The sequence below is a fragment of the Falco rusticolus genome, chromosome 3 (assembly GCF_015220075.1).
Source record: "Falco rusticolus isolate bFalRus1 chromosome 3, bFalRus1.pri, whole genome shotgun sequence".
NCBI lineage: Eukaryota > Metazoa > Chordata > Aves > Falconiformes > Falconidae > Falco > Falco rusticolus.
Genome location: NC_051189.1, coordinates 104,429,689 through 104,667,447, shown reverse-complemented (window position 1 = coordinate 104,667,447; position 237,759 = coordinate 104,429,689). Strand labels below are relative to the sequence as shown.

Genomic DNA, 237,759 nt, shown 5'->3' with positions numbered 1-237,759 from the left:
GCCGTCACTCCGCTTGGCGCCCACCCGCCCCCTTCCCCCGCTCTGCGGGGAGAGCTGGGGAGCCTCATCCCCCTCCTCCTTGGGCTGGGGAGTCCCCGTCCCCTCCTGCCTTCCTCCTCGTCCCCGCCTCCGGGCTGGGGGCGCCCCTTTCCCGGTCTCGTCTCCCCGCGTCGTTCCCCCCCCCCCGCCCCGGGCTGGGGACACCCCCCCCAGCTCGGCCTCCGCTCGCGATGCTGGCGGGGCTGTCCCGGTGCCAGCAGGGGGCGCCCCCGCGCCTCCCCCTGCTTTGCCGGGCCGTGTCCCCCGGTGTCGCCAGGAGGAACCGGGCCAGCGCTGCCCGCGGCTCGGTGCGGCAATGCGCCTGCCGGGGCGGCCAGCACACTGCGCGGGTGGGCTGCCCGGTGGCGCTTTGGTACGGGTCTGGCACTGGCGTCCGCGGTGGTGACGCGCAGTGGGGCTCCGGGGGGATCCTGCTGAGTGGGGACCGGGTGATAGATTCCTGCTTGCGGTGGGTTTTGCTGGACACTGATACCAAAAAACTGGAGCCAAAATGCCCACGTGCCCGGCTTGGAGCGCTGGGAAGCAGGGATGCTGGTTTTGGTGCTGGATGCACTGGGGGGGGAGGGGGGAGATAAGTTCTGCCCAATGCACATCCCGACTTCGTTCACTGCTTATCTTTACATGGCCCATCTATACATATTAATGACATTTCTGATAAACTATTAGGATATTCATCGCGCTTCCGTGATAAACTACATGACACAGCGTTGTGCAGCTCGGCAGTGCGGTGGATGTGTTAGTTGCAATGTTTACAGTTAAGGGCACTGGTGACATTCCCCCGGTATCAACAGTGCTGTCATTTCTGTTGGACAAAAAAAAAGTCAGTGTGGGGCTTGGAAACCCCCCAGCACTGGGATGTGTTCATGGTGGGATTGACTCTGTGCTCCAGGCAGGAGCTGTTACCGATCACACCAGGAGGGCAGAGGGCTCGTGGTGCTGTGGGTGTGTGTCTGCAGGTGACTTCTGCTGCCTCTCTCGGGGTCTCCATCGACCCCTGCTGAAGGGCCCCCACCACCCCCTTGCACCCCTGAGAAACTGTTCTCAGGGTCAGCGAGCTCGTGCTGCGCAGTTGTGTGGTGGGAGCTGCAGTGTGGTTGTACAGATGAAGGCAGTGTGAGAGGCAAGGGCAGGAATGTAAACCAGAAGGGATTTTGGGGGTGTTTTTTTTTCCCTTGGATGTGAGAAATGATGAAGAGGTCCTCAAAAGTTGGCTGGATGCATTATGTAGATGAGAGAAAACCGAAAAGAAGATAACTGGGGTGTGTGTGTGTGGAAGCTGTCCAAAGAAAGAAGAAAGGGCCGACAAGGGAGGGTTTGTGTTTGTGACGAATTGGGGCGCGCAGTGTTTGCGGTGGGACTGCACTGTCGTGTCCTGGGCGCCCGCTTAGAGGGGGCAGCAGCTCATGGGGGTCCTCGCGCTGAGCTGTCCCTGCTCAGAGGCTGCTTCCACACCGTGCCCTGCTACACTTGCTCGGGGCTTGAAGGCTGTGACTATTTTTTCTGTGGATGAACTGCATGTGCAGCATGAGTTATTTTAAGTTTAAATTGTCCTGGTGGCATATACGTATTGAGGAGAAAGTCATCATCTTTTTTTAATTACTATTTTAATTTAAATTTTGGTGTGTTGAGGTACATACTCACTGGTGGTGCAAATGGCCCTAAATGCTATTATGAATGGATACAAAGGACAACCTTTTGTGAAAAAAGCATTTCAGAGCATTGGCAGGACTTCAGTGGGACAAACTCCTGCAGTGCCTCAGTGGTGGAACATGAGGAATAACAGATGTTTGGCTTTTTAACTGGCTTGTCCCTGAGAACCCTTGGCCCTGGAGAAGGCGTTCTGGCTTTCCCTGTGGATGGGACCCTACAGCCCCTGGCGCCCACCAGCTGGCCTGGGTTTGCTCTGTTGGGTAACTTAGGAGTTAGTGCACGTGCGTCTAATGGTGTGGAATTTCTGTCTCGTACTGTGAAATGACTTTACCTGTGGCCTTTTATCACTAAACCCCCACTGCCTTCAATTTCTGATTGTTTTACTGAATAAAAACATTTAGTAATGGTGTCGCCTGTCAGAGTTCCTGGGCTGGCTTGTGCACAGAGGAAATCGACTTCCGTACACTGACAGTTACATTCCCCTCTCTCTCCCTTCTTTACAATATGAAGTTATTTCAGGACTCTTAAACAACCTCATGGTTCTGTAGGCATGTGTAAACCACTCTTTGCAATTTGCTAATTGCCCTGAAGACTAACTCCTAAGTAATCTTGGACATCCTGGTTGGTTAATACGAGTTAATAACAAGTCTGCTAAAAAAAAAAAACCAAACCAAACCCCCCCCCCAAACAGCTCAGGTAGAATTACAAGATGCTTTAAACCTCTCGTACCCTCTTTTGGAGATGGATAGTAGACTTGTCTGTATGTAATAAATGAAATGTCCGAATTCTCTGAAAAAAGAGAGTATCGCAGACTTTCATTTGTGATACTGCCTTTCATGCAAGGATTCCCTTTGCAGAGGGAACCCCTGTGATACTGGATGCTCTTTGATCAGAGTTGTCCTATTTCTAGCTTGCTTTGCAGCGTATGCCTTCCAGGGGTCTCAGCTCCTTTGATATTTCCCATATTCAACACTTAAGATCTTTGGTTGCTATTTCTGTTTGTTTTCAGAAGAGAAAGGCAGCAGCCAGAGAAGCGGAAGGCAAAATCTCTTTAGGAAGCTAGGAAACGATGGAAGTAAAATTTCACAGTGAAAGGTTAACATGGGAAGTAATAGGTATTTTTAGTACAGAATGATAGATACAGCTCTTGTACCGTCATTCTGTAGATAGTCATGATTTTTTTGGTGAGCCAACTACTGTAAAGAATAACTTTGTTTTACGGTAGCTGCTGCTGTATTATTGCTTAATTCTCCTTATCTGTGACAGCTGCTCTTGAGCAGGAAGCTTGGGCTTTTTTTCCCAGGTTTTCTGGGAAGCGTGCCTCTGGTCTGGTTACCTGAAAGGGAATGGGTAGCTTAGACACTCTTCTTGTCTGCCTTATTAATGACTAGAAAAGGTAATTGTGGTAAGTCATCAGAGAGGAAAAGCTTTTCTGAAGTAAACAAAGTGTAAGTTGGGTGCTGTGGTGCTAGTTTTTGCTTGGCTGGTTATGGGAACGAGGATGGTGTAGATACGCTCCTACAGCACCTCCAGAGGTGCTTCTGCAGATGTGAGACAGTCTGTCGCTTTTGTCATTTCAGTTGTAGCCTTTATGAACCCTTTAGAAAGGGATTGCTTGGGAAAAGCAAGCCTAGCAAAAAGCAGTGCAGAAGATGATCTGTGAATAAATCTTTCCATCATGAGAAGTCCCATATTCTATCATTGTTCAATAGATTAAAATCCAACACACTGGCCTTGGCTTGGATGCTGATTTCCAAAACAAGTGAATTGTCACGTCCCTCTTAGCTCTTTCTTAAAAATCATGGCCTTTACCTCAGGAAGGATCAAGATGTGCACTGTAGAAGTTAAACTGTGTGTGATCCTTACGTACTTTTCTTTCGCAGGTCTTGTTCAGGTCCTTCTGTTCTGTTTTGTGGTAGTCAGACAGAATGGACCTACATGAATACTGAGCTGAAGGAGCCTGCATGGCACTGGCTCTGGTGATGTCTGCATTATGGCAATGTAAACAAAGTACACGGGTAGTAACATTCTTAGTTACCTAAGTTTTGAATGTCTGTCGCCCTGAAGTGAGGGAAATCAGCTTGAGCATCTGTTAATTCCAGGTAAAAACAATACATAGGGGACACATCATTATTGCTGTAGTCTCACTGAACTGGTAGCAGGCCAGAGACTGGTGCAGTCCTGGTGAGCTCCGGCGCTGGTACGTGAGTGGAGAAATCGCATTGCTCAAGTCACAAGGAGTTAAACTCTATAGTACTCCTGTTCTTCCCATATGGGGGTGTTGTGTGGCACGCTGTGCTTGCTGTGGGACAGAGGGAGGTGGACAGGCTGCAAGGAAGGGGCAGAGACAATGAATTTGAGCATAAGGCGTACCCAGAGAGAGCAGCGCAGACTCCTGCCTTGCAAGGGTAGCAGCACACTGCTGTGCAGACCTGATGCTGAAATTCAGCCTCCCACAGGGGCCATTACTCAGGCTTTGTGCGAATTCGCCCTCTACAAGACTTTCAAGCAATTGGATAACGCTAAATTGCCTCTTAAATCATCTGTAGAAACTGACACAGATAGCAAATCTTTCATGCTTCAGGCATGTGGAAGTGGTTTGTGATGCAAACATGCTATCTAAAGTGGAAGTACAGCGTGGCCTTTGTGAGCTCTGCCTGTGCACCTTGATTACATCTCTGTCTGAATGCTGCAAAGGCCAGAGGTTTTACATGGCTTCAAAAACTAGGCACAGGGAGCCTGATGAAAGAAAAATCCATTAAGGCTGTAAAGAAAGTGCCTTGTGTCAGGCTGCTGGGAATTAGGAGGAGACTGTTGCCCCAAATGTCTCTTGCCTCCTTTTTCCCCGGTACAGGGCAGTACTGGGTCAGCTGGACCTTAGGATTTGAGGCGCTATGCCCACTGTTAGGATACAGCTGTATTTTGCTCTCCCTTTCGTATGTCAGTTGGACTCTTCCATCGTTTTCTGCCGACATAACTGGGTACACAATGATTTAATTCTGCTCACAAGATTCAGCTCAGGTCTTTGTCTCTGCAGATGTGTTCTGAATCCTCCTAGGGAAGGACTGCACTGTCATTTCGGTTTGGAGACGGCAAAGAAGGGAACAGCATTAGGAGAGTGCTAGAAAACTGTTTCTGTGTAAGGATTCATTGTTGCTGTGAATGAGGAACATGTGCTTACTTCACTGGTCAGATTTGTATGAATGCAGTTACACCAGGCAGGTATAGGGCAGAATGAGTGTGTTGCATTTCCAGTTTAGCCAGAAGACCCACAGAAGGGAGGAAACTCATGGGTCAGTAAAGGAGGGCTAAATTAGAGGTTAGCATATTCAAGTGTCTAGACAGCAAATACAGACATACTGCAAAAGTCAGTCTGTCAGGGAGTGGAGAGTCTAGATTAAAAAGCCATTTCAAAGGCATGTTGCCTGGACGGGGTAATCATGTGCTCAGACTTTTTCAGTACATAAGCATAAGCTCAGTGAGGGAAGAGATCAAAAAAGGACACAAAGATTGACACGGATTCTGTAGCAGCTTAGACTGGAATGGAACTTGATAGATTAAAAATAGCTGGTTGTTCACACTTGTGTTTCCCAGAAATGGCCACAGCCACATCTGTTTTTTACCATCCGTTCTGTAATATTTGAATGCCTCACAGAAATGTTGCGTCCGTCCCACTGCTGTAGGGCCGTTGTTATACAGCCCTGCCAGGCTGGGCTCGTTCTTGCTCTCAGGTGTGCAAACTGGTCACCCAGGAGCTGGGCTCCAGTCTGGTGGAATACCTGGAGCTCGCTTAGTCTGTTAGATTAGAGGCTTTTGGGGCAGCATTGAGAGGTGTTGCACTGCAGGATGCTGGGCAAATCAGCAGAAGCAGAGGAGCTGACTCAAATCCCCGTCTAACTGCCCTGTTGCATCCCATCTCCTTCCTCGTGGAGCCGGAGGCTGCTGTCAGCTGGCTTTGCTGTGTTTTTGTGCCCTTTGGGCACAGTGGTTCACACGTGTGTAGGGCTATGCACAGTGACAGTCTGGGGAATGTCCTGGAGCCTACCCACACGCAGAGTTAGGGTCTGCAGCACCGGTGACGTTCCTTTTCATCCTTCCCAAGAACGTGTTGTATTCTGTTACCTTCGTCTATTACGCCGTTTCTTTTTTGGTGGGCTTTTTCTGCCGTGGTCATCTCTTTACACAGGCAGATGTCGTCTTTGTGCCAATGCTAAACGGCCCAAGAATAGTAGGATGCAGTCACACGGTATTTTGAAGCTAGAGGTGTTTGTGGTGGCTGTTCTTCAAAACAACTAGAAGCGATGTGAACAGCAGCATAGTGCTCAGCTTGAGCTGTTATCCCCTGCCTCATAAGCTGGCTTTGATAAGCAGCCAAAGTGAACTTGCGTCTGAAAACTGCAAAACTCTGTGTGTGTGTGTGTGTAGCATTTCTTACACCTGCCAGGGAGGGATTGATGTCTTTCTGCTCCAAGAGATCTCAACTGGCTTGCCCACTGCAAGGAGCGTATCTGATGCAGGGGCCTCTGAACTGGTCCTTGCTCAAGGTAAAGTACTTGATCAAGGGCACCAAGGTCTGGGACATCAGTTAGGTCAGGTGGATGTCTGTGGAGTGTCCCGAGTGATCTGGCACACTGCAGCACACGCTGCTGAGGCCCCATGTCCACTGAGTCGATCTCCAGGCACACCTTGTTGCCTCACCCAGCATGAGATGCGTGCGCTGCTGTGGCCAGAACCTCGTTTGTCAAGAGGCCAAACAGAAAGTCTTGAAAAATAACAAAATATTGTCAGCATCTATAGCTTTCCAGTGTTTTGTATTGGCAAGCCTAGATGTTGTCAGTCTTTTACAGTCATAGCTGGGCGGTAGGCTTTTACCGAGACTGGAAAGAATAGTAACGGTCAGCTCTCTGCTTGCTTTCTGCCTTTCCCTGTGGCTTGTTCTATCCTTTTGACCTATTAAAGGCAATGCCATACTGGGTTCTTTTGAGAAAATTGTTTATTTATAGAGTATCATCAATAGCTGTGGCTTATGACCTCTACAAAATAAATAGTAAGCAAAACTGACAGCCTAGAAGTATAGCATGCCATTAAAAACACAGCCCAGGAAAGTCTGGGATGCCTTACGTATCAGGTGGGTATCTGTGAGACCTCCAAGAGCAGGGGAAGGAGATTTTGCAAGATCTGAAGGTGGAATAGCGTGTGGCTTCGGTGAGCCGAGGAGGTAAGAGCAGGCTGAGTGGGAAGGGCAGTGCGGGTAAGGCTCAGCTGAGTCTCATGCTGAACCAGTAATTTCAGTTGAAAAGCTATATATTTATAGAAACGGTACTTGGAAACAGTTCTAAGCGTATCCTTGTAGAAATTAATAGTTCGGTAACTTGATTCCCAAATAGTATAAAGTTAATTTTATTCATATTTGAGATTCTGCCTGTATAGGGCATGTGGAAGGGGACACAACAGTCTGCCACGGATTTGTATTTTGAGATGTGTGCTTGTATTTGCCCTACTGATTCCTTGCTGCCGACATCCCCAACAAAGTGAGACTGTGCTGCGGAACTTGCTTCTGTTTTTTTTTGTCATGTCAAAATCTGACATGTCTTTTTTATGTCTATTTATGAATGACAAATTTCATTCCAGAGCCTAACACTTAGGTACTTGAGTGCATCTATGTGCCTACTAATAAAACACTATTTTTCTGAGAAGCTGAGCACTGCGAGACCTAATGATGCTGCTGGGAAAAAAAATAATCAACATCTCTGAATTTCAGCTCTTACTTGTCTACACGTGGAATTCAATAGCTGATATTAAAAATATTTATTCAGAAGTATTTTTAAATGTGGGTGTCTCTAGTCCCCTGTCTCTAGTTAAGGTTTATTTATATGTGATCAAAATAACCTTTGTGAGGTTTTAGTGAAAAAACTAGGGTCATGTCTTTAAGATCAGGTTGCCTCAAAACGTTTCAAACTGGGCATCTCAAAAATTGAGGCATGAGAATAGCTTTTCACTCTTAAATGTATATGTCATATGAGTGTGTACACATATATGCGTGAGTGCGTACAAGACGGGTCTTCGCTGTGCTCCCGCATAGCAGCGTTGGTGGCAAGCACATAAGCAGGGGAAGAAGCTGGTGCGTTCACAGTAACTCTCCACAAAGATTTCGTGCATCATTTCACAATCTTCTTACCTCCCAACTTGTCTCCCCCTTTCTTTTCTTAGTCTTTGATTTTCTAGCTCCATTCAGCAGCCTGATGTATTTGGACAGAAAATGCAATTCCTTCCGTGCTTGCTGCCAGCGCCCACACAGCTCTTGGTTTAAGCAGGAGAAGCATTGCAGAGTGAACCCCCGAGCTCGGTCGTGTCTCTGAGCCTTGGGGCAGTTTGCTGGGATTTCCAGCTGTCACCAATACACGTTGGCAGGAAAAGCAAAGCTGGGGATGTGTTGACTGGCAGTTAGTGGAAATCCCGACAGAGAGATACCTTTGCACATAATTGCATTAAAATAAGCTACTTGATTACTTATGTTCTTGTGAGAGCATTTCTACATGATGTGCACTTGATATTTTATGTATATTGGCTGCACAGTGAAATCCAGGGTGGTGGGGGGGGGGGGAGGTTTCCAAGGTGAACCAGGATTTATTAGTGCTGTGGGAATAATAATCTGCTTTTAGGAGTGAGAAACATGACATTCTGAGGGTCTTGCTCTGCTGTTCAGTATCTTCACACCTCACATAAACATGGACAGAGTTATAAAAATACAAATTAAGGGAACAACCTGATTCGGTCTGTTTCCCTGCTTCCCCCTCCCCATCCAAAAAAAGAAAACCAAAAAATTACTTCATCCTTCTTTAATGTACCACATTGAAATATATCAAGGACTTGTTCAAATGCTGAATTGAATTCCCTTCTGTGTTCAAGTTAAAGACACTTACAAGGGATAATTCATGTCCACAATCTTTTGCTTTTAAGTACGTTGCAGAAAATTAATGGGAAATACCACACTTGATGTGAGAGTGATCCAGATGATCGTGGAGGTTTTTTGAGCAACTAAGTAGCTTGAGTTTTTAGATAATCTATGATTTTAACTAGTGAAGTTATATGGCGTTTGTTCTGTCATAAGCATCGCCTTCTAATTGCTAATCAGAATGGTGTGAGTACCATAGTCAAATATGTAAGCTTTAGTTTTATCTCCCTATATATCTATGTATATAGATATATATAGAGAGGTAATTATAAATATATGTGTAGGCATTTGAGTTTTACATTTTTAATGTAGATGTGTAGTAATGAGATGAAGCTGTTAGAAGTAGATGTAAAGAGTAAAGTATGTTCGAACTGAATTTGCTATTGAGCTTAAAACACAGGGAGGAAAAGAGCGTTGGTGTTGGGTGGCTGGAGGCAGCTTGGCGGGGGGAGCAGGAGGCGAGCTCCGGGCACTGGGGCTGCCCCTGCCTGCGGTGCAGCCACAGCCCAGCGCCCACCGCTCCAGAAGTCACTGTCACCTGGGAACAGTGCTCCCTTTCCTTCCTCTGCAGGGTCACTGCGGGTTTCCTTATGGAAGCACCATCTCTTCCTCCCAGGATCTGCTGAGCATCTTTCTGTGCTTGGGGCCAAGCGGTGGGTCCATGCTGTGGGTTGTGCTGGTACCCAGGGAATTTTACCAGTGTGCTTAACTGTAGATGCTGTGGCTAACGTATCCATGGCATTGCCGAGCTGTACAACACAGTGTTACGTAGTTCAGCTACTAGTAGAATGCTGCGTTGTATAGCTTAGCTACTAAGTAGCTAAGCACCAGTCCGAAACCAAGACATGAGCCCAGAGTGCTGAAACAGGGCCAGGAGAAGGTCATGAAAAGGATGAGAAGAAAGGGAAGATGACAAAGAAGAGGATGAAGATGTCCCAAACGACCACCAGAGGACCCCTGACCCATTTGGCCACACATGCATAGTAAGAGTGTGATTATGATAAGTTATTCACAGGACTGTAATGAATATGCTAATATTTTCTCAGAAATGTCATTAATATGTATAGATGGGACATATAAAGATAAACAGTGAACAAAGTCGGGATGTGCATTGGGCGGAACATATACCCTGTGCATCTGGTGCTGAAAACAGAGCATCCCTGCTTTCCATGCTCCAAACCAGGTATTAGGGAGTTTTGTCTCTGATTTTTTGGTATCAGTGTGACTGATGTGCCTGGCCTGCAGCAGGCACAGGCTTTGCTGGGCAGGGCTGGGAGGTGGCAGCGGCGATGGAGGTGGCCTTGGCATGGAGGCTCTTTTCTCGTCCTGCCCCTGGATCGCTGCGTGTTTTGCTCTCCCTCCATCACCTATGCTTCCTCCTTTGCTCCTTTGCCATTCCTACGTGCTCCTGAACACAGGAAGAGTGATTTTCTTTGTAATTTAGCAACTGGGAATCCTATCCCAGATAAACTTTAACATTTCCAGGAAGTCATAGATACTTCTCTTTAAAACATAATGAGTTTGTCTTTGTTTTCTCCTTCTCTAATTGGCACTTTCCATTCTAATAAACCAACACCCACAAACTATGCAGCCACATGATCTTTTCAGTTAATACAAATCGTCATTTCCAGTCCAATAGACTCAGTTAATTGTGCAAACCTGCAACACACCCATAAAGTGGCTATCTAGTTTGTTATGCAACGATGAATCATGAAGGAAATGTGGAGTGTAATTAAATACAGTGATGCAAAGATAGTAGTATGAAGCCAAAATCAAAGTATAAGTGATAATCATCTGTATTAAATGTTTGTTTCTGCATGTTGTTTTCAGAAATTACTTAAATGATAAGTTATCTGGCTGCTGCACACATGCCTGGCATGTGTTTTGACAAGTTAAAAAATGACCTGCAAACCTGTAAATAAGCTGAACAGAGTCTGCTATCAAAATAGTCTTTTGGGGACAGAAAGGTATGTGGCTCAATCTCAGGCTTGGTACCCGGGCACTTTCTAATTCTGGTGTGATCGCCAATGTTTTCTGGTCTTGCTGGACACAGTAGTTTCAAAGTAAAGCCTTCATGAAGTTTCTGCTGTGAAATGATTTCTAGTAATAACAGGCCTTATCTCCAAGTTGCTTTAGTATCCTGTCACTCTAGCGCTGGGAAAGATGCTGTCTGCATGTTGATGGAGAACTTTGGGCTTACGCAGAGGACAGGTTCTCTGGTGATGGGTTAATGGTTTCTCTTAAATCCTCTTTTTACGACTTGGAAAATAAGCTTTGCATACAGAACTGCACACATGCAGAGGGGTGGCTGCACAGTACTCTGCAGGCGTGTTATTTTGCCCTTTCCCAAGCTGCTCACTGTATATGTGAGCATTTGCTTATTCGCTTGTCTTCCACACACAAGGAACAGTGGTATTAACCTCTGGCACATTCTTGGTAAACACGCTAAGAATCGTTTTCCTTGTCAGTCAGATGGTATTGTATTCCAGGGCAGCAGCTGACAGCAGTTCGGCAGCATTGTCTCCTGAAGTCAGCTGGCTGGCTCCCAGAAGACAGCCCGTATTTCAATGGAAAAGAAGGATCATCCAGAAGTATGTGTAATGAGAGTAACATCCGCTCCGGATCTTGGGCATGTGCGTGAATATCGAGACCATGCACACACTGAAGGGCTGAATTTGAATCTTCTGTTTGGCTACGGATCCAACAAAAGCCAAAAGATTTGGGGAGGGGAGAAGGGCAATAAACATAATATGAGAAATGCCCTAACGGGCCAGACCAGCAGCACGTCTGGGCCAGCGGCCGGGCTCCCGTGGGAGCAGTAGGAAAGGCTGCTTTGGGGAAAGCTGGCAAGCCTAGGCACTGCTGTGTGCCCCTCCTCCCGCACGCCCCCAGAGCCACGGCTGCTGCAGCCGGGTGCCATCCCTGCCTGGACCTGTGTCTTCTGGTCACAGGTTGGTTTTCCACGTGCGTTTACTTGGTCCCAGTCTGAACCTGCTGGGCACAGCGGCCTCCACAGCCGCTGCTGGTAGCAGGCTCTGGGAGTTCCCTGCTCACAGCGTAAAAAAATGTTTTCTTTTATCTGCTCTAACCCAATTTGCTGCTAGTTTCCGCAGGAGCACCCGCTTCTAAAATTACAGGCTCTGGCAAATAACTACGCGCGGCGAGAGCTGCACACTCAGCTTGTTTACTGCCTTTATGGGCTTTGTTAACCTGGATCATAATCCTGCCAGTCTCCCGCGCTCTCTCCCCTCCAGACGGAAACCCCAGCCCCAGTGGACCCTCCTCATGAGCCCTTGCTCCTTCCATCATCGTATTTACATTTCTCTCTCCATCACCCTTGGTTCAGAGACCACAGCCAGGCGTGGGACAGGCGCTCCGTCTGTCTGGCTGTATCCTTCTATTTTTTGTTGTCTATTTTTGGCAGCTGCCCCGGTTTGAGCCGCTGAGTGCTGGGGGCTCTCCTGCATGGCTTGGTGGTCTTTTGGGAGCTGTATCTGCCGGTTCTGGGTTCAACATTGCACAGACCTGGCTCACATTGATTTTCCCCAGATGCATTAGCTTGCGTTACTTGCACTGAAGCTCCTCTGCTTCCTAAGGCAAGCAGAGGCCATAGGAGTTACTTTCTCTGCAATGTATGGGTAATGACCTTGAAAGGTCACCACAGTTCCTGTTGAGCTGATGTACTTAGATAGCTTCAATGTACTTACACAGTTTTGCTTTTACAGAAATTTCTCTGAGATAGCAACGGCCATTGCTCACTTGTGATTACCCTGTTACTGGTTGGAGGGAAGGAAGATTGATTTATCTACTTTTTTATTTAGCTCTGTCAAGCATTTTCAGTGTAGAGAGAGATTGCTGAGGAATAAAAGTGTATGCTTGTGTTAGTGGGAGCAGCCAGCTAAATAGTACGAAGTACAGTAGATGAGGGGGCTGTTCCATCTGCTGGGGTGGGGGCATCGCTGCCAGCCAATCTCAGCAGTCAGCACGGCGGCTCTTTGCAAGCTTTTGAGTTCGCTTTCTGGGCATTCTTCCGGGAGTTGTTGGAGGGTATGCTTTACATTTTAAGGCTTGGAGTTTCTTAAATCACTCTATCGCATGAGCTGGTTATGGGTTATTTTAAAACAAACATGCAGCATGAGGAAGGGGTGTCCATCAGCAGCCTGTGTTCCAGCACAGCCAGCAGCAAAGGTGCCTCTTCAGGGCAGGGTGGGCTCATGGTGGCTCTGAAGGGCTGGTTCTGCGTGCCCCGTGTCTCCACGTACAAGGGAAGAGGAGGAGGGCCTGGAGCAGGTGGCCAACCATCAGCCCGTCATCTGTGACCTGTCACTAGAGCTGACTGCTGAAGCCCTAACGGGGTATACAGAAGGTGAAGGTTCCTCTGCCTCATTTGCAGCATTTTACTCCCCTGTTTGCTAGTGGCATTCTGTCAGAGGCAGCACGCAGGGATGGAGTTGAGGATGGTGTTGTGTAAAACAAATCACATTTGGTGTAAACCAAAACTTATGGTAGAGCACGAGAACACCTTGCCAGGTGGGGATAAAATGGTCTTGCGTAGGCAACCCCACCACAGGGTGCTGGAGGAGGAGGGGGTTGACAGATGTCTCAGGGATGGTGCCATCCCTGCCTGTTTGCTTGCTGAGGAATTGCCGTGTGATACCTGAGTGCCCTTCCATACGTGCTTGGAGATTGCATGGATAATAGCATAAATTAGGTTCTGCCTAGGTAAGAAAGATTCTTTTAGGCTTTCCCTTTTCCTCTTCGAGGTTCCATCAATAGCCAAAGTCTTCATCTGCATCTGTAAGGCTGACTGGTCTGGAGTTGGTGGCAGCGCCTGGTGGCTGGGCCAGATGAGGTAGCAGGGCTTTGTACCTCACCCCAAAGCTCCAGGGGTGCCTGTGGTTCTCCAGGGTACTTTTGCTATGTGGTATTTTTAGAGGCCGCTTTGCTCATTTTAAAACAGAGATGCCTGAGAATATTCTATGCCATAAAAGTCATGTTAAGTGTATTTAATCACTTGAATTTACAGTTTCTGGGAACTGTACCATTGCTATCCGTGTCTGAGAGAAGCTGGAGCAGCTTGCTTGTACATCAGGTTCTGTTAGCTGGTGTTTATTTTGTAAAGAAGGCACCAACAATGTTATTTGGCAAGCAAGTGAACAGGAAGAAATGTCACGAGAGTCATTATTTCTTGGTGTCAAAGTGAAAGGGTTGGCTTGATAATTTGTCCTGATAGCTGAGTAACCCTGAGTCACCCAAAGTAAGACTTGACGGCTGAAGTCAGGTTTAAGGTAGCTGGGATATCCCAGTCTGTAATCTTTTTTGTTGTTGTTGTTGTAAAGTTGAAATCCTTTTCCCCTTGGGTGGGGGTGGGGAAGCAGTCTGTCAGCATTTTCCATATGTTACTGTGAATTCACCTGGAATTCCTTCAGGGGTAGCTTGCACAGCTGGGCTACGTGTCTCATCTGCCCAAGGTTCTGTAGAAACTAGCACGTGCCACAGGAGTCACGACAGTGTTGCCTCACAGGAGAAGTTGTGGCTTCATGTACACCGCTCTGTCCGGTATCTCCAGGGCAGGAGCTGGAAAGGAGGTCGCTGCTGTTCACGGTGTTTGCTTTTGAGAGATATTTTGGTGACACCCTGAGGAATGCTGTGGAGGGGAGGAAGGAGGGACTTCAGTGCTGCTTGGGGATGCAGTTACCTGCAGAGTGCAAAAGTCCTGGGCATCCTTCATCTTGCACTGAGGAGTTCAAGCAGAAAGGGTGACACAGGATCTGTCTTGGCAGGGACCTGCAGGCATCCTTAGAGATGAGGAGATTTAAGGAGTAAGCTGAGGGGAGAACAAGGGTGGGGAATCCCAGGAGCAGTTGTAAGCAAAAAGCAGCAAGCTGTTGTAAGGGTAGGGGATGATGTGGTGGAGGTGAGAAGTCAATGGCGAGCAAATGAGTGAGGAGGCAAGTAGGAGCCAGATGAGAGCAGGGATTTGAGAAGATGAGTATGCCGCTGTGTAAGTTAGGAGACTAAAGGGAGAAACTGTCAGAAGAAAAACTGTCGTTGGAAAGACCATTCTGTCATCTGCAGGTGCATGTAAGGGTGAACTGCCTTGCAGTGAAGCATCCATCACTGGAGTGGGTTGCTCGCAGGAGTTTTGCAGTCTCTGTCCCTGGAGGGTTTCAAGACCAGAGTGAATCAAGCCCTTGAGCAACCTGGTCTGACCTAACAGCTGGGCTGGTGATCCTGCCTGGTCTCTCCTGAGGTCTCTCCCGCTGTAAATTGTCATGTGATCCAATTTGTACTGAGCACAGGAAAACAGAAAGCTTTAGGAGTGCCTTTGTCCTGCTTCCTTGAATTTTGTTTTTCCAGGTGACCCTGCCCAGGATATATGTGCGTTGTTTGCTTTCACAATGCTTAAAACGAACACAGCGATCAACTTTTGAGAAGTTCCCTTCTAAAAACAGTAGACTGAGGAATCACATATAGTAGCATAAGGTTTTTTGGTGTTTGGGGGTGGGTTTTTTGATTTGGTTTTTGTTTTCTTGAGTTTTTTTGTTTCATTTTGTTCTTATGGTGAGTAAAGCCCTCTTACAATTTCAGAAGAAATCCTCTTCCCTGATAAGGAGCTAAGGACAGAACCTCCTGTTCAAGACAGTGAGTTTCACAACTGCCAGACCCAGCTCCTTCTAATATGTCCCAGGAATTTGTTGGAACACTTACTTTAACTCTTTTTTTGCCCAGTCAGCTAGCTGTGGCATGGCTAAAGAAATGTTTATAAACATCTTGAGTTTCCGTGAAGCTGCAGGATTCTCCATCTGAAAGTGCGTCTGTGCAGAGAACCTGGGTGCCATGTGTCTGGAAGCCTACGGACCCCTCCTTGGACCAAACGGTAAGAGAGAAAAGGGCATTGCTCACCTGCTCTGTGAGGCTGAGTCAGGAGGGGTGGAACAGAGTGAGCAGTTGGCCAAAGGTGAGGGTGCTGCTGAGCCCGTCCCCGAGCCGGGCTGGAGGCACTTGGCAACGCAGTTCTGGTGCTGGTGACGCCGGGGGACACAGCCTGGCACCTGGCTGGGAGGCTGGAGGGGACCGCGCTGATGGCACCTGCCGCGGAGCAGCGTGTTGGGCACGCTCAGCTGGAAAGGGAAATAAAAAGCTGTGTACGAAATAGTCTTTGTTGCTAAGATATCAAAATATCTGAAATGCATTCCGGCGGTGTGGGAGGGAAAAAGTTAAGCAAAGGTACTGCGGAGTGTCATAGTTACAGCCTCACCTGGGCCTCTGGCCCACAGAGCCAGTATTTCAGGTCGGGTCGGATTCAGAGGAGGCCTCTAGCCCTCCTTGGAGTGTGAGCGCCCTGCCGCCTCTGGAGAAACCAGCCTGGGGAAGGGAAGCCAGGGAAAAGCTGGGCCTAAGTATCACCTTCAGCGCAGCTTCTCTGTGGAAAGGGGAAAATGCAGCGGTGCTCCAGCTGCGTGTCACCCAGCAAGGGGCATGGCTGCGTGTCACCCAGCGAGGGGCATGCCACACGCTCCTTGGGCTGCTGCTTGGGTGGGCGCTGCCGGCCCCGGAGGAGCCCGCTGGCTCGGGGGCTGTGGGTGTCTTGGAGTGGGCAGCCCACCAGCCGGTTGCCACGCTGGGCCGCTGGCCCGCAGCCCTGGCGAGGGGTGACTCCAGCCCCGGAAAGGCCGCCTGGGGCTGGCAGCGCTTGGTTTGGCTAGGCTCTCGCCATACTGTGTATTTAAAGCACCATTACAGTGAGCCAGCCAGGGTTCCTCGAGAAGTCCCCTCCAGAAGGGGTGAGCCGTGGTGGATGGAGGAGCCGCACACAGCCCCGTGCATCCCTTACCTGCAGCTGAGAGAGGCTCTTACCTAAAACCCACGTCAGAGAATGTCTGGGGTACTGGCCTTCGCACCTGTGATCTATCCTGCCTCACCGGCGGTCCCCCCCCGTGGTCACCTGCTGGAGGATTCATTTTCCCCAGACATAAAACTACTACAGCTGTTTGTTGAGGCTGTGAAGAAGTGGAGCTGGGCCTTGGAGAAGCTCTGGCCTGAGTCTGTCTGTCTTTCTGTGATCTTTCCACACCGGAGGCGCGCCAGGAGGATCACTTAGAGTGCAGTGGGTGTTGTTGGCCTCCTTGGCTCGAAGTGATGGGGCATTGCACAAAGGAAACTCGATAACCAGGTTAGCTCATCCTCTGTGAGGAAAGCTCTTACCTGTAGGGCTTTTTTTTACATCCTGCTTTAAGGATGTCGGTATTGGCAACTCCCTTAGGCAAGGCACAGAATTAGATGGATCTCTTTTTTTGGTCCAGAACGTCTACTCCTTTATCGCTACTAGTAGTGGAGAGCCTGCCTCTTTCTGTGCTTGTGCAATGACTGCCATCACTCCTGGTGGTGCTGTTCGGGAGTTAGAGCAGTTATTTGCATTGGGCTGGGAACAGCACCTCTGGAGCTGTCACAGCAGGCAGCTCGGGTCTGCTCTGCAGCTTTCCCCTGTGTGCTGAATGTGCTAACTTCAGCAATGTTGTCCTCACCTCCTGGCCTTTTCTGCAGTTAGTCTTTCATAGAACCAGTAAGGTGATTTCCATTGCTCCAGCCTCTGCTTGCCTAACCCAGATGTTTCTTAAGCAATACCAAAATATGTGCAGTGCTTGCCATGTGTAAGCTTATGTGTGTGTGTGTGTTAATCAGAGGAAAAGGAAAAAACCCTTTGTGGCTGATTCTTCTGCTTGGAATGCTGAGAGGGAAAGCTGGAATGCTTACTGAGCCGCCAGTGGTTCTTGGGACAAAACATTTCCGCTTCTTACTAACCAAAGGGAATAAAGGAGCAGAGAATTCTGTAAGAAATAGTCAGTGTGAGGTTAACGCGTCATCTGTTGCTTTGTTGAAAGTTGGCAAGGCAAGGTATGCTTTTAATATCTGCCTCCTCCAACCTTTTTGAAGTGCACTTGTGCCCATCAAGGACCAGCAGCACAAAGGTCCTGAGCTGATTTTTCTGAAGCTGAGATAGTCAGGCTAACTATCTGCATCTTTAAGGGTAAGAAAGTAGAAGTCCACAAAGCTTCTGGTGTGGAAGAGAAGTAGATTTACAGAAAGACAAAGCAAAAACTGGAGGTGATCAGTGATGGAGAGCCTGGAGTTCTCAGAGGCTCCTGTCCCTCAGGTGGGAGGTGATGCTTATACCAGTGTGTGCTGGTCAGAGGAGAATATCTGGCTCAGCTGTTTGCCCTTCTCCCTTGTTCACCTGCTCCCACAGCCTTGTCGCAAACGCTGGTATCAGGGCTGTGCAGAAACTGCAGCTTCACCTGTGGGACTCCAAGGATACTGGGCACCACGGACCTATCAGGCAGGCGTCACTGCAGAGAGCACAGGCAGCTTGTGAGGGCACTTTGTCAGCTGTGTAAGAAACTACTTGCGGGGTGTGTGAGAATTTTACCCATTCCTATTTGTCTTTTTTCATTTTAAGCTTCTTTACCACTCTGATTTGACTGCATCAACCGTAGAGGCTAGAGAAGCTTTAACTCAGGTCTGCTGTCCAAATACACACAAATTTCCAGCTGCATGGATAACAGCAGACTCTTTTTCTTAATTGAACATGCCAATTTCTTTTCTTTCCACTTCAGATTTAAGAGATCCTGGCCTGTGTGGCTGAGAAGGCAACTCACCGGGCTTACTGGAGCTGGCGGGTAGAGCAGCGCAAGCTTGCCTTGCATCCTGGCCTTGCCAGCTTTCAGGTATTTAGCCTTAGAATAAGTGAATACGTGTTTATGTTAGAATTTGGCAAATACGAAGGTGTTTTCTGCTAGGCATTTTTTAAAAAAACTGTTTGCAATTTTAAGTTAAATTTTTAGTACTTAAAATTTTAAATCTCTTGGTGCCTTTGTATGGAGAAGAAAAGTGGAGCATTCTTGGGGCCAGAGAAGGTTTTTCTGGTTTGGTGAGACTGATCATGACCTGGAGCAGGAAAAGGGTGATTCTCCATTTCAAAGTGCAAGGGGGAAGTCACTGGTCCTCTGCAACATACCTTGAATTCTTTTCAGTTTTCTCAGCATTCAGTTTAGAGCTGGGACTGGATGGGGGAAATAATTGGAAAGAAGGAAGGTAGGGGTAGAATTAACAGTGCTTTTCTAACATTTGTCGGTTTGAAGCAGTGGTAGAAGCAGCTTCAGCTTCTACTTTCACAGTAAAGGTTCTCTATATATCCTTTAGGAAACGGCATTTCAGTTCTTTACTAGATTCCTGCATGGAATCATGCATTTCCCATTTCTACTTTCATTGTCCTGTGCACCTTCGGTGAATGATTAAAAAGCAAGGTATGTGAATCCAATTATCATAAGTTGAAGTATGATTATTATCATCGGTGTATGTTGGTTTGAGAGAGTGGCTGTGGTTCCTGGACACAGAGATGGACATTCCCTCTGCAATGCATCCAGGTACATTACAGTATCACAAAGTACAATGGGAAATTCTTATGGAATGCCAGCAGCTACCATGGATTTGGGAGGAAACAAGGGAGTTCATTTTGCAAAGAATCATCTGAATTGCAGATCACATAGCCAAGGGTTCTGCTTTCCTTGATGATGTATGTCATGTTCTCTGTTCTGCTTTTTTCATAAGAGCTTCTTGCACAAGTTACCTTGCATAAACTCACCTGCTGAGAGTGTTGTGGGATTGCTACACTTGGAGTCTTTTTGTTGTCTTAGCAATCCATGCAGAGTAATGCAGCACCAGAAAATTAGGAGGGATGGTAGAGTAAACCTTTGCTTTTGTGTTCTGTGTGGAGAGAGGAAGTTTTATTGAATTGTCATTTTAATAGCTCTAAATTCTTCTGCGTGTCCTTTGAGATCACCTGTAGTGACTGAGACAAATACCAACTTAAAACACTGCACTGGCAGTAAGTAAACATCTGTTCTGTTGGGCATTCTTTGTCTGTTTTGGAGATGTTAAGTCTCTCATGCTCAACTCCTGAACTAGTTCTGACTTTATTTTAAAAAAAGAAAAGAACAAAGCCCAAACCAAACAAACCGACCCCACCTTTTCAGGCCTTAGCAGTGATACATTCATCTAAATGTTGACTGAATCCATTTTAGTCTGCAATTAAATACAACGGGCAATCCTGCCTTATGTTTCTTAAAACTATTAATGTTGGGTAACTGTAACATACATCCTGCATTTCTAGAGCCCCAGCCTTCCTAGACACTGGCAGATGTCTTTAGACTGTGTTTAGTCCTTATTTTAAGCAAATTAGAAGCTTTCAAAAGGTTCAGTTTCCAATTCCTGCAGGGAAAGAGCTGTAGGAGACAATTTGGTGGCTGTTTGGCCTTGACAAATATCCAGGCATTTTGAGTAGACCTGGTGTTAATCTGCAGTGCCTGCTGCTTGAAGGAGAAGCTTTCAGAAACATCTCCCAAGATGGTAGGTTTTGAAGTTTGCCTTTTGACAGAAGGACTGACAAACCCAGTGAAGACCAGTTGCATAACTGGAAAAGTGCTGTTTGTAAATTGGTAGATTTCATGAGGGATTGGAAATTAATTCTGTTGGTGCAAAACGCCTACAGGAAGCATAGGACTAGACTGTTTAAGTTAGAGACTCGAAGTATCTTCAGGTGAAGGTTAGCTGGATAAAGATGCAGCACAGAACATGTGTCTGTTCTAATGACTAGATGTGTGTAAACACAGAGGAGCACAGATCACAGAGTACGAGTTGATTGGGGCACACATGGATGAGCCATCAGTAGGATGTAGTAGGGATGTAGCCAGCATCAGAGATGTGCTCGTGCTGTGTACCCAGTTTGGGAACATTGGCTCGTAGTGGAAGAACATAAGGAGGAGGGTTACACAAAGCTGTAGGAGATGCCAAGTCTCTTTTGTTCATGACTCACCAAGGCAGTGGCAGCTTGTACTTGCTGCTCCCTGACTAATGCAGGGGTTATTCCCGAGTGTTCAAAGAGTATTGGAGGCTACTAGTTCAGAATTTTTATGCATGACATCATTTTGTTGCAGTGCCTGACTCATTGGGTCAGTTTATTTAGCAAGTAAGCAGTGGTAAAGCAAGGGAGCTGTAACAGGGTGTACCAGCGTTGGCTCAGCTGACAGTACAGTTCGCTCCCTCGTCTAATTATTTCTTGGTAAGATTTATCTCCTTTCCTGGAGCCAGAGAGAGCACAGCAGTACCTGCAGGCAGTCTGTGAGTCTTGTACAGAAAAGCAGTTGGTAGGTGTGTGTCTGGGATTTATATTGTGGATTAAAAAAAAAAAAAAAAATCCATGGTTTCCTGAAATCTCATTGACGTGGCTTTGTGTACAGGAGGCAGTCTCTGTTATCTGTAAAGCAGCATGCTGCAGGCTGCATGGAAAGCGAAAAGGCCAACCTGCAAGAATAATCAGTCTTTAGGTTTAACACACACACTCTGAGGCACATCTGCCCCTAAAGATCTCAGTTTTTCTGAGTGCAAAATATGCGTCACATTGCCCAACAAATACAAAGAGTTACAGGCTGTCCTAATGTCTTATTTTCCCCTAGCTACTTACGTGCCTCACGAGTCTGTCAGTCACTAGCATCAGGAACAGAGAGTTGTCTGTAGTAGTAAGGAACACTTGCATCATCAGGAAAACAATTACCTGAATATCTGTTTGCTAGGAGAGAGGATTCTTGCATGGGAAGGCATGCCTGGGGAAGTAGGGGAATGATACCATGTTGTATTCCTCCAAAGCTTCTCATTTATAAGAATATTCACTTTCTTGTAGATTCTAGTTAGCTACCGTACAAGTTCTCATTATGATGATGAATCTGAATGTTTTGCAGATTTTCGGTAAGACTTTGGAAGTATATAATGCAGAATGCTTTTTTCACCTTGGGCAGAACTCTTTATATAGGATATAGGTGCCAGGTTGTGTGTGTCCTGCATTCCCACACAGGTGACAGCAGATTCTAGACATAGTTAAAACCTTGCTAAAAGGATTTTTATTTATTTACTTATTTTAAAGCTTCCCTGTGATGATACTACCAGCGCTTGAATTTGCTGATGCAGGGTGGCAGATCTCAAAGGGTTCAAGACTGGGGACAGACAGACAGATAGATGTCTTCCATACACCATAATGTGTTAAATCAGGAGGAATATCCCCTATTCTGAAGCAAATAGAAACTGCCTTATTTCTGGTTTCACCAGGGCATAATTGAGTTTGATCTCAGGACATAAAAATATTCCAAATGGAAGACATTTTTGCTGTGTTCTGATGTAGATTACTTTGTATGTTTCTTTAGGTTGCAATGAAGACATCATGTCTCAGAGAAGGAACTATATAGTTTGGAACCTTCTGTAGTGGGGGAATATAATGTAATATAATATTATTTCTGAAGGGGTTTATGTTAATCAGCTGGAATGCATTTATCTGGTGTGGTCTTTTCAGTCTGGAGTGGTGGGCTTCACTGTTTGTAAAACCCCCTGAAGCTGTTCTCAATTTTTCAGACGTCGGTTATGAACGTGTCTGTGTTCAAGACTTGCCCACAGAACTGTGCTGCCATCTTCATGATGGTCCTGCCAACTACCCCTGCTCAGGAACTGTGCCGCTGCGTGCAGAACTGTGCTGATTCGGGTATTGTCCATATGCTGCTATGGCCACGTGTTCTCACGTCATTTCTGGTGTCAGCTTGTCACGAGGTTATAGATGCTCTCAGCATCTTGCAGCAGACGGTCGCAATCTGGAATGATTTGCCAATAGGTTACTGTGCATCCATCACCTGGAGGACTCCATGGAGGTAGGGCTTTGTGAAGAGAGAGGGTGGAGGGAGGACGGACAGTCTGGGCTGCGTCTATGGGTTGTCTATGCTAGTGAAAAATCAGGGAAGATAAGCTTCTTTGAGGGGGAATGTGGCATTAGAACCATTTTAGCCTGGATTAGAGGAACTGATTTCGTTTGAATTGGTGCTACCAAGATGCAGTTAAGGAGCTGAATGACCATGGGCATTTTAGAGGGCTGATCTCCTCCTCTTGCCCCAGGCCCCGCCATGCCTTTTGTTTGTGTGTGCATCAGCTGAAGTCAAATTCACTGAAGTCCTCGATTTGCAGTCCCTCAGTTTACAAGGTGATTTAGAAAGCTGCATTCCTGGCCTGATTTTAGCTCTTGTCAGGCGCAGGATCTTTCTCCTGATGTGGAGAGAAATGCTGTTACAATGGAGCCCAAGGCGCTGCTGATTCATGTGCATTATCTGTCTCTTGCACTCTGAAATCACTCGGCACAAGCAAGATTCTCCTGCTGCAGTCTGCCCCACCCTATCTAGGCCTTCTAGAAAATATCCTCTTGTAAAAAAAGTCTTTGCCTTCTGATTTCCATAGTTGACAGCTGATTGCTGAAGGATTTGAACATAGGCAGCGTTTCCTTACAGTACAGGAAAGCCCCCTCTGACTTGTGGCAAGATGACTAGCATGTTTTGAGGCATATCGAAGGAGTACCAGAAGGCTGGCAGAAACTCACACACAAATCCATCTGTGTGGTAACGACCACCATGAGTTGAAAGACTGTTAAGCCCCCAGGAGCGTTTACCTAAAGAGAAAACCTTTGTGCTGTTCTTTCAGTGAGCTGTGACAACGTCTTGGAGCCTTCACTAAAACCTCTCCCAACCAAATGGAAGCTTTCTCTGAGTCCAGTGGGGGGTGGGGGGAGTGGGGTTGGTTTGGGCTTTTTTTCCCTCCCCTTTTCCTTTGCATGTGTATTCACACAACTCACAATAACCACTAAATCTTTGCTCTCTAGTTTTGTCTTGTCCAAGACTGTCAGGAACTGTGGGGGAAGAAGTGTGCTGATTACTTAGGATGTGGAGATTTCAGTGAGAGTTGGCAAGCACAAATCATCATGAGAAAGGGAAGAGTGCAGAGCAGCATCCCTGTTTGATACTCAGCAGAGATCAGATGCTGTGTCCAGATTAAGCAGCACACACTTCAAGATCCTGCTTCTCCAGTCATCCAAGTCAGGTACCTAAAACAGAGTGTGCTCTGTCTACCTGCTGGTGCGCATATTCCTTTTCTGTCTGTGGAAATGAAGCAGGGATGGGAAATGAATCGCTAGCACATGCCCAACTCTTACTTCAGTGTAGGGTCAAATTGTGGCTGGAACAAACACGTGTTGAGGCTTAGCCTAACTGTACACCCACGGAGCAAAATCTGTAACACTAAGGCCCTTTAAGCAACCATGTAGAGAGTACGGGAAGGAAAAAGATTAATACTTGTGATAAAGTTCTTGTGAATGTTTGTCTTTTGTATCCTTGCTTTTATTGCCTAGATGCCTGAGCAGGAGGAGAGAATTCACTGCTGACTGGCATTAGGATTTGGGATATTGCATAGCTGTGACAATAGGGAAACAATTTGTGGTCTTTTCAATTGTTTGTAGTGTCTGTTTTTAACATGGGAATGTATGAATCATCTGCTTTCTCCTTAAAGGGACCATTGAGCTTTTTCTTCCATCAGCCAAGGGATTACAAGGATTGGAGAGGAGGAGTACAGGTAATTCCTTTTCAGCAGTGAGTGGCCTAGTAGATCGAGTGACTGTTAACACCTATTCCACTTCAGGAGTGGGAGGATAACTTAGGAGCTTTACTTTGGTTTGGATCATTCTCTGAGTTTACTGCCAAACTTGGTTTATCAGAGATGTGCTCCCAGCAGCTCTGGGTCTAGCTAGACACCGAGATGCAGAAGGGGGCATTGTTGCTTCCAGACTCTGATTTTTGATGAACAATTATTTCTTGCCTAAAAAGAAGGGAAAATATAACCTAAACATGAAGCATTTTCTTAGCAGTTTTGTCACTAGTGCAGGAAGCGCCTGAGGGTAGACAAGGCTTCTCCTGGACTTTCCTGTTTGTGCTTCCTGTGGTCAATTTAAAATACAGTGCTAAACGATGCTTAGAAAGTTTTTAAAAAGGCAAGGTTAGCAAGAAATGACTTTGAACTTTGCATAGATAGTTGAGAATCAGCTTCTACATTTCCATGTTACTGCTGCCTCAGTGAAACTCCTGGCTTCTTTTTGGAAATGGTGGATTTCATTGCAAAGAGCGAACTGGTAACCTGTATAAGCAGCAGACCCCGAAAGCTTTAGTCCAAGGTTGTGCTGAACTCTGTGAACTAGATTGAACAGGCAATGCCCCCACTCCTGCTGCCGTCGTGCCAGGGTTGCTGTGGCACGGCTGTGAGCTGGCGGCTTGGCTCCTGTGCGCATGGCTCCTCGGCCGAGTGGTTGGACCCGTGCGCATGGAAGGCAGGCAGTGAGGTGGTAGAATTTGTGTCGTCATGCTCTGCGTGTGTATCTTTGCAGTTCTTCCCTTTGAACTGCTGCAGATGGTCCGAGGCTGTTTCTCCCACTTCGGTGAGTTCAGCGGTGCGGGGTCCGCGTGATGCGCAGCACAGCGTGAAGCGCTGTATGCGTTCCCCAGGGACAGGCGAGGGCAGCGTGGGTGAGTAGGCTCATTCTGGTCTTGGCTGTGGGTGTTGCGGAGCCGCCTGGGAGCGAAGGCTGAGCAGCCTCGGTCTCTAGCACCGCGCAGCGGCGCGCAGGACTCGGCGTGTTGGAGCTGCCACAGCGCGCCCTTCCCCGCTCGTTCATCATCAGCCTCACGCTCTGGGCTATTGGTTGCTGCAAACCACAAATGCTGAGAGACGGCCTTTCTAGAATCTGCTTTGTGTCCCAGGAGCTGATTGACAAGATGGTTGGCATTTGCTATGTCACAATTTGTACTGCAACTCATATTGCTTGTTTTCAGTTCAGTTTGCCTTCAGCGGCAAGCCTGCCCACCAGGGTATGAAGTTACATTTCAAAGGCATTGCTGATCTCTCATATATAGCTGCAATTGTAACAGTTACTTTTTAAAACCGGCATTCTCTGGTGATTCATGCCAAAAAGGGTAACCGAGCTTGGCTAACTGATACTGTTAAACACCAGGGTTTTATCAAGGGCCCCACAGTTTACTGCCGTCAGGCTGACTAAAGATGAGTAAAAGTGTGCTCAGTGTGTATTAGTGTTGTAATATGAACCTAAATCCCACAAACACCAGAAATTGGAGGGCTTCATTCTTCCTCTGTGGTTCATAATCATCTTTTTACAATCTGAATTCATTCATGAGTAGTTTTACTCCGATTTCATAGTAACGGGCCAATGGCCCTTAATGGTTTCCGACAGATGGATAAAGCTTCCCCTTCCTGCTGATAAGAAATAATCCCCATATGAAAACTACTGGAGAGTCTGTTTTAGAGTCATGCCTGTGTCCATCTGGCCTTTTCTGGGAACACATGAATAATGAAATTAACTTCTTGGCACATGGCATGACTGAGGAACAGCCTTTTGCTTCGAGTTTCCACCTACATACTATCATGAACCACTTACTATAAAGAACAGGCACTAAAACTGAACATGAGTAAAGCTCTAGGAAAGATGAAGTTTACTTTTGGTTTGCTTAGAGTGTGCATTGCAGAAAATGACTGTAGCATATGTCTGTGAATTATATACCGTTTGGATGATGGTCAATCTATAGCAGTACTTAGCATCCAGAAAGGAGTTTAACATTGATATGCCTTTATTATTACTCAGCTAAGTTCTCAAGGGAGGAAAAAAACCCCAACAAATAAGCTCATAAGGTGCCTGGAAGACCTTCACACATAGGGCTAGTTCTTTAAAAATATTTTGCCATATGCATTCCTAGGTGTTACCAAATGGTAGATAATGTTTATCTTTGTAATCAATAATTTTAAGTGGTTGTGCTCATAAACATAACAGTGAAGGGTTTTTATTTACTCTCATAACATCAGCAAACTGTTATTTGCATTCCATTGCGTGGTAATAGGCTGTTGGAAACATGTTCGTAATCTGTATGTGTAAAAGTAAATATGGCCAGTGAAACGTGTTTGTCCTCAGCACCCTGAGCCTCACCTCTCTCCTTCTTACAGGGTCTCTGTAATCAGCTGGCAGCAGGGCTTGTGTCACAAAGCAATTGGGCTTAGAAATAGTTTTGGTCTTGTAGGAATCGTGCCGAAAGACTGTAAGGCCCACCGAGGCTGTCTGGAATACAAGTCACTTCCTAGCTCTCTGACTCACCCCCATAGACGAAGAATTTTATGACTTGTAAATAATTGCTTATGAATCACCTGGAGGGCTGTAAAGGAAGATGTGTGGCACTCGCTTTCATGCCAACCCTCTTCTCCAACTGTGAAAGGATATTAGTGAATCGTAACCAAGGGTGAGGAACACTTGCATGAACATCTGCAGGAGCACTGGGACCTCACAGAGAGTAGAAGTGGCACAAAACATGGCATTTTTTTGTTTTCTTTTTTTGTTAGAATGTTTTGGCTTTGTGTTACCTTTTCATGTCAGTATTTCTTTCCTTGAGTCCTGTTATTCATGTCTTGATGGTTACACTTCTGTCCGTAATTTTACTTTTTCTTATCTTGCATGGCTTTGTACACTTTCTCACACCTTAAGAGCAGTCTTCTCAGCACAGCAGAGCCGAGGTTACACACCTATGCTGTATCAAATTAGGCTCTGGATCACAGCCTGAACTGCTGTGCTGAGTGTTACAGAGGGCTAGAAGTGTCCCCACTACGCTTTTCGCTTTAATGTGTTCTGCACCATGGGAAGGGCACAAGATCTCTGCGCTACAGAGGTTGGGGCTTCTTCAGGCTCTTCACAAAATGTATTTGATGTTTGTGCTGCTGCTGCACGCACTCAAATTCCCCATCCGAGAAGGTTCAAAAGATGAGGGGCAGCATCCTACTGAGGCTGTTCTTGCCCACTTGTTTGCACAAGAGCACGAGTCATTACCGTTTACTTGGTGTCATCAAGCTGTAATGATTAAGCTCTGGGAAGCTGTATTTACAGTCAACCAGATGAAACACACAAGTACACATAGTAAAGCAGAGGGCTTGTCCTTCTGATTTTTAGAATAAGATATGGTGGCATGTTCTAAAAACCACTGTGGATGTTCCTATTTAAATTCTGTGTGAGTCAAAAGGCTGAGAAACATGTAATTCTTGAGTAACGTGGCAGACATCCAATGTTCCAAGAAATCTTGCCGACAGTTTTTTTGGTTTTTTTTTTTTATTGCGTTGTGGTCCTTTTTGAGTCATTTTGAAGAAAAATGCAGTATCTTTCATGGTGATCTTAGGTGACACTATGAGCAAAATGTAAATTCTGAATCTGCTGGCATTGTTTCTGTGACAGGTCAGTACCTTTTTACCTAATCTGAAATCACAAGTGCAGTACAGTAACAGCCCTTTTGCATCTCTGTTTCCCATTTTGTAAATGAAGTGCTTTGGTGGAATTAGAATGGAATACAGTAATATTGTTAAAGTGCTCTATATCATATTACCCTTTTGCTGGGTTACCAGTGGTGGTGTTTTGGTCTCCAAACACAGCTTAAAATGTTGTTTGAATAGGATAGTATGCAATATAATATTTGTATAGGATTTTTTTTTTTTTCTCTTGTAATAGTATTGACTTGGGAATGAGAATCCTGCTGACTTGGCAAAATATGCCCACTGTCATATGGGAACTTGAAGGTTATTTGAAGACTTTTGACCATTTTGAAGTAAAGAGCCTGGTCTGGCTGATGGGGTCTGATCTGTAAAAACCTGAGCTTTGCCTCATAACCTAGGGGATTCAGGATTCTACTGGCATAAGGTTGCTGTGAATGCCAACGCTCATATCCAGTGATGAGGAGAGAGTACTTGTGGCCAGAATAGCTGGCCCAGGAATGTTCCCGTCAGCTTTGAGAGGAAGATTTTTGAGTCGTGTCCAGGGATTTTCAGTGCGTCACTGAGTTATGTGGCTGGCTGTTTATAGACCGGACAGTCCTGAAGGAATCTGTGCTTTTCCAGTCCGATGCATAATCCTGCTGCCGCCTTAGGTCAATGGTAGATTTTTCAGCCTCTGTGCTGAGGGCGGGCGTTGGATACGTGCTTGCCACCTTGGAAGAGTGCACAGGTTGCTGGCCAGTTTGCATGGGGCTCCCGTGCTTTTCACCAGCTACAGAGCAAGCACTGCTAGCTTTATGCCTGAGCAGCTCAGGAGGTGGAAGGTTCGGTTCATACACATCTGCTCAGTCAGCCATGGGAGGGGGGGCTTTGGATTTCCCTCCCCCCCCCCCCCCCCCCCCCCGCCAGATTTGGGATTCCCCTGTGCACGCCAGAACAGCTCTTGCCTTGTGTTTTTGAGGGTACAGTCTGTGGGGAAGGTGACATTGCCCCGACTCCACAGGCACACCGGTTTCTTCAGGTCCTAGCGTTAGTTAGGTTAACTAACTAACTAACTAACTGTTGGTTAACCTGTCAGGCGCGTGCTGTGCGCGGGACGGGCGCAATCAGGAAGGATTTGCCTCTCCAAACACAGATCTACCTCTGCTTTGGAGCAGGTGTCTCGGTTTCCTCACCAGTCAGCGGAGGGAAACAGGTGTTACTGGGGAATGACTCATCCCATCCCGGGCTGTGTCCCAGCGACTGTCTGGCCGCTCAGACCATCCGAAACAGTGTGGTCAAAGTTCCATCAGAGCAGGACTTGTTCATGCCAGGGCTAAATATGCCATGTTTTCTTCACGAGCTCTGAGCATGTTCGCAATTACCTGGAAATTACATTATGTTTAATTGACCCATGCATATTCCTCCTGAAATTAATAGCTTGATTACTGTTGTGATAGGTTTGCATTGGCTAAACTCAGTGGCTTTTATCCTCCTGTTAAATGAACTGAGGAAGAATATACATGCAGGTGATGAAAGTTTTTGGCTATTTTCAATGGATTAGGTGGGCAAGTGGCCCTCCAAGTGGATTCATGCTTTATTGACTGAGAGAAGCACTGCAGGTTGTCCATTCGTAATGAGCCCAGAATAGCAGTCTCATTCCTATTAAATGGTTGTTCTTATTTTACCTTCATGCTGGCAAATACAGCTTATGAAGGACTCTGAGTAGGGCCCTCACCATTTTAAGCTGAGAGAACTTCTGTGTCTCAGGAAGCTCTGCATGCTTACGGCTCTACGTGTGCTACAGCTCTCGTTTTCAAGTGTGCCAAAAGAGCTGGTCTTCAAGGGTAGTCTCAAGAGATTAATCTTTCTCCATTAACCAGTAATGGTGAACAAATCCTGGCAACATTCCTCTTTCAGGACCTTGATAGAATACCCTCAGACTAGTAACGTTTCTTCTAGGATGTGAAACCAGACTGGAAGAATTGCTGGAGTGTTAATTTACTACCTGGTGCCTGTCTCTTGGAATAGGAGGGGAAAAAACTGGAAAGCAGTAGTGTCCCACTGGAATCCTGGCTTGAGGTGAATAGATGAATGACAACATCTTTGTCCTGCAGTGGGGCCTCTCCGACCTTTCGCTTCCTGTTGAGTTGTGAAACAACAAAGTAAACATTTAACTGGATGTGGCAGCCTGGGACAATTGGCCCTATTGTGGCAGGAAGGCCAGTCCCTTCTCTCGCTGCATAAATTCTCTTCGCTGGCAACGCTAATGGCACTGCAGTGGAAGAAAGCCAGGCCTTTCGTTGGGCAAGACCCAAGTTTAAGCAGAAATACGAGTGGTGTGTGGCTTGGTCCCTGGCAGTGTCCTGGACACAGCAGGGCTGCTGAGGATTGCCCACGGCCAGGGCCCTTCCAAAAGTATTTCGTTTGTAGCGTAGGAAATTGGTTTGCAATACTGAAGTCTTCAAAGCTGTGCCGTGGGGGTTGGTGGGAGTGGTTGGATTTTTTAATGATATAACCATTCCAGAGTGGAACTGCTGAGATGTGTTCCTTGCAGAAAGAGGAGTCATTCTTCAGACTCATTTCCTTCATCTCAGCACTGCCATGACTCGGCATTCCTAGCTGAGGTAGGCTTCTCAGTGGGAATAAAAACCCCAGCTTCCAAAAATGCTATAAATTTGCCTCAACTATTGTTCATCCAGCTTAGATGTAAGTAGTCTATTCCCTTGTTCCAGGCTTACCAGTTCATACCAGTCCTCCACTGTGCTTGTGGTGATCTGTCGTAATGCTGGAGCTTGCATAACTGCCTCTGGAGAAGATCTGGCCAAGGCTGAGGCACTGCCACCAACCTTGTGTGTTTCTGCCTACAGTCCATGAGAACATTTTGTCCTGCCTTTAAAATACTGTCTACTGTCCATGCAGGTACAGTAAGGAAACGTTACAAGCAGAAAGAGAGAGTCTGGGAATGCATTCATTTCAAGCGTAGTCCTGCCCATCTGATAAGTCTGCTGTCCTACTTCATTAACTGTAGGCTTTTTTATTTTAGAGGAGATTGATGAATAAGTTGCTTTTAAACAGATTACTTGTTAGTAAGGATGGTACATGTTTCGTGGACTTTTAATGCACTTACATTTATAAGGAGCTTTACTTTCTTTTCTCAACTGTGCTAGAAGGCAGATGCCAGTCCCTTCTGACTTCCTGTAATTAATTTGATAGACTGAATCAAATCTACATTTGGACCATTGTTGCTTTCAAAGAATATCAGCCTTGGGCAAAAAATGCGGTGTACCAGCTGCGTGACAATATCTGCCTTGTATCCATCCCTTGGTCCCCAGAGAGCCTTTTCCTCTCTACAGCACCTGTATATTCTCAGTCTGCTCAGTCAGGGAGTTGTCTTGTGCATAATTTTAGTTTTCTTTTGTTGTTGTTTTCTTATCAAGTGAAAAAAAGATATTCAAGGTGGTGTTCATATAGGTGAGGGGCACTTTGGTATTATCCGTAGGTTTTCTGCTTGCTTTAGTTCTCAATTCATTTAGTGCACATACCTAATTAGTATTCTGGTAGTCTCCCCACAGACGATTCTGCCAATGTACCTTTGCAATAACGTTTCTTAGTGAAACGGGTCCGGACAGACAATCCCTTTCTTAAAAAGTGAAGGGAGTTGGGGACCAATGATGTCCACATGTTGTGCCATCTTTCCCTCTGAGCTCTGGCTACGGACAGCCCTTGCCCTGGATGATCCTTGAAATTCATTACTTCTGCCATGTATGCAGAATTAGAATATGTTGGGGGAAATGTCAAAAAATCAACAACATAGGCGGTATATACACAGCTGGCTACTGAGCCCTGCCATTTTGTGAATGGGGAAGCCTTAGTTGTTTTGAACTCCCTGGATCCACTTTCTTTTTCTCTGAGACTGGGTCCTAGATGGATTTCACAAGCCTGTATTTCCCAAGCTGTTTTCTAGGGGGACTTTTAAATGTCATGTACTTTGATCTGCCAAGTCCCTAGCCTGGCAAGGCAAGCTTGCCACTTCTCTGTGAGAAAAATTAAGGGCTTTAAAACTGACACTTCCCCAGTTTTCCAAACATATTGCTCCTCTGTTTATTCTTCCAGCACCACCCAATGTAAATGAGTTCCCGTTAGTCACAGAAGAATTTTTTTATAACCCAGTATGCAATGATGTCTTCTCAGTTGGGTGTTCATTAAATTGTTGTACATTCATAATACCACTGTGCATCAGTTCTTTGTCAGATGAGCACCTTGAGCTGCCTAGGAGATGACGTGCAGATCTCTGCAAATTCTTGTGACTTAGGCCGGCCGGAGTTCTCATGTCGTCTGCTTTGCCAGGCTCCATTTGAATGAGGATGAACTTCAAGAGCTGTAGTTCAGACAGCAGTCTGAAATTACTAAACTCTCATTGAAATTCATTTTCTTCAAGGTTCATTGCTTTCTCACACTTGCCACCATGCTCACTGCTATGCCAAGCTCTCCTAATGTTTCACTGCTGCCTGCTAGTGACTCTGTTAGCTGGACTTGTTGGATTGTAACTTGATGGGGTTTTTGATAGGTGCATTGAAAGTGGGCTGTGCAAAAATATTATACCGTATACAAATCATAATACCTGTTACTTCTGCTCTGTGGTTTAAAATGTTGAAAGAGAAAAGGAGTTTAAACAGCTGCACCGTTTGAGCGGTCTGACTCTTGGCAGTGAATGTTACAGCCCAAGGCTGGCTTTGCTGGAAGCGCAGACAGGACGAAGGCACTCATGTATGTTTTAATCCTTTGTAGCAAGCTGATTAATTCCTGAAGTCAAATTTTGATCAGGGGTGGACATGGAAATTCTATCTTGCTTTTGCTTGGGTGGATGAAGGATTGTGGGGGAAGCTGATACTGCCTGAATGCCAGATGCTGACCGATGCTTCTTCCATCCTAGTCACTGAAAACTTTTTTAAACTTTATGCAAATAAGCTGCTATGCCCTCTTGTTTCTACCAAACTTGAAATAATGGAGAAGCCAACTGCCTAGCAGAAGCAATGAAATCAGACTGAACAGTATCTTGCTCTTTATATACTGTCATGCGAGAAATTTAACCATGTGTATTTGCCTCACTTCTGCCTCGGTTTTATTTTGTCACTGTATTTGCACTGATTTTTTTACAGAGCTTTCCAAGGCTTGTTCCTAATGCTACACCTTATAGGCTTTCCTGCCTGTAGTGCTCTGGTTTTGGGTAACTATGTCTAAACAGAAAACGTCTTCCAAAGTCGGGGGGTGGGGGGTGAAGAAAAAGGGAAAAGGAGTGAATTGACTTTAGGGGCTGGAATGTAAGGGAGGAGTCATCTCTCACAGAGAGACTGAAAAGGTTTTGTCCTTTTGTGCCTAGGGGAAATGGGCTCTCTGCTGCTCACGCTGGGTGTCACCTGCATGCTGGGGCTGGGGGGTGGGGTTGCCATCTCTGCGTGGTTACAGGTCCCAATCGGTGTGTTTGCTCCATGTTCTTTCCCTACTTTTGTTCCGGAGACATAATCTCTCTGCTTTAGACTTTCATCTCTGGAAGATTATTTTAACTTCTCAAAATTTAATAGAAGACTGTGCAGACGGATGGCTTAAAAAATTATTGTTCAGCTCCTTCCCTCTTTGGAAGGTTAATTGGTGTCCTGCTGGCAAGCAAAACACAGCCCTTTTTTTCCAGAAGCAAAATTTATGATTCTTCCTGCCTGTTGAAACTCACTCGGTCCTTCTGGAGTTCATCCAACCCTAAGTTTTCAGACTTGAAACAAAGCACTGGCATTGGTTTGTTTAGACTTATCTCAAGTAGGAGAGTTTTAAAGCTGGTATTTTAAAAAGAATTTTCTGCTTCTCTAAATAAACAGCTTCATAGGATTGACTCCAGCTATTTTTTTGATAACACCATAGCATTGCCACTGAACTTTTGGATGGTGTCCAACTTTTCCAGGAAAACTACGTGTAAACTGTCAGGATCAAAGATTGAAAAGGCGTATACATAGACATAGATATATATACACATGAAAACAAAAAAACAACCACCAAAAAAACCCCACAAGCCTTTCCTTGAAGAAAAATATTTAATTCGCTAGTTCTAAAAAATTATTAAAGGCACAGTATTTGAAAAATGAAGATGAATTGTTGCTAGGGCTTCTTACTCTGAGGTGATTATTTTGTCATTTGAAATTTGTAAACACTGTCTGGGCTTCTTCCTGAGGGCTTTATCCAGCTCACACTCACTCTTTGCCTTCAGAAATGACTGTGTAAAACTCCAGGTCTCTGTGGTGTCAGAGCACAGCAGAGCGCCACATAGGTCTTCTCCAGATTCAAATTCTAAGAATTTTCTTTTTCAAGACCCACCTGTCTGACAAGTTTTGTTACTTACAAAAGTTACCTCTGTAGAAGTCTGAAGCGTGTGTTGCTTTTAAAGTGAAATCGCAGAAACCTTTTGGAATCAAAACCCACTAAGGCAGGACAGGAGGCAGACGGAGGTCTTGGGCTGCAGGAGGACCTGGCAGAAGGACAGAGCTGGGGGGGGGGACAGGATGGGTGGCAGGATGGGGAAGGGGGATGGAGGGATGGATGGCAGAACTGTGAGAGGAGAGGGAGAAATGGGAGTCTGTCCTCTCCTGCACCTCTTCTGGAGAGGAGAGCAGGTATGTCCCAGACCAGGTGTTTTGCAGCCTGGGAAGTTTCACGTTTATTTTTACTTCTGCCTTTTTCCCAGTCTTTGGCAATTCAGCCATCCAGGTGTGCATCCCGCTCCTCACCAACACAGCTGCTCTGTGCTGCCCCAAGGATCTCCACTTCGCTTTTTGTGGAAGAGGTAACAAAACCCTTCCCTTGTTCTCTCTCCTGCAGTTCTAAAAAAGAACTGCAATGTAAACACGCTACAGGAGGGTTTACGCAAGTCTAAAATATGCCTTATGGACAAGAGTACTGTGCTGTTATTTCTTCCGATGGCTTTACCGTCCCAAAATTTTCACAGCAGCTGCAGGCATACAGGCTTAGGATGGATGGGATCTGTCAGATAGGCTGTAAAAAGACTTAGAAGTGAGACACAGACTGCTGGGTCTGTAGCTTTAACTTAGGCTTTAAGGGAGACGTTGAGTTTTTGGGAGCAGGCTTTTATACTAGGCTTTTACCTCCAAAGGTGTCCGGAGAGGTCAATGATGCCTGAATTTTAAAGAAATGAAAGGACACCAAGAGGGGATGGGGGGGGAGCATTAGTTTCCCTTCTGTCTTGCTAACAGGGAGGCAATTTTTACTAGAGGTAAAAACTCAGGTTGTGTGAGGTAAATATCTTTTTTTCTAATAAATAGCGTTCCTTTGAATAAAAGGTCCAGAGTTCTCAGACCACCTATTGAATAATTTCACATGTCCTAGTATTTGCTTTCAAATAAATTGAAATATTAGTGATTAAAGTGTAACACTTAATTCTATTTAATTTCTGTGTTTTGCAGGTTACTTGGGAAATAGGTTTAAGGACAAAGCAAGGGATTTTGAATGTCAGAATTCTGTGTTTCTTGTTCCTCAAAATTGCTTTTTAGATGGGTGTCTGAGCATTTGGTGAGAGTGAGTACAATCCCATCTATGACAATTTCTAGCAAATTGAGAAGAAAAATAGTCTTAGGTAGAATTATTTTCATTTTGGAAAAGAGGGAGCTGTTGTGCAAGACAGCTCCAAGTCAAAGCTTGTCAAGTTTATTGTCTCTCCACGCTTCCCGGCAGCTGGTTTCTCCGGGCAGGGTGGCAGCCCTCGTGCTGCTTCGCAGAGCCTGTTGTGATGGGAAGCAGAGGGGAATTTCACTGGCATGAGCTGAGGACAGCAAAGAACTGTAAATCGGGCAGGAGCCGCAAAATCCATTAAAACCTGGGTTCCACGACTGCTGCTGCTCACAGAGCTGCTTTCTTTGATAGGTCAGTAAATTGTTTTCTGCTAAAATGGCAGCGAAACAAGCTGCACAGTGTGTATTCGATATTTCCTTCTTGGTCAGAAGAGCATCCTTCTGTGCCGGCGGGCCTGGTAGGAGTCAGTTTACAAAATCAAATTGACACAAGTGCAGGATCAGCAGAACAAACTTAGGTGGTCAGGAGAGATGCCCAGTGTCGATAGCCAGTTCTGGGACATACCTCTCCGCAGCAAACTGCACCCGTAGAAATGCCCTGTGGTGGGTGTGCTTCAGGGGCTCCGTCTGCAAATACACGCGGCAGGGTGGGGGTGGTCCTGTCAATTAGAATGGCATTCGTTCACAGTGATCCCAGTGGCTCCAAACAATTGCTTTGTTCATATTCATCCTAAATGCAAAATTTTGGGATATATAAAATACTCATGTTATTTCCATATTAAGTTTCCTATTAAGATTAAGTCCTTGGGAGAGCTGCACTGCAGTCAACAGATCCCTTCTCACTGTTGCCCCAGCATTCTTACTGGATATAGCGTATGTTAATTAGCATTAGCCTTTTAAATTATGTATGAGAAATAATGTCCCTGACCAGAGAAACAGAAGTTGTTGCTCAGAAAATCAGTAATCAAATATTTAATTATTTTTGTGTAGGATAAATAGGCTCTTATTAGGATTATGTGCTCATGCTTCTTTAAAGTTGCAGATTTAATCTATTTTGTGATGAAAGATTAAAACCACAAATCCAGTTTTGTAGTGGATCACCAGCACTAAGTAGCTGTGTCATTTTATGGCTAATGTCTGACAGGAGAGTTAATAGGAAGGACACTTTTGTACCTGTTCCACAGTGAAGACTAACTTGAGTATTGCCTGTAAGACAGGAATCAAATGCTTGCTGGTATGTGGGGAACATAGCTAAATGTTCCAAATGACAGCACTTACTCTTGGAATGGATAAATCACTTTGCAGTAGTTTGCTTATTATTGATTAATTCACCTGCTCAGTTTCAGAATAGGTCTCTTCAGACTAAGTAAAATGTCCCTGTAAATTGTTTTATTGTAAATTCCTGGTGGTCATTCTGTTCCTTTATGCTACTGCATTGTTCATTACAAATAATACATGAATTTGGTTTGAAATTGCATTTGTCCAGTACATTTATTTACTGGGTCTTATTATAAAAATAACTCCATGTTAGTATAGCTTTTGAATTACAGGTTTTTTCTTATTTTAGAGCTCTGGAAGTCTGGAGGGGTTTTTTTGTTGTTGGTTTTTTTGGGGGTTTTGTGTTGCCCATGTCCCATCCCATCCCATTCCCCTACCCCCTACCCCCAAGTATGCCGACACAGTTTCAGTAATTTATCTATTAGGTATTACACAAACGGGGCAGAGGGAGAAACACTGAGGCGCTCTGTGAACTTTGAGCAATGTGGTAGAAGTCGAAGTGACTGAATAAAAACCTGTTATCCAACTTGTGAAAGCATGAATCAGCTAGATGGGGCTTCAAGAAAGCTTTGCTGCTGTTGGAACATTCCCTTCTCCAGTGGCCGTCATGCATACTCTCCGGGTTATGCATGGTTCAGGAAGCAGCAGTGGTAGAACCCAGAATTTTTGTGAAAGTTATCCATCAATCTGTGGTGTTAGCAGTTTAGTGGTAAGTTTACTTATAATATGTTCTGCTCATAACAGTGTCAGTGATTTGGAGCCGTATTCGGTGGTTTCTTAGTACTTGGAAGTAGAAACACAGTACGGGTTTTTAAGATTAGTTTAACATGCCCCAAAACCCCAAAGTGCACGAAACCTCAACCCCCCCACACTTTAGTTTGACACAGTAATGCTATGACCTTCGGGTGAAAATACAGAAAACTAAACAGTTGCCACTTTTGCTGATGTGTAAGAAACGTAGCAGTAGCAACAGATGAATGGCTTCTGGCGAGCAGTTAGTCTTCACAAATGTATTGGTGTGCTGGCCTGTCCCCTTGGGTTTTTTCTTGTCTTTGGAGAGGCGAAGGGTTTCCCCTTGGAGCGGGGGCACAGGGCTATCTGTTCGTCTGTCTTATACGCAGGTTGCTTTTATTCTTCAGGAAAATACAGTAATACAAAATCTGGTGATTGGCTTTAAATTGACATGGGGTTTCCAGGGCAAGACAAAAATATACATGTGTGTAGTCTGGATTCAGTCCAAAGCACCTTTACCTCCGAACTGGTTTAGGCCAGAGAGACAGGATGTTCCACAGAGCAAAAAACCATGTGATTAAAGAGCATGAACAAACACGGAGTATATTATTAACAAAACACCAGACTGCATTTCATGTTGGGTTTTCTGGCTGGTGACCCACTGAGTTGACTCAAAAAGTTAACAGAGAGACAAAGGTCTGGTCTGTTCCCACATAACTAATAATCCCCAGAAGTCTCCCCAAAGCCGCCTTCCTCTGTGGGGGTCTTCAAGAGCCGCTCATGCCGTCCTGGCAGCGGTACGAAGGCACCACGGTGAGACCCTGTGCCCAGGAACGTGTGGCGAGAGAAGTTACAGCATCCGCTGCGGAGGGGTTTTATCTTGCTTCGCCATTCTGTACGTGTCTAGCAATTAGGCTCCCTGTTACCTCTGGGCTCCGCATGATACCGACAACATCTTTCATTTCTCCCTTGCCTTCTGACTCACAGGCCTGTCAGTGCCGTTCTGTCTGTCCTGCCTTGTGGCCCCTTCCATTTGCAGGATGTGGCTGATGCCTCCACATCCTGATCGGCAGCTGTCTAGGCCATGATCTGGACAGGCAGACTGTGAGTCACTGCTTTGTGGTGAGGATGCATGGAGTAGAGGCACGAGGTGAAGGGTATACGGTGTTTGGAGACTTGTGGAGCACTTGACTAGCAGGTTTTGATCATGAGCAGGTAGATAAGATGGAGTGGTCTTGGCTGGTCAAGTGCAAGGAAGAGAATTGAAAAAAACTGAACCTTTTTTGCAGTGGTTGATAGCATTGGGAGATTCTGATTCTGGGAATCTGTGTGCCTTTGACCCCAGAAAGCTTGAAGGGATCCAGAAATCTTCGCCATGTAAAAGTTTCCTCAGGAAATTCAATCAAAAAGTGCTGGAAGTGCTGTGTGCCACCCTGCCCATGTGCCTGCCTTTGTCTGGGAGGCTGTGCCCGGGCTCTCCTCCCCGGCTGGCAGAGGGCTGATGTGCAGGGAGCGGCGAGGGCGCGTGGGTGCCGTCAGTGGCTGGCCAGAGCCGCATCTGCTGGCTGGGCAGTGCCTGGGGGTCGCGGGGAGGGGGAGCATCAGGCCCCTTCACATTTGTTTTTCACGGAAGGTTACTTCACTACAAGCACACTTACGTACCCCGAGTTTTTCTTTTCAGGGCTTCACAAATACTGCATCGGTTTTTCCATTTGTATTTAACGCTTTTAGCCAGAGAGCTCCAGCTGTAGTTTAACTCCCCTTCAGTGTTGCAGGCTCATCACATTTAACATGCATTTTTGCCAGGAGGGAAAGGAGCGTTGTGGAAGCAGTGGGTGTTGGATCCCTGCCAGGCAATGCGCTGCTGCTGGAGATGACAGCTTTTCCTGCACTGCCCACAGCATCACTCGGGAACGTGTCTCCTCCCTCAGAGAGATGCCAGCTGCCTTCCCTCCCCGCCGTCCCGCTGTTAGTCAGCAGATGCGCTCCGCTCCTTCGGATCCGAAGGAGAAGATATTTGCGCTAACTTTGTTAACGAACTCTGCTCTGTTATTGCTGAAACGGGAGATTCCCCGAGAGGCTGCGGGCATGGGGCTGCCGGGCGTGCCAGAGAGGGCCTGTGGAGCGGCACGTACCGGGGCTCCCGGGGGAGGCCCTGGGGTCCTGCCCGGGAGCGGGGGCTGCCGGCCTGAGTCAGAGCTGCGGAACCGGGAGCGGAACCGGGAGCGCAGGGGCGGCAGCGCCCAGCCCTGAGTCACCCTGAGCCAGCAGCGGGTCAGCTGGCGGGGGCTGCAGCCCGCAGCGACAGCACCGCGTGCCAGGGGTGAACCCGCATGTCATCAGCGGCTTGCGCTGCCTCTCTGAGCAGTGGTATTCAGCTGCAGGCAGCTGGTGCTGCTTCAGTTTCCTGTGGCTTTCCACCTATTCGTTTGTGTTGGGTCAGCTCAGCTGCTTTATAAACATGGAAATGTGCTTCAGGTCTGATGAGCTTGCAACGCGAAAGGAAACCCACGGTGCTACCAGTTCTCAAGCGCCAGAACTCTGGGGCTTTCTGCCAGGCTCCGGCTCAGGTTGGCACTTAGTGGTGAAATTAAAACTCGGCACTTCGCTGGGGCTCAGTCAGAGAAATCGTTCCTAAGTTCTGTAAACAACTCAAGGACCACATTGTTCCCATGCTCTTCACAGAAGCCAAATATGTGGGAATCCTGCAGCAGTCCAGAGGAAGCTGGGGTACCAGTGAAGTCAGCTGGCCCAGAAATTGTTTCATGTGTCCTTGGTATAAAAATGCACCAAAGTTTTGCAACAAAATGGCAAACATAACGTACCCTGACCTGTTTTCTAACCCTTGGACAAGATTAAATTTGAACTGGTGACAGGTATCAGAATATTTGCCTAAGCAAACACAGTAAAAGTTGTGCTAAGCCTTTTGGAATGTTCAGTCACCCACTTCTGCATGATTTGCATGATAAAATCTCAAAGAATGGAATAGAAACGCTTTTCATATGTAAAGTAACAATCATCGAGTTCTTCCAGAATGTTCTATCTTTACACTGAAATGTTCTGCAGAATTTTCTGTAAGTTAGGTGGAATAAAAAGGCAAATTTACCATCTTCACTGTGATTTTCTGATTGCATCCTGAATACATTAAGCTACAATTGTGTTTCCTTAATCCAAACGTTAGAAATTAAAATTGCTTTTACTTGGTGTTCTGTCACTATTGATGTCACTGTTATTTGCTAGCAGAGAAGTTCTAGTTGGAGGCCGGAAGTCACAGGTTTTTGTCTCTTCATCATCTCTCCTTGCAAGATTTCCCAAGTTCTTCATGATTCTTAAAAGTATTCCTGTTTTTCAGTAAAGTTTTCCATGGTGCAGACTTAGAGGTATTTTAGTTATTTCCTGGCCATTGTCACTAAATACTCAAGAGATTATTTGCTCCCTGCACCCTACTGCACTGGTGCTGAACCTTGGTCTACAGCCCAGCATCCTCCCAGTTCAGTGTCCATCCGTGAACAAAATTCTGCCCCCTTTGCCGTTGCTGCTGTCATCAGTCAGTGGCTCTGGAGCGTCTCTGACCAAACACAGGACCCCGAGCATCGCTTATTAAGGCTTTTGGTGAAAAAGTTGGTGCCTGTGGCTTCCTGGGAAGCAGTTTGGCTAGGGTGTGATGGGTGGTCTGCAGAGAGTACCTAGGTGGCAGCTGCTTGCTTGTGGAATGCCCTCCCTCCTTCCACAAAAAGGGAGTTCCTTCTCCCACTTTCGGACTGGTGTTGAGCTCCTAGATTGTCCTGTTTGTACTCCCAGAGACTGGCTTTCCCTCTGACCTATGGAGCTTACTTATTTTTCAATGACTTGCAGAAACTTGTGTCAGCAATCATATCTTCAGACCTCTCGTAGGGCTCTCGGGTGCTGAATCACTAATAGCTCACCTGCGGTACTATTTAAATATCGGTCTGAGCTGTTGGTTTTAAGCTATGATACGTATCATCTTGCAGTGCGGAGCGGAAGTCACTAAGAAATATCAACCTTTTCAATATTACTGTTGACAGATTTTTACCCTGTGAATATAGCAACGGACAATCTGATTATTACAGATGTATTTGTAGATGGTGATATTTGTTTTTATCCCAATGTATTTAAACACTTCTGATTGCTGGAAGGTGGTTGTGGGGTTTTATTTGTTGGTTTTGGTTTTGGGTTCCCCTCCCCCCCCCCCCCCCCCCCCGCATCCTCACTGCCTTTTACTTCCGTTACCTGTTTACTAAGCTGGTAATGTATAGTTGCTGCTATTTTTAGCTCCTTTCTGGCTTGAATTAATCCTGAATTTCCAAGATTGTCAATACCACATTTGGGACAAGAGTTTTCTAATTAAATTCGCCTCTTTTGAACTACACCGATTTATAGGAGCCAACCAAGAAAAGATGTATTTTAAATGTAATTTCTGGTTGCTAGAGATGCACCTTTTTCCTACCACAGGTATAGTTGGCAGCCCAAGGTTTGGCTACAAACCTACTTTGTTTCTTGTTTTTCAGGTCAAAGTAACATCCAGTCAGACTTTGCATGGCATGAGGCAGAAACAGGATTTTCTAGCACGGTGAGTACTTGCAGAATCAACAGGCTGATGATTTCTAACGATCAAGAATTCAGGAGACACTGCATCCTAAATAAAAGCAAAATGGGGTCAGTCATTGCCAAGTAAGTTCTGTTTCACCTCTACCTGTTTGATAGGTGGCTTCAGGGAGGGATTTAGGAAAGGCACATTGCAGAATAACTTAATGTGAGCTCTCATGATGGTGGCAAGGAGCACTACCAGGGGGAGGTTCACAAATGGAGGTTTGAAGGAACTGTTTAAAATGATAATGTGGGTAGGGATTTAATGATGGTGTTCATGAGAAGACCTTAAATAGGGATCATGCGGCAGAGTGTGTTTTTCCCTTGTGCGCTCTCTTTGACTTAAATTGTAAACTCTTTTCTCTTTTGTCACTTTGCTAGATGTAGACTTTCCAAGCCTCTTTTGGCTTTTTTTGCTTCCACAGCTGAATACAGACCAGAAGCATGTCTTTTACCAGTGTTTAGTTTGCTGCTTTTCCAGGCCACTTTCACTGAATGGTTCCAGGAAAAGCTAGAAAAGACCTTGCAAGGTCACAGAGTTCCTCTATTTCATCTCCTTGGCCCAAGGCAGGATCTAATAACCCTAATCTGCTCTCAAGCATCCTGGCAGATGATCTTAAAAGTCTCCAGCGATAGAGACTCTCCTACCTCCCTAAGCAATTTGAAATTATTTTTAATAGAAATATTTCCCCCCCGTCTAACTTAGGATAAATAAAATAAAAAAACCAACTTGATTTCATTAATCGTACAGGAGCACTCAGGTTTTGACGTGGGCAGCAGAGGGAGAGTGCTATGAAGTCAACTGCTGTAGCTTCATTCTATGTTCCAGTGCCACCCACCACACGAAAGGGCACCATTAAGGTATGTGTAGTTTGCTGCAGTAATGAACCCCCCCCTCACCTCTAGGCCCCTTGATTTTCTTTAAGGTTCTGTCGCCTGAAGAATTTTCATTTATTCTGACATGTTTTCCTTATCTTTGCTCCTGCTGGTTTCATGAATGAAAATGTGTTTCCTGTCTCCAGTGAGGATTGTTGTAAAACTGGTGTTATAGACACACAGGTGGGAGAGAGACAGGAAAGGGACTAAATTAGAGCCAGACAAACACGGATAAGTGATGTGCAGATTAGGGTCGTATTTCACATCAGGGCACACAGTAATGATTTACCTTGGAAGGAATAATGCCTTAAAAAGCACACAGAGAAAGTGTATTTACTAATGTTTAAAATCAGGCCCTGAAGGCAACACAGTGGATGCCGATTATTTTGTCCAAACTCTTGAGTTATCTGTCCATTTGGTACTTTTTCTTGCAGCGCAGCCTGGGATCAATGTGATCCAGAAACAGAAGTCTGGGAAAGCCACTGCCCAGAAAATGCTTGAAGCCGATTTCAGGCTGCAAGGGAAAGAGGGCAAGTGCGAGTGGAAGGGTTGAGGGCGTCAGATTTTCTGGTCGTGGGTTGGATTGGTGGTGGTGGGATTGCGGGGGGGCAGAAGCAGGCACTCCGCTGTAGAGTGCCAGGCAAGACCATTCAGAATGGAATTGTGTGTCACACGCACATCTTCAGAGCCAGGCCCTTCTGACCCAGCACCCCATCTATTACAAGCACAGATTTCTCTGGTAACTGCCTGTTCTTTGATTTCTTTGAATGCTATGATGCAATCAGTTTCTTGTGATCTGGGTGCCTGCAGTACGCTCAAGAGTTGTGTCTGCAGCAGAAGTAATTGCTTTCTCATTACATCTAAAATACTTAGTTACAAAGTCCGTCAAGTTGTTCCTACCTACAGGCCCTGCTCACGGCAGCCGAACCCCTCTGTGCTGCAGTCTGTCGGTGCGCGAGGATCACATCCACAAGCCCACCCACCACCAGACCCACTGCTCCAGGGGGATCAACAGGTGCCACTTTGGTGACATCTTCTCCACTTGCCTCTTGGCTAAAGGAAAGCAATACTGTAATGTTCAGTGATGCAGCAGATGTTTCAAAGTCCTCATCAACAAGGAGATTACTGTTACCTAAATTAGGCATATTATGGAATATCAAAAACACAGAAATGTCAGAGCTAGGTTTGAATCAGCAAAGAAAGTTTGGAGATTAAGCCGCGTAGGGGAGGCCTCCTATGACACTGGCTTTTGACTAGAGTTTTATGGTCTTTCATTTGTCAGGTGCCTGTTCTCTCCCCAAAACTCTAGTGCAAGGAGCAGATGAGAGAAAATACAATTGGGTGATGCACTTGGTTTGCTGTGGAGGAATCATTTACCTTTGCATCACTTGCTTACCTCCTGTCTTCTGATTTACTATGACCTGCAAGGGAACATTCCTCTACCACAGCCAAGGCATTCAGGCAGAGCTAATTGAGCAATTAAATTATCAGGTGACGGAAGTAAAAATCTCATCCACACAGTGGATGGATTTAGCAATCCGACTCCTTTTAGTGTATGACTTACTATTATGTAATGTGTATGTTGCTACATAGGTGCACACTGTGCAAAACAAAGAGATGAGCAGCTATTCTGACGTACGCTTTAGCTGGCACGGGGTTCACGACTTCTGTCAATGGACATAGAAGAAGGTGACAGCTGGGGTTTCTGGGGATGAGCCGGATGCAGGTCTGTTTAATAGAACTTTCCTTCCCAACTCCTTCTTTCCTGGAAGTCTCCTTTCAGGGGTTGTAGCTGTGGCTGAGCTAAAACACATGAAAAAAACTTTTTTCCCAGTTGTGTGCATTTCACCTCTCAGTATCCACAAGGAGTGTGCAAAGCTAGGCTGTGTCCAGGTGTTGGTGGGCTTATACAGAATTGCAAAGGGAAGCAAATCCCATTTTGAAGAATAATAAAGATGATGATGATCTGGCTGAAGATCCATTTGGGATGACAAGTAGAGGCAATCTAAGATGCATGTATTTTCTGAGAACGTCGTGGAGAATGTGATGTTTTTCTACACCAGCTGTCCAACTCGTTGTTTCTGGGTATGATATATGTAGTAAAAGCATGTCAGAATTCTAGCTCCCTCTTCCTGTACAGAACTACTACTACACAGATCGTTGTTTTAGCTGCAAGGTCGGTAATGGTAAAAAACACACCTGTCCACAGCAATGCTGTTATCAAACAGGTAGAGGACAGGGCATTAGAAATGCTGTTGCGACAGAAAACATGGGGGAAACCCTCGAGTGGAGGGTGAAAAATGATGCAACGTGCTCACTAGGACAAACTCCTGCAGTGAGGGGGCTGGATTAGGGCATAAGGGAGAAATGCTGCTGGGTAGGTCTGCTTTGCCCCCACGGCAGGGGCTTTGTGTTTTGCTCTGGCCGCCTGATCTCGGGCTGCGTTAGAACAGAGGAGAGAGAGGGAGTCTCTTGGCTTGGTAGAAAGGTTTGATTTTAAATTAAAGGGGGCTTGCAAAGGGTTGCAAACATTGACTCTGCAAGTTAAAGGAGGTTGTTTCCTTCCCTTTTATTGATGGTGTGGAAGGTCTTAAAAGAGCCTACATGTTTCTGCCCTACTGAAGTTCTCAAGAGAAGGTAATTCTGAGGGGATGCCCAGATCAGTGTGGCCCAGTATGCCTTAAAGCTGAGGGAGAGACTAGCCCTGGTCATCTCTTCTGTTTGGGAGAATGTATGGTATGCACACAGTTCCCAGGACCAGTATCGGAAGATGACTACATGCTCCTGTATCTGTGAGCTGTGTATCCAGGCTTTATTGTTGTTATCATCCATGGAAAATAAAGGGTAGGGCCTGTCTGAGGTTCATGGACTAGATTTGGTGGCAACATTTCTCCTTAGGCAAGTGGGTGGCTTGAGGAGCTGTGCAAAGGTAGGCAGGAAATTAATCTGCAGGAAGACACTTGTATCAAACCTGTTTTTCTCCTATCCAACTTGTCCAGGAACAAAAGATAGTGACAAAAATCTACTTTATGTTGTATAAATTTCAAATACTAATTTTCACCTCTGTCCTCTGTGGCTGTTCTTCAGCTGTGAAATCTGATCTCTGTATCACATTTATTTGATACTTGAAATTTAAATGAGCCCATATTCCAGTCTCTTAGGATGTCCACTTTATTTTTAATAAAAAAGTTCTCCTGTTTTACCATCTCCATGTAGCCCAGTCACATGAGCAACTCTTCTAGTGCACTTGGATTTTTATTTAAAAAAAAAAAAAAAAGGCAGGGGGGTTGGTTGGAAGCATTTGTCACTTGGTGGGCCATGGGAAGGTTGTCCAGCATCTTGGACAATGTGAAAAGGACAGCCAGGAGAATATAGTCTGTTTGAAGAAATTGTTTTCAGGTTATCATGTTCTTCTGCCTGACCATAAGACCTCAAGAGGAGTTATTGTTTTACTTTGCAAAAGATAGTAAACTGGCTTAAAGTGAAGTGGATGTGCTCCAGCGCTGTCCCTACTGTCTTTGAGAAGAGATTGGTTAGATAGGTGCAAAACTCTCTTCCTTACAGCTGCAAAGGACCATCAGTCTCGGGAACTGAGCTCTCATATAGCAAAAACATCTTCCATCCCTGTTCTCTTTTCCTTCAGCGATCTCTGTTTAATGCATGTGTTCCACAGAAGCACATGTCTACTGCTTCCCTCAGTAGCTTACTGCAATGATTGATCTCTTCTAACTCCGAAAACCATGTATTTTACTTGTAATTTGAATTTGCTTAGCTTTAAATTTCAGCCCTTGGTTGGACCAGCTGCTTTAGAAGATGTTGCTCTGTGTCTTATTCAGGACTTCAACAGATAGAATTATTTAATTAGATGATTGCAAAATATTTTCCCACTCATAAATAATTTCTGCCATTTTTCAATGCTAGCTTTCAGTTTTGGACCCCCGGGCTAGACTCAGGCTCCAGAAGCATTTTCATCTGTATCAGCTCTAGTACAGATACAACCTCGCTGCTGGTTAAGGTGTTCCAGGTCTGTGATCAGAGCCCTTGCTGGGCAATGCCTCCGTGTGGCTCAGCCTCAGGAGGGAGAAACCAGTGCCTCATTTACTGATTCTTATGTGTTCGATCTTCAGACATAAAGCTGACCTAGGAGTTGCATTAAACTTTCATGTAGAATCAAACCCCTGGATTCTCGGCAACCTCTGCCAGTCCTACACCAAAGAGCTGGTAATATTACTAAGAAACGGAGTAACTGTGCACATGCAGAAATCACTTCTTTGTGGGAGAGGGGAGGGGAGAAAAAAAAAAATAAAAATTAGAGAAGTCAAACCAACAGCAAGCCTGTTTTTATTCTACCAGGCAGGAGATTAGTTAGATTACTTTGAGGGCTGACCTCCAATTTTGTATCCAAAGGTCATGTCTTTTGTTGAAGAGTTCAATTAGTACACCAGTGTATCAGGCTCAACACAGAAATGCCATCCAAACAGTGTACAGGGAACCTTTACGTACTGTGTATTTGCCCTAGCAGATAGTTAATCTGCATTACTGTTTGTTACCTGTTCCATTTCTCTTGCTCAAGAGCGTTATCAAATGTTTACTTGACAGAATGTTCTGTTCCTCTCTCCTTTTTTTTTTTCTTTTTCTTTCCTTCCCCCCCCCCCCCCCCCCCCCCTAAGAAAATGCAGGCTAACCCCAGAGCAACTCCAGGCTGAAAACATCACGTTGCAGGCTGGACTCTGGCCAGAGGAGTTTCTTTACTGCTGATGGAGGAGAGTAGAAAATGTCTTGAGAATGATCTGCCAAACAGGGAAAGGGCCTTTAACAAAAGGGTAAGAAATTGGAAGAAAGGAGATAACTTACAGCACTTTGATGTACCTGGAAACACTCAACAACTTGAATACCAAAGGAAATACTCTATTATTTATCAGTAGAAGGGAAAAGCAGGCTTCAGAATAGCAGCAACCAAGCGTCCACTAATAGTCCCTGTTGGAAACAGGACTGCTATCTGATCTAGTATGGCTGCCCTCCTGTTGTTTTAGTAGGAGGCTGTGTTTAAAAGATCTGCATAAAAGATCTCCAAAGACCTCCGTGCTGGTCCTGCAGGCATTGCTTTCCAGTACACTGATTAATCAATTTTCTTCAAATGTTATTCATACACTGCATTGAGTGTGGAGCACCATACAAGCTCGTACCGTTCCCGGTGTACGTGTGATGCAGGGCAAGTGGTAGTAACCAATGCTGTTTAACACTTGAAAGTGGTGGAAATCCTGGCTGCTAGTGACAGACAGGGAGTAGGAGATGATAAACTAGCAAATGACTTGTGTCATATAAATGGTTGTTTCCAATGGTGAGGTGCTGGAATACTGCTGTCAGAGATAGACATTTAGGAGGGAAACAAAATAAGGACAAGGTGCTAAAAACACTTATCCCTTTGACCATGCTTCATGGAAAGGGCAATTATACTCATCACCCAACAAATGTTCTCAAATTTAGACCCCGTAGAATTTGCTGAGCCACATGCACTTGTCGGGATGCACAGCCCCTGCTTGTTTCTGTGCGCTGCAGAAGCCAGCTCATGGCCGTACTCGGGTGCTTTGAGGGTTGCTTTGGAGTTTCAGGCAGACAGAGCCCCTGAAAGAGACTGCCAGGCTCTGAGAGTCACACAGGGGTGTCCTGCTTCTGTTACTTCATCTCTGCCCTTTTCTCTGCCTCAGTGGATGTGAGAGGCAAGGACGGCTGTCCGAGTGGCTCTGGGGCCACCCAGGAATATTAAAGTGCCTGTCTTTATCTGTTTACACCAGGTGGCCATACCGCACCCCAGCCTCTGTCTGTCTCCATAGGGTAACTGATTGTTTGGGGTGGCACATAGACACCCCTATAGTCTCTGCCTTGTTGCTAGACACTTTGAGGCAGAAAGGGGATGACAGCCCCTGCCTCTCCTGTCTGACAGGCACTCTGTATGGATGGAAGAGGCTAAATTAAAAACAGCAGAAGTAGACTTTCTGGTTTTTCTTGATAACTGGTATAAAGGAGAGAAGGGAGCAGTCTGTGCACTGCAATTAACATCAAGTGCTATTGCAACTCATCCTGTAATGCGATATAGATACAATCTCAGCAGAAAATTGAATGCTGCACTGAGTCAGAAACATAGAGCAATGCTGGGTTTTGAAGAAAGTAATTAGCCCCAGGGACCTGGTGGTTTCTCATTTCCCCTGTGGTAAACACAGGGAAGTGGGACAATACTTCCCATAGGCTTCCAAAGTCAATTTAGACAAGGTACAGAGCCAATTTATAAACCAAAGTTTTAATGAATGCTTAGGAAGAGGCAACTCCAGTCTTCCTGCAGTGCCCACCACGTACCACTCGGTGCCATCCTGCCTCTCTTTCCTGAGCTCTGAGTACCCTGTCTCTGTCTGGGCAGAGCCAGCCCAATCCCCTGCCAGTGCAGCTGCTAGAGAATGCAGCTCGGCGCAGCATCGCTGTGGTACCCTTCCCCACCTCTCTGTCAAGGGTGATGCTGCCTGACGGACCTCGGACACCGCCTGCTGTGCCTGCCTGCAGCCCAGTGCCTCAGCTGGCCACCTCTAAACATCAGCCCTTGGTACAGCAGTGGCCTGACCCTTCCTTGTGCTGCCCTGCACTTGGCCTTCACAAGAGCAGTGATTTGAGGTTTTCCAGAACTCGCTGATCATGTGAGTTCTGCTTTCCTTCAACAGAAGATCAGAAGTGTACTGAATCACAGAAATAAGACACCTGGTAGCCAAGAAAACTTTGATCTTACTAATGACAGGACCTACTGGCTGGAAGCTGCAGCTCACAATTAATACGAGAAGCAAGGAAATGAGCTGTTCAGGTAACATAGCAGGGATGACAGTAGATTCTGTTTGTGCTCTATCTTTAAGTGAAAATTGACTTTAGTTCCAAAATACATGTAGCCTATGCCTGCTCTGGGTGACCACAAGTTCCTGCATCCAGGATTCTTGCTCCTGCTTTCCTGATGTACTGCCTGTCACCTTTCTGTGGTTTGTCACGTCCAGAAAAAACCCTGCAGGTTCTTTGGGGCATAATCACATCCTTGTCTCTTGTCTCACATGAAATGCATGGTCTGCCTGAGGCACCACTGTGAAATGCTGTACTTCAGTGAGTTTGCCACGCTGCTTTGTGTGTTCCTGCACCTCTTTCTGCAAAGCTGCGCCCAACAGCACCACTCAGCACCAGTATGTTGTGTGGGAAATACCTTACATACCTGTGCTTCACACGTGTGTTCAGCATTTGTCCGGGAACGCACGGTTAATGTAGCCTGGCACACAGGTTGTCTCAGAGAGTTTTTCCTCATCTTGCTTTCATTCAGTTGCTGGAAAACCAGAAGATGATAAAGAGCTTCTGAAATATAATTATTTCCCTGGTTCTGTATCTTAAAGTGTTGGTCGCAGGAGCTGGTTAGGAAGCAAATGCAAAAGTGGTTGTGTGGCCTCTTCAAGCTGCTCGCAGGACCGCAGCCTTCTGGTACTGAGAGCATCCTCAGCCTCCTGGGTTCTGTAAGTGCCCTCTAGTGACGGTTCCCTCACCGCGCTGGGTTCTCCCCGTCGGAGGGACCCGCCGCTGGGGGGGCTCGGCTGTGGGGGCAGGGGCTGGGTAACGTCCTTACCCAGTTCCGACGGCAGTACCAGTTTGTGCTGCAGAAGCAGAGTAATGCTCGTTGAGGGGTCACTGCACAAAGCTCAGGAAAGCAAACGACTGAATGCATGGCTGCTGCTATTGTGGGAATAGCGCGTCTGAGCCGAAACACGAGTCAAATCAAGTGCAAACCGGTGGAAAAACCCCTATTGGGCTGTCACTGCACAACACTTGAATGGTTTCAGTGAAGTGTGGCATTAGCGACATTTTTCTGAATAATTATCCTCTAAGGTCTGAGAAGGGGCCACAGCATTCTGGTTTTCAAGTGATACAGCAGCTGTAGACTAGGCTGATAGATTACTGGCACCTGTACTGTGACAGCATTCTAGTGTTTCTAAAACCCAATTGGTTTGTTACTAAAGACTTTGCTTGTTTAGAGAAAAGGTTTCATCTATTTTACAAAACTATTTGAGCTATGGTCCGAGACTATGTCCTGCTTTGTGTATTCGTCAATAGCGGCAGCATTTCTGTCTCTTCCTATTATTAGAGCTCTACGTGCAATGTTGTGCGTTGTAGTTATCCAGCACACTTGTCGGGGGCACTTTGAAGACACTGCTTAATGGATTGTTTCAGGAGCGTGGCCTCACCTGGAAAGAACATGGTAGATTTGCTCTGTTCCTGGAAGGGATGGGAGCAGACACTAACCTTGGTATATATATCCACACAAGTGCAGACTTAGGAACTGCAGACAGCAGTTGTCAGAACATGCATACTTGTTTCTTTCACAATTCATGTTCTTCTCTTGTACAGTAGTTCACCGTGTTGAATTTATTTTCTCAATGAACTGACAATGCCATTTTAATGCAAATGGATGAGTGCTGGTACCATTGCTGTTCATTCGGCAGCAAAATACTGGGGGTTGTTTCTGGTGGTGTTTTGGGTGTGTGGGGTTTTTTTGGGGGGGGTGGGGAGTTGGCTGTGTTTTTCCTTCTTATAAGTAAAGATTCAAGTGCCCTTTTAAATGTTTAATTGCATCCATTAATATAGCCAGCGTAGGAGTTTGGTGAATTCAGGTTCAGGAACTGATTTATCTGGGCTATTAAAGTCATACGACAGTATGCTAAGGGCCAGATATGGAGATGGTGTGCAAACTGGCATATATGAGACTTCTTTATGTTCTTACATTGTATTAGCCTCCCACCAACTTCCTTACGCCTACTCAGTTGGCATGTAAGGGATGCTAGGGCGGTGTAATTTACGTGGTAAGCTCCTCTTACCATATAAGCATTAAGAATATATAATTGAAATGCACCTCACCTTGTTTGAACTTGCTTCTTTTTTTTCTGTCTTACTCTGTATTTGTTCTGTGTTCAATACCATAGGCCACAGACCTTATTGGCATGACTGGGCATTTACAGAAATACAAATTGCTTCTTCAACTGATATCATAAATCCGAAAAGCAGAGGGTTTTTTTGATTTGTCAATGGAGTAAAAGCTCGTGTGTGCCTGGAATACAGGCACAGGAAGAATGCAAGGGAAGAAGGCAAAATGGCATTGGCTCTAGAAATTATCTGGGAAAGGGGACTGCAGAAGAAGCAAGGACGGGTGCCATAGACACAACGCTTCAGCCCCTATGATAAATGCCTGTATTCATCTAGGTAACTCCAGCAGTAACCAGTGATAGGAAATGAGGAAATGGAAGCTGACTCAGGGGAAGTTCAGATTGGACATTAGGAAAAGGTTCTTCACTGCGAGGGTGGTCGGTCACCAGAACAGGCTCCCCAGGAAAGTGGTCATAGCACCAAGCCTGTCAGAGTTCAAGGAGCACCTGTAGGATGCTCTTACTCATATGATTTAGTGTAAGGTAGTCCTTACACTAGGAGTAGGGAGCTGGACTGGACGATCCTTATGGGTCCCTTCCAACTTCAGATATTCTCTGATTCTAATTCCTGCGAGTTTTGTCATTGGCATAAGATTGTCAAGAACTTGCCATGGAAGAAACACCTTGGTACCTGATTTGCAAATAGTCTAGGGTCGAGCTAGAACCTGTTTAAACTATTCTAGTGCCAAAGAATGATAGTATCAAGAAAACTGCAACATTGCCCTAAGAAAGTTAATCAATAATGTGACTTTTTGTTAACTGCACTGGACAGAATGGGGAATATACTACATAAAAGGAAGAGTCGCATCAAGCTTTCTGAGGGATTACAGGAATATTTGGAGCTTTGAATTTGCTTGGAAAAAGACCGTGTTTAAAAGAGATGAGCCTGTTGCCTAGTAGCAAGTGTACAGGGCTTTACTCATATCTTTTTAAGTAATCATGCTGCTTTCTAGTTCTCAACAAGAAAGTCTCAGGGAGTAGAATAGATTCGTTCAGCTTGAAGGGACCTACAACTATCATCCAGTCCAACTGCATGACTATTTCAAGGCTTCCCAGAAGTTCAAGCACACTAGAGTCCAACTGCCTCTTAAACAATGACAGGCATGAGGCATTTTTTTTTCCCCCTACGAAGGTACTATGAAAAATCAGTGGGCTGGTTTTGTGCATGTGGCAATACCTAGAGTCATGCCTGTATACCAGAGGAGGCAGTGCAGATGGTGACACCTTGTTCTCTGGATGTGAGCTGAGACCTTTGTATCTCACTTCTCTGCTGTAAGAGTTCCTGACTGTAGCTTTCTGAAAGTGTGCTTTTGCTGAAAGACAAAGCCTGCCTAAGTAGAATAGGAAGATGCAACAGACTGGGATGCGATGGTTTCAGAGGCAGTAACCAAACAAAAAAGCTGTTGTACAAAGCCATATAAGCTGAGTGGTTGTTTCTTCCCTAATCCGTTCTGAAAACTCACACAAAATTTATTGGACAATTTAATTTATATCAGACAAATGGCTTGAATCCATGGCACTAAAGCCCACACAAATTGAAAGAACCTTAGACAGTTGCTGTGTCTGTATACATCTCTCTCTTTCCCAAACACTACAAAAGCACCAAGTGCTGAAAAGCATTACGTGCTGTGTAAGATCACTGGCAACGCATGTGCCAAACCGGCTATGATACCAAAGGCTAGCACAGCCGAGCTGACTCAGTCAAATACTCCTTCAGCTGGCAACACTGGCCACAAATGGGTAACAGATCTCAACTTTTTCATAAATTCTGAGTGCATTCTTTACACTTTCCACTTAATAATTAACAAATAAGGAGTGGTGCCCCAACCCCATCACCACCCCCCGCCCTGGCCCCTGCAACCTTGAATCTCATTCTCCCAAACAAGACAAAGGCTTTTTTGTTTTTCCTTTTGAAAGACTTCAGCACATGGACAATAATTAACTTGTCACTTCAATGTGGAGTAGGAAAAGAAGGATATTTAGTTCTTTCTGTGTTATTGCCAGGTTGGGGTGGTCAAAAATGACAGATTGAGCTAGACCTCTTATTCCTCCTGTGGAGCAAGAAATACACAATGTTTCATACTGGGTACAGGAAAGCTTTAGTCTTTCCCATGCTATGGAAAGTTCTCTAGTTTGTGATGAAATTGTGCAAACTGACTTGAGATAGGCTTGACAATTGTCCTTCTGTAACCTACGCTGCTCTGGGTTCTCCTCATCTACTGCCCTGTTACTCCACCTCCTTTGTTGTGGAGCTCAGGAGGGGACAAACTGGAGTCCTCCAAACTAAGCAGCTTCTCCCCAGCCCTTTAAAAGAAGTGAATTATGCTAAGTTAGAAAATAAAAAAAAGTTAACTTTGAGGGCCTTCCCCCCACCTTGTGTTTTCAGACAATACAGTTTCTGAGGTTTTCTTACAGTATTGGCAAGGCAATGCCTTTGTGTCAAGGGCGGCCAAGCCATGCCGTGATCACAAGCCTGTTCATTTTGTTGAGGAGCTCTGTGGCTGTGCCCATGGTCTCCCACAGAAACACAGCAGTGCAGAATGTGCACGTTCATGGCCCTTCTGAAGGAAGAGGGATCATGTGTGATCTCTACTGTCATAGTTTTTTCTTTACTTCTTGGCTTGTATAGCAGCAGGCTGTCTGCTCTTCTGTAGGAAGTAGAGGACAGCTTGCACAGGGTGTGCACAGGACCCTCTGCAGACATAAAAACCTGGTGACCCATCTGGCCTTTCCCTCTTTGGGTCACCCAGCACAGATTGATCTTTGCTCCAGGATTCACATGGCCCTCAGTGTTCTGAAGTGCAGCCCCCGAACACAGAACAACTTCCACAGCGTGTATTCTGTTTGGTACAGACTTTGTGTCTCCCCCAGAAGAAATCGGCTTGGAAAAGAAGCTGACGGTTCCAGGCGGATCACTGAATGACATTGCAGAGCCATTGAGCCTAACTGAAAGATGTTTTAAAATGCATTTTAAGACAAAACGAGTAAAAGGAACACCCAACATCACACAACTAAAACCCAATTCTTCAAACGAGAGAACAACATACTCTCTCTTGGTGGCTTGCACAGAATTTCACTTGACTGGAGCTAATGTTTACCTCGGGGAAAAGGATTATGAAGATAGTAAGAGAGGTTTCCAGGAAACAAAGGAATGGTCCTGATCTGAGTGAGGCAAATAATGAGGTCTGCTCGCAAATGAAACAGTGAGCCTAACATGAAGCTGTAAAGGAGCAGAGATGAATATTCTGTCAGAAGCTGCTTCATGGAAAGACTTAACCAAGGAGTTTAATGAATGCAAAAGATCTTGCACCCAGAGAAGGTAGGAGGGAACAGCGCAGATTCGTAGCAGTAGGTATTCATCACCAAAACTCGCTCTTTTGAATGCTGTTGGGTTAAATTAGTACAAAGTAAATGAATATCTTTACATTTCAACAGCAATTTATGTGTAAGCTCACAGAGGAGAGGAGATTTGTGTTTTCTGTTTTGTCTAAACCCCAAAGGATGCTGATAGATGAATGCATGGCAGGAATTGCTTTCGTTCTCTCCATTGTTGTTACCCTGGGAAGAAGTAGAGTGCCTGTCCCACCATCACAAGTGAACAAACTGTGCTAAATGGTGTGAGAGTTAATTCTTCTAAGTTCTGAGCAGACAACTTTATTTAATTGAACATGGAATAAGTAAGAGTTTAATGTCTCAAATGTCCACAGGGAAAAATCGTTGGATATGATGGCTATGACTGCCTGCCAGCATTAATAACATAACCCTGTCTCCATGCCCAGGTGGAACAGAAAGTTGTCCTCAATCACAAGGAACGGGGCTATTAAATACTGGGTTCGTGTGCTCAGTGTCCATGGAGCTCTCCAGCGCGTGGAGGGGGGTGGGACAGAGGCTGGCACCGTGTTCTCAGTTGTGGTCACTGAAGAGATGGCTGATGCTGGGGCTTGAGCAAAGAAGGTTGCAAGCAGTTGTGGGTGGTCTGACAGCCATAATCTCAGCCCATTTAACTGTCCCTGAGGGCTAGAAGCTGGGTCAGCAACAGCTGGTCCTACTACAACTACTGCTGATGGTAGTGGCTTGGCTTCTCCCAGCAACAGCTGTCTCTTGCCCCACCTGCCTGATCCCTTTGGCAGGCAGCAGACCTGCCTGCTTGTCTTATCTTAGCAGCTGTAGCACCTGCCTGGACCATCCCCTATTCCTGCCTTTCATCCTTAGGGTTGCAAATCTTCATTTTTTTGCCTTTGGTGCTCAGAAGCAGGAAGGATCTTGCCAGTGGTGGTGGCATTGGAGGCTTGTAAATGAAAGGGATGTCATCAGCCCATGGTTTTGAATGAGAACATGACTGCTTTCTTGCAGAGCCACACCGATGGTTTTAATCAATTCGTTAAGAGTGTGGCTTCTAAAACCAGTTTGTTCTCTCAACAGGCAGCAAATGGAACAGTGACTGCTCTATTGTGGATGAGGCCCTCTGGCAGGAGAAGACACAGCATCCTGTTGTGGCAACAGCCACCAGCACTGCAAAGTGGTGTGTGGCAAGGCTGGGTTGATGGAGGCTCCAGAAGTCCCATACCTGGGCAGCTGAAAGGAAGACTCGGCACAGACAGGTGAGGGACATCTCAGTACCAGAACTGCCTCAAATCTGCCAGAAGGACTGGGGATAGAATGTCTGTCAAATGAGGAACCTGCAGCATCTTTGACTGAAGCCTGCAGCAGTGTCTGGCATGGCAGCAAAAGAATGTGTGGTGTTTGGGGCAAAGAGTAGTATTTCGGGATGAGTCCGTTACTCAGAGATGTCTGTGACATCAGACTGACTCTCCCATCTGTGTTTGGTTCATCTGCATGAGCATTTTGACACGGGTGAGGAAGGAGGTGAAAAGGTGAACTGGATCAAATAGCTGAGAGCAGCAGCGCTGGTGCTTGACAAGTTTCTTGCTCGCTTTTACCTGGTCTGGCAGAATTAGGCATGTATCTTAAGGAACATGTTTGGGAACAACGTGCTTACACAGGGCCCTGTCCTAGAAAGCAGTAAAGGGAAAAATTTTGCTGTGGTTGTTGATGTGCTGGCTGGGATGAGGTTTTGAGAATGATGATTTGTGAGGATAGGTGAGGAACCGTCTCACTTTTCATTTAGACAGTACAAACACCCTTCTGCCCTGTGAATGTCAGTGCTGTGAGTGAATAACCTGTAGTGTTGTAAACAGTCCTTTACACTGCCATTGGGTCACAGAAACACTGATAAATTATACTTGGCCAATATAATGGCCAAATTAACATAAAAATATTGAACAGTGCAGATCATGTGACAGGGAATCCATGGCGATGGGAACATTCAGTGGTCTCTTGTGCCTGTCCTTGTGTGTGCTGCAACATTACTCCGTTTCTCACAATTTCTTGCTGGGTTTTCTATGTACTTGTGCACTAGCTGAACCTCACCTGCCTCCGACAGTGCTCTGGCATCTTTTTCAGCCTTTGCGGTTGCACCACCTACCACATAAAGGAGGGCTAGTTTTCTGCAAATGGTGCCATTTATTCCTACTGTGACTAGTGATGTATGTGCAGGGAAGCCATTGTCCTGCTACAATAAATTCTATAAGAGCTAAATACTAATGTATGATAAGGATCCATGCAGTGTTATGGTAACCTCTGGAGATAAAGGCAAGCATCCTTAATGCCCCGAGTTTGAAGTGTTTTTTTTTTTAAATACACCCAGCTGACAGCACTACATAGTGGCATCTTTCTTTGCAAACCATGAGGAAATTTTGAACACGAGCAAAAAAACGTGGCATTGTAAAACAAAGCTGCCACACTGCCTTACCCAAAGCAGGGGAAGACTGAGCGCTACTGTTCATTACCGGAGTGTAGCATCATCTACGGCATCTACTCTGCGGGCCTATCAAAAAATCTCACTGCTGCAGGTGACAGCATTACTGTCACGGTCAGCTGCCCCGCCGTACCAGGGCCAGCGCGGGGCATGGCGGGGCGCGGGAGGCCTGAGGGGCCGGGCCGCGGGAGGCCTGAGGGGCCGGGGCCCGGGGGCCGCGGGAGGGCCTGGGGGCCGGGGCCGGGCCGCGGGAGGCCTGAGGGGAAGGGTACGGGGCGGGCCGCCGGAGGCCTGAGGGGAAGGGTACGGGGCGGGCCGCGGGAGGCCTGAGGGGACGGGGCCCGGGGGGGGCCGCGGGAGGCCTGAGGGGACGGGGCCTGGGGGCCGCCGGTGCGCCTGGGGGACAGCGCTTGGCCCCGGCGGCTGCTGGGCGCCCGAAAGACGGGGCTGCGGGGCAGGGGCGGTCAATGGGCGGCCGCGGCCGTGACCGCCCTCCGGGGCGGTGCGGGGGGCGGCCGCTTCCGCCGGCTGCGGTGCGGGGGCCGGCTGCGGAGCGACGTCAGCGGGGCCGGGCCGGCGTCACGGCGCGGCGGCGCAGTGCGGGGCCGGGCCGGGCGCCGCCGGAGGTGAGGCCGCGGGGCGGGCGGCGGGGCCGGGCCTGGGGGTCGCGGGGCGGGGGAGCGGCGCGTTCGCCATTGACAGGAGCGTTTGCGGGGCGGCGGCCTTCGCGCCGAGCCAGCGCCGGCGCCAGGGCCGGTCCCCGCAGCGCTGGTGGCCGTGGGGCGTTTGGAGCCCGCGGGACCCACTGCAGGAGAACCGGGAGCAGACCCTGCGGAAGCAGGAGGAACTCATTCTCGACGTGGAGGTGCGGGTCGGGCCGGGCGGGTGGCGGGTGGCAGGGCCGGCCTCGCGAGGCCCTGCGGATTGAGATGCGCCGTTGCTGGTGTGGCCAACGTCGAGTGCCAGAAATGGCAAATAGCTGTTGACAGTGAAAGCTGACAGCCATGACACGGTTGAAGGAGAGTTTTCCTGCTTTGCAGCTGTTGTGATCACCAGGTAGATTCACCTGAGGACAGGCTTGAGCCCTGTGAAGGTGTCCGCTGGGGAAAAGGAGATGAGGAAGAGGGGCTGAGCTCGCAGTTCTATGCTGACTTTCTGTGGGACCAGTGGCACGCTGTCAATGACAGCCTTTCGTTCCAAGTAATTGCAGATCACCACCATGTGTATTTTCGAGTCACGTGGAGGGGTTCTTTCCTTCTGTCACTACAACGTTGCCACTTACGAGTTGTGATACAACCTCTTTGCAACGCACAGTATGGAGCAGGAAGATAAAGGAGGATCTGGTATGAAATGGAACTGATAGATCAAGTGTAGGGAGATCGACACCCTGGGTGCAAATGGCAAGGTGTATCAGTGGTGGAGTGCTAGCACAACTGCATTGTGATGTTTCTGTGAAAGGGTCATTAAAGCAGCTGTCATGAAACTCATTGGGTTTTCGTTATGTCTGTTTTTCTGCTATCTTTTTCCTAATTTTTAACAAATTCTCATCGTGAGGAAATTACTTTGACCCAAAGGTTAATAAAGGTACTGCTACAAAGTACGTACTCTGTCTGTGGAATACATGAATCATAAGAAGTTTTCAGTAATTTGTGAAAACAGCATGAAGGGGAACAGCAATGTGGGCATCTTCACAGAGTCTCCGTATGCTTCTCGTTTTGTTGGTCTCTTGAGGGGCCTTTGTATCTAATGAGCTTACCCACCAAAATGCAGCTTGCAGTCAGTGCCTTGTGAGATGGGGGTTGTCAAGGCATGGAGTTACAATTATGAATTGCTTGTTCTTCTCTCTCATGTGGTATGCATCTTAGTCTGAAGAGGAGCAGTCTTGAGGAAATCTGTGGTACAACGTTATCAACACTTTAGTAGATGTCTTATCTCTCCCACCCTTCCTCCTCCCCCTCAGGCACCAAACACAGTCAAGTTACCCCAACTGCAGTCTTCTGTGATGTGCTTGGTATTTAATTTTGCATTGCGCAATAACTGTCTTTGGACGCTTGCATGGAGCTGGGGATTGTTCTGTGTAGACCATCATCCTGCCATGCTTAACAGCCATTGCATCAGCGTGATGGTAAATGTGGGTTTACAGAGTTCTGCTTTCAATAATAGTTGGGGATATGCAGTGAAGAATGGCGCTGTGTAGGCTAAGGGCTACAGGAAGAAAGACTGGCATGTGAAATGTGCCAGAGGAAGTAGCAAAAAGCAGATTTGTGGGAGTTCTGTGCAGCCAAAGTAGCAGAACAGCTGGGATTCTTTTCCCTAGGGGAACTGTAAACAAAAAAGTAAGATATTTGTTTTGCTTACTAGTATGCAGCTGTGAGGGTTTTCCTGAAGAGGTGTGGGGTGGTATGGAGCCATTCTCATGCGGCAGCAGCCTTTGGTCCCATGGGCAAGAAAGCATAAAGAAAGGGTCAGACTTCACTTACAAGCCGTTTCCATTTCTGGCAACAAGAGGCAAGAAATCACATGTGCTTTGTTAATTCAGCAGATCTATTGGCATCTATCCTGAGATGCTATTTGGGAACCCATTTGGCTGTTTCACTTGCCACAGTATGCAAGCTTTGGCTACAGGAGTGATTCTAATGAGACTCAAGGAGGCTGTTCAGCACTTGAATGCCATCCATCTCTGAGAGAGGAGTAGCAGTGCTGAGGGTGGCTTGTGGCGGGGCATGTATCTTCTTCTCGGGTATTAGTTTGAAACTTTGATTCCTGCACTGAAAAATGATACCAGCTTCTGGTTCCAAGCATATTTGTTGTCAGCTGACCTCATCCGGGTGTTCAGCTTGTGTAGTCTGAACTTCAAAAATACATTTGTTGAGTGCTTTGGTAAAGTCTTAACAGACATAGAACCAGAAAGAAGCAGAGGATCAGGCCCTGTCCTTGCAGTAGTGTCTGCTGAATTCAGGAATGTAAATAGGAAGAAAACCAAACTCAGTCATTATGAAAAAAGTTTTGCATTGAGCCTTGGCTTCAGCACAGGCAGCGGGAATGGTAGGATCAATACCGAAAGGTGATTTTGCGTTGCATTAGGGGTCTGGATCTGCAGCCAAGCCACAGCTTTGCTTTATTATAAACTTGAACTAAATTAAGATGACCTCAGTCTAAGTGAACTGCAGATAAATGTAAACGTATTGCTGTTATGTGAACTCCTGGGAAGTATGACATGTCTAACTGCTAATTGTTTTAAATATTTCAGTCATAATATCCCCAGTGATGGTAGGCAATGCCTAGGTAACCAAGATAGGATCTCTGCTGTCTCAATTGTGCAAAGATGGAGACTTACCTATAAAACATATATGCCTTATGTCAAGAGATTGAGAGAAAAGGTTGTGACTAATATGAGGCTGCGCTCAGTATGTGGAGTGTTGAGAAAAGGCTTGAACTTCAGTAAATGAAATTAAGCAAAGTTTTTCTTACTCAACCATTTTATTCTGAACTGTTTTTCTTACAGACATCTACCCGTGATGATTCCACAATCTGCAACACCCCCCGTCAGTGATGCTGCGCTCTTGCCAAGCGGGGCTTCTCAGGAAATCTGGAGGTCACAAGTTCCAGGCTATTCTGGATCGGTCACAGGGCACATAAGTCATCGGGCCAATAACTTCAAGAGACATCCAAAAAGGAGAAAACACATTCGCCCTTCACCGCCACCGCCACCGAACACTCCATGTCCTATTGATTTGATTGACTTTGGGGATCTCCAACCGCAGAGGTCTTTCCTAGAACTCCTCTTTAATGGGTGCATTCTCTTTGGGCTGGAGTTCAGCTATGCCATGGAAACAGCCTATGTTACCCCTGTTCTGCTTCAGATGGGGCTTCCAGACCAACTGTATGGAATGGTGTGGTTCATCAGCCCTATATTAGGTAACTTTTCTTTATGCTATTTCTTCTCTTCTGTTTTTTTGCACTACATGGGGGTCATATGGTTTTGTTTTCTCTGCCTCAGCTGTTAACAAGTACATTCTGTGTGCTGTTGAGGTTAAGAAGCACTAGCCATAATTTTAGACAACTGAATGGAGAGTAATTCTTGCTGTGTCTTAACTGAAATGGGCCCGTGTGATCAAAAGGCCTCGTTTCAATGGCTTCTCGACATCTTATGTCTTGCAGGAGGGTAAGCTTTGGTTACTATGTTCCTATATTTAAACACTAGCAAAAGAGTATCAGTGTCTCCATTTAGGTCCCTGTGAGAAAAAGCATACAGAGACAGTTCCCAAGGCTGTGTGAAAAAAGCAGAGTAGGGTTGGCTTCCCCTGTTTAACTCTCTGAAACAAACAAGGTGTTCCAGTGAAGAAGGACCATTGACGCTGCCATTACAGGCATTGAATTACCTGCCTTAACACAGAGGCTGGGCTGGGAGCATATCCATTACTATGGGAAGAACCATAGCATGGGCTATTACCACTTGGAAACTTTGTTCTGCCTGTTCTTGTACTTGTTGAATGTGCTTCAGAAGAAGCGTGGTTTAACCCTGGCCGGCAACCAAGCACCACGCAGCTGCTTGTTCACTCCCCCTCACCCAGAGGGATGGGGAGGAGAATCGGAAAGGAATGTAAAGCTCAAGGGTTGAGATAAGAACAATTTAATAGGTAAAGCAAAAGCCATGCATGCAAGCAAAGCAAAGCAGGGAATTTATTCGCTAGTTTTGATTAGCAGGCCATCCCCAGAGCAGCAGGGCTCCATCACACATAATGGTTACTCGTGAAGACAAACGCCATAATGCCAAATGTCACCCCCTTCCTTCTTCCCCCTGTTTATATACTCAGCATGATGTTATATGGCATGGAATACCTCTTGGGCTAGCTTGGGTCACCTGTCCTGGCCGTGTCCCCTCCCAATTTCCTGTGCCCCTCCAACCCTTCCACTGGCAGGGTCCAAGGAACCAAAAATTCCCTGTTTACTATAAACATCATCCAGCAACAACTAAAAACATCAGTGTCCTATCAACATTGTTTTCACATCATAGCCAAAACACAGCACTGTACTAACTATTAAGAAGAAAATTAACTTTATCCCAGCTGAAACCAGGACAAGAGTAGACAGACCCCTACTCACAGGCTGTCCCAGAGTAACACATGCACCTTTCTAACTTGTATGTTTGCTTCGTGCTGTCTTCCAAGCTAATTCTGCAGGAGATCTCCCATCTAAGATGAGGTAAATGAAATAGCTTGTAAGTAACAGAGTACTTTAGAACATATAACTGTTGTACTCTTCACCTGATGTCAGTCTCTGCTGTATTGATGATGCAGAGTCAACAGCCATGACAACGAGCAGCGGCACATTACGTTATTCAGTCCCCGATGTGGGAAATGCCAGGCAGTACATTGTGTGTGCCTGTGTGCACCTGGGTGACTAGTACCAACTGGGGACAGTATTGTGCCATGGTTTTCTGCCTTTAACTGCCTTTTAAGCTACCTGTTTTAACTCCCCTGTGAAACAGGCTTGTAGAAAAATGCTGCTTACTGAGGATTTGTTTTTTCTAGGGTTCTTGCTACAGCCTTTGCTGGGGGCCTGGAGTGACAGATGCACATCAAGATTTGGGAGGAGAAGACCTTTCATTCTGGTCTTAGCAGTAGGTGCGTCTTTTAGAAACAACGGGCATAACACTTGTAAAGTACAAACATGGTTCATCTCTCTTCTGCAACATCCCCTCTGGCACTAGGGAGGATGTCCCTGAACAAAATGCCCCCGAAATGTTGGGTTTTGTGGGTCTGAAGAAGGTGGTGAGTGATGGTGAGGTGATGCCTTGGCAGCTGGAGATCCACACATAAAAGCTTCTTTTGTCAGAGTCTGAAGAGATGATGTTTTGAGGGTGAAGAATGATTGTCTTTGGCCAAAAGCAGCTCCAGACATTTGTTAAGCTTGAACAGTGGAAAAGGATTATGTATATCCTATAAGCCATGCTCATTCCCCAGACTGTGGTGATCTCAACAAGGACAGTAGTGCTGGCTGCAAGGCTGTGCAGGTAGTATAATGCTTGGAGCATGGAGGTTTTTGTGCTTACAAGCAGTTGGTTGATTTTGATTTGGTTTTGTTCCCAGGAGCGTTGCTTGGGCTCTCGCTTATGCTGAATGGCAAAGATATAGGGAGTGCCCTGTCTGACACTGCAAATAACCACAAATGGGGGATCATCCTTACGGTCTGTGGTGTTGTGCTCATGGACTTCAGCGCAGATTCGGCAGACAATCCCAGTCATGCCTACATGATGGATGTGTGCAGCCCAGTGGATCAAGACAGGGGCCTCAACATCCACGCTTTATTAGCAGGTATGCTTGCTTGATGCTTCCTGGGTGATGTGAACCTTAAGTAAACAAGACCTACTGTGAGAAAGCAGAGTGTAAATCACTGGTCTTTTCTTGTATGAGCATAATAACCGAATACCTGGAGAGGTAGGGCTAATTAACTTTGAAAACAAACTCTGCTTACTGCAGAAGGCTTTTGTAACTACCAAAAGTCAAACAAGACATTCCTGGGTTAATCACCTGAAGGTCCCTCATGTTATTTATAATACCTACAGAAACAAAATAATCCCTCCAGGGAGGAGGTTCGGCTTTCTGCAAGTCTGGGAAATGCCTTTTTCAGTCGCTCTGTTGCAGGGGAGAGCGCATACTGGGCACTATGATCCCTCATTGTTGTCGTCTTCAGTCACTGTGCTGCCATAGTCTAGTTTGCTTCGTCATGAGATTGTTTCACACTCTTGAACGTACTTGTAAGAAAGAAAGAAAGAAAGAATAGTGTCATAAGGCTTTCACCATGTGAATGGAGTGAGACAGTATCCGGTGCCCTCAGAACTTCCGTGTTCATTGGTAGTAATGCAGTGGCAGTTTTATATACTGCCAACATGTTGCCGAGTAATGAGCTTGCTACGCTTCTGAAGTGATTCAGTCTGTCTTGGACGCAGTTAGATCTGCGTTCGTCTAACTGAGTGAGGAAAATGGATTTTCACTTACTTTCAGGAAAACAGTCTTAGCTGACTGATTGCAGAGCCTTGCCACGAGGCTGGTGGACACTTCTGTTTTACGGACTGAAATAGCTGAAGGTAAAGTGGTTTGTTCTTAGCAAAGAAAGAACTACCATTTTTGATTATTTGTATCATCACTTTTACAGCACTGACCTTCTCCCTCTTTCTGTCCCATGTTTGTACCTCCAGACTGTCCTTGTGGCGCGGATAACTGTTTATTACTGCATTTGGATTGAAAAGGGGTTGAGTAGTAAAACAGAAGTAACATGTCAGATTCTACTTATGAATAATCATTAGACAAATGGTGTGCGCTGTTACTGACTTCCGTATTGGCTAGGGAAGATAATCTCGGCTCTGTTTTTCCACCAGGTCTTGGAGGTGGCTTTGGTTATGTTGTTGGAGGAATACACTGGGATAAAACCAGTTTTGGAAAAGCTGTGGGAGGGCAACTTCGAGTCATCTATGTCTTCACCTCAGTTATACTGACTATTACTACTGTGCTGACTCTAATCAGCATTCCAGAAAGACCCTTAAGGTCCTTTAGCAGGAAGAAAAAGGTGATGAAGAGTCCAAGTCTTCCTCTCCCTCCTTCTCCACCTTTCTTCTTTGAGGAGGGTGTAAATGAAAACTTTGCTTCTCATAACTCAGCTCACTTATATGAAAGTTTTACAAGTCCCGTTTCCCCCCTCAGCCCACTCACACCCAAATATGGCAGTTTTATCAGCAGAGACAATTCCTTGACGGGAATTAATGAGTTTGCATCATCATTTGGGACTTCAAATATTGACAGTGTGCTTATAGACTGTTTTACAGGCGGGCATAGTAGTTATTTAGCACTTCCAGCTAGCTTGCCCAGGCAGCCTGTCAGTGTCAGCTTTCCTCGGGTACCTGATGGCTGTTACCAAGGAGAAAACGGAGTTCTGGAGCAAGGGGAGAGCAGCATAACACCGGGGCCTGACGGCGAGCCGCTAAGGGTGGGCTCACTGGATGCGATAAAGCCACGGTCATCGGGGATCCTGAAAAGACCTCAGACCTTGGCCATTCCAGATATCGTAACAGGACACTGTCCAGAAAATAATAGAAGAAGAAATGTAACCTTCAGCCAACAGGTAAGGGCAGAAAATCAATGATATGACCCTGTAAACCTGAGCATTCATTTGATCTCTTCATATAGTTTTAAATGTGTGACATACAAATTCATCATTAAAGACTGCTCGTGACAGTTTGCTTATGAAAGTCAGTATGGGAACAGCATACCTGATATGACTTTATCGGTAAAGTAGTGGGTAGGATGTGAATTATGACTGGCAGTCTGTCAACTGCCATTGTTCCCATGGCAGAAATGGGAGTGTTCCGCTCTCACCAGGCCATGTGTGAAAGTTAGGTTGGTATTTTTAGCCCTGCTTCACCACCCAGGGAGCTACCACATGAGAGCAGAAAAAGACACATTTTTATTGAGCCTGTATCTTCCCTTTCCACAGAAATATCCGCAAGATAGGGCCAGGGATAGGACTCTCCCATGAGCTTCTCCTTATGGCAGTCATTACATCTGGTTCCATCAGGGAGGTGAGGTTTCCCTTACCCAGGGATAAGACTCTGGCCTCACCTCCCACTGTTGGTGATAACTTGGAATGTCTGAGACCTCTGTATGCTGGCCCATTTTTTTATGATCCGGGATGAGGTAAACTGTCCTCTGTTGTTTTTTGTTTGGTTTGGTTGGTGGTTTGGTTTTTGTTTTTATTTTGGGGGGTGGGGGTTGTTTGTTTTGTTTAGTTTGTTACTGTTGCTGTACTTTGACCCAGTTTGTGAGAGCAGGCTTTCTTAGGGCCAGGGTTTTATATTCTGTGCACACAGAGATCAAGCATCAACGTTAGCAAGCAATGCGAATGTGTTTCAGTTAAAACCAGCCTCTTCTTCCGTGATGTCTCTAGAACTTCAGAAACCAAATTCACCTGGATGTGGGTACAGCTTTTATTAAATACAATGGAATTTATGCCTTCCCTATGCTACTGGATATGGTTGCCAAATACCCTAGAGAAGTGAAGAGTACTGTTTCAAGTATGCTGAAAGCTGTGGCACAGTGCTGCCATTTAACACTTGTTCCAAGGCTGAGCTTACTACTTAGCCAAATACACTGTTCTCAGTCTTCAAGTCAACATACTGCAGCAGCAGAGTTTAACTTCCAGGTGATCAGATAGGTGTGTAATACTGCATAGGTTTGGGTTTTTCTGACTGTATGTGTTGACCTGGGAGTTCTTACGGTGCAGGTTGCTAACATCTTGCTGAACGGCGTTAAGTATGAGAGCGAGCTGAATGGATCAAGCGAGACCTTGGAGCAACCACTCTCTGTGAAACTTCTTTGTTCGACCATCTGCCAGATGCCCAAGGCTCTTCGTAACCTCTGCATCAACCACTTCCTAGGTATTCGCAAAGTCCTGTCTTGCTTTCACCATGAAGTAGCCTGTCTTGGGTGAATGTTTTAAAATTTTTTATCTGTTGCTGCAATGGCTGCTAACTAGAGAGGGCATGGTTTGTTCCATATACGCTCACCAGTAAGGTACTTTCTGGTATTTAGTTTCTTAGAACACTGAGAAAGGAAAAAACCCAAACGAACAAAACAGTAAAGCCTACAGTCCTAGAAAGGGAATAAGAGCCTAAATCAGCACATCTGTTAAATGGAAAGTTTACGCCAGGATAAGACAACACCACTGAACTGAGAACTTGAAACTGTTGACTTTTTTTTTTTTTTAACACTCTGAAGCTGGCATTACTGAGCAGAAAGGAATTAGTTTTATTTCCTTCCTTACACCTGAGACCGGCATTCACTTTCCTCCCTTGGACAGCGCATGTGTAGGGGTCCCAGAACAGGCTGTGAGCAAGTGCAGAATGTGACGCTGCAGGAGAGCCCAGAACCAGTGCACTGTTACCTTTACCCTTGCAAGCAATCCAGTTTACACAAAATTGGACAGAAGATAACAGGTAGTTAATACTCATTGGCTCTGAAAGGCATTAAGAGATTGCCTGCATTGGTGGCCCTGACACCGGTTTGTGATAGGAGTTTTTAACTCTGTCAGAGGTGCTCTAGAGGCTGCAAGCCGCGACACAGGAAGCACTGCTTCCAGTTCTGTGTGGGAGGAAAACAGCAACCTGAAACAACTCTGTGATGAGCTGCTCTGTGAAGCTGAGCGTTGTGTCCTGTCAAAACCTGAAAGCAGCTCAGACTGCTGTAATCTATCTTTCTGTCTTGCTAAACCAGTATTCTGTGGGCCCCAGTTAGCCTCTAGGATACCACTTTGGAATTCAAAGGATAAATCTTGGTCTTTAAAATCCTGAATGTCTTTGACAAACATTGTAGCATAATGCACAGGGAACAGCAATCTCAGATAAATGTGGCTGAACATTATGTAATAACTTGCACAACCTGTCTTCAGTTACGGTTTGTTACACAGCTAACAGCATCCATGTAAGCTTACAAGGGGAAATGGATACCCCGCATCCTAATAGGTTAACTTCTGGCTTTCAGGATGGCTTTCATTTGAGGGGATGTTACTCTTCTACACCGACTTCATGGGAGAAGTAGTGTTTCAAGGGAATCCGAAAGCGCCTCACAACTCAGATGAGTATCAGAAGTACAACGCTGGGGTCACCATGGGCTGCTGGGGAATGTGCATCTATGCGTTCAGTGCTGCTTTCTATTCAGGTACTTGGTACAGCCACCTTAGCCACTGCTGTGCACCTGCTTCTTAAGCAGTGTTTCTGCAACAACTAGTCCGGCTTTTATATTGCACATAGCTACCGCATGGCACAAGTGCCGAAGCAGAGTGTTCTTTTTCACTGTGTTATTTCTGCTAGTTAGCTTGGCCTGTGCTGACAGCAGGCGAGGACAGCAGTCCAGTGAAAACACATCTCTGTTAATATACAGTTCCTTTCACAAGTGGCATTTTCAATGTCCATTGAATCCAGAAATATACGCAGCCACCATAGGCACAGTTCTGGTCCAACAGCACTCTGCCCATGTACCCCTGACAGAGCACCCTGGTGTCATGCACCACCTCAGCACCTTGTTGTGTGTGTCGTGTCTGTCCCCCTGGCCCCAACAGTTCCCATTTACCCTTCCAGGACAGGGGCATAGCCATGCTTCAACTCTGCCGTGCCCTCCATGTAGGTAGGGCAGCAAGGTTGCATCATGGCAGTGGGATTTGGAAGGGGTCCTTGGCGCTCACGTGTGAGCCACCAGTTAATCAAAGGCATGAGGGTTGCTGCTGAAATGTGGCTGCCTAACGGCTGGGCTGTGGGTCCCAAAGGCGCACCCCTGGGGTCCACTGACTGGCTAGCAGCAGGAAGGGCCACAGTTCACCCCGAATGCTGTGCCATTGTCTTGCAGCTGCACTGGAGAAGCTGGAGGAGCGGTTCAGCACGCGGACGCTGTACTTTGTGGCGTATTTGGCCTTCGGGCTGGGCACAGGGCTGGCCACGCTCTCCAGAAACATCTATGTGGTGCTGTCACTGTGTGCTACCTACGGCATCCTCTTTGCCACGCTCTGCACGCTGCCCTACTCCCTGCTTTGCGACTACTACCAGAGCCGTGAGGTGAGCCCCGGGCCAGGGAGGGGAGAGGGGCTCCCATGCCACCCCCTGACGCTGTGCTGTGTCCCCCCCGCAGTTCGTAGGCTCGCAGGCGGAGGGCACGCGGCGTGGGATGGGCGTTGACATCTCCCTGCTGAGCTGCCAGTACTTCCTGGCGCAGATCCTCGTGGCCCTGGCCATGGGGCCGCTGACGGCAGCTGTGGGCAGTGCCAGCGGCGCCATGTACTTCGCTAGCCTGGTCTCCTTCCTGGGCTGTCTTTTCTCCTCCCTCTGCATCACCTACGAGCTGCCACCCACCGAGGAGCTGCCACACACTGAGGAGCAGCGCCCGCTCTTGTCCCGTGCGCGGAATGAATAAATGGGAGAAGCTGCCACAGCCTCTGCTGCCTCATTGCGTCGCCCTCGGCCTCCCCGTCACAGCATGGTGGGCTCATGCGCCCCCGGGATGGCAGCAGTGGGCATGGCAAACCGAGAAGCTCTGCGCTGGCTTCGCTGACCTTTCCCCTGCCTGTGGGAGGGTGAGGGGCAAGTCAGCAGCACCTGGCACCACTCATCCCTCCCCAGAGGTGGCAAAGGCACGTCTGTGCCCCTGGGGCCACGGCAACAGGAGGTGGTGGTGTCAGCGTGGGGCCATTCCCTCCAGCTTCCCCAGGGTGTCCCAGGGGGACGGCTGACGTCTGGCCTGAGGCAGGGGACCTGGCAGGCCGGTGCCTGGGTGACCATGATCTCTCAGGCAACAGCGAGCTGCAGGGCTGCACACGATGCTGTGGGCACCTGGGGCCATGGTGCTCTGCCAGCTTCGTGGGCAGAAGGTGCCATCTCATGGCCAGGCCCAGGCCCCAGTCACCAAGGCAGCGGTGACTCCTGTGAGGCCCCGGGGAGTGGTGGGGCCAACCTGCGGGTCCCGGCCTCTGCCCGTGGTAGGCCTGACTCTGGAGGTTGCTTTACAAAACTTTGGAAAGGCTGAGAACGACTGGTCTTGCTCTGGTGGTGTAAGCACTCCACCTAGCACTGCAGCCGTGCTTCTGGGCGCGTAGAGCTGCCACCAGCAGAACTGCTCCAGGAGGCTGCTGTGGGGTGAAAACACAGCAGCCTGGCTCCCAAACCCTGCTCTGTAGGTTCTGGCTGTGGTCCGTGGTGATGGTTGCCAATATGTGTGTATTTCTTTCCACATGGGACTTTTAATGAAGGCTACAAGGGCTTGTGATGACTTTGCAGGAGGATGGGCAGTTGTCCATAACCCAGCTTTGGGGAGAAGGGTCTCTTTGTGTCAGCTCCCCTTGGGTAGAAACTTACTCTCAAAGTTACGTTGGGATTTGAAGAAAAATCATTTGTGTGAAAGCCTGCAGCACATCATCAGTCATTTTTCATACAGCTGTACCTTGTGACATTTTAAAATCTGCATGGGCATCAGTGATTAAGTACATGTCAGCTAGTGCTGCATCTTCCATATCTCATTGAAACTATTAAAAGGGCTTTGGGTTTCATTTTCTCAGAGATTTCTTAATTATTCTGATTTTGGAAGTTGGTAAGTGTGTGAGAATTTTGTACAAGTTCCAGTTAAGCCCAGGAGACTTTGGAGAGCAAAGATGAGAACAGAAATAAAACTGTTTCTTAGAAGCCCTGTCAGCCTGCCTCCGTATTTGGGTAGGCAGCCAACGTTTACCAAGGCTGATGGGCATTTTGGTGTTTACATGTGCTGTGCATGGCACCCCTGCAGAGGTTGGTTTTTGCTCACCTGATCTTCAGGTCCAAAAGAAAGGTTTTCTCTGGAGGGTCACTCCTTTTAGATGAGTTGTACTTGACTGTTCACTTAAGTTTATTATGATGCTTGATCCACGATGCCAAGATGAAATAACTCGTGTGATCTGTAGCTGTTGTGGCTTGCTACACTCCAGTGCTGAAAGCATAATGCACAACTTATAAGAACCTCTTGTTTTTATCATCTGCCCCCGCGTATTACTTTTTTTTTAATTTGAGAAGCAAGTTTCATGCTACTTAAATGGAGGAACACTACCGAAGTTATGAAGTGAAGCACTTGGAGGTAAAGGACTGTCAGACTGCTGAGTCTGTTAATCTTTCTTTTCTTTGTTTGGGCCTATGTAGTATCATATCTGCAGGAATATCTGTGATGCGCCATTTCCTTGATTATGGGACAGCTGTCTCCAGGAATGTTCAGGATGAAGCTGGAACAAAGTAGCATGAGAAACTGTACATTTGTTACTTCTGATTTCTGACAATCTAAAGACATGACTTTGGAGAAATTTTGTTTTCTTGTTGGTCTGCTGTGTAACCTTAATTTCTTTTCCTTATCTTACCAAACTTTTAAACTCCAAAATGTGTTTGAGTTTGGGGTTTTTTTTGTGTGTCTCCTGCTAGCTAATGCAGTACTGGTTCTTTGTTTTCTCCTCTTAAGTTTTGTACCCAGCATTATTGCACTAAATGGATCATGAGCACTTCCCTTTTCTAGGTCGCTAGAGTTGAAGGTGATTTTGTTGCAAGCGAGGATTTTCAAAAGATTCATAGAATTGATGAAATCAATGTATTTGATGGTAACGTTTGTCTCTGCTTCCATCTGTAAATAATATTACAAAATAAGTTTATATAGTTACAAAACTATTGCTATGCTCATATGCATTGCCCAATAGAATATACATTACTTCTTCTGTTTTATTGGATAGGGACATTATTTTGCATATGTATTTATGTAGTATTTATACATACATAGGAGTTTTAAGTCAGCATCAACGTATGTTAATTTGGGGCTTTGAGCAATACTGGGGGTGTCTGGAAAAAAACCCAGATCCTGTCACCATCATGCAGAGCTGGAAGTTGCACCAAATCCATAGACATAACTTTAAAAAGAGGCATTGCTTACTTGCTTATTCTTTTCCTTTGTCATACGTTTTGTGTTTTACAGACGTTACTGTATGTGGTCACTGTTGAACTGTGAGCTGCAAAGTGACATTTACCTTTTGGAATCCAAATGCTTCAAATATTCTGTCTAAATCTGCACGCTGCTGTTTAGAAGTAAGATGCATGAGTTTAGACAGTAAAGTGATTTTACACTGTGCTGTAGTTTAATCTCTTTAGCAGTACCTAAAGGTTAATTTTGATTGAGTCCTTATCATTAAATTTGCTGGATGGCAATTACTTGTGGATGTTCATAAATGTATTTATAACACATGTACAAAAGTAGGGAAAATGGGGAGAAGGATGGAGAAAGCGCCAGTCAATGGTCTCAAGTTTGCAATTAAGCTAGCTGTAACCATTTCAGCATGTGTCTGCGTTCACTCAGCCTCTGCCGTGTCTCTCAAGAAAGACAACCTAACGATTTTGGAACTTCTGCTGTTATCTTTGAATGAAGAAAATAAGTATTTTCAAGAATCAAAGAAAATAAAATTGCATGACTGTATATATAAAAAAAGGGAACTATTTGAAAATAGTTGTCTAGACAATTTATTTTCTACTAACAAGCAGTTAGTCATCTTGTATTCTATAGGAGATGCACCTTACTTTATTAAAAAAATAATTTGTCTTCAGGTAAAAGGTGGCTTTCTTAATGTATGTTCTCCCTCCCTCAGACTGGAAGCCAGCCTTTTAGATACCATTACTGTAACAACACCCAATGGATTGCATCAAGTACAATAAATATCTTGAGAATTCTGCTGGTGCTGAAATGCTGAGGGAAATCCCCAGCTTCTGTTTAATTTATCTAAATTGACATTTTTCATACCTCTGGTTGTTAAGACATAATGAGTCATTTAGCTGAGCTTTTCTGTTGGGAAGGTTTTTGTTGGCGTTCACTGAGGAAATGGCTGCAGCAACTTTCCGTTGCTGTTCCTCTGCCCCAGGCTGCTGCTTCTGTAGCAGGGTCAGTGGAAGGGAAGGTCCTAGTGAAAGTGGGGCAGCGTTTAGGGTGGCAGATCTCAGGCTGCAACACCCAAGACAACAACAGAAGCTGTAGGGCAGCAGTGCTGGGACAGACTGGAAGCCTTTTACTAGAATCCTTAGCTTTCTTGGTATCATCCATGCTGTCTCCTAACAGGTTTGAAGGTTCTGGGAAGACAGTGTTCGACGCTGTACAAGGAGTTCACATCAAAAGCCTTGCCAACACGCTCTCTCTCATATATCCTGTGCAGAAATGGTAAATGCATGGACTTTTCGGTGTATGCGGCTCGCTGCCTAACACCTCCACCCACAGTGCTAGCCAAGGAGTTTTACTTCAAATCTGAAAGGCAACAGCACAGTCCAACACCCAAACAGCGCTAATGGCTAACGGTAACCAAAGGGAGACTGCTTCGTCAGCCTGCCCAGCGTCTGGAACACGGAAGCACTCCAGGAGTGGGAAGAAAGCAGGGCTATGAGTAATGTTAATTAGATGAATTCAAATGATGAATTCAAATGTGAAGGATGTGCGGAGAACTGGTCTGCAGATGGAGGAGCAGTCTGCAGTGGGGATGATGTGGTATTTGCCCTGCATATAAGCTGTATGTAAGCTTTTTTTGTTTGTTTTGTCTTTGCTTTTTCTAGGATCCAGGAATAGCTTTCTTGAACAAAGGATAACAAATTTTGTTGCAATAGCCAATGGAACAGCCAACAGAGGAAATCACAGCGTCAGAGCAGAAATGAAGATTTTGGTTTGTGTGAGTACAGTGCTAACCAAGCTTACAAGAGCTACTTAAACAATGGGCAGTTTAACAGTATTGCTGTCAAATGCTCTGAAGAAATACTATGCTAGAGATTTGAGCTTCATCTGTGGCTTTCTTCAACCCTAGCTTTTGCTGTGTGTCAGCCTGATGATACTCCAGTCTGCTTCTGGCTTACGCTCACTCCTTTTACACAGTTACTTTTTTTTAGCCCACACAGCTTTTGGTGGAGGAGGGGAAGGTGACATGAGCTGAGTCAGTGTGGTAGCTTCTTCCTACCAAGAAAGGAAAATTCTTGCTCCTTTTTCCCTAGCTCTAGAGTATTTAATGCAGCGTCTACAGTAACATGTACACCCTTGAACCTAGATCCCTGTATGTTACGCTGCTATGTACAGCCCCTTAAGCAACAGGTCATCATGGCTCCAAGAAAATGCATCAACTAACCTCTTGAAAAGACAGGTTCAGCCCAAAGCATAAATGGCATTCAGTGTTCATAGCTAACTGCTACTGGTTCTCTGTAGCAAACTCTGGGAGGCCTCAGCCATACCTTTTCCAGCACTGCACCTCTTGCCATTTGTGAGATATTAGAATTGCTCATTGTAATTTGTTTGCAGCCTTCACCTGCTGACAGCATCAGCTGTCTGAGAATTACATGTTACAAACTCAGTATGCCAATTTTTAATTTTTCTTTTAAAAGCTTGAGCTGTCCTGCACTAGTGCACAGCACTCTACATCTACACAGAAAAATGCACTCCTCCTGTGGCAGGCTGGGTGTACTGTGGCCCAGAGGCTGCGTGTTGCTGCATGCACTACCCTTCTGATCCACAGGCACAATTCAGGAACCCTGACAGCTACTCGTTTGGTCCATGAGAAGAAATAGACCCACCACTTGCATGGACTGTGAAGAGGGAGTTACGTGAGGAGAAACACATCGTTTTCTCTAAGTCCACTCCGATCAGGTGCATGTTGTTTCTCAGTGTAGCGGGTGCCTTAGCAGGGGACTCAGGGCAATAGGCAGAGCAAGAGAACAGCTGAGAGAAGCCACTATAGAATGCACAACCTGAGCACTGCCAGACTCTCCTCTTGGTCCTTCCTCCACATACCTGATGTTGTAACTGTGTCTTGCAACAGCAGTGTCTGATGCTGATACTCACCCTACTGCATTACAGACCACCCCCGTAAAACTACTGCTTTACTGCCTCGTGTGTGGTTGTGGGATGCTTTATTTAATAACAAAGTAGTATTTTTTCTTTAATAGGAAAAAAAGCCAGGCCTCCACAAAACTGTATCAGAAGAAACCTTACAGATCTACCTTCTTGTGTTTGAAGCGGTAAGCTCCAGAAAGGGAAAGCTGCTTGGTGCCTTTAGGTTACAATGGGAAGAACTGTGCAGATGCAGTTACTTTCGAAGCAAGGAAATCTAGAGTAAGCTGGAAAGGAACTTCCTAGAAGCCCTGTACCAGAGTACAGTCAGCATTTGACGTAGAATGTGATTCTGAACATATCAAATGCATGGAAGAACAGGAAGGTAGTAGAAAAGCAGTACCATCACCTTTCACAGATGATTAAGAAAATATTCTTTGAGTATTTTTTTAATCATCTACTTTGATCTTTCACCCATAAGCAGAAATAAACCCACCCATTCTCAGTATTGTGATTCTGTTAAAAGCAAGCAAGCCCCCTTGTGTTTTGTTTATTCTTCCTGTATTGGCACAGTTACATTGTAAGCCTTAGCAAGATGCAAAATGGAAAACTTGTCTTTGCCTCACCTTTGTAGAGTTGTGCAGAAGTTGCGCCAAATGAAACCCCAAAAAACAAGATGTGTATCTAAGACAGGAGAAAGATTTCAGTGGGTTTCACAAATATGTGATGAAGTAGTAAGACTTGTATCTCATGTCTCGCAAACCCCACTCCCTCTTTATCCAAAACGGAAATCTTTCCCTTCTGCTTGTAAATGAACAAATAGGCGCAGAACTTCCCTGGGGAAATTAAACAGAAACGCAGCTGCCATCCATTTGCATTTGTGCCAGGCCTCTTGTGAACCACTGGACTGTCTGTTCCAGTAAACTGGAGCAACGAGTCAGAACACCTGACAAATGAGCCGTGCAAAAAGCAGTACTCTAGAGCTAATAACGTGCCTTTGGGAAAAGCCGTATACACCTGCTGGAATGGTTCCACACCTACATCACAGTAAGAAAACCCCTTTTAATATCTGCTGCACCACATTCGACAGCAACAGTAAACTTGTCAGAGCAGAGTCTGGAGTGAGCAGCACGCACGCAGCGTAGAGCGTGCAGCTGGCACTGAACGAGGTCAGACGCAGCTTGGGGCTGGGGCTGCTCTGCTCGCCCGGCGGCCGCGGTCTCTCTCAGGCCGCCTCGCTGGGTCCTGGCGAGCCGTCTGCTGGGGGCGCGGTGGCCTCCTGCGCTCGCCGCCGCCGCCGCAGCCTCTCAGCGCCGGTCACCGTCATAGGATGAAGCGGCAGAAACCCCGCCAGACCTGCAAGGAGCCGCGGTGAGCCGGGGCGAGCCGCACCGGGCCCCCGCCCCAGCCCCCGCCCGGGGCCTACCCAGGAGCTTCTCAGCGGGCCGGGAGAGCTGCGCGCCGCAGCCCAGCCAGTGCCGCAGCCGCTCCAGGTTGAGCCCCGCCACCTTCTCGCCGTAGGCGTTAGGCAGCGGGTCGAGGCAGCCCAGCTGCTCCAGGTACTTCCCGTCGCGGGCGCGCCGGCTGTGCGCCGCCACGATGCGGAAGAAGGGCCGGTTGGTGCAGCCGCCGAGGGCGAAGCGGATCACGACGTGCCCGCCGCGGTAGCCCTTCAGGAGGCGGCCACCTGCGGAGAGAACGCGAGGCGGTCGGGGCCGGGCCGGGCCGGGCCCCGCGGACACTCACCGGGCACTCACCGAGCTGCACCATGACGGCGGCCAGGCCTTCTCTGCGTCGCGCCGCGATGACGTCCCAGGGACCGGAAGTGCGGCTGTAGGGCTGTCGCTGTGTCGCGCCGCGATGACGTGTCAGGGCCCGGAAGCGCGGCGGCCAAGGCGGCCGCGGGCGGGCGGCTCGGCCCTGGGGTGCCGGCCTCCTCCGCCCCGGGGGACCAGCCTCTCCCCCCCCCCCCCGCCGCCCCGGGAGCAGAGGCGGGCGCGGGGCGAAGCCCAGCTTCTCCGTGCCGGCAGCGGGTGAGGGCCGCCCCCGAGGCGCCGCGGAGGGCGGGAGGCCTCCTGCCCGCTGCGGTGTGCCCGGGGGGAGCGGGCGGCGGGGGCTGCCCTGCGGGTCTTTGGCCTCCCTGGGCCGCGGGGTGTGCCTGCCGGGAGCGGGGAGGGCTCGAGGCGCTACCCAGAGGCCGGCCGAAGACGCGTCCTAAGGGTTGTTTGCAGTTCAGACGGCCGGCATTCCTCACTGCGGCGCCGGGAGTACGGCGGGTGTCTCCCCCTAACACGGACACCTTGCCCTCCGGTACATGTCCCTCGCGTTCTGGGCAAGCATGCCTGTGCGCTGTTTCCCCAAGTCCCGTACATACTCGATTATTTCCTGGAATCCCTTTACATGAATCCGTCCTTTTGCGCATGCGTAATTGTCTCCTGAAGTGAGCCGAAGGGCTGCTGTTGCGACCACCGACCCAAATCCATTTCTAGACACGTCAGCCGGTCATCTTAGTTCTCTTACGATGTTTTCTTGGCAAAACGTGCTCGGTTTCCATGAGATTCAATGAGCTGTTCTCTTTCGTCCCAGGTGTGCCTTTCCAGTTGAATCATAGATCTCATCCATACAATAAAAGGACTTCTTGGTTACAGTCTCATAAATACACTAAGGCTTTACATATACTAAGGTTACACGTTAAGCTTCCGGTGTCACTGGTATCAGAAGAGGCTACGGGAAGCCCAGGCTGGGGCATAGGTGGCAGCTATTTGGAGCAGCGGGGTGATGTGGAGGGATGTGCAGCTTCCTCCCCTCGTTTGGCTGTCTCTAAACTTTGCGAGAGAAAGTCTGCTGGATTTGTGGCTTCCCTGTGGAAGCGGGATATTTGGGTTGTCTTTCTTCATCTCTCTTTGTCCCGATTCTTTAATTCCTCCCATTCTGCCCTGTAGTCCTTTGCAAATTTTTTTCTTTCTCTCCTGCTATCTGTCTGGTTCCCTGTCCCTATTTTTCCTGCAGCCTGTCACTATTTTCCTTTCTCCATCTCTCTCTGTGTGGCTCTCAGTCCCTACTTTTTAACTCCTTTTGTAAGGACTTGTAGCCCATCGCTGTCCCATAAACGGGTCTGTTACCTGGTGAGCAGCGCCAGTTCACACACCAAGTTGAGGTATTTTCACGTGTCTGTGCAGGGATGGGTGCTGGCTCATAAAACTACAAAGCAGGCACACCTCTTCACACACAGTAAAACTTTTTACACAGTTTGAACAGTTGTTCACTATTATGTTTAGTCACACTTAATTTTCATTGGCTTTTAGAAGCCTCATCTCCATTTAAAAGTACAGCATTCCCCCCCTCCCTCCCCCCACAGGGCACATTAGGAAAGGGCTTTGTGAGTAGGGGTCTTTGTTCGAGGGTGGATCTTTTAGCATGCTAATTAGGATAGTTCACACGTAATTCAAGTAATTTTCTGTTTAGTCTTATTAACCATTTGCTTCTTCTTGAGCTTACCTTGTTACTTCTTAGCTTGTGGTATTTACCATGTCTATTCTTTCTTCCAAGGCCATGTTTTGTTAACTGTTTGTAAGGATTAACTAACATCCTCTGTTTTTCAAATTCTTTGTTTTTCACTTAGATATTTACATATTTTTTCTAAGTTTCAAGTTAAGTAACAGACTAGCCTTCTATTAATTACGTATCTGCAAGCCAGTCGACTACAGTGTGGTTTTTTCATTCTTAGTCTCTGACCGGCACCCAGTCCCAATTTTTTAGGGCCTCCCTCTCTGCCCTGTAGCCCCTCGCTATTGTTTTCATTCACTATCTTGCTCTGTCTGGCTCCGTGCCACTGTTTTTCATTCCCCCTATCTGTCTTGCAGCCCATTGCTGTTCTTTAGTTCTGTCTGGTTCACTGTTGCTATTTATTAATTCCTCCCTCTCTGTCCTGTAATCTCTCTCTCTTCTTTTTTAGTCTTTCTCTCCCTGCCTCTGTTTTTTCCCCTCCCTTTTTGTCGTGCTCCCTGTCCCGTCTGTTCTGCTTCTATATCCTGTGGGACATCCATGTCAGTGTCTGTCCCTCTCCCTCTTTCTGCTGCCCCCTGTCTTTCTCGGTGCTGCTTCATTCTCATGTTCCCTGCCTCATTGTTCCCTGCCTCATGCTTCCTTTTACACACGCCTTGCTCAGCCAGTGCCACTTTTCTCCCCCTGCCTCTCAGCGTCCGGCACCCTGCCTCTCACTTTTGGCAGCCTCCACCCCTGCCCAGCAGCCTGTCACTCCAGGGATGGACTGCCTGCTTGCCTGTTCCCACCAGACCAAGGAGTGCAGCTCTGGGAACAACTGCTGAGGCATCCTGGGGTAGGGGGAGCATCGGGGGCCCGGAGCCCCGGAGCACACTCACTCCTGGAACTTACGTGTGTGACTAAATAACCGCTCACCGTCTCCGTTGCCCTCCTGGCTGTGCTTGCACTGCCTTTGCACCAGGTGAGGGGCTGTGAGGGAGCCCAGGGGAGGAGGTCAGGCATGGGGGGCTGTCGGGAAATGGCCCCCTGTCCCTGCTGGGCTCCAGCTGAGGGCTGGGGTGGGGGGACCCCTGGTGCAGGCAGGGAGGCTGGTGGCAGCAGCCCCTCCCTGTAACGGGGCTGCTGTGTCCCCAGTGGTGGTGGGCTGCTGTGAGCCAAGGTGTCACCAAAATCAGAAATAAGAAGACTCCTTAACACCAATGTAGCATTAAGCAGGCATCCTTTATTGCAGCCCTGGATGCACGATGGATCACTCCACCTAATGTGTGTGCCATATGTTTCATTCAAACAAAATTACATAGTCCACATTTATGATTATGCATTACATTTCTTAGAAAAATCAATCATATTCATTCAACAGGTAGTACTATGTTAATTAAGCATCATGCATGCGCCTTACAGGTATCTCTGAGTCTTCTCAGGGGTCTCAAATAATAGTCGACCCTATAGTTACAGCTGACCCATCACCGAACCTTCATTTAGTTCCCTTACATGGGGAACGCAAGTTTGTTTCAAAGCCACCTCTACATGGGATGGGTCCCCTCAGTGACCGTAAGTTTTAAATGGCTCTTAGATAAGCAGGGTCGGATGGCAACGTCAACATAGCGACCACACTGAAACAAACACTATAGATGCAAAGCTAAACCAGAATATATATATCTAAGAACTATAGTTACAAAGCTAGAACAGACGGAACTGTGTGGTAACAACAGGAGGGGGCTGTTACAGAAGGGTTGGAGTTTAATCTTAGTAATTTAGAAGTAGTCATGCATCCTAGATTTGAACAGTTAAGCATGAAGGTACCTTGATTGTTTGAAACCAATCTTTGTATACTTGTATGCAATAAATTCAGGTTCTAACAAAGGGGTGGCCCTGGAGGATGAAGGAAAACCAGCTGGAGGCCAGCGATTCCAGGCCAGGGAAGAGTAAGAGGCTGAGCTGACCTGGTTTAAGGCTGTAGTGGGGACTGCAAGGGGGACCTCTGGCCAGCTGCGTGGAGCACCGGGTGGATTTGCAGACCCTCGAGACCACCAAAGACCCCTGCTCTGGACAACGGGGCATGCACCAGGGGAAAAGAGAATATTATCATTAGTTTTGGGTAATCTCGTGAAGGTGTATGTCTTTTCCTTCCGGGAAATGTGTTGACCATATGCGTGTCCCGCACCGAGAGCTGCCCGAGCGCAGGGAGGCAGGCGCGGTGCCCGTTGTGCATCAGGGTTTCGGGGCAGCGGGGAAGGCCACCTCCCGCGGCTGCCGCGCTTGCGGGCTCGGCTGCTGCGCGGCGCGGCCCGAGGGGCAGCTTGGGTGCCGGTTTCGGGCGTTGATCCGCGGGCGTCGCGCCGGTGGCCGGGCCCTGGGAGCGGAGCGGCCGCACCCCGGGACCCGCCGCGCCGCCCGCTGCAGCGCTGTGAGTGCCGCGCCCCCGCGGCGCAGCGACAAACCGCCGCGCTCGCTGCTGCCGACCGGCGGCCGCGGTGCGGTACTGCAGGTGCCGCGCCTGCTCCCACCCTGCTCGCTGCTGCCGCCCGGCGAGTAACCGGCGCTGCCGCGGGTCGGCGCGTAACGGCGGGGGCCGGTCCCGGCGGGGGCGGGGGGGCTCCTCTTCGCTGTCCGCACGGGGGGGCGGCACGGGGGGCTGCAGCCGCCGCTGCGGCAGAGCCCGGTGTGCGGGCGGCGAGCGGAGTGCGGGCGGCCCGGGGGCTCCGAGAGCCGAGGGAGGGGGGCGGCGGCGGGCGCCTCCCCAGAGCCCCCCTGAACCTGCCCCGGCCCCGCTCGCCCCGCGCAGCTGCCCCCCGCCCCAGCCCCTCCTCTGCAGCCGGGCCCGCAGCCCCCCCACCCCCGGCCCTGCCGTGACGGCTCAGCCGGGCCCGGTGCGCCGGGCGCTGCCTTGGCGCGGGTGCCGGTAGCCCCGGTGCGGGCAGGGAGCGGCGCCTGCGGAGCCCCCGCGGGCCGAGCTGCGCTGGCAGCGGCCGCTGCTGCTCTCCCGCCCCGGGGCCGTGCCAAGGCCGCCGCTGCCGGTCCCTGCCCTGGGCTCGCCCGGGCGGCCCCTACCCGGCCTCGCTCCCCCCGCGACGTGGGGCGGGCGCTGCCCGGTGTGGGCAGGGGCTGTGCTGGGCCGGCCAGTGCTGCAGCGATTGCTGCCCTTCCCTCTGCACCTCTGCCCTTCTCTCTGCACCTCTGCGCATCCCTCTGCACCTCTGCGCATCCCTCTGCACCTCTGCCCTTCCCTCTGCACCTCTGCACTTCCCTCTGCACCTCTGCGCTTCCCTGTGCACCTCTGCGCATCCCTCTGCACCTCTGCCCTTCCCTCTGCACCTCTGCCCTTCCCTCTGCACCTCTGCACTTCCCTCTGCACCTCTGCGCTTCCCTGTGCACCTCTGCGCATCCCTCTGCACCTCTGCCCTTCCCTCTGCACCTCTGCCCTTCCCTCTGCACCTCTGCGCATCCCTCTGCACCTCTGCCCTTCCCTCTGCACCTCTGCGCATCCCTCTGCACCTCTGCGCATCCCTCTGCACCTCTGCCCTTCCCTCTGCACCTCTGCCCTTCCCTCTGCACCTCTGCGCATCCCTCTGCACCTCTGCGCATCCCTCTGCACCTCTGCCCTTCCCTCTGCACCTCTGCACTTCCCTCTGCACCTCTGCGCTTCCCTGTGCACCTCTGCGCATCCCTCTGCACCTCTGCCCTTCCCTCTGCACCTCTGCGCTTCCCTGTGCACCTCTGCGCATCCCTCTGCACCTCTGCCCTTCCCTCTGCACCTCTGCCCTTCCCTCTGCACCTCTGCGCTTCCCTGTGCACCTCTGCGCATCCCTCTGCACCTCTGCCCTTCCCTCTGCACCTCTGCCCTTCCCTCTGCACCTCTGCCCTTCCCTCTGCACCTCTGCGCATCCCTCTGCACCTCTGCCCTTCCCTCTGCACCTCTGCGCATCCCTCTGCACCTCTGCGCATCCCTCTGCACCTCTGCCCTTCCCTCTGCACCTCTGCCCTTCCCTCTGCACCTCTGCCCTTCCCTGTGCACCTCTGCACTTCCCTCTGCACCTCTGCGCATCCCTGTGCACCTCTGCCCTTCCCTCTGCACCTCTGCACTTCCCTCTGCACCTCTGCGCATCCCTCTGCACCTCTGCACATCCCTGTGCACCTCTGCCCTTCTCTCTGCACCTCTGCCCTTCCCTGTGCACCTCTGTGCATCCCTGTGCACCTCTGCGCATCCCTGTGCACCTCTGCCCTTCCCTCTGCACCTCTGCAATTCCCTCTGCACCTCTGCGCATCCCTCTGCACCTCTGCGCATCCCTCTGCACCTCTGCCCTTCCCTGTGCACCTCTGCGCATCCCTCTGCACCTCTGCCCTTCCCTCTGCACCTCTGCGCATCCCTCTGCACCTCTGCCCTTCCCTCTGCACCTCTGCGCATTCCTCTGCACCTCTGCCCTTCCCTCTGCACCTCTGCACTTCCCTCTGCACCTCTGCGCATCCCTCTGCACCTCTGCGCTTCCCTCTGCACCTCTGCCCTTCCCTCTGCACCTCTGCGCATCCCTCTGCACCTCTGCCCTTCCCTCTGCACCTCTGCGCTTCCCTCTGCACCTCTGCGCATCCCTCTGCACCTCTGCACTTCCCTCTGCACCTCTGCGCATCCCTCTGCACCTCTGCCCTTCCCTCTGCACCTCTGCGCATCCCTCTGCACCTCTGCGCTTCCCTCTGCACCTCTGCCCTTCCCTCTGCACCTCTGCGCATCCCTCTGCACCTCTGCCCTTCCCTCTGCACCTCTGCCCTTCCCTCTGCACCTCTGCACTTCCCTCTGCACCTCTGCGCATCCCTCTGCACCTCTGCGCTTCCCTCTGCACCTCTGCCCTTCCCTCTGCACCTCTGCGCATCCCTCTGCACCTCTGCGCATCCCTCTGCACCTCTGCCCTTCCCTCTGCACCTCTGCGCTTCCCTCTGCACCTCTGCGCATCCCTCTGCACCTCTGCCCTTCCCTCTGCATCTCTGCGCATCCCTCTGCACCTCTGCGCATCCCTCTGCACCTCTGCCCTTCCCTCTGCACCTCTGCCCTTCCCTCTGCACCTCTGCGCTTCCCTCTGCACCTCTGCCCTTCCCTCTGCACCTCTGCGCTTCCCTCTGCACCTCTGCCCTTCCCTCTGCACCTCTGCGCATCCCTCTGCACCTCTGCGCTTCCCTCTGCACCTCTGCGCATCCCTCTGCACCTCTGCGCTTCCCTCTGCACCTCTGCGCTTCCCTCTGCACCTCTGCCCTTCCCTCTGCACCTCTGCCCTTCCCTGGTGTTCTCTTCCTGTACGTGCCGCTTTCTGTCCCAGCCTTCTTTTCTCTCTCCTTCCTTTTCTTGCTCCCTCCAACCCTTTGTCTTGCTCACTGTCATTTCTTTCATTCTGTATCTCACTGCCCTGGCCTCTTTCGCGTTCATCTTTTATCCTTACTGACTCTTTCTGCTGCTCCCTGTACCTATTTATTGCTTCACCTCTGTCCCACCCTCTGTCCCTATTTTTTCTCTTGGCTCGCCTCCCTGTCATTCTCTCTGTTGCCCTTAGCGTCCTGCTCCCTGTCCCTCTCTTTTGCTGTATCCCACATTCTGGCTCCCTGTCCCTCACTGGTTTTCTACATCCCCCAGTCCTTCTAGTCCGTTTTTCTCTTCATCACTCTCTCTGTCTGCTCCCTATTCTTTAATTCCTGTGTCTCTCCCCTTTAGCTCAGAGTTTTTTGGGTGTTACTCAGCCTCTCTCTGTCCAGCCCACTCTCCCCTTTTCAAATTCCTCCCACTCTGCCCTGTGGCCCATCACTACTTTTTGGGTTTCTACATCTCTCAGCCTGGTTCCCCCTCCCTTCCTCCTCTCTGGCCTGTAGCCCATCACTGTTTTTTTCCCCCCACCTCTGCCTCTCTCTCTGTAGCTCCCTTTCCCTATTTTTCAGTGCCCCCTCTCTGCCCGCTGACGGCTGCATTGGGTTTACATGGCAGGGGTTTGTTAGCTGGGGTGGGGAGGGACAGGGGCCACAGGGGTGGCTTCTGTGAGGAGACACCAGGAGATGCTCCCATGTTGGACACAGCTGGTTCCAGCTCCCAGACAGATCTGCTGCTGGTTAAAGCTGAGCCCATCAGCAATGCTGCTGGCACCTCTGTGATGACAGGTTTAGGGAGGGGTAAAAAAAATGCTGCATAGGAGCTGTGACAGAGAAAATGTGAGTGTGAAACAGCCCTGCAGACACCAAGGTCAGTGAAGAAATGTCAGGTACCATGACTATGCAAGTACTCTAGTGTGTGTAATGTGTACTCTTGAGTAGCTTGGTGTGTGCGTTAGGAGGGAAGATCCCCTGTGCACCCGGCACTGCAATTAACCAACGTCTGCTTTCTAACTATCGTTTGGCGTGGAGGGTTTTCCTGGTTATGATTTTCAGTAACACAGCCACTGCTCCCACACAGAAGGTGCCAGGAAGGAATTCTGCCGCTGGCCTGCCCCTTCCCTTTGCAGCCATAGGACTGCTGCAACAAAACCAGGGCTAGGGGCTTTGTGAGCCAAGAAAAGAGCCCCCTCGCTTTTGCACTCTTAATGGAGCCTGACGCCCACGTTAAGACCATCCGGCTCTGCTCCCACAGGGCAGGCACCAGGCAGGAGCTGCGCTGCTGGCCCTTGGCAGCCACGGACCTGGCACAAGAGAGCTTGGGCTACCTGCTTCCTCAGCCGAGGGAACGGCCCTGGTGTGCTCTCAGCTTTGCTGGAGGCATCAAGAAGTTTTTCTAGGAAAAGAGATGGAAGAGTTTGAGGAAGATTCAGACCCCAGAAAAAAAAGGAAGAAGCTCATGGTCATCTTTTCAAAGTAAGCTACATACATTGCCAAGAACACTGCAGCCTCTTTCTCTGATCATCAGAGTAAAATTTGCAATTTTTTCTGTAATATTTAAAAATCGCCATGATGAGGGGAAGGTATCATACTACAAGTGCCGTGTTCATGTTAAGGAGGTTTGATCATACTCACGTAAGCCATCCTCAGGAGTCAGAAGTCATGTGCCGATAGTCACAACCAGTAATACAGGACTAATGCTGTGGTCTAGTAAAATTTATGACAAAATGTACTGTTTCTGTGTGAAAAAAGCCTATGTAACCTCTTCAGATATGGAAGTATTACTTTTTCCTGGTTTCCTGGCTCAATGAATAGTCAATTACACTTGCCTTTTAGAGCAAGGAATTGGTAAGGAAGGGCTGCCTTAGTGGTGGGATGCCCACGCAATCAATGAATTGGGAGGGTGGGAGTTTGTTCCAGCTCTGTTCTAGCAGTCATACGCTCTATGGCTTTGCTGTAAGTTTGGTTTCAATTGACGATCTAAGCTGCTTATTTATTGTTTGGTCTCATATTCCATATGGATCTTGTTTTTTGTTTCTGTTGTGACTTCTGCAAATAACCACAGAGGAAAGACACTGAAAAGACAGTAGTAAAGGCAGAAGGGAAGAAAAGGGATGAAAAGGGACAAACAATGGGATAAGATTGCGGTAAATGGACTAACAGTTGTTTTCTGTTCATAAAACTTTCTAGTAGATGTGAAGTGTCTAAAACTTGAGTGTTTCACATGAAATACATCCAGGTTACAAATAATTATGCCTCATTGCACATACCAAGAGTTCAGAACTTGACAGCTTGCTTCATTACGTTAGCACTTAGCAGTTAACAAAACATTTAGTTCCCCAGAATGTAGAAAAAGAAAAGAGAATGAGAGTGAAACATGAGAAAAGAAACATTAAACTTATATTTTGTAGCCTTTTTGAAAACTTAATCTAGCTCTACTCTTGGTGTAAAAATACTAATTTTACTTTTAGGCATTAAAGCACTTCTTGTGCTAGATAAGGTTTGTGTCAGCTAATGGACTGTCAGATGTTTGGAGTTCAGTGAACGTAATGGAAACGGCACTGATTTTGAGTTCCTACTTTCAGACGCTAGGTGGTAGAACTTGCTTTATTTGCATTTTTGCAATAGAAGATTAATTAGAACAGAAACTTACATTGGTGCTTTTAATGCTCGTGATGGTGTGGGAATGCTCATATACTTGAGATAAAATGAGAAGGCTTAACAGCTTTTTTTCTGCAACCTTTTCATTAGCAGGGAAGGAGTATCAATAGTAACATTGGATTTTTTTTTTTCTTTCTGGTGTTCTCCTGAGTAAAGGTTGCTAAAGCAAATAGGCAAGTGTGCCTTTTTCATTTAGCGTGGAATCCTTTATTAACTGTCTGCTGTTCAGACCACTCGTGTCATTGGTAGGATATATACAAGTATTAAGATGGTGCTTAGAAGGTTTCATGTTCATTGCTCTGTGCTTATTGGAAACATTCAGCTGTTGGTTAGTGAACTGTCATTCGCAAGCTGCAGGCTCTGTGCTGTTCTGCCTGTTTGTTATGAAAGCGATTGTCTTAGGAAACTTAAAGCAATTGGATTAAAGATCAGCTTCACTCAAAATTACATTCCACCTGATGATCAGATTAGGAATGTAGGACAGCATTCTGAGGGTTTTGTTTGCTTTCTAGACATACTCTTAAAGGCTGAGGGAAAAGAGAAATACTATGAACTTCTGTGAAAAGCTAGTAAGCCACAGGCTTCCAGATCCTTTGGAAATATTTTCTTTGAAGACAAAGAAAACACACAGTATGGTTTTGATTAATGAAAGCTGAGATTCTACAGCATGCCAGTATGGTATAAAGTAATCAATTCAAAGTATAAATTATTGTCTAATAGGATTACTGAAAATAAAGTTGAACCATGGAAGCAAAGCTCCCCAAACTATGTTTTTCTAAGCAAGCAACCTACATGTGACTGAAAGAACAAGTGGCATTTCACAATTTTGTATTTTAGTTTCTGAAGTCACTCTTTACTGGGAGGACAAGCCTTACTTGTCTACAGAAGTGGGTTTTTTATAAGTTAACCAGTACTTCAACCAAATTTGCCCTGTGGAACTGGGGCATGGTGCAAGAAATCCTAGGTTTATCTTTTTAGTCTTCATTCCTCGCCAAGAGTAAGTGTTCAGGTACCTTCAGGTCAGGAAAATCTGTGAGAGGGGCTTGCTTGACATCCTTCCTTCTTCTCATAATTGCCAGAAAACCCATTTTGCTATAGTATCCATTTAAATAGTTTAAATTAGCCTGGAATCTATAGATTTTCTATTCTTTTGCTGGGTGGTGTAGTTTAGCTTGTGTGGGTGGGTGTTCATGGGAGGGCAGGAGGAAGGATATTGAAAGCCATCAAGTGTGCTTGTGGTGACACTGATTTCGTTAAATCAGTGGCACTGGGTACTGGAATTCAGTTTGGTGAGCCTGGCTTCTAAGGGTCAGTTGTATTCTAAATTAAATTACATGTACGAACAAACCAAATAAATTAAAGTACAGAAGAATGTAATACGTGTGGGTTTCTCTCAGGGTGTTTTTGTGCTGGAGTTACCCCTGCGAGTTTGAAATCCTCCTAGCATCTGCATTTTCCTGATGTTTTCAGCTACTCAGCTGCAGCCCCAGTAGCCATTTAAAAATTAAAATTTTTGTGTTAGCTAAGTGCCTTACCTTGATAGTGTTCATCAGGTCATGGGTTTAAATACAGCTTCTGGTAACTACTGCCATGCACAGAGCTTTTTTGGTTTGTTTTTTCCTCCTTGTCATGAACCTACCCTTTCCCAAAGCAGAACCCGTTCGGAGTGCCACAGTGCTGTAAGGGTAGCGCGGGGCTCCACAGCTGTGACTGTGTCACACAGACGGGGTGGCTTTGGCCAGATCCGTGCTGGCTTTCTTAACATGGGGTTCATCTCATGGCCTAACGCAGTATTCACTTCTACTGCTGTGCGTTGCATCTGTGCTGGGAAGCTGCCGGTATGGACAGACCGTGTTGGACAGTAGCAGGTAGAATAAAGAACGTGGAGAGGCGACATTTTAAGCTTCCCCATTTTGATATCTTTGCTTTAGAATACAGACTTGTATTTTTCAGTGAAAGAACTGTTTATGCTGTATGCCATTGGAAGGTTTTAAGTAGTGTGTGGACCCTGATTTGTGGTTTTTTCCTAACCTGTACATTTAAATATACATCTAACAAATTTTGCATACCTCCTGCTATGTAGGGCTTTGCTTTGGTTTCTGTTATTAAAAAATATTTTCTGGATCTGCTTTTCATTGTTTGGGTGAAGCAGAAACCAACTCTAAAGTGATACGCATTAGGTGCTCGAGAAAATTATTATCTTTAGTCCTTTTAGGTAAGAACACTGCCTTCCTGCTCCCCCCAGGCCCTTGGGCAGTATTGCGGTGTTGTCATTTAGGAACCTGCAAACATGAATCTGAAAACCTGAATGGCCAATGTTTATTGATAATACTTTCAGAGGTGGCTCTTTTGAAAGTTGGCCACAAAAATCTGATTTGTAATGGCTTGTGGCTGAGAAACTGGGCTGAAGTGTTTAAAATCTGTTCTTCCAGGCTTGACATCTGTATTCAGTGCAGCCCTTACTACAGGCTTTTGTTAAGGAAAAATTTAGAATTATCCTACAGAGTAGCATGCTTGCTTGTTTCTTACTCAACAGTAGTATTAACATTTTGGCTGTGAATAGATAATGAAATATAGTTTAAATAGTTAGTGAAGTGTTAACCTTGAACTTAGACATTTTAAGGAGCTGTTATGTCTGATGCTGCCTGTTACTGAAATGTATTAATGCTAATGGTATTTATCACATTGCCTCAACTACTGTCTGGGCTGTGGTTTATCTATAATTTTTGTGGAATCAGACAAGTAATCAATATGGATCAATCAAAAAGGACTCTGTGGTCTATTTCTTAATTCAAATTTATGCTAATGGTAGTCCCTGCTTTTACAAAAACTTTCTTTGCTGTCAGCTTGGGTAGCAGTATGTCACATACCTAAAGTTTTACAAATTTGCGATGTCACTCTAGCAGCAAACTATGCTTCTTGTAGAAAAAGTGCAATCAAGCTTTTTGGTTTTTTTTTTTTTGTTTGGGTTTTGATTTGGAGCTGGTATATCATGAAGTTTGAGAAATCATCACGAGATTTCTATACATAGTTTGCCAAGGAAGGTTTGAGCAAAGTTGTAATCGGGGATGATATTCTTCCTTGGATTCATCTTGTTTTCTTGAACTTAAATTCTTTTTAGGCAGTACTTTTCTTTGCTAGTTTTTTTAAGGAGTGCATTAGAATGTACCACTCTTTCCTAAGATCTTTTGAGTGTTCTGGCCTGTGTGCCTCAGAAAAGTGATTGCCCATCACCATTTTCCATGAAAATCAGTTTTCCATGATTTACCAGTGTTAAGTTGTTCAGCAACAAACAGGTAATTATCTAAGCTTGTTAGTGTTAGTGGGAATGTTTTCAAGCAGTCCATTCTGAACGAGATAGTTACCTCAGGAAGCATAGATAGTCCTTTGTTTTTATTGCCTTGGATGGTAACCTCACAGCAGGATCACATCTGATATTTCATGCGGTTGTAAATATTCCTCTCAAAACTAAGAGTGCTGTTTATGGACACCGAAGGGTTTCAGCTCATCTTGTACAGTGGATGCCTGCTAGTTCATGAGGATCTGAGTCATTGGAGGCTTCTTGTGCACTGTGGCAGCAGAACAAAGGGCTGCTTTCGTGCGTTAGAACACCAGTAAATGGGATTTGTTACCTTTCTCCCTAGTTACAATGTGATTTAAATGGAAAGTACAGCTTGGAAGAAGTAAGTTCAATGATAGCTTTGATCTAAGGAAACTAGAATGTTAAATGTTGAGAAGGCGCTTTGTTTTCCTGTCTCGTTTTTGGCAGTACCTATTCTGCATTGAAACCCACATTTGTTCACCTAGTAAGTGCAAGGTGGTGCAAGCAGAACGTGACCATTTTACTGGTCTTGCCTTTGGTGCTGAAAAGTTGCTAATACTGAGCTGGTGCATATAGATTTGGAGAGACATGATACAATAATACTGCATTTATTAATAGAGCTAAGTGTTGTAGAAGATTAGGTGCTAGAGTTGCTATTTGGCTTAAGCTTTTAACATTTAGTTGACATTTAAAGGCAAATCACATATCTAATAACTTGAGTTTCAATGATAACACCTCAGTACTGTTGAGACGGTGATACAAACTGATAAAAAAGCCAGAGTTAAGCTGGGTGGGTTTTTTTGTTGTGTTGTTTCTTTTTTCTTAGGTTCTTTTTTTTTTTTTTAATTGAACAAGAGTGGTTTTGGTGTGCTCTGAATAACATCTTGCCTCCTGAAAGTTATGTCTTTTCAGTTTTAAATATTGTTATATCTTTCTAAAATAAATACTTAATGATATGCTCAATAAAAAACCTCTTAAAGTGGCACGTTACTGTTTTTGTATTTGTTCTTCAACTGTAACTTTTACATTAACTCCTTTTTAATGAAATAAGTGTTAATGAAATTGATGGTATGGCAGTGTATCTTGATACAATAAAGCAGTATTGGTAGTACATTAAGGAGAACAGTGAATTATCAGATTGGTTGTTTACTGATAATTTTAGTCAGTTAGAAAAAAGTTTAGTTCCCTAGCTCAGTAGCACTGAGTACGAGCATATCCTTTGACAAAGTGAACCTGTTAACTCAGAAACCTAATGGTAAGGAAACGTATGTGCAGAACTTCTAAATGTGTTCAGCATTAAAAACTGTCAGCTGCAATGTGTTACCAGAGATCAAGGTTTAATAAAGGAAATTTGGTTTGTTTGTTTTTTCCCAGTTACGAGTACTACAGCCAAAGTATTAAGTAGTTTGAAAGTCCTTGCACCAAAGTTATTCACATCATGTTTTCATTGTTTTTAATCGTCATAACTGTTGGGATGTGATCTAGGCAGACACAGGGAGGCAGCTCATCAGTAAACTTCAGAGATCTTGGGAAGATCAAGGTAAAAAGGACTTGAAAAGATAAATTGAGAGGGAGTTAATGGTTTGAGAGGATGTTAGAGAAGAAATTTTTCAAAGTAGTGAAAGTCTGCAGCAGCTGGCAGTTGACGACTCTGACCCAATCGGAAATGAGCCAGGATGCCATCAGCGAGCTGGCTGTGGTTTCCTCTGCTTAAAACAATTACTCAAAAACAATACCGAAATGGGTTAACTTACAGCAAAATGAAGCGTGGCTGGATTTTCACTGAGTAGTAACCTACATGTTGTAGTTACTTAAATTTAACTATGAAATAAGTAGGTGAATTGCTACTTGTTTACTCTGTAGTTCAAAGAATGTACAACATCTCAGAAAGGGTTATAAATATACTCTTTCCTGTAGCAACCTATGTTTGTAGAATAAAGTAATTCATTTAGAATGAAAAAATATACCACCTACCCCCCAGTCCTCAAATCTAAATCTTGTTTGCTCTTCATCCATAGGGTGGGTGTAAATAATGATAAAAAGATAGGTGCGAAAGAGATGTGGTGCTGGATCAGAGGAAAACTGTGGAAGAAAATGAAATGCACTTCCGAGCTGTGGGCCCTGATAGTGATGGTAAGACGAATGATTCCTCCATCTCCTGATGACATCTGAAGCCAGTTGCTAGTGGCCAGACCTACTGGCTGCTCTTCAGATGTGCTGTGACAAAATCTAAGTTCTTTTGGACTGCGTGTGATTGCAACTGATTTGATCCGTACAGAAGACAACAGAGTGAAGAAGTGAGGTGCTCCAGTCAGCACCCGAGTCCTATGTCAACCGCTGTGTTATTTCACTTGCGGTCATAGGAAATTATAACAAGTTAAGTGGCTCTGCTGGGGATGGGGTGAGGATGGTGACATAAACAGGTTGTTTTCACAAGGCCTGTCTGGTCTGAAGAAACACAAAAGTGAATCAGGTGATAGTTTTCATGTTGCCATTCATAAAGCTGAGTGTGATGGCCATGCAGCTGAACCAAAATGTTTTATCACAGACTGTTTTAAGTAATGAAACCAAAAGTTTGTCATTTAAGCATACTATGTCATGTCTGAGAAATGGTTCTTTCTTACAGGCCAGGTGCCACGGACCAAATACAAAATTAAATTTTTGGCAAGTAAGGGCTTTAATGAAAAAGTGATTGCAGAGAAGATCAGAAACAATGAAGAGCTGAAGACAGATGAAGAAAGTAAGTGCAGACTGTTGGTGTGTGTTGGGTTTTCTTTTACTTTCCTAAAACTTGAATGTCAAAACTGTACTTAAGATGAATGTTTTACTTATGCTTCTGCTTCTACAAAAATGTAGAATGTGTAAGGCATAAGACAGAAATACTAGAGTTCCTTCCGACTCACATCTGCCTTCCCAACACTCTCATTGTAAATATTAAACACTGAAAATCTTGGTTACTTATTTGTTACTCTTTGAATATTTTTCAGTTAAACAGTCTGCTAAAATTTGTCAGACCTGTGTTGTGCGTGGACCGTTGTATTGTTACTACGGGACCCAGGTCCCTTGTTGCTCCGAATGAAAGGAGCTGCTGCACCCCGAGCCTGGTCCTGGCACTGCGGAGGGGCTGTGTTTGGGTGGGCACGCGCTTGGGCACTGCGCTAGCAGCTGATAGCAGAAGGTTGCCTAAGAATTGTTTTATGTTTCATTTAAGTTCTCTAGAGAGAGATTGATCATTTCTTCCTTATTACTGTTGAAACTTTCATTTGAGTCTGGCTTGGTATAAACATGGGAACTCTTAACAGAGTAATCTCCCTGCTCCCCTCATCTAAAAGTATTTAAATTCACTGTTAGTAAAACACGAAGCCTTAGCCTTTCCTTGCAGGAATTAGTCATTTAAAAGTGGGTTGTGTTATATTTTCCATTTATCAAAAAGCAACTAAAATGCAAATGGGCCTTTGAATTTTATGGCAGGGAAAACACCTGTGTAGCGTGTTCTATGGCAGTGTGGTTAACTGCAGTTTACAGGAATGCTCATCAGATAAAAGATGTGCTGAATAAGGGAAATGTGTACAGAATCATTTTTCTACCTGGGTAACAAGCCTTGTTTGGGAAAGTCAGATTAGTTATCTACAGCTTCCTGAGGATGATAAGCAAAACTTAAAAATTTTTGTACTCTAGTGCAGTGTAAAAGTACCTTTTTTTGGCCTATATAATAAAAAATAAAGGAATGTGTGGATCTTAAGGCATGTTCTGAGTTTCGCGCAGAAGTGTGCTGTAGTTTGGATGCTGGGCCCCAACTAGGGGCACAACTTAACTTATGCAGATAACAACAGTTTCAACTGGTGACTGACAGCTGAGTTTCATTTAAGAAAAGTAGGCAAAGGGAGACTGACTTGTGACTTCGAACATTTGGGGTTGGCTACACTGGAAAACTGTAAGCAAGTGGTTTGATTATTCTGGGCTTAGTTATATCAAGGACACAAGTAAAACTTGCTGTTTAAAAACTGCCCTAAAATTCATATTAAGACTCTGAAGGATTTCTTTACTCTTCATAAAAAAACATTTATTGAAGACTTAAATCTTAAGTGCAGCTAGCAGTTAAAAAAAGTAGATGTAACTGTTGGGTTTTTTCCCCCACCTGTAACTCAGAAAGCAAAAGCATGCAAGAGCAATTCAAGGCAGTTTATTAAATTAAAAACAAAAAAAGTTTATCTGAAGACTTTAGTCTTTCAGAGTGTTTTTAAAACTTGTGAAAAGCCAATGGTTCAGATTTGTGTTAGTGTATTTTGCAGATAGCAGAGTGTGCTACACACAGTATTTTTTCCAGTGTGTCATTTAGAAAATGCCTACACCAGAAAAAGAATACTCTGTACAGGTATTTTTTTCCTGTTTGGTTATGTTCAGGACCGCTAGGTGCACAGCAGTCACGTTGTGTGTTGCAGGGTGGTTTTTTCTTCAGATCAGATGCATGGTTTTAGCGGAAACTCATGCGCAAATTATGATTCTCCATTGAGTTTAGGAAAAATTCAGCACTTTGAAAGTGCTTGTCTGCATGGTGTAAGATGAAGAAGTGGAAATGTGAAGTGATTTTGGTGCTGATGTATCTGTACACCTGTACTTGCGTTTTCTCCTTGCAGCAAAAATATTTCCCTTTACTGAATTATAGTGTTAACTAAAACATGTGCAGGGTTTAGGTCTGAAGTCAGAATGTTTTCTGATTTAGAATAGACAAGGAGTAATAAGTACTTGCATCCTTAAGTAACTGAAAACTAAATGTGTTTCTTGGTGCTTGACTTAGCATCTGTTCTTGATGTTTCCAAACTTCTTTTGAAGAGCTACACTCTTAAATCTCTCACAGTTCCAATGAATGACGTTTTTAGGCTGAAATACTGGATGATGCATCTTGAGTCTAAGGGTATAAGTTCTCTCTGAGTTGGTGATTCTTTTGAATTCTGAGCCTCTGACAGGGTGAAGGAAGAAGGGAGGAGCAGGGGCAGGGCAGGAGTCTCTTCATAGCTTTCCTAGTCCTCTATGGCTTTGCTTATACTGTCTTTTCAGTTAGATGCTTTGAAATGTATTGCTGATCACTGTAAAAATTAGGCTTTGATTTTTCTTTTTTATAATCTGTTTAATACAATTCTTAAGCTTAATTCATATGTAGTTTTGTGAAGGGTGAGGGTGCTGTCTGGAATTGTGGTGTGGCTCGAGAAGAAAACCTACATTCGAAATGGTGTGTAGTATGCATAACAACATTTTGTGGATCTCTGTACCATTTTGTTAATTCAGATCCTGTGAGCTTGAACATACCTAAAAAGAGTTCAAAACAATAGTACAGCTAGTTATGGTTCAGATAATGTTGTATTAAGAAATGGCAAGTCAAAATAAGAAAAGCTGAATGTTGTAACATTGGAGTAATAAAATATGCCCCTTTTGATCATGCTTGGAACCGCTGTATTGGCAAAGAATATTTTCTTACCTGTAGTAGATTTAATGAGTGCTGTGGAGTAGAATAAACCTATGTGATGATGTTAGCCAAAGCACTAGTGCAGAGTGCTTCACGGATCAGCAGCATCTTTCTAGGTGTAATGGTAGTTGTGTTACTTGGTCTTAGAAGAAAACACGCTAAATGTTAAAGGGTTTGTAGCTCTACAGTTATTATCTGGGTAGGAGAAGAATGGGTTGACATCTTCCGTTCTTGTAGATCTTAACCAGGTGTGTGATGTCACAATTGCAATACAAAGAGATAGTGAATCTGAAGTATATTTTAAATGTGAAGAATGTTTTGGCTCTTTCAATGCACAGGGATGGTGTGAAGTAGAAAACAAAGATGATTTTTTCAGAGGAAAGGTACTACTGGTATTCAGGCAGGCGAAAGATGTCTGTTGGCGGTGGGCTTCAAAACACGAAAATAAGAAAGGTGAACAACAAGTACTGAACAAAGCTGGATTATTCCTACCTTCCACCAGAACCAGCTAACAATGCTGGTAGGACAGCAGTGTTCACTTGATGTGTTGAAGTTTTGATACAGGTGTAGCTGAATCTTTATTTTCATCTCCTAATTTCAGTTCAGTTGTTTGGTTAAAGGATCTTTCCTAGTGTTTCAGCGCACACTAGATGAAACTAATTGCACTTTGTTTTCTCTCAACACCCACTTTCCTTGAGAGTTGAACTGTAAAATAACTGTTTCATAGGTCATCCTTGTTTAAACAATTGAGTAACAGGGGAAAGTACATATTTTTAAGAACTCTAAACAGATTGAACATGATAGCTTAAATCTTTTTCTGAAATTTCTAGCACAGGAAGTTTCAGATAACCTGAGGGACTAGTGGTACCAAGCTGACAACCCACCTCCTGATCTGTTCTTGAACGAAGAATTCTTGCCCTTTTTTCATCCAGAACATAGTAGGGGAATGCTGAAGTTCATGGTGAAAGAAATCATCTGAGATTTGGGTATGCCATTTTAAAATGCATTTCTTGGGAGCTGTTTACTTGTAAACCATTTTATTGGGTAAACCTTACGTCATTATGCTGTCATGGTTCAATGTGAAATTTTGGCATATCTTATTTGCTCTGTTCTACGCATCTTTTAATGTGATGAGTAAGAAAAAGAAACTGTTAGAACAAATGCTGGCATCTCTATGGAATTGTCTGTGCATCTCAAAACTGAATTTAGTCTCTGGTTGTTAAAGAACAGCACAACATTACCTATTAGAAAGACATTCTCAGTACTTCATATGAAGAAGATCAGCTGACAGTAAAGTAGCACACTGAAGTGCTACTGCATTGTAGGGTTACTGTAGCAAAAGTAAAAAAGGTTTGATGAACAATAAAATACTATAAAATATATTGATGTGAATGTTCCATGAGGAGGGCATTAATTGCTTTGTACTTCCCCACTACAGCAGCCATGTAAGAATCATGTTATATAGTCATGAAATTGGAAATAAATGGTTGCGGTTTCTAAGAAAATATATTTTTTTTAATTCATGAGTATTGGCACACATCTTTCTTCTTCTATTGAGTCAATAGTGATGCATATTTAAAACTGCTAGAACACCTGTCTTAAAAAAAACCCAAACAAACCAAAAAAACCCCAACAAGCTACGACTTTGCTAGTTATTAGCTTAATAAATATGAAGAGTTTCCAGTGATACTTGAGTATGTGACGCACAGACAGACGACTCCAGTATGCAGTCTTTTATGAGAGTTAATTTACCTGAGCGCTAATGCAAGGGGAGACTGGATACAGATGTAAGAAAATTGCTGTTGCAGTAGATTGTTGAAAAAAATCAAACAACAATAAAATAATAAAAAAAAAGCCCAGCTTGCCACCTGGTGTGTCCTTCAGGTCCGGAAAAATACTTTTTTAGTATATTGATGAGTGTATATTTTTTAGCCTTCTAAAACATTGTGTGTATACCATAATACAGAGTTTTTTGCTAACAAAAGATACAAATGATAACTACTCTTCTCTGCTGGAGTCAGGATTGTGGACTGCTGAAACCAGGCAGACTGTACCAATGGCATCTCTGACTTGAAGGAATTTCTCATTTTTAATGGACATTAAGCAAATACTTTTCAGTTACTGTGTACTTCTGTTGTAGATCAAGATGGAGATAAGAAACTTACCCTTTCAGAGTTAATTTCATTACCTGTTGGTACTGCAGAGAACCAGCAAGCTCAAGATATTGATGATGACTGGGTAAAAGACAGAAGGATGGAATTTGACGAGGCCATTGGTGCTAACCATGATGGTGTTGTCACAATGGCAGAGTTGGAGGTAAGTCTTCCTCAGTTCTAGTGACTTTAAAACCAATAGCTAATTTTTCAATACAGGATTGAAACTGCTTTAGAGACTATGAAGTCCAAAAATATTTGAATTAACAGTACAGTGTGTGTCTACTTCACAGAACTTTGGGTTACAGTATTGCTTAATAGTGCTTGCAGATAGTGTCATCGTGCTTTTTGTTAAAGGGGGTTTCCTAGCATAACTGTTATTCACAGGTATGCTTTTAGGGTTTTCTGTCACACAGACACTTGTATGGATATGGAGTGCAAGAAAGCAAGTCACAGACTTCATTAGGTGCACTGGTTATTGGGAGAATGAGTCATACTTTCAGTTGCAAATGGAGTAACTGGCAACCTATATTCATTTTAAAAAAGAAAAACCAGCACAAATCAAACTCACTCGAAAAAACCAAACCACAACAAAAAAGCCAACAATCAACAAAACCTGGGCCCCAGTAGCCTAGAAAATAGCAGAGATCTCTTGTCTTTTAGTGTGTTTTTCTTTTTACAAAACCAAATTATTATTTTCAAATGTGGATTCTAGTTTGTGGCCTTTTAGACTTTGGTTTGCAGAAGAAAGGCTTTCTTCTAATAATTCTGTCTGCAGAAGAGTCTACCAAACACCATGAAATATTTCGCACCCTATAGTTGTGGCAGTGTCGTGGCCAGTGAGGAGGCTCGTGGCTCACTTTGGGCTTGTTTTTTTTCTTTCTGGATGTAAGAATGTACTTTGACAGTTATTATTGAATTAGCAGAATTCAAGCTGCAGCATAGGCAGTGTGAAAGGGGAACCTGTAAAACGTTGGCTTTTTCCCTGACGTAGGATGAATGTTAAATTTCCTAACCTCAGTATGCAAATACATGGGTATGAATGATGGTGTTAGTAGGGATAAATGGTTGTATTGTGACATAGACAATGTTAATAGCCTTTTTACTGAGAACTTTCCTTTAAAAATAGGTGCTTTATCTGTGAAGTCTTTGCATATGTATGCACACATAGATGCATGCATGTATATGTCACTTCTAGGAAGAAATTGAAGATAATCTTGAGTCTTCTACGGCATGAACTAAAGTGCACTGCTTGAAAACTTTTAAACTATTTTGAGTGAAGTGAAGGAGCAAACCCCTTTGTTTCTGAGACTTCTGACCTCTGTAACGTCTTCTTGGTCGTTGAAAATGGAACAAGAAAGTTCTGAATGGAACACGTTCTCAAAGATTATCTCCAGAAACCAGAAAACTCATGTCATACAGATCGGCAGTGGGCTGCTCCTGAATTTTGAATTGAGATTTCTTCACAAAAGACACCAGATTTGATAATGAGTTTAGTTTGCAACCAAAATGTAGACACTTGGCATAAGCCGAGAATCTGGATTTCTGTTAGAACAGCCAAGGAAGCAGTGAATAATAATAAAAAAAAATAAATAGGAGATAGATGTAAGCCTGTTAAAAAGACAGAAAAAGGTGTTAACACCTGACTTACTTTCACTTTGGGATGGCTTACGTTGGTCTTCTAATTGCTGAAGCTTACATAGAGCCAAGGTTCATAATTCTGATGTGTGGAAATGTGTGCTTAGTGATTGAAAATTTTTTTCTTACTTGTTTTAGGAATATATGGATCCTATGAATGAATACAATGCCCTGAATGAAGTGAAGCAAATGACAGCAGTAGCAGATGAAAATCAAAACTATCACTTAGAGCTGGAGGAGATCCTGAAATGTAGTGAATACTTTGCAAACAGCAGGCTTATGGACTATGTATGTAATGGTCATGAGGAGTTCTGATCCTGCTCACTTTTCCAGAGCTCTGAAGCACTTTCTTGGTTTCAATTAAAACAAAAGAAAAACAAAAGAAAAAAAAATCCAACCCCCAAACAGGAAGTTACTTTGCTGCTATCTGTGTTACATGCCTACAGCATGTTGTCCTAGACTTAAAAAAACCTTCTGTCCATACATAAGATCTACAGCTCTGTTGCCTTCAGTGTGAGTGGAAAAAAAAGGCCCATATTACATGGGGCAGGTACTGGACTACGTCAGCTCACCCTGGTTTGTATAGTTAATCCAGCTGAAGATTCAGCTGTTTTTGGCTAATCATATTTGGTGGATGCTTCACAAATATTTAACTCTTCTTGTAGCCCTCATAGCTGCTGATCTATGGAAATCACAAATAACACTGAAAGGTGTTGGCTTTTGTAAAGGGGATTGTAGGTCAAATATGTGTGTTCTGACCTCATGAGAATATCCATACACAGACCGGCTGGCTAATCTTCCAGTATTTTTCTCAATGCATCTCAACCTGCCTACATATTGTTGAGAATTTAATACGAGTTCTCCCTTCACCGCTGAATATCTTTAGGAGCTGTAGGAAGAACTTACTTCAAATGTTACAGAGAAGCTTCTGCATCTCCTTTAAAAAGCAAACTGGTTATAGTGTGACAGGTTTTTTGTTTGCAGTTGCACTGGGGACATGAGAGACTTGTGATTGCTTATGTCTGAAAAAATCAAATTTCCTTCTAAAATGAAACAATGGGGAAGGCTTCTTTGTGGACTTAAAGATGTTGGATAGAGCAATGGGATTCACCTAGGTGTATGATTAGCACTTAACTAAAATTCATTGTTAAAACTAGTATAATTACTTGCCTCTGGGCAAGTTAACAATGCTGATGAACTCATGCATGCTGAAGCTGGGGGAAATACAGGCTTTGCTTTTGAGCTGCTTTTGCCAGAGCAATGCACAGTCAGCACTTGGGAAGCCTTATAATCGGTTTGCTTTTGGGTAATCTTTGAAAGCATCTTGCAACACAAGGGTCATATCCGCTACTGTTTAAAATAGAAAATGTATTTTTACTCTGCTTCCATCTTTACTGTAAAAACCTCTCTTTCTGAACAGTCGCTTGAAAATCCAAGTGAGATGTTATATTTGATTAAATTTGTTCTCTTAATATAATGTAAAAATAAGTATTGCTACCTGTTTCTGTTTCAGTATTCCCTCTTTTTCTTTTTTTCTTTTTTTTTTTTTTTTTATTTTGGGTGTTAAATGGCCGTATCAGTCTTTTTATATACATATCTTTTCCAGTAAATATTTTTCTCCATGCTTTGGAAATGTTGCTGATTTTAGGTTTGTCAGTGAGTGGGAAAAAATTGAACTCTTCAGAGGACAGACAAATTAACACACGATTTTGAAAGAACTTTAAGAGAGGGATAAATTTAGTTGATAATCTTGTGTTTAAATGAGCTTAGAATGTCTGCCGTATTATTCAACCCCCACTCCCTTCCACCCCCATTCCAGCGCTCCACAGGTACTTGATTGCAGGTAGTGAAATTTTAATATGGCTAGAGTCTGGAGATGTTAAAACCAAAATCCAGTGTATAAAACCATGGTGCTTGGGAGAAGTCCTAGGTATGATTGGTTTAGATTGATTGGCAAAAGGTCTAGGTTTTGCTTTGCTGTTGTTTTAACTAAGACTTCATAAGCACATAATGGCCTGCACTTCTAACTAGCACAAAATCGTACATGCAAACATACAGTTTTGCAGTGTGGTTGTTCCCGGTCTAGTTAAGACAAAATTTTTAGCAATATTAGTTCATAATCTTATAAATGTCCTGACTGCATTCTGGTATTACACTCCAGTTGTTTGCACAATTCAATTATTTAGATATAATTTGAGTGGACAAGTTCTAACTTGTCACACCTGATGCTCAGAAAGCAAGTGCTAGTTTGCAGAGGGGTTCTTGAGCAGCTGAAATATGATGATGAAATTTAGAAGTTTATCTGTCAGTAAAGGCAATGATTATGCATATGCGATCTTAGTTTAATCTTTTGATAATATGAGCATGGAATCTCTTGAAAAATACAAGGTTAGCAGTATCTAGCTAGTAACTGCAAAAATGTTAAAGTATGTACTGTTGCTGTCTTTGCCACACACCTGATAAATCTGAAACTTGAGGAACAACTGTGAAAAATTAATTTTTAAAGTATGCATGGAGTTATACATCTTAACATGTTTCATTTTTCTCTGCCAGAAATCAGGATCACATGTTAACTAAGAGCTGTAAGGATAAAGAGGACTGCATGGTGAGATTTGGAGGTACTTGAGAATATTCCTGGTTTGGAATTTTAGAAGTACAAACTATCCATGTTTGTCCGTAGACTTGTTTATTTTTAATAATCCTTTAAGTATTTTATAGGTACTCAATCTTTCTCAGATTCTTTTAGGTTCTTTCCCATAGGTGAACCCTTACTTGCCTGTGATGTCTAAGGAATCTAGAGACTTTTTCTTTAAAGCCTTTCATCAAGCACAAGTTACAAGTTCCATATGAGGTTTTGCTGTTTGGTTGTTCTTCAAGTACACAGGCAATCTGCCTGCTGTTAATAGGTCTCGGTTTATGAGTGCTGCTGTCTCCTGGACATCATCTTTGTATCATCTGTTTCATCTTTGTAGAATTCAAAAGCTTGTATAGAGTATCATCTAGGATAAGCACCTATAGTCAAAAATGATACCTGTGTATTAAATAAAATCAGGACAGGTTCTTATTTCTGACCCGTAACATGGTTCAATTCACCACTCTGAAGCTCTCCTCTCTTACTACACCCAGAGTAGCTGCATGCAGGCTGTTTTCTGGGAGCAGCCTGCGGCACATGTGATCCTCATGGCAATGCCAAGCAGCGTTTTGGAGAGGTTAATTTGCATTGGTGAAAATCCAGCCAAGGAGTGTGCTAGATGTGAAATGTTTTGGCTAATTGTTGTGTTCTCTCCTTGTTTTGTTTACTTGCATAATATGGCCATGTAAAGGAATCTGGCAGTATCAAGCCAGGTAACGCTTAGGGGTGCCTTGAAGAAAAGTTGAATTCTGAAGATGGTATGTGGCTAACTGCTTTTATTAAATGAGCATTTAACTTGTATTAAAGTATCTTTAGCAAGAATATCAATGCTTCATCATCACTGCTCTTGTGGTTTGGGAGTTCTCAGTTCAAATGTATATAGCAGAATTTTAACCTTACCCGGTTTGTGAACACCATAGGAGTTTGCTTTTTCAGTTCTTGTTGAATAATAATTGATTTATTGAATAGATAAAGCCTGCTGCTGTTTGTGAAAAAGAATTGGGGAGAAAAATAAATCTGCTTAAATATTGCTCGAAGGAGTGACTGAATCATAAGGCGTAAAGCCACTTAAATGGCATGGAGCATGATACCGCAGTGGGAAGAGTCTTGGGTATTTCCCACATGCAAGTACCGAGTGTGAAGGTAGCTGAAGTCCAGCTGGTGTGGTTTACTTGCTCTGGCAGAGCCTTGCTCCCTTGTGGAAAGAATGTCTTTAAGGTATAACTTCCATTCCATAGTGGCTGTTTTCCAAAATGCTTGGAAAATAGGAGAAGTAGGAAAACAGTTACTGTTTTGCCTCGCTTTTGTGTCCTTTCCACTCTTAAGCAGTCTTACAGAACCTTAAGAAAAATGAAAAGCATCAGTTCTGGATAAAACACGCCATGATGCTGCTGTTCAGTCCTCCCGAAGAGTGCAGGCTAATTGGGATTCCACGTGTACTCCTGTTCCAGTCACATCTCCTTTGCCTTTAGGTGTGAACTGACTGTAGATCTGCTTTGTCTGGGAGGTCTGGCTATTTTTTTTAACCAACGTAAATAAAACACCTTTCGCTGTAGGATGTCTTGTTTACTTGGGCCTTTGCATAAGAGTTGCTCAAGTCTTTTAGAACTGGAAGACCTAAAATTTGGATCCTAGATCAAAAATTCCGGTAGTGAGCCTGGAAAGTTAAAGCCACTAATTCTTAGTGTGATCACTTTTCTTCTCTACTCCACATGCTTGTGTTGGGCGCAGGCAGGACCACAGTGCCAGTGGGCTGTTCAGCCTGCTCTGTCACTGCTGGCTTGCACAGCTGGATGGAGAAGCCCTCTGGGGGTGTGGATTCCAGAGTTAACATGCTTCTGTGGAACAAAACAGGCATCAGAAGTAGCTGGCACATGAATGTTGCATCCTGTGCTTTCATGGGGCACACCTCTGCTGGAAGCTTTTATTTCCATGGGAGCAAATGGTGGGGGTAACAGAGAAGTCCCCGAGTCCGGAGTCAGAGGCTTACTGCTCTTCAGCGGCCGAGCGGGGAGCCTGGGGGTAAGGGACTGGGAAATGGACACTGCGAACGCTTCTCATTTGTAGCTTTTGCTGTCTCCAAATACCAAGGGCAATACCAAGATGACTGATGATCTATGATTCTGCACTCTCCCTGGGAAGAGAAATGTATTAACAACCTTATTTGTTATGCAGCAATAAGTTGTGGGTCTGTGGTTAGGGTGAGACCAAGGGGAGAGAATCTGTACTTCGTCTTTTAAGCAGCAAGCCTGTGGGCTACGCTTCATTCTGCCTGTGGCTCTCATTCATGAAGGTTTTCAGGTGTTACCTCTGTATGGCTTTAACATCACTCTTCACAACAACAAGGATCATCTCTTCCAGCTCTCCTGGCGTTCAAGACCTGTGTTTAGCACTGTGCAGAGAGGTACGTACCTGGCTGGAGCCACTCTGGTTTAAGGCTGTGACTGGAAATCTTTTCATAACACTAGTCATCATGCTGTCTTTCTACCTATGAATATTTCAGTTGTGAACAGAAGAAAAAAAGTGGGTTTGTGGGGTGTGGGAAGAAGGATGGGGGCGTGGAGCACATGCTGGGAATTTCCCAGCAACTGACATGAATTTGTGCTGGTCACCAGCGATTTAGAATCTCTTCTCCAAGAGTTTGCTGCTATCAGAATTTTTCAGGGACAGTAGGGCTGCATTATGGTAGCTCTGGGTTTTTATTCACAGTTTTCTACTGTTCTGTTCTTGCTGCTGGCAGTCACTGTTAGCCATTGCTTGGGACTGAAATGCAAAGAACGTGAATATCTTTTTGGTGAAAAATGCTGCAAGGACTGTGCCCCTGGTAAGTAATTTTCACTGGATGTTGGTTATACTTGCTTGATGTAATATTTATCAGTTAATAACTCATGACTGGTAGAAAACAGCTTGATGGATGGAAATACCATGCAAATGTAGGAAGCATAATATGGAGAGAAAGCATTTGATGAGGAGACTTTCAGTATAGACTGACCGAGATTATTTCTATAAATTAATTTAGGAATCCTCTTTGAAAGAGCTACATGTTCTTTGACTTCTTTTGTGTGGCTCAGCTGGCTTAATGTGTCAGTCTGGGCATTTTCATTGTGGGAGCATTAGCTGAGAAAAGATGGTAGCATTTATGTTACTGTCCTTTACTGCCACAGAAAGAAGCTCAGAAATCTTGCAGAAGAATGGAAAATGTCAGGTAATTAATTCTGGTGGTATAGATGTATTTTAAGCTTCCTTTTGTTACGAGGTTTATACTGCTTGGAGTGTTTTTATGGAGGAAAAAGATATGCTTGATTCATAGGCAGAGGTTAGCAAAGCGTAACTTGACATGTAATGTATTTGTTTCCTCCTTTCTTATTGTAGAAACATAATGAGCTGAGCCTGAATTCTGAGTTCTGCATGTGTGTGGTTTTTTCCACAATCTGACTATCTCTGAAGGCAATGCAGTATTGAGAAGAACAAATGCAAAATGTCAAACCTCAAATATTTTAATAGTTGGGATTTCATTATAGAAATGACTTAGTGATGAAGTGTAACAAGAATTAACAGGTAATACAGCTGTTCAAGGAGCAATCCCCTTAACAAAGGGGGTTATTTTTAGTACAGTCAATATTGACTGTACTAAAAGACAGGTACATGCATGTACACACCTAGAGAGGGTGTAAGTCATGTCTTAAATGCAGTTGCAACTTGAAGTCTTGCATATGGTTTTATGTGCATCTTTTCAGAATAGTTACTTCTCTTTTCATAATTAAGTCTACTACACAATATGGTGTGAACTGATGCTGTAGTATTGTCTTCAAGATGCTAATTGGAATAAATTCAATTTATTGCATTCTCAAAATGTTTGAATCTGAGTGTTTCTGAACTCGATTTAAAGAAAGGTGTATTTGCGTGCAGATACAGATAATACTTTATCTCTAAACTTTTTTTGTTCCTCTTTACACTGAAAGAACTTTCATCAGTTTTTTTGCATTGTTAGCAAATCTGCTGCTGTTGCTTCATAGTTTCTTCCTGATTGTGTAGATGGTAGAAATGCAGAAATGTTTTGCTTATATTGTGATAGTTAAAGAGATCTGGTATTTTGCCACTGATAGCACTCAATAAATGAAGAGAAAATTGGAGCGAGCAAGAGACTTGGTGCTCATTGTTCATGTGCAGAATGGGAAAATGGAGAACCAAAATGAAACAGTCTGTGAGAATGAGGATGTATTTAAGCTCAACTGTAAAAATGCTGGTCATGAAAGCTGTCCGTAGTTCCTGCTGTGCGGTATGGAGACAAGCTAGCGAGATAGAAGGAACATGTCTAACTCCTTTTCCAAAATTCACTGTTAACTTGCTGTTTCAGTTTGGGCAAATGGCTTTGCTCACAAAACTTGTCATCCTAGCACATCAATCTGGAATTCTGTGTAAGTACTGTGTATCGTACAGGTTGAAATTTGGGGGTACCAAGCATTCAGAGCTTGTTTCTAAACGTCATGTGTGATACAGATACACTGTTTGGAATAGTAATAAACGCGTGCCTTGCGTCTTGCGCTGTGTCTCACTGTTCATGAAATGAAGCTAGTAACAACTTTGATGTTGGGTGCCAATACAGATGCATATCAAAATATAACCACATTCTTTCATGCCTGATGGGCTTTCAGAATGCCAGCACAAAGGTACTAGAAACATTTATTTTTTGACTGCTTCACTAATGAATTTTCTGTGAACCTGAGCAGTCCATTACCATCTTTTGTACCTGTTTGGGATTACTTTGGGTTGAATTGCATGATTTATTTCATAAGGAAAGGCAAGATCTTTTGTAAAACCATTGTATTATGCTGGAGATCAGACCTATTGCTATGCTAAATCCCTGCTTTTTTTCCTAACTGACACTGGCTGCAAGCTGTGATGTCTAAACCATATGAAAAGGTGGTTTGGAGAAGTGATATTTGGAATCCACTGGCAGAATCATCTGGGGCATTGCCTCAACTCTGGGCAAGTCACCAGGCCCCTGCTAGCCCAGTTTAGCTGCTTAATCTACAGTGATGCTATGGGTCAAAACTTTCAGGGATTCTGGCATGTCTAAATCTGCTGAATGTTTTCAGCCAGAGTTGTAGGTGGAACCGTTTTTTTCTGGGCACATTTTCATTCTAGTGCATGAAAACAAAGAGGGTTTCCTTCTGATAACTATCAGTTCCTCCTTTCTACATGGTCTTTGTTTTAGGTGAAAGAATGAGAAAGCGCTGCACTGCAACAGCAGACACAGTCTGTGCCCCCTGTCAAGATGAGTACTTCAGTAGTGAGCACAACCACAACTTCTGCAAGAGTTGTACAATCTGCAACACTAGTAAGTCAGCTGCATGGTGGACATTTCTTGATACGAGTTTGGGAGGCAGCCAGTCTTCATATGCTTTCTTTGCGTGCTCCTCAAAGGCTGATGGCATACAGCCTGTCACTTGAGATGACCGAGCCCAAAGACTGGGTTATCATTTCAATAGCTGATATCTCCTGGTTGGTTTTGATGGTAGAGCCTTCGAAGGAAGCAGGCTTGTACTGCCTGAAAAAAGGTGTTTTCAGAATTGTTAATAAATGGTTCTCTGCAGTTGTTTCTACACATGACAGATAGGCACTGACTAGTAAATGTATATATTTTTTTATTTCTTAACTTTTTTCTTGTCTCTCACTTGCCCTTTATTCTGTTGTTGCTAGGGAAGGGGAGCGTGGAAGTGAAGAAGTGTGAGAAGACATCTGACAGAATTTGCATGTGTGTTGCGGGCTACATGCCACATGCCAAATACACGCTGGGAAGTGGTAAGTTAGTGACGTGTCAGATGCTCCAGCTCTTGCCTTCGCTTCAGATGAGGTCGTTATCTCTGGTGTGAAAGCTGTTGTCATTTGTCTCATTGATATTTCTGCGCAAGTGTTGTAGCAGGGTAGTTGTAGCAAACTGTTGCCCTGTGATTCCTGAGCTGTCAGAAATCTTAATGCTCTCCTTGTTAATAGCCATAATTAGCCAGTAGCGAAAAAGGAAACCTTGCCAGCTGCAGGCTGAAATGAACACTGAGCATGTTGTGTTACTTCTGCTCCAATGACTACGGCGTTCAGAGGGTGTGTGGGTTTTGTTGTGTCTGTTCTGTAGGCTAGACTACTAGTAAAATTACTGTGTAGCTATCATGCAGTTACGTTGCTAACTGAACTCAACTGCTGCCTCCTTTTTTTGCAGTATGCTCACCATGTCCTGAAGGGTCTTATTCTGTAGGAGGAAATGAAAACTGTCGACCTTGGACCAAGTATGTATCCCTGCTCCAAACATGTTCAGAGCAACGTTTCAGGTTTGCTTCTGTAAGCAGCTGATGCCCAAATCGTGGTGTGTAGAGTAAACCTGCAGTGGGTGCACTGCGACTATGTTCCTCATGCCTCCCAGGAGCCTTGAGCAGTCTGCATACTGATTTGAAGCATCTGTCTGCCTTCTGCCCTTTCTCTCTCCACCTACAGCAACAAAAACAGCCTGTGGTTTGTTTTTTTTTTTAACATCTGGATGTTTTGTTTCTATAGCAAAAGGTTCCCTTGCCAAATGCAGCAGTGCTTCAAGGCGTTTGTACACGTACAGATAGATGCTAAGAAACACAGATTGTCAGTTTTTTTCCATAATAACTTCAGTTAGCTTAGTTATTTTTCACATATCTGTAGAATCTAGGAAAGGTGAAGCCTGAGTTTGTATTGATAACACAAGGATTGTAATGTTCACTCATTTGTTCCATGGAGATCACTTACAAAGTCGTTAGTGCAACTGTCTGAAAAACTGCACCGATTTATTTTCCACCTCTAGCTGCAGCATTCTTGGGAAAAGTACTCTTCGACCAGGGACAAAAACAGATGATGCTGTTTGCAGCAACCATGTCACACAGGCAGCTGCCTCTCAGAATGCAACACCTGCTTTGAGTCTCTCCACCGCTGACCACGGGAATAATATGTCGACCACAGTGTTCTCACCATCCAGACCCAGTGTGATTCCCTTCACTTGCTTGGATACAGAGAGCCCCACAGAGCCTAACTGGGGTAAGGAGCAGGAATGGCCAAGTCTAGTGTCTCCGTTTACTACAGCTGGACAGGAATTTTCACTTGAAACTGACCTCACTGGAAATGAAATCACACTCTTTCTTAGAAACCTTGTCTGTATTGTGCACAGTCTTTTCAGTGAGACACACACAGCATTCCAGATTTCTTGCTAGTCTGCTTGGCAGCTGGGACTTCTAGGCTTTGTGGTTCAGGGGTACTTGTGGGGTTCTTGGTTCCTTCTTTTGAAGCTGGAAAGCTGTGGGAACTCCAGCTAGAAACACGAATCTTTTTTAGTGTATTCTTCTGGTTTTCTTCCAGGGTCTCTATTCCTTATCCTCATTTGTCTGATACTGCTCATAGTGAGTGGAATGTCCATCCTCCTGTTGATTATCCAAGCAGCCAAAAAAGAGACCAAGAGGAGGCCTTTCAGAAACAACCATCACGGTGAGTTTCTTTTTATGGGGAAAAATATATAGGAAAGAATGATCACAGCCCCCTATTTGAACTTTGATAATTTCAATCATGAAGTTTACCTGGCTAAGTAGCACAGTGTCATCTGCAGTTACTACCATGGTTGATCCTCTATTTAGTCCTGATGCACTGGAGGTCATAGTGTCTCAAGTCTGCATTCTTACAGAGCACAGGTTCCCCTGCCTGTTGCCACGCAGAAGCATTTTCTCTCTCTTTCGTTGATTTTAATGCCTTATAACTTCCCCTTGCCCCCCACCTAGTCCCTGAAAAATGATGTAATGATTTTGTGCAGGGAATTCAGTACAGAGAGGACCCAGAATCAAAATATTTAAAAGTCTTTTAAAAAGCGTATTTTGAAGTCTTTGCCTACGCAGAGGTGAACTGTCTTGAACTGTCTCCTGTAAACACAGGAAAGGTTTGACTGAGAAGAGCTGAACTCTGTATTCAGAACTAAGTGGCAGCCTGGCTCTTGAGTCAGCCCACAGCTGCCTCGTGTTCCATTCATAGAGCAATGAATGAAAATACACTGTTCCCTATCCTTGGTGTTTTCTAGCACTGGCTGGAAAGACAAGCACTGAGCCATATGTCATTCATAGGTGCCTAGTCATCCATGAAACTGGAAAAGTCCCTGGCTTCCCTTTTCCTGCTTCTTCTGCTCTATACAGTATTTTTTATTTATTTTATTATCTGTTTTTCAGATGCAAAGAGCTTTCGAATTCCTATCCAGGAAGAACATATTGACTCCAATTCTAGTCTCATCAAAAACTGACTCCATGTTACGTTACTGTTTCCTGCATTTCTGAGCCAATCGATCGTAACAAGTGATGTGACAGAGCGTGCTGTGACTTTAAGTGTGGGTGTGTGTAACTGTTTAATTGCACTTCGGTTCCTTTGGGTCTCGTTTTGCGGCCCCTTTGGCATTAGGACCCATGGGAGTAGCTGTTCTTGGTGGAATCATGTGATTCTTTCTCTTAGGCAGATCCTGTTGCCAGGGCTGCGTTAGTTTAGTCCTCTGTGCATTGCTAGCAATTCTGTATGTAGTGATAGGCAATTGTCCCTGGACTGAAGAAAGTGTTTAGAAAGGTGTAAGAGCTGATCATTGAGCAGAGGGAAAAACAGGGAAATCAAAAGACCTGCTTTATGACTGCATTTATATTTTGTCTTAGGATTCTCAGTTGCTAAGCAGAGCACGTGTCTCTTCTCAGGTACCTTCAGTGTTTCACTGTAGTTCCCAAATGAACTCTCTTCACTTTAGGTGGAGAATCTCCCCTGATGAACCTAGCCACCTTCCTTTGTGCTTCCATTTTTAAAAGTTATTCCTTCTTGATCGTGTTGAGTGGCATATGTCAGCTATGCCTTCAGACATAGTTGTCATTGCTGGTAACTCTCGTGCTAGCCATGCACCAGAACAGTGCCGGGATTCTGGTGCTAGCTGTTAAGTGATTGCTGGGAGATGGCTATTCAATGCCACCTCTCTTTTCTGCATTTCTTCAAACATACCTATCGAGAAAATGTCATGTTAACACACTGAGCAGCATCCCCATTGTCAGGCCAACAAGTGGAATTACTCACGATCACCAGGTAGCTCCAGATCTCTGAGTGTTTGGTTATATCCCTGAAGATCTTACTCTGTGTGTGGAAGGTAGAATATGTGGACTGCCAGAAGGCAAACACAATGGTAATTTCTGATTAGAATATTATTAGTAGAAACTGTAGTTGAAAATAGGAGGAAAGGTAGGGTCCCACTTGTCTGCACTGTAAACTTCAGAAGTTGCCATGTATAACTGATGTTTTATCTATAAGCCCTGGGCAACTGACACGCTGTGTGCTTCCTCGCGGTGGACACCCCATTGTGCTGAGTAGCCGGGCTTGTCTGTCATCAGCAAGGCTGATGCTTCAGTCAGACTTGCACATCTCCACAGTAAAATTGTTTAGCTTAAATCATTTCTGTGGGGCTTGATTGCTCGCAGTGGCTGTAGAGAGAAACCCACAGGCAAGTTTGGTTCCAGGCAGTGCTCTGGATCTGGGGAAAGTCTGTTTATGTCTTAGGCTTAGGAGCACATACGTGGACACTTGGAGTTTTTCTGCTGATGAACGATACTTTTGTGATGGTTCAGGGAAGAGTAACTCCTTAGCTGTTCTCTGTTGATAAGAAGCAAGAGCTGAACTCCTAACACAGTGCCTACTGGCCAGGCCTTCAAGGGTTGCATTTGAGCAAAGACGTGCAAAGATCACGTAGCAGTGCTCCGACCATTCATCTGGATGATCACCTTGTGCCTGCGTGCTGTCAGTGCAACCTGCATTCAGAACTGAGCAAGTGTTGTTGATTCGGTCTCTGTGCAGTTAAAGTACCTGGTTCTTTGCCTGTACGCTGTATGAGATGAACTTTACTTCTGTAATGTTTTTCCACAAGTTAATCGGGCTGCAGTTTTGGAAAGCATTCAAATTTTAGGTAGCAAGTTCAAAATCTAAAGTCTCTGAGAGTAACCTGAAGCGTTATTGTGAGCAAATTTTGGTGTGATTTACATACCTCAGCTTAAAAGTTCAAGAAGAAGTAAACTTGAAAGTTATATAATACGGAAGTGTTTTTTACTTGAACTATTAACTCCTTAGTAGATAACTCATTAGAAATAAGTATTTTATTTACACAGTACCAAAGCATATGCCAAAATATGCAATAGGAAATGTATTCAAGAATACAACTGGTGTTTAGAAACATGTTTTTAAACATATGTTTTCTTATATGTTATACATATGGTGTACTTGGCAGTTATTTCCTATTTTGAAGAGCATATACAATGTATATAAACATTTGTATTATACACAAAGTGTGATAGTGTCTTTCTGAAATAAATTGTGGTAGCAGCTAGATGCACGTGCGTGATGTGTGTGACTGGAGAGTACAAATGAGCAAAAAGTTATTCAAAAGCAGGTTCTCCAAATGGTCAGCTCAGCGGGCGCTGAGTTTGCGTTCTGCCTTGCCCTGGCTTTCTGTGCGACTCGCGGAAGCTGTGTCGTGGTGTTCTCTGTAAATCTGGCCTGGCAGCAGTTCTGACCTGAGAGTTGCCAGGGCATTCGAGGTGATAAGGCTCAGCCCCTTCAAAAACATGGAGCCCCTGTCGTGGGTGTAGAGGTCTTCGCAAGTGTGCTGTGGCCTAGGTGCTGTCATCTTGCAGGGGGTTGGATGGCGAATCGCGACGGACGGAGCGGAGGAGCACGTTCCAGGGAACACCCAACACGTTCTCAGAAACGATGCTTACCGAGTTCATAGGCCGTGCTCCAGCGGCAGCGCAGCAAGTGCCGCATTTCCATGTAACGGAGCAAGGCGCAGATAACTGGGGAGCTGTGCGGGGCTGCGGGCGGTACGGTGAGAACACAGCCCGCGGGAACCGAGGAGCTGCTGGCTGGACAGAAGTGCTGCTGTGGCAGCAGAGCTCCTCTGGTGTGGGCTCATCAGCTGTTTCCACGAATCTTACTTGTTTTCCGCCCTCTAGAGCAGCTGCACAGGAAGGTGCCGGGGTGCAGCGTGTTCTAGTGCTTTCCTTCAGCCCCCCATCAGGCTTCCCGCAGGTGAGGGCGCAGCTTCTCCCTGGCTGAGGAAAGAGCTGGTGCTGGCCAGGGAAGTGCATGGCAGAGGTAGGGTGCTGAGGGTGCTGAGGGCCGGTTGTGGTTGCTCGTCAGCATTTGGAAAATTGGAGACGCTGTGGCTGCTGGCTTCGGTGCTTGCGCCCGCCCAAGAGCCTGTCTGCTGGCAGGGCTGTGCAGAGCTGTGTCCAAGCACTGTGCCAAGACGTCCCATGCTATCAGAAGAGTTAAATCATAATAACATTTGATAGGAGTGGAGGCATTTATGGTCCGGTATTTTTTGGGGTGTTGGTAGATTGCCGGTTTAAACAAACTAATGTAGATATTTCACTCTGAATAGAGAAATAACAAATATTTTTAATTGCCGTCTTCAGTCTTGTCACTTTTCTGTGAAAAACTTGCTTAGATTTTTTGTTCCAGTCTTCCCTACCATGGCAGAAAGTAGTTTAAAAATAGGCAGAGAATCTTTAACAAATTGGCGCTGCCTTCTGCCCACGGTTGTCTTCCTACGTGTCAGAAATGAAACTTTCCCTCCTCAGAGGCAGGGGCCTGTGTCAAGAGCAAAGTCCCTGCTGTTCAGCCATTCCGGTTTCCCCTCGTCCAGGCGCTGGAGACGCTCAGGCTGCGCTGTGCGGCTTCATCTAAGCAAATGAAGATAAATAAAGGGCTGTACTGGAAACTTTTTCCGGCGTAATGCAGTAAGCTGAGGTGTTGGTTCTTCTTGCAAACCAGTGCTAACTGGGTTTAGTGTGAACTGCATTGGCAGTCAGAGTACTTAGTTAAACCTATATGATTTGTAAATTAAATGCATCTTGGCTGCCATAGGGCCCTGATTCGGGAAGTTACTTAAGCAGACACCAAACTTTCTGTGTAACTGTTGTCACTAAAATTTGGCCTCTTGATTGTTTTAAGAACCGTCTATGAAACTGACTAATAATTCCCATAAGTTTGTGTTTATGGGTGAGAATAATGCCATTTTTTTAAGAATAATTTCACTTCAGCCGTGAGTTACAGGCCACACGGCCAGCCCCTTGCACTGGTTGTAATTAGCTGCAGGCAGAGGTTAGGTCTACAAAAAAACAGCAAGAAAACCAACCAAAACACTAATCCCTCTTGTCTTTGGGCTTTCTATTAAAACTTTTTCTCTCTTGCATGTGAGAACATCTATCACATAGGGCTGCCTGGAGTTTTAACAGGTCTGTGTGTTTAACATGGAAGTTTGTTTTGCTCACTGCTTTGCTGCATTCAGTTTTGGAGAAGGATTAAGACAAGAATAGATGGTGTTTGAGAGAGTTGTTGGGGAAAAATTGGGTAAATGAGCAGAGTTTTGCAGTTCTTGAATGCTCCTTTCAGACTGCAGGTTTGGCACTTAACATGTATTTCATGTTTCAGTAGTTATAATTAAAAAAGACCCAACACCAAAACCACAGATTCGTTAAGTTTATGCTTTTTATGTTCACTTCCTCCTTTTTTTTTTTTTTCCCTCCCTGTGAATATATGACAAGTTTCTGCTGCTGTGGCTACGCCAGATCCTTTATCTCCTGCATTTTCTCTTCACCTTCTCCTGTGACTGAGAAGTGCATCAAAGTGATTCAGGTTTGCCATGAGACACTTGAGAAAGGTCACATCCGCTGATGCGCGCTGTGCCAGCTGCTGAGCTGGAAAGGAAGTACTCAGTGTGGTAGCGTTGGGAACTTGGGGGTTTTTGCCTCTGCCTGATTTGGTTTCCCTCTATAAATGTCAGTTAAGTTGCTACCTGGCCTCTGCACCGCTGGGATAGCGTGCAAGGAGTCACTGCTGTTGGCGACCAGGCTGTGTGGACAGCCCCGAGAGGTGACCAGGAGCCTCGTTCCGTTGGCTGAGGCAGTGGCTCTGGCGGGTGCGTGCCGCAGGGGCCTGGGCACTGCTGGAAGGAAGGACCCAGGGGTCTCCGCAAAGCCCTAAATGTTTCGGGGTGAGAATTAAACTTGCCGCAGGAGCCCACGTGTGGCACTCTGTGGATCACCTGTGCTTCTGCCCCGTTGCCCCCTGTGCCCCCAGCCTCACCCGGGGCAGGTGTGCAGGGCAGCGGTTCTCCCTGTGTGCCAAAAGAGGGCAGGCACGCAAATACCCCAACGTCTGGAAACCCCTCGGGCAGCCAGTCCTAGTCACTGCAAAATCTCCAGGCTGAACCTGGAGGGCAGCAGAACTGAAAGGAATGCAACAGTTTTGACTTACAGTTTCAGGTTATTTGTCCTTAAGCTTTTTGGTTACCCCAGTCTTTGGACAGTACTGTGTGAGCTGTCACTGCTCGTGTGGTATCCTCCCGGGGAGTCGATGTCCCTGTGCCCCCTCTGCTGCCAGCCCCACCACGTCCTTGCTGCAGTGCTGACCTGACCCCCTGCGCTGACTGTTTCTCTGCACTTTTCGCAGCCCATTAAAACTGCTGTTCTACCACGGGTTCCCTGGTGTGGCAAGTCACTTCCCCTTGTGCAGGTAACATTTCTTACAGCTATCACGGCATAGTAAAGGGATCTTAAAGACCGACTGATAGTTGTTTCCCGAGAGCATAGACAAGTTCTGTATGACAGAATGAGAATCCTGTAGCTAGCAGTGGACTTTTCTACAGTGGGATGAAAGCAACTTAAAAGATGGAGCTTACAAGGCAATTTATACATTGGTCTAACAAATAGAAATAGTCATTCAGAAATTACGTAGATTTCATGTGAAGAACCTCTTCACTTGTAGAAGAACTTCATGGCTTCTGTGGTCACCCATTATGGGTAATCAGAAAAATCTCCATGTCAGGAAACCAGACACTCTCTGTAGTAACGATACTCTTGATGACGTGAAGTCCAAGGAGTGTCAATAAAGGCACTGGACTTGCAAGAACTAACTATGTGGTTGAGAAGTGGTTGCAATCTTTTGTTTTCTTTTTCTTTGTTCTTTCCAAAAGGTTAGTCATTCGGACAGTTCAGAAAACTGGCGGTTCCAGTGGCCCCAGGCAAAAAGGAAACTGTAAAATGAGGCACCTGGCGATGTGTGGGACGTTCAGCTCATGGCTGGATATCCTTATGATGGGCAAAAGTAGGATTTGCAGCCAGTTCTGTAAATACTCTTAAGAACGTGTGCCCTGAGGAGAGAGGTAAGAGCTGCCACATTGGTGCGTTTCAGTTGGGTGGAGGAATCTACTGATTCTTCCTTCAGATCTCATCCCTGAGCACTCCTCCTCATGTTATATGTCCAGGTCATGGTAGCACAGGGGAGGAAGAAAGGATTAGGAGATCTGTAACATCTTTTCTTCTGTTCCATCACAGTGTGCATTTACGTCTCAGCCTTAATTTGCCCTGAGAGATGTACAGGTGTGGGCAGGCATGGCTGGAAGAGAGTCCTTCTGTGGAGGTCAGGGGAGGAAGCCAGCCATTGCCTTTGGGGTCTTTTGCCGTGTGTTTTTGTGCCTCCCTTCCTTCGCTGAAGGAAGGAGATGAAACTTGTCTTCCTCAGGTCTCCTGATAAATTGAGGCCCCGCACTCTGAACTGAGGTTTGTTTCTTGGACACAGTCATAAAACATTAAGACCTCTTCATTCAAGAATGGGAACTAGAGCCTGGCACACAAGAGACCCTTTGGTTCAAACACCGGCACAAGCCTTTGCAGAGTCTCTCTTCAAAGGGACAGTAGCAGCAGCATTTGGATGCTCCTTTTTAGTGGCAACTAAACTCTGAACCCTGAGGTGTTGCTGAACATCTCGGCCACCATCTGCTTCTCTTTGCTTGTTCAAGACCCTGCTCTGCCTTCGTGTTTCATGCAAAGAAGGCACTTCATGGTATGTGTGCTCAGACAACCCCAAAGACCACATTGCTTCCAATGGCCTTTTAACTCTTGGGCTTATCATTTTGACCACAGGTCACATGAATCAAAAGGAGCTCTGCAGGCCATGGAACCTCTGCTTGTGTGTGAAAATAAAAGATGGTAAGGATTCCTGATTTCTGAAATGTCTTAATTAAATATTGTCTAGTTAATCCTGTAGCTGCTGCTGAATAAAACCACCATGCAGTCAGGTGGTGGTGAGGTGAGAACTGCTGCTTATAGATGAGTGAAATAGGCATTTGTTCTATCAATAGGTGCAGAGAGAGCTGGGAACCCTACTGGATCAGGCAGCAGCATGAAGCCTAGCAGTACTGACATACATCACATACAGAACTGAGTGAGAAAGGGATTGACAGATGAAATGTCACTACTGTACATCAGAGACAGGCAAGCTTAGCTTTAGAAAACCCCCAAAGATTTTAAAGCCAGATAGTCAGGTTGTCTCTGAAAGGTCACTGCTGACTCTAGAGCTTTAGACTTGGCATGTACAGCTATTGTCTGTGATCTAACTGTAAATGTTCCATCATCTGGGTAGTATCTGTGCACGACTGTAATGCTTGAACAAGAATGAAAACATGTAGAGACCAATTCAGGAAAAAACAACATTCAAAAAAGATAGAAGGAAAGAAACTATTAGTTCCTGTTCTGATAAACACCAGGTATCAGATAACACATATGCTAACTGCCTGCCTGCCTGCCACCTTTGCCAGGCTTGGTGATCCCTTGTGTACCTCCTGCCAGTTGTCTCAATATGACCTTTGGAGGTCCCTTCTCTATTGCTGTGTTCATGATGCTCAGCAAAAGTCTGATTAATGTTTGTATTTGGTATTTAGGCAGTGCTAATTATTAATACCTGTCTTTGAGCTTGATGGGGAAAGGCTATTTCCTCCATCTGGAACATTTGCACTGTCCTTGTCTTTTCTGAGAGCCATGGTCTAGTCTATTGCTACTGCTGTACTTCTGAAGAATATGGAGGAGGTAAGGTCTGCAGAGCATGTTGCTGCAGCATTGAAGTGCTTTGCCTAATAACTTGTCTTTCAGTGTAAGACTGCAGAGTTCTGAAGAGGGTGAGAAAGTTTTGTATGCTGCTGAGTGCACCGTGTTTTCTGTCCAAGGGCAGCACCCTGACCAGTAGCTGTAAACCGTCCCTGTGCTGCCCACAGCATCATGGTTATGCTGATTGGAATTGCTGGTGAAAGGAATCCTGACTTGGGTGACTGAACCCAAGAACCGTGGTGTTCAGGACTCTCTATGGCCAGATCATAGAATCATAGAATAGTTTGGTTTGGAAGGGACCTCAAAGATCATCCGGTTCCAACCTCCTGCTCTGGGCAGGGACACCTTCCCCCAGCCCGGGCTGCTCCCAGCCCCGTCCAGCCAGACCTTGGGCACTGCCAGGGATGGGGCACCCACAGCTGCTCTGGGCAGCCTGGGCCAGTGCCTCACCACCCTCAGAGTGAAGAATTTATTCCTAATATCTAATCTAAATCGGTTCTATTTTGTCTTAAAACCATTACCCCTTGTTCTATCGCTACACATCCTCGTAAAAAGTCCTGGTAAGCTGGGCAGCAGCTGAGCTGGCCATGAGTCTCTGTTTCCACTGTAGCGTGAGTGGTGCAGGCTCTGAGAAGTGTGAGGAGCCGTGCTGTGTGGGAAGAGGAGGGGATCTCCTGTACAGCAGAAGTACAAAGTAAGAGGCTTTTATTTTCCGAACCATAACAGCTGGCCTTCTAGGGGCATTAATTATGTGGGAAAAACTGACAGCAGAGAGGTGTCTTTTGCCCACTTGCAGCTAGTTTGGATGTCATCTTTTAATAGAATGGGTTCACCGAGCACATTTAAGACTACGAGCAGCTTTGTGGCATATATTTTTAAAACCAGAAGGCTCTGTTGTGTACCAGACTAATCTGATTGCTTCCAGTCCATGACAGGAACACAAGCAGATCCCTGAACAGACCAAAGACTAAGTGAAGAGTGTGTTGACTGACCTACTCTTTGAGATCCATAGATTTATCTTCAGGAAGAAAGCATAGAACACACTGAAGGAAGAGCGATGATGTCTGGGAAGTTTATTCAGGCTTCTTTGGCTGTGTTTTAAACTAAGGAAGTAACAGGGCAAGTGTCAAATGCTGTAGGCATGGCGTTTTCTAGAGACAGGTCTTCTCACAGGTCTGACTCGCCCTTGCCTTGACCTGTTCGTCATCACAGGCAGCGTGGGAAAGAATCCCTTTAAAATTCCTTCTGCATCGGAATTCATCCGTTCAGTTGGGAATGAGGTCAGATTTTAAATACTGTCATCACTGTGCACACATAAAAGCAACCGCAAGCTACAGGGGTAGAAGTAAACCCTAGGGTATAGTGGAAGTAGAAGGGGAGGAGGGGGAAAGCAAGCTGTCTACGCATAAAGCAGAGATGGGTGTTTCCATACGTGTTTGTATAAGGCAACACATTTTGGAATTGAAACCCAGCAGCGGGTGATGATTACAGGCAACATGTCTGTGCCTATGTACAGTTTTGCTGAGCAGCTGTCTTGTTGTCTAAATCCCAAGGGTGGAGTGGTCAGTGGTCGGAGCAGCTGTATGTGTCTCTGAAGAGCCCATTGCAGCTATTTTCAGTTTTGGTCCCAGGGCTGATCTTGCAGCCTATGGGGAAGCCAGTATTTGTTTTCTTGGTTTCGTGGTATCCAGGAGTTACATTGGCTCTGGAAAATAATTCAAGAGTCCTCTGATCCAGAGTGAAGGAAGTTGAAAACAATTAACAGAATCAAAATGTCTGATGGATGGATTGACTATACATTGCAATCTGATAGTTAAATCCTTGCAAGTTTCTACATTCGTTAGGATATCTAAGTCAGAATAAAGTAGTCTGAGAGCACTGAATTTCACACACTAATTTGCATTGCATTAATTTTTAGTTGTATATCAACTTGCAAAACCCCTTGAAAATAAACTTATGTGATACTACATCTTGCTTTTAACCTGCTGCTCTCTTAATGGAGTCACAGTTGTGCGGTTGCTTAGCCCTGCTTTTTTAAGAAACTAATGACGTAAAATAAAATCTTTTCCCCGCCCCCTAAAGGAACAGGAAGAGTGCAGCCACAAAAAGCACAGCGCCTTCCACAGCATCAGGGGAAAGAGTACTTTTGCAGGGAAGTCCTGATACAAGCCCCCTAGTGTGCTTTGGGGGTTGTATAGCTCAAGACATGACTGAACAGACAAGTGAAGTCAGTCACATCAAGATCCGAGCTTGCTTGCTGCTGGTGGTGTGCCTATGGCAATGGACACAGCAAACTCTGGCAACACCATGCCAGGATGGTGAACTGAGAATAATCAATAAATATGAAAAGAAATGCTGCCCCAAATGTAGCTCAAGTAAAGGTAAGGGAATGATGTGCCTGTTGTCTTTCTGATTGTCAACATTGTTCTATGTCAACCAGGGTAACTGAGCATGGGGAACAGGCAGTGTGTGTGTGTGCGTGTATGTAAATGTATCTTGAGTAACTCTATATGCAAAACAAAGCAGCAAGGGCTTCCTTCCTGCCCCCTAAATTCATGATGTGCCTTAGCTATAAACTTCTGAGTAGACTGATGTTTCAGAATTGTTATGTGCTTACACTTGTTATCCTGTAGTGGGAAAGGGAAAGCAAAAGCTAAGTTTCTGTGGGTTGGTCTTGCTTGCAAGGAAAGAAAGCATTTGCTTAACACTGATTCTGAGCCCTTGCTCCATTCAAACATGGTTTCAAACTTGGTCTGTGCCATTCAGGCCTCAGAGGAAATATGGGGCTTGATGCTCTCTGTAAGGCTGTCCTCCGCAATTTGTGGTCCTGAAGAGTGGGAAGCAATCCCACTTCAGTCCCTCCATTCTGCTGACCTGTGCTTGGCCCACAAGTAGATGCACAGGCAAGGTCTCAGGTGATCATTAGTTTCAACAGCCTGGTCTAACCTGTGCCCTTGCCTGGTCTTGGGATGGTGGGGAGATGGTAATGGATTCTCACTTGCCTGTAATTTTAAGTCAAATTAAGGCATGAGAGGTAGAACAGGCTAGCCGCAGGACTTACTGGGTAACATTTCTGTGCTTCTTGGGCTTCAGCCCAAGAACAGGTGATTCTGAGGGCCTCTTCCATGGTCCCAGGAGCAATCATACTATTCTTCCTAATTTAGTATTGTCTGTGACAGTAGCCAGAGCTGAACAGCAAGGAATATGCAACTGTTTGTGTGACCTACAGCAAGGAACGCACCTTCCTTCTGTGCTTGTCCCAAAACAGAGTTGCTGGAAGACTTGTCTGGCTGGTGTGGTCGTGGTGGTGTCCCACAGGCTAGCAACAGCTTTATCTGGGAAGTTACATCTTTCATGGGTGCCTAGATCGGAGTCAGCCTCCCATCTAATCGTAGCTTGAATATATCTGCCTCAACTGACAGCAAGGACACTGAGCTTCCTGTGGAAGGAGTGAGCAGGCACACGGGATTTGTGGGAATGAGCAATAGGTGAAGAGCTGTAGAGTCTTCAGTAGTGTGGAGATCCCAAGGTATTTCCCTTCCCACTGAGATAAAGTCATTCGGCGTGAGGTAGGAGAGTCATTGCTTAGTGGGATCAACTCCAGAATCACCCGCTGGTCATACACCGAAGGAAGCATCCCCAAGCTGCCAGTCTTCATTAAGCTTTGAAGGCCAGTAAGAGGAGGCCAGTGGGCAGAGGAAGATGTGGGCAGTGCCCTGGTGGCCCTGTACGTTCCATCACCAACCTCAGGAAATAATCTTTGCTTGATCTTTGCTGCTCACTGTGGGTTTTTAAGCATGCTATCAAACTAGCCAGCATTTCCCTCTGTATTTTTTTTTCCTTTAAGGTTATACGGCTTCCTGGTTGAACAGCACTTTTCCTCTAACTGGTCTCCAACTGCCCGAAGGACTGCTTGATACTGTTTACTGATGGGATCAGTATATATGATCAATCCTTTGCTTTCATGAACCCAGGAGCCTGTCAGAATTAGAGGTGATATTTTTTGAGTGCAAGCAAAGTTCACAGCAGATTTCCTCTAGAAATAGAAGGACAGAGGGCAGGAAGGGTTGCTGGTTTTATGGCTTGGATTTAGACCCACTTCTGCCAGCAGTGTAGGAAGCAGCTGCTGTTGTTAGGAAAGGCATGGAAAAGGAGCTCTGGCTTCACTGGCCAAGGGTCTTTTGGGCATCCCTCGTCTAACTTGGCTGAGCCTAACTGAGAAGGGTGCTGGCAGTGTCTTGAGGGCTGACTGGGCGGCCTGTTAATGTGTAGTGCTTCCCTGGGACACTGGCAGTGCCCTCCTCACCCCACAATGTCTACATCTGCACAATGTAGTCAAGCAAGCCTGCTGCCTTGCTTCTGTCTGCCACGACCTGCGCTGGTATTCCAGATAAGAGAGAGGGGTTACAGTGGTAAGTCATGCAGTGCTCAGATAACCGTGGTGTAAAAATCTGAGTGGTGCTGAATTTGAGTACTCTAAACTTTATCCAGTATGCATGGGAGTGATATCTTGCTGGTGTCCATTTTTTCCACCACAGTACAGTAAGGAACCTGTAATTTCACCTGTATCAGCCAGTAAGACAAATGGTTAAGTTGTTTTCCGTCCTCCATGACAAAGGCAAGTCTAACTTCTTCCTTTTTGGCAGGAGACAACAGCATATGCCAAAATATTGAGGACCATGACTGCAGATGTCGTCAGGGATACAGCTGTATCGATAACACATGTCTCTACTGCAAAAAACTTCCTGAATGCGCAGAGGGCGAGGAGCTGGTTAAGCTCGGTAACTAAAGAAACGCCAGTGGCGCTAAACAGGGCTCAGTATAAGTGGCTGGCTGAGCAGCAATTTCCATCACTTGCTACAACCTACTTTTGGGAAGGCTTATGATGCAGAGAGAAATGGCTTTTATACTGTCATCTCTGTGACTAAAACTCTTCCCTTCCTAAATTCTGAGACTTTCACTTTTATGCTTAGACTTTCGGTATTACTTTTCTTCCAAGCTGCTAGAACTGTCAGTGGAAGACTTTTATTCTGTGTTGCCTCTTAACTTCAAACCCTCTGCTGTCAGATCAGACTGTTCCGTACCTCTTCTGTAAGGGGTTTTCCCATACATTTCCCAAAACGCGAGGGTGGCAAGAACTGCTCATGTATTTCTCCAGGGGGGTGATTCATAATGCAGAAAGAGTGTAGAGGGAATGCATCGTGCTCTAATCTGTTGTATCCACATCTTTCAGTAAAGGCACTGACTGATAATATCATGTTCTCTTTTCTTGTAGGCATTTTAGACTTCACATTCAAATGTAAACCATGTGAGATAGGAACCTATTCCAATGTTAAGAATGGCTGGTGCCGTAACTGGACTGAGTATGTATTTATTGATACTTTTCTTCTTTGGAAATATGTGTGATAAAATTCTCAAATGATTAGTACTTAAATTAGAAAATAAAATTGATTCAAAGACAAGATCACCAATGAGATTAAATGATGAGGTTTTTTAAATTCAGCACTAGATGATATTTCTTCCTCCTCTGGCTTTATAAATACTAAAAGCGGCACTTAAGATGAACTGCTGTGTGTTCAACTTCCTTCCAAGTTCAGCTCAAACTGATGCAAAATAATTCCAAATATGAACATCACTTGAAACAAAGAAACTAAAAAAATTGTGCACATAAACAGTTGTGATGTGTGTTATCTTGTTCGGGAACAGCCATAACTTTACATGCACTGCTATAAAAAGGGGAAAAAAAGGAATCAGGTTGTGGGAGGAGTGGAGGAAAGGAAGAAAGGGAGCCAAGAGAGGCTGGAGACAAATGAAGGGAAAGGCAGGGACCTTCTAAATGTGACTCTTATTCTTCTTTTAGTTGTGAAAGTTCTGGATTTCTAACAATCAAGCAAGGCAACAGTACACATAATGCAATATGTGGTTTCCCTGCTAAAGATCTGGAGCAAGGTACCTTCTCACAATGATTTGTTTCTTTTCTCTATGCTTCTTGGTGACTTGCTGCATAGTTATCACCCAGAGCTTGCTATCATGAAAATTTGCTTTGAAAATTACTGTTGTGTTTCTTGCAATATTAATATATGTAGAATTGTTGACTGGGGCAAAGATTCCACCATTAAAGCACTGTCACTAATGAAGAAAATGAATAGAGCATGCTTATTTGGCAAATTACGAGTTTTCCATTGAACTGCTCTTGCTGTTTTGCTAGATTTTCTTAGGAAGGCAATAACTTAGTTAGTCATCCAGTTCCCTTGCAAGTATTGGTTGAGTCAACACCCATAACTGAAATCTCACATCCTATCATAGATCAAATTATATAGGAATAAATGGGTACAGGCTTTGCAGGTACTGAGTAGCTTGAAAACAGCAAGCTGCACTGCTCCTGCTTTCCCCCCCACCCTTGTCCCTGCGATGTGTTGGTGCCTTTCAGGTCTGGGCCCTTCATTCAGAGAAATTACTAGTTCTGCTGAGACAAATTGCTGAAAGGTGCTACTTTCAACTTTCATGAGGCAGACACAAGTGTGAAAACTTGGCATGCTGTAGTGCTAATCAGGGAAACATCGAAACCAAATGCCCCAAAAAAAGCAAAAGCCAAAACAGAGCAGATAGAACAAGTGACAGCTGCAAGAGAGACAGGCGCTGAACAACGAAGGGATCAGGCATGTGGGTTTTTAGCATGAATGTTTCTTACCGCAGACAGTGACCTACTGCACCCTTGACTTGGAGCTTCTCCGTTTTATTGTTAATACCTGCAGTGTTTGGTTTTTTCCTTGTAAAATTGTTTTCAACAGAAAGAGGAAATGAATTTCTAAATTTCCTTGGAAGAACTGCCTTCCCTTTAACAATAGGCTAGGCACATGATTTCTTAATCTTTATTAAATATATTTAATTGCAGCTCCTGTTACAACTGACTCTCTCTATACCACCATCCTGGCTATCCTTACCGCAGTGGCTGTATTTGTTCTCATCTTGCTGACCTTCTTCTTGCATTTCTGCATATGGTCACTGAAGAAAGAAAAATACCACATGGCTGACGGTAAGTGCACCTTTGTGGACTTCTGTGCAGCTTTTCAGTGGTGAGCAGTGTGTCCATTGATTCAGAGTCAGAATGGAATAAATTAAGTTGAATAAATTGAGTCAGTATGGATTTACTCTGTGATTTTGGGCACGTGAGTTAGTTTCTTTGTCCTTTCCTCAGAGAGAGGCTGTGTTGGTAAAGGTAATGGGCAGCTGACATGTGTGAAGACCTTTTGTATGTGCAGTGCTTTTGCTTATTCTCACTGCAGATCTGGAACATAACTTCCCTAGGCTGCCGGGGGCTCCAGAACTGTCACACCTTGGAGAAGAGACTTACAGCTGCCAGTTTCCAGAAGAAGAACACGGAGACAAAACACCAGAAGAAAAGCCTTGCTACTCCCACCCTCAGAGCCAACAATGAAAACAGATAAATTGCAATGTGCTGTCAGAGCTGGGGAGCTGAGCTCAGCTTTTCAAAAAAAAACAGAAGGGAGGGGCTGGATGCATAAAGCATCGTTACAGACGTAGCAACAAGGGATGGGTTTGGGGGGAGTTTCGCTTTGTTTCTTCTCAACAAACTTAACATTTAGAAAAAGAAAATGTACCAAGTCTGGCTGACATTTGGTTCAGCTGTCTGGCACTATTGCAAGTTTCCTGACCTTTTTTTCCTCTCTCTCTCTCTTTTTTTTTCTCATTGATGCTCTTTTCAACTGTGTTTGGGACCAGGGACCCTTCCTGTCATTATTCCCCTCTGCATCTGCTGCACGTCTCTGTGGTGAAGGATGGCATCCCACTGTCATCCTTTTGGTGCATGGGAAAGGCAGAGGTACCGGTAGGGCTCTCACAGCTTCCACAAGCTATCGTTGTTCCCAGGATGTGTCCTCACGCTCATTAAGGGGATGAGGCATTGTGCCTAGCCACCCTACCTGCTGCTGAGCAGACAGGACTTCTCACTCCTGCCAAATTGCCCTCTTTGTTGCGCAGCAAAGGGCCAGGGCTCTCCATCATTCATACCCTCCTCTCCAGTCCCAACAGAAGGTGTTGGTTAGGCCGGTCTCAGTGCACAGAGGTGCCGGTGTGGGTGCCACCGGCCCATCATTTGTGCTTGCAGACGTGTTTCTGTGCATGTTCTGTGACCCTCTCATCCCCTCCAGGGAAACCAGGGGAAGAAGGGAGTAACATCTCTCTCCTTCTCTTCTGTAACTCAGCAATCCTTGGTACCTGGAGTACTAGAATACAAGAGGGAGACTTCTGAAAGGCTCAGATGTGGATCATGCTGCCAAGAGAAAATCCTTGGGTTTTGTGCTTTCTTCTCACCTGGTTTATATGGCAGAAAAAGATAGTAGAAAGCAGAGAAAAGCCCTGCATTTGTTCTTGATGCTTTTTTCTCCACCCCAGAAGAAGGAGAGCATCTGCTGGTATATACCAGCATAGCTCCAGTGACTTGATCATCAGCTAAAAGATGTTGCCTTTACTGGAAATTGTACCATGGAGGACTTTTTTTAAATGTTAGATTAGTACTCCTCCAGTTTCATAGAGCTCTAACATGGCTAGAATTAATTGTTTTGCCTGAGTTTAAAGGGACAGGGGTTTAGCTGGAGCTGGTTGCTTGCTGTGAATTGACAGTGATTTCAAATATGAACCTAGCTTGTGGCTTCAACTAGTTAAAACCTGAATGTCTTTTTAATGTAATTATTTTTGTGTTATGTGACTGCAATAATAGATTCAAGGCTCTGGATGCCTTCTGATGAAGGCTGCTTGGAGTAGGCTCTTTTATGACTGAATCAGCTCCAGGCAAAAATGAGTTTTGACTCAGTCTTCACATGAAAGGTTATAAATATCTCACATTACAGCAACTTCCTCATGATTTCTTACAGATAATGTAAACAGTACAGGACTTCTAAATTAAACCCTAACAGAATAATGACATTTCTGTTAATCACCTTACTAAATACTCAAAGGGGATTGATTATTCCAAGTCTGAATGACATGCTGTTTTCAGTAGGCCTCTGTGAAATTACAGTAGCTGTGGAGCAGAAGTTATTGCCTCCACATCTGTGAACGGAGAACCCTGGGACGTGGAACAGGTTATTGCCTGGGTAAGCTACTCACATAGCCTCTGTGCGCCAGGGCTTGGCGAGACTGGACAACGATCTGCCTGCTCAGCTGGCCCAGAGGTGGCTTCATGACCTCTCTGGGCAATCCAGTCCAGTGACTGACTTCAGGTCAGAGAAGGAGAGAGATTTTGTTAGTTAACATTTATATTATCCATTATGATTATGAGAAAAAAACTTGGATTTTTCAGCATCTTTTAAAGCATTCATAAGCTATCATACCTCCTTGGTCTCTCTAGGCTCTTACCCAGCTTCACAGGTTGTGGTTTCTAGACCTCTTTCTCTCTCTCTAAGCTCTTTCCAGTTGGTCTTTCTTGAAGCCTTCTCGGGAGGAGGTCTTGGCAAGCTTGAACAGAGCTGAAGGATTAATGTTATGATTCATGGACATGGTTTTCTTGCTGAACATTTCTTCAGTGATTATGTCAAGAGGAGTTATCCTGTCTCTTCTGCCTTTCTTTGTGTGTGTGTGTGCGCGCGCGCGCACATTATAGAATCTTGTAACTGCGTGAAATAATTGTAAGGGGAAATGAAATGCAAACGGTTATCCTTGTTCACTGTAGTGTATTCCTCCATAGTGCTACTTTTAATCTTCTACCTTCTCTGTTGCTGTGTTTACTGCAACTGATATCCCTTTTCTTTAGCTTTCCCTTCATGCAGAAGGGGAGCAGTGATACTTCTCAACCCTAAAAAGATGTGAGACATAATTAGTACTTCCAATGTATTTTTGCCTTCTTTGATCCTCTTACTGTTAATTCTTGCGTTACTGATAATTTTCCCCATAGATATCGCTGTGTGAAATTCACTTTAAAAGAGAGTGTTTTCCTCCATTGCTTTGGGAAATGTGCAAATTCTTAATTGAGATGAACTGGAGATTCAGCCAAAGAAAGATAAAAGCATTGGATTGGATTAAATGTGAAAACTTTTAAAAAGTCTAAGACTGCCTCTGCCTTGTAAGCAGTTTCTCTGTAGGGTTTAATATAGTCATCAGTCTAAACGCTGGCTAATAAAGACACTTCTTACTGCTCCTTCTATGTTGGCCGTGTTTATTCTGGGCTCTGTATTGACCCTTCTTGATTTTTTTTAATGTATTCGACAAGATTTCTGATTGTGACCTTTTAAAATAAACTTGAAAATTGAACAAAGTGCCTATGTGATGTAATTAAGCCAACTGGAAACGTAAGGTTTTATTCTTTAAGTCATCCTAGCCCAGTGTCCTGGAGTGCACTTTGTTTTCCTTTCCCAGTTCACTTCCCCTCTCTTATGGGACTCTGGCTATTTCAGCAACACACCCCCAAGCAAATTCTTCTGTCACCAGATTTTAGGGTGGTGCACTTGTGCTTTTTTCCGTTTCTAAGCAAGGGGCAAACCGATTCCTGGCTACTGGCTAAACCAGCTGCTTAGCCACCTGCTCCCAATGCAGCTGGATGCTGGGACTGACCGTTTTTTCCATTCCTGACAGAGAAGCAGCAACATTTTGGGCAAAAAAAAAAAATTCAGCAGAGATTACTATTTGGGGAATGAAAGGTTTGAGCGTCTAGTGGAAGTCTGTGCCTCTGGCAACATGCAGCAGATCTTGGTGAGGTGTAGAAGACTTTCTGGGCTGTGGGTGTCGAATGGCCGCCGCCACTGCCAGTTAATACTGAAACACGATGAACAGAGCTGTGTTATTCACTGGAAATTTGCACAGCGGCCTTTTGGGTTTCTATGTGCCAACCTTCAAGACCAGTTCCACCTCCTGCTTACCTAACCACCTGACTTGACGGCTGCTTGTTGATGGGAAAAGCCACCGATTTCCTGACTTCTTAAAGCTCCAATTCAGAGGGAAAAACCCAAACTGTGAATCATTTAAGCCCTGGAGAATTTCTGTAAAAAAGCTGTTCTTTGCATCAAAGGAAATGAAAGCTATGGGCTGAGAACAGTGAGCTTGTAAGTAAACACTGGATTTAAGTTTCCATTCAGAAAGGACAACAGATTTATTTAATCAGTGTGCAATTACTGCAGTATTTGAATCGGGTCATGGCTGAATTTTCAGCTCAAATCCCAGACTTTATGGCGTTTTTCAAGGTCTGATTTGAATTTCGGTTTGATCTCTGTATATGGACTGTAGGTTAAAAAAGGCTTCTCCCGCAGATCATTTACATCCCATTCGATGTCTGTAACAATTTTATTTTTTGCATGAGTCTTATTTCAAAAGAGAAAATAAAACACCCCTAAAAAATATCCCAAGGTTTCTAGAGGCTGAGTGATCAAACACATTTAGAAATACAACGCTTCATTAATGTTATTGCCATGAGTAGTTAAATGTAGTAGTAGTAGTTAAACGATACATGGTGATATCTAAAAAACAAAGAAAAGATTCCTTGACTGTCCTAACAAAAAGGCAACTATGCAGGTTCGGAAATTACAACATCAAATGTTGGCTCGACTGAGGACACAGTAAGTCTTACATGATGTGTACTTGAAGCTTAAAAGGTATATTTCACATTTATGGAAAAAAATGCCATTTTTTGTGGGACAGTTGGTAACACTTAGTCCTTGTTTTATTAGGAGTTGTCCAGCACATATCTTAAACTTGTCTGTGGGTTCTATGAACTGGGGAAGCTCATTGTAAAAAAAGTTCTTGAGCTGCGTACCCGTGAGGGGTAAGTTTTAGGAGGCTACTAACACAACGTGTTTTAAAAAGCTGAGGTGGCTGAGCTGTGCCCGAGAGTCCCTTCCCTGCACCTGAAAGGGAGAGTGACTGGCTAGTGGGGGTTGAACCTGGCCTTCAGGGGAGAACCTCGGCTCACCGTGGGTCCTGCCACCCTCCAGTGAGCCCTGCCACCCTCCAGGGACCGAGCTCTGAAGTCAGAACCAAATTTAGCAGCTTTTCTCTGAGCAACGTCTATTATTTCCCTGATACCATTTAGCATGTTGTGCTTCTAATCTGGAGCAGTATTCCTAAATTTTTACTTTTAAAATGAAAAGGTAAGGTGGCAAAATTTTAGGGCAGGGAAAAGGCACCTAGCAGAGGAGAGGAGTTATGTTTCTGTCCTTGTTTTCATGCACCTTCTCCGAGAGTTTAATAGAAAAAATTCTTCGAGATCTACACTTGTTCTGGATTTTCTCTGGTTGTAAATGTTTAAGAAATGTCATGCTCTTAAAACAAAGTTTTAAGCTTTGTTTAAAATAATATTTGTTATTTAGAAGTGGCTTGCTGTTCATAATCAGATAAAGACCTTCCCACACAGTTTTAGGGAATGCAGGGCAGTGGTCAGGAGAGCAAGGCAATACCCTTTCCTACAGCCATTCACCCACACACGTGAACAGTGATCACAGGTATGTGGGGGCCCCATGAGCTCTGGGGATTTCTTCATTTTTTAGCTGCAAAAGAGTAACAGGGTAAGAGAAATGCCAGAGGTACAGAAACGGCTTTTCCCCTGCTAGAGGTCTTGCTCAAACAGAAGGCAACTAAGGATATGAGCAGGCAGTGTTTTGTTCTGCTACCATGTCTGCTCATGTTCCCCGAAAATTACTTGTGTTCTAAAACTGAAGAAGGTAAACCAATATTTTCATGGGACTTCCTGTCCTTAATTTTTATTTTTTTTTTGCCTCCTTTCCCAAGGAAAGGGAAGTTAAGCAACTGTGTGGTTACACAACTTTTTCCAAATAACTTTACAACTTACTGCCTAGTTTCAGCCCAACCTGGCAGAGCTGTTCAGTTCTTAAAAGCATCAGAAAGGTGGCTCATAATTTATGGTGCTTGTAGGCATATCTTTGTTAGTTTTCTTTTTTTTTCTTCTAATATTGTTGAATTATTTTTTTTCCCAGTATAATCAGTTGCCTGTTCTCTTGATTGACATGTGGCCAGTGCAAGCCGCATAAAGGAAAACTTGGGACAGAACATAGGGCCACACAAAGCTCGTTCAGGTGACTTTGCAGTTGCACCATGGATGCTACCTGGGTGATTAAGCTACGGGTAACTAAGAACTTCTGTTTGAAATTCAGTGCTTGGTTGGTTTGGTTTGTGGCAATGCTTCCTTTTCAGTGCTACATATGTAGGGTCAGGGAAAAAATTCCTAAGGTGTTCACAATCCAAATAAGTATTTTGAAATCATCAAAATGAATAGATTTGATTCAGCCTGGAGGTTTTTGGGTTGTCCTTCCTGGAGGGTAGAAGACAGCAATTTGAGTATTTGGGAAATGATTTTTGGTTTATGAAAACTTCCAGGATTAATATTTCTTCTTGATTTGCACAAGGAAGAAAAGCTATAGAAAAGGGACTATTCACCATCAAGAACTGCAGCGTGTCTGCCATTTCAAAGGAAGACAATGGCTCTTCGAACTGATACTTACCTGAATGCTGTTTTCTACACATCGTTTAGGTTCAGGTAAAAGAGTTTTATTTGTAGTATTTACACAGTATTTTACAATGTTTCTTTTTCTGATAAGAATGAAGTAATAAATATGGTTAAGAAAATTGAGAAAGATTTCTGCTTGAAGCATATGTGTACAGCTGAGGTCAGAATCACAAGATCCTGCATTGGTTGCAATGGCCCATTCAAAACCACAGCCCGTGGAGCACAGTTTGTGCGCAGATCCTTGTTCACCTCTCGGTCTGAAAGAAACTTGGCTTCCAATTTCCAGTCCAGTCTTACTCGTTCTTGCATCTTCGTTACTTTTTATTGGGATTGGATTCAAAATATCTTCTTCTTGTCACTGGATGCTACTGTCACCTAGTGATGCTGCTGGGGTCTCTCCGGGATGGTTGGTGGTAGCTGGAGAGCCAGAGGATCAAGGATTTTCTCTGGCTGGAACATATTTTCAGCACATGAATATTCTAGCTCTGCCAAGAATTTCCACACTGGATAAACAAACATAGCCATGCTGGACTATAGAATAGCCATATCATCCATGAGTGCGCTGAGCCCGACATCTCCCCTGCTTTCAGCACAGCCACTGCTAATTCACCTTTCTCTCTCCTGAGCCCAGGCAGGGTTATCCACTGTGCAGGGTGTGCTACATCTGCTGGCCAGCAAAAAATGGTGAGACTGCAAACTAGAACCTAGATAAGGTGGCATTTTGAAGGACCTGCTTGGTATTAACTCCTGTTTACATGGCTGTAACTTCCAGGGAACCAGGTCATAAGGTAGTAGTGAGATCCAACTGTTTTGGGATGCAGAGTGGCATGATGTGCCTGTCTAGCTTCATCAAGCAGAGTCCCATGCCCTGCTTCCTCCCCTCAGCAGTTCTACTTATTTCAGTATGTCATTTACACCGAAATCAGTGCGGGCTGAGCGCTTAGGTATCAGTCTTTCACTCCTAGAGTAGGTAGGTGTTTTGCCAAAGAGGACCCAAATTCAACCCCTTCTGACAGAGCATTTTTCTTTTTTTGAATACCCACTGATACTTCACTGGCCAAATGGATGAATCTCATCAGGAGAAAGATGGGCCTGAAGACAACTCCCTGCTCGGGTGAGTCTTTTGTGGAAAAGGAGGAGAAAAGTTGGGAGGTTGGTATGTCTTAGATGAATCTATGGCTGGGAAAATCCTGAATATCCCAGGCTTGAAAAGAGATTTTGCTGCAGTGAAGTTCTCTGATAAATAACTTTTGTAGGTAGAAAAAACATTTTTCATAATCTTCTGCTGTGGAACAGGTGATAAAGGTTGGTTCTGTCAAGCTTCCTGCAAGACATAGCAGGGAACAGTTCAGGGATGGAAGTGTGCAGAGCCTGCGGTGGCACACAGTTGTGAGCCTCCAGCCAGGAAAGCCTCGGGGACCATCCCCTGGGGGAGACCTTCACAAGAAAACCCATCCCCAAGGCAAGCCTGAGCACCGGTGTGGCTCAGTTTCTCGTTAGAATCACAGGCTGGCTGAGGTTGGAAGGGACCTCTGGAGGTCACCTGGTCCAAACCCCAGCTCAGGCAGGGCCACCGGGGCCAGTTGCCCAGGACCATGCCCAAGCAGCTTCTGAGTATCTCCAAGGCTGGAGACTGCCCCACCTCTTTGAGCAACCTGTCCCCATGCTCAGTCACCCTCACCGTTAAAAAACTGTTTCCCTGTGTTCAGACAGACACCCCCATGTTTCATAGCTCTTGTTTTTGTCAGTTACATATGTGTAAGTTCAAACTGTAACCTCCCCACACAGCAGACTTCTGCTTTGCCTGCATTCCAGTTAGGTGGAGTTTTCCCTTCAAAGAAGAAAAGAAAAAGGATGCTTTTCCGCCAGCTTCTCCCTTTTCTCCTTGCTGTTCAGACATTTTCATCACCCAGTGCTGCTCGCTAGTTCCAACTCCTTTTAGTTCTTCACTTATTTGACCATTTCCAATGTTTCCTCTGTTACCTTGTATGTGATTGCAGCCCTGTCCTTATCCACAGAGAGAAAAGCAGATCTTCTGGAAAGAGGATCAGCAGTCTTTCCTCGGAGTCCTGTGGAAACGAGGCATCTCAGAGACAGCAAAAATGTGCAGTAAGTTCCACTCAGTGGCTCTCAGTCAAAGGCAGAATATGAAGTTTAATGACTATGACAACACACCAGAACTCAGGACTGTCTGCAGCTCCCAGTTGCTCCTCTGCCAGCCATGGTTACTATTCTTCTTCAGGCTGGATATTCATTGCTTAGAAAGCTGGTAGGATCTCAGCAAGTGGTGAGGGTCTTTTTAGAACAGGGCAGGCACACATCTGCAGGGATATGTTTAGAAAATGTTGATCTTGCTGTGTGGTGGGAAAGGGATGGACTGTCCCTCCCAGCTTCAGTCCCGTGGAAGCGGTGTGACTGTTTGGACACATTGTCAGAAGCAGCTTTCAGAAGTACAACAGCACTTCCTTTTAACTCTTTAATACTGTGGGACTTCGACATAATTAGCCTGGGGGTTTTCTTTCTTTTTTTTTCCTTTTCTTTAAGCATCAGTTCCATGCGAGCCTAAACTTCTGCTGGTTCCAGTCTTCTTAAGATCACCCAGGTGTCAGAGCAGTACACATTGTACATGACCCCCGTGCAGCCACTAGCCACTCACATCCTTCCCAGATGCCGAAAAAGTTTTCCTTCTCACTTCAGAATAGTCTTACACAACAGATGTCTCACCAGCTCCCTTTTCTTCCACTGTTCATCAGATGGCATCTTTTCTTTTTTTTTTTTTTTTTTTTTTTTGAGACAGAGGAAAGTAAGGTAAACGTACAAGTATGATATTTTTCAGGGTTATGGGGTGGTAAAAGAAAGATATTTAGGATATATGCTTGGAAATTGGGAAACCCATGATGAAGTTCTTAATTTGCAGCAGGTTTCCTACCCACCTGAAGAAAATCATGTGTGCTGTGGCTTCATGAGCAGCAGCTGAGACAGCCAAACAGCTTTAGCTATTAAAAGGAAAAGGTTCATCTTCCCCCTTCTTCTCAGAAGAGGTTGTTTGAGATGCTGGTTTGATTTGTATGCTTATTTCACCTTAGTTTGAAGCCCTTTGGGCTTGGCATTCAAGTCCCTTTGTTGGGGGGATATTTTCCTTTTCCTTCCCAGTACTGCTGCCCAGCTAACGGGAATGGGGTTCGATGTGGGCTCCCAGTATGTGGCTGTGCTGGGTCCTGGGTGGGTTTCTGCAACCTGCGTTGAATCCTCAGAGCAGGACCGCTTGGGCTAACAGCTACTGTAAGTTTAGCTTCTATCCACTGGTTACGAACAGCTACGAACATCAGAAATCAGCAGCTCTTAAGGATGGGTGGTCCCGGCTGCACCTTCTGCCCCCCGACCGAAGGCAAGCGTGCAACTAAGGTACCACGGTGCGTAGAGCCTATGTCATGCTGAACCTCAAGTGGTTGTGTAAAAAGGGAGAAACCTTAGAACTGTTAGTAAATAACACCAGGGAGGGGGCGAAGACAAGCTGGCTGTTCAGTTGCCTCTTGCCCCTCAGGAATCTGAGCGTACCACCACACACTGGGAAACGCTTTGGGAGCACTGGTGTGTGCCCGCTCCCCAGGGCGCAGCCGGGGGTGGCTCGGTGGCAGTGTGACCCTGCCACCTGGTGACTCTTGTGCATGTTGCAGCGTGTCACTTGCGTGACAGCACGTATGGAAGAATAAGTCTTTATTTTGTGACTGTAAGGGAATGTAATATTATTTTTTTTAACCTGTGTAGTAGTTACATCCCAGGAACAAAACCGAGCAGCAATTTTTCTAAACTCTTTTGCGAGCATAGGGCAGCAGTTGCGAATTTATGTGTAGCATAGTTGCTGTAGCCTCGAACAGCTTCGAGTAACTGTTCATTTCCAGCCTGCATTCTCAAAGTCCCCAACCCCCCCCCCTCCACTTTCAAAGCTGCTCCTCTTTCCTCTTTTCATCCCATTCTCTTTGCATTTCTCCTGCACGAGCTCACCGGAAAAGAGCTGTGTCCGGGTTTCGGCTGGGATGGAGTTCATCATCTTCTTAGGAACTAGTGCGGTGCTGTGTTTGGCTCTGACGTGAGGGCGATGTTGGTAACGTGCTGATGGTTTTAGTTGCTGCTGGGTGATGTTTATAACAAGTCAAGGACTTTTCAGTCTCTCAGGCCCCGCTGGTGGGAGGGCTGGAGGGGCACAAGAAACCGGGAGGGGGCACAGCTGGGACAGCTGGCCTCAACTGGCCAGAGGGATGTTCCATACCACGGGGTGTCACACTTGGTATATAAACCGGGGGGGGGGGGGGGGGTTGGCAGGTTGGGCAGACCATTGTTCAGGGACTGGCTGGGCATTGCTGCTGCACTGTGTATTGCGTGTTTCTTTCTTCCTTTCCCTTTGGATTTTATTCCCCCTTCCCTCCTTCTCATTATAATTGTTATTGTCATTATTGTTACTATTGTTCTTTCATTTTTATTCTATTTCAATTGAATTGTTCTTAACCTTCTGTTGTGGTTTAACCCTGGCCGGCAACCAAGCACCACACAGCCACTTGCTCACTCCCCCTCACTCAGAGGGATGGAAAGGAGTGTAAAACTCAAGGGTTGAGATAAGAACAATTTAATAGGCAAAGCAAAAGCCGCACACGCAAGCAAAGCAAGGAATTATCACCACTTCCCATGGGCGGGCAGGTGTTCGGCCATCCCCAGGGCAGCAGGGCTCCACCACATGTACAGTTACTCGGGAAGACAAATGCCACAATGCCAAATGTCCCCCCTTCCTTCTGCTTCCCCCAGTTTATACACTCAGCATGATGGTATATGGCATGGAATACCTCTTGGGCTAGCTTGGGTCACCTGTCCTCGCCGTGTCCCCTCCCAATTTCCCATATCCCTCCAGCCCTTCCGTTGGCAGGGTCCAAGGAACCGAAACGTCCTTGATTTAGTATAAACATCACCCAGCAACAACTAAAAACATCAGCACTTTATCAACGTTGTTCTCACATCATGGCCAAAACACAGCACTGTACTAACTACTAAGAAGAAAATTAACCTGATCCCAGCTGAAACCAGGACACCCTCCAGTTTTACACTCCTTCCCTATTCTCCTCCCCATCCCTCCGGGTGAGGGGGCAGGGAGCGAGCAGCTGCAGGTGCTTAATTACCAGCCGGGGTTAAACCATGACAAGATGTGATTGTTGGGACTGACTGGGCAGTGAGCATTTGCCATCTGGATTGGTGCTGGAGGTGCTGAACCCACCTCGAAGCCAGATGAATTCTGGCAGCAAGTGAGCCTGGATTCCATTAGGGACCCTGTGCAAAGAAACCTGCAACCCCTGGCTCTGAGGAAGGACCGTCACGATCTGCCTTTGAGCCTCGTGGGTGAATTCTGTGTGCTGCCCCCCTGCTCCCTCATTCACATCCCCTCCGTAGCCACTTTCCACCCGTGCTTTGGTATCTCATGATGAAACAAGCTGGCATCTGTCTCTCATTGTTCCTGGTGCCAGATACTGGGCTGGCACTGGGACAATTAGGTAGCTTCCCTTGTTCTACATCCAGGCACCAGCATTTGCCACCTGTTTAAGTAGAAAACTGGAGTAAAGGAAAAACATTAATGTATATTGCCTTGCATGTGAGGAATTCTAGTTAACCCTAAGGCATGCTTGGTTTAAGTCTGTGCAGCTTTACAGCAAAGACAGCCGTTGGGTGACATTGCTGTGCTGAGGGCAGCTCTTGTGGATATGTCTCTCCTTAGTACACCATGTCTGTCCCCCAATACACTTTTCCTAACTCTCTCTGCTGTTGACTCCTGTTCTTACAGAATATGGTGAAATTATAGAAGGAAATGTATCATGTAGCACAACACTTGGCCTGAAGTGAAGAATACTGAGGTGGTATGGTAACAGCCTTCACATATGTAAAAGGCCACTAGAAAGAGGAGGAGAACAATTTTTACTTTTTGTCTGCTGCATAAGATAGAGACAGCAGCCTTACCTGCATTAAAGGTTAACTATTAGGAAGAAACGATGGCTCGCATGGGACATTGCAGAGCCTTCGTCACTGGAGGTTTTCAAGGATGGGTCAGACAAGCATCTGTCAAGCAAGATATAGGAAGAACTGAGGCTGCTCCAGAGGTGGGAACAGGACTAGAAGTCTCCTGAGCTTCTTTTCAGGCCTCCGATTTGTCTCTGACATGTGGCAGTCAGATGGAAAACATCTGTCCTGGCCGTGTCCTGACAAAACACGAGCAGTGCTTGCCAGATCCCCAGGAGTTAGCTGTGATTGCCCACCCAAAACAGGCAGGGTTATACCCCTGGTGGGAAGGACTGTCCCACCTTGAGTTTCTCAGATGCTGACCCTTTGTCTTCAAAGACTGTGACACCTGGGGGAACATGTTGAGAAGCCGGGAGGCTCTACTTAAATTAATCTGATGCTTTAGTGTTCCTGTAAATTCTGGCTAGAAAAGGGGAAGAGCAAGCTTTTCCTTTAAGGGGGTCATATTTGGAAAATGAATACAGCCACTGAGGTTCAGGCTCGAGCACCAAATGTCTTTCTGTTTGAGCAGAGTTGATAGGCTTTTTCACATGCCCCCCAAATTACTACCTATGTGATCCTGCCCATCTTCAGTAGCTCACCTCCCCCGGCCCTGTTCCTGCAGACCCAGCCAGCCTGTACGGTCGCTGTCTCCGCCATCCCCAGATGATGCTCGCTTCAAACCGATGCTGCTGTCACAGGATCACGTGAACATGCCTGCACTCCCCTGTTAGAGTAAGCACAGGAGAGGAAGGAATCACGCACGTACCCTTCAGCTTACTGCTCATTCACATTCCTCTTGGGTTAGAAGAGCAGTGTCTGACATTTGATGTCGCTTTTAAACCTCTCTCCCTTCCTCCCCTTCTCCTTGGTCCCCCAGGCATCATCATTTCCTGCTGAGATGTTGGCCTGATACAAGAAGTATGTGCTGCTGCTTGGCTGTCACCTCGATCGAAGGAAAAACAAAAGGGAGTGTCAACAGAGCGCGGTTCAAGGTGCAAGGCACAGGGGATCTGGTGAGTGAGGGCGCTGGTCACACAGCTGCCAAGGATGGTGCCCAGCCTGGGGGATTTCTGCTGCTGAGCCTGAGGTTTAGTCTTTGCAGCTTCTCTCCCTGCGTTTTTGTAGAAGGGCTTTGTATGTAAAAAGTGTGGCTGGATTGTGCCGGTCAGATCAACATTGTAAAAGGGATGAGTTTTAATGTGGTTAGCAGTTGTCTCATTTTCTGTAACTTTCCTATAATATCTGGCTGGCTGGTGCAGGCACTGCTGTCTGCAAAAGAGCTGAGGACTTCCAGAAATAGTCACTGGTTTTCCAGTTGAGGTTGATACCTGCTTGTTCAAGTCAGGTGAAAGCAAGCTGGGTATGCGTAACGCAGGCAAGTTTAGCTTTTATTTTCTTTTCATGTTTTATTAACTTGTGAAAACCCTCTTGCTCTGTAATGGTTCAGGGCTGTTTTTCATGCTGGTTGAAGAGCTGCACGTGTGGCATAGTTGGGACAGTTTGTTGACAATTCTTTCTGGGCAACAGCAACCTTTTTTCTAGAGCCACTAGGCTTCTTGGAAGAGCTCTCCAGCACTTTGGCAGGGCTCTGGCCTGAGTGGCCATCACCTCTGCTTGTGGCTGCGTATTTCAGCCTGTACACGGGCCAGTTCTGAGCTTCGGGGGTTGTTTCTGGCCAAGCCCTGCAGTATCCTCATGACAGAGGAGCACAAAGTGGCCAAATGCCTCTGAAGGTAAAATACGCTGACCTATGGGGCGCTTGTCGAAAACCACAAGAACCAAATCTGGGAAAGAAGATGCAGTTAGGAGGTGGTGGGAACACTCTGGCACTAAAATACACCCAAGCTGCAACGTGTGTGTGCAAAGCAGCTGTGTGCGAGGGAAGGATGAGGGGAGGTGGTTTCCAACCTGTGATCTGGGGCCTCGGTGGACTATTACTCTAAGACAATTAAAAAAACCAAACAAACAAAAAAACCAAAAACCAAACACCACGCTTGCATTCACTTCAGCAGCTTCAGCTCCACTGGAAACATTTTAGGAAATTGGTAGAGAAAATACTGTAAAACTGCTTACAGTGCAATACAGGATAGGAATACACCCCCAAATAAATACACATGCACACAGGGAGGAAACTGGCTCTATGACAGTAACCATGAGCAGGTTATCGTTCACACCCTTCATGTAGCCATAGGCTCTCCCTTTGCTACTCCTTACACATACAGTGATCTCACAGAAAATCGGGGGTGAAACAGATGGCGGTCCTTCAGGCAAGAGCAGCTCTAGCTGATGTATATCAGACGGTGTAAGGATTTTTTCAGTCTTTATATAGTCCACCTAGCAGTTGCCAGCTCTGTTGGTGAAGTGCAGTGGAGTACGCTGGCATTCAAGCACCACCTGAATTACAAGGCTGTGTAAGGCACATTGTACAAACCAACTTAACCTGGCAGGAGGAACAACAGGCAGGAGAAAAGCGTGCAGGTGCACTTTATAGGGACGTGTCTTAACATTTAGCCTTTTGTACATAAATATATTCTTAAAAGTAATTATAAATGAAAAAAATTTAACCACTTCTTTCTTTCTAATGGGTGCATGGCTAAAAAGACCGTAGCTTTTTTAGGTCTACATGGATTAGAATTGTCAGTGCCTTCTAAGTTGCCTATAAACTCAGCAGTGAGAGATCTTTATTCAAAGATCCTTTTGGACCTACAGCTGATATAAACAGGAGTGTTCCATCTGGCAGCCAGTGGAGTGACATGATCAGCTGTTGCTGGCCACCCTGTGACTTGTCCGCTTACCAAGGCTCTCGAAGACTACAGCTGGGCTGACATCTCTCAAGGCTTTGCATTGATAGGCAATGCTGGATTTGCATTGATCTGCAGAAGCCAGACCTAGGAAAAGTGAATGCCCATTAGAAAACTAGGCTGGATCACCTCAGAGTCAGAGCAATGCCCTTTTACTGACTTAGTGAACACCTTGAGAGGTGGAAGTACTAATAAATCCCAGCAGAATTCCATAACACAGAATGCAGGCAGGATAAAATTTTCATAAGGACTGGATGGTTTAAAACAAAATCCCTTTTTGGATACATTTACTTACTTGAAAACAACACTACACATTATTTTGGGTCTCTAGCCGATGCTTTTTAGATTAACTCTTCCTCTATAGGTGCGTGAAGGCACTGTGTTTCTTAACATACCGGTTTCCATTAAAGCTTCTAGTTGAGTTTTTTTGATACCATGAAATAAAGTTTCTAGGAATCTAGGAATCATTTTGATTTGAGGTAGACATGGGATCAAAACTAAGTAAACTTGGTACTGAGTTTTCAGTGCACCCTTGGCCTTGGTTTCCTGGGTAAGCTTTAGTTTCAGGTAGGAGCCATGTAAGATACTGATTTTATATACCCATACTGGACTCATCTCCATTTCCCTCTGAAACGCCAACATTTGAAGCTACAATCCACAGAATGTGATGGTCCAGTTAAAAATATCTGTGTGAAACCAAACAGCTGGCTTGTGTATAATTCTGTTTACTATTTCTTTTCCCTATAGTGAGAGAAACTCTTTTGTCTGCTTCCTGCCTCCACCGTGTGTGCTGCATCCTGTATATAAGACATGTAGGAACTATTCAGTGTTTTGTAAGGAAGAATATTTAATAATATAAGAGCCCCAGGAGAATTCTACTCTCTTTTAATTGATTTTTAAAAATAATTTTTTTTTTCATGAAACAGCAATGAGTTTGCTTGCAAGTACCTGCGAAATGAAGTCTTAAGTGTTTGCTAGATTTTGGCAATATGATAGCCTTCTCTTTGGCCCTTTATTTTGCCGAGAATAAAACACAAAAGTATTTTTCACTTCTTTGAAAAACTTTCTTGAACAAATAGTGAGGGCAGTAAAATGTCTTCTCTTTTTTTCTTTTTTTCTTTTTTTTTTTTTCTCCTCCGGAGAACTGGAACAGCTGCTCAAAAAACCCTGCTTTGCAGATGCCAACAGAGGGCACCTAAGTTACGTGCATTTTTCTTGGCAAACTCATTGCTTCTCAGTAAGTGTTCTTTTTCCCTCTTAAAAGTTCAGAAGATTTTGTGCTGACAGACAAAATCAATGAACTTTCTTAATCGCCTTGATTAGGTTTTGGGGTTTTCTCCTTCAAAACATATAAAGCTGACAAACAGGAGGAAGAAAGTTCTCTGTGATACCTGTCATGCTGTTCACCTTCCACATTCCCCATTATTGTACTGTCTGAATGTCTCAGTTTTTAAATGCACTTAACCTCTCAAAACCAGGGCGAGTTAGTACATGCCCTTTGTTCTATTTCAGGAAGGGCGGAGAGGATAAGGCCAGGATTCACCATATCTCTGTGAATATCCCATTTCATGGGAATTTCATATAGAATGGAATCCCTGTGCTTCTCCTTCCATTTGGCATACAGGTGCCTTGCTCAAACTTTCCTAGCAAACATATGATAAAGAAAGGAAACAAAACCCCAGAATGTCTGTCCTTGACCTCCTAACCATGGACTGTCCTTTTTCTTTAGGCTTTTGAAGTGATGAGAAAACAAGTACCCTGTGGCTTTGGTCAGAAGGGCTGTTCTGGATGTTTCTCTGGGATGAAGAGGCTCCCTGCAGCCTGGCAGTACAGCTCCATGTTCTGTCACATCCTAAACTTGCTCTGTCAAGACATCACAGCTAGGCTTAAAAACTTCAAATAATAGGATTTGTCCATGGGTTCTTGAACAACATGCCAACTGCAGTCAGATCCTGCATCACACCAGGATCTGAGGTCTCATGTCTTGAGCTTTGTATAGTGCTAGATGCAGTGTTAGCATCTGCTGAATACTTCTGATTTTCATCTGGTTTGATTACTGTTGTAGTCTTATTGCTGTAGAACCATCCTTACAGCAGGAGTTTGGCCTTTCAAAGGAGCACTGGGCAATGAGACTAGGCTCTGTCACGTGGTGACATGGGGACAAGCAGACAACATAAGACCCATCTCAGAGGTCGGTCCTTTCCCTGCCGATATGGCAGAGGTAAGGCTACTTGGCGTGCAGGAAATGCATGACTGAGCCAGAAAAACACTTCGTTAATTTAATTGTGTGGGTCTTTGCTAGAGCTCACCAGGTAGAAGCTGAACGTCCTGCTGTGGTCTCAGGGAGGGCGAGGGCATCAGTCCATGCTCCCAGAGGCTCCAAGTGACTTGATAGCCGAGACTGCATGGGAATGTCTGCATCTCTCTACATCAGAACTTGTTCTTAGGGAGGATGACTGTAACATGCTTCACAGCCCAAAGCCACCCACAGCAGGGCTGTCTGTTCTGCATTTGTGTAGCGGCAGGTGTCCAGGGAGACTGACCTCCGGCTGAAGCTTTAAGCAGCACTGAAATACCAGTCAGAAATAGGAATAAAATAACTTGTTCTGTATCCTGTGTGGACACAGCAGAAGCCATGTGCGCAGTCATAAACCAAGCACTGGAAGGGCTACTCAGATGTTGCCAACCCAGAAAGGGACCTGCTTAGCGATAGTGGAGACCTCAGGCTAAGGCAGTGGTGTTCTGTTTTCCACAGTCTTAACAAATTTTTTCAGTCTTTTTTTATCGTCGTGACCTGGGGTGGGCACAACCAAGTCTACAGTATCCATGTAGATATACCTCATACTCCTGGGGTGAATGAAAAGCTATGTCACTCAAATCAAAGGAACCATTCCCGCTTTAACTAGGGATTTGAGTGTTATCTTCATTTGTGTACATCTATCGCAAACTAGCAAATGGCTTATCTATGTTCAGTCTGTTCTCTACTGATAGATAGCTGAACCTTTTATGGCTGATAAAAAATTTACACATCTGTCTTCCCAGCATACCTCTGGAGAGAAGCCCTTTTGCATGGCTGATGCAATGCTTTTGGAAAACAGGTTCCTTGAGGATTTAAATGACACTGTCCAAAGCTGTGTAGTGACTTAGGCATTTACAGGGCAGCACAAGGAAGCTTGAGAAAACAGTAGGAAAAAAGCCAACAACAGCAAAACCACATCCATCACTTTTGCTCCCTTTCCTCTTAAAGCACTTCACTCTTTTCTCAGCTTACACATGAATATGCAAGGCTCTACAGAAAGCTTCTCAGCAGGCCCTGCTTTCATACTCCGTGCTACTTCTAAGAACTCTGAGGCAGGCAAAACACCTTCCAAAGACTGAATCAGGATTCTGCAGGGAGCGTCCTTTCAGGGATTATTAGGAATGATGCTGGGGGCATTTACATCTCAGACAAATAAGGAAGAGGGAAAGGCATGATGAGCTCTAGGACTGAACGTATAAGGCCATGTTAAATCAGCATAAAGCAGATTCTACATGTGCCGTGAAACAGGATGACAGGGAGAAATCGGGCTGTTGTGTGTTACAGGTGGAAAGCACAGGGTGTCAGGCCACCAAGTCAAGGTCAGCCCACAGCGAGCTGGGAGTTTGCGGCAGCAAGCGGTGTTAACTGTGGGTTGAAGCTGCTGGTCCTGTGCCCAGCTGTTGATCTGCAGGGAGCGCACAGCTGCCTCGTGAGATGGCACCGCACCAATAAAACCGTAGGCTTTCTGCTCCCCAGCAGGGGCAAGAAAAGATAGACAAACCTATGCCAAATAAATGCCTAGAGATCTACATTACTCTCTCTCAAAGCGAAGTTCCAGGTTCCAGCTGACTCTGTCACCACTAAGTGCCCAGAAATCATCATCATTCTTACAGATAATACTTCTCAAGAAACAGATTTTGTTTATCTCTCCATATGTAAAATACCTGGGGAGGTAATGGTCTTTAAAAACACTGAAGTTTTTAACTAGCCAAGTACGAATTGCCACAATAGAGTGATACTAGATCTTCTATTCTACTTAAAGTTTACACAGCCCGGGCTTTGCATGCCAGCGTTGCAGAAGACAATCCCCACTGAAATCTGAGAGGCACCAGTTTCTGTGTCTTTGCCATTTACTCTCCCTTGCCATTGACTCCCTGTACAAAGGAGCCTATTGTTCGCGTGCCTTACCCACTGCTGCATACATTTGTTCCCTTCTTTCATAGGGTCTGCTGTTCCCGCTGCCCTTTGCTGGAGTATGTTTGAGTTCCTTTCTGCTTTAGCAACAGCAGAATCTGCCAGATGGCTTTCTGTTATGTTTAGGCCAGGTGGTTTTGAAGGACTGTGCTGTACTGAAAGCACCTCAATCACTGTGTTTAACATTTCCCTTTCTTCTGGCTTTTCTTGTCTGTGTTTCATTCACTCTTTACAAGTCTGAGTTGTAATTCTAGCAGATTTTATAGACTCAGTGGGCTGACCTATTGCTATATGGTGAACCTACAGTGAACATGGAGTTGTTGGTACTGACATCTCAACCGATAATGACTGATTCTTCAGTATGGTGAGGGCGAGTTCTTCGTAGCCTTCGATGGATACTCAGCTGGTGTAAATCAGTATACTTCATGTGATGTTAGAAGCATTACACACTGATTTATGTGGGCTGATCATCTGGTGTGTTTGGTTTCTGGAGAGAGAAAAAACTGAATGGGCATTAAAATTCCCATACGTTCCACTATGAACTCTGCTTCCCTGTGCAAATTCTGCACAGAACAGTTTCACCTGCAGTAAGTACTTTTCTTCCCATCCTGAGCTGTTAATGCAGGGTTTCTCTGTGCAGTAAATGTGCAGGCAGCATAGGTACCGTGTCTTGGTGCTGGACAATGGAACTGGAGAAAAAAAATGAATCCTGTACTTCCTAGCTGGCTGACTGAATGCTCTGTTTAATTCCTAGCACCAGAGCCCGTGTCAACCGTGCTGTACTGCTGGCATTAGACATCTGGCCCGTATCACATTCAGTATTTGACAATATTGTATTCATACCTTAAAGTTTTCATCAATTAAAATGTCACAGCTGGTGAGATCGAAGTAGCCCAGTTTGCGCTTGAGTTTGTGCTTGGCTGCCAAGAAGCACCGCAACATGATCTGCTGCATCCTTTTCAGAACTGGAAGACAGGGGATGGGGGTAACTGATCTTTGTGAATGCCAAGGTGTAGAAGTCACTGTAAGTCATAGGTGTCCTCTTGGTTTAGGGACATTTTTCCTTCCCAAGCCTCCAGCAGAGCTCCTCTCTAGACTCAGAAGGGTGTTGCATTTTGCGGATAAATGGTTACCAAGGGACCATCAATACCTTCTCGCTCAGTGCATGTGTTTCCTTGAGGGCTCCAGTGAACTGACGGGTTTTCTCCCAACTCCTGTCACCCTAATTAGGCAGACTAGGACACCATACACTTGCTTGCACTTACAGTAAAGACAGTGAAAACCCAGTCTTTGGGGAGGCCGTTGGTTTTTCTGAACTTCTCATTAACGTAGCTGTTGAAGTGCTCCGTGTGCCAAACTGTCTCACCTGGCTGTGCAGCAGTTTCTTCTTCTGCTTGTACTGAGAGACGGGAAAGCAGAGCAAAGGGAGGATTGCATTTCTGGAAGTGACTTGCATGGCAGACATCCCGCTGCCCTGAGTTGTTCCATGCATCTGGAGTTGGGAAGAACCCCAGGATTAAGTTACAGATGTGGAGGGAATAGAGTCCCCCAGCAGTGAGCTAAACCTGAGCAAATGTCAGACTCCCGCTGTACAGTACTGCCGGGGCAGAGATGTGCCCGAGCCACGTGGACGCAGCGAAGCCAGTTACCCAAGGGCTCTGTCAAACAGTGTGGGTGCGTGTGCGTGTATGTGTGCTATGTCTGGACCAGTGGCTGGCAGAGAGGGAGAGGGGCTTTCGAGTCCGAGTCATGGTATTTTTCGGAGCGCATCCAATTCCAGTGTCCATCTGCCTAGTACCCTCTTAGAGGAGACTCTACCTGGGAGAGATGTATGGATGTATCCCCAGAGGAAACCAAGGAGAGGGCTTCTCTCTTCCACTGTCTCATCTGTGTCAGCTGGCATTTAATGGGGTATTTACGTTGTTCACTCAAAGGCAAGTCCCCACTCCCTGTGAAACGGCTCGGCTGCACCTCCCTCTGTGGGACACCTGCTGTGAGGGTGCAAAGCTGCTGGTTAGTGACACTGTCTCTGCCACCTCTTGTCTTTTGGAAATATAGTAGGAAAATGGCTATTTCCGGGTGGGATGAAAGGGTAGGGAGGGAATGAGAGCAGAATCAACTGTAATTTGAAGGTCTGGCCGTTTACCAGTTGTTCCTGCAAATTTTGTTTCCCTCCACCCAGCAGGAACCCAGGTAATTTGTGTTTTGCTCATAAACACCTGTCCTTTGTTTAATATCACCTGTGCCATGGGATCCTACCGGAGCACCTGAATTCCCATGTGGATAGCTCTCTAGCTGAGCAAACAAACTATTCCAGGAAAACAAGTCACGTACTGATAATAGCAGATATTGCAGGAAGCAGCTATAATCTGCTGTCCCGAACTGCACTTCTCCACGAACCGTAAACTCCAACTGAAGCGGGCTTGGCTGGTACCGCTTGTAATATGTATTTTGCTCATTGTCAGAATGCAGCATGACACTGGGAGAAGGGCTTTAAAAGGAAACTGTTTTCTTCCTTCTGATTCTGTTTGTTCTCTTTCATCAGGGCCAGTTCTAACCACTGAAACACCTCATCTGAAGTAAAAACTCAGGTAGGTCTGAGCTTCTGTTGTGTCTGACAAGATATGTATGTATCCTGGTACAAGCCAGAACAGTCTCATTCTATTACAGCTCTCATTTGAGAAGCAAGACAAGCAAAGATGGAGGTTTAAGAATGATGGCTCTTGAAGAATACATCCATATCTTACACCATTATGATTACTATATTTAAGCACAACAGGATTGGCAAAATCCTTAGCCAAGATTAAGGCTCCTTTGTGCTAGGTAGTTGCCATCAAAGGTTTCTTGCCCTAAGAAGCTTATTGTCTACAGATACATGACAGAAAAATGGCAGGAAGAAGAGGTCCAGGGAGAGAAATTCTCAGGTTAAGCAGAGAACTGGTCCATGACAGAGAACAGAACCTGATCTGGTATTGCTTCTGTTGAGCCTGGTTGCCATGCCTGACCATAAGCCCACATCCATTTCCTGGGTGCAGGGATTTTGCATGTATGAGGCATTTATTTCTAGCCTTTCAAAAATCCTTTTTGCTTCCCATCTCTGCCAACACACCCTCCTCTTCTTCTGAGCGAAGTGACTGTAGTTTGCCTGGTTGGTCAGATGAACAGTCAGACCTTCAGAAGCAGCATTATACTTGATGAAGGTCAACTTGACGTAACCCTGGGTGAAAAGTAACACGTATGGTGCTGTGCAGGCAATGAGGAGGTAAGACTGGATATCAAACTTCTTCCCTTCCAGGAGCAGAGGCTTGTGAATATGCTTGTGAGAGTGGTATTTTAACTTGCATCACCAACAAGCAGTCATAATATGTGGCAATTCAAAGCTCGCACAAACCCCCACAGCCAGTCCATTTCATGCCACAGAACTAATCTCTTCGGTGAGTGGCAGCAGAGGGTGCTCATAGGAGAGGATAGAAATGCCAAGAACAGCTCCTTTCAAAAAGAATAGAAGCTGTGCTGAGTCTCAGGAGCAAGAGGTAATTAAAGATTTACTAATATTTACTGGAAAACATGCAAAGTTTACATCTGAACACAAAGAGCCCTTCATACAGCACCATTGCTTTTATTGCCAGAGTGATGTAGTCTGGGAACTGTTTCTCTTTATCATCAAAGGTTGCTGGATGTCCATATAAATAACTAGGATACGCTGTTAAAGCAATCAGTGCTAACAACAGTTTTCAAAGGAATATGGAGCCTCATTCTTCAGCATGTAAGCCATTCTTCACTAATAGAAATCAAGATGAGATCTTGATAGATAGGATCCAACCACTTGTTCTCCTGGTACTGCTGCTTGTCTATGTCCAAGACCCCACACTGGCCTGACTAGGGCCCTTGGTCTGCTTTTGTCAGGCAGTCACCTTTTTGCCCCCTGTGCTGACTTTACATTTACTGCTGCGTAAACACAGTCCAGCCTGTTTCAGAAAGCCTGTAAAATCATCATTCCCATTTACCATTTTACAAATCTCTCTTGCTCTTTTCAGTGAGGCCAACCGTTCCTTTGTTATGAAAAGACATGTTTGGATGAACATAAAGAGCGACTGTTGCTTGCTTTGGCGAGGGAAGCTCTTGGAAAGGCTCTTGCTATTCACTGTGTTCTCTTGCAAGATGAAGGTGCCAGGTCAAGACAGCAGAACACCAGGGAAGTGGCACAGGGTCAGTGTGAGGAACTGCTATCACCATGTTACCAGGACATGCAGCCATCACATGCCTTTGCCATGCCAACACCACAGCGCTGTCATGAGTGTATCACATGGTCGTTGCTGGCATGTCATGACTGTGCCAGGCAATATCATGCATGTATGGGCACCATGACATTTGGAGTGCCCTGTACGCCTAGCCGTGCACACCACAGGCATCTGGGAACTGCAGCTCCCAGGTAAATAATGAAAACATCTCTTTTGTGTTTCTCTCTGAAAGTTTTATTCCCTCATCTCAAAGCACTGAAGTGATTTAATTATAATGCATGCCTCAGCTGAGGGAGGGATGCTGAGGCAAAGGGAAGTGATGTGTAGCAGTAAGCAAGTAACGTTCAGTAGCTGACACTGTTCTTGTGACTGCTGCCTTACTTTCCCCTTCCTTTTTCTGCTGTTCTGCTTCTCTGGAAAATATTCTAGCAATGGCTGCGAGGCTGCATGTTCTACAAAGAACATACAGTTCCTTTATTCATGCAAGGAATGAAAAATAAAACCATGCCAACCCAAATTTTAGTGACTGCTAGCCACTGCCTATTGATTGAGGTCCAGACTTCTGCAGCATTGAGGCAGAGTTAAAAAGATATTTGGGAGGCTTTATTAGATGGCATGAAACAGATGTTGCAGCTGTACAATTGGTAAAATGCTAGCTTTGTATAAGAAACTGGAATAATATCTAATTTAAATTACTTTGCACAAGGCTTTATATATAGAACTCGTACAGAATTGTAACATCTGGCCTTTTGAAGTCATTCTTAAATTGCCAGACAAAGGTAAACTCGGATCTTTCTGATGACAATGTGGATGTAAGAGAGACCAACCAGAGAAATAGACTGTCTCCCACAAAATGAAATTTCATGGGTTGATGAGATGTTGTGTAACCACATTAAACACCTATGGAACAATTCTGCTCTCTGAGGCCAGTCTGCTTAAACACTCACACGTGAATTCCCAGGCTTTGGTCTCTACCTTTGCATTATTCTTGCCCGGGGAACCCTGTATGGCACCCTTCTATCAAGTAGGTAGTCCTCAGCACTGCGGAGGATTGAAGCAAGAATCCTTGAAGGATGCTGTGCTGACAGCAGCTGCAGTTCTCAGCAGGAAGATTCCTCGACCTCAGTTAGAGCAACACAGCTGGCAGATCCAAATCTGTTCTTCTGCAGAAAGAATGAGTCTATTATAACAAAGCCGTATGAAACACTGATGCACTCATCAGTGGGCTCTAGAAACTGCTCACTTAAATGTGTGTGCATGTATGTAGATACACGTGCATATAGATACCAATTATTACTGTGTATACTTTTATGAACGCTTCAGAGGATCACATAGCTATTTAAATTGATTGCCACCATGATTAAGACAATTCACCTTTGTGAAGCTCAAAAAAAGCATGTTTCTCATCCTCTAAGTCCAGGCAAAAAGTTTCTGGGAAGAATTCTTTCATCTTCAGTAACCTTTGGGAGAATCAAATACAAGTTGAAAACCCTATTCCAACACATTCATTCCTTGGTTACTTTCAGAGTGGATGGTGCAAGTAGAAATGCAAGAAATGGCTTTTTCCCCTGCTTGTGGACAGTTGTGTGTTTGTTGTATGTTTTTTCTGAGCTACCTCATTCCATAAGCTTTCAAGAATATACGTTAGCCTTCAGACATTTTTCATATACTCAGGTTTTTGAAAACTAGTTGAGATGGCTGCAGGTAACCATGGTACAGGATTATTTGGGTTTTTAGTAGGTCAAAAATAAAGGAGCAGAAATGACAATAAGCTTCTCTTATATTTGCAGTGTCTATGGCATGAGAAGTTGTGGCCTTTCTAGTAGGACAATATACCCAAAACAGGGGAATTACTATGGCTGTTGTCTTTGGGCGACCTGACACTCCTACAGCTCCAGACATAGACAAAGAGGAAATTCTGTCTCTAATAATGCATGTACTTTTATTTTTTTTTGGAGGGGGGGAAGTGATTTTTCTAGAAGATAAGAAAGAAATGAAACCCCATACACTTCGAGTCCTGTACTGTTATGCTTCCAGAAGGAAATGGTCCTTTGTTTACGTGTTCTCGCTTTCTGTTGGCATGTTTCTGGTCAAGGTTCAAAGAGGTGAGAGGTTCTTACTTGGAATCATGGTTCCTACTGATCTTTTTCATCATCCGCTCTTGCTCTTTCAGGCAGCACTAAAGCCCTATCTGACTGGTGAGGACTCTGTTGTTCGGAATCTGGTAGAGAAGCTGTTCACCTGTATGAGGGGGAAAAAAGAGCTTTGCTCTCACTGTCCTGTGCAGTGGAATCTGGAGGGTCAAGCTGACTTTGTTGACTTTCACCAATTTGCTTTAAGGCCGTAGTGACAGTTTCACGGAGCAGTGAGAACACTTGTGTAAACGTGTTCCTGTCCAACCTCACAGCGGGACAAACCGACCTGGTGGCGCTTCATGAAACAGGCATCCCCTGCTTGCTCCAAAGGTGCCACTGCTGTCACACCATTCCAGCTGCGGAATTGCATTGGAACACAGCCTGTCCGCATCGCCGTGTGCCAGGCAAACTGCTGTAATGGTGCAGCCTGGCAAACAGCCACCGCATCGCCATCAGAGCTGGCAGGAGGGGAAAGGTGGCTGCTGCACGTGGAGTGGTGGTGGGGTGACAACACTCTCCCCCTGCCGCAGGAAGGCCCACAGCTCTGCGCCATGATGCTCAGGCTTGCCAGGGCACAGGTCTTGACCAGCTCCCAGAAGGAACATAATTGCCCCAGGGGCTGTGCTTAGGCTCTGGGGGTGCCAGCCAGACGCTTCCTGTGGGAGTCCTTGATTTTATGCTTTTCTGGTGGGAAAGCTGGCTGGACCTGGTGAGGTCGGGATGTACTGATGAGATGAAGGGTGGAGTGCGATTCAGAAGGTTGCTTGCTAATGCAGTAGTTTGGCTTTTAGTGCCTGTGTTCCCCCTAGATAGAGCTGGGGCTGGGATGTGTGGGGTGACCCATCTGAGCTTACTTTGCTTCTTAGTGTACCTTCCTCCTTTTTCTCCTCTCCCACCTCCACCGTGGGGAGCATCTCTACACGTCGGACACTGCGAAGGTACGCAAGGACTGGACTCATGCTTGAGAGGCGCCAGCGTAGGCTGTGTGCTGTTCTTGTGCCACTGTGCTGTGTCAGTCTGACTGCAGCCTGGGCTCAAACCCAAAGAGGGACGAGTGCCTTTCAGAAATGATTCTGACCATTTGTGTTTAAAAATCTCCGTACTGCTCATTTCACTATACTTAGTTCATTTCAGTGGTATCTTTTCTCCCAAAAGTGTTTTCTTGTCTAAATCCCTTCCTTTAATCACCATGGCAGTCCAGCTTTGGTGTCCCCTCTGAAGTCTGCCAAGGAGCTGTTACCTGTTTGTCCTACCCCCAGGTGACCTCCTCTGCCGTGGGAGTCACAAGTCCAGCATTCTCGGGTTTTTCCCACTAACCTCTCCCACTCACGGCCCTCAGGCACCTCTACCTTCTTTGAAACGGTAATAGGTCTCTCGGCACTTGATTCCACACCATTTCAGTGCATAATCCTCTCTTCTGTTGTCATAGATACGCTGCCATCCTCTGCTCTGGCTATAGGCACTCACACTGCACAAGGAAAACAACACAGAAAAGTAGCCTCCCTTCTATTAACAAATGCATAGTTAGCTCATATCCCTCTAAATCCTAGCAATTTTCTCTGGGAGCGTGACCTAACATGCCCAGAAGCCGCTGGGTGGGGGGGTAAGGTGGGAAGCAGTAGTTAGAATGGCTGTTAGTGTACCTGCTGGTCTGAACTTGAGAGGATGGAGGAGTAACTGGGGATGCTAGGAACATTGTGATTCAGCAGCTCTAATGAGAACTGGTACCATTTCAGCAGGGTTTTTCCAATTAGGATGCAACTGGTACCCATGGAACAGAAATGTTCAGCATCCAGTCCTAATAAGGAGCCTCTCTGCTGAGGAGTTTAGGGAGAGATGACAAGCAGCGATAGAAAAACTACTTGTAGAAAAAACTATGGAAACATAGCAAGGAAAGTGCTGTTTGCAGCAGAGTTTCTGTGGTGCTTGCTGGTGACAACATCTAGAGCAGAATGCCAGTATGCTGGGAAGAACTCAGGAAGGAATGAATGGAACTTCTGATCCGACAGTTTTCTTGGGCAGAAATCTCTTCTTATTATTTTCTTGGTTTACATTTACCACAACAGAATGTTGATCAATAACAGTGGTTCCTAGCTGTAGTGATGATGCTAGCAGATTTGCAACATGGTGTAGCTAAGCAATTTCTGGACAGCCCCAGCAAAAAACCCCTGTCATTAAACAAATAGAAGCATTTTGTTTCTTTGCGAAGAGATAGTAGTTAGCTACTTTACCACTAGTGGCCTTCCAGTGGATACCTTCTATTTCATTTATCTTTAAATGGTTCCCCAGGTGTACCACTCCAAAAAGACAGCAAATCAAAAGAAAATTATTTGAGGCCAATGGATAACAGGTAACATCGCATGACTTCATATATGGTGGTACTACTGTTCATAGGAGTCTGCTGAGAGGATCTAGTTACAGCTCGGCTCCGTTAGATCCACTCATATGAAAATATGGTCCTGGTTTCACTGGTGCTTTTGGTATCTCTTCTGGCTGTTTTTCTTGAGGGCATGCCTTACCCTGTGTTCTAGTCTCACTAGACTTGGCTTTGTCAAGCTTCACTTCAGTGTTGGTAGAAGCAGATGCAAAATTGGAAATTAAGAAACTTCAGATGATCTGGGATCTTCTGCATAAAATCCTCATCTAGAAAGACAGCTGTTAGAGAAGAAAATGCTACAAGGTAAAGGACCACCTCAATGGGTTTTATAGCCATCACTAAGGCACTGTCTCAAAACATTTCAGAAATTATTGCTGATGTAACCTGCTGGCAGGTACCGTGATATATTAAGTGGAAAACCAGAGAAAATAAAATATGTATTAGAAGGGAACATTTCAATGCGCCCTAGCCTGTCAGTGCTAAATGGCATTCTTTTACTTGGTGGGGCTCTGCTCCACAGGGCTCTCAGGTCCCTTGCCTAGGTGGGTCTCAGCTCTGCCCTAGGCTGAGCACAAGGCATTGCGCCGGTCAGCTGAAAGCTGGGGGCGGCTGTGGGAGAGTCTGAAAGACTGCAAGGTCTGGAGAGCTATGGAAATGCAAAAGGGGAAGGGCAAGAAGAGCCTTCTAAAAAGTGTTAGCCACACACCATACGTTGAAATAGATTTCCTTTCAACTGGTAAAGCCTACAGGAATTTTGACAAGCCCAGGATGTGACAGCTGTGAGGTCCCCCTGGCAGGCAGCCGCGAAGTGGAACGGCACACGTAAACTGTGGTGATGGTGTCAATAGGAAACACTCTACTTCAAATTGGTAACTAATCACGGCAGGCTTGCAAGGGTTCTGTTACTTATTCTCAGACCCCAGGGCTCAAAAGGTGGTGAATCTGTAAGGGATAATAACGTTTTTCAGTACAAAGTTAATGAGATCTGCCTAACCAGTAAGTGCTGGGTTATTTGTGGAGGAGAATGTCAGGGCTTGTAACTAGCTTTAGCAGTTGTGAAGAACTTTAACTCTTGGCCTTCTAGGAATGATAATCTAAACTGAAAACATCACTTCTAGACCTTCCTCTGCCAAGAGGTTTCCCTGTATAACACATAGCAAAAGCTTTTCTTTTGTAAGGCAAAATGAGAGTCCATGACTTTTCACCAACACCTCCATGCTCTGTCTGTATTTCATGTCTCTGATGTTTTTCAGGCAGCACAAACAATTCTCTGGTGCAGTCTACAATCATGTTCTAGAGCATAAAGATGCTTCAAAGCAGATGAAGCAACTTGGGTACCATCTCACCCTGACAGAGATCCAACACCATGCTTTATAATGTATTTGTTTTAACTAAAGTAGCAAAAGTTGTTCAGGGTCATATCCTGATGCAACTAGACTGTTATACGCTCTGTACTGTTGGAAAAAAATACAATATATAAGCAATTTCTATCTGATCAATCTTCACATTGTTCAAATGTTCTCAAAACAGACCAGTGACATTATAGCACATAAATGATGTGAAGAACATTATCAGTTTGGAACTTGAATCACATTTGGGTATGAATGAAAGAATGGCCAGTAATGGAAAATTTTATTTTGAATATAGTTGCTGGTAAAGGAATTCAGAAGGATGAACCCTGTGGTTTCAGAAGTGATATCTGATGTAATGTCATCACCCTCAAAACCATTGCTGGATTTGTCACCCATTGTCTTGGTCTTAGCAAGAAAGTTCTGTTTGTGGTCTGATTTCTTGGCTGGTAACTCATAGGATTTGTGAGTCTGGCGTTTGCACACTAGCATTTGGGATATTGATACCCAAATCACTGAGTCCAAACCTATGGAAAACATACAAAGGCTTAATACTTCTGGGGCTGAGAAACGATGCCTCTGGTATGTCTTCAGCTTGGCTATGCACAAAGCTTTTAGGAACAGTAAAGCCATGACAAGACTGGAGTTATCTACTTGGGCTGTTCTTTTATCATTATTTGTTGTAGTACATCCTGTGATCACATGAGAAAAACCTTCTCTCTCAATGACAAAACCGCTTTGACTTAAGTGGAGCAAAGGTATTGGGCATTGTTATCTCTCATAATTTACAAGCACTTGTTTCATGTCCTCATTGCACCCCACCTATGAGCACAGGTGCAGTCCGCAGTGAACTGTGTGCCCACAGTTACTGACTTCCCCAGCAGGCGCCCACACCTGGCTCAGTTTGCTTTGGAATAAAGGAGCAGGTTGCAAATTCTTTGAGGTGGGACTTGCTTTAAATTTCTGCTTCATGTAGTACTTGGCACCAAAGGGTTCTAACAGCAAAAGCTGTAGCATTGTTACAAACTGCAGCATTATCAGTGCTAATCCCTGGACTCATGCCTTGAATTTCCTCCTTAAATTAAAACCAAAACAAACCAAAAGAACATACTAAACAACCAGTTCAAACAAGCCAGGGCACAACGTCCACAATGGAGAACACTGCCTTGGTGATGTCTTGTAACCAGCCGAAATGAGGTTTTTCCACAGTGAATTCCCAGCTGCCTGTTACTGGTGCTGCAGAGCCGAGGCTGTGGTTGCTGGTTGTGGGGCAGTGGGGCAGCTGCACAGGAGGACTCTCCAGTGGCCAGCAGTGCCTGGCTCTTTGGGCACTATTTCATTTTGCCATCGTAGCACCAGACCAGGCAAATTCACAACGTACCCTGATTTCCTCCAGAAGAGACTGTCCTTAGCGTGTCAGTCAAAATTTTTGAACAAACTGTTTGAAAGTAGCTCAAAGCTGGGGTCAATGCGTTATGCATAAGTGTCAGGCAAATTAAAAGACATGTGGAAAAGGAGTACAGCTCAACTGCTTCCCAGACTCAATGCATTTTACGAAAAGGTTGTACCACAAAGCTGTACCACCCCTCCGGCTACTGGTACCTTCCACGAGGGAGGCTGATCTCTCTCGTCTGCCTTAGCACGGTGTACTATAGTGCTGTTCTTGTTACTCTTTGATATGGGAATGTAAATATTTATTTATCTATTTTTAACATTTAATTGCTCATTCATACCTCCTACGAGAGTTTTGGCTCTTTTATCATCTCTCTCCTTGCCTGGATTGCTAAGAAAATAACCTATGTTAAACAGCCCCATTTATCCTGAGACACGGATACATGAAATCTCCTGCAGTGATTGAAGTGCTGGTAAGGTATTCTTCCATCGGTCTGAACACGCACTTGTCTCTCCCTCTCTAATCCTTATGCAGAGACACATGGGGTGGGAGCCTTTTACCATCTTTTCTGTCTAATTATGGAATCTCCCAGTATTCAAGCTGAACCTTCATTTCATTGACTCTTTTGACATGTATTATTTAAGCATGAGTCCCCTTAGTCTTCATTTATTTGTGTGTTTTGCACCCTTGGATGGCTAATTATTAAAAAGGTAAGGAAAAACAGGAATGCAGGGGGTTATTCTCATTGCCTGATTGCATAAATTTCAGGCAAGGGCCTTTTCACTTGTTTATCAGAGGTGGGATTAGATGCTTGTTGGGACTTGAGCTCTTAGGAAAGAGCAGGCAGAGCGGCTTGGCTTGCACACCTAATCAGCAGAGAGGAGTGGATATTTCAGGGGCTGCGTTTGTGCATCTGAACTGGGTTCTACGTTGTCCCGTGCAAGAGCCTCTCTCTGCCCAAAAGGTGTTTGTGGTGGGGAGGGGGGAGAGCCCTTGGGGAAACAGTCTTCTAACTTGGCACATGAACTAGCAGCATGAGATTAAACAGTATGCTTTCTTTCCAGAGAGCCCACAGAGATCATCTTCACGCTGGGTACAGCCAGTAAATTAAATTGCTTGAGACAATTTTGAATTCGGCTCATTAATTTCTTCAGTACCTGTGTGTTGGTAGGGTCTGTATAAGCAGCCCCTGTCTCACCTCAGCTCATCTTTCAGGGCACACGGGGATAAAGACACCGGCAGGGAGATGCAGTCTGCTTTGTATCACTTACTACCAAAAGAAAAAAACAAAGCAGACCTTAGAAGATGGATCTTCTTTTTCCATGTTTCCATGTAAAGCAAGGCTTAACAGAACTGTAGCTGACTGATTTCTCTAGAATTCAGTTTAAGTTTAGCTGAAATTTTCATTGAAGAAAGCTAAGTGATGTAGATATCTTTCTAAAGACAAACATTGCCCTAAATATTGCCTCTGTATTAAACACACTTTCATTTGAAATAAATGAATCTATTTTTTTACTGCCAATGCACAGAGCTGGGTTCAACAATGAATATGTCAGATAAATAATACTGTTGGTTTAGTCATTGAAAGATCTGTGGCATTTTGGCCACATTAGCTCTGCATAAAAAAGTAATGGTTTCTTTTCAAAAGAACTGCTTGCTAATGGATAGCTTGTATTTTTCTTCATGTTTTTAGCAAAACACTTAAAATGTTAGTATAGCATATTCTAATTTCACTAGATATTTGTCAGCCAATATGGACAATTTCTGTCTTTAATTATTTTAGAAGCAAAGGCATGGGCTTGTATTTTCACAGGGTTTAAAGGAAAATGGTGTAAGTTACATGCAACATGTCTATAATTTATGCCATAAGTTAGTGGCCAGCACTTTGGCTAGTGTAAGAAGATACAACTCCCTTGATACTGGCATCAATTTAGAACCTGGTTGTAGGACTTGGCATGATTAATAACTAAAACCAAGGATACAAGATCCACCTCTGCTGGCCGATAAGGATCCAGCCTGTTGTTGGTTTCTTCCGTGCTTCGTGGATTTGGTGTTCTTTGTCCTGTTGGCTGGCACAAACGCCATCTCAGCCCAGCCTGCAAAAGGAAAGATCATTGTCAGCCACTTTGCCAGTCATGAGTGACCTGTGAAAGTCTGTATGATCTATTTGTCTCTCTGTCATCATTTGCTCTATTGATTGTAGGTGCCGTTTTTCACCACCTTCTGTGGTTTTTTTCATTTCTTCAGAATCTTTATTTTGACTTGGTTGTTTTGCTGGGAATACATAGGCTCTACTTTCCATCTACAGCTTCTTATAGGCGGTCTCTAGTGATAAGCTTACTGGTGGCTGTGCTGGGGATCTGGGTGCTTTTGTATCTAGTCTTTGTGCTCTTTCAGCTTCCTTCCCATTGAGAGCACTTGGTGTACGCCTTGGGTTGCCTTGTCATTTGCTGTAACTGGGCGCTTTTCCCCAAGTCTGCTGCTCATGGTGGAGCAGCATCCAAGAGGAGTTTTTTTCAAATATATCTGGTATTCATTGTCTTTGACATCCTTGGGCTCCAGTTGTTCAGCCTTGGGATAAGACAGGCTTCTTTTCAGGAAGCTTGAAAGCCCAGACTCATTTTTCATCTTTGCAATAGGTACAACAGTTGAGATATTGTGTCTGGAGACAGAAACTGTAATCCCAGATAATTGTTGGACATAGGGGAGGCAGAATGTTTTTAGCAAGTTTCATGCTTGGAATAGCCAGTTGTAAAAAAGGACTTGTTCTGAGTCAAGGCTGCAACTATTCTTGTAGGAAGGATGCTTACCTTAGAAAGCACAGGGCAACTAAAACGTCAGCTGAAATTAGAGAGGAAAATAGATATTTGCTATTTTTACTTACAAGCAAAAGTAACATATAGTCTAAGAACGCCAAGTAAATGGAGCATAGGTACTGTGTAGTTTAAAGTCCGTAAGAAGGACAAATGCAAAAGTGCCAGTTACTGTAAGTACTCTTATGTAGGAAGGTACCATGCAATAAGCTGAGTTACAATATTGAGCTGCTGAATCTACAGTTAGATATATTTAAAGCACATTTCCTTTTAAAAACTGTCCTCCCCAAAGTGATTTGTTGGAGTGGGTAGGCAGGGGAGGTAGACAAGCGTGCCAGTGTCACTGATTCCCTGTGGCTCTGGCTGTGTTGCAAAGCATTGCAGTGCCAGTTCCCCTGTCTGCAAGTTTGAGTGATAATTGCATAATTGCACCTGGGTGGGACTGGAATTCTCATTTTGTGGTACAAAGACCGACTGTTCAGCTCTATTTGTTCTAATGGAGTTTTATTTCCAGTCGGAGGCCAAAGACCCCTGCAGTTTCCCATGACTGTACATGTTAAAGAAAAAGAAGCTGTCTCAAAAAAAATCTGAGGTCTGGAGAAAGGCAGGTGGTGTGGAACCTCAGGGCTCTTGCCTTTCTCCAAACCTCAGCTTGGCAAAGCCACAAGGGAGATTAGAAGAAAAGGCTTCTTTCAGATGCCGGTGGAAGGTAAGGAGTGGGCGCTGGCATCACACACAGCAGCTGCCACCCAAAAGAGCCTGGCCCAGGGCTTCTGCCAGACCCTAAGATGAAGCTCTTAAGATCCCCTGAAGAGCGATGGAGTAAGAAGCTATGCATCTACCAACGCCCTCGCCCTCAGACTGGGAGGCATCCTGACAGGGAAAGAATTGACAAGAGTTTTTAAAGTAGGGATTTGTCAGACTGAAGTGAAGGTGATGAGTCCAGCACAGCGCTGCTCTGGGTGGAGCTGTAGGGGAAGAGGGAACACGTGGAGTGGGAACAGGAATTGCAAGTGGTGTTTGGTGTTCGGGTGGGTTTGCATTTCGTAGGCCAGTTGCAGGAAGTAATCTTGCAGTGCTTTCTCAAGGTGCACGTATGAGGAAAAGAGCAAAGCTCAAGCACGCAATTGGAAAACACATGTGAAGAAGATGCTTAGTTCTATGCTCCTTTTCCAGTTGTCCCTGCTGTGGTGTCAAACATCAAAAGCAGAAATCTTCCTCTCAGACAGAAGCAGCTCTTCTGTTCTGCTGGCATCCTAATAGTTGCTTGTTTCTTATCCCAGCTTCTTCCTGTAGCTTCGCTTTAGGATAAATGCTTCTCAGAAGTTTCTCTCCTTGTGTTGTCGAGCACATACACATCACTTCCCTGTGAGGCTGAAGGACTCGAAATGGGCAAATAACTGCTTGTGAGGAACAAATGCACCTGCTGGCCTCACAGCTTGTGTGTGCCAATACCAACTTGTATGGAACTTATTTTATGCATTCTCCTGGCAAGAGAAAAGGATTTTAAAACAGTAGAAAGAAAAGTCTGCAGTAAGTGAAATGCCTCCTCCTTATGTCTGTCTGTTCAATGACGTGTGTCTCCGTAGCACCTTCTTAGTAACAGGTACTAATACAGTGATTGCTGGTGATATAAAAAAATGGCGCTGCTGTATCCAGAATTTATGTAAAGCCTTTTATATTAAAGAACAACATTTTAGGCATTGTCTTGTTTGTCTGGAGAGGTAGGTGTCCTGCAACAACTCAACAAAACAGTGTTTTTACCAAAGTGTATCTGATGGCAGCAGGTTGCCCAGTTTTAGTGATCTGGCGAGATCTCAGAGAGGAGGCTTTGGGGATTTTCCAAGTTGTGTTTGGAGGGAGGGCCTGGAACATTCACTCCAAATATCATAATATAGATGCAAATAGCTGTTTAGCTTACCAGGTCAGCACTCCTGTCATCAGATGACACAAAGTGGCTTCAGCATCTTACTGATAAATCACCCTGTACTGTATTTTCATGGAGGTTAGAAAGGCTTTCTGTACAACCACAATTTCTTGCCTTTTAGTCCCTTCTTTCAGGGCTAAGACCATATCTTAAGTTAACCAAAAGTAATGGAAATTCTACCCTTTCCTCAGCAGTTTCTAAATACTTTAGCAGAGCTTTAATCGCTCCCTGCCCTGCCTTCAGTTTGGACAACTTGCACTTGACTTCCAGTCAGACCCCAGATAGCTTCTAAAGAAACAAACCATCCTGTGGTAGAGCAGGTTTGCACTCTGGAAGAGCAAAGATAACCTTATTTAATTGCCTGAAGAACGGTGGATTCACAACAGCAACTGGAAGCTCAGAACCCAGCCTGCTTCTGCTTTGTAATACCAAGGTTCTGTTCTTGAATCCTTCAGCACTGTGGGCACAAGCTGATCCCCTACCAACAGCTGCCTGGCTACTGCCAGTAATCACACAAGAGGTTCTAATGCTACAAATGTGAAGGGATTTCCACAAATGTATGTGCTTTTAGATAAAGCTGTCCAATGGCAGCGTTACCAGAGGGCTGCCGAGCAAACTGGCATGTGTGTATCAGAGTAGAATTGCGTAACAGAAAATCAGGGAAACCAGTTCAGCTCCCTGGGCGGCTGCTGGCTGGCACCCTTTCTGCTCACTCTCCTGTGGCTTTCCTTAAGTTCTAAAGGTCAGGCTCCACCTCTGCTTGAGACGCCCTTGCTGCTTACACTGCTCCAAATAGCAAACTAGAAAGTCCAACTGCATTCGCGCCAGTGTGCAATCACCAATAGGACAACAGACTAAAGACATGAAAATATATGCTTTGTCTATAATGTAGTTTTCCTTTCTGAGGAAGAGTTTGAACAGCTCGGTGCTCTGCTGGACTTCGTTAATGCTGAGCACTGGAGCTGGTTCAGTGCAGTGTGCACTGTTAAATTTGCCTTTGCAAAATCAGATCATGAAAACCAGTAACAGGGAAAAATTAGCATCCTAAATCCTCCTAAGTCCTTCTGTTTCTTCAGTGAACAGAGGCAATACCTTCCGCAAAGTTCTGAAAAGCAACTCAGAGGCCAAAGGCAGCTGCTGCAGCAGCCGCGTGAGCCAAGGAAACTGCTCTGCGCAAAGGTGAGGTCTGTCAGCAGCGAGATCCGTGCAATAGAAGCGGCTCTGTAGGGAGAGGCAGCCCGCCATCCCAGAGCGTGGGTACTGTGGGCACCAGCCCTTCAGGGCCATCCGTTCCTGGTGGGACAGGGCGAATGCCTTCCCTGGTTCAGCTCCATCCAAACAGAATCGGGGCTGTGAGCTCAGGGCTGAGCCAAAGTGTGGTGAGGAGGAATGATCATATTTTGATGAAAACTGCATGCCAGATGTGATCAAAAGCACACCTGCAAACTCACTGATAGCCATTAAAAAAGGCAGTGGTGGCAATGTCAAAGCACAGCTCATGCTGATACAAAATGACACCGATTTATATAGAAGACATAAATTCAGACATAATTTTAAAAAGAGGAGTAAGCTAATGATAGTGTGAGATCACTGCCAAATGCAGAGATTTCTCTTAGAACACTCCCTGCAACTGCTTGTTGAATCCCTTGAGCAGTTTTACTGTGTCACAAAGCTGCAGCTACTGGTGAGCTGAACCTACAATAACCCAGGGATTAACTGGGCGTAAAGAAAAGGGAAAGAAAGGCAAGGGAAGAAGATAGGAGAGAGTCCTGCATTCCCCTCTTCACCCCAAACCTCATAAGGTTTTACATGTATTTCCAGGAGTCTGAGAATGCTGAGATAAATGTGAAAAAAACCCACTCCATATTTTTTTGTGAGTGCTTCTTCAAAACAAATGGAGTGCACCCATTGCCAGTTTTATGACTAAATGAACCATTTTACAGCTATGACAAATCACGATTTCTATAGGAGCCTTTCCCCCCTCACATTGTTGTTTTTATTAGACCATTAATTACCCGTGTGCAGTGAGAAGTGGCTAAAACAATGGGACCTTGATTTTTGCAGGCAGCTGCTGAGTGCTGCCAAACTAGCTATAATAAAGGATTTTGACACTTATGGAGCCTCGGTCCAAAATATAAAGATAGAAAGGCCTATTTATGTAGCATTAAATTCCTCTCTCTATATAGATTTTTCTGTCCTTCACATGCAAAAGCAAAAAAATAACGTGTGCTTCGGGTTTTTTTGTGAGTTCAGCTGTATACGCTCAGGGTTAACTTCAGAAGATGGATCTCGGCAAGGTTTGCATTTACTGCCAGGCTTTCAGGCTTCCAGCTGCCAACACGACAGTTCAGTTATTGGCCTGCCCAGAAACCAGCTGCCACACCGGCCAGCAGCACCTGAGATGCAGAAATCTGCTCCGTGAGGATGAGATCCCCATCCAGGGACCACAGGCAGCTCCTCGCAATCCGAACCACAATGGAGGAAGAATGAGAATCCAGCCGTACAGCCCTGTTTTCTTCTGTGGAAACTCCCTCACCCCCTCAGACCAAAAGGGATGAGAAAAGTTGATGGAGGGTGGAACCTGGCTTAGAGTCAGTCTCCCTCTGGGCTGGCCCTGCGTCCTCCCGTGTGGACACGCCAGGGCAGTGTGAATGCTCTGGCACTCCTCCCCGGCGGTCACAGTGACCTTCAAGAACATTCTCTGTATTTTCCTGTTCATGCACAATGCCTCTAATTAGCCCCAGCGCTCGGGCAGAGCCGGTCAGGATCCTGTCCTTGCCTTACCTTGCACCTTCCTGGATTACCTCTCCCAGCCGACCTGCCCAGCCTGATCTACCTGGCCACACCGAGAGCAGCGGCGGTGTTGCAACCCTCCACACTGCAAATAAGTTCAGCAAATGTTACACCCTCTAGGAAATATTGCCTAATTGTTGGAGAAGGGGAGAGGCCGACAGCGACAGAGTTAAAGGAGGCATTTCATTCACCTAAGGCATCCCTATGGGCTGCCTCCATTTCCCTTCGTGTCCAGCGAAATGAGATGTTCCCAGAGAATTCCCAGAGAAGGCTAAACTCTGCATTCGCCCTGTGTTTTGCGGTCCTGACATGGGCTGGTTTGAATGCACCTTGACACGGATTTTGCCGCCTTTTTCTTTTGAATCTCTGGCGCTGAGCATTCGAAGAATGCTGGAGGTTTTCCTTGGGGTGGGAGGAGGTGGGGAGGGGGAGCGGGCTTTCGTCACCTCCTCCTCTTCTACACAGCCACCTGTTTACAGGAAACCTGCAGGAACGTAGGAGGCTGCTAAAAACCAACTTTTGTAGAACTTGACCAATAGGTTTAAAATTCCTTACAGTACAAAGTGACAAAGACAAAATGACTGTGTGATCCTTACTATCCTTGAAAACCAGGGTCAAAAAAATAACATGCAATAGAAACAATGTGTGCTGCCAACACAGGTGCAGTTAGAGACAGCGTGTGTTCAGTCCAAGGTGGTTCTTCTGTCAGAGGGTTTCTGTGACTTGATTAGCTCTACAAGTTACATTTAGGTCATCCGTTTTGGGAATCAGTGGGACAGCTTGCTGCTGCGTTTGGTCTGTTGTCGAAGTATATAGAGTTGGAACGTTTTGATGCTCAAGGCCCATTCGTATTCCGTTATTTCTGCAAGTCTGATGGCGTCTATACAAAATACAAGTATAACAAACTAGTCCCTCGACTATAAAATATATCAAGATTTATATAAGAAATATATTTCCACTATAGAAGAAACAATAATAAGGTTATAATTCTTTTTCAAGGTTCTTATGAAATCCAAGCTACAAAAGCAAGGAGCACTGTCTAAAGTAAAAAACCTAGTAAAAATTCAAATATTAAACCACAGAAAATTCCTTTAAAAAAAATAAGAAATTTCTACATCATTGCTTATGCAGAACCTTGAAGCAAGCAACTGAGCCTTGGTATTCAGCAGCCAGGAAAACAATGGAACAGAGAGCTCCCGTCAAACAGCGACACACGCTGCAGGCAGAAAGTCAGCAGGTCTCCGAGGGTCTGAATTTGTCTCAGTTTTTATAACCACCAAACAGACTGATTTCACAAAGTGTACTGTGGAAGGAAGAAAGCTACATAAACACATGGTGATATCTTCTTGCTGAAGAAAACAATTTTTGCTTTACTGCAGGAGTATTATGCTTTCTGGTGCTTCTCTCTGTAAATAGATGCAATTTGAGGATGGAAAACTACTGTTTCCATGGCCTGGGAGAGGTGCCTTAGCAGCCCCTGATCCTGATCACCCGTGTTCAGATGAGTGGCACTATTCCATCCAAAAGCCACTAAGCCAAACCCAGCACTGGGGACTGGGACCAGCACAGCCAGGGCTGGGTGCCAGTGAGGCGACAGCACGGAGGTTTCCCTGGGTGCTGGCGGTGGGAGCGCAGCGCTACCCAGACAATCTCTTTCATTCGAAGATTTTTTAGGAGTGACTCATGTGCTGGTGTGTGTGCTCTGAGTGCCTTTTTTCATCGCTCACTGCAGGGTCAGAACGGCACATCTCTCAGAAAACAAGATTTTAATCATGGTTGGAGGCTGCTTCTCCCACTGCCACCCCCCTCCCTGCACACACAGATAGAGCAAGTCCCAAAATATCTCTGGAGCCGAGATGAGGTCAGTTCCAATGCGATTTTTTGGGTTTGGTCTTTTTTCCCCTACCTTGGCATTGCTGTTTTCCAACAGTAGCAGTGTGTTTTACAGAGAACGCTTTTACACACACAGGGGTTACAGCACCATCTGGGAGGGGGAAGGCTGCCTGGTGCAGGTGGCTGGGAAGGGCTGTGCACGGTCACGTACCCACGTCTCCTTGGGCGTGCAGCAGGGCTGCAGGGGTCAGAAAGCACAATCTCCCCTGGGGTCTGCAAGAAAGCCACTGTGAGAGACAGGGAAACTCGGCCGCTCTCCTAGACTTTAGTTTTCTCACCTGGACAATGGAAAACCCCTGATATCTACATGTTGTGGACTTAATCAATAAATTGCTTTGATATGTTTATTAAACAATGCATACTTGGGCCTCCTGGGAGTGGGTTGTGTGGTCCCCCCCCCGGATCAAGCCGCAGTCATGGTGTGCGTAGGTTTTATTTCAGTACCAGAGGGGATGGAGTAGGAAGCAGTGCACATGTACCAGCTTTCCCAGGGAAGCGCATTGGCCTGGCCCTGCCTCTCACTGCACAGCAGGCATGCAGGCTGCAGACACATGGAAATTAATGATTAAGCCCAAGTTCTGAAACAAAGCTGTGAAGTTAGGAGAAGACAAAACCTCCAGATTCAAACATGAAATCCAAGGGTTTTGGCTGGCTGCTGTCATAGTTTTGTACTGAGGCCACTCAACGCCACCCTACAACTGTGGAAGGTTCAGCACAGGTGCCCGTTCCATGCACCTGTCTCAGAAACCCCACGTTTGCAGGGAGACTGACCCATCCCCTGCCCGCAAGTGTTTCTGGCAGCACAGTGGGAAAACAGCAACAGAGATGATCTGCTAAATCCCGATTTGCACCTACATACCTGCATCAACAGGTGAATTCTCTGCACAGTGATTTCACCAAACCAGTTTCTCATAACAGGACCAATTCTCAGTGTTGCTGAGCACCTACCATCCTGCTTGAAATCAGCAGACAGGAGCGCGTAACTTCATGAGAGCAAGAGTTGTGAGAGGAAAGACTGTCAATGATGGGAAAAGGAATTTGGCCTGAAGTCCACTGAAGTCTGTGGGAAACTTCCAAGGGCTTCATATCAGTATTTTGAAGAAACTGGGAACATTCCCTAGAAAATGCTCTCCCTTTCTCTCCCTCATCACCTACCTCTTTTGCTTTGTTTTTGCTGCTTTGTTTTTGTGCTGAACCCTTCCTGATGTTTTGTTCTTCTGCCTTGCTCTGATTTAGAGCTGCAACTTAAGAAGCAGCGAACCACTGGAGTAACGTTACATGCCGCCAGCCACCCCAGCTTAAGCAAAATTCAACCCATCATCTGAGGTGTGGCAGTGGGAAAAAGAAAGGTGAGAAAGAACTCAAGCAAACAGCCGTTGACCAAGGTCCTTCCTGCTGCTCAGGTTTCCCGCTGCTCAGTTCCAAACTCAGCAGCACTCTGTGTGGGAGCCAGCTGCCCCACCTGCCTCTCTCCTGGTGGATGCACAGATGCTCCTGTTGCTGTGTGTATATCCTCCGAGCCGCTGCTGTGTGTCACAGGGTGCTTCAGTTCAGGAGTCACAGCTGAACAGAGGTAGTAAGGTAGTCCTCTGTCCAGAGCGTGGCTACCAGCAAGCTTCCACCCCTCCTCCTTGCCATAAGAATTGACTCTGTGACCAGTCCCCCCTCACTCCCACCAACAACTGACCAAACTGCCCTCATCTTCCAAGCAGAGACCAAGGGCTCCACCTGAACAGGTTTCAGCCCTTTACCTCCTGACACCTCATTAGCCATCCACCTTCCACCAGCAAGAACATAGGACCTCCGCATGAAGATCAGACCTAAGGCCACCAGCCTGGCCTCATCCCTATCCCTGACAATGAGAAAGAGCTTCAGGGTACTGAGGGCTGCAGGGCACTAGGTTGGACAAGGCATGGGGTCACGGCGCTGGAGGCAGCATGGAAAGATTACCACTGGGGGGGAGGGGCGAACCCAAAGGGCTGGTGAAGCTGGGCAGAGCTGGACGGCATGCTGTATCATTTTCTGGTGGAGCTGGACCACCCTGCAGCCAGGACCTCTCGGGTCTTGACAAAATAAGAGAATATGTGGGAGAAGTTGTTGGGAAAGTGTCATACTCCCTGCCTGTTATTGCCTTTGTTTTTCTGTGCTGTTTCTAAAAATGCTCTCTCCTTGTTTGAACCGCTTCCCTCCCCTCCTGCTCCCCTGGCTTTTCCCCTTTAGGTAAGGAAGTGACCTGTTCTTGGCAGAGCATTGAAGGTAGAGCCTGTGGCCAACCCCAGTCGCCAGGCTCGACAGAAGACTTGCCAAGTTCTTTGTTTCTGGGTGGACCCTGAGGAGCCCTTTACATTTTTTTCAGGTGATTCAATCCGCAGTTGGCCACGCCACAGGCGGCTCTTTGCAGCTGCAGGTGCATCGCTGCAAGTGGCACATGAAATGCTGAGCTTTATCAAGAGCACTGAAATCCACTGCTGTCAGAGTTGTCTCCATGCAGCAGGTGATGGCTTTGTGAAGAACAAAGCAGAGGATGGTTTACAATAAAAGAGGAGCGTGCTTTGGGGAGGGCAGAATGTTTGCTCTGCAGCTGTTAATGAAGCAGAACCTCCGAGTTTGGTGGCTTTGGGGAAGAAGTGACTCTGGGCTGTGCGTAAGACCTGTAGGTGTTTGTTCCACGCTAACAAAGGCAGGAACGCTGCAGGCAGGAGGAGCACTTTGCTTTCCTGCCCGCAGAACTCCACTAACATCTGCTTGCTGCTCCGCACCGGGGCTGAGGCTGCTGTTCCAACAAACTCACACAGCCTCTCACAACACAAAGCAATTCCAACCTGTGCCAACTTCCATCCACTGCCCTAGCTTGCAGCTTTCCCATCATTCAGGTCCAGTTACACCCTCTTTTACCTGTCTCCCAGGTAAAAAAACCCAGCCTTTGAAAACCAGGGTCTTACTGACATTGGCTATGAAACAGGATTATGAGCTTTTGTAAGCACAATGTACACCACATAATGAAGCCTGAGAAATAAAGATCAGCTTTTACCTGCCACCTGTTTGCTTTGCTCATGTTGTGTTGTGCCAGAAGGAAAACCAGAAATCAACACAAGGCAGTAACTCACGAAAGTGACAAAGAGCTGGAGGAAGCACTTACAGAAGCACTAAGTAGCTGCAGTGGAATTGTAGAGCATTAAAATCATTGCTACAGGTACCCGGACTCGTAGGGCAGCAACAGCGAACTGCTGCCACAAGTCTGGCACTGACAGAGGTTTGGGCCAATGCTCATGAACTACAAATCTTCTTAAATAAGCTCAACAATAGAAACCAAAACTGCTTGCCATCACAGGTGCACATGGAGACTGACGCTAAGGCTGTGCTCTCCTGCAAAGCTGTCTGTCTTGGCGGCAGAGACGCATGGGTGCACCCCCCTCAGCCAAGTATATATTGCATATTCTGGGGCATCTGGAAGATCCCAGGATTGTGTGGCTCATCTTTGCAGCAGTGAAATGTCTAAATTAATAACTTCAGCAACTCACTGCCACATATATATATCATGCCTTTTAAATATGGATTGGACACTGAACAAAAAGTTTAATACAAAACAGAAAGCAGTGTAACACACAAGGACCACGTTCTGATTTTACTCACAGAACAGATCACATGTGGTTTCATTGGGTTCAGTTCCCCACCAGGAGAGCCGACTTCCAGAATTCATAGGAAATGCAGGATGGACATGAGCAGGAGTACTAGTTGTGAATGAAAACCAAAACTGTTTTGTTTGTTTTTTACAGATAAACTTCTGCCAGGGTGTTTCTCTTCCCTGTTGCTGCAGCAGAGGGTCACTACACTATTCAAAGTGCCCCCCCTCCATTTGCCTTTGCTTGCTCTTGTCCCTTGATATATACAGTCAAACTCCAGGGGATGGGCAAGGGTGAAATTCCATTTCATTATGGAATGAAGCCATTATAAAATTAGGCATCTGGGCTGATTCAGTGGCAGAGAGATGCAGGTTCTCAAATAATTTGTGGCATTTTCAAAGGTCGTGGGGTACTGAGCACCCAAATCCCTCTGAATTCCCATTGATTTGGCCACTTTGCTGCTTTGGCTCCTTCCAAACCACCAGCTGTGAGTTCTCCAGTCGTGCCTGCACCCTGCTGCATCCCTGTGAAGCTGGAATAACCGCAGTGACCTTATTGAACTTCCCCAGCACACCAACGCTGTCAGCGCTGCCAGCGGAGAGCCAGCCTGTCAGGGATGAGAGCTGTTACAGACCCAAAGCCATCCCTGTTTGCACCGAGCTATGTACCTTTGCCTGCCTAGATGAGTTTCAGTGTTCTTTTATTTACTGTGGTATTTTCTCCAGGCATTTTATTTCATATACCGTTTTGGGAGGCTCTCAAAAGCTTTCTAAGTACAAACCATTGCTTGGCAGGACTTTTCCCGAGACTAGACAAGTTTCTCATTGCTGTACCAGTCGGGCTAACTCGGCATGCGTCCCCTTTCAACAAGCCCTTTGGTTCATTTCGGAATCCACAGCAGCTCAAGTCCAGACCTGTCTCTTGGATGCCTCCAGGACTCGGCAGTGATGCCAGTGAGCTGCAGTCGGAGGCTCCACCCACCGTCCAGCAGCCTACCCTCCTTGGTGAGGTGAGAGGGATGCCCAGATGCTCTCAGAAATTAATATTGGAATATTTCTTCCCATGGAAGCTAATATTCCAATAGTCTAGGGGCAAACTATGGCAATTGTTCCAGTAGAGTTTCAAGGCAATCAGATCGTTATGGGTTATGTCTCACTTTGGTTATTTCTTTCAGCACCTTGTGAGCGCTTCAAACCCTGACAGGGCCCCATCTGTTGCTGCGAGTTACTGGCAGTGTGTTGCAGTTCAAAGAAGCAGTTGCTTCACAGTGTCAGATGGGGCCAAATTTTCATGCATGTTGTCAATCGTGTATTGCATAAACCACAAAGACCATCCCACGGAGCCATGCTGCTAGCTATTTTTATTTTTCCCCCATGGAGAACAACCCAGTGAACTTAACCATTTATTTGGCACAGCCAGTCATCTGCAAGCTGTTTACTCTGCCCTTCTATAGCTTCAGATCAGGAAAGACTCCCTCGTAGTGCTCCAGAACTTGGCTTCTCCGTTAAGATGCTCAATTAGCATCTACCGGTTCAAGTCCTTGTGACATAAATGGTCACTGTAAGCTAGGCTGGAGAGACCCTTGCTTCAGCCCGGTCACTAAATATCAGTAGAAGGTCATTGTGATTTTGGCAACATCAACCTGGAATAGATGTGGACTGCTCCCTTAAGAATCGAGCTACATGCAGATGCAGCCGGTACATTCTATTTTTAAAAAAACATTCAGTATTCTGGTGGCTTTTTACAGACAGAGCTAGCTTCTGTCTGCATCAGCTACCTGCACCAACTACTTGTCCCTTACTGGAAAAGTACAGTCTGCTATGAATAACCGTGTAGCTCGATGACAGATTAACTTGTCTTTGATTTATCAAGTTTTTGAAAATGCCCTGAAGGGCTGGTTAGGTATCAGTACGTCTGACAGCTACAGCTCTGGCCTTGAATGGCCTCCCCAAGATTGATGCTTACAGTGCTGAAAGAATGATTAACTCTCCATTTCATTGCCACAAAAACAGCGTCTCCCGGCTGCTTATGCAGTGTTTCTGCAGGGAAGTGCACCTCGCAGTAGAAACAGAAATGAGTAAAACGTACAGTTAGAATCACAGCCGACCTCTCAAGCTGAACCTATAGCATTAACTGGCAAAAAAGTAAAACTTTCCAGTATCAGCAGTGGTTTGACCATAGTACTCGTTAATAGAACTAGCTGAATTTAGAAACAGTGTATCAGAGAGATCCACTGGAGGTACAAACAGGAAAAAGATTAGGATATACTCAGGCACAACAGGAATGAGGGACATGGCAGGCTCACACCCACATTTCTCTGAAACCCCTTAAATATACCCACTATGTACTGAGCCTTTGCTGATGGGGAGCTTTCATCCAGGATATAGTTCTGACTGAGGCCATAAAAAGGTTGCAAAGTGTTCAAAAACCAGATTCCTGGTTGCTGGAAATTTGAGAGCTTAAGCAAAACTGCTTTATTTTTTGTAACCACAAGCAAATGGAAAACCTCTGCGTTACAGACCCTACCAGCAGTTAGGGCCGGCTCCAGGACAGCAAACAGAGCAAGCAGGAGTCCAGGCCATGAGCAAATTTACCGGGGCTGGGGAAATGTGAAAAAAGTTGGGTACAAGCTGGAGGCCAGCAGAGAGGCATGTGTGAGGAGCCCAGGCTGTGGCTCTGGGAGCCAGGGTCCCTGCAAAGCACAGCTGAAGGGACTTGGCTCACGCAGTCATTTATACTGGGAATCACCTGGCCCTCAGAACCCGACCAGCAGTGACTCCAGCACAGTGCTGAGGCGCTTCCAGGTAAGAAATGTGTCTGTCTTTAACCGCTCTGACCTGTTGCTGTAGTGCCTTGGAGCTGAGGCATCGGTGCTGGACAACTCAGCACCGGTGCTGGCCGCTGGCTTGCTCCAACGTGGTGCAATCATTCCTTCTCCTGCCCAGAGGAAAGGTGCGTGTTGGGGAGAAGCAGGTGTTTTTCCCAGTCTGCTTCATTTTCCTGCTGTGCTCTAGAGAGAGCACGGACCCGCAAGCACTGGCATTGGTGTGGGCACGGAGGCAGCAAGTGCAGTGACTGAGAGAGCGTGAGGCTGGGAGGAGGAGGGGGGACTAAACCTCTTCCCAATTATTTAGCTACCAGGTTAGTAATATTGAAAATAAACCAAAACACATCCCACTCCCCCCGTCCCCTTATCCAGACAAAGGGGAGGAAAATGGGGTGTGACAGGGAATAGGAGGCCTCTAAGTCCCACCGTAGTCATGCCTGAAACTTCGAAGTTGCAGCTATGGGAGAAATCCAATTTAAAAAAAAAGAAAGAAGAAGAAGAAAAAAAGTTAAATGCGGGCTGTGCCTAATTCACTTTATTCACCACAGTTAGTCCTGCTTGTTGCTTTTAAAGGTATATTTACAGGCAGTTCCTTTGTTCTCAAACAGTTCTAAAATGGTCCTGATGTTAGGATGTGTTCTGAGATAAAGGCCAAAGACAATAACCAGTCTGAAAGAGTTGGGTGTTGTTAACTCATCCCAGTTTGCTCTTAGGTTCCCTTTATTCAGCGGTACTCGAGAGGACAGCCTCCCAGCCCTCGACAGCAGGCAGTGCATAATGGTTAGGCTCGAGCACAGACATCCAAATGGGTTTGTTTAAAGTGGTGTTTGGTATGCAAACAAAATTAGCAACCCAGATGAGGCTGTTGCTCCCGTGTGTTTGCTTAGCTTCTCCCTGGCTGTGGCTCCCGGCTGGAGGGACTGAGGAATGGGCTTGATGTAGTCTATTGTGATTTGTGTTTGGACACCAAAGCTGAATCTGTATTAAATATCAGATCCTCTTGCTTCTTCCAACCCCCCCTCCCTTAAGATCTGTGGCTATAGCACTGTTTAAAGGTGAAGGAAGATGTGGGCTGGGCTGGGGAGCCCCCGTGAATACTCCAACCTGAACTTGGAAGTGCTGCTGACCCCATGTACTTTTAAAGCAAGTTCACGCTATCTGGGGGGGAAAAAAAAAAAAAATCTGTTTCTTTGAAAAAGGTAGAGAGTTTGATAGAAGTGTGAATTACTCCTTAAGCAGCTTCTTTAATACTTAAATCCACTTTCGTTGATTTAAATGATCAATTACATGTTCATAGTTTCTGTAGTTTAAATGTCCTGAACTTTGTTCTTGAATCGGTTTAGATTTAACAGTTGTGCCAGGAGGCGCTTGGTAAATTGACTGCCTTGGGAGCTGACTCCACCTCTCCTTGCCTAAAATAAACTGACAAGGGAATATGAAAAGGGCTTCTCCCTGGAGAAGTTTCTTAAGGGGACTAGGTATATTTTTCTTACCCATCGTCCAAGTGTCTAATTAGCCTTCTACACTACATCTAGGGCTGATATTCTGAAGATGTAAAGAACATTCATACCACACTGAGAACAATCCTTTGTATTAATTGTGCTTTCATCATGCTTAACGGTAATATGAAGTGGTTTTAATGAACTGGAATTTTTATTGCTTCATGATGACTAATAAGCTATTTATAAGGGTTCAAGCTGTTTTTCCCCTTAAATGTTTTGGTTCATACAAAATTCTAGGAAAACTAAATGCTTTTTCTTTGTCTTTGCTGAGCTCCCTGTTAGAGGTCAGCAGAAATCCCTGGTTTATTTTCATTTGGTTTTAAAATTGTTAATTGTAGGAAAGGAAAGGAGGTGCTGAACTTGATTTTTCGTTGTTGGTTTTTTTTTTTTAACCCATATGTTGCTACACCAGTATATTAAACTTTAATGATAGTAAGTTAAAGCCAAATAAGAAGCCTGAATACTTGGAGTCTACAACAAAGTCTCTTGGTTATTTTCTTCTGCAACTGTCCAGACAAGTTATTTCCTGTGTGGGCCAGAGTTTTTCTCCAGTTTTATCGTTGTGCTGGGTTTGGCTGGGTAGAGGCAATTTTCTCCATAGTAGCTGGTACGGAGCTACGGTTTGGAGTTGTGCTGGAAGCAGCACCGATGACGCAGGGATGTTCTCGCTGTTGCTGAGCGGCGCTCGCACAGCACCAAGGGGTTTCTGCCTCTCGCCGCACCCCGCAGTGAGCAGGGGGGCACAGGGAGATGGGGGAGGCACAGCCGGGGCAGCTGCCCCCAGCCGACCCCAGGGACACCCCACAGCACAGGACATCACACCCAGCATGTCAGGCTGGGGAAGAAGAAGGGGGGACGCTGGGAGCGATGGCGCTTGCCCTCCCCAGTCCCCGTCAGGCGTGCTGGAGCCCGGCCAGCCTGGGGATGGCCGAGCACCTCCTGCGGCGGGAGGCGGTGAATTAATTCTTGTTCGCTTTGCTTGTGTGGTTTTTGCTATATCTGTTAGACTCCCTTTGTCTCAACCCGTGAGTTTTCTCATTTTTACTCACAAATCTCTCCCCTATTCCCCCATCCCACCGGGGGTAGCGAGCGAGCGGCTGCGCGGGGCTGAGCTGCCAGCCAGGGTTAAACCACAACAAACACGTAGGTAACACACAGTGGTTTGATCGCAATGCTGTCATCAGCTAACAGTTGCAAAGGGTTTGGGGAAGAAGGGGACGGTGCTCTTGTAAGATGAAGGCTACAGCATTAAGAGACCGGTGATGCGGCTACATAGTATTATGACAGCAAACAAAGCCAATTCTGAAACCCTTCTTAGTGCTCATAAGCAGCAGTAGGAGCTGTCAATAAAACTTGCGTACTTAGGGGGAGCCAAGCAAACAGGAGGTGTTTGAGGGCAGTGTTTGGTACAATTCTCTCCCTGCTGTGATGCTGTGCTTAATCATGCAGAAGTGTAATGGCCTGCTGCCTGATGATGAGAATGTACTTGCGTATTTTACCTACTGGTATGTAAAGTGTAATGCAACAGAGTATTCAGAACTCTAAGCCACAGCACAAGCTGTAGGCGGGTAGAAAGATATTTAACTTTAGGAGAACCTGTGATCATGTCAGAATGTTAAGCACATCAAGTTAAGGGCTTTAAGGTTTCAGGGGGACAAATAAGGCCGAACAAATTTTCTTTTCACAACTTTAAACCTAGTATTTGTCACTGCTTTTCAAAACTCTTAGTACCAAAACATAAGTCTAAGATTAATAAAATAGAGGCAGACCAAAATGAAAGTTTGCTCTGTGTCTTTTGCCCCCAATATAATAATTTGCTTACAAATTTTGTTACCAAAAAATAATAACAAAAAAATTCTATTAGGTACTAATAGTGAAAGCAGGGATGAAGGAGTTGTGCTTGTACCTACAAACCAAAGATGGTACTAGGTAGTCTGGAGTCTCCTGTAGCCTTTTGAGTATTGCTGAAGATATTCTAAATGGCTGGAAGGTTCCTACTTGCCTTGCTCTTAGGATAAGTCCTCAGTCAACAAAGTGAGATGTAATTAGATTAGGCAGAAATATATCGCTTCGGTTTTCACCTTGTCCAAGCCCATGCTATCCGATAGCAATACATCTTTCTGCTCTCTGCTTCTCAATTCAGGTAGCCCACCCAGGGTGTTCACTTGTCAGCCAAAGAAAGAGAAATAGTGGTTTTGCTGGAACAGATCTTGCTTGTGCCCTTCTCGCTGCTTTCTTCAGAGGGGAATTGTTTTGGGGTTTGTCCCCCATTGTGAAGGTGGTATCTGCCTTGCTAGTTCAACAATCATAAGAGGGTATTCAAGTCAAAAGCCTCCTTGGCTTGTTCCAGACTACATTAAGTATGTATATGTCAAGGAGTACTAAGGGAGAGTTTAATGCTTGTATTCTGTGAGAGACTCTAGCTCCTGGCTTGTGTAAGGACCATTTTTTCTGGGTAAAGGGGTTTTTTTATGTGGGAGCTTATTGAGAAATTCTTCGTCCCTGCCCCAACACACTCAATGGCAGGTCCTTTTTTTAGAAATCAAGGGTATTTCAAAGTACAGCTTGCTGAAATGCTGCTGAGTTGGTTTCAGTCTCACGTGGCTGGCTAGAACTTTAGGAGTGGGGTGAGGATAAGGCAATATTTCATCGGTGCTGTCTAGAGCTCCAGTTCAGCTTCACAGAAGTGCAACCCCTTTGAATAGTTGGTCATAAATTTTGTCAGCCCTACACAGCCCATCTGACACAAATGCATGAGTAGCAGAGCTCCGGAGTGCACCAGGCATACAGCTGTGTCAGTGCCACATCATACCCCAACCAGGAGAATCCTCTGCGGAGCTGTATCCATACTGGGAAGCAGCTATTGCTCTGGGACAGGAACTATTAGACTGAATTAAAGCATCAGGGAATGTTGTTTACTTGGTTTAAACACACAGATTAATAATAAATTCGACTTGGAGCTGGGTTAAGATTAAAATCTTTTATTAAATAGACAACTAAAATGCCTAAAATTAGTAACATGAGCTCTAAGGCAGTGAAACAGCACATTAAATAGCATGTAAGATATAAAAATGTATCTATACAACAGCAGCTACTGAAACAGTTGTTCCTACTTCTACAAAGAAATCTTCATGTGTGTTTATCCACACATATGGATTCTAGTGATAAAAACAGTGATGGTAGAGTATTCATCAGAATAATTACAGTAGGCTACTGGTAACAATATCTGAGTGCAGCACGAGGGACTAGAGTCATACATTCTCAGAGCAGGTAAAGAGGTGAAGGTATTATGCATACCTGTCCTTTAAAAAACTGACTGCATAGGACATCTCCAGGATTCTTTTTTATTACCAGTTTACCCAAGAACACATTTTAATAAAAGGCATGTAGTACTTGTTTTCACTTCTGTTAAAGGTAATTAGCAAAGGGTAATGTGGCTGAAAGGTCAAATTTGTTTCATTTTGGAAAACACCATTATCTCCAAAAAACCCCCTTGAACATCACATTGAGCATCTCATGAAGACAGAAGTAGAAACCGCAAAGCTTCCAATAAGAAGCTGTAGCTTCTGTGAAATCCAAAGGGTAAGTGTTGGACAAAGAGAGGCATATAGAGGAAAGGAAAACAAGGAATCCAACAGCTGAAGTTCAGGGACAGCACAGGTAAAAGCATAAAATGTAGTGGACTAGTATCTTGATGAGACAGTGCAATATACTGAAAGAAGTAGCAAGTTTCCATAAATTAATTGTACTATGAAAAGGAATAACATTTGTACCCTGCAAAATGAGACTTGCCAGCATGAGTCATTTTAACCAGGACATAGATACCATCTTCACCATCTGAGTAAGGCGATTTCCTAACTGGGAAATTCCTGACAATTTGGTGAGACTTGATGTAGAGAACTATGCTATCTTCATTCTCATGCCTCGGGGCACAGGGCGCTCATCAGCTGAGGTCAGGAATCACGCTGCTGCCTTTCACCGCTGTTGTATTGCACAACTAGGGGTGCTGTATTAAGACATCCAACAACTGGCACAGGCTTTTGCTGCTCTCACCATGGGGAAGATAAAGGTTGGTAGCCATGTGCGGGGATTCGGAGCACTTCTCAGGGAGGCGACCTTTCTTATTGCATAATTTGGCTAACCACATCTAAAATAGAAGATTTGCTGAACTCGGGGCTTTGCAAACCCTTTTATTTTACCCTTAAATTTATTTTACCCTTAAAAGTACTTTTCTGTCAATGTAAAGATAAAGCAGACCTTATTTGAAGTTGCAACGTAGTAACAGGGCGCACTGATCTGTTGTGGAATTTTGCTCATTTAACAAATAATTTCCAAACAGAAGCAGCTACTTCAAATGACAGCAGCCTCAGATGGCTAAATGGCCCAAGGTTACCCAGCAAAATCCTCTTCACCTTAAGCAACAGCAAAAAAGCCTCAGTGTTTTCAGTATTGAGTATGAGTAACTCTTTACAATGAAGATTATAAGATTCAGAAACTATCAACCTCCTGTGCCACGGCACTGGGAGCTTTCAGCCATGCTTCCTCTGCACTCTGGCTGCCACCGCGAGCACCTATGGTCTCTGCTTAGCTGATTCAGTTTTATGATGTCTTTCTCAAAGCTACTGTGTTGTACACATCAAATTTCAGGAAAGGCTGACAACAGGTCCAAAAGTTACTAACATACAATAACTAGTGGGTACAGGAGCCTAGTTTCTTCAGGAAGCAAGTTCAGAAAACATATCTTGACCTACCTACAAATTGTGGGCGTGCAGGGTTATGCTCTCTTGACTTTTCTCCTCTCTCTTTGTACTTCTGCAGGCATTACAGTACATGTTTGAGTGTTAATAAGACAGGCAGAGGACCAGTGCACTTGAATAAGCTTTCAACATGAGCCCAAACTCCAGTGAGGAGACCCAGACATCGGACTTCATTGATTCTTCTGACAAAGGCAAGCTTTTTTTCTCTGTATTTCTGTCAAGACGAAGATTTTTGCCAATGCGATTGACGGCATTACCAGACAGTATTAGACAAAAATAGCTAGATCTAACTTTGCCTGGTAAGACAGCAATCAGCAGGCACTCAGGCTAAAGGAAACCACCAACATTAAAGGAGTTTCTCCAGATCCAGGACTAAAAGGATAGGGCAGGGAAAGGCTGAGGGCCTCTCCCTTAGACAAAGCAATAACGAGTAAATATTTAACTTTAAATACTTGCTGATTATGAGGCAGTACAATTATGAAAACACAACTGTTTCCAGTTCACTGCTATATGAGTTCAAAAAAATGGTAAAGAACTTCACTTACCAACAGCTCTGTCCAGTGCATCCATCCTGCTGTGAAATGGCTCACCATGCCAGCGTCTGGTGCAGCTCCGTCAACAGTAGCACAGCAAGACTGCGGATGCACGTGTTTCAGCTGCACTCTAAAGACTGTGCACTCATCAATATTAAAACTCTCTTCAGTGAGACAACTTTTTTAGAATGAAGTCTGATGCAGACCAGACCTCCGACAGCTCCTAAACCATCCTAAGAACCAGTACTGCCTGTGGAATTGCCCTCCTGTGGAACTGATTTAGGCGAGATAAAAACCTGGAGGAGAAGGGGAGGGAGAGAAAGATACTAAGGCAGATGGGTTTTTTTTCTGGGTTGCCCCTGGCTCTCATGACTAACTGTCTCCCTCTAAGACAAGATTGAATGGACACTTTCCTAAGCATACATCATCATGGGGGAGGGTAGGGGGGATTTCCCTCATCTCCATTTCATTTTCATTTTTTTTTAAGTTGCCATTCCTGTGCCTGCTATGGATGCCCAGTTAGAGTTATCTTTTTATTTATTTACTCAACTCCATCCAAGATTAGGACCCACAGTTTGTTTTAAGAAGAGGTGGATGGATGGGAGGTAGGTGTGCCCTCCAATTAATCTTATTTAAATGCTTGTTAAAAGCCAATTTGCAGAGTCACTCAAATTTCACACCATTTCCTTAATCCCTTGTGAACTAGTTACTCATTAACACAGAGGCTAATCACCAAAAAATGCTTCTCTGCTTCTTCCTTCTCTCTCTTGTTTTCCTGAGAATTACAACCTGCAAGGGCAAACACAAACCTGAGCTTGTTCCAATGCGTCAGGCAGTGGAGTTAAAGCAGGCACAGTCAGCTCCTTTCAAGCTGGTTGCATTGTAATGGAAAAAAGTTTAAGTTACACCAATTGGTTCATTTTTCCTACTGTTCCTATATTACCTTGTAGTTTTGGCAAGAAATCATACACCCAGCTTACTGCAAGGTATTGAAAAAACATTTAGAGTTTTCCCAGCAACACAGGCAGAGAATGCAGAATTTGCTTGTGCACTGCTGTGTTGCTACATCAGTTCTATTTGGGAGGGAGGGGGTTAACACTAAATTGAGGATGAGGAAAATGCTTTGGTACTGTGATTCAAACACAAATCAATATTTGGAATCCATTTAAAGATCTGGGGTGAGGAGCGTGGGGTCAGAGTGCATGTGTAACGTTGCCTTGTGTTTCTCACAGGAAGGAGCTGAATGCTGAGGAATCGGCACAAGGTCTGTGCACCATCCCACCTCGTTAGACCCCCAAGAGGGCTAAAATTCTATGGTCTTTCAGAAGCGTGGGCAGTATGAACGCTTTTTTGTGTAAAGATGAATCTTGGCTTGTATAATGGACTGCTCATGAGTTCTGACATGAATTCTTATCCTCTACAGGTGGCCCAAGGTGTCTGCAAAACACTGACTTGGATTAATCAGTCAAGGACTAGGAAGGACCTGCAGGGTAAGCAGAGGCCCTGGGTATGTACATGCAGTTCAGGCAGGAGCCATTAAAAATCACTAGAGGAGGGCAAGATTTGTGCCTAATTTAGTCCCTGAATTTGGCCTGCAAACACATGCTTTGCTTTGGGTATGTGAGCAATCCCAGAATCTGCCTGCAGAATCAGATCTTTAATGCAGCAAGCAGTATTGCCACTAGCACTGCTGAAACCTGTGCTTTTTTACTAAAGCAGGTGGAACTGGACTGCCTGGCTCAAATATGATGCAATAAGTCACCAAGATAATGCTCTTACAGTAAGAAGAGGTCTCCTCAAGCACTTGCTCCTCTGTCACCCCAGGAAACTTGTTTAAATCTGACCTCCGTGTCACTTGAGAGCAGTACTTCTTTGTGTGAGGAATCCCAGCTTGTAACCAAAACCTCATCCAGTCTCACACTCAGTGCAGCGGTCTACGTGAGCTGCTACACAGAATGAGTTCTTGTGAGGCAGCAGCTCTTCATGTTCCTCTCCTTGGTTAGGTAGAGCAGGGTAAGCATTCAGTAGCTGCTCCTCACCCGGGTTAAATTCCTTTGTTTGTTAATGGAATGACTGGAGTGATTAACCCACCTGTTCCATAAGCTGGAAGCGCTGCCCGTAACAGGGCAGGTGATAAGGTTGAAAGTTCATAGGCCGTTCAACCATGGAGGCAAAATTGAACTGTAATTGGGAAAAATGACCTTTACAACCAGTATCCTGCCCTAACCACCTTCCACCGGCAAGCGTGGCAACATTACAAGCAAATCCTTCAGCCCCCTGGACAAGGGCTGTGCTGTGCAAATACATCACAGCTCTCACCACCGCTGGGAGAGAAGGCGGCATCCCCATGTCTCTGGGAAGACACGCGTGTTGTTTGTTAGAGCTGGCGTGTCCTGTCCCACCTCCTTCACAGCCACATCAAGGTTCAGTAGCACCTAACAGAGTGGTTTCCAGCAACTTCTTTGTTGGAAGTATTATAGCTGTTTACGATATCTAAAAATACTTGTTAATATGATAGCCATCATCCTTACCCTCTGGTCCAAATGTTCCACTTTGGCCTAATTTGTGGTACAATGTCTTTCTGTGAGAGCTCCTCCTGATGCATGTTGTTGTTTGGTTCACCCTTTAAACATCGTTACCAGACAGTGTTAGAGTAGATCCAAAAAATCCAGCACTGTCTAGTAAGATGCCCACAGAGGACCATAATCTGTCCAGCAGTTGGAGAAATGAAGCATCTATTAATGATTCCACATTCTTCAGGATGTCAGTGTTCCATAAAAACTAACAGAAGTGGCTTGAGAAAGATTGCCTTATATCGCTGGTTGTGTAAATAATTTCCCGAATATGTGATGGGCAGAAGGAAGACTTTTGGTATTAAAGAATAGTTTGAAAATCATGGTGGATTTCAGGAGACAAAGGTAACGTAAAAAGCTGATTTAATAAAGATCTAAAATAGAAACATAAGGTTAGGTTCTATTTTAACATGAGGTATAAAAGCAGTGAGAGTTCTTGTGTTTTTCTTTCTTGGTTTCCTTATGCCCTCCTCCCTTTTGACTCGCAAAGATACCAACTCAAGTCTTTCCAATCAACTAAAAAGACATACTGAAAACTGGTATGTAATGAAAACAGCACTAAGGGCACAGAAAAGTGACAAAGATGGCCTAGCGTTTAACACAGTTAGTTGCTTTTACAATAAATACTTTATTGTATTAGCTTTAGTTTAAGGGATGCAGACAAATTTGAGTCTTACGTAGAACTGACAGTGAACAGAATTAGGTGTACAGTTGTTAGACAGCAATGTAATTAAGCATAGTCAATACTAATGCTAAAGATAATAAGGTGTCTGCTTTGTTTTCTTTTTTTTTCAGAAAGGGAAGTTTGCTTGTAGCGCAACATGTAGCGGAGAAGGTAAAAACCTAGCACGTTTCTCAGCCTTGAGCATTTCCCTGTGCGGGAGCTCTGTGTCGGTCTAAGCGGGGCTGTTGCTTGTGGACGCCAGGGTTCTGGCTCGGGCACTGACCCGCTGCATCACGCGTGAGAAGGCAGCACGATTTGTTTTGTTGTCCTCTCTTCACCACTTATTGTTAGTCTTATCTCTCGGGGTACTAACGGCCTCTCACTCTGCGGTAGCTTAGAGCTCTGATCTGAGCTATACTGTGTAGGTAACGTTATACTGCATGTAATATTTATTGTAGCCATAAGATACTATAAGTGTCTGTGGATCCAGCACAGCATTTCACGTGGTGTATATATACAACCTTTCTATCAAACTAAACTGTAAAGGAATACACTGCATCCGAGCTACACTTCAGTGAGTCATTCAGTTGACACCTCAGAACCGGGTTCAAGGAAACAACCAATCTTCTCAAGGCAAGTAATTAAAAACCACAGCACCCCACAGATCGGTAAGAGATCCTGGGAGGGAGGGTGGGATGGGGGTGGGCAGGATGCTGCTATTGTTGCATTTTGGTGCTTAACACCTGCAGGTACACTGAGACACCTGCCCATAAAGTCATGTGTCAGATAAAAACATCTAGCAGCAATAATACCCTTTGTCAGCAATAGCCTTTATAAATCATTATTTACTGTACCTTTAGTATCTGATAACTGGGAATTATATGGAGAATTGAAACAATACAGGAAGTTAAAGAACAAAAAGCCTCCATGAACCATTTAAGACAACATTCCCATTTCCACTAAGTCCCTTTAGACTGAGCTAGTTCTTTCAAGGTGACTCCAACTAGTATAATTAATTTAGGGAAAGAAACCTCACAGAATACGAATCAAGCCCATCATATTTTAAAATTATTTCTAAAATTAGTCCACTAAAGTAATGAAAACAACCAAAGGGAACGGGAGTTAAGTCTCATTCTCTTTCTCCCTCCACTCCAGGAAGTGACAAGTGGATGTAAAAGTACATCTGCATAAAAGCAAAATTTAAAATGTATACATTACATAAAAGTTCAAAGTTTTTAAATAAACGGCTTTGCTATCAGAACATTGTACTGGAGAAGTCTAGAGGAATTGCTGTGAATTACAATAGCAAAGCTGAAAAAGTAAGTTCCACTTCTGACTTTGGCAGCCTAGTTATTAAATTATATTTAGATGAAAAGAACATTTTGCTTCTGAGAGAAAATTATGAAGAAGAAAACTCCAATGTTACATTTAAAGAAAATGTGTACATTCATTCTCTGGAAAGCTACTGTTGTTTAAAAGTAAATAAAAAGAATGTTTGGAGCAGACTACCTACATTCATCTTACTGCTACAAAATGGTACATTTTCATTTGAACGTATTCTATTATTGCAGTGCTCTGCTCCACGTTCTGCACAGTTTTCTATTTACAGGCTTACTTGAACATTACTTTACCATTCTAGAATAAGGATGAGATTTTCTTATGGTTGCTTTCACCCTTTACTCTAGAACCCAAAGCATTTAATTTTAAATTTACTTATGCTTGGGGAGATTTGACAGTCAAGCATAGATTTCTCTGTTGGCCACTAACCTCTGTTTCCAAATTCGCTGTTGAACTTTTCCACGTTGTACACGAAACACCATAATCATCATTACCAGGCAGTATTAGAAAAACAGAAAACATCCAATGCTGCCCAGTAAGATGGTAATGGCATCTCAGGATCATGGTCTACAAACAGCAGATATACCACAAGCTAGAAAGCCTGGCTATTTGGAGTAGAGAAAAAAAAAAGGGGGGGGGGGGGGGGGGGCGGAGAATACCACCCATAGAGCTGTCCCTCCTTTGTGATTTCAGGAGTTATCAAATGCTATTCGTTTGGGAGAGCCAGAAGCCACAATGTTCTGAAAAGTTATCCCAGAAATTTGGTACAGGTTGTATAGTCCTGCCTCTTCCCACCAGCCTCAGCCTCCCCACACGCACCTTCAGAATTGTCACTTACCAATAAGTGGTCTCGTTTATAGTTACACCTAACAAAATACCCTTATGAACTGAAAAATGGTACTTGAGGCATGAGCTTCTAATTGCCCTGTCTGCTACTGCAAATTAAAGATGAGGGGAAATGCAAAATCCAAGAAGCAACGTATGTTTGCAGACTTAGGTATATAAATCTTACCTTTCTTCCAGTACCTCCAACCATTTAAGCTTTATGTTTTTATTAGGCAATTCATATTTGCCGATTCCTTCAGTCACCTTTTAATCAGATTTATATTTGGGGAGTCCAAAGATCTTTCAGACTGTAGTTATTACAAAGAGACTGTGAATATTTAAATGCTAAGAATATTTGGAGCCTTTTACTCTTCCCGTTAACTCTTAATGCTCACAAGATTTTTCCATGTGTCGGGTTTTTTACGATAATTGACTCATATACATTAAAAAAAAAAATGCCTAGTCCTCTAAACAGCTCTGGACCTGCTTAAGAAATTACTACATCTTGCTCACCACCAAGAAACTCAGCATTGACATTTAATACCCTTGAAAAGAAAAGGCTTGTAACCTGACAAACATACCTTCCAGTGCATTCTGAAACCCATTGGAAATCTCTGTTTGCCAGACACTGCTGATAGAGAAACCTTCCACAGCCTAGTGGCCACCGTGTGGTGTTTGCCATCCTCCTCCTCCACCCATTTCCTCCTTCACCGGTGCAGTCGCTAAGTGCATTAACCAAACCCAGGCCATTTTGATCAGTGATAAGGTATGACAATAAAATGACTCAGCAAACGTTGAGGAATGCAAAAGGTGCAGCTAAAAGTAAGGAAAGATAAATTTGTTTGGTTCAACTCAACTCCAGGTCAGAAAGACTAAACTCCTGAATAAAGGGAGCTAGCATTTTAATTTGCAAAAGCAGCCAGAACAAAAATACCTGTACTGCTTGCACTGAGGACTTCAACGCTGCCATAAGGTGAAGGCCATTCCGGAACTCTTGGCAGCACAGTAACCATTTGAACAGCAGGACTGCATTCAATATGAGGATAGATGGTGAAAAGAAAGTGAAAAATAGCTACAACAAAATGTGGTGAAATGACAAGTAACGTCATTGTTGCAACTAGAATCTCATCCCAGTTTAAGATAACATCTGTCAGGTAATTATGTACATTACCTGATAGTTTAGATGGGTCACTACACAGCGTTTAACACCTCAAGATTCACTTCAGAGAAATTATAGTCAAATTCTGATGTAAGGAACTTACATTACAAAAGTTCTTCCATGAGGCTACCCCATACTTCAAAGTCCTGTAATGTACACCGTGTCCTTACCATGGCATTGGAATACAAATACATGCTTGAATCCCGCACTCCATTTCAGGTTGACATTCTGTAAGGAGTTAAGTAAACCACCACCAAAGAAAAGAAAAAAAAAAAAAAAAAAGAAAAGGAGGGTTGCTTTTGCTTTTTGCATTTTGTTTTTTTTTTAACAAGATGACACTGCGCTTCATCAGTTCCACTAAAGCAGGTAACAAGCTGACACGCTCCACTTCTCCATTACAACAGAAGGTGTCTTTCCTACATCAATAACACGGAATAAAGTCAGTCAACAAGATGGAGACAATAGCTCTTTGTCTAAAGGACCCTACATGTTAGATGTGATAGCTGCAACTGAAATAAAAGTGGGTAGAAGAGAGGCTTTCTGAACAACAAAACCCCAGGCTCTATTAAACTCTCTTTTGATATATAGCAACCAGATCTGTTATCCATTTAATATGGATAAACACAATTTGCTAGAATGACCACAGTCTACAAAAATCCTGTGATGCTTAGTTATAATTAGAGCAAAAACATACAATTGCACATGACTGACTCTGGAAATGTTAGCTAACTGACAACACTGTAGAGAATAAGCTAAGATTCTGACTGATTTTACCCTTGTTGCCTGAGGTCTAGCATCTCACCAGGGTGAGATTAGTAAGCCTTTTTCTTTGCTGCCATATTGATAGAACAGTGAAGTGGAAGTAGCCAAAAGTTTGAAGTTCTCATTCTGTTGCTTCAACTTCTATTTTAGAAGGTTTTGTGGCTTTTTTCTTTTCTTTTTCCTTTTTCTCCCTTTCCCTTCTCTTTGCACTCTGGCAATTTTCTTTTCAAATCTTACAGATGTTTTTCAAGTAAGGTAGGTGCATTGAAAGTAGATGTTTGCACAATTGTACTAGAACCATATCATACAGAGTCCCACTTAATGGCCAGAATTAAGTAACTGATATAACAAGATGTTCTCTGCCAGTGTCCCATTGGTACTGACGTGTCATATTTTAACAGCACAGACAATACGTCTTTCATTGCTTGAGAAGTGAATCCTTCCTATTTGGTATCCACACTGGTGGCTGAACAGCTGAATTTTCCTTAAATCCTTAGAGAATGAAGGTGATGAAGCCATGTAAAGTGGCCTGGATTGTCAGACCTAAAACCCCTAACAAATGAAACCAGACCATGGGTGGAAGGGTCTGTTCAGCAGCGCAGAATCAAAGCCCAGAAACACATTGAAAGATTCTGACTGGGGGTTCGGTCTCCTCTGTTGGGAGAGTTTTATGTGTCTGTGAGGTAGACATTTTGAGGGGGGGGTCAGAACAGATAACAATTTTGCTGTTGCCACGCTCAAACCTTTGCCATCCCTTTTACTGTCAAGTAACAAAAAGGCTTTTTTTAAGCTCCTTGATTTGGACATTGATCCAAGAGCTCAAACCGAGAGTTGTTACGCTACAGACTTACAGCGAAGGATGCTGTTCCACGGAAGGCGTATCTTCAAAAATCCATTCGTAGATTTGTCTAAAGTCATGAAACTTAGTCCCTTTAATATGCACTATGACAAGATCTAACCCGTCACTTTAGAGTGAGCGTGGGATCATACGTTTCACCGTACCGATCTAGTTCTGCCCTCAAACATGATGTGTGATTTCCCTTTGCTGCAAGTGGAAGCTGCTGCAGGGATGCAGGTTGCCAGTGCTTCCTACAGCTGAGGTGGGCAAGGGAGCGTTTCTCCCTCAAACTCAGACTAGAAAATACTTGAGATGTCAGTGTTTATAGAGAACATAGAAGGCTGGGTTTTATCAGCCCAACCCAAACTAAATTTTCTGTGATTTAGTATTTCTGATGACATCTCAAAGATGCCATAAGGGCAATTCAAGGCAATCACCATTTAATTTCTGATGTAGTGGGAATCAACCCAACAGGAAGAGGTGTTGGCACGATCCTGCTGTTTTCCAGTGTCATGGGAGTATTTCAGCCTGATGCAAAGTATTTTTATCAATGGCTCAGCTAGAAGGTGACATCTCCTGCTTTTATAAGCATGAGAAAAAGTCCTAGGTATATATGCTAAACTAGTAAGTCACTGCCCTATGGCATTCAGCACCAATCCTGCCCCTCCTGGGTCTCAGCGGACCTTTCCCTAAGCCAGTTTCTTACTATTGGAACCTTTCAACAATTTCAGAGCTGTTGCACTGACCCAGACACATGTTCAAGCCATAACCCATGTATGTAAATGCCTCAAACTAACACTTAAAAGGTACAAAATCCAAATCTTGCCAAGAGTTTCAACAGGACACTTCTTTCTGTATCCAGAATGTACAAAATGGTGCGAGTGCACTGGTACCTAGCGAGCAGTATTATACAATCTCTCATATCCCTCCTGCTCACCAGAGGTGGAGAACACCTAAAATAAAGAGATACTTCAATAGGAAAGTGCTGGTTCTTTCTGCAACAGGTGTAGGGAGAAGGAGAAGTCAAAAGGGATAGGAAATAAGGAGTTTATTAGTGCCTTTTCCTTTAAGAAGTCTTTCACCCTCCTGACTTTGACACGTTTTGTGATAGAGAAAACCTCTTGAGGTCAAATCAGCTCTAAGCTTACTCTAGCTCTCACTAGAAATGCCCTTCCTTCTACTAATGCTGCTTGAAAGGTCAAAGTTTCCTCCCTAAAGCAAGGAGAGTACATTAGATGGGTTCACTGCAAAAAAAACCACAAGGTACATGAAGGGGCAATGGGCATTTTTCATCCATGCCACACAACAGCCAGGCACAGTCTGTCAGAAAGCCTCAGCCCAGGTGTTCGGGCAGCTCTCCAACGACCTGGAGAGAAACGTTGTCCATCTTCATTTAAAGCTCCTTCATTTCTTACCTTGCCTTTTGTAATTGCAAACAAAAGGCTAAGTAATCTATGAGGGAGCGAGAGGCAACATATACACCTGTTCCAAAAGAAATTAAATTGGATCAATCAATTCCCTTCACACATGCCGAAAGAAAGATTGAAAAAACCAAAAATGCCAGCCTGGATTAAATTCACTGCGGACAGGTGGAAGGCCTCAGTGCATTACTCAATTTCTTACATCTCCTTATAGGAACGGAAAAAAGGTGTCTTTAATTAAAATCCTTTTCTTAATATACCATCCCCTCCACTGATGATTTTTGCAATTCATTCATTGTGTCTGTCCTGACTCCGCAGGCTGCACGCCGACAGCCATGCACAGCCCCGGTGCAGCAGAAACAGGACGGTGAAGGTGGCACGAGGTGGCGGAGGGGTCTGGGCCAGTTCGGTTCTGCCCCCACTCCCCCCAGCCAGCCCCAGCACGGACCCCCGTGGCTGCCGTGTCAGGCTGATGGGCCAGGAGCAGGGTCTGGCTCATGGCGTGTGACTCTGAGAAGACAACACCGCGCTGTGGTGCAGCCAGGAGACCTGCCAAGCCATCCGGCCCTCGCTCCATGCCCAGCACCCGGCAGAGCTGCCCCCCCAGGGGTTCGGCTACCCAGCCCGGCTCCCGCAGACCCCTGCATTAACCACCTTCTTCACAATCTCTCCTAAACCCGTTTCCAGTGACAATACCGACTCTTTACTGGTGTACAGTGTACCAAGAGAGTACGGTCACCACACCATAGGTCAGGCTGCTGCTTCCACCACCTTCACAAGTCTATCAGAACTGCATCCCAGTGCTGCGCTGACTCCCAGTCCGAGCTTCACCAGTCCCTCCTTAAGGCCATCTCCCGTACTGACTGACAGGAGCTAAATACCTGAAGGTTAAGTTAACCAGGAGAACCTGCATCTGGAGTTTAAACAAACAAACAAAAAAAACCCCAAACCACAAAAAAACCCACAAACAAACAAAAAGCCCCTCCCCCCCAAAAAACACCCCCCACCCCCCCTGAACAGGTTTTGTACCTAAGCTGGGGAACGATAGCGTGCCACGATTAATTACAAAGGCACGTATTTCTTAGCTGCGTAATGCAGTTCTAATAAGCCATCCTTATACCTTGCTGTTGTGTTAATCATTATTGAACCTGACAACGGCTGGTGAATTTTCTTTTCAAAACTTCCTATCACTTATGGCCTATCTATCATCACAGTGTAATGAAAATGATGTCTTTTGCAGGGGGAAAAAAATATCTAACATTGTAACAGACAAAAAATTGTGAAACAGTTTTCAAGAAGACCTAAGTCCTTCGCAGGGCTCTTTCTGAAACTCTTCAAGTTTATCTATTAAAATAATAATAATTTTGGCGTGCCTAACTGCTGTCAATAACAGATCCAGCACAAGAGAAAGAGTCTGTCATCTTCTGCACAGTCCTGCATTTGTTTATTTTCCCATTAGTACCATGGGAGACACTTTATATAGAAAACAAGACCTTTCAGAGGTGAATTATAGATAATGAATTCAAGGAAAACTTACCCTGCATACAAAAATGTGCAATTTCATGCTTATATTAGCAGGCAAAAGGCCAACACCAAACCTTGATCCCTACTAAGATGTTATACATCTCCAATACCAAATATAAAGTTAAACTGCCCTTATCATCATAAGATTGAGAACAAAAATTAACTTTTTTTTTAATCATGGGTTTAGTAAATGGAGTAGCTGCTACTTTAAAAGTTTAACAGCGACTAGTATGAGTTAGGAAAATAATTTTATAAAAATTAGATTAAATGGTTGTGTAATTTTGTGTGATATTTTGAGAACTGCATTTTGATCTATAACATGCAACTCTGTACACCGGATGGAAAGAACTTTCACAATTCTTTTTCTTTACTGCAGGAGCTGCCAAGAATTTCATAAACTAAGGAATACTTTGCTTTGTGTTCCCCAAGAAGGTTACTCAGAGACACAGCCAATGCTGTATAATCAACATACCATAGCCACCTGCTAGCCAAGGCTGTGCTTGCCATTTCAAACCATAAGGCACAGACCCCCCAAAAATGCATGGTATACTACACAAATGAATTTTGGATTCTATTAACCAGCTCAACCTGCATGAAGACAAGTCAAATGGAAGCATTCACTTTCAATGCACACATTTCTCAGATGAAGCTTCATTTCACACCCAACAGTAGTTCTCAATCTTTGGCTTTTTTAACACTAAACCCCACATGTTTGTTTCTATCTAGTTCAGCAAAAAAACCCAAAGTAGTTTGTTAGAAATGTTTGTTTCCCATTGGACTAATAAACAGTCTCAGCTCATTTATTAAGTCTGTTTTGAGTGAGACTTATTTAATACCTAGCAAACACATGAATTATGAGTATTTACCAAAAAAAGAAAAAAAAATTGCAAACTATCCAATCAGCTTGCTGCTTACATTACCACTGCCAGTGAAATATGCAATTCATGCCCACCAGAGGCCTGAGAATTAGGAGAATTTCTGGTTCCATAGAAGATGGCACTTGGTTTTAGTACACTCATTGCAAGCGTGACAACAGCGCAGAATTAAATCAATTAAATGCTTTGTCTTGAGAGAATAACACTAAGTTATTATGGCAGAAGCAGGACAAGTCTAAGATACATCATAAAAAAATAAAATAAAATCTCCAAGCCAATTAATCTAGTGTATACCTAATATATTGAGAAATAGATCCTCCCTTTCACCTCCTTTCCTCTCCCCAAGATAGTATTTTACAGGTAGGCCAGCAAACAGGGGAAACGATCCTTCAGTCATATGCAGAACTTTTCAGAAGTGGCAAGTCAAGAAGAGAAGGAATGAAGAAGAGAGGAGAAGGAGGGAAACACGGAAAAAGGTGGTTATAACCTTACCGTTGTGAAACATCAAGGCAACAAAATGCAAAGTAAAAAACCACAATGCAAAAAAACTCCACCACCAGAAAACCCCAAACGCCCCATCTCATTTTTCTGAGTCCTCAATAGTGTGCTTTCTCTAGCTATTCGGTACCCATGAAATATAAAACCACCCTAATGGTCGCCCAGGTTACCGACTTCATTTAGTTAATCATCACCATTATTACCAATGTTCAGGCCTTGAGAAAAAAAGGAAAGAATGACTGAAGAGGAGTGGAAAACAAGGGACTTAAATGAACCCCACCCCCACTTTTTTCTGTTTTTTTGTTGGGTTTTTTTTGTTGGTTTTTTTTTAACTGCACTAGTAATTAGCTTTGTTCCTATATTACCTTCCTTCCTCCTCCCATCTTCTGCTTCCTTACTTGCCTCCCCCACTCACTTCACAAGTGCAAGGACAAAGTTCCAGCAGCCTTAAAACAATTGGGTATCAATTATCCTGCAAGTAGGAATACAGAGATGCTCATTTTTACCCAGGTAGCTGCAGGTCTGAAAAAGAATGCAGCTCCAGTAGGGGGAAAAAATAACTTGTTAGTTAACCTGTAGGGCTGAGCCTTAATCAATAGTCAACGACGATGAAAAGAACAAAGCATGTGAAACTTAAGCCTTTATATCTTTGAGCTCCATCAGATAAAAGCTATACCTGGAGTTTGAAAGGACAGACAGGCTTATTTGAAAGCTTAAAAGCATCAATGCAAACTAAGTTCTCTTTTAGAGTTCAGACTGCTTGTTGATTCATGATTATTTCTGCCACACGCTGAGATTAAATAAAAGTAAGACCCTAAAACTGACTTATCTGACTCTAACGACAGAGCTATTTAAAAACCTACTGATTAAAGTGAAATGTGCATCTCAATTGTAAAATATAATTTCCTTGGGCCACTTTCCCCTGCCCAAAATATGGTAAGAACACTCTAATTAACTTGTTTTGCAAACAAAATGTCTAACAAATGAACATCTGATTGCACATATTTTATATCCAGTTTGCATCTTTGTAATTCTAAATCTCATCATGTGCCTTTTTAGTAGAAATGCAGAAAATTATCACTTCAGCCTTCCTTGAAGTTTTTTAGACTAAGGACACTAAGAAAACTATTTCTTGCATAAGTAAACCATCACAAAGAAAGGGAAGCCCAGGAGACTTTAAAAAGTATTATGAATAGCATATGGGAACAATTTTCAAACACTATCATTAACTGGTATGTATCTTAATGTGTTCTTTCATTGATTTTGAGTCCAATTAAATTAAAAGCACTGCTTCAGGAAGGACTTTCCTTATCTTTCTGAAATAAAGAACTACTACTCAACTTTTATACAGGAATATATACCAGTAAAACTGTGTCACCAGGTCAGTGTCAGGACTCACACTCCTTTGAACTCGCTCGCTGCACAGACCAACATTTCAGTTCGTGTTAAACAGGGGCAGGCTCCAGACCAGGACTGCCCAGTATAACCATCAGAAGAATTCAGCCCCTGCTCCATTTGAAAAACTGAAGAGCATCGCTCTATCTGGCATTTTGAGTTCTGTGCTGGTCACCCCCAGGTCTCAGTGACTTTTGTAAGATGCCAGATTTTTAAGTTCTGATTGTTAGATTTCCCCAAATGTATTGAAATAGCCAAGGCTGTGTTCATGATTACTTCGGCGAGTAAGTTACTTCACGTGAGAGGTACCTTTGCCTTCACTGGGATTATCGCTCACTGGGCAGAATGGGAAGAGGGGACAGAACTCGGTGCTCAGCTAACAGTTTCCAAAATCCCAGAGTTCATATAATTTTCTACAATTCTGTAACATTTTGGTTGCCTGAATTTAGTTGCACATATACCAAAGAGTGTCTTAACAGCCAAAACTCGCATTCGGTAACAATTTATAATAATAAATCAACAGTTAAATTAATGAATTTTGAGAACGATCTAGACCCCCACAAAGCAAAGGTGCTTTCGAAAGTCTTGTCATGTAACACCTCCAGCTCCATGTAGGCACTTAAGACACCCACATTCACAAGCTGCAACAAAATTTCAAATTTAAAAAAAGCTATCAAAACCAATTAAAAAGACTGAGCTCATTCTGAATTGGCGAAGTCAAAATTAAATGTTAGAAATATATAATAAAACCTTTTAACTGGCCTAATTATTTTGGTATTTGCATACAGATAGAACAGCACACCATTTTTCTATATTAATGCTGTTCTCTGGGATGGAAGCAAGCATAAACTAATCTTCTGTTACAGAGGAGTCTAGAATAAAGAAAAAATATTTAAATCATAGTTTTTTCAAATAAATTTAAGTCAGTTGAATTTAAATACTTGCAACTACAAGATGAAAATATCGGGGGGGGGGGGGAAATCAATAATTAACCTCACTGAAAATGAGGGGTAAATAAACTAGCAATACTTCATGCATTCCTGACAAAATTTTTCAGAAAAGAGCTATTAAAGACCTTCTTGAAACTAAATAAATCAAGCAGCCTTCAGATCAGGACAAGCTTTGCCTCCTTATTTCTGAAAAGTTGGACACACTGAAATTATTTTGGCCGACAGCTGAAATTATTTCAAGCTTTGTGCCTCACAGAACTTTCTAGAAGGCTGTTTTACTAAAGGGGTGGAGGGAACGAGTGAGCAAACATTTTCTGCTGACTCCCTCAGTGTCTACAAAGCCTAGTGCCTCTTCCTGAATCTGGGCAGATGAATTATACAAGAAGCCTGCTTGCTTACAAAACACCTCTTACTCCTCATCCAAAATTATCACAACAGTATCACCTACCAGCTGCCAAGCAAATTATAAAAGACGAGAAGGGGCTTTTTAGGTGCCTCGATCTTCCAGCCTGAGAAAGCAGCACAGCTATTGCATCCAACCCACAACTAGACTTCACACTTCACAAATGAAGCAAACCACTTTGTTTTGTCTTCTGTCTCTTTGGTGTCCAACTAGCCAGTGCAAGTAAAGGCTAGTCACGGCTGGCACGGGAGCTCCGTAATGAGAGTCAACTAGCACGAGAGTGAAGAGAAGACTTAATTATGCTCATTTTGTCATGCACAAAAAAAAGCCTCGGGTAAGAAAAGAATAAACAAAACGAACCCAAAATGGCTCCTCCATGCCATGAGCGGAAACCGATGACTAAAGCAGAAGATCTTTCCTTGATTTCCACTTTGTTTAAACAAAGGTGGTGTTTGAAAAATTCCAAATCTGTTTCCCTCACTTCCAGCACCCTAGCTGAGGAGTCACTTCTGCCTCCAAAAATCAGTAGAAAAGCTAAAACTAGAGGATTAGGCATTTTGCAATTGCAATAAGATGCATTAAAATGCCAGCTAATTTAAAAACTAATTGAGAAATGGCAATCGCTACACAGAAACTGAAAGGGAGCCACGAGCACACTTGTATTTAGAAACGTCAGTGGTGTTAGTACCGAAGCTGGAGGCTCTTTGAAAAGCAAGGATTCCCTTTTGAGAGAGCCCTCTTAAATTTTATACTCCTGTTCTTTTAGTCACAGTAAACCTTTTCCAAAGACACCTTTTTTTCCAAGCTCACCCTGACATCTCGGCGAAACCAGCTTTCCCCCACTGGCTCCCTCCTATTCAATTTCTCGGTTCTGCTTTTACCTGCCCTGACTGGTTTGGCTAGTTGTAAAATGAACGTTTGAATTCATGTGCTGTTCTCCCCTCCCCCCCAAACTCCGAGCAGACAAAACCTGATATGTATAACAAAACCCTCTTTAATCTACCTGGGGAAAGAAGGAGGAAGAGAAAAGAGGACAGAGTCCTATAGAAAGTTACGTTGAGAGGAGAGTATGGATGAACAGGTTACGAAAGGCATTAAAGAAGCCATTCTCCACGCTAGTCAGATAGCTTTTTACCACAGTACCTGGACACTATGGCTTACCAGGACCATGAACACACACACACGCAAGCCACTTCAGTGCTGGAAGCACAACCACCTTCTCCCCAACCAAGATCATCAGCCTTCGAGTGGGTAACAAAAAGGACGAAATGATCATCAGGAGAGCGCGTACAAGAGTTTTCGTCTTCCGATCTTTCCGTGTCCTGGAAAAGACGAACTTGGAGCGAAAGGCTTTCGCAGTGAAAGTCACACGAAACAAACGAAGACAAAAATATAACTGTACCTGAAAAAACAACACACTTGGAAATTGTATTAGACTACCGAAACAAAACCAAAATTTTAAAAAAAGGAAAGCAAAGCCCTGAGAGGCGCAGAGTTTCCTTCGCAGCCCAGAGCGATGTTGCTTGTTTAAGCTGGAATTGAGAAGAGACGGCGAGTGTCTAAGGCTCGTCTTACATGCAGCCCCGCGCCCTCCCCGCGCAGGTGCATTCCTGCCCAGCCTCCCCCGGCTCAGCCCCCGACAGGTGTGTCCTGCGGGAGCGGCCGGGCCCAGCCCGTGCCCAGCCACGCTGCGGCCCAGCCTCTTGAGGGGCTCCGGGCCTGGCCCGCCACGCTCCCCATCCCCATCACTGACCGAGCGCCGATCCGGCTCCCACACCGCCGTGCGCTGGCGTGGCTCCTGCCCCGGCCGGCTGTGCAGCTTAGGGCGCGCTGAAGCGCAGAGGTCTGCCAGCACCCCCAAGTTCAGGGCAAAGGGGCGTTCTTCCTCCGCTTCCAAAACCAGCCTCCAGACACTGTTGCAAACCACTTCCCATCCACTGACTGCCACAACCACCACACTGCTACGCTGATATTTTAAAAGCCAGCTAATTGTTCAGCCGACCAGCATGTGGCTCCCGTTGAATCGGAGATCAGATTATTTAGCTGGAACTCTCCTAGGCCATCCGCCCTGCAACAGAGAAGCAGGGACATCGATGGGTTGAGGACGGCTTTGCCAAACAGATGCAACATGTGCAGGGACAATCTAAGGCTCAGGCAGAGGCAAGGACTGGCTGAAGGTCATCCATTGTATTTTTGCTGGTAAATTCAAAAGGACTGATTTTTTTTTTTTTTTTTTCCAAAAATTTGGCAGAAGCTTGAATCCCATCACCACCTAGTCTTGCCATGCAACAGAACTTCAGAAACTAATACAAAGTCCAGCCAGAACTTAGGTCTCCCAATATACAAACTAGTAAGAGCAGAGGCCTAAAACTGGACTCCCGCATCCATTCATGGGCACCATGATTGAGGTTACAATGACTACGGGACAGATGTGATTATCTTTGTGGTATTTACTCCTAGATGAGTTAGGTAGAAATGTCATTTTTGATGTGGACACATGGAAAGACTAAGGAAAAAAAAAAAAAGTCCCTATTTTAGCTATATCATGCCCTCTCATGAGCCATACTTCCCTTTCCCTGCACAAAATGCTTCTTGGATGTTGACCACTGGAATCTCCTCAATGACATAATCTAGTTTTGAAAGTGTTGAAGGACATGGTAAAGGGGTTCAGACAGAACTGATGTTCAGTTATAAGCATGCTTAGTAACAGAGCACCTAAAATAAAAGAAAGCAAAATTAAAACTGTGGCTTTCTAAATGCTGTTTTCATTCCCTTTCAAGGAAGTTTTCAGAATATTCTTACCAGTGTCATGAAAAAAGAAAAACAAGTACAATGTTTTCTCCTTGTTATGAAGAAAATGTACTTATATTTCCCATGAAAGATGTAGCTAATGAAACAACAAATTATCATGTTAATTAGTCCAACTGGCAGAAGAATTCCCCTAAGACACAACTTATCCTCATAAGTAACTCAAGAGAAACCTTGGAAGCCTTTAGTTGTGAAAGACTGATTTCTCCTGCAAGGGTATCACACAGTTTGTAGTTCAATTATACTGTCAGCTGTGCTTCTGAGCAAGCTGGCTCGTTCCTTTTCATCTCCAACTTGCTAGAGCTGTGGCTTCAAGACACAAATTTTTAACCTCAGACAAGTCTAGTCCACAGTATTTTTGGGAAGAAATTTATGCCTGAAATAACTGAAGCTGTATTTGTGAACCCTCAAAAGAATTTAAAAGTTAAAGTTAATCTGTATTGGTGAACCCTCAAAAGAATTTAAAAGTTAAAGTTAATAAATAGCTTTCCAAATACAGGATTTCTGTGCCAAATGCCTTAGAAAGCATAGTTAGCATGAATAGCATCTATAAACTATAGAAAACTACGAATCCCCTAAAAATAAATCCCACTGGGATACATGTAGTGCAACTGAGAGATGTGACAGAGGTCTCTGGAGGCATGTCTCAACTGTTGTTTGTAGGTGTGATGCTAGAGTGACATTGACCCCGACACAGGTGGTAATATCCTGGTCCCAGTGTCCTACATTTCTTGAAGTATTATTTCTCATTGATCTTTTCAGCTATGTCTTGAAAGTGATTCAACACCCAAATGAATAAAACCAGCAGAAGTCTGTCAGCATATGCTGCGACACCATCCTGTATTGCAAAATAGATACAGTCCGCATCCATATTAGGCGAGGCCATCTGTGACACTTAGGACATTTATTTGAGATTTTAACCTGTTTGGAGATCAGCAGGTTTGATCTCTTAGAAACCACCCTCCTGTTCTCTCTCTGAGGTACCCATCACTGAAAATTTTGAGACAGTTCATGAATAGTCAAAACAATCCAACCAATCGACAATATGCACTTGACGCACAAGCAGACCTATTTTCTCTTGCATCAGTAAATGGCCAGGACATGGCTTAGCTACATGAACCGTGTTCTGATTCAACCACTCTCCAAGGCCTACATCTGCTCCTGACCTCTCTCTCCCTGTCTGAACAGAACCTGGATCTCTGATCTACCTCATGCTGGCAAAAACAAATTCACGTTTTCCCCCTTCTCTAGTGCATAAGTCACCACCCATTTTCATAACCCACCATGGGTCACCATCTCCATCCTGCCTGTTGTACAGGCACCTGCTGGAGCCACCCTCTTTCTGACTTCTTTTTCCTGTGTCCTATTCAAGCCACCCCTAAGTTTGAGCAACAGTAATTCTAATCCACACAGTAGCAGTCTAAGGAACCCAACCAAACCCCATCCCCCCACAACTGCACCTTTCTACCCTCCATTCATTTACAATGTTCTAGTTGGCCTTGAGAGACAACACACAAACAACTGAATTATCGTGACAGAAACAGGCAATCATCTCTTTCCTTAGAAAGAGTCATGAAATGACTGCAAATGAGCCTCTCTGTTATCAGTAACAAAAACCCAATTAATTATCAGCAATAAACTGCACCCTGTCCTGGGTTAACACACAGGAGCCATTTGATTGCAAAGACAGAATATTTACACAGGACATACTTGTTTGATGATAATCCTCAACACCTTTCTACCGTATCAATCCCATCTCTCTGTGGCTATTGTACTTTGATTCAAGCCAAGAACAGTAGCCCATCTTTTGCACACTATAAGGTGCAGGTCAGAAAGTCTTATCTGACGTCTGTATCAAGAGAGTTATGATAATTTTGTCTACAAAGTTCTTTGATGTCTCTACAGCTCCCACTTGAAAACCTCATGTATGGTAATGCCACTGACCACTGACCCATTTTTGTGAAAGGCCTCGGCTTAGCGTCTGTTTTTTTTTTTTCAGTGCAACAGCACAGTGCCTAGGTACCTTACAAAAGTCACGATGTTAGCCTGAAAACATCTATAAAGATTAAGTGCATTGTTTCATATTTGAGGAATCAAATGGGAGAGATTAAGAGAACTGAAGTGACTTGCTCAAGATCATATAGAAAAATCCAAGCTATTGTGTTCCATCCCAGTACTTTGATTTTCTCATGCCTTCCTACTCTATTTCAGACAGTACTCCTATTGGTAGCCAGTGGATTATACTGCCATACTGGACATGATTAACATAATTAAAAACAAATGTCATGTCTGTTCTTCCGAAATTGTTACACTCTGAACCACGTATTTTGATTAGAAGTAGTAACAGACTAGCTGGACTCAGAAGTACCCAAGTTTTCAATAAATGATTTACAGAGCAAGAACATTAACTAGCAGCAGCATTACATGGAATACATATAACACAGCAGAAGGCTAAGCTATACAATACCTACTGGTGCCTTATCATGATCTGGTCAGCTGGTTTTCTCTTAAAATACAGCAAAAGCAAACAAATATTTTTTGGCATTTGCAGAGGTGAGACTTCTTGAGGGCTTTATCATCTTTGAATATTAAGCTTGAGATTTTGTTCACGGAACACTGCAATGATGTATTTATGCTGAAGATGTTGGATCTACAGTTTATAAGGCTCCATGAAGCACAGCAGAGAAGACCTTACTATGTACTGTTCATCTTTGAAAAGATTAATGTGTAACTTATTACACTTACCACTGAAACTTTCATTTTTGTGGTTATCAAAACAATTCAGCTGTATCTGGGCCATCTATACTCAACAGCAAACCAAATCCCCACATTAATAGTCCCTCTTCAGGTAAATGCAGATAAGCTAAAGCGAACAGGAATCTTTCCCAAATAGCATCTGGGCAAAACCTATGGTAATTAATAAAAGAAAAACAAATACAAAACAAATTTGGGTTAGAAAAACTAGTATTGTTAAGTGCTGTGTCCTGGGGTACATAGTGACTGGTACCAACAGCATAGCTAATTCTGCTTTCACAATAAGAATCAAGGGAGAGGCTAGCACGATATGGCTAAGTATTAAAAACCAGGATGATAAACTGTGAAGAAGGAAAGATAAAAGAAAAAGAAAAAAAAAGACCAAAACCAGACACAGTTAACGTGTAACTAGACCACAGGATGTCACTGACACCAAAAGTTTGATAGGAAACAAATGATCAAAAGAAAACACTGAATATGGCTACAGGAGAATGCCTATGGCTTGAGACTGGGTAGAGAAAGGAAGGATGCAAACACTCTTTGCCACACAATACAAATGTAGCATTTCTTATCTCAAAAATAAACATCTCCTATCACAAATCATTTCACAGCCATTCTTCATAGCAGTTCATCTTTCTTCAATAAGCTCCTATTGAGCAGTTCTTCAGGCTACAAAACACATTGGGCTTCTTATCCAACATTACAGTTCTTTGTTCCTGGTGCAGCTCTGCATAAGGGGTCACAGCGGTGCAGATCCATAAAGGTGTTTGTTTCTTTCATCTGGGGGCTATAGCCATGAGTATCACTTCCTGCACGACCTCAGTCTCTTTCATCTTCCTACCTGTACCCAGCAACTCATTGCACAATCTGTAGTTAAAGGCATGAGATTAAACGTGTGGAATCCTTGGCCCTCATCTCTTTGTGCAGCAAGGCCCTGCACCCAGGAGGGTGCACCTAGACGGTCGCGGCAGCGCACATCACCAGAATTACTAAATCCTGTGCAGATGGGCGAGTCCACTAAATGGGAGGCTGATACGTGAAACCCAACTGTGTTTGTGAGAGCAAAGTTCAGTTCAAGGCACCACCTGTTAGGTCAGGAATAGGAGTCATAGCAGGAGTAACCTTCCATGTCTTAACAAGTTAAGCAAGCAAAGGAGGAGGGGAGAAGTATATTGCTCTTTGCAGCATTTGCAGAGGTACAATAACCTGGAGGGATAGCTTGCATGCAATCAAACACTCCACAGCTAAAACATGTTTTGCCAGTGCTAGTGTGTAAGGTCACAGGTACATTTCACTGTTTTACTGCTTCGAAGACGACACAAGCGGTGGGCAGGCAAGTCGGACTCACCTGTGTTTATTGGAACACAGAAAGTTTTATAATCTTACAAGCCTTACCTTCTCTTTGCAAACATACGAACTTAAGGGCAGCCGCCCAATCTGCCAGACATGTTTCCATAGGGCACAAGCCAGTGAGCAAGCAAACGGTAAGATATTACACACACACACCCCACACAGCAACATGGCACTGAAGGGAGCTGCAGGAGGGGCCATCAGCTGTCCCAGTAATCAAGGCACAATACCCTCGAAGGGGCCTGGTTTGCAGTGTTGTGTATCTCTGTTAACAGCTACAAGAACTGTTCCTGTTCCAATCAAAGCAAACAGAGGGGAGGAAAAAAGAGGCTAATGACAGTGTACTTAAAACGATGCTAAATCTGATTTCTGAATGAAACACAGCACAGCCAGGCAACAAAACCGAGCCTCAGATGATGCCTCTCCAGCCTTTTTGCTCACCTTTTAAATGTTCTTGGACTCAGCACGTAACTTCCGAGAACCCAACTTAAAAAACCTTCCCTGAGACCTTGCTTGCAGAGATGCTGAGCAACAGCCCTCACTGAAGCCAATGAAAGCACCACATTCCCTCCCCTTCTGCCACCAGAATTTCAATCCCACACCTGAACTGAAGCCTATACCATGATCACCGGTGAGTCCCAGCCAACCTCTTCCTCTGAGCTACAGCTGAAGGGGGTCCCTGAGCTCCTAAACAATGATCATAAAGTTTCTGTCTTTTCCCTCTGGCAGAGCTGCCTGCCACTCCTCCCTGCCTGCTGCAGCGCACAGCTTGGCATCTGGGTTGGCCTGAGCTCCCATCTGCCTACTCCCCATTTGGACACAGTTGAGTGAAAAGAAAAAGGGAGGGGGTGTATGGAACAAAGTCTTTCATCTTCATAGCAGCAAGATTTTAGATCTAAAGAGCCAGGACACTCAGCTGCTTTAAATTGAGGGTTAGGGCTGCCAACTGCCAATCTGAAGCTACATATTAGTTTCCATCCAGTCCTGTGTTGCTCAGGCCATCGCTTTTCTTGCCCTTTGTTTCCTCTCACATCAGTTAAGTGGAAGCAGGTGTTTTCCTACCCTGCTAATCTCTAGTACATTCAGACAGGCCTAGCAACTGCTCCTGTGTCCCAGGCAGGTAAATGGAGCCAGGCACTTCGCCGCCGTGGCAGGTAGCCACGTTAACGGCCCCATCCAGCAGCCCTGTTAAATGCTTTTCCCTTTGCATGCAGCTTCAGTTTGTGTTGTTTCCCTCTTCACAGTTCATCCTTACACAGACATCTGCTCTTAAAATGACGATTCCTAAAATGAAGTGAGATTTTGAGCTGCTTTGGGAAGTTCTGATACTTAATCCATTCACGGAACATGGCAGGGTCCTGAATGCAATACCAGTGAAGGCCACAGCAATAATTGCATATTCTTGCATTATTTCATAGCCCTAGAGATGATCAGTCCAGCAGCGCTCATGTAGCACACTATTTCAAAAAATGGGATTGTGCTTATTTTAGCAGCGCAAATTTGCAAATGCCAACAGCCCCCAGACTTTAACTCTTACAGACCCCACACCAAGATCTAATCTAATCACAACTGCAAGCACTTACAGTTGAACAGAAGCACTGTCTTTCGAAGTTGTACAGCCATAGTTTGTGTGCAGCCCTGATTCATGCTGGGTTTTAGATTTTAAGATGTTTTATTGGCTGACATGAAGCAGTTCCTTGTGCTCAGAGCTGCTGGACCAGGCGCTGAGCGCAGCCGGTAGGTAAGTGCGGTCAGGCTGGTACCAGAGCGCGGGCTGGCCAGCTCACCCAGTCGGGTCACACGCTGACCCAGTGCTGCAGCACAGCAAGGCTGTCAGGGCAGCAGGGTCAAGACTCTCGCAAGCCCGCAAAGGGCTATGTGGACATACCCACAGCACCACAAGTCTAAATAAAGGCAATAGCTGAGAATGCCACAGTAGTTCACTGGAATGACTGACTTCCAAATGCTGCAGCACATACTACAGGTAAAGAAAAGCCAGTTACCTAAGATTATGAGAGAAAGAATGGCTTGCATGCTATTTGCCTGTCGTGCCTTTCAAGAATTAGCAGCAGCAGTGCTTTTCCAGCTGTCACAGTCCAGCAAAGAACCTCTGACCACTAGTTTTCTTCTCCCCACCCACAAACTATATCGTTTTATTAGGACAAACAGTATTCCCTTTCCTCTCAGACCTGCTTAATATGTAATCAGGAACCTATTGGGCAACCAAGGAGCCCTGACAACATCTCTGCCCACACAGAGACAGTTTCAATTCTAACACACAGTCGCTAGCTCAGACAGCAGTCACCAATGGAGCCAATCTTCCCTAACGGCATCGCGTGACAGTGCAAATAGAGCCCTGACTTCACCACCATCCCGTGCCAGGAGTGAGCCTGAGCAGGAGAGTCAGCACTCTAGTTCTGCAAGGGTGCTGGCTCCAAACTGCAGCTCACCGGGCAGAGCTGATGGCACGCCAGCCTCTGAATCACCAGCCCATGGTACACCCCAGTGAGTAAGTTTCTTCCTTCCCCCACCCCTCCCATCACACTTCCATTACATGTTGTAACGTATGTACCTGCTACTCGCAATCCTGCACCTAGGAGGCTGATGAATCCATGGGGAGAAGCGACCTAACAGCAAAATCGCCAAATCCACCGCATGATTCAATGCTTAACACTGTCTCTTTAAGTTAAATCCTCTATAAAAATACAAATGATACAAGAAAGGAAATGGTTAAAGACACAGCTCACTGCAGCACAATTTTAATGTTTCTATATTAAGTAAATAAAGCTAACATAAAATTCAGGTCAGGAACTATTTGTTCAAGGTCAGGTGACTTCAACTCAGCTAATCAGCGAGACACACCTTACCTTTTGAACAATCTCCCACATTAGATCTGCAGTTAAAAACAGGTTTGCTGCAGATCAAGTCAGTGAATTACAGCATAAACACCCACAAAAACTAGAACAATGGGCACAATTTTCACTCCTAAAAGCGTGCAAACTCCAGATTACAGCAAGAGTAGGGATACACCAACCAGGGGGAGCAGAATCTTGTTAGGCAGAGTCAGGTGCAGGACCCAGAATAGATCATAAAAGACCCTGACAGACAGAATATACCATAAAAGTGTTTATCCAGTGTTTTACCCAGTGTTTACATTAGAGGCAAAAAAATTCCACCCATCTGAAAGCTTACTCACTTCAGTCTACACCACTACACTCAGACCTGTTCACACTGAGGATAGCTGGCATTTTATCATTGACTTCAGGAAAGCAGATTTAGGCCAGCTTTGGTACAACTTAGGCTAGCCACTTCCTTCCCCATAAATTTAATGCAAGGCTCTGAGCCATAGCATTGCCCAATTCTTTACAGCTCACTTTTATCCTTGCTGTGAAGTCCAAAACCTTGCTGAGCCTTCCTCCCCTAGCATGCCTAGGACCCGGCCACAAACAGAAGCACGCTCTGCTCAGTCTGGAGCAAGGTAGTTCTAAAAGTGCATGTGGTACCCTGCCAGGTATGACTTCTGACACTTGTTTTTCATTGTTTTCTTAGATACTGCACCATGGAACTTTTAAAGCCTTCTTATAGGAAGAGATACTATTTGGAGAAGGAGACTTGGCTTTATCCTTTCTTGTTTCCCCTCATTCGCATTTCCACTGAGTATATATTCTAGCCCACTGTGGATCACTGACATTTCAACCTATCTTTGTTCAACCTGTCCATTTAAATAACCCACTGTTTTTCTACAGTTACTCACATTTTCTTCATATGTGGCAAATGTTTTTTTTCCCAAGGTATCCATATGAAATTGCCCACCTCACAGCCATCCTTGTGCAGGTTCAGCTTTACCATGACAAAAGAAGCAGAGCATACAGGCAAGGTCATTTGCCCATTGTGATATTGCTATGTGAGTGTGTGTGTATATGTATACCTACACACACAAATTTTATTTATACATATCTATTTGTATATATATGACTAACTTGAGTTTTTCTAGAGCTTCCATCTGTTTTTTGTTGATGCTGATAGCCTACTGTTTTGGAAAGTGGGGTAGGACAAATGTTCTGGTGGGCCATACCTCACCATCAAAAATTCTACTGAACGATGAACACAGTGTTGAAACAACTGAGACAGATGCTTAAAAATCTATCACGCTTGATTTTGGGAAGTTGCCTGCTCTTTTCTCAAGTTCAAATACTTGTGGATAAGCAAACATCCTGTGTGCAGCTAAACCTTGGTTCACACCCACAACACAGACAACTGAAATTGTAAGTGATAAGCAGTTCATGGAATATTTCCTCCCTGTAAATATTTAGAAACAACCTGGGAGGAAGAGATGACACCTTTCTTCCAGATCAGATCCTTAAGAATTTAATCAAAGCTTTTGGTCTATGTTGCCAGGATGACAGAGGTTCTGATCGCACTCCATCTTACGCGCAGTGGCCCTGCCACTACAGGACACACACACTTCAGAGCTGCCTACGAGCCTTGCCGCTTGTCTTTCAGCGCCCCAGCTAACACAGCCGACAGACTTGCTCACGACTCCTACAGCACCAGACAGTGTTGTGTGTTCCAGAAGAGGCAAAAACCAGCTGCATTACATGACAGAAATACATCTTGTTTCTGTCCTTGCAAAAATAAAGAAGCTAAACAATTCCACTGATACATTCAAAGCTCATCCCTACCATTTCTACCAATGATAAAATGATGAGGCAAAAGAACAAAAAGCTCGTCTCATTTCTGGCTTAATGCACGAGACCATCAACTCTGACATACAAATCCATGCAGTGCTGAACAAACATATGACTGTCTTCCTGAGCAGCTTTAAAAATCCTGCTTCCTGGTATATTTTTACCCGTGTCTGATACAACAGACTGTTGTTTAAAGCAACAGAGTCCTGTGTAGCAAAAACAGAGCTAACACCTTGATTAACCTCATGCTTTGAACAGCCAAGATCAGCTGCATTTAGCACTGACTGCTAAGAAGCCCTTTGTAACTGAAAAAACAAATCTGCTTTGCCTAATTGGACAGGCAATGCTGAAGTTTTACTTTGTACAAATTATTTCTCTGGGCTCGGCTGAGTACACACATAAAGTGTTTGATTACCCAGTGTCGGGTGAAGAAAGGTGCCTTCATGCTGAGGTGGGGGTTTCACTGTTTGTACTTAATGTGCTGATGTCTTCATCTGCTGGACAAAGAAAGACTCTCCACCTAGTTAGCTTTGAAGAAGGCCTTTAGTCTGCCAGAGTAATGAGTGACCTAATTTAAGCCTCCTGATTTTGGTTGAGCCAAGCTGGAACTGTCCTAGCACCAAAAATGGAACAAGTAGACCGTGTGTTTTCTCCTCATCTTAGGGCTGGGCCAGAAATCACAGTACTCACCTGCTTTATGGCTGAGATACAGCATTCCCCAAGAAGTTGTCAGTGTATATAGAAGTACCAGATCCACATCCATCATCTACAGCGAAAGAGTAGTCAAGTGTGTAGACAAAAAGCCATGGAACAGCCATCTCTTCCAGGCAGAAAGGGAACACCCAGAGCAGTGCACAGAACCTGGCCTTTGAAATAGTCTTCATCACAGAAATGGAACAGCATCCAACAGAAGGGTGTATAAAAATCAGTTTGCTAGTAACACATATAAAAACCAAACAGCATCTGTAAAAAACAGATTATTTAATGAGTTTTTCCAAACTCTAAACAATATTACTCTATGAGTATGCAGCGCACAGACAGTTTCTGTAAGGGTCAGTCACAGATCATCAGGGTAGCATTTTGCTCTAAGAAACGCATGTCTGTTAGACCTGAGAGCATCTCACAGCCATGAGACTGTTTGGTGGTATGGAATAGCTCAGCTTTCCTTCACAATGTATGGTCACCTACTTGTGTGAGCAGAAGACTCAGCAGTGTTCCAGTCAGAATTGTTCCAATAAGCCCGCACAACTTCAGCCCAAAGTTGCTAGACACCTTTACTATTCATGTGACATAGGCAGAAGGTTTAAGTTATGAGTGTTCAGGAACATCAAGCCCAAATGTCATTTTGTGGCAGGTGACAAAACTTCCTAAGGTTTGTCAGGAGTCTGATGGGAGTTTTGAGCTGAACCTGTCTCTAACGTAAAAACAGAGATTGGGGAAGACCTACTCTTCCCATAGCAATCCACCTTTGCAATTGCACGTATCCCTTCAGTTTCCTATAGCACAAGACATGTTCATGCAGTGTCATTTGTACATTTACCTGAGGGAGCGATGTTCCTGTTCAGCTCCATGGAATCAAGTGATGTCCATGTTCCTTCCCGTATGTATAGTCCTCCCGTATTTGAATGTAGGAGACAGGGTGTGTCACAGCCACCTGCTCGAAAACAAAACGTCAGGAATTAGTCATTCAAATCACAGGTGGCGAGGATGGGGGTGATGGTAAGTGTGTATCTGCAAAGGAGATACCAGGCTTGTACAAAGAAAGTCATTACCATTTTGTATAGTATGAAATATATGCAAAGGACAAGAAGATACCAGTGTTACCTCATGCCAGCAAATGGCATACCCCAACTACAGCTAGCAAACCTTTGAGCTCTACTTTTATTTGGGGGAGGGGGTGGGGGAGTGATAGCAAAGCCACATATCGATCCCTGTAGGTGAGAAGGCCCACAGTACATGCTGACCCTTGACATGATTATGTGCAGTTATCCAGGAATTAACAGCCTTGACCTTGTGAAATGTAAAGTGTGTGGGGTTCTCAGTAGCTTCAGAGAATAAAAATTTTGCTGTGCCTCAGCTTTGCTACTTTCCTAGGCAGATACTTCCCAGCAGCACCACTTGGGAATGCTGTCCCCGGCCACCCCTGCAGCACAGACACACCACCGCCCCAGAAAATCACTTCTCTGGCCGAAATTCTGAGCATAGCTGTGCTTTATCGGGGCCATGGTTATAACGGTAACTAACATTTTGCTTTGGAGACTTGGTTTGCATGTAGGAGATTATTTCCACTGGGATTGTTTCAACTCCAACCAACTGTCCAGCTATTAAATTTAAACCAGCTTTCCTAATCTCTGATACTCACACCTGTTCACCTGCTACTACCCATATTGTTGGCAACTGCATCTGTTTTCAATAGATGTAGTAAGCCTGGGTAAGTCCAACCAATTTTGGAATATTGCGAGACAGTCACTGCTCGCTGGATGCATCCCCCCCTAGGCAGGTAGGGACACGACAGATATCAAGTAGCCAAGCACATTTCAGTGCCTGCAAGCACTTAGCTTGTTTTCAGCAGCAGATGTAAGCTGTTTCAAAGGCTGGTGCCAGGGCCTGACTAACTATCAGATTATGTGAGCAAATACAAAAGGAAGGTGGGTGTGATGGAGTTTCCTTCCTGCCATCCCACCCATTTATGATACAAATATATTGGTTTCCCCAGACAAGCTCAAAGTAATTCACAAACACAAGAAGGCAAAAAGACTAGAATCACATACTGGTGAGGAGGAGGGGCAGAAAGATGATGCGGACGTGGTATTTCATTAGGTCTTGGAGGGATGAGATGGCAGCAAAGAGAAATTTTAAGGGGAGAGATGGAAGGGCTACCAGTTATCTTTGCCTATCCCAGCTAAATTTTAGAATTAGTGGGAGTGCCACTTGCATTCTGATGTGTCATGCAGATCTGAAGTAAATCCATCCATCTCAAGCAATTTACATTAGTGCCCAGTAAGCTAATCAGACTCAGACCCATGTAAAGCAGTATTAGAAAGACTAAAATAAGTAATCCAAACCAATAATTCAATAGCAAACCTGATCAAATGCCCCCCCTCAGATGCTGAAAAACTCCCCAAAATTTTGAATAGGCGGTCAATTATCTTGATAACTCATCTTTGACAGAGACCTGACTGCAGACCGCAAGCAGTATTAGCAAGGCAGTCTCATATACAATGGGACAAAACCACTACCTGACACGGTGCCTTTTCTATCTGCTTCACAGAGTTTTAAGAGGGTAAGTGCATCACCAGGCCAAGCAGTATCAAGTCTCATCCTCAGACAGGTGGTAAAGAAAAAAAACCCACCCTAGGACTAGAAAGAAGACCAAAATCACAGCTATAAACGTGCTACACAGTGAAAACTGAGGACGTCAGGAATACAGCCAGTTTCCTAGGTCCTTACAAGACCATACTCTATTACAACAAGATTTCAAAAGCTGGCACATTAATAGCAGTCCTTGTCCTACGGACATTTATACTTGGTGACCAATTCCTCCTGCTTCTTCTCCAAATAAAGTGTGGATGATGCCCATGAAACAAGAGCTCGTGGTACAACTCCAGCAGCAGCGCTGCAGTTTCATTAGATTGTCTGGACCCCAAACAGGCAACAAGCCAGGGAGTAAACTGACATCTCAAAACCAGATCAGCTTTGCATGGATAATTCAAATGGGGGAGCTGACTAGCGCTTCACTGACTGCACATATTTGAATGCCAAATAATAGAACAATAAAAACACAAACTGACTCAGCTGAGCAGATCCTAGGACACTGTAAAGGAAAAAATACCACAAATCATCACCAAAAACTCAGCCATAGGACACTGATGCACAGTGACCCTTCTACAGGGTCTTCCTTGAGTGTTTAATGGTAAAATTGGTTAGAAAAAAAGGCTTTTTGTTTAATCAAATCTTACACTTCAGAAGAGATGTTTTTCCTTCCTGCTCCAAGGTGGGGAATATGCACTTCTACCTAACTGCAGGCTGGGCTCTCTTCCCATTGAGATCTGGCATCCCATCGTTTCTCTGGTTATCTGAATCACTTAGAACTTCATTTGATCAGACCCAGGGAAAGCATCAGCAAAGATGAAGCTGCAGCCACATCCTTGCAGACTTTTGAGAAATGCAGGAAGCTACGTCAAAGACCGTATTTACTGTCCAGACAGGCCAGTACTGGGCAGACCCAAAGAAGCACCCGGGACACCAGGACAGCCTGGGTCTGAGCACACCTGGCAGCTTCATACGCCATCAGGCAGCACTGCATGCTTCGGAACGAGCCTGGACAGGCAAGTCAAGGCAGCCCCACTGACAGGAGGCAAAGGGAGCGGGGAGCACGCTGCGTTCCCAGCCACTCCCCAGGCAGCTCCTCTCTCCTTACTTCACGCTACCCAGCCTGATGGAGTGCGAGAACCTTTTTGCTCTTCCTGGAAAGCAATGGGCAACTCCAGTATCCTGGTTAATATCTTCCCTGGGGTGGGGTGGGGGGAAATCTGGACTGGGAAAACCAAACACTTTGTACAAGGAATCACAAATAGTGGCTGTTTGACCTTTTAGTCTATGTACTGCTAGAGCGACAGTGTGCATTAAAGTAGACATAAAAAGAAAGGATTGCTTTTTTTAAATTAATCAGAGCAGTGAGAGTCTCAAATGAAGCCCCAGCAAGCTAGGGGTCTACTTAAACTAAGCAGCGGAGAAAAAAAAAATGTATCAAAATGCATTTTAAAATATTTTTACTTAACACAAACACATCATTTTACAAATCACACATTCAGTATTAGAGATGTAGTTAGCAAAACAGAAAATAACACTTTTCAGCTCACCAACAGAAAACCAATGCTAATTTTTCCTTCCCATCAAAACAATTTCTCATTATATAGGAAATGGTACAGCAGTTTTATAAATACCAAATGTCAACTTGTCCCAAAGACATTACACTTGAGGAAAACCTCTCTATTTTTCTTGTTATATGGATTTGTCAGTGTAGAAACCTGGAACAAAGCTATTTGGAAAAAGCAATTGTTTAGACCTGCTTACTGGGCTTGATTCTAGGCTCCACTCGAGCCTACTATACTGTCTTGGAAATCGCTCCAAAAACTAGAATGATCATTTGTCTGCCAACATGGAAAATCTCTTCTGGAAGGAGCACCTTCAGGTAGATACTGTTGCCACAACTTTTTAGCAATGGGACTCTCCAAGGGGTCTAAATACCACATTTCCAACACTGCTCACCTCCGTTCAGAAAGAGAACTGTATCTGAGGTTTCCAAAGATGTAGCTGAAAAAACCTTTGAGAAAGCTATCAGTAGCCCTAATTTTAACCTAAGAAACATGAGTCACCCATCCAGAAAATGAATAAAAATAAAAGCATAGCTAGTTCATACTGAACTTTGCACTTTTTAAGGCTTGAGATGAAGAAATGCTACAGCAGCACAGAGCACTGTCATTTTACAGTGAGCTTCATATGACAACACCATCAGGGAAAGAAGCAGGGAAAAAAGAAGAAAAAAAGAAAGCTTTTCGCAAAGCAAATAAGGAGGCATACTGTGCCTTTCTGACAGCTGGCCTCATCAGTGGCATTAAGTACAGAAAGGAGGCAGGTATTACTCAGGAGACATCAGTGGCAGGACTAGTAGATCAGCAGACAGCACAGGAAATGTTTTTCTAAAAAAATCCTAATTATGGTCCTTCTCTCCCAGTCTATCCTGTTCTGCGCTGTAATTATATGAACAAAGCTGAAAAGGGGCCTTTTCTCAAGAAAGAGGTCCTGATACAGACACACATGAGCAAAATCTAAAATGCGTTCAGGCAGCGGAAGGGGTGCCCGCCCTGTCTGAGCTGAAGGAGACAAAACCCGACAAAAGCAGCAGCAGCCGCAAGGGACCATGACGCCCTGTGCCCCTTTCTCCGTGGTAGCCACTGTTGCTTTTTTAGACATTTTTTAAAGCCATGCATAGCTCATTTTTTCCTTCTAAGTCAGAGGAAAACAGGAGGGGCAGAGGCATGAAAGGGGCAGTTTGGAAATGGCATGTATGATAGCTGCTAGGAAACTGCCTGACTCAAGTCTCACGTATATGATGCCGTATAGATGCACTGAGGAGTGTGAGGGGTGACGTCTGGATGGGACCCTGAGATGGCGCTTGCCCTGCAGGTTCTGATACAGCTTGAAGAGGGATGCTATGGAGGATTTGTGTAACAGTAAGGTCTTCCATACTTTATTCTTGTGGATTTGCTAGGTCCTGTGGTATTCTTTCGCATCCATAACAGGCTCTCAGCTCCATGACTTCTATGGTGGGTGCCTGTCTGTTTGGGTCCAAGCATCTTGGCTCGTGGCCCAGCATGAGCTGGGTGCCCTCCCTGACGGTCTGGGCTGCACGCTCCTACTGCACATACACAAGAATTCACGGGAAAACAAACCTGGGTCTTGGAGAAGCAACAGAGCAGAGTCTTCTATGCTCGTGTGGAAGAGGAGTCGGTGAAACTCCTGAAAAGGTTCACACCAACAATTCTACAAGGCTTACAAAGGGTCAACCCAGGGTTTTGCATCTTGCCAGTCTCAAGAAGTTGCATAAAGCCCCAGTCCCCATTTCCCACTCCTAGCAACGCTGCTTCTGTGTCTGACTTCACCTACAATAATTGGTCTCTGAAGGACAAGAAATGGCAGTAACTTGTGCTGGGTTGCAAGGTGTGGGAATGGAGGAAATTAACACCAACTCTTTTTTCCATCCCAGTGAATAATGTGATTACTGGGGAGGGAGAGGAGGAGGGGAGAAAGGCTGAGCCTTACATCAGCTGTGAGATGGGGTTTGACCTTTTTTTTTTTTCCCTTTTAAAACAAACAGATGGGGAGACCATTAAATTCACAGCCTCCACCACACATACATCATAGCAGGTTTTGCCGATAGAAGAGTTAAATATTGTTACTTAAATCATCAACACTTGCATAAAAATAAATACATTTTAAAAAACTCTGTAGGGAAAAAGAAGGCAGCAGAATAAGCCCAGATGATGCCAGCACGTTGAAACAGGACATTCTACAGATTAGCCACACAGTTCAATAACATGGCAGAACTGAACTAGGCAGTTATAATGGATTCTTTTTTCACATATCAAATAATTACTACTTCCAACATCATTTTGTTTTGTGTCTCACCAATTGAGGTGTAAACAACATTCCATATGCTGCTACTTATTCCAGACTAGGATATGCCTGCACAGGTGTGCTTTTCTTAGGAGAGCTACTTGAGAAGACAGGGTCTTCAACGTAGCATCTTATTTTCTTGACAGTGTGCTGCAGCAGGCATCCAACTGCATGGGATCAGCTTTGCTATTTGGTGGAGGGGTGGAAGCTACAGTACCCCATCAGCATCTAAAATTTGAGAAGAAGCTAGACCTGTTGTCTTAACTCGTCCTTAGTATCCTTATAGCAGTATTAAAGTAGTGCACTGGGCATTTCCATCCTGAAAAGCTTTTAGACTAAGAGCAATCAAAGTCAACTGATAGCAAACATTAAGATACTTAGCGCTGCTTGAAACCTCTCCATCAAGTTTTGGAGAGATTTCACAGGGACTAAGCCGGAACACAGAGATGCAAAACCCTCTAAACACAAACGTTTAGATTACAATTTCCTGAAAGGAGAAAAGGGGAAGGGATTGATTTCATGAATGTTCTCTTTCTTGTGAACCGCTCACCAAAACTGCTCCCAGATATTTACGGTCAGTCCTGCCCTTGCTTGCAATGGACTTAAGTCAAGACCTTTTTTGTTTACAGCCATTTCTTTCGCACATTACACCCAAACCACTGTCAGAGAGCGAGCATGTGCAAACATCAGTCTTTGGTTGAAGCTAGTATGGCATGGCCTGTAGGCTTTTACTCTGTGCTTAGAGTTCAGCCCGTGCAAGTATCAATTAAACAAACTATTCCATTACTTTCACTATTCAAGGTAACCTTTTGTTTCTACACATAACGAAAGATCTGTTCACAAATACAGAGTATTTAAGGTAACAGTTTTGGTCATTTCTTATAAGCATTATCATATTTCCCAGAATACAAGTGTATCTTTTGAGTGCATTTTCTCTTCTGCCTTAATTAGATTTGAGCAGGCACATAAACAAGGATAACAATTAGCTCCAAAACTAATCACTATTAATACTGCAGCAGTTCTGAAACCCTAGAAATTCTATAGCCAGGAAAAAAAAATAAGTATGTCGGGTAGCACCAATCAGTTTATACACCAAGCTAATACTTATACAGAAAGCCTGGTTTTATCTGATTTTTCATTAACTTGCCAAGTTAATAAAGCAGATGGCATGAGCAAATTCCACAGAACTATGCTTATAGCAAACTTTTAAGCATCTGGTCTTGGGTGGGGGGATCAAACCCAGAAAAATCTGGGACAAAACCAAACAGAAAAAATATAAGGGAGAAAAGCCATAAACAAATAACTCTGAAGGGAAAAGGTTTGTGTCCAGGTTTTGCTGATTAAAACAACACAGTTAAAGCCAGTATTTAGCGTCTGTAACTTCTGAAAAGGTTTCATTTGATTTGCTGAAGCCAACAGTTGGGGCCAATAGACTCAGGGACATTTCAGTCCAGTTTCTGAAAAAAATCTCATCTGATGCTACATATTTCTAGAACATTTTCTGGAAAAAATATTAATTTGATGATGTCTGAGGAGCCCAAGCCTTATGTCTTTAAAACATCACTGAAGTGTTATTGAGATGGAAAAGGGTTGCCTTAAAACTGCTATTTTTCCTGCAGCAAGATATGATTACAACTTTATGTTTTCAAAGAGTTGCTTGTGTACTGTGATGGGATAACTGTTACCAGCTACTGAAACATCTACCTCTCTCACTGTCATTGGTAGAACTTAAACCGTTTAATGAAGGAAATTAACATTCTTCCTGTTTTAGGGATGGGGAGGTGGAGATGAATTGCAGCTTCCCTGAAGTGACTCCTTTGGACAAAAGGCCAGGTTTTGCCCTTAAATTACACGCTGTCAAGCACACAGAGACAAGATTTGAGCTTCTGAGTTGAGATGTGCCCCATGCAAATCCAGACAGACTGCTCAGGTACAACGTGAATCAAGGGAAGTGTGATGGGAAAAAACATCCCCTTCCTTGCTCTTGACCAGTCAGGATTGTGTAGCTGACCACGTGAGACACAGGTCCACACTGTGCTAGCAGCATAAGGAGAGTATGTTTCCACAGAACCTGCCGGGAATGCTAACGTTTTGGTGTGATCCAGCGGATATTCGGATATTCATCAGGTTCAGATCAGAAGGTACTGTCCTTAACTCTGAATTTCCTGGTTTACTTTCCAAGTTTGAACAAAACAATCTCTGTTTAAAAAGGTACCTCACTCATGAAAAGACAGCTAGTTAGAGCATGTCTTTTTCTCTCTTGGCACCCTCCAAGGTAGCCCCTTTCTATAGAAAGGGCACCAGAACACTGTTCCCAGCAGAGCAGCAAGCATGTCACTGAGCACACTGAATCATGCTTCCCACCAGAGCAGTTAATGGGAAAGGGTGTTGGCCAGCCAGGAAGCTCTCTGGATGAGTCATTATCAAATACAACCATACCTAGATAACCTTGGCATGGCCTTGCTTAGCTTGGTTCATTAGACAAGACAAGCTCTGTGCTGCTACTCCTCCCATCTTAGCTCTTTTAGAAATCTGTCTCCTAATGACAGGAACTCTTGAGCTAATTGAATGCAGATATTTTAAAATTGAAAGTTAAGAGGCACCTAGTTGCATTTAAAAAAGAGGAGGATCACTATAATGAAACTAACTGGGGGGAAAAAAAAAAAAAAGAAAAAAAAAAAAGGAGAGTATGAGAAAAAGCAAATATTTGCCACCCAGCTGGACAAAATCAGATTCTAGCAATTTTGCTCAAATCATTTCATGATTTTCAGCACTGTAAGCATTTTCAGTGTTTACAAACATTCCTCCACTGTACCAAAGGCAAAAGATTTCAGTCTGGATGACGAAACAGCTCCCTTTACAAAAGCTACTCCCTTAATAGTTGCTAGAGAAAAAAAATCTTGGAGGCATGCATTACCATCAAAATCCCAAAACATCTACAAAACATTTATGTATATGTCCCCTGTTCCTATTCTTCTCCCTCCTCATAGGCAAGCCAAAACTTTTTCCTCCAGCATCACTCCAGTGTTTCTTCCTCTAGCTCCCACCAATCTAACTTCAGGCTGGGACAGAGGGCAATGATATTGCTCAAGACAGCTGAAGCCTGCCCCGCTTGATCACCTCAACAGACTCGTCAGTTCTCCAGTCAGGTGAACTCCAGCAGCACTGTGTTTTCAGCTCACCTCCAAGACACCTGAAATGGCCTCGTAGATGATGTACAAGTATTCCTTTGTGCATTCCTCAGAAAACAGGGAAGCTCACTTGTTCTGAAAATGCAAAATACTTGTCAGTGAAAGACACCAGTGGCATTAACAACGGTCTGCTAGGGATGATTTTCAGAGTTCACCCTACCCGAAGCAGAGGAATGGACTAGGTGACCTCCCAAGGTCCTCCTTTTCATCATACAGTCCATGGCTTTCTCATCATTTTCCTGCATCATTTTGTTGTTTTGTAATAACTCATTGCACCAGTGGACTTGACCCTTTCAAGCAAAGAATCTAGCACTTGGTAGGCACATTTTGTTTGCTGTATTTTACTGTTAGCTGATGGCAACATATAAATGAGTAATAATGCTGCTGATGAATTAATTTGCCAAGAGCTAACACCAAGCCATCTCGCCACTTACCATCCCACGCTCCTTTTGCTGCCTACAGCACGTTGCTGTGAAGTACCCCACACGGTTTGACGTTGCGTAGCATGCAGAATCCCCATTGCAATAGAAGCTGTAAATGTGGTCACCAAGGGGACTGTATCTTTTTCGGGCTGTTCCCTTTGCAATGCACGGGTATTAGTATGTTTTATTTGTAAAGCAATCCTCTCCTTAAGCGTCATGCTGCAAGATTATTAAAACATCATGAAACACGTAGATTTCTCTTTCCCTGCTTTGCCTGATTCCCTGTCTTCTTAAAAGAAACAAAACCAGGACAGGGAGGAAGTAGGGTCAATAACACATAATTCATTCTGCTCTTTTTCTTTTTAACCAATTGCTGATAATTTTCACGAAATGGAGAAACTGGTCCAATAAGTCAGTTTATCAGTATATTTTTGGGCGAAAAAAAGTATTCTCACTTTTCTAATCCATCTGACACTTAAAATTGCATATCCAATGAAAAAGCTTGTGTATGTTGCCTTGAAAGAAATCCAGTTTTTAATCTGTTGTCCCAATGACATGGTATCTTATACTACTTTAATTCCTTAAGAAAAAGTTAAAATTAACTTTTTTACCAATCTATGCTCCATTTTTCTGCTGCTGAAAGGGCTAAAAACTGATCTATATCAGACAGAAAAGTTATGATAGGTTCAAAACTACCCTCCTTCTAACCTGTAGTTTATTGATGAGAACAAAATAAAACCTGGAAGTGACAGACGAGCTAAGCTACAGGTCAGAGCTGCAGGAGAGTGCTTCATTCTATTAAACATTCAGAGCAGGACTGATTATGCCTCGCTGTGGTTGAATTCACTCTCCTTGGTTTTTAATGGATCAAATACTCAAACTTGATATGACAGTAGCCAAAACACCCGGGTCAGCAGTTTTGGTAAAGGCTGGTTGTTTTTCTTGCTGCGGCCCCAAGGCTATTTGGCCAATGCCTGCCTATATATATATAGGTGATGCTGTTTGTTTTGCTCTGGAGAAGTAGCAAAGTAGATGGATGTTTGTTAAAAGCAAGGCTAGGCTGGGACTGTCTGCTGTCCTGTGGCTGAGCTAACTCAAGCCTTCCCAGAAAAGTAGGCGAAAGGGAAGGAGAGGAGCTCCCCTTCCGAGGGAGGGCACGGAGCGAAGGGGAAGCAGCTGGAACTGGAGAAGCGGCTGCTGCTCTCCCACTCCCAGGCAAGGGGAGTTGATGGGAAGTCTCCACTCCTAGGAAGTCGGCCTCCTCCTACACCCACTCCCTCCCTTCTTCCTCCTGGAGCATTTGACGCCTTGATGGCTCTGGAGCAGCTGCTGCCAGTCTAACTCTCCAGGGCTGTGGCAGAGCTGGCGTAGGCGAGTAGGACCCACCGCTCCACTGCTACCCCTTGCAGCCCATGGCAGGCACTTGCCTACTTTGCCTGTACGAGGGGCTTTGGCCTAGCATTAAGAAAGTGGTTTGAATTGAGGTTGGGTACCCAGCCACCAGAGCCACTTACAAAAAGCCCACATGTCCAAGACTACCTTTCCCAAGCCTTGGGTAATACTGAGAAGCAGCTGAACAGCACCTGAGCGGAGCTGCATGCTGAGCCCAAGCCAGGCAGCGACCAAGGAGAAGTACAACAACTATTGCAGGATGCTCACACAGCACAAAAAATTATTATCAATAAGTCACATAATGCTGTTTTGTAAGGAGATCCTAGACAAATGTAATAATTTTATGCAGCATGTTTTTTGGAAGTATTTGAGGCCAGAGGTTGACTTGGATTGCTGGAGTCCACATGCGTCAGTCAAGCAGAAAAGACAAAGCCATCCAAGTCAGTGTCTGAAATAAGAGCTTACAGGATAGTATTCCTCCATGTACCCCAAGATCTGAATCCTTCCTAAGCAAGGAAAGCTGTGGGGGCAGTGACCAGGTAGAAGAGATGGAAGGCAGAGAAAGAGATGTGAAATTCCTGCCTGCACTAACATTTATGTATTTTAACTGTAGATCTCGGGACCTTAAAAAAGTCTCAGTTACTGAATTTAGTCCATAATATTGAAAAATGCATCTTGGAACACTGAGATCATCTTTTCATAGCATCCATGATTTCAGTAGGTGCTGGAAAGCTACATACCTTAGAGGATGTCAGCCCTTAAGCATGAAATCATTACGGCATGTGTTTAGGAACTGAACTCCCCTGCAAATCAATGGATGTAAACTCTGAAATGCCTTCAAATCTGGCATATGGGCTTTGATCACTTCTACAAATAGAACTCACTAAATCACTTGGACGCTTGAAAATTAGACTGAACATGAATTTGATTGATGGTGATGTTTTCAAGTTGCTGATTCAAACAGTTACTCTAGATGAAAAAGGAATTTCTGCTTGCAAAAAATAGGAGGGATGAGCTTGGAGAAAAGGGCCATAAAACAAATTAACACAGGGCCTCCAGGCACTGGCTCAAAACATTTCATTCCTTTGAGATGAGGTTCCTTTGGGGAAACAGAAGCAGGAAAACAAATTACAAATGGAAGCCAAGGGATGCAAATGATGAAACAAGAAGAATGCTGTAAAAAAAGTTAGTATTTGAGGACTGGGTTTTTTTGTACATTATCCAATTTGCTGTGTGGAACAAGCCTTTAGACAAGTCCAAGTGCTCATACTGGAAATAATTCTTTTTTTTCTTTTTTTACATCACTGTATCAGATCAGATGTTGTCACACAGTGGAAGCAGCACATTACAGAAAGGGGAATGCCCAGCAGGCCTTGATGCCATGGCAGTTTGCTGCTCTAGTCCTGCTTATACATTTTTGCAGTCAGTGAGAAGTAGGGAGTATAAAAAACTTGCATCTACTGGCCATGCAAATGTGCACAGGATACATAGGAGACACAGGAGGAACATGCCCTGTGTTCAGCCATGGTACCAGGAAGCCTGGCTGTGCTAGTGATGGAGGATGCTTTTTTCTACACCATTTCCACATCGAAGCAGGCTAATGAAAATTGCCCTTGCCCAGTCCAGGCCTGCAACTGGTGAGGCATCTAATACTGTGCTGGTAAATTGTCTGCCACATCTATTTATTCTTGCATCCTCTATAACAGCATTATACAGAGGGTGGAAAATGCACAAGCCTAATCTTAGACTGGCAGATAGGTGGGATGGGTGGTTAACAGCCAACCCTCAGCCAGAGGAGGAGGTATCAGGTGACAATGTTGTGAATCACCTGTGAAAAATTGTAGATCACAGCAAAAAGAAAAAAGAAAAAATACAAAAAAACCACCCTACAGGGAATTGGAGAGGTTTGAGAGTATGAAGCGTTCTGGGAAGCATCTTTTTACTCAGGTTGACTAATAAATAAATTTCTGAAGTAATTCATTTAGCTAGCGTAAGCTTCCTGTAGCTGGTTACGTCACCTCTTAGTGCCTCTGTAACTCATTAACTTGCAGCTTATCTCCGCAGCCCTTGCTGTGCCCCTAACGCCAGGCATGGTGCTCTCCCCTCATATTGGCGGGGCTGAGCGTGATGTGCCAGGCACGGCTGAGCTGGAGAAACGCAGCAGCCCTGGGCTGCGCAGCACCCACCAGCCCCCCGAGCCCCAGACCTCTCACCAGCACTTCATGGCGGCTCCCCTAATGGGGGGCCCTGCACCAAAGCCCTGCCAAAGCCGAAGGCACTTGAATGGGTCCAATGCTGCAGCACAAACACGCAAACCAAGTAAAACCAAAGCTTAGGGTATAAATGCGGAACAGGAAAAACAAATCTGCATCACTGCCAGAGCCCCCTCACCTGCCAGCTGCAAGCACATGAATTCCCTGCTCTGCCTGCAGCCAAAGGCTCGTGTCTGGTATAAAGCAGCACGGCTCTCCATCAGCAGGGCTGCACCGCGTCACTGCGCTCAGCTCAGGAGATAAGACTCTCCCTAAGCACTTCTTGAACTAGTGGTGCTGCAAAGGTTGGTTGGTTTGTTTGTTTTAAATACTTCTTTTCCTAGCTAGCCTGGTAAGTCCTGACCCAACTGCAATACAGGTTGCTCAAGAGCTTCCAAAAGCAGCTCTGTTGCTGTGACCACCCCTACCCTCCCACTTTCCAGCCCAGGTGGGAATGCTGACCCCCGGGGAAGGGCTGCTGGTCTTCCATCTGCTGCATCTCAACACACCCCAGCAAGCAGGACTTAGCACATCAGTTCCGCATCCTTAATTGTGCAGAACTCTGCAGCCCTTCAAAGTAACGAGGTCTTTTCCTAATTCTGACTGTTGAGAGGGAAAACTTATTTTTATGGAGGCAGAGGCAGATTCTTCAGCTTATATTAATAGTTCAAAGCAATACACAGTTTCTTTCTGAAGCAGAAAATAAGAAGCTGTTGCAACAGGTCACAGCTCAGCGGTCCTTCCCCTGTTCTGGTAGGACTGAAAAAAACTCCGGGGCCTGGCTGGAATTCCAGCAAGGATTTGTGCAAAAGGAACAAGTGTCTCTATCTCAAACCATGCAAGACTGTGTACTTTTCATTTTTTAAGGGGGACAGCGGGAGGAACAGGGAAAGGCAAAGGCAGGTAGCAGGAAGAAATGAGCGTGACCCACAAATGATAAAAGAAGATTGAGCTGTGCAGAATTCAGGAGGGTTTTTCTTTTTGTTTGATTTCAATGGATTTTTTTTAAACACCTTGAGGATTTGTTCCATTATATTCAGAGTATTTTCCAGAAAATATTTTAATATTAAAAAAAATATTGCTGTGCTATTGCCTTCATTTGCAAATAAAATCAGACCTACCGTAAATCATAGAAGGAAGCTGTGATTCAAGGCTACGCTATTCAAATCACTTTTTGGTTATGAAATGCTGATCACTGAACTTAGATTAGTTCCGATGGGAGCTGTTGATACTCTGCTCCCATTTCTTCCACATACTGCCTTTGTTTCAGAGACACCTGACAGGATATTAATGTTTAGTTATGCAAAGTGTACCCTTATTTCCAATGTTAATTATTAGAGCCACTGATTTCTTCAGTGACTTCTCAAAGCAAAGCTAGAGAAAGATATTCACAGGAAGACAAGTAGAATGTGTGAGATTTATGTCCTTTCATTGAAAGTAAAAGTTAATCTCTTTGCACCTGTGAGTATAAAGATAGACAAAATGTACTATTGATCTTTAAAGCAAGGAATTTAATATTGTAGAACTTAAAAGCTGTGGCTATATTACACCCCCTGGAGATGTTTACCTTTGCATTTATGGCACTGCTGCTAAGGTTTTTGGGTTCCCTTCCCCTCCAACCACCTGAAGAAGAGCCAATAGGTGAAGAAGCTAATTCCACCTTCTGCAGAACTGAAGCTCAGTGCATCAGCATCCACACCGCCAGGTTAAATACAACATTGCTACCCAAACTGGACCAAAGCATAGAGCGTTCCCTTCACTCAAGCCCTTCAGTGAGGTTTGCCTTACTCAGATGTACTGTACTGTTTCTGAGCATTCCAGGTGCTGTTTACTCAGTTGTAGCAGCAATTCCTTCCAAAGCGGTTACATACACACAACAGCCAAGTGTTTAGTATCCAGGCTAGTCTTATGAAAGAGGTGCTGTTAGGTAGGGTGGTAGGGACTTTAGTGGCTTGGTGGGTTTTTTTGTACACCTATCTTTTGGCTATGCTTCAAGTGGAGCAGAAGTGAAATTCACTGCAAGTGGAGATCATGTATTTTAAAAGTTCATTAGCAACAGCTAGAGCCCAGTCTTTAAATCCCTTTCTCCCCCTCCCCAAAGGCTCTAGTGGCTTCTTGATCCAAGTCTTTGGAGCTGTGCTCAGGCTGTAAGTCCCAGCTACAGACCAGACGTAGGTTCAGCTGCCCCTTCCCCCCGCACCAAAACAATTTCCAAATATTCTGCTTCAATCTTTACAAGTTTATCACGGTTTAAACATGGCAAAAATAATCACTCCAGGCTCACATTTCATGGGTTCTGATCCAAGTCCTACTGGCATACCACTGCCGGTTGATTCCAGTGGCCTGACACAACAGTGTTACGTGAACAAAAATAACCAAACATCTGGCTCCGTTCTACAAAAGTAAAGTGCACATGGGAAAGTAAACTTCAGTAAGCCAGGTGCTGTTAACCCCACCACTATGATAAACTGCAGTGAAGGGGACCATTTAATAACCAAAGCAGCAGAAGAGAAGAAAGCTTCAGCTCCCATCTGGTCCTTCAGTGTCTTAGGCAGGAGAGTGCCCAGACTACAGTACCTGAGAAGGGCTGGGAAGCTGGGAAGCGAGAGTGGTGCAGCCCACACTGTGGGAAGCAGTTTCAGACTACTTCATGATCTCAGCAACTCAGGAGTTAACCAGCTGTAGGTGCCTGCACCTTTTTTTTTTTTTTTTTGCCTTGGATTTGCACCAAGTTTGAGTCATCACGTTCAAACAGGAGGAAAAAAAAATAATCAAACCCCAAAAACCTGAGCTTCATATTCCAAAAAGGGCATTCCCACACCAGGACACTTTTAAGTTCTCACCAGGGAAAGGAGCCTTTTTGAATTAAGGTGGGTACATGCCCATCTCCTCCTCTGAAGGAAAATCAAGATTGCTCAGAGCACTAAATAATCACAAACACAATTTAGATGCACTGGTGTCTAAATAAGACAGGACATCTAGATACAGCATGTCGTATCTGCCTCTACAAAAGGATTTAGCTTTTCTGTAGCTCCATTAAACTCATGCTGTAGGTGGGACTGAAGGCTTTTACAGTAGCAAACTATCAAAGGAATGTAAGGAATGCAGGGTGTAAACAGATTAGATCTTTCCCCCCTCTTATTTAAAGACCTAGATTTTTCCCCTTTCCTCTGAAGCTTTAGAAATTTAAATGAAACACTGAAGCATGCATGTTACTCAAGTGCACCCTGTCCTCAGACCAGGATTCAAAGCCAACAATTCACAGGTTTTTCCTGTTTAATCAGGGGTTGTGCAGGAACTTAACCAAGCTTTGGAACCGGATCCACTGGCAGTTTGGGTTGAACTGGAAAAAAAAATAATTGACCTACAGCACATTAAACCCTCGCTTTGCTATTTCATCCTTATTGATGTGTTTATCCTACAATTACCAATGATATCCACTGGTCATCTCTCCACTGACTGGATTTACTGTCCTAATGGTATAGGGTTTGCTGTACTGGATAAATAACAAGGGACCAAGGGCCAGTGTTGCTTTATTGGAGGTTCACATTGAAACGTCTCCCTGCCTTTCCCAAACCACTATCACCAAAGGTTTGGCCCTTTACATGGGATATGTGGGATTTGTTGTCTCATTTCTATACTGCAATTCTAAACCTACTTTCCCATGCAGAGGCAGTCAGCCTTTTGCCAAGATGACTATGTCAGCCAAGGAGAGACCAAGGACTAGCACACAATAAACATGAGTAAGGTATATACCGCAGGTTCAGAGAGGTGCTTGAAGTTCAGCAGAAGAAAGCAGAACCGCTTTAGTCTAGGAACACAGTCCTTCCACAGAGCCCAATTAAGACACGGCGGAAAAAGCTGAGCAGATATGTTTAATGCAAGAACCGAGGCAGACAGCTGTATCTGCAGGTGAGAGTTAAGGACCACAGAAGTAATGCTAACCATGATGGTGATACACTGGCAGACCTGTAGCTAAGTGGAAAACCAGCAGTTACATTTCTTAGCTAATTGATCCAAACGTTCAACTTGATACTGACTACAGCATCCTTTGTGTGAACAGCGCTACAAGAGCTGAAGTAGGTGGCCAGTGAATGAGTAAGTGTGACACCATTAACTCATCCGAAAGCTTAAACTGCTAAGAAAGATCATTAGCACATATATTCAAAGCAAAGCAATTGCTTGGAAAAATCAAGTATGTATCTAATGAGTTAGAATATTAACAGAAATCTAGGGAATTATAACGGTAGTAAAATCAAAGGTTCCATCTGATGAACCTCATTATAATAATTTTTGAGCTGCATTGCTCTTTTGCACATTCAACAGCACTTGACATTAAGTAGTGAATAAGTATTAATTAACATTCCATCCTAATCAGGGCAAGAAGGTTAAACACTATGCTGTCTTCATTGCTAATCTTTAAAGAAAACTAAGAATTGCCTGAAACTCCACAAGGGGAAAGATTTCAAGTGTGTATCCTGGTAGTAGAGATTGGAGAAAAAGATAAGGAACACCATGAAACCTTCATTCGCTTTACTTCTACGTACAATTGGCAGTAAACTTCAGGTCCACTGAAATATCATTTAATCGGGAGGGACCGAGTAGATACTTCTGTTCTCATTCCAGGAAGTTTTTTAGCTAAGGATTCTTGAAAGCCTGAATAAATTTCCCTCATGTACTTCTTTATATATCCTGCCCACATCTTCATAACAGATAGGTTGCACACGGGCTCTTAATCTCTATTCTGAACACGAGCACTCCACCTAACAGTTAACATAGTCTAGGGTTCTCAGCTCCCCGATATAACTGTTTGTTTAAGTGAGAATCAGGGTAGAAATTCCTATTAGCACTGCAAACACACACCATGAAATCAGACCAAAAAACCCACCATCCTGTCAGCCACTCCCTCCTCCCTCCTCTTCTTCTCCAGGGAACAGCTCAATGGAGAACTCCACAGGGGAAACCTCTGGGAGTTTGTTCAGCTTTGTTGCCTTCCTGGGAGTTCTGTAGCACATACTTTATTCTGCTACTAAGTTCAGCAAATGTTCAGCACCTTCAGAAGGTTAAAGGCCTATTTTCTTAAAAGCCAAAACCCTTTTGTTTCAGACAAATCGATTTGGTGTTGAAATCTGTTGAAAATTGAAGTTGGAAAATAAAGACACTGGAGCAAGAGAACAAAAAGTTTGAAAGCTTGAAAATGCCCAGGACCGCTGGGCCAGTTCTCACCATCAGTGTTTAACCGCCTGGCAGCTGGGCAGAGAGCTGCAGAAGCTGATCAAAGTGAAGGATACAGCCTCCCACACCGGGTTCTTTCCCCAAAGCCTATAGCACCTCTCCCCATAGGGGGACTAAGCAGAAACAAGAAGAAATGGAAAATGCTTTTTTCCCCCTGTTTCAGCTATAAAAATAAAAATTTACACACTCTACCCAGAGACTTAAGCCAAGCCTGATTCTCTGTATGCTGATCAGAACAGACATTTCAGAGAGAACCCCTACCTCCATCATGGGCTGCAGGGAATCAGTAAAGTGCATCAACTATCTTGTTTTCCTGAATTTATGTTCCTTACTAACATGCAGAACAAGCATATCTGGTTCAAAGCACCCTGACAGGAGGCAAAGCAATTGTTTGGGGGCTATTCAACACCATTAGACCTTGAAACAAACCTATGGTGTATTTTCATTAACGAGGTTTCTGTCCTTTCAGCAAAGGCTGCATTAAAAAGCAGTCCCAAAGGTAGAAGATAGAGAAGGATTAATTATATGATGCAATCTTTGACTAACTCAGTCCTGCTACTAGGTCCAAGTCTGGAAACAGGCACTAAGGTAGGGGAAAGATGCCTTTAGAACATTTATTTGCCCAGTTACCTACATGCAAACACTGTAAGGTTCGCGTGAGTCACCGCAATCTATCAAAAGGGCTAGTCCCACCAGGATAACGCAAGAGCGACCTGAATCCAGTAACCTCAGACTGAGAGTGCAGATCTATACAATCAGGAAGAAGAAACCATGTGAGCTAATGCTCTGAATTGCACATCCCTGGCATGAATCACCAGAGGTTCAGATCGGTGGTTACCATTGTCAATCCCTTCTCCCTAATTCTGCTTCTCCTCCAGCAGGCCCAGATTTACATGACCAGCATGAAATCAAAGCATCCCTCCACCTACATAACTTGAAAACCAGGAGTGACTTACTGTAATGAACAGTTCCATTAATACAGCACCACACTCTGGCTGCTTGAAGTCCAGATCAACAGATACAAAATGGAGAACTTCAACCCCCTGATGCCACCTACACTTCCTGGAAAAAAGGAGGTTATGGCCAACTGGCAGCCCATGCAATCTGTTCCTTCCAGACACATTCCTACGTGCACACTTAGTTTCATACCGCCCGGTTTGTGAAACAGAGAAAATGTACACTGTACCTGTTATTTAAATATTGCTGTATTCCAGGTCTTACATCAATGGGAAGCCTCTACATAAGCTCCAGGTTGCCCCTTAGTACTACAACTTCTACCATTCTTGTCGTTTGCAATGCTTCTTAACTCTCAAGAACGGAGCATCTTTATAAAAAGATGAACCCTTTTTTGCTAGCCTTCTGAGTTGGAAATTACTCTGACAGGCTGATGAGATTCTGAAGAAACAGGTAACATGTATGTAACATACTCACCTGAGTAGATCTGACACGATGACAGACCCAAAAGTAGCACGTTGACAGACAGGTGCTCATGGACAGGGAAGGATGTGCATTTTGTGAGTAATGGAGAACTCCATCCTATAATATCTAACTACATCTGAGAAGCAAAAATGTCCTTACACGTTTTTCTTCATTATATTACTTGAGCTTGTAAAACCAAAGAATATTTTGGTTTTAATTACTTGGGTGCAGGTTGGAGTTATTTTCTGTGCTGTTGCAATACTTCACAAAATAGGCATTTCTGAGTTGGTAAAACTGTTTCATAGTGGAACTTCTAAAGCTTCTCTGTCTGGGCACCCACTTCCAATTTGATTTCTAGTTACTTTGTTTTATGATTAATTTTATGGCAAGTTTCACACTGTTATCTCTCACTACATATATTCTAATCTTTTTTTTCTTTTCATAGGGCATGTGCCACTCCTGTTCCTTGGAAGAGACCATCATCAGCTTAAAATACCCCAAATGCTCTTTGCAACTGTGATTCATGTGTTTCAAAGACTTGGTTCTTCCTGCTGGGGGATGTTTCCTGAAAGAAGGGATTAAAATATGACCTAGGCATAAGAGGGAATGCACAGTAATGTTTTTCCATGGGAAGGCAGAAACTTCTGGTTGAGGTTTTAATGGGTAGCTCCAAGAGGTAATTAAAAGCAGAGGGTCTATGCAATACACAAATTGACATTTGTGCACAGAAGGACAAGAGCGTTCTCAGGTTTCTAAATCTCTCCAGAGCTCAGGCCCATGAACTGCTCAGCTGAGTGCACATCACATAACTACACCGATTTGCATTGGCCAAGAAGTTGTTACAAATATTCAACCTGCTTTAGGTACAAAGAGGCAAACCTCTGCACTAAGAAGCAGCCCTGCAGCCAAAGTTTAATAATAAATACCAAAAGGTGAAAAACTTTATAGGTTGCAAACGTTCCAAGCAGAAAGGTGTCAGTTTTGCTGGGGAGGAAGGATCTCGGTGAGCCTCCTGCACAGACACCAGCTACACCCCAGAGGACACCTGGAGGGATGTCTGACACACAGAAGACTGGGTTTTTAAGACAGCTTCCTCACGCAGTTTCTTTAACCCCTGAAGGACAAGCAGCAACAACCTGTTTCTATACCCTGCCACCGCAGCGCAAGACATAGTTTAAGATGTTTTATAGGACATCAGGTCTCCCCCGTGGCTCCTCGGCGTGCCAACGGCAATAGCTGGTGGTGGTTGCACCAGGAGTCACTTCTGACCTACAGATTTTACTCCAGCTAGTAGCTGAGGATCAGAAGGTCCTGCCCTTGACTCCAGGTTTGCTGCCTGTGCTGTGATCCCAGATGCTGGTCTTCACGGGCCCAAGAACCATTTCTGTTGCCTTTAAACTTAGAAAGAGCTCCTTTTGGTGTTATCATTACACTCTCCTGGATTGTTAACCAAGGGAGGAAGCCACCACTATTTTTCCAAGAAACCTGACTCATTTTACCTCTCACTGTCATATAAATCATTAGCAATAATTTTCCTTTTCATTTGAGCCAAAACAAAACCAAAACAAAACATTTTTCTGTTGGAAAAGAGATAGCAGATCTTCATCAAACTCCTGATCCAAATTCCAGGGAAGTGGGTCAGAGCTTTTCTGTTGCCCTTTGTGGTCTTTGGATCTACAGGGCTTTTTTATAATTTTTATTACATATAGCATATATCTATATTACTGAGTCCAGGGGGGTGATTTTATCTAAAGAGTTGAAAACTTCAGTAGTCCAAAGTGAAGTTAATTTATCCCCTGCAACTGGATCTGGCCCAGTATATTCAAGCAAAGCTCCCCAATGACAGAATCACTGATGTTACTCCATTACCACCTCAGTTCAACTGAAGGCCACAGCACTAAAAAGAAAGGTCAGGACACCTCAGGGCAGGTTGTGGCACCGCCTGCCTAGAAATAACACAAAGAGACCCACAAGCAGAAGAGCACATAGGAAAGAAAGAATGGAAATAAAGGAGGTCCTGCAAGTCCAGCACATCATTTTTATATGTTGTCATTTTCAAAATAATCGCATGCAAGCATCAGCCAGAAGCAAACACTTCCTTAAAAAATCCTGGCTCCTTTGACATTGGGATTTGCCTCCATGGTATCTGTACCCGATGTGGAATAGCACGAAGCTGTTGTGCACAACTTTCCCTGCCAGACTGTAGAGAAAAGGCACTAATAAGAAGGGTGCTTATCACTGGAACTAATAAAGCCCAGAAAATTTTTACAGGTATGCACAGATTCCCAAAAGGAAAGGACAGACACTCAGTCTTCTGAAAATTTCCCACTGAAATAAATATTCCTATAGTGTTCTCAAGGGCAAGCTGAAGTGACCTTAGGGCTTAATTTGTGTTTTCAAGTTGCCCTGAACTCTTGTCACCATGTCAGCAGGGGCTGCAAATTATTGTTGCTATGTTCTTCTCGATGATTGTATTTCAAGCCCAAACTCACATCTGTGTCCTGCATTCTGCTACAGTATTAACCTGAATTTGCAATTTACAGTAGCTAGTTTTGCTAGGGTTTCAGTATCTTTTTTTTTTTTTTTTAGTAAAAATAATTTCCCTTCCCTGTCGATGTTGGGCATTCACAGACATATAAAGTTCCCCATAAAATAGCACCTAGTTGCTAGTACCTCACTCATTTTCAGACAGTAAGCTGGAAATACTCCTACAGCTTAACCTTTGCATGCATGTTACATCTGGTTAAGAACTGTCCCCCTCTACCCAGCCACATTTTTTTTTTAGCTATCCACTTATCAGAAAGAGCACAGATTTTGTATTCGGACTCCTTTGCTGAAAGATTCACTGCATCCTACTTCCAAAAAAACCTAGACAGCAATGTAAATCTCCTGACGCTGCTGCTAACACTTGTACAAGAAATCCAGGATCCCTCCGAATCGGAAATGGCTCTCACAGGTGACTGATGATTACAGTAATAAGCCAACAATGGAAGTTCACATCCCCACGTAGATACCCAAGATATGGTTACAAACAATATAAATCACTACAGAGCTCTGTTGTTTAAAAAAGAAGTTAGAAAGTAAATGTTTTGTCTTTTTCTTTCAATGGTGATTTCCCTCCTGCCTCTCAAGCAACTGTATCAGTGGCTGAGTGTTTTCAGAAATTATTGGAAAGCCAGGAAACAATTTGCAGGTAGCTCTTTTTAATACACAGGTCAGCAGCTTGCTACTAATCACTGTCTCAAGAAGTCACCTTACACCAGAGAACTGTTACCATTCAGCCTTATTTCATTTGACTTGAGTGTCTCAAAATTCAGTAATTTTTACCCTTTTGTTCCTAAACCACTTTCAAAACCGCATCAAAATATTGCAGAGCACAATTAAAACTGTCCCTCAAGAAAATTCTTAATTAAAAGAAGGTAAAGTCTAACCACTTACTTGTTCTCTCCAGTCGTTCCTGTCATTTAAATGTGAAGAAAAAAACAACACCAAAACAACAACATGTAGCCTCATTTGGCGTTGTTCATATTAAGCAAAAAAGTCAAGTCAAATATCAACTCTAAGTTCACGCAATACCTTATTAAGCAAAGGAAAAACAAGGTGGAAGATGAACACCCCGATGGAATCTCGGAACCGTAGATTTATTCCACCAAGTGCTTTACAGTGTCTGTTATCTCAGCCTTGGCTAAGCAAGAGAATGCTGGTGAAAATCTTTGCCTGGTACAGTACAGAGCCTCTGTTTCACAGGCCAGGAATTTTACATTGAATAATTTTTAACTTCAGCTCTGGGAGGAAAAACAGGGTCTCGTACACTCTGTCTGCTTGATTAGGTTTTATTTATTTATTTAATGGGAAGAGAACTCTAATTGTGAAGGGGGGGAAACACAGGCAACATCCCTTCCAGCTGCTGCCCTGGGGTGAAGGGAACAAGGGGAAGAGGTTAGCACAAAGATGATGAACTTTTCTGGGAAAACTGAAGAGGTAACGCAAAGCTGAGAGACTGCATCTTTCAGGAACTGTACATTAGGTCATTTCTTGGTTCATTTTTTTTTTTCTTTTTTTTTCTTTTCTTTTTTTTAGATATTTGTGGCTAGTAAAACCTAATCCGATCAGAACTGCTAAACCAACAGTAGTTAGCAATTCTAATCAACTGTATTATTTGTATTATGTCATCTCTGTAGAGGGCCAGCTGAAATTCAGGCCCCGCCGTGCTAGGCACACTACCAACACCAACTAGGGCAGTCTACCTTAAGGCACAAAACAAATATGCAAAAATCTAGGCCAAGAAACAAAGGAACAAGTCACCTCAGCCCTGCAAAGAAGTTACATATCAAACAAGTGGGTGAGCTGGGAATAAACCTCATCTCTTGAACTGTACCCAGACATTTAAAAGATCAGATTTTCAAACGGACTGATGTTCAAATACCTTTGTGTAATGTGAATTATTCAAGAGCTCTTCCATCTGGCAACATGGGCCAGGAAATTGTGAGTTATAGCGAACTGCACCATTCAGTAAGACAAAACCAAGAAGCCCCTGAATCCTAGGCCCATGCTCATTCCACTCGTAGGTGATGTTTCCAAGTGATGTCTTTCTCTTTCCAGGGTGGTGAAGTCCTCAGCAAACAGTCACAACCCAACCCAAGGCCCACAGAGAGCAGGACAGAACAGCACACTTCGGTCAAGGCTTTACCAATCTGTCCCATCACCCCGATTTTTGGCCTCAAGTACATTCTGCCGTCCGTCTGGTAAGAAACATCTATTCTCACAACAAAGCCCCATGCAGAAACCGCCTCCTTTCCTGCAGGCAGAAGTACATGCAGACGTACTAAACCACAAACCTGGCAATGCCAACTGAGCCCCATTGCAAATATCTCAGCGCTTTCACAAGGCACCATGTTATTATTGCGTACGTCATTGTTATACCCAGGTTTGATCGCTTTTCTTCCGTACAGCAGCTGCCCTTTTCCACACTGAAAGCTCTGGAGTTAGTAATATAGTTGCTGAGCACCTGCGCAATTAAAGCTTCATTAAAAGAGACATTTAAAACTGCTATTCTCTGTTGATTACATGTTGTTAGACCAGAAAAATCAGTTGAATAAAGCCTTGGAGCTGGTCAGGAAGAAGCAAACAAAATATCCTGGTTTGTTCCCATCTTGCTTTCTGTAGTTAACATAGAGAATGTGTAATTCGGGAAGTTGAAGTGTCTGTCCTCATTAGTGAGCTGGAAATATAGCACAGCCAGATATATTTCAGAGAAGAGGGAAGCATCCTCTTAAAACAAATTGTCAGTGCTCTTAACTCAAAAGAATGTTTCTGTATACCTACTGTCACACACATTTATTGCACAACACAGTTGAGCAAACACTTGTCTAGGATGTATAAACAGGTATGCATGTAGTTATAATACAGAACTGATGGGTTGCGTTGTTTAACTGTGTCAAAAGCATAAAAGCAAGAACCTGGATAAAAAAAAATGTGGAACCTTCCAGGTGGATGATGGAAAGGGAATTGTTCAGAACACATGGATCATCAGATACGTGGCAGATAACAATGCGACTTACAGCTCTTGTGTTTGCCGAAGCGGGGGAACGAGCTTGCTTCTAAACTCGGGTACGGACTTAGTCTGTCTAATGAGCAAAAAAATGGCTTACAGTAAAGGCAAGAGGTGGCATAATGTGAGTCTCAAATGCTTCCGAAGACTCCACCCAGCCCAGGAAAAGATTGGAACCATTATTTTCAAAGCACTCAGCACCACAGTTACAGATAAATAACACATAGAAGTAGGATTTGATGAAAGCACAAATAAAGAGTTTAGAGAAATAAGCAATTTCCATCTCAACTACAGCACTAGCAGAAGCATCAACATTTGAGCCTATAGACAGTTTTCATACACTTTAAAAGTTATTTTGTATTATTATTGAAGTGTGACTTCACAGAGACACTCTCATATGCAAGTACAGACAAATGTGCACAGTTAGGCTCAATGAAAACTGCAGAGATTTACCGTTGAAATCTGAAAACAATAAACTTCCCCAAATTCAACTTCCTGATAGCCATTAAAATTTGCATCAACTCAAAAAAAAGGGCCGATGGGGAAGGGCTGAAGGACCGGCTGGCCTGTTTTTCAGGTAGACAAACAGCAGCATGAATAACAATGTACATTAGCTGAAAGCACTGAAACAAAAAACCTGCAAAACATCCGTGACTGACGCTGCTGAATGTAAACCTAATCACGCCCATCTCTGGACAACTCAGTAACACGCACACAGGTGTTTCTTAAACAGATGCTGCCCATAGCAATTGGAAACTATCACTAAGCAACATCCATCACAGCGAGTTCAAAGCCACAGCTCACTTCCCCACCCACACAGGTGATGAAGGACAAACAACTTGTGTTTCTTTTCTGGATACAGAAGGCATGGAGGTATTTAAAATCATGCTTACAGGATTAATTACAGGAGCTTAACTTTCCTGATACGTATGTCCCAGAGCAGGGCTACTTTGTGCAGCACCAGCAGGTAGGGAATCTTCACTCTGGAAAAAGCAGCTAAGTAACATTTGTAAAAGTAATTTTCCACCTTTCTATCCGGAGCAGAGTAGAAGGTGCAGCCAAACTGGTTTGGCTCCCAATGATACTCAGCCACCATGTTCTCCTGCACACTGATGCAGTAAGCCATTAGAGCAGTCAAAGCTGCCCAAGATCGCTGTGGGAAACAAACAGGTCCAGCATGGATTACCTTTGTCTGTAGATTCCTCATGTTGAGCATAATTCATATCACCACTATGTTTGTACAGCTTGCACCAGATAGTTTATTTATTACACGTGCCTTCTCAATTACTCCATCTTATGTGCATTCATGTGCCAATACAGCAGAGCAGAAGTACCTAATTTAACCATCAGCTCAGGTCTTCGGCAGACTGAATCACAGGCAGCCTACCTGTTGTATGCAGCAAAGACAACCCAGTATTTGCATCTAGTTCTGAGGGAAGGGGAAGGGGAAGGGGAAGGGGAAGGGGAAGGGGAAGGGGAAGGGGAAGGGGAAGGGGAAGGGGAAGGGGAAGGGGAAGGGGAAGGGGAAGGGGAAGGGGAAGGGGAAAAAACCCCAACCCTAATTTCAGGTAAAATTAGTGCTCAGAATTAACAATAATAACCTTGCACAATTCAAGAACCGATTGATGTGGAAGGCAACTGGCAACGTCCTCGTTTTTCAAATGCAGGCAAAAGCCCCATATGTACCTCAAAAGAAAAAAAAAAATCTTTCCCCAGCAATCCCCATGTCACAAGAAAACCTCAGACCTGTATTTGTACAACACTATCCCTTCCAAGGCAAACAGACACCATCAAACTGCAGTAGGCATTTCATATTGAGATGCATCAATAAAATGTGATTTATAGCAATGTCACAGGAACGTTTTGTACTTATCAAGCTCAAGATAAGATAGGAGGCATTGAGAAAGGCTCATTAAAGCACAGTCTGGCAGTCAGCACATTAACGAACTTGCTTTTCAAAGCTTATTAGCAAAGAGGCAACCAGTGCAAATGAACAGCTTGCAGGAGGAGGTGTGTGTTGAGAGGGGAGGATTAACCTGCTGGTGATGATTATATGAAAAGTTTGGTTACAACAAAACTTCTGCGTTCAAAAAGTCCACTTGTTTTATGATCCTGAAATATTCAAAAGCTCCCATGAGGATGAAAAGCTCACCATGCTCCTCCCATCCATATCTATTTCTAGTTCAAAGTTTAATCAGAGCCTAAGTTTTATTTTTTCTCCTACAGGAGTGCCCTTAAGTAGCACTTGTATTTTTTCAGGAGCACACAAACACAGTACAGAAACGGCACCATTGCTGCCTGCGTTTAGTGTCCTGTTGCCTTTGGAGGAGGTGGCAGCCTGACTGAGGCCCCAGCCAAAGGCCAGCAGCAGATGGCGAGTGGCTAGTGCTGGGGTCAGTGCTGGGGCTAGTGCTGGGGTCACTGCCGTCGGGGACGCAGATGGGGCCGAACAACACCGAGGGGCGGGTGTGACACCACCAAGAGAAGGGACTCTTGGCTGCAGCCCAGGTGGGTGCGTAAGCCAAAAAATTAACCTCTTTGGAGAAACCCCACCCTTGCAGAAGGAGAATGGCTTCGTTTGAATTGCTAAGACGATTTTTTTTTGTTTGTTTTTTCTAAATTGCTACCTGTTTGTGTTCGCCACCCACCACCAAGTTTCCTGACGCTGAAGACACAGTCGGGCACAGGGACCGGGGCACCCCCGGGACACGGGGCTGCCCCCCCGCCCGGCCCCGCCTGGCGCTCTGGCGCCCCCCAGCGGCCGCCGCCCCGCGGGCTCGCCCCGCTCGGGACTGCGGCTGCCCCGGCGCGGGGGGGCGGGGAGGGAGCGCCGGGCTGCGGGGGGACACTGAGCCGAGGTGCAGCAGGAGGAGGGGGACACACAAGCCTTTGCACAGCAGAAAGCCCGCGTGTTTAAGGTAGCGGCAGAACCGTGAGCAGCGGTCTCTGGTAGGGAAGGTCCTGATCAGCGAATCCCGAGCTCTGTCCCCGTACTAGGGGGAGAACAGCCAGCTCCTCGGAAAGATACATCCAACGCGCTTCTGTCCGCTTCAGCAAATTGGTGACCTCCTTTTATAGCCATGTCCATTTTAATTGCTAGCCTGCTGTGGCTTTTTCCCTCTTCAGCTGCATGTTAGGTTCACTAGCAGAGGTACTGACAATTCTGGGTGCATTACAACTTCCGATTCCTGAGTCTCACCAAAGACAGACCTGAAATCCACAGAGCCTGCAGCCACCAAGGTATGCCAAAGATACTTTGCCATGTTGCAAACTATGAAAAGCTTGTAGCTTTCCAAGCAAGGCACCACTGCATTGCAAAGTGACACCACTACACTTACCCTAGTTCCGCCTAGAACTACATAAGGAATCATTGTAAGCATTCAGTGAAATTAAATACAGCAGTGGCCCTATGTCAGCTTATGCCAGCAGCCTTGTGATATTCCACATACACAACAAAAATATTAGCAATTAACTGCAAAAAAGTTCCCCAAGATTGATGGGGGGAGGGAGGAGCAAGGAAGAGAAAAAACAGCTCACGACTCTCATGCATTTCCCTGGGAGACCCAATTAAAATAAAGTGAACCAAACTCATGCTCTGCATGCTGCAGAGACCATTCTTTTTCAGTCAGGGTGCTATATTTCTTACAGAATAAATGGGCATTGTTGTATATGTCTATTTAACCCCCAGAGTTATTGACAGCTATGCATGTAAATACCTGTCCAGCAAGAAAAGTACCTGAAGAGGGAACCTCTGTATCTGCCCAAGGATAAATGGCTCATATACTACTTAGGGTATTTAGGGAAACCAAGGCAAGCTGACACTGAAGTTATACAGCCCACATAAAATGTAAAAGTGCTGTAGTGGTTTACTTTACTTGAATAAAGGTACTTCAGAAATGCTCACAAGGACTTCCTTCATCTGCCAGCTTTCACTAGGAAAAGAGCAAATACGGACACTAATCAGTCCTGCACGTAGTCGTGTCACTGATTAGTTATAGCACTTGTTGTTCCACCTTGTCTAACTCCATTCCTTCTCTCCATCAGCAGTTTGAGTCACAGTTAGGCATACATCCAGCATGAAGCCTCTCACATTTGAAGCCCAAAAGACTGCTACCGTGCAACTGTAAGGATAAAAACCAGACATCTGCTGCAGTAATAGATATTTATCCAATAAGGAAAGTAATAAGAATACACTTGTTCTTCTAATTCTATTGCATAGTCTCACACTCACAATGTGTTTGCCCAACATTTAAAAAAAATGCCTATTACTAGCAAAGCAGCAAGAATATGTGCTACCGCAGAGCTCACTAGTCCACTACTAGCGAGTCGAATAATAAAACACAGCTCATGGAATCAACTTGCATATGCAAACATGTCTCTACCAAGTTTCTATTTCTGCATTCCCTCTCAAGGCTCATTAATAGTCAGTGAAATAAGAATACCTTTAAAATAGATAACGTCACCAAAGAAAAGAACAGCATAAGTAAGATAAAGCATTTTCTGCTGTCCGTGATGCTATTACAGTAGAGGAGCTGTATTTTCAGAATTCTTTGACTATGTCATTCAACTTGCCAGATCTGAAATACCCTTAAAAAGGGCGTGATACAAAGAGAGAATATCAGCTATTTCAGAATACAGAGTCTTGTACGCTGCGGGGGCAACACTGACCTAAAGCATTCGACTCTACCTACCCTGAAGTATGCAAGCCTTCAGCCTCTGAGCAGCCTCTAACACCAGCAGAATACTGAGTTAAATCCTCGAGGTTTGGGATATTCACTTATAAGCTGCTTCACTTTCATCCCTCTGTCCTCTGACTTCTGCCTCTTCAGCCTTTTCTCTCCCTTCACAAACCACCCTTATTGCCTTCCTATTTCTGAGCATGCATTAAGATAAGGCAAACAGATAAATCATCGCTCCCACATAGATTTACTCACATAATCTGATAATTTACTCCAATTAGAGCACAAAATACTTGAGTCTCTCCATCCTGTTTAACCCAATTTGTAAAGTAAATATTTGCCTGGCGGTAGGTCCTATTGCCAAGGGCACTGGGGTGGGACACAAAAGACATCAATAAACAGATCATTCTTCATCTTGCTTTAATTTGGAAGTGGTCTGCAAATGTAAAAAGCACTGCACCACAAGGAAAATTAAAGGATGGGAGCCATTTACCTAAGAACATAGGTGATTTCCCCACGTGAAATCTTTAGAATAAAGGCTAGGTGTCTTCTAAGAAGACATATCCCAGGGTTAGGGGCTGTTATCAAAAGAGACCAGAGCAGCTGACCATTACATTCCCCTCAGATTTAGAATTTCTGGGCCTCAGTACAGACCCCAGCAGTGAGCAGAGCTGGCAGGAGGATGAGGTTCAAGCAACTGAGTAAGATAATGGGTCTTAGTGAAACTGTTTTTTGTCTTGCTTTTGGTGGAAGCTTGGTAATATGACAAGATACATGCAAGAAGTATGAAGCTAGGTGCAGTATGGCAGGTGACACACGACATCACCAGTTCCGCTTCAATGGGAACAGTACCAGCTTTTGTTTCCTAATACACTGACCATGAGACACATTTTACACACGTTGCTCTTCCTCACTTTCCCAAAATCTTGAGATATCACAGAACTTCTGCTGTACATGCTGCCTATCAGCCTCTCACATACTCCTGTTTATCAGCTGAGGATAAAACAACTGCAACAGAGACCACTGCTGCCAGTGGAGTTTTTACAATAAAGAACACAGAGAAACAACATTTAAAAATATATTTTAAAAGAACCACAGCCGAAACAGGCCTTCAAATAAG

General features: G+C 44.7%; 5 protein-coding genes, 2 long non-coding RNA genes and 1 pseudogene across 27 annotated transcripts; 5 read left to right on the top strand and 3 right to left on the bottom strand.

Annotated features, from left to right (window-relative positions):
- Nucleotides 1-39,588: 39,588 nt before the first annotated feature.
- Nucleotides 39,589-51,469, bottom strand: LOC119145494. Its single transcript, XR_005103427.1, has 2 exons — nt 50,177-51,469; nt 39,589-42,109 (listed from the first exon to the last, which is right to left on the bottom strand). It is a non-coding gene; the product is annotated as an uncharacterized LOC119145494 (long non-coding RNA).
- On the top strand, nt 41,970-75,573 carry SLC45A1 (solute carrier family 45 member 1). 14 transcript variants are annotated; one of them, XM_037382013.1, is made up of 11 exons: nt 41,982-42,043; nt 42,812-42,921; nt 56,352-56,530; nt 61,253-61,665; nt 63,282-63,374; nt 63,840-64,064; nt 65,129-65,868; nt 67,027-67,180; nt 68,283-68,459; nt 69,144-69,349; nt 69,423-73,993. In XM_037382013.1, the coding sequence occupies exons 2-11, from the start codon at nt 42,853-42,855 to the stop codon at nt 69,702-69,704; spliced, it is 2,538 nt and encodes an 845-aa protein (XP_037237910.1). In that variant the 5' UTR covers nt 41,982-42,043; nt 42,812-42,852; the 3' UTR covers nt 69,705-73,993. The 14 variants fall into 14 exon arrangements, 12 of the variants coding, with proteins under 12 accessions (XP_037237921.1, XP_037237910.1, XP_037237911.1 ...); XR_005103424.1 differs by lacking the exon at nt 42,812-42,921 and adding an exon at nt 75,254-75,573 and having other exon boundaries at nt 41,989-42,043; nt 69,423-73,992; XR_005103425.1 differs by lacking the exon at nt 42,812-42,921 and having other exon boundaries at nt 41,989-42,043; nt 69,423-72,376; nt 73,880-73,993.
- A 606-nt stretch (nt 75,574-76,179) lies between these two features.
- MRPS16 (mitochondrial ribosomal protein S16) lies at nt 76,180-77,008 on the bottom strand. The gene is made up of 3 exons (XM_037382026.1): nt 76,895-77,008; nt 76,564-76,824; nt 76,180-76,493 (listed from the first exon to the last, which is right to left on the bottom strand). The coding sequence occupies exons 1-3, from the start codon at nt 76,905-76,907 to the stop codon at nt 76,363-76,365; spliced, it is 405 nt and encodes a 134-aa protein (XP_037237923.1). The 5' UTR covers nt 76,908-77,008; the 3' UTR covers nt 76,180-76,362.
- Nucleotides 77,009-77,230: 222 nt separating this feature from the next.
- On the top strand, nt 77,231-80,743 carry LOC119145493. Its single transcript, XR_005103426.1, has 2 exons — nt 77,231-79,602; nt 80,494-80,743. It is a non-coding gene; the product is annotated as an uncharacterized LOC119145493 (long non-coding RNA).
- A 4,649-nt stretch (nt 80,744-85,392) lies between these two features.
- LOC119144548 lies at nt 85,393-100,736 on the top strand (annotated as a pseudogene).
- Nucleotides 100,737-103,661: 2,925 nt separating this feature from the next.
- Nucleotides 103,662-112,247, top strand: TNFRSF4 (TNF receptor superfamily member 4). Of its 2 annotated transcripts, XM_037382329.1 has the most exons (8): nt 103,662-104,258; nt 104,595-104,678; nt 107,073-107,195; nt 107,558-107,659; nt 108,072-108,138; nt 108,678-108,907; nt 109,226-109,351; nt 110,077-112,247. In XM_037382329.1, the coding sequence occupies exons 3-8, from the start codon at nt 107,081-107,083 to the stop codon at nt 110,145-110,147; spliced, it is 711 nt and encodes a 236-aa protein (XP_037238226.1). In that variant the 5' UTR covers nt 103,662-104,258; nt 104,595-104,678; nt 107,073-107,080; the 3' UTR covers nt 110,148-112,247. The 2 variants fall into 2 exon arrangements, with proteins under 2 accessions (XP_037238226.1, XP_037238225.1); XM_037382328.1 differs by lacking the exon at nt 103,662-104,258 and having other exon boundaries at nt 104,512-104,678.
- A 427-nt stretch (nt 112,248-112,674) lies between these two features.
- Nucleotides 112,675-126,228, top strand: TNFRSF18 (TNF receptor superfamily member 18). Of its 7 annotated transcripts, none has more exons than XM_037381265.1 (10): nt 112,675-112,948; nt 115,376-115,438; nt 115,899-116,087; nt 116,447-116,767; nt 116,848-116,913; nt 122,454-122,588; nt 123,083-123,170; nt 123,668-123,756; nt 124,703-124,843; nt 125,094-126,228. In XM_037381265.1, the coding sequence occupies exons 5-10, from the start codon at nt 116,853-116,855 to the stop codon at nt 125,243-125,245; spliced, it is 666 nt and encodes a 221-aa protein (XP_037237162.1). In that variant the 5' UTR covers nt 112,675-112,948; nt 115,376-115,438; nt 115,899-116,087; nt 116,447-116,767; nt 116,848-116,852; the 3' UTR covers nt 125,246-126,228. The 7 variants fall into 7 exon arrangements, with proteins under 7 accessions (XP_037237162.1, XP_037237160.1, XP_037237163.1 ...); XM_037381263.1 differs by having other exon boundaries at nt 112,675-113,014; XM_037381266.1 differs by lacking the exon at nt 115,899-116,087.
- Nucleotides 126,229-138,946: 12,718 nt separating this feature from the next.
- On the bottom strand, nt 138,947-161,385 carry TTLL10 (tubulin tyrosine ligase like 10). The gene is given in 17 exon segments (XM_037380048.1): nt 138,947-139,101; nt 140,113-140,169; nt 140,172-140,205; nt 145,175-145,296; nt 145,593-145,701; nt 146,478-146,503; nt 147,467-147,646; nt 149,546-149,636; nt 149,638-149,735; nt 149,947-150,032; nt 150,693-150,813; nt 152,057-152,175; nt 153,127-153,268; nt 157,818-157,922; nt 159,482-159,512; nt 160,747-160,829; nt 161,349-161,385. Coding segments are annotated over 17 exon segments (1,596 nt in total).
- Between the last annotated feature and the right edge of the window lie 76,374 nt (nt 161,386-237,759).

Coding starts and splice junctions, on each gene's coding strand:
- SLC45A1 (XM_037382013.1), top strand. CDS start 42,853: ATGAAGTCAACTGCTGTAGCTTCATTCTATGTTCCAGTGCCACCCACC. Junction 67,181..68,282: donor CTGCATCAACCACTTCCTAG/GTATTCGCAAAG, acceptor TCTGGCTTTCAG/GATGGCTTTCATTTGAGGGG. Junction 69,350..69,422: donor ACTACTACCAGAGCCGTGAG/GTGAGCCCCGGG, acceptor TCCCCCCCGCAG/TTCGTAGGCTCGCAGGCGGA.
- MRPS16 (XM_037382026.1), bottom strand. Junction 76,494..76,563: donor GCCCGCTGAGAAGCTCCTGG/GTAGGCCCCGGG, acceptor GGCTCCTTGCAG/GTCTGGCGGGGTTTCTGCCG.
- TNFRSF18 (XM_037381261.1), top strand. CDS start 120,014: ATGACTGAACAGACAAGTGAAGTCAGTCACATCAAGATCCGAGCTTGC. Junction 120,189..122,453: donor CAAATGTAGCTCAAGTAAAG/GTAAGGGAATGA, acceptor CCTTTTTGGCAG/GAGACAACAGCATATGCCAA. Junction 123,171..123,667: donor TGGTGCCGTAACTGGACTGA/GTATGTATTTAT, acceptor TTCTTCTTTTAG/TTGTGAAAGTTCTGGATTTC.
- TNFRSF4 (XM_037382328.1), top strand. CDS start 104,537: ATGGTAGCTCTGGGTTTTTATTCACAGTTTTCTACTGTTCTGTTCTTG. Junction 104,679..107,072: donor CTGCAAGGACTGTGCCCCTG/GTAAGTAATTTT, acceptor TCTTTGTTTTAG/GTGAAAGAATGAGAAAGCGC. Junction 107,660..108,071: donor CAAATACACGCTGGGAAGTG/GTAAGTTAGTGA, acceptor CTTTTTTTGCAG/TATGCTCACCATGTCCTGAA.